The following is a 288,358-nucleotide window of genomic DNA, read 5'->3' on the forward strand; positions in this document are numbered from 1 at the left end:
GGTACCTATGTAGCCTTGAAGAGGGGGTAGCCAGTGACTTGTATTACTTGATTAGATGGCGGAATGGTTGAAGGAAGACAATAATGTTATTTCCAACCCGTATTTTCAAGTATTTCCATCTCAAAAATGCCCCGCTCCCAAATGTGCCGTCCATATTTCAAGCTATTTCTATAGTGACGCTTTGCATAGAGAACCCCCATGATGTAGTGTACCTATGTAGCCTTGAAGAGGGGGTAGCCAGTGACTTGTATTACTTGATTAGATGGCCGAAATGGTTGAAGAAGACAATAATGTTATTTCCAACCCGTATTTTCAAGTATTTCCATCCAAAATGCCCCGCTCCCCAATGTGCCGTCCATATTTCAAGCTATTTCTATAGTGACGCTTTGCATAGAGAACCCCCCATGGTGTTGGGTACCTATGTAGCCTTGAAGAGGGGGTAGTTAGTGACTTGTATTACTTGCGTAGATGGCGGAATGGTTAAGGAAGACGAAAATGTTATTTCTAACCCGTATTTTCAAGTATTTTCATCCCAAAAATGCCCCGCTCCCAAATGTGCCGTCCATATTTCAAGCTATTTCTATAGTGACGCTTTGCACAGAGAACCCCTGATGTAGATAGGGAGTAGGGATTGATTCTTTTTACTTTTTCAGAATAGAAAAATGATGAAAAGTAGCTACTCTTAATCTGTAAATTAGAAGAACAAGGGTGATCAAGAAGGTTTTGGGAAGTATATTTGAACTGAGAACTACTGCCAGTACCAGCTCCACTTACTTGCGAACACACACACACATGTACACACATCGTGTATTATTGTACTAATTTGTTCTTTCAGCAATCATTAGTTAAGTATGTATTTGTTACCTTTCTAAACTGCTTAGCTAACACGTTTATAGCTCGCCTAATTTCTGTGTGTCGCACTGAATATAGTGCCGTGCAGCAGCATCTGGAGTTCATTTGGAGATGAGGTTTCAGATTACAGATGTGGTGTCATCAGTAGGCTTTAAGGTGTTGACGGGACAGGGCGTATGGTTACTATCAGAAGCACTGCGCACGTAGGCGTCGCGGTAAGGGATAGCCGGGAAGGGGGAGTTAGGGGGGTGAATGTTAGAATTATTAATCTCATAAAACAATAGTGTTGTGTTGTATCAGTCCAGTATAACTGCCGCTTGTTTTTAAATTGTGGAAACCATTGGTCATCCAAACATAATATTTCCACTGTCACTATAGAACACTGATTTTTAACAGAAGAAATTATAACTCACGTGTAAATTGCTTATTGAGAATATAGTAGAGCAATAAAGTAAATCCGAGAACTCAAAAGCAAACACACATATGATACTGACAAACTGTAAAGTGAAGGAATTGTACTTACATATAATTGGAGAGATGGTATTATTTACATTAGAACCAAAATATAAGAATAAGCAGGTGAGATGTACCAGGATATATTGGCAAAAAGATGTAACATGAGAACAGATATTTATAAACAAACAAAAAATATTATGAACAAACAAAAAATAATATAACCTTAGGAATGCTAACAATATTATTCTAGGTTAAGACTTTCATATGATTCCTTTTTTCCATAAACTGTAAGAATGTGGAATAATATTTCCACCGAAAGAAATCGACCTTCATTACAAAGTTTCAAGTCGTACTTAAAGTGCGAGCAACCTGTAGATCCATCATATTACTCGTTTGGTGTTAGAAAATTAAATATTATACACACAAAGTTGAGATATATGACTAGTCAGCTAAATTATGATCTGTATCGTTTCAACATGGCAGATTCTGCTTCTTGTTACTGTGGCAATACTTGTGAAAATGTACATCACTTCCTATTAGAAGAATGAATGAATACGTTTTTAAAGGTGTGCAAACCTTTATTTATCAATCAAAACGTTTTGTGTGATCACATGAGTTGTATCCCTTCCTTTACTTAACTTTCCTATCTCTTCTCTCTATTTTTCCTAATATGTATAGAATTGAAAATGTATGTATGTAAATATTAGAGAGCGGGTATTTTAAGTTGGATTACTTGTCCCCAATCCCTTTCACATTTGTGAATAAAATATGTTTAAATCAAATCAACAGATATAATATATGTGAATAAGTATAATAATAAGATTAACATGGAGTTCTATACTTTGGGAAGAACCTGTGCAAGTCTAGGTCTCTCGACCCTAGTCTATATAAGATAACGGACAGTCTCGCCGCAACACAGCTGTTTCTGAAGTGGTGTCTAAACAATAACACTGCGATGTGTGTCAGGTCACTGGCTCTTCTGAGTGGCACATGTGCCGTTCATTGCATGAGCCTTCCCTATATGAATTTGACGTGAAATGTCAACATCGTTGATTCTCTACAGTCAGGAAAGGAGGCTGTTGTCTGAAACCCAACATACTTCTCTTTGTAAGTATACGTTTGATCCTGTATGTTGAATAATATTGATAGTAATGGAATTACGCTGTGAACTATTAGCTCATGTGCAGATTCTGCTCTCAAATATGATAGTACTGCCTAATGAATATTAAGCATTTGGTATGGGATGACTTTCAGTCATATGACATATACTTATTTGAAAGTGTGATATACATCGATTGAAGATTGCTTACTCATAACACATGTCAGTATACTAAGTAGTTTGCTTCTTTGAAGATAACTATCGTCTGTACGTCAGCAGTTGAATCGGGCTCAAAATAGTCCACACAGCTGGGAAGATAATAAGATATGAATATATAATTCGGCATGTTCAGTTATTTTCTGTTTGCAATTTAAGAACTTATAACGGAAGCGGTATGTGGTGTCTCTCGTTCACACCAGTATTGTGTGATGCTCACTGTGGTAGCTTGGATGGGATGGCCTAAAAGCCAGGCCGGGCCGAGCCAAGGCGGGCCAAATATATTATTGGCTAATAAACCCATTAACGAACACCATGCCTACAATTAATTAATGCAACATACACGCATGGTAAAAATGATCAATCAGAAGCCATAAACGAGTACCATAATAACTTTATTACGAGTAAATCGGCTAAAACTCAGGAAGATGAGAAGCCTGTGAACTGGCTGACCGAGGTTACGTCTAAAAGTGGAATTGTTAAACGAAACAGGATATAAAACGTATAAATACTTCCAGTCAATTCCGATACACATTTCCATCGGCCGGAAAATGTTTTTACATCTATATCCAATCACATACCACCCCACAAATTCATTATTCATCGTATGTAAAGCATGCCCACCTTTATATGATACGATCTCTTCCCCACACTCTCAACATTATCTCGGCCACAATTGTCCGAGCCTTCAAAAGCAACTTAAACGTAACACACGTATCTTGAATTGTGTTTAAATCCATAGAATGGTATTATATCTACTAAATATCGCTTTGAAGCCCTATTTTTCTATACATTCTCAACAACCACATAGTATCACATGCTTTCGGTGCGGCTTGGCCCGGGCTCTCAAAAACAACTTTCACCCCACACATGTATCCTGATTTGTGTTTAAATCCATAGATCAGTATTATATCTACCTAACTATCAATGTGTGATGTTACAAAATGCCACATGTAAAGATAACTGGTTGGCTAAAGTGAAGCCCTTTTTTCTCTCCATTCTCATCATAGCCTCAATCAAAAGTGTTTAGTCTCTGTTCAGCCCGACTTGGCCCGTGCTCTGTCAAAATCACCTTAAACCTCACACATGTATCTTGAAATGTGCTTATATCCATAGATTTGTATTATATCTACCTACATATCACTTCACAGAGTCTGAAAGCTCAGTATTTGAAGCAACAATGTTGGTCAAAGTGAAGCTATTTTTCCTATATATTCTCAACAAAGACACAGTATCACAAGCGTTCGGTCCGCCTTGGCCCGGGCTCTCAAAAACAACTTTCACCCCACACATGTATCCTGATTTGTGTTTAAATCCATAGATTAGTATTATATCTACCTAACTATCAATGTGTGATGTTACAAAATGTCACATGTAAAGATAACTGGTTGGTTAAAGTGATGCCCTTTTCTCTCTCCATTCTCATCATAGCCTCAATCAAAAGTGTTTAGTCTCTGTTCAGCCCGACTTGGCCCGTGCTGTCAAAATCACCTTAAACCTCACACATGTATCTTGAAATGTATTTATATCCATAGATTTGATATATCTACCTACATATCACTTCACAGAGTGCCAAAGCGTGGTATTTGAAGCAAAAACGTTGCTCAAAGTGAAGCTATCTTTTCTACTTATCCTCAACAAAGACACAATATCACAAGCTTTCGGTCTGCCTTGGCCCGGGCTCTCAAAAAGAACTTAAACCCCACACAAGTATCATGATTTGTGTTTAAATCCATAGATCAGTATTATATCTACCTAACTATCAATGTGTGATGTTACAAAATGTCACATGTAAAGATAACTGGTTGGCTAAAGTGAAGCCCTTTTCTCTCTCCATTCTCAACATAGCCTCAATCAAAAGTGTTTAGTCTCTGTTCAGCCCGACTTGGCCCGTGCTGTCAAAAACAACTTAAACCTCACACATGTATCTTGAAATGTATTTATATCCATAGATTAGTATTATATCTACCTACATATCACTTCACAGATTCCTAAAGCGTGGTATTTGAAGCAAAAACGTTGCTGAAAGTGAAGATATCTTTTCTATATATTCTCAACAAAGACACTGTATCACAAGCATTCGGTCCGCTGTGGCCCGGGCTCTCAAAAGCAACTTAAACCCCACACATGTATCTTGGAATGGTTCAAATCCATAAATCAGTATTATATCTACCTAACTATCAATGTGTGATGTTACAAAATGCCACATGTAAAGATAACTGGTTGGCTAAAGTGAAGCCCTTTTCTCTCGCCATTCTCATCATAGCCTCAATCAAAAGTGTTTAGTCTCTGTTCAGCCCGACTTGGCCCGTGCTGTCAAAAACACATTAAACCTCACACATGTATCTTGAAATGTATTTATATCGATAGAATAGTATTATATCTACCTACATATCACTTCACAGAGTCTGAAAGCTCTGTATTTGAAGCAACAACGATGGTCAAAGTGAAGCTTTTTTTCCTATATATTCTCAACAAAGACACAGTATCACAAGTGTTCGGTCCGCCTTGGCCCGAGCTCAAAAGCAACTTAAACCTCACACATGTATCTTGAAATGGTTTAAATCCATAAATCAGTATTATATCTACCTAACTATCAATGTGTGTGATGTTACAAAATGCCACATGTAAAGTGATAACTGGTTGGTTAAAGTGAAGCCCTTTCTCTCTCTCCATTCTCATCATCATAGCCTCAATCAAAGTGTTTGGGTCTCTGTTCAGCCCTACTTGGCCCGTGGCTGTCAAAACCACCTAAACCTCACACATGTATCTTGAAATGTATTTATATCGATAGAATAGTATTATATCTACCTACATATCACTTCACAGAGTCTGAAAGCTCTGTATTTGAAGCAACAACGATGGTCAAAGTGAAGCTTTTTTTCCTATATATTCTCAACAAAGACACAGTATCACAAGTGTTCGGTCCGCCTTGGCCCGGGCTCTCAAAAACAACTTTCACCCCATACATGTATCCTGATTTGTGTTTAAATCCATAGATCAGTATTATATCTACCTAACTATCAATGTGTGATGTTACAAAATGTCACATGTAAAGATAACTGGTTGGTTAAAGTGAAGCCCTTTTCTCTCTCCATTCTCAACATAGCCTCAATCAAAAGTATTTAGTCTCTGTTCAGCCCGACTTGGCCCGTGCTGTCAAAAACACATTAAACCTCACACATGTATCTTGAAATGTATTTATATCCATAGATTAGTATTATATCTACCTACATATCACTTCACAGATTCCCAAAGTGTAGTATTTGAAGCAAAAACGTTGCTGAAAGTGAAGATATCTTTTCTATATATTCTCAACAAAGACACTGTATCACAAGCATTCGGTCCGCCGTGGCCCGGGCTCTCAAAAGCAACTTAAACCCCACACATGTATCTTGGAATGGTTTAAATCCATAAATCAGTATTATATCTACCTAACTATCAATGTGTGATGTTACAAAATGCCACATGTAAAGATAACTGGTTGGTTAAAGTGAAGCCCTTTTCTCTCTCCATTCTCATCATAGCCTCAATCAAAAGTGTTTAGTCTCTGTTCAGCCCGACTTGGCCCGTGCTGTCAAAAACACATTAAATCTCACACGTGTATCTTTAAATGTGTTTATATCCATAGATTTGTATTATATCTACCTACATATCATTTTACAGAGTCTCAAAGTGTGGTATTTGAAGGAAAAACGTTGCTCAAACTGAAACTATCTTTTCTACTTATCCTCAACAAAGACACAGTATCACAAGCTTTCGGTCTGCCTTGGCCCGGGCTCTCAAAAGCAACTTAAACTGCACACATGTATCTTGAAATGTTTTTAAATCTATAGATTAGAATTATAGCTACCTTCATATCACTTCACAGATTCCAAAAGCGTAGTATTTGAAGCAAAAACGTTGGTTAAAGTGAAACTATCTTTTCTACTTATCCTCAACAAAGACACTGTATCACAAGCTTTCGGTCTGCCTTGGCCCGGGCTCTCAAAAACAACTTAAACCCCACACATGTATCTTGAAATGTGTTTATATCCATAGATTTGTATTATATCTACGTACATATCACTTCACAGAGTCTCAAAGCGCAGTATTTGAAGCAAAACATTGGTCAAAGTGAAGCTATCTTTTCTATTTATCCTCAACAAAGACACAGTATCACAAGCGTTCTGTCTGCCTTGGCCCGAGCTCTCAAAAGCAACTTAAACCCCACACATGTATCTTGAAACGTGTTTATATCCATAGATTTGTATTATATCTACCTACATATCATTTTACAGAGTCTCAAAGCGTGGTATTTGAAGCCAAAACGTTGCTGAAAGTGAAGCTCTCTTTTCTACATATTCTCAACAAACAGTATCACAAGCGTTCGGTCCGCCTTGGCCCGGGCTCTCAAAAACAACTTTCACCCCACACATGTATCCTGATTTGTGTTTAAATCCATAGGTTAGTATTATATCTACCAAAGTATCAATGTGTGATGTTACAAAATGCCACATGTAAAGATAACTGGTTGGTTAAAGTGAAGCCCTTTTCTCTCCCCAAACACAACATAGCCTCAATCAAAAGTTTCAGTCTTGGCCCGTGCTGTCAAAAACAACTTAAACCTCACGCATGTATACTGATTTGTGTTTAAATCCATAGATTAGTATTATATCTACCTAAATATCATTAGCATTTGGAGTAAGCTAGGCGAGACACTGTGGATTTAATGAAAACATACTTCTCCCACTGCTCTCTCTAATACTTCTATTGTCTGTATGCATGTTCAGGAAAACAGGATTATCTGAAACGCTTGAAGTTTACAACATCCGGAAACGGCATCTCCGATTAACCTTTGGCAAAGCTCTCACAGTGAAAACAATGTTCTCCAGAGCCTGAGCTGGGCAACACAGTGTCATTGCCGTGGATGCGCTTTCATACTTTCGTATGTTCAAATTATTTAACCATAACATCTCAGACGGCAAGTCATTTTAGCTGATACCTTCTGATATTTATTAAATTACTGATATGTTCAAATCATGTCATGAATAGCTTCAGCCGGCTATCTATATCTGTGTTAGTATGAAGTGATGTTTATACTGTGGAAACTGTACGAAAAACATCCTGTATTCTGAACCACTAAAAAACACCCCACCTCTTTCAAGCATTCCATGCCATGTAATTGGGTATAATATCTTCTGATATTTATTAAGTTAATTTTATGTGTAAATCATATCACGAATAGCTTCAGCCTGCCATCTGTATCGGTACTAGTATTCATTAATGTTTATACTCTGGAACATGTACGGAGAACATCCCATACGCAGCATAACACAAGTGGAAGCATAAATAATTATATATATATATATAATAGAACAAATGTCTCATTTTTAGCATTTCTAATTTTCTAATTGAGTCAGTGATTACATGCCAATCTGTGATAAACGTTATGAAGAAACGGTGGAGTAATCAATAACACTGAAGGCCCCTGAACGGTAATTAAGGGCAACAATGGAGTATGTTAATTGAATCACAACACCTAGCTGATTGCAATTAGACAAGGGGCAATTAAGCAAGCTGGATACAGGTGTAATTAACAGGTGTATTAATTTCATTAGCCCGCACAGAGCCAGCTGAACACTGGGCTTCACTTTAAGCAACGTGTTAGATTCAAATACATGTACAAAGCTTTGAGCCTCAATAAAGAGGTATTTAGGTAGATATAATACCAATATATGGATTTAAACACATTTCAAGATACATCTGTGAGGTTTAAGGTGCGTTGAGAGCCCGGGCCAAGCCGGACCCAAAGCTTGTGATACTGTGTCTTTGTTGAGAATGTATAGAAAATAAGCTTCACTTTAAGAAACGTGTTTGCTTCAAATACAACACTTTGAGACTCTATAAAGACGTTTTTAGGTAGATATAATACAAATCTATGGATATAAACACATTTCAAGATACATGTGTGAGGCTTAGGTTGTTTTTGACAGCACAGGCCAAGTCGGGCTGAACAGAGACTAAACACTTTTGATTGAGGCTATGTTGTGAATGGAGAGAGAAAATGGCTTCACTTTAACGGAGCAGTTTTCTTTACATGTGGCATTTTGTAACATCACACATTGATACTTTGGTAGATATAATACTAATCTATGGATTTAAACACAAATCAGGATACATATGTGAGGTTTGAGTTGTTTTTGAGAGCCCGGGCCAAGCCGCACCGAAAGCATGTGATACTATGTGGTTGTTGAGAATATATAGAAATTAGGGCTTCACTTTAAGCAACATGTTTGCTTCAAATACCACGCTTTGAAACTTTATAAAGACGTATTTAGGTAGATATAACTCTATTCTAGAGATATAGACACAAATCAGTATACATGTGTGAGGTTTAAGCTGTTTCTGACAGCCTGGATCAAGTCGGGCCGAACAGCGACTAACACTTTTGATTGAGGCTACGTTGTGTTTGGGGAGAGAAAAGGGCTTCACTTTACCGAACCAGTTATCTTTACATGTGGCATTTTGTAACATCACACATTAATACTTAGGTAGATATAATTCTAAGCTATGGAATTAAACAAAAACCAGGATACATGTGTGGGGTTTGAGTTGTTTTTGAGAGCCCGAGCCAAGTCTGGCTGAACAGAGACTAAACACTTTTGATTGAGGCTATGTTGAGAATGGAGAGAGAAAAGGGCTTCACTTTAACCAACCAGTTATCTTTACATGTGGCATTTTGCAGCAGCACAGAGTGATATTTAGGTAGATATAATACTAATCTATGGATTTAAACATAAATCAGGACATATTTGTGGGGTTTGAAGTTGTTTTGAGAGCCCGGCCAAGCCACAGACTGAAAAGCATGACTGTGATATTGTGTGGTTGTTGAGAATGTATAGAAAATAGGGTTTCACTTTTAAGCAACATGTTTGCTTCAAATACAACGCTTTGAGACTCTTATAAAGACGTATTTAGGTAGATATAACTCTATTCTAGAGATATAGACACAAATCAGTATACATGTGTGAGGTTTAAGCTGTTTCTGACAGCCTGGATCAAGTCGTAATGCGAACAGCGACTAACACTTTTGATTGAGGCTACGTTGTGTTTGGGGAGAGAAAAGGGCTTCACTTTACCGAACCAGTTATCTTTACATGTGGCATTTTGTAACATCACACATTAATACTTAGGTAGATATAATTCTAAGCTATGGAATTAAACAAAAACCAGGATACATGTGTGGGGTTTGAGTTGTTTTTGAGAGCCCGAGCCAAGTCTGGCTGAACAGAGACTAAACACTTTTGATTGAGGCTATGTTGAGAATGGAGAGAGAAAAGGGCTTCACTTTAACCAACCAGTTATCTTTACATGTGGCATTTTGCAGCAGCACAGAGTGATATTTAGCTAGATATAATACTAATCTATGGATTTAAACATAAATCAGGACATATTTGTGGGGTTTAAGTTGTTTTTGAGAGCCCGGGCCAAGCCGCATCGAAAGCATGACTGTGATATTGTGTGGTTGTTGAGAATGTATAGAAAATAGGGTTTCACTTTAAGCAACATGTTTGCTTCAAATACAACGCTTTGAGACTCTATAAAGACGTATTTAGGTAGATATAACTCTATTCTAGAGATATAGACACAAATCAGTATACATGTGTGAGGTTTAAGCTGTTTCTGACAGCCCGGACCAAGTCGGGCCGAACAGCGACTAACACTTTTGATTGAGGCTATGTTGTGTTTGGGGAGAGAAAAGGGCTTCACTTTACCGAACCAGTTATCTTTATATGTGGCATTTTGTAACATCACACATTGATACTTTGGTAGATATAATACTAATCTATGGATTTAAACACAAATCAGGATACATGTGTGGGTTTTGAGTTGTTTTTGAGAGCCCGAGCCAAGGCGGACCGAACGCTTGTGATACAGTGTCTTTGTTGAGAATATGTAGAAAAGAGAGCTTCGCTTTCAGCAAAGTTTTTGCTTCAAATACTACGCTTTGAGACTCTGTAAAGTGGTATGTAGGTAGATACAATACAAATCTATGGATATAAACACATTTCAAGATACACGTGTGAGGTTTAGGTTTCATTTTGACAGCACGGGCCAAGGCGGGCCGAACAGAGACTAAACACTTTTGATTGCGGATTTTGTTTTCCGAGGACTTTTTTCCCCTAAATCGTTGGGAATGGAGAGAGAAAGGGGCTTCACTTTTACTTTACTTGATGAAGTGGTATTTAGGTAGATATAATATCATTTTGTGTTTCATGTGTTTTAGTAAATATAAGCATATACATACGCGCTGGCTATCTGATTTTGGCTGGTATTGTTTATAATGAAAACACAAGAATTTTTGTGTTTGTGAATGCATACTTTGTTTGATCCTTTATAACATATAACAAAATGTTGTGATTTCAAATGTTTCTTTTAATATACATAATCATGTCATATTTGCCCATTGACACTCGCCGATATCGACGTCTCTTTAACATCCTGTGCTCATTCAGCATTAAACAATAAAGGTTAATTAGGGAACCCCAATATCTTAATTAAGGAAATAAAAGCAGTCAAAACACTGTCACTTCCTGCCCAGGATCCCAGGATGTCACACGCTAAGAGAAGTAAGCAACATTCCCTCATATACATATCAAGGAAAACACATAACAACAAGACGGTGTCTTTTCTACGGGAATCTTGGTATGTAGTCATTGTTGTTGTGTGGGGTTTTTCATCATTAACTATACATTTTCAATCAAACTATGCATTTGTGAAGGCATGAAGAGTATCGACCCAAATGTGCAGGTTTCGTTTTAATATTCTGCAATCCATTTTTAGTATTACCCGGTGGCCCGGCCCGGCCCGACTTTTCTTGGCCCGACTTTTAGGCCATGCCAGCTTGGATCAGGATCCCATACATTCACAAAGAATATGCGTTCCAATGTAATGTTACTGTGCACTTCAATACATGCGGTACCATCACAAACATACATATAGCCCCAACCTCATGTGCATTTCCCATCACATTGCATAGGGACTGTTAATTTGTAGCATACGTTGGAACATACATTATATTTGGGATTACAGAGACTTTCTTAATAACATTTCATAGGGACCGTTAATTTGTAGCAGCATTACCGTAGACATAACATTTCATAGGGACGCGTTGGAACATACATTATATTTGGGATTACTGTACTTTCTTAACCGTTAATTTAGCATCACGTTGGAACATACATTATATTTGGGATTACAGAGACTTTCAACATACATTAGGGACCGTTAATTTGTAGCATAACGTTGGAACATACATTATATTTGGGATTACAGAGACTTTCTTAATAACATTTCATAGGGACCGTTAATTTGTAGCATAGTTCACTTAAAGGTCACAAACCAAAAATCAAACATAATAAAGCACAATTATCACTTATTCGCCAATATCAAACATTTGCTGGTTTATGAAAAAACATATATTATAAAGTATACAAAAGTGCAATTTGTGTACCCGGTTTACTTCCCAAGAAGCGAAGCAGCCGGGATACCGAACCCAGTCAGAAGCGGGTGGGTGTGCACTCAAGTGTAACGGCTGGTTCATTTGCAGATGCCCTCACGGCTGTTGTGTGTGTATATATAGAGATGTTGGGTTTGTAAATACATGCTCATTTTTTGGTAGTATAACATTTTGCAATCAACAGACATCATAACATGTCATGTGTTCAAGTATCACCTGCCTGTCTGTGTAATTACATAATGTGACAGAGACCGAACTTCGGGCCATAAATCAATGCATTTTGTTTATGGTGTATAGCCTGATTAGTGTTAAGTTCAAATTGCATGTGGTCAGTGATAGCAGCTGTGTATTGAATATTGTCATTAGCAGACAGGCAGGCAGACACACAGGTGTCAATAAAACAAGACATTGAGTTTTGTCTGTGACAGCGACATATCTATATCACAGTTAGAAATTCTGTCAGCGCTAAATAATGACATTGCTTTTAAGTATCGAACTGAGAAGTGACTCGGTAAAGAAGAACGTGTGGTGAAATAGACAAATGAAATTATATAAACAGTTAATTTACTGTCATAACATATAAAAAGCTTCAGCGCCTGTGAGATATCAACAAAACATTAGAAAAATAGCTCACACCAAAGCCTTCACCGGTATTCACGGACAACCCGCTTCCAAGCTGCGAACCTATTTCACTGCGCACGTGCTATGAGCGCATTCCAGGCTGTTGAAACCCGTTTTTCCCAGAAAGTCTGGTGGAAATTTGGTGTGAAACGTTGAACTCGATTTAAGCGTTTTTTTTTTTCATCATCAGCGTTATTTTTCAACTTTATAAGTTGAATTTGCATTTTTGACGATTTGTTTCGGTAAGTCCATACGGAAAGGTATCAGAATCTGCAAAGTTGTGTTTTACGTTGCATGTGACCTTTAAAGACCAAGGTGGCCATATGAACCAAGGGGCATGTTCCACAAGGCGGTCGTAGTGCTGGGGTTATCAATACTTTCTTATTTTAACATAGACATACGACAACTGGAGCACTATGAACATTTGTGGAACAACGCCCAGACTACTTTTTAGTACAAAAAACTTGTGACATTGCAATATTTTTATTGGCTTATTTTAGTTTAGCTACAGTTACAATTACTTTCAAGTTTGTGACATCAGGACATATTTACTGCACAGTTTAGTTCTACAAGTGTAATTGATTTATATTTTGCAATGGCCTTCAAAGAAATGTTTCGTATTGTGCACTTTCTTTAACCAACAGCAGACTTCACACAGTACAGTGTAACATGTCCTGTGCAATACAATGAAAATTTTAAAAAGTTATTTCTGCCTTCACTTGAAAATGAAACAATCCACAGTTCACATTGTAAATGTCAAAATCTAATTCATTACGTGATAAACACCTAGCCTAATGTGAGATTACTGTGATGTTTTATAAAACAATGAACAGGATCAATTTCTTATTGGTCCACAATGTCTGAAAATAACACAATACGCATTCCCAGCTGCCGATTCTTGTGAGAAGTGGTTAGGTACAATGGTGTGTATGTGTGTGCATGTATGCATGTGTGTGAGAAGTTTGGGTTGTACCAAAGTATCAGGTGGTTAAGAAGTGTGCACTTACTGATTGCGTGTAATAACACTACAACTGAACTCCAAAAACCTTTGCTGTCTACCACTCACGTCAAGATGAGACATATTGGTTAAGCCATGTATCACAAAAATAGTTTCCGAGGACCCGTATTGCTATTTACTTATATACAGCTGCTGACACTTTGCTAAGGATCACAAAAATTCACAACTTTACTTAAACCTATATTTATAATTTGAAATTGTATCCATTTAAAACTGGATAAATAATAATATGGTAACCCCTCATTATGCAAATGGTTACTTTAAGCTAACCTTATGCACTTGATACACAGTAACCATAAAATGGTTTTCATGGCACCAATCAACCATTTTACAAATCATGGAACATGTCATTGACAAATAAACAACACATGTCAATAGCAGGTATTGGATCCAGAAGATGCAATGACATACCGAAACCTAGGATCCATGCTTACAATAAGCTTAGGTATTCAAACCAAATTTGACACCACATAATAGTTATCTGTTGAATCCATGATTTGATCCTCAGAGAAGTGAATAGTAAAGTACCTATTATGATGATTATACTATAACAATGAAGCATGATCTAGCGTGGTGTGTTGCCAGAGTGGCCTCTCTGTCTATTACGTAATAACCAAATAGGGTCTACTCCGTGACAACTCGTCAAGAAGGTGACTGGATAATTTGACTGAATTTGAAATGGATAATGAGTGATAACCACTTCCGATGTTAGGGCCACTTCACATTGTGTTGGGGTAAGTTGTACACAGTGAAAGTGAAATGTCCTCTGTTCAACTAGATAAACTGTCTCAAGATTTGAGAAGTATTTGTACGAGTCACTGTATGAGCAACAACTGTTACACTGTTGTTACATGCTAGCTTGAGACTAGGGCTGCAATCATCTCGCTCTGGAGGATTAAATTCTTTGACCATGCTGACAGTGTTAATTTATCACAGCATTGACCAGTGACCACATTTCTATCAAATTAAATATGTGAGAGTGTTTACTAGGATCTTTCCTGGCTCGGATATGTTCCATGTTCCACATTTCACTTATATTAATAATTCCCAAATTCAAGAAAATACACTCCTCTTTAAAAACTTCATGAATGTTCATAAAGGGATATTGCTCCATTCACCAATTACATGAGTGAATCGTAACAGCTGTAGTAAATACAGACCACAAACACCAGCAACATTTGTCATCATAAAGCACAGATTCATTTGCCACTGAAAAACAGGATAAATGTTACTTTCAAGACCTCATGACATCATTCATCCTCGATAATCTCCAGGGTATACGTTACAATCACTCTCCACTATACCCTGGATGCATCCACGGCTTGGCCCGATGATTTTATTACCTCCCTTTGCTGGCTCCGCATTCTCACAGTAGCCAATCAGCTAAGCCGCCCGTTACATCCGAGCTTGCCAATGTCAACAAAGATAGTGGTTGGGTTGCGAAGGTTTGTTCGCACTACCACTGAGATTTTTGGGGAAATAATACAGACAAATTGACAGATCTGAAACTTTCAAAAAAGATATACGAGAGCACTTTCTACATCTTTCAGAGTACCTCTGCATCAATTGTGTTGCCAAGTTTAAACGGTTAGATAATTTAAGAAGCGAAAGTGAGTTGTGATTGGTTCGCTCAACTTCCCAGTGTAGATCCCTGATTGGATAAAAAGCCAGCCAAGGGAGGTAATAAAATCATCGGGCCAAACAGTGGATGCACCCAGGGTATCGTGGAGAGTGATAAATAGCGTATACCCTGGAGGTTATCGAGGATGGACATCAGTAAGCTTTGTGTTTAATCAACAACTAGCCAGCTCAACATTCATAACAGAATAGGTTTGTCACCTAAATAACTGATCAACAAAAAGGATTCTTTGCAATTTTTGCATGATACCTGGCATCTAATTTTTGGCATCCAATTAGTAACTTTACCATGTAGATCGATTAATTAATATGAAATAAGTGAAGTCAGTAAGTTTGTCCTGGTCATTGACCAATTAGAGTATCACCAATGATCTTCCAGTATTGATCTTTTTAGTGATAACACACAAACAAACATTGATTCAAAACAATATATATTCTATTCATTGAGCACATATTTTCATAATCATAGACAAACCATAATTCACCATCTGCAGTAATCAACAAATCTGATCCGAAATCAGCATAAATCTGGTATAGAAAATGTCCTTATCACAACAATTGATAAAATAATCAATAATGTGTGTACTTATATTTGATAACTTCATACACAAGGTGTATGCTAACGTTATCACCCCTTTGTACAGGATCACACGTCACCAGTTGATGTATTTAATTTATTCAAGTAGAGACTGGATTCAGTCTATGCTTATACCTGGGAGCTGATAAATCCCTCACTTGGCCTTGAATGTCTTACACAATGAAGTATCATTTCTACTATCAGCTTGAATCATAGATGTGTAGCAGTGTATGTGGAAGGTTAATCTATCATCTAACTAGGCTGAGGATTGTGAGTATCTAAGATAATAGAATATTTCCGTTATATAGGTAGCACGTTTAACTTTGTCGTAACTTCAAAACTGTTTCTGTATTCAATATTTCCTGATAAGCGGTATGTATTGTTTACAATATTTAAGGTACATGAGATGGTACAAAGATGATATTTGTACAAGGGAGTTACAGGATCAGGTGGTTGGAGTCCCTGACTTGCTTGATGCATGTCATCATGTCCCAGTTATGTTGATGAATGCCGGGATCGGGTAGTCAGGCTCTCTGACTTGGTTGACACATGTCATCGGTTCCCAATTGCGCAGATCAATGCTCGGCTGTTCATCACTGGATTGTCTTGTCCAGACTCGATTATTTACAGACCGCTGCCATATAGCTGGAATATTGCTGAGTGCGGAGTAAAACTAAACTCATTCACTGACTCAATGATGAATGCCAATGTCAATCACTGTTTTGTCTAGACACGATCATTATTTAAAATTGACCTTTCTTACAATTGGAATTTGTATGCTTACAGCATTAATCAGTCAATCTGTCAATCATTCACTTGACAGGACAAACCAATGATAAACATTATGAGCACACTGTCAGAGTATGAAGACACAGTCAACATACCAAGTAATGACTATCCTGTATATACATATACCATAATTGCCATAATAAATCCCCTTGACGCTCTGAAAACTCACAAAGAGGTGCACTAAATGGAGCCATAATCAATGAATTCAATCTTTTTGCACTTACTCAGTATTGGTTAACATACTTTGTTCTTAGTCAGAGAAACTTTTACGTAATAGGAAATAGTTACAAGGCAATTACCGTATATACCCCTTATGTGCTTCTGTTATTAATAGAAAATGCATTGTAATAACAGAAGACAATGCAGACTATCACAAAATGGATGATTTTAGTAAGCGGTACTTAATACACTTGGCTTACAGACTGGTCTTGAGGTTGCTTCTGAAGACACTTTTTTGAACATTTGGTTTATTGTGGCAAATACGGTACTGGCCTTATGCTACTACATTTCCCTCTTATATGGCACACCGCCTCCGTGGTGTAGTGGTTAGAGCGTCGGCCCGGAGAGCAGAAGGTCGCGGGTTCGATCTCCGACCGCGTCATACCAAAAGACGTTAAAATATGGTACTTGTTGATCCCTGCCTGGCGCTCGGCATTAATGGGTACATCAAGGACTGGTCGGCTCGGGAGTCAGTATAATGTGTCTGAGTGGGGTATTCATGCTTCAATGCGGCATGGTATCTCAGTGGGCTAGCACTATAAAACCAGCTTCAGTCTGGGCTAGTACAAGCAGCCGCACATACACATACACACGCATGCACGTCGTCATATGAGTGAAATATTCTCAAGCATGACGTTAAACCCAATTTCACCTCACCTTATATGGCACAATAACATATGTATAGCATAGTATGTCAGTAAATCTACAGTGCCGAAGTGTATTCCTCATTTTGTAGAATTGTCTTCTTGAGGGGCGGTGGGGTAGCCTAATGGTTAAAGTGTTGGCTCGTCACGCCGAAGACCCAGGTTCGAATCCCCACATGGGCACAATGTGTGAAGCCCTTTCTGGTGTCCCCCGTCGTGATGTTGCTGGAATATTGCTAAAAGCAGCGTAAAACTAAACTCAGTCAGTCAGTCAGTCAGTCTTCTTGATGAAGTTGAAGAAATGCACCTATGTTACAGAAAATCACTTTGGGAACAGAACTCATCTAGGATTTTGAATTTTTGTGATAAGATACTAACAGCCTATTCAGCATCAGTACAGGTCTGTCTATTGTTTGCTTATTTGAATATTCACGTTATTGACGGATTAATAGAAATATCATGCCCACATCAACCCAAGACACTGATATCAGCTTGAGGGCCAGAGAACAGATATGGACATTGAAGACTGATAACTGATATGTAGCATATGTAAACAGACATATGATAACCTTATCACTTATCATAATATCAAATTGTAAATTGCATGAATTTGATCTAATACATTTTCACCTTCTTTCATAGACATTGTAACTAGGGGTGGGTATTGCAGAGAATTTTCATATTGCAATATATTGCGATGCGAAAGCATGTATTGAGATATGTATTGCAATATATTGCGTGAAGTATTTTTACACAAAAAACTACTTATAATCGAGGTAATGCTTGATTTATAGAGCAGATACACAGCAAAATCACTATGCTGATTAAGCTTTAATAACAACTTTTATTCATGATTAAAAATAAAAATGTGAATAATATTTGGCACAAATGAAAAAAGGAAATATCAGAAGATTTCCAAGTGTTACAAAGTTTTCCTAATGCAAGTCAAAATACCGGTTTTCGATCAGCGTATCGCAATACGTATCGTTTTCATGTCTGAACCGTAAATAAATACCGGTAACCGGTTATATTGCGCAGCCCTAATTGTAACAGGAAAGCTGGCATGGTAGACACTGCACTAAGGGACATAACTCCAGTTTATTACTACCCAGGCTGATATTGATTGCCCATTTCACACAATGTTGTTCCATATAGCCTGGCAGGGGGTGGAATATGGATCTGGTTAGGACCATCTCTGTGTGGGCCCTATTACATATGCAAAATGACTCATATCACTCTGAGACATATTTGATAAGTATCTCAACACATTGGTCTTGATATAAACCATATTATAATACTCCATATTTTCAACACATGGCCAGGAATTCTTCCCTTTTATTTTTCTAATCCAACAAACAGTGAAACCAGAATGAACCAGAACAGTTGATTTGTTGAACACAGGCGGCTGTTCAAGCTCACATTTATGAGATAAGACTCACTTTATTCGTTTGTTATATAGGTAAAAGTGAACAACGTATTTATCTTACCGAACACCTTAATGGTAATTTTGAATTGTTTGAAGCACGGGTACAAATCTTTCTGTAGCCATCGCTAGATTTTGCTGACAAGAAAAACAGATTTAGAGTTATCTCCCTTCCATCGCTTTGCATTCGCAAAACATCGGTAATTTCCGTACATCATACGTGATTCAATGTTATTTGAGGTAAAGAATTACTACCACGAAGTGCCATTGACAGCGGGGTACATTGAAATGTTACTCGCTTGTAAGCTAACAGAAGAAAATAACAGAAGAGCGCTCAGCCAATCAGAAAGCGACATTTATGTGTGAGGTAAGATAAGTATTTTTGTATCACCAACTATCATGATACAGGTCTGTGTATTGTGGTACTTACAAGCCTAGCTGTATCATTTCACTCTCACATATATGTGATTTTCATTGTTTGATTTGCTGCTATTGTAATGGAACAATTTCAGTGATACTTGATAACCAATATAGGGCCTTACCCACCACAGTGGTGGAAGTCGTGGCTGAGCAGGTTAGGTGGCTTACTCTGAGGGTGTGGGTTCGAATCCTGGATGGGACTCAACCCAACAAAAGTACTAGAATCTGTAGTTTACTAAGAAAGTGTAACCCCAAACATAACATATGTTACATTTGACCACTTTCTAAATGGCATTGTGTCATCACAGTATAGGGCTTGTTTGTTTGCCGTTTAAGGGCTCGATGTGAGTGAGTGAGTTTAGTTTTATGCCGCACTCAGCAATATTACAGCTATAATGGCGGCAGTCTGTAAATAATGAAGTCACAACCAGACATTCCATAGAGCATCACCATGAGCATCGATTTAAATCCTCACTCAACATATTATGAAAAAAAAGGATAAAAAGCATCCCTGTGAAAAGTGGACTTCTTATGTATTACATACATACTATGCGTTTGGCAAGGGTGTTTAGATATTGAGACATGTCAAATCAATTCTGACATGCTCTTTGTCTACAATACGTTTTGAAACCAAGGAACATTTGAAAGCTAATGTCAGCATGAACTCTTTATACGTTATCAGCAGTTGTATCTAGTACATCATGAGTGTGTCTGTGTTACGATGAAGTGTAAGATAATTGGATGCATGTACCTGGTACAGTATTGCTGCTATTATCAGTAATTTTCACTGCTGCTCAAATGTGGAAAAAAAACTTGTTTTACACTTGGTTGGTTTAACGTCCCACTCAGCATTATTCCAGCTACATGGTGGCGGTCAAGTCTGGACCAGACAATCCAGTGATTAACATCATCTCAGCATCATTCTACACAATTGGGATACGATGACATTTGTCATCCAAGTCAGCGAGCCTGACCACCCAATCCCATTAGTCGCCTCTTACAGTAAGTTACACAAGCATGGGGTGCTGAAGACCAATTCTAACCTGGATCTTCACGGGCCCTATTTTATACACCTGAGATACGATACAGACATCCTGATAATATGGATGTGATATGATACATATCCAAATAATATGGATGTAATATTAATATTATGATACATATCCAAATAATATGGATGTAATATTAATATTATGATACATATCCAAATAATATGAATGTGATATAATACATATCCCAATAATATGGATGTGATGTGATCCGATCCCAATAATATTGGTGTTATATGATACATATCCCAAAAATATGAATGTAATATGATTCATATCCCAATAATATTATGGGTGTGATATATATCCAAATAGAGTACTTTTTCATTCATAAGTTCATATTCTCACGCTTTTTGCAGGTGAATCACAACCCTAAATAATTTGTTTTTAGATTTCGGACAGCGAGAATGGTATATTAGAAACATATAGAGTCATATACCAGTAAGACTGGCTGCAGGCTGCAAATTCTGCTATTTATAGCCAAAATGAAAAATATGAGAGAATCTACATTAAGTTGTTCTTGAATAATTTCTGTTATTACACACGTTTCTACATCAATGTAATTTGTAATGTAATTAATTGTATGTTTTGCAATACAGGAGTATCGATGTATTAAGTCGTGAGAGTCATCTCCCAATGCAATGCTGTATTTCCGCATCGTTACACTTTTAGTTATATTTGTTTCTCGATGTGATAGTCAGGTTATAGTTGCCCATATTGAAATAACCACATGATGTCATACCAACATCAGAGAGTATCAGGGCCTCCTTTCACAAAGCTCTAAGGTGATCGTAAGTCACTAAGGTAACCTTAGTGCAATGTTAAAGAATGGGAGTTAAGGTTAACCTTAGTAAAGGTTGGTTTGTGAAAGGTGCCCATTTGTCTGAGGCACTGCATTTCTCTCTGCAAAGTTTTGTCCAGAAACTTTTTGACCCCGTGAAGATATGGGTTAGAATTGGTCTTCAGTAACTCACGCTTACCATAAGAAGCGACTATCAGGTGGTCAGATTTGTTGACTTGGTTGACACATGTCATCGTATGCCCATGCTGTTGATCACTGGATTGTCTGGTCCAAACTTGTCTGGACCACCGCTATAGAGCTCGAATATTGCTGAATGCCGCGTTAAACAACAACCAACCAGCCAACCAGAAACCTTTGATCACACGTTTGAATTCTGGTTCAATCTGATCATGTTAATAGGTTTGTCAGCACCAAACCTGTGCTCATTGGTTTCACTATAGAGGTAACGTCGCAGACCTGCATCACGTCTGGCCCGACTCACACTTTAGGCTGAAATGCGATACTATTACTCAAGTACTATTCAAGTATATCATATGTTAAATTTACACTTTCTCGGTTTCAAATTTTTATCAAGCTGATGATGATTTTGATGGAATCCACAAAACTGCGCATAACTGTTGTTTGAAATGCTTGGAGTTGACATTTTGTGCAGGATGCATGATTCGAAAACACATTCCGACCTTCACTTTATCCCAAACTCTTGGAAACAATGTTCTGATCTGTCAAATGAACAGTAACATTCTGCCATGATAAATAGTGTGCAACAAGGTTGAATCTTGTTGAGATCTCACAATTCCTAACACTGCAAAGGCACCTTCAGTTGAATCTCAGATGTTCACACAAGGGAGGGAACTCTAGGATTATTATGCACAAAATCAGCTGTGGTTGATGAATACTGAATGGCAAACCAAACATCATGTTAGTGTTGTTGATGATTTTTACACTGAGTATTCAGTTATTAATGACAAATCGTCTTTTGTATGTGACACTTCAGCAGAAAACAAGTAAGTGTGAATTCTAGATAAAATATTTTTAGTTCTTGATGTAAAAGAAGTTTGCAGCTGGTTGATCTAACAAATAATGACTAATTGTCTTTTGTATGTGACACTTCAGCAAAAAACAAGTAAGTGTGAAATCTAGATACATTATTTTTAGTTCTTGATGAAAAAGATGTTTGCAGCTTAAGTTGATCTAACAAATAATGACTTAACGTCCGAACTATCCTCACTTTTCAGTTTAGTTGTTTGCAACGATAAAATTATGCTCAGCAGAAGAGGTCATCCTTTACGGACTTCCCACTAGTTGACTCAGCAGGATCATTGGTTTTATTAGATGCTGGATCTATTCTGTCTCAGCACAGCTTGCCTTCAACACAATCACCTGGGACTGCTACTGCTTAACATCAGTGTTTACTTTTCCAATAAATCAAACCCATTGGCCTTCTCGAGTTTGTCACTGATGAAATTCTGTATAAAAGGTGCTCAATGATTAGAAATTGGTTTGGCATTGAAAGTCATAATAATGTAATCTTGTTGCTCTAATAGCATGTACACAGCCACAAGTTGAATAAAATATTCATGCCTTGGCATTTATAAGCATCCTGCAAGTGAATGAAGCTTTGGATCAATATTGTAGAATGGACAGTATTGTTCCACATTCTACCCTAGCCAGTGCTGACTTGTGGACAGAATTGCAGGCCACAATTTGCTGCCATCGCTACGTAATGGCCGGTAATTAGCAATCCAGTTGGAAGTTCCGTGTATCCATGGGATGGTTGCCTAAACACTGCTCACATATTGACGAAAGCGTGTGATCAACCAGGGAATGCTTGGTTGTCTGGAGCTAACTTCCTGTAGATAAGTCATGGGAAGGTGCTAGCATTAGATGGTGGCTGAATGCATGACTGTTGGAGCAGACGTCAACTTGTACCTGGTGCCGTCTGCTTGTTGTAATTTGGATACTGGGTGTTGATTGGAGGAGGTGGACTTGTGTTGGGCACAAGAGGTAGGTGGATGTTTACCTAGTTTGTGTTTTTGTATGGTGGATGTTTGAATGACTAAAGGTGGTGTGATGTTTGGACTCCCACACCATATTGTTGGCTCTGCTACCTAGGATTTCACATGTAGACAAACATATGCTTGGTTGAGGGGCACATAATGAGGTATAATGTGTTACCTTGTGTTGTTTATATATAACTGTTATGTGCACAATAACTAGAAAATATTTCTATGTATTCACAATAATAATGAGCTAAATCGTCGCATAAACGCTTCCTTAATATAATTTGCATACATATATAAATAATTGCTATTTTCATTTTGAAGAAGGCGAATGAGAGAGTTTCTATCTTTACAGTCAATATTTAACATGTATCCCGTTCTTAAATCATCATATTGTGGGCAAATAAACATAAAAATGAACCTCATCTTCTAAAATGTTCTTACAAAATGGACAAAATCTTAATTCTCTTGGGATATTATTTCTTCTGCCTGTATTTTCATAATATTTAATTCACCAAATCTTAAAAGTGATAAAATCTTCTTAAATCTTTGTTATATAATGTTGACAAGTATGATTCCATATTAAGCATTACTTTTGACACATGAATAGAACTCTAAATTAGAATGTTCATTTAACATAGAAAATATACACTGGGCGTTACAATCTTTAACTTCGTTGAGAGAACTGTTTAAAAAATAAATCCGTGTTAACAATATTTTGAAACTCCCACGATAGCTGAAACCATAAATATAAATTAATTTCCTCACTTCAGTTACCCATGACTTGCGGTTAATATCGTCCATTCTTTTAACATAATATAGGTTTGTTTTGGATATCTAGTCTCTTCCATAATTAATAATTTACACCAGTACTTAACACATCTTATTATAGAATCACAACATATATGATGATCGACCACATTCAGATAAAACAGCTGCATTTGTTGTAGTAATACCAACACCAAGAACATATTTACAGTATTTTACATGAAATCTTTCTTGAATTAGCCACTCTTGAAAACCCCATATTTCTGAGCAGTATAATAAGATAGGCTTAATTTGTGTATCAAACATTTGAAATAAGACAGTAGGAGAAAGATTTTTCATTTTATGATGAAGCTGTTTAATTGGAAAAAGGGCTTTATTAGCTTTCAGAACGAGAGTCTGGACTGCTTTTGACCAAGATAGTCTGCTGGAAAATAAAATACCCAGATAGCTGTAATAGCATGTAGTTTTCAACTTCACATGGTTAAACATCCACACATCTGAATGTTATAATTAACAGAAAGTGACTTTTAACTGTAGGCATTCAAGGTAGTTCTTACAAATGTTGGTTTGCTTTGGCTGGTAAATACATAAAACATTTTACACACTTTGTTTAGTATGAAAATATGTACTGGGGCATTGTTTAGTATGGAAATATATACTGGGGCATTGTTTAGTATGGAAATATATACTGGGGCATTGTTTATTATGAAAATATCTACTGGGACATAGGTCAGGGCAAAAATATGTACTGGGGCATTTGTTAGTATGAAAATATATACTGGGGCATTGTTTAGTATGAAAATATGTACTGGGGCATTGTTTAGTATGAAAATATATACTGGGGCATTGTTTAGTATGAAAATATCTACTGGGGCATTGTTTAGTATGAAAATATATGTTGGAGCACTAGTTAGTATGAAAATATATGTTAGGGCATTGGTTAGTATGAAAATATGTACTGGGGCATTGGTTAGTATGAAAATATATACTGGGGCATTGGTTAGTATGAAAATATGTACTGGGGCATTGGTTAGTGTGAAAATATATACTGGGGCATTGGTTAGTATGAAAATATATACTGGGGCATTGGTTAGTATGAATATATATACTGGGGTATTGGTTAAATGAAGTATATGAATATATATACTGGGGCATTGGTTAGTATGAAAATATGTACTGGGGCATTGGTTAGTATGAATATATATACTGGGGCATTGGTTAGTATGAAAATATATACTGGGGCATTGGTCAGTATGAAAATATATACTGGGGCATTGGTTAGTATGAAAATATATACTGGGGCATTGGTCAGTATGAAAATATAAACTAGGGCATTGGTTATTATGAAAATATATATTGGGGCATTGGTTAGTATGAATATATATACTGGGGCATTGGTTAGTATGAAAATATATGTTGGGGCATTGGTTAGTATGAAAATATATACTGGGGCATTGGTTATTATGAAAATATATGTTGGGGCATTGGTTAGTATGAAAATATAAACTAGGGCATTGGTTAGTATGAAAATATATATTGGGGCATTGGTTAGTATGAAAATATATACTGGGGCATTGGTTAGTATGAAAATATATGTTGGGGCATTGGTTAGTATGAAAATATGTACTGGGGCATTTGTTAGTATGAAAATATACTGGGGCATTGGTTAGTATGAAAATATATACTGGGGCATTGGTTAGTATGAAAATATATGTTGGGGCATTGGTTAGTATGAAAATATATACTGGGGCATTGGTTAGTATGAAAATATATGTTAGGGCATTGGTTAGTATGAAAATATGTACTGGGGCATTTGTTAGTATGAAAATATATATTGGGGCGTTGGTTAGTATGTAACTATATGTTGAAGCTTTGTTTAGTATGAAAATATGTACTGGGGCATTTGTTAGTATGAAACTATATACTGGGGCATTTGTTAGTATGAAAATATATATTGGGGCGTTGGTTAGTATGTAACTATATGTTGAAGCTTTGTTTAGTATGAAAATATGTACTGGGGCATTGTTTAGTATGAAAATATCTACTGGGGCATTGGTTAGTATGAATATATATACTGGGGCATTGGTTAGTATGAAAATATGTACTGGGGCATTGGTTAGTGTGAAAATATATACTGGGGCATTGGTTAGTATTTAACTATATGTTGAAGCATTGGTTAGTATGAAAATATATACTGGGGCATTGGTTAGTATGAATATATACTGGGGCATTGGTTAGTATGAAAATATATGTTGGGGCATTGGTTAGTATGAAAATATATACTGAGGCATTGGTTAGTATGAAAATATATGTTGGGGCATTTGTTAGTATGAAAATATATACTGGGGCATTGGTTAGTATGAAAATATATGTTTGGGCATTGGTTAGTATGAAAATATATACTGGGGCATTGGTTAGTATGAAAATATATGTTAGGGCATTGGTTAGTATGAAAATATATACTGGGGCATTGGTTAGTATGAAAATATATGTTTGGGCATTGGTTAGTATAAAATATGTTGGGGCATTGGTTAGTATGAAAATATATACTGGGGCATTGGTTAGTATGAAAATATATGTTGGGGCATTGGTTAGTATGAAAATATATACTGGGGCATTGGTTAGTATGAAAATATATATATGCATTGGTTAGTATGAAAATATACATAGCATCAAAATATATACTGGGCATTGGTTAGTATGAAAATATATACTGGGGCATTGTTTAGTATGAAAATATATACTGGGGCATTTGTTAGTATGAAAATATATACTGGGGCATGGTTAGTATGAAAATATTGGGGCATTAGTTAGTGTGAAAATATGTACTGGGGCATTGGTTAGTATGAAAATATATACTGGGGCATTGGTTAGTATGAAAATATATGTTGGGGCATTGGTTAGTATGAAAATATATACTGGGGCATTGGTTAGTATGAAAATATATGTTGGGGCATTGGTTAGTATGAAAATATATACTGGGGCATTGGTTAGTATGAAAATATATGTTGGGGCATTGGTTAGTATGAAAATATATACTGGGGCATTGGTTAGTATGAAAATATATGTTGGGGCATTGGTTAGTATGAAAATATATGTTAGGGCATTGGTTAGTATGAAAATATATACTGGGGCATTGGTTAGTATGAAAATATATACTGGGGCATTTGTTAGTATGAAAATATATGTTGGGGCATTGGTTAGTATGAAAATATATACTGGGGCATTGGTTAGTATGAAAATATATGTTGGGGCATTGGTTAGTATGAAAATATGTACTGGGGCATTGGTTAGTATGAAAATATATGTTGGGGCATTGGTTAGTATTTAACTATATGTTGGGGCATTGGTTAGTATGAAAATATATACTGGGGCATTTGTTAGTATGAAAATATATACTGGCGTATTTGTTAGTATGAAAATATGTACTGGGGCATTGGTTAGTATGAAAATATATACTGGGGCATTGGTTAGTATGAAAATATATGTTGGGGCATTGTTTAGTATGAAAATATATACTGGGGCATTGGTTAGTATGAAAATAAATGTATATAGTGTTGGTATGAAAATAGATTGTGTTCAATACAAATATATATAAGTATGAAAGTATAAAAAGCATCATCATCACCATCATCATGTATCTGTATCACTTCAGTATCTGTCTGAATGAGTCTATATATCTTCCCACGACAGTATTGTCCCCACAATGAAAGTCAATGTGAGCAGGCTGAGTGTCATATTTCTCCGCTGGAATGTATCAACTGTAATGTGTAATCAGCTTGACATTTACATGCATACTGTAGCTAGCAGATGGAAGAACCTTATACCATGAATGACAGAAGGCTGAGATCGACTTGTGATATGTTCAGTGTCACTGAATCAATTATTCCATTCAGGAAGAGAAGTGTTGAATTAGCCATAGAATTAAGGGCTTCAGGCCACATAGGTTTTAATTATGGCCACATCGTCCTAATCAGATACAGTTACATAACGCTGAGAATGACAGACTGATCTCTTGCTTCACAGTGAAACAGGATGTGTTACCATTTATAGATGTACACATACAGATTATACCATATATAGATGTGGGAGTTTGTATAATGAATCCAATTTGGTTTCTGTCAGGTGCTTCTATTGGCTGTATCTAATCTTATCATATCACAAATACTGATCCGTAAAAACATAGCTGTTGATTACTCATCAGAACTGTATATGTTCGATATTGGCACTTTATTGAACATTTTTGACGATGATTTCTGTACCCAAAAAAATCAACCTGACTTGTATGCCGATCAGGTTACAATGCTCAACAGAGCCATTTTGTTTCCACACCAGTCTCAACATTTATAAAATACTTAGGGATGTTTTCGGTATTTTTGTCACAAAAACAAATTATAATAAGATTTACAATCATACCACAAGAGCTTTATCGTAGCAGGTTGTATTAATGCCTTAAAGGTTATTTGAATCATCAGTTGATATCTTTAGAAGCTGTGGTATCAATGAAAATAGATTTTTTTTCTATTTTTAAATAGAAAATAATAATTTAATTCCTACTGCTAACAGGATAAAGGTACACATCTATGATCACTGTGGATATGGGGCTGTGGGGTAGCCTAGTGGTTTGTCCTTCTGAAGGCCCCGGGTTCAATTCCCCACATGGGTACAGTGTGTGAAGCCCATTTCTGGTGTCCCCCGCTGTGATATTGCTGGAATGTTGCTAAAAGCGGCGTAAATCCCAATTCACTCACTCACTCATTGTGGATATTATTTTATTACCAAGAAACTGATGGCTTCTATGGTCTAAAGGGATAGTGTCAGTATACTGTGTCAGAGTGGGGTATCCATATTAAACTCCAGCACACTATCTCACTATTCTCAGTGGACGTAGCAGTACGAAAACCAGTACTAGTCCAGACGAGTATGAACAGCCACTTCCGTGTATGAAATACACCGACCAACCGACCGAGACGGGTTAGATGTCAGACGGATGGTCAGCTAGCCAGCCTGATGGTCTGGTAAAAATTTAGATGTTATATACATCTGAGTCATATCTTGGTGTCTGGTCTGGTTAATTTTGGACTGGTAACATTTTGAAGTTACCAGCCCTGATGTCTGGCTGAGGTTTTGGCTTATTTCATACACTGATAGTGACACTATGTAAGTGAAATAGTCCTGAACACGGAGTAATAAAATCCCATTTTCTCTCATCACCAAGAACCTTTTAGGGCAAGCTCCACTGTGACCAAATGAGGAGCTAGTATACATGATGTTATAAATTGTGATATGTCCCAACAAGTTACGTGGACAGCAGTACATTTCCTCCTTGTTGGGTTGTAACTACAATTTTCAGTGAACTTTCCCTTAGTGAACTTTTCATTTATCTCATTTTGTATGGTAACAAAATCTCCATCTGTATTTCTGTTGTTTTTGTGGCCTGGGGGTCGCAATTATCATACAGACTGAATGCCAAAGGGGAATTTATCCCCTGAGACACAAGCTATTGATTATCCAGACCAGATTCAGGGACATTCCTGTCAAAAATTACAAAAATCAGTGGAATGAAAGCAACACTTGTTATGGAAATAGTGATTGGAGTTGATCACCAGAACACCCATCAGTCGTCTCATCTGTGTGGAATTATAGCAATATCTCATGATGTTTCATGGTGGAACATTATTTAGTGTTCAAGTTATGTTTGTTGTAGTATGCTCTCACTTTCACATGCTCAACACTTTCACCAAACTCAGAGATGCCAACCTCTACGATTTTATCGTAGTCACTACAAATTTTAGCCTCAAATTTCGTCAATAAGATTGCACTAGACATGCTACGAAATTTGAAGAAACTTCATTCAAATTCAGATATATAGACATAAACATATATTTTCGTCGCTTAAATACATTTTCGCCAAAAAGGGACGACAAGGAGAAATGTAATGCTGGTAATTTGGAAATCTACTGTTGGAGATATGTGAAATTAAAGCTTCACTCTTGATTAGTGTCATATTATCTTTCTCAGAATCCATCCTGATTTTAAGTATTTAGTTGACTACTAATTTTATGGTCAAACTACTAATTCTGATCCTTGAAACTACTATTTGCAACATTTTGAGGTTGTAATCTCTGCATACTGTTATCGCCAGACGTTCATTTTGGGACCCGTGAAGATACGGGGTTAGAATTGGTCTTCAGTTACCCATGCTTGTAGTAAGAGGCGACTAACGGGATCGGGTTGTCAGGCTCGCTGACTTGGTTGACACATGTCATTGCATCCCATTTGTGTAGATTGATGCTCATGATGTTGATCCCTGGATTGTCTTTTCCAGACTCGTTAACAGAAATATTAGTGTAAAGATCCTGTAGTATGCAAATTGATTAAACAAAATGATTTTAGTGTGAAACAGACTTCATTCAACATTTTTCTTTATAATTACCTCTTTATTCAGCATGTTTTTTTATTAAGAGCTCTTTATCCAATAAGTTTTGAATATGGCCCTCTTCATCCAGCTTTTCTTAAATATGCAGAACCTTTTAATCCAACATAGGTTTTTAATGTGGAACTTTTTGTCCAGCATGGCTTTGAATATGAACCTTTTTACCACTGGGTTTTAAAATTTTAAGGATCACACTTTTTTTCAACATAGTTTTGAATATAAATCTTCTTGTCGATCATGTAAATTGAGTTGAGGAAAATTTTAATCTTTAATTAAATGCCAGTTCAGCATGTTTCGTCTCCATGGCCACCAAAGTTCAGTGATCAATGTGTGATAGACTGACAATACGGCAATCACCAGATTGTTCATCTGACGGATCCTCACTTGTAGGAAAAGATGCAAGCCAGGTCTTAAAGGACCAGGTTTGTCACTTCCTGTTGGGTACTTCTATCATCAGAGATCATTTGGTCTCTGGTATACAGTGTACGAAATAGCTTCCAAAGTTTGCTAGCCAGTCTGGCTAGCTATGCCTGAAAGTTACTAGCCCACAAAAATCGATTCACTATCCCGAAATGTGAATGTAGACAGGGGTTTCATCATTGATATATTTACAATATGACCCCATGAAATTTACTAGCTAGTCGGGCCAGTGACTGAGATTAACTTAGGCCCGACTGGATTTTACTATCCACGGGCGAAAGGGGCCAGTGGATATTTCGCACACTGCTGGTATCATGTGTATAGATAGTAGCTAGACGTGTTGTATTCCAGAAGCTATATTGAATTATAGATGAAGATATATTCGGGTCAGCGGCAAAACACATTGAAGCACACAGTTTCATGTTCTTTACAATATACATGCGATAAAGTTGTAATTCAACAATTTATTACAACATATTTACTATTAATTGTGAAAATATGTCCGAGTTAACAATGGGTATAACCAGTACAGAATTTGTTTCTGTGGCATCTTAGCAATAAGGTTAAGAATGGCTTCACAAATCATCCTGGAATCAATTTGTATATGCTCCGACAGTCAATATATCAATATATCATTGAGCCACGCAGTTTACCTGTCATGATTTATTCAGGTATTGACTTCCTCTAAACGCTGTACTTGTCAATATCAGCAAGCCATATGTACTTGATATATGGTGTAACGATACGGCAATACTGTATTGTATCCTGATTTCCAGCTCCTGTGTCGCAATACATAGGATACATGTATATCAATTTATATTGATGTAAAAATGTGTGGATATTTACAGAAAATGTTGAAGAACCAGTTCTTGCAGATTCTCGAGTAATGGCTCCAAATAGCAGTCTCTACTCCCCGAGCTATTATGTTTTTGCCTTGCATGATGCTACCTCAGCTCCCAGAAATGTAAAACCAAAAGATTGGGGGATGTAATGCACCTGCTAAAAGGGGGATAATATGACCATCTGAAATAAATGTACTGTATCAAGATATGAATCATATCCATGATATTGGGATACACATTGTATCATTACACCTCTATAATGATGTTTATTCTGTTTGTTGTTTAACGCCACACTCAGCAATATTCCAGCTGTATGGCAGCGGTCTGTAGATAATCGATTCTGGACCAGACAATCCAGTGATCAACAGCATGAGCATTGATCAACTCAACTAGGATGGGGTGACATGTCCACCAAGTCAGCGAGTCTGATCATGTGATCCCATGACAAACATTTGTTTGTGAAGACCAATTCTAACTCAGGTGTTCAAGGGTCCTATAAATGATGTATAACATGTCAATTGTAGTCATGCTCTGAGTGATACATGCCGATGCCTTTCAGAATGTCATGATAGCTGGAACCTGAATGATCTGAAATTGTGGTCATGGCTGATGAACTGTGACACACTGACTCACAATTAGATACAGTAGGCTTGCTGACTAATTGATCCACTGCCTCGCTACATTTCTCTGCCTCATCCTATTCTTATGTATTAGTATATATATTGTAGTTTGTTTTCTGAAGAGGCAGCATTCTTTATGAGGTACTCCCTTGCTTTCATCAGTGGGGTTGCTGGAGGTCGGAAACACCTGTTGGAATTCTGGATCAGAATGATTCCCACCAGGCCAGTAGTATGAAGTGACCAAATTGTTTGGGTGGCCAGGCCAGGTAATTAAGGTGATTGTTTATCATTGGCCCCTTTAATGCCATTGTGATATCAAACACTGATTTGTCTTGTCCAGACTCACTTACAGGTATAACTGGAATATTACTAACGCTAAGGTAAGTGCTGTGCTAGTAATAAAAAAATGAAAAAGGATATTACATCACTCACTCACTCATTCACTCACTCACTCACTCACTCACTCACTCACTCACTCACTCACTCACTCACTCACTCACTCACTCACTCACTCAGTAGCATGTTTGACCCACACTGTCAGACTTGAATGTCATACTTGTCATTTAGAGAGCACATCTTGTACCAATAATTGATGCCAGGAATCGATGTAAAGTCTGCATATCACCTCTGAAAGAGTTTCCTTACAGTGTCTGCCTGTAGATGGAGATCTGGCCACTATTTGTCATCATTCACCTTCAGGGGAAACAATCATTGAGGCTTCAAGAAGGCGTAGGGGTCTGTAACGAGGACTTCAGATGATCCTACCACATTGATTGAACGTTGTGTCAATGACAATTCTTGGATCGTCTGTCATCATCTTGTGTCAAGTATCAGGCATTGTGTTGAAAGTATCTGGCTATGGAAATGTATACGTTATGTGCAGCTGGCAGCCTTGTCATATTGGACCACTCTGGGAATGGCTGGTTAATGTTGTAGCTATGACAAATGATGTTGAAATTGCTATTAATTGTGTCTGTTCTTTTCTGCATCAGTGAACTTTAGTTTGCTTGTTATTGTCACTACACGTCGGGATTGCCAGTCAGAATTGATGGCCAGTTATCCTGTCATGCTTAGCATACACAGTGATTGAATTGATTTGCTAGGCTCAGAATATTGATCACTGGTTTTGTCTGGCCCAGAGTTGAGTATCACAGGGCACTGTCATCGTAGGTGACAGACAATACATGCACAGACAGCAACGTTGTTCTAAGGATTATGTCCAGTTTATTTCATACAGTGCAATGTATCTTGAGGATCGCCTCCGTGGTGTAGTGGTTATAGCATCCGCCTGGAGAGCGGAAGGTCGCGACGTTCGATCCTTGGCCACGTCATACCAAAAGACATTAAAGTATGGTACTTGTTGGTCCCTGCCTGGTGCTCGGCATTAATGGGTACAACAAGGACTGGTCGGCTTGGAGTCAGCATAATGTGTCTGAGTGGGGTATTCATGCTTCAATGCGGCATGGTATCTCAGTGGGCTAGCACTATAAAACCAGCTTAAGTCTGGGCTAGTACAAGCAGCCGCACATACACATACACACGCATGCACGTCGTCATATGAGTGAAATATTCTCAAGCATGACGTTAAACCCAATTTCACCTCACCTCACCTCAATGTATCTTGAGAAGAGGCTAAAAATACCAAGAAATTGTTGTAGCATGATGCTGGTGATGGTTTATCAAATGACAAACATGAACCAGTTTTACAAACACAAGTATGTTTGTGGCGGGCAAGATAAGCCTAGTGTTCACCACCCTCATGACTCAATCAACAATCAATCAATATCCTATAATTTGAATCAAATAAGGCTGTTGATATGAGTATTATTAAATTGTGTGAGGTTGCTGAAAACTGACCAGTGACAGGGGAGGGTGCTAACTACTTGTATTAGCCAATAGGTGATGGACATAGTGGAGGAAATGGTATCACACAGGTTTGGAATTCCATGAATAATTTCCTTATGTTAATGTCAGCGTGACTTGTGTGAGATTGTCACTGACAGCCTACTGTAGTGGGCTGAGTGTACCTGTACACACATCAAACACACATGTGTAGATGGATAGTGTGTTTGGCTTTCATGCGTTAACTGGATAATCATATCAGATCTTTGCACAGTTTTGCCACACTCAGCAGTATCCTTGCACAGAGTTGAGCTCAACAAGAGGACCATTAGGGACCGTTCATAATTTATGGCTGGGGAGTGGGGGGTGATGATGATTGTTATGGAGAAGCATGCACAATGTGCATGCCCCCCCTAAAATATATGTACAAAGTCCCCCCCCTGCATGTCATGTACAAAAGTCAATGACCCCCTCCTCCCCTTCCCATAATTTCTAAGCATAATTTTAAACATAATTGTATGTACCCCTAGTAAATTGCTGGAACCCCCACCCCCAGCTGCCCAGAACAAAATGGGTGGACCCCTTAAAATCATCATCAGCCCCCTAGCCATAAATTATGAACGGTCCCTTACATCACTGAGAAGATGTACATGAATTGGATGATTCTGACAAGTTCCAGTAAGCCATTTTATCTCCATCAATTGCAGATGTAGAAACATGTTCAGTCAATGTAGCTAGCTCCTATGTTTGTATAGAGAATATCCTACCAGCTATAACCCTATGATAAAGGTCTAGCTTCAACATCTGTCTTTATCAATTTGTGCTTGTCCTAAGAAGTGACTATCAAGGCTTATCCCACTGAGTTGATCAAAGCTCATGATGTGAATGACTTTATTAAACTGTTTCACATACAATCATCATTTCTCTGGAATACGGCAATGTGCTGCATTAAACAACAAACAAATAATCCATCTACATCAGTAACATGACTAGCAGTATTCCACGACTGGTGATAGAAAAATTGGCTTCACACAGTGTACCCATGTAGGGAATAAAACTCGGATCTTCAAGCATGACAGGCGAACACTTTAACCACTAGGCTACCCACAGCCCCTCCTCATTCACATTGTGTTTGTTCCAGAATGTCATTCCACAAATAGTAGAAACAAAAGTCCAGAACAGACAAGTCTGTGATCGCCATCATGAGCATCATCTCCCGGTCAACCATGTCAGCAAGTCTGACTATCCAATCCCATTAGTTGCTTCTTGCAAACTGCATGGAATGTTGAAGTCTAATTCTAACCTGTATCTTTCTGGTTGATGGTAATATTTGTACACTCATACCTAGAGATATTTGTTTGGAGGTTTTCATATTCGTCTTTTTGGGTGATCTGGTAAATGCAGTTTCCTTGTAGATAGAAAGTGGTTAAAATATTAGGTCGTCACGCCAAAGACCCAGGTTCGATTCCCCACATGGGTACAATGTGTGAAGCCCATTTCTGGTGTCCCCCGCCGTGATATTGCTGGAATATTGCTAAAAGCCGCGTAAAACTAAACTCACTCTCTCACTTCACCTGGCAGGATTGTCAAACAGAATATATAAATTGTCGCCTACTCTTCCTGCTACAAATATGACCTTGCTTGACAAAGTCACCTTGAATTTTGAGGTGTTAAATAGCTATCAGTTTCAGGTACTACCCACACAAAGACCCAAGCAGCGATGCAAAAAAATGAGTCTTCATATCAAGAACTACTCAATTTCATAGTATGAAAAGGGTAATTGATTTCATGTGACGCCACTATCTAGTTACAATGGCAGCTGTGGCACATGCTGATGGCTGATGACACACAGTGACACTGATTGAAAAGAAATGTGCAAGGAAACTCTGAATCTGATTTCAGTCAATGGAGGAATGGCCGATTCTCCTCCGAGTCAGCCTGTTTTGCAAGCATCCATCTAAGTGATGATATCTTTCATGGCTACCAATCTTGGTAATGTTTCTCTGCTGTGGAACACCAAAGGCCAAAGCTTGTGATGGTAGAAACCGTTTCTACAAGTTCACTCATGTGTGTATGTAGCAACAGGGATGAGAGTGGCTTCCTAGACCAATTAAGCATCAAAAGGCCAGGTTACTGTCGATATTTCTGGAATTATCCTTGTTACAGACAGCCATAGAACTTGCTCTATTCATCACCTTGCTCTACTCATTGGGCCGAGTAAATACAAAGACAACTATTTTTAATGCACATAGCTTTCAGATGTATCCATGTCAGAAAAATGATTTACACTTGTCATTGCTCTTGAAATTGATATGGAAGCATTGTTATGTTTGTAACGCCTATCATAGTTGACAAATGTGTCAAAATTGGATAATGTTTTTTAAAAAACTAATATAATTTAATGATCAAACAATAATTTGTGTAAATTTACGTCAGAATCAGAAACACTAAATCTGTTACATTGTTTTAATACATTTTCCGTCATATAATTGGCAGCTTTGAGTTTGGATGGTATTTATTTCATATCATAGTTGGGGAATGATGTTCTGAACATGGTAACAAGCAGTATAATACCCAAAAAGTGACAGTTTCAGGGCGCCAAGCTTTCTGCTGGATGACTCAACAATTATTATTTCCGTTTTATGTACCGTAACTTAGTGTCCTCATGCAAACCTTACGAACAAAATGAAACAGTAATTGTCAATAAATGATATCAGTAACATGAATTAACTATATTTTTTCTACTTAATCCAGAATTATAGATAACAACTACAGAACTAATCTTCTTATTGAATTACTTGGGCAACGATAATTATCTAATGACTACTATGTTGCAATGATATTATTAGGAACTTTGTTTTTATATTTTTTTAATGTATTTTTATTTCCCAAAGTACATTATCATGTTACATAGTACAATCATCATGTATTGCCTTGTTACATAATATTATTAGTAACTGCTGACATCAGCATGATATGTGAGTGGTATGTGAGCTTTCAGATGTATCCTATGAATAAGATCATAAGGTACACGTCTGTATTCATGTTCATCCAACTTCTAAATGCCTTTAAAAAATTACATGTCTGCTAATGAAGAATACTGACACTGTAGATGATCACTAATTATGTATGTCATGAAACCACAAGTACTGGCAACACTGTCTCATCTGTCTCAAAGAACACAAAATGAATGTCCCAGTTTCATCTGGGAGTGAAACAGACCCATTGCAGTGCCAATTACTCTCCTCCACAGACAAATTGCTGTACTGACCTCTTTGAGTGAGTGAGTGAGTGAGTTTAGTTTCATGCCGCTTATAGCAATATTCCAGCAAAATCGTGACAGAGAACACCAGAAATGGGCTTCACACATTGCATCCATCTTGGGAATCAAACCTGGGTCTTCCATGTGATGAGCAAACACTTTAACCACTAGGCTACCCCACTGCCCCTCAGGTTACAGCACATCAGGCTCTTGTAAAGTTGCCAAGGTCAAGTTTTATGTAATTTTGTATTAAGATAATTGGTTCAGCCAAGACTTGGGTAAGAAATGTATTGCCTGGACCATCTTTTGAACCTGCCAGAGTAACATTAACATGTGGGGAATCTGCTACTCATGGTGATGTGGATAAGATCCAGCCTTAGGCTCATGAAGATAACATATGACCAGGTGGTGACAAGTCTGTATTGCCTTGAGTTTTGAACCTAGGTACATCAAGATGAAGGGGTAGATCCTGCACTGTATGACCAGGTGCTGACTGTAATTGAGTCCTCATCAGTGAAGGAGATTCCACTGTCCACCAGCCTCCCATCAGCTGGATCAAGACATCAGAAGATACTTCCTTATGTCAATTGTTATTTCTCTTATTGTCCTCTGGTGAGCCATCCCAAAATATCTTGCCAGTCTGTCCAGATGTGCACGACATGTTAATACTATAGTAAACTATGGTCATAACAAACGCCAAGGGACTACTAATTGTAGTTCGTAATAATTGTTTGATATAACCATTGTTTTCATTTCTACTGAAATCTGCAGCAAGTGGTCGGGACCATGACACATTATTTGTACATTATTCATTGATGGGGTAGATCACTATGTTGATGAGCCCAACATGTAGATGGAAGATTTGATTGACTTTATACATTGCATCCACCTTTGTTTGTTTGTCAGTAAAGTTTCAAAGTCTTTCAAGTGTTTTGGGGTTAAATGCAGTCTGCCTCAATAGTGCTCAGCAATTTAGACCTGAAACTAATTTGCACACGTCGTGACCAGACTTTTCTCTCATTTGTAAACAGACATTCTAGCTATTTCTGAATTAAGCCTGTATCACCTATTTTTTCACATTCTGGGATATTTTCAATACAATTACAATACATATGCTTTTCTTCCTGTTAAGATAAAGACATTTTAGAAGAACTTACGTCAGCCACAAGGATGTGAGTACAGAGTGTATGGTTTTCAGGATGGTCTCTAAGAACATAATTTGTGAATAGAACGTTTGTTTTTTTCTTGTCAAGACATATTTACCCCATTTACAGCTGACAAAATATGGTATTTGAGTTAGAAAGTGATAATATGAGGGATTGTTTGAACCATCAAGTCATGCCTGTTTATACACAGCACACCAGATGTATTGGAGTGAGTTTAGTTTAGTTTTATGCCACTTTTAGCAATATTCTAGCAATATCATAGGGGGGAGGCACCAGAAATTGGTTTCACATTGTACCCATGTGGGGAATGGAACCCGGGTCTTTGGCATGAAAGTGAAGGCTTTAAACACTAGGCTACCCCTGCGACCCGCTGGTTGTAGGAGGATAAAAATGAAACCAGCCATCCTCTAGGAGATGGACTCTTTGAATGATCTGAGCAGAGTAACTCTGTACTGAGTAACTCCAAGAACATTTGTGGGCCTGGTTCTTTCAGTCCAGCTTCTTTTTTATTCACAAATGATTTTTGTCATTCACCAGAAAACATGAACTGCAATATTGTGACCGGCTGTCTGTTTTCTGACATGCACTTAGCGGACCAAATAATTAATCTGTGGACTTCAAGCAAAACCATTTCCAAAATTGATGGACCATTCGTTTATAATCTGCATAGAGCATGTAGAACTGTTTCTGAAATGTTCAAGTCCCTTGCAATGATCGATCAGGTGCTTGGTGATTTAACTGTCTTTCCTGCGTTTAGTGGTGTGCTTGAGTGACACACTTCACATCAAACCCTCGGGGCCGAGAACATCACAGTCGCATTTCATCAACATGAACAACTTCCTTGACACTTCTGGAAATTGATTTCAAACTAATTTAATGCTGTGCACCAGTTGAAAGTTGAACAGGAATCCTTTAGTTTTCTTTACTATTTGTTAATTTTATGGTTTGTAATTCTTTTCAACTTTATTGACTGAACAGTGCTGTTGATATTAATAGGATGTTGTTTCTATTGATTACTGATGTTAATGTTCCATATGCACCTTCATGCTATCTATTTAAATGCATATACCGAAACATGTCATTTTGATACCTAAGGTGGAGTAACACTGGTGTAGTAGGTAGAGTGTTTGTCTGAAGATCAGTGGTGTGGTGTGTGGGTGGTCTAATCAGTGTAGGAAAGATAGCCCGTCCCAACGTCCGAGACGGGTGAATTTTGTGGAGGACGGGTTAAAAAAATATCTAGTCCGTCCTCATGTCGGGTCAATTTTAGCAAACCATTGACATATATATAATGATTATAACCTTTTTGAATATTTACTGCCGAAGGTGTTTTATTTATATTTGGAGGACAGGCTAGATTTTGGCAGGACTGGTAAAAAATTTGACCTGCCAGCCAGTCCTGTGGACAGGCTAGATTTTCTACATCTTTCCTACACTGGTCTAATGCATAGAGCACAGGTCACGGAGAGTCCTTGGATGGGGTGACCGTGTTTGGCAACTTGACATCTGAGAGCCTCCAGGACTTCTGTCCTGCCCCACAACGAAGCACCTTAGGCAAGTGAGTTTGTTCATAATTGCCTCTGTTCATCCAGCAGAAAAGAGGCGACTAATGGGATCGGGTGGTCAGGCTCGCTGACTCGGTTGACACGTGTCATCGCTTCCCAATTGCGCAGATCGATGCTCATGCTGTTGATCACTGGATTGTCTGGTCCAGACTCGATTATTTACAGACCGCCACCATATAGCTGGAATATTGCTGAGTGCAGCGTAAAACTATAATTACTCACTCACTCCGGCAGACAATGGGTACCTAGTGGAACAAGTCATGTGACTATTCACCTTCCAGCTCCTCACAGGCAGCTTGGGTTATCCGGGGTAGTAATGTCCATTACATGTATGTTGTATGTGCTTAGATCATGTCCCTGTGGTGTGGAGTTCAGCGCTATAGAAGTAGCCAATTATTATTATTATCAGTTGGTGTTTTTGATGATCACGTTCAGTAAATATTGTTATGTTCGAAAGTGTGTTCAGTCGCCGTATTGGATAAATTCTAATCATCATTCACAGAAAAATTTCAACATAATCAAGACATTATCTTTTCATGCCTTTGTTATAAAAATATCCTGACCTTTAGCACTGATGAACAATAGTTGGATTTAAAGAGGTCTGGAGAACAGTTCGTCTGTGGAGGAGAGAAATCGTCACTGCAATGGGCCTGTTTAATTCCCAGATGGAACTAGGACATTGATTTTGTGTCCCTTGAGACAGCTGACTACAGCTCTAAACGATATCATAAACACTGATCAAGGCTCACTGCTGGGCAGACAAGACTTAGGATGGCTGGTGGAATAGTGATGGAAACTCTGGAAAACAGATGTGCACTTTCATCAGTTTGAGGCTGGCCAGACGTGCCGCAGTCCGAGAGATGTGCATCAGTTCTGTGCAGGGAGGCTTTATATAGAACGTAACATTGTTATGCTCCTTGATCACAGTTGTATTTCGGGAAAGTTGGCAAAAAGATGACGAAAGGATTGCAATGTCCAAAATGCGAGGGATGATGGATTTATTTTTACGGGATTGATGAAATTACACGTGACATATTTCCCAAGTGGTAAAACGGTATTCACAATACCTGGACATTTGGATTGAATATGACCCTGTTTTTATCAGAATTTTTCAAGGACGTTTTAGATGTTTAGTAAATGACTACCGGTACATTCAGTCAGTTGTTTGACTACAGCAAAAAGGTTGGCACAGTGCCAACTGTTCTAGATGTTGGCGGTATGGCAAGCTTGGTTCAGTATGTTAGCCCATTAAAGCTAGAATATCTTCATGAATGTTTGTATGATTGAATAGGACATATTGACCTCATAATTTAAATGTGTAAACATCTGCTCTGACATCATCAAGTTTACCACACATCTCTATAAAGGGAAGTAACTCCTTTCACAATATGTTTCTTTATTCTCATTTGGCTATGAGAGCTATAGATATTTATAGATAATTTCACCAGGTAGAAATTCTGTTTTAACAAAAGTAATGGTAGAAATGGTTCTGCGACAGTAGAATATAGTGCACAGGTTTTACCAGCTGGCTGTTTTTGAGGCTCATTAATTTGCTGTATTGTCCTGTGACCCTGCGGCTGACATGTTGCAAGATCTCACAAAATGATTGGACATCAACTGTTGGCAATAACAGCATGACTAACTATAGAGATATAAGAGTCGTGTATTTTGCATTAAATATTGCGTCTTACGATTAGGATATGTATTTTTTAATGTGTTCAATGCAGCATGGGATACATGTTCTTGATTGCAACTGATTAGGTCTATATAGTAGGTCATATCTTTGTTCATGAATCTGTTATCAGGTGAAAAAGGGATATTTCTGTCATCATGCGTGAGTCTACTTGATGCATTGAATCGTTTAAGTTACTTATGGCCTACAGGTTTCTGAGCAAGCATCCTACTGTGTTAGGCAAGTGATGATGTAAAGCTGTCAAGGCAGAAACAAGATGGTTGCTAAGGGACCATTCATAATTTATGGCTAGGGGGGTTAAGATTTTAAGTGGGGGTCACCCATTTTGTTCTGGGGAGGTAGGGGGTCAGCAATTTTGTATACATGTTTCTAGGGGGATCAGCAACTTTGTACATAAAAATATTTAAAAATTTGCTTAAAAATATTGGAAGGGGGAGGGGGGTCATTGATTTTGTACATGACATGCAGGGGCGTCACTTTGTACATAAATTTTAGGGGGGGTATTCTCGTTGTATATGCTTCTCCATAAAAATCATCATCAAACACACACACCCCCCACCACCACCCCTGGCCATAAATTATGAACGGTCCCTAACTTGATTTTTAACACAACAAATATCAGTTGTTATTACTTATTTATATCCTCTTTACTTCACTGCTAGTTGGGGTGTTGGGGTAACCTAGTGGTTCAGGTGTTAGCATGGGTACAATGTCTGAAACCCATTTCTGGTGTCCCCACCGTGATGTTGCTGGAATATTGCTAAAGCGGCGTAAAACTAAACTCACTCAATGCTAGTTTGTAGGCAATAGAAGTAGACAGTTTTTCACTGGTTCCAAGTGACCAACATTTCTGACATGTATTCACTTTTCTATGTCAATTATTGCAACATTGAACATTGGTCAAAGTATTGTGAGACAGAGGGAGAATCTATTCCATGAGTGACTTCACAAACTAGTTTGCACACAGCTTTCTTATCATTCACACAAACACACTTATGTTTGTAAACATGAACAAGCATGTGAAGTAATCTGTAGTGTCATTCTCAGTAGGATTGTTTTATGAATTATCCACAGAATTATTTAATTAGTTAAGAATTAGTTTTCCATGGGGCAGATTGCTGGTTATAATCGGAAATGTGCAGTTGACGTTTATGCACGTGAGTTCACTGAGTGGAGACAGTTAAATATAGTATTCCACAAACAGGCTAATAAATGTCAATTGCATCAAATTTATGCCATGTTTATTGAAATAATAATTCTTACATATCATATGATACTTGGGATTACTTCCTGTTCATTCACACTAATGATGGCTAATGTTTGCTATGTAAGCATATGTGACTCCAGGAAAGTGTGCACTGCTAGCAGTTTATCAGTTGTGCTGCCAGTTATCAAATGCAGTCTGAACTAGATGTGGAGGGGGAAACAAATTGCTCTCCAAACATTTTGAAATAGCTGATACTTTTGAAATTTCCATGGTTCTGGAATATTTTGCCATGACTGTTTAAATAACGCAAAATCTAAAATATTGGTATGTTACAAGCTATAATGGATCAGTCAGTACAAGGAGATGCTCCATCTGGTTTCAGCCACTGTATATTTAACATGTGTGATGCAAGCACTTTGTTAGGATCTGGATGTATGACATTCAGTGAAGACCTACAGTCTAAAGCAGAAGCACATTTACTAAATATCGCCATAGATATTGGAAGAATATTGTGAGTTTACAAAGTATAAATCTATACAATAGTTACAGTATAGATGGTGTGATGTGGGCAGGAATGACATAGAAAAAAGAGAGTGAGTGAGTGAGTGTTAGTGTTACACTGCTTTTAGCAATATTCCAGCAATATCACGGAAGGGGGCATCTGCAATGGGCTTCACAGACTGTGCCCATGTGCCCAGTGGAACCCGGGTCTTCGGCATGATGAGCAAACGCTTGAACCACAAGGCTACCCCACCGCCCACGAATGCAGAGAGAATCTTGTATCATTATGATGGAGATCCCAGGAGACGAAACCTAATACCGATGCCATTATGTTGTTGACAAGTGCTGCTGGGAAACACGCAGTGATAACACACTGTATGGCACTACAAATCCTGCAAGTGTCCTCCCATGCATATTTCTGTAGGACCATGTTGACCAGAGCTCCTTCTGACCACTGGTGACCTATGCCCAGGCACGTCCAGAAGGTGAGCAGTGTGTACTGGACAATCACTACATGGTGCTCCCTTGTCTTAAATCGCCATGTAATGGATCTGGAGAAAAGAACAGTTGCTGTGGTGACAAATCAATACCGGTTCTGATATTTCTGAAGACATTTTCTCATTTTGTTGATGAAGTTGGTGTTTTTGCCCATAGACTTGGGTCTCCATCAGTTCATTATATGGATACTGTGTCGTGTAAGTGTCCTTATATGCCGAGCAAATCATGGCAAGAGATTCATTCTCATGAAAAGTGATTGCATGAATTTCTCTCACGCGACATGAGATTATGTTTTATGGTACTACATGAGCCATTGGCATTCACCGTTAGTGGCTGGAATGAAGAAGAGCCTCTCCACCAGCCCATGCAGAATTTGGAACAAGAAGAAGTAATGATGACGATGTCTTTGATACCTCTCTTGGGATGTGCTGGGAAACAGTTATTGCCCCTGACTGATTGTTGCATCGTTTGGTAAACAAGCCATGTGAGGTTGTCAGCTGATGAGGTCAGACATAAAAGCCTTTGTTTGGGTGAAGCAGTTGATGATGTCAGACGCTAAAGCCTTTGTGTTTGGGTAAGGCAGTTGATGATGTCAGACATTAAAGCCTTTGTTTGGTGAGGCAGTTGATGATGTCAGACATTAAAGCCTTTGTTTGGGTGAGGCAGTTGATGATGTCAGACATTAAAGCCTTTGTTTGGGTGAGGCAGTTGATGATGTCAGACATTAAAGCTTTTGTTTGGGTGAGGCAGTTGATGATGTCAGGCATTAAAGCCTTTGTTTGGGTGAGGCAGTTGGTGAGGTCAGACATTAAAGCCTTTGTTTGGGTGAGGCAGTTGATGATGTCAGACATTAAAGCCTTTGTTTGGGTGAGGCAGTTGATGATGTCAGACATTAAAGTCTTTGTGTTTGGGTGAGGCAGTGGATGATGTCAGACGTTAAAGCCTTTGTTTGGTTGAGGCAGTTCATAAGGTCAGACATTAAAGCCTTTGTGTTTGGGTGAGGCAGTTGGTGAGGTCAGACATTAAAGCCTTTGTGTTTGGGTGAGGCAGTTGATGAGGTCAGGCATTAAAGCCTTTGTTTGGGTGAGGCAGTTGATGATGTCAGACATTAAAGCCTTTGTTTGGGTGAGGCAGTTGATGATGTCAGACATTAAAGCCTTTTCTTGGCTGAGACAGTTGGTGAGGTCAGACATTAAAGCCTTTGTGTTTGGGTGAGGCAGTTGGTGAGGTCAGACATTAAAGCCTTTCTTTGGATGAGGCAGTTGGTGAGGTCAGACATTAAAGCCTTTGTTTGGGTGAGGCAGTTGATGATGTCAGACGTTAAAGCCTTTGTTTGGGTGAGGCAGTTGATGAGGTCAGACGCTAAAGCCTTTGTGTTTGGGTGAGGCAGTGGATGATGTCAGACGTTAAAGCCTTTGTTTGGTTGAGGCAGTTCATAAGGTCAGACATTAAAGCCTTTGTGTTTGGGTGAGGCAGTTGATGAGGTCAGACATTAAAGCCTTTGTGTTTGGGTGAGGCAGTTGATGATGTCAGACGCTAAAGCCTTTGTTTGGCTGAGGCAGTTGGTGAGGTCAGACATTAAAGCTTTTGTTTGGGTGAGGCAGTTGGTGAGGTCAGACATTAAAGCCTTTGTTTGGGTGAGGCAGTTGATATGGGCAGATGTCAAGGTAATCTCATTCTGCGGCAGTGATATGTGTTTGCTTGGCTGCTGTGAAGCTACACAATATAAGTTGTTCACTGGTCTCGAGGGGGACATGGGCTGATGTACCCTCAATGTTTGTTTATGTTCATGAAGAAACATCGAGGGTACATCAACCCATGGGCCCCGAGGGACCAGTGAACAATGTATTTATCCTACCGAACATCTCAATGGTAATTTTGAACTGTTTGAAGCACGGGTATCGGATTATAGTATGGAGGACAAGACAATAATAAACAAATTGAGAGTTATCTCCCTTCCATCGATTTGCATTCGTAAAACATCAGTATTTCCTGTATATCATACGTGATTCAATGGTATTTGAGATAAAGAATTACTACTATGAAGTACCAAATGAGTTCGGCATTCCCAGCGGGGGACATAGAAAATGTTACTCGCTTGTAAGCGGGGGACATAGAAAATGTTACTCGCTTGTAAGCAGGGTACATTGAAAATAATAGAAGAGTGCTCAGCCAATCAGAAAACGACATTTATGTGTGACATTGCTGATGTTTAGGTTTTTGCAAGATAAATGCTGATGTTTTCAGTGGCATTTAGAAGTTGCAGTTTTTATGGATAAACATATCAGCTTTAGTTCATCAGTTGATGAACAGTTCACCTGATGAAGGGACCTGGTCATGCTTTATAGTAAGTATTAAGGTGATAAGTGTTCCTTATGAAACTGAAACCTCACTTAGCTGTGTCCTTGACAGCAATATGTTTATCTCTGCACAGCTGAGAAGATTGCCATAAGCTCTATTGTTAACTGATGATGATATTTTGACATGAAATTTAAAAAATATATCGACAAGACGCATGACCCAATTGAGATTTTTCAGTTATATTGGATTTGTTTTGTTGTTGTTTGAATTGTCTGACACAACACAATTCCAGCTGTATGACAGTGGCCTGTAAATAAAGAAATCTGGGTCAGACACTCCAGTGATTGATGTTATGAACAACATTCCATGCTGGAGTACAGTTGCACTCAGTCAACCAAATCAAAAGGTATGATATCTTATATGACAAGCACAGGATACCAGGGACCTTCGTGTAACCCGTAATTCCTATAGTGTGCATATTGGAGAAAGTGGGTTGTCCTTTTTGTATTGAAAATTGTTTGTTTTTTTCTGGATACTTTATATACTACTCAAGTCATGTGTAAAAATCAGATGTTATTTACCTTGTTTTGCGGAGCATACACATGTGTGTTTTGGTACTTATGTGAATAAAGTATTTGCATACCAATGATTCACTGTCATTATCCTGATTATAGGTACAATGTTTAATGCCCATTACAACCCCCGAAGATTCGGGTTAGAATTGATCTTCATTAACCCGAGGCGTGTCGTACGAGGCGACTAATGGGATCGGGTGGTCAGGCTTGCTTACTTGGTTGACACATGTCATCGTATCTCATTATTGCGTAGATCAATGCTCATGCTGTTGATCAGTGGATTATCTGGTCATGACTCAATTATTTACAGGCTGCTGCCATATAGCTGGAATATTGCTGGTAATATTCACTGAGAACTCACTCACTCACCAGAACTTACTCACTCTTGGCATTACAGTGCTTCAGCCAGGCATCCTCACACCATTCACACTAAAAATATGCAATGGCACTTTTTTCACTCTACTCATCATTTACTATAATCCACTCTTCTCCATGAATGAACTCAACTCACTTAGTTTAAGGTGCCATTACTGGGTGAAGCACTGCATTTGGTAGAATATACCCCAAAACAGTGTAAAACTATATTCACATATTTATTCAGTATTAATGTACATATGCATTAATCGTATAACTTATATGCATGTTGAGTAAACAGTGACATGGGCATTGATATATCATCAGGTGTCATGTAGGATTGGAGCTTGGCAGATCATTGTCCACTACAAGGATGTCTAATTATGACCTATTGATTACCATCCTGCAACAGTCCATCAACTCCCCACTGTACAATAACCAGAGGAGCCTGCAATTGATTGCAAACTGTGGTCTCTAAGTGCGGTACATACTCCGCTCCTGGAGTAATAGTCCCTGGAAGTGTTTTCTAATGGCCAATCAATTGGAATTACTTCACTGGCTCGGACCTGCAACTGAAGCAGTGTGATGAGAAAGATACTGTTTGGTGGGGCCTTGCTGGAGAGAGGATAGAAGTCTTGTTTAATTTCATCAGATTAGGAGGTGAGGTTGAATGAGGTTTAACTACACTGGCATAGCAATGTTATGTACATGTTAGAGTGTGTTCCTGCTCGTACTAGTCAAGACTAAGGCAAGTTGTATATGTTTGCCAACTGAGACACAGTAGTGCATTTACCGAATTCATTTTTATTCTACCAGATAATTTTCTCCATTGTAAGTGTAACATGTCCAAGAAAGGTTGAATATGACTACCTATGTTGGTTTCACGATTATGAAATGATATTATATAGAGGATATTATATGAGTGCCCATGTCATACTCTAATTTTTACGACACGAGTACCTAAATGTTGGTATTTCCTGAGTGAGAGCGAGGGATATACCGATATTAAATTAAGCACAAGTGTCATAAACATAGTATGATATGTCATATGTGTAATTTTTAAATTAGGCACAAGTGTCGAAACATAGTATGATATGACATGAGTGCCTAAATGTTGGTATTTCCGAAAGTGAGAGCCGAGGGATATACCGATATTAAATTAGGCACATTGGTGTCGTAAACATAGTATGATATGTCACACTGTAATTTTTACGACACGAGTGCCTAAATGTTGGTATTTCCCGAGTGAGAGCAAGGGATATACCGATATTAAATTAGGCACAAGTGTCATAAACATAGTATGATATGTCATATTGTAATGTTTACGACACGAGTTCCTAAATGTTGGCTTTTCCCGAGTGAGAGCGAGGGATATACTGATATTAAATTAGGCACAAGTGTCGTAAACATATTATGATATGGGCACGAATATAATATTCTGTTTATAACCGAAGTCGTCAAATTGAGAAAAATAACCCAAATCTACTTTCAAACATAGGCTGTCTTCCCGCCGTCGCCACATGTAGAACGCAACGTCACAGAAGAAACGTGACGTCATAGCATTGTTCATGACATCACGTCACCATGACAAAGTGATATTTTGCCCTAGGGCATCGTATGAAAAATCTGAAACCCGATATGGTCGCCCTCGTGGGTAATAACTTATTGTATTTCTGAATGTTATTTTCCTGCATACATGGAACTGTTGTGGAAAGTTATTTATCTCAAGAAAATATATTTTTTCAAAATAAAATGGACTGAATTTTTATCTTGTGGAATCTGATATGTCTATCTATTATAAAAAATACCTTTCTGGGCTAAATTGGAATAAATCTGAAACAGTTGAGACTACTTAATGATCCTAAAACGTCACTCTAACCCTCGATTTTGCTGAAATATTGTGTGGATTATTTATTTGAGCAGATACTACTAGACTAACAAGATGTTACTAGACCAATTATTAAGATTAGGACGTCATAATAGATAATGATACCTTAATAAGTGTTTGATACAACCGTTTTTAATGATGCCATTAACTAATGATGCATTAAGGATTTAATGTATCATTAGGGTTTAATGTTGACATTAGTTAATGATGCAATGATACAACCGGATCCAGGGTATTACCATGACTCACAAACAGGGGGGTTAGAGAGACCCACAATTATCCGTTTTAAGGGTCCATGCTGGCAATATGAGGGTCCTATGAAGGAACAGTATAGAGAACTCTAAGTTTTGAATGAATCATTGATCATGTGGATTGGACGCTGCAAACTTGTTCTCTACATTTGTCTGTACAGCACACACGTTTGCGCATCTCGTAAAACCCTGCTAGACTCAGGCTTCAGACAAGAGGTTGCAGTCACAGAATGTTCAATGTTGACCAGGGCTCCAAATAAGGGTTGTATCGGCGTATGTACGGATAAAAATATGCACGATACGGTAGGAAATAATTTACAAACCGTAGCAAATACGCACCACGGCAATGGTGTACGGTCTTAAGGATCATTTACAGATGTATTGTTTTATTGTTTACCTGTTTACACAAGAGTAGCACTGTTGTGGTGCAAATATATGAAACGAAACACAAGATTACTGATACTCCATTAAATTCCATTCAGTACTCTAAATGTACCCTTAAGTTTTTCCAGTACTCCTATATTAAGAAAATACGGACTCTTGATGTTGATCCCTGTTGATTTTTTGTTGTAATCCGGAATGACTTTACATCAACCAGTTTAATAGACATGATTTTCCACACCGTTGTTTCCCGCAGAGATATAATTACCCATGAACACCATTCCACAAAGTGATCTTGTACAACTACTTTAATCCTTATAATAAAGTATTGATGTAATGATAGTTACACATAACACTATGATCACTGGAGGCTGACCCAGCAGGGTTATTTTCATTCCTGGTCTGAATGTTACAGTGCTGCTAAGTTCGCTGGACCACGTCTATTTCAGGCTGAGACTTAATATAGATGGCCAAACTAAGTTTTATTTTTAGACACAAATGCAGCGGTTGACAGTGGAGTCTAGAAAGTTGTTCCATTCCTAGTTTTGTATGTTCAATTTGCCTTGTGGTCCCCTAATAACTATCAGTTCCAATGTCTGCCTGTATCTGGTGCTGAGAACATCGTAATGATGAAAAAATAAGGGACTCGTGCAATCTCAGCATCGTGGTGCCCAAGGCACTGGAAAATAAATGGTGATGGACAAATAAGTTTTAGATTGGTTGCTGTAGGGTACTGGAGCAAGCAGAGCCGTTCTTCATGCCAGTTTCCTATCGGTAATGTGTCTGAGAAAGTTGCACTTTTAGAAACATGGAGTGTGATTTCCTTTGTGGATATTTGTCTTCCAGTAACTGAAGGATCAGTAGTGGTGTGTGCTGTTGTAACGTTCATTATGTTGGAGAACGTTGATGTCACCTAAAAACTTAAGAGCAGATGAGGTGATGGTTCCAGAGTCAATCGATATTTGCTTGCCTGCACTGTCTAGGCTAATCAAGAATGATCTAAACTATGTTTCTTCAGCTGTTTCCTTTTGTTGCGATTTTTGTCGGATTATCACAGATTTCCACAGGAGATATCACTTGTCTTATACACGGTCACAGCCTCTGCAACACGTCTGTGATATTCAGAGGTACATGGGTTAGATCATGTAAATATGATAAGGATATATATGTGGTCATATCTGCAACACGTCTGTGATATTCAGAGGTACATGGGTTAGATCATGTAAATATGATATATATACATGGTCACAACAACATGTCTGTGATATTCAGAGGTACATGGGTTAGATCATGTAAATATGATATATATACATGGTCACAACAACACGTCTGTGATATTCAGAGGTACATGGGTTAGATCATGTAAATATGATATATATACATGGTCACAACAACATGTCTGTGATATTCAGAGGTACATGGGTTAGATCATGTAAATATGATATATATACATGGTCACAACAACATGTCTGTGACATTCAGAGGTACATCGTCGCCAGGGTTAGATCATGTAAATATGATATACATACATGGTCACAACAACATGTCTGTGACATTCAGAGGTACATCGTCGCCAGGGATAGATCATGTAAATATGATATATATACATGGTCACAACAACATGTCTGTGACATTCAGAGGTACATCGTCGCCAGGGTTAGATCATGTAAATATGATATATATACATGGTCACAACAACATGTCTGTGACATTCAGAGGTACATCGTCGCCAGGGTTAGATCATGTAAATATGATATATATACATGGTCACAACAACACGTCTGTGACATTCAGAGGTACATGGGTTAGATCATGTAAATATGATATATATACATGGTCACAACAACACGTCTGTGACATTCAGAGGTACATCGTCGCCAGGGTTAGATCATGTAAATATGATATATATACATGGTCACAACAACACGTCTGTGACATTCAGAGGTACATCGTCGCCAGGATTAGATCATGTAAATATGATATATATACATGGTCACAACAACACGTCTGTGACATTCAGAGGTACATGGGTTAGATCATGTAAATATGATATATATACATGGTCACAACAACATGTCTGTGACATTCAGAGGTACATGGGTTAGATCATGTAAATATGATATATATACATGGTCACAACAACATGTCTGTGACATTCAGAGGTACATGGGTTAGATCATGTAAATATGATATATATACATGGTCACAACAACACGTCTGTGACATTCAGAGGTACATAGGGTTAGATCATGTAAATATGATGTAAATGACATGATATATATATACATGGTCACAACAACACGTCTGTGATATTCAGAGGTACATCGTCGCCAGGGTTAGATCATGTAAATATGATATATATACATGGTCACAACAACACGTCTGTGATATTCAGAGGTACATCGTCACCAGGGTTAGATCATGTAAATATGATATATATACATGGTCACAACAACATGTCTGTGATATTCAGAGGTACATCGTCACCAGGGTTAGATCATGTAAATATGATATATGTACATGGTCACAACAACACGTCTGTGATATTCAGAGGTACATCGTCGCCAGGGTTAGATCATGTAAATATGATATATATACATGGTCACAACAACACGTCTGTGACATTCAGAGTTACATCGTCGCCAGGGTTAGATCATGTAAATATGATATATATACATGGTCACAACAACACGTTTGTGATATTCAGAGTTACATGGGTTCCATCATGTAAATATGATATATATACATGGTCACAACAACACGTCTGTGATATTCAGAGTTACATGGGTTCCATCATGTAAATGTAATAAGGATGTAGACATGACCACATCTGCAACATGTCTGTGACATTCAGAGGCACACAGCTTCAACTCGGCCGGATAATAGATTATATATAAGCCACAGGGTTCTGCGGCAATTCCCTTTAGATGATGGTCAGTTAGGCACCATTTGATATGACTGAATGTAAATTGTAATGAACATTTAATGTCATCCAGCACACATCTAACTTTGGCTTGCCCTCTGGAGACTACTAGCTCCTCATTACTCTGGCCATTGGTCACTTCATGTGCCTATTGATCCACCATCTGCTTCCTGAGAGAGGTCCACAATGGTCATAGTTCCATGTGGTACAGGTGCCACACACTGTTAAGATTCTGTAATTAGACGACAGAACTTGTATACTGTAATATTGGATGTCCTCATGTAGATCCAAGATGCTTGTCCACAATGAAGATCTGGTTAGAATTGATCTTCAACAGCCAATGCTTGTACTCTGTGAAGATCACGATTGGAAACAGTCTTGCACAACCCATGCTTGTAATCTTTGAAGATCTGTAAGAATTGATCTTATTGTGAACAACCCATTGGTTGTACATAGTGAAAATCATGATTAGAAATGGTCTTCAGAAGCCCATATCTGTCATAAAAGGCAACTTATAGGATAGGATTGTGTGGGAAGGCTTGCTGACTGGGTTCACTGTCATCCCGTCCCAAGTGCTTGTGATGTCAATCACTAATTGTCTGGCCTTAACTTACATACATACAATCTACCATCAAGACTATTTGTTCCTGGATTACTGCTGTGTCAGATGTTAAGCAACAAACACCATACTGGATGGATTTGTGGATTTAGGTTTTGTTTTTCACATTTTTATACACCCATGAAGATCCAGGTTAGAATTGGTCCTCAGCAACCCATGCTTGTCATAAGAGGTGACTGAAAGATTGGGCGGTCAGGCTCGCTGACTTGGTTGAAATATGTCATCGGTTCCCAATTATGTAGATCGATGCTCATGCTGTTAATCACAGGATTGTTTGATCCAGACTTGATTAGCTGGAATATTTCTGAGTGTGCTGTTAAACAACCAACCAACCACATTTTTTATATAATAGCACTGTGTTAATAATGGAGTCTGAACCAAACAATCCAGGGTTTGATAGCAAGGTAATTGATGTTTATGAGTGAGAAGTGTTGGTCACAGATGATGAATGATGTTTTTAGGTTTTCTGATGTTGCATTCTACTTATATTATTGTTTGTTTTAATGTGAGAATTACCATCCATACCATTTGTATGCAGAAGATTGTCTTTGTTTACTGTTGTCATCACTTTGTCAAACCAGTTAGGGTTAAACTCTTGGATGTCACTGCCAAAGATATCCATAAGAAATATAATATTGTATGATGGGTAATCGTGAACCATTCTTAATGGATTAATATGTAGCTAGCTATCAATGTATCTTCTCATGCTTTTTGGGAGAAAGGCTTTATTTAATAGAGTAAAATTGGGACATCATTTTATCTAATCAGAATCAAGCATTGTTGAATGTCAGGGTAGAATTCTGAATAATTTTGAAGATCTTATGATCATTCCCTTTCTTAGTAATGACCTCACTGGCTTGAAGTATTATCAAAAAGGAACATATGATTTCAGAGTGGAAAGTACTATTAATTAACAATGACCCTGTTTCCAGGTGGGACATTTAAAGAGCAATAGATGTCCCATACAGCATTAATGTTCTTGAGGGAAATACCCATCACTGTTGATGAGTGCAGAACAAAGCCTAGTCTAGACTTTTATCCGAAGGAATGAATACCGGTATGTAGCTTGGCTGCTGCTGCTGATCTGGTGGGATGAAGAACAGGAGACTGAATCTGTCTGAGACATGTTACAAGATACTGTGCTGGAGTTTGTTGGAGGGCGTAATTACTGGGAATGTAAGCCTTGCAATCAATACTTCTTTATCAGATGTGACAAAGCCAGTGATTTGTGCAGGTAGTCGAGATTACACTGAACCGAGATGAAAGACAATTGATACGTGATCGGAATCACTGTCAGGAGCATGATGAGGGAAGTGTTGGATTTGTTGTCTCGGTTCATCATCAGGGTTCATTTTGGATGAAGATGCATGTATTATCTCTCGGGATGGCAGTCTTGACACCTTTGTAGTACTGTCACATTATCATGCCTTCAGACAGAAATGAGGGGCTGTTCCTTCAAGACGATGTTTTCAACAGGAGTAGGATCATCAAGAGTTTTAACTTCAGATGTTGAATATTTATCATACTCATTGGACCCTTGTAGCCAGGGCAGCACTGATACTTGTTGAATCATGCCTAGATTAACTCTTGTGGATGAACGAGTCATGGGTATGTAGAAACAACCCATATATTTTGTGTAGTCTTAACCAGCAGTCTGTAAGGTTTCCTGAATAACAGGTCTAAGCTAAAGTATTTTTGTATGGTTAAGAATCATTTTATACTGAACAGCAAAAGAAACGCAAGTTTCGAAAAAATGAAATCTCATGAAGGTATGCATTCATGTTTATGGAACATTCATGGTAATGTGTCGTAATGATCCAAGATGAGATGATGTCATGCAATTTGACGTACATATGAACCATTCGCACAAACACACCAACAGTGCAGCGAAACCATAATTTTAGCATGTGCATTCTGGATGAAAAGCATCTTTCATGCATCCTTTAAGATGTGGTTATTGATCCGGAGATCACACAAAGCGATCATCTAAGGAACCATTGGAAAGTTACAAGCACCAACACAATAACAGCAGTCCTTAGTTCATGGGTCGTCATCAAAACCGGTAGCACCGTGTCCTCATGCGATCGGTTCATCCGGGACATCATCTAAGGAACCGAACAGCAGCCTTAGTTCATGGGCTGCAGTGTCCAAATACGATTATATGGCTGCTGAAATCCACTTTTGATATGTGGGGCCAATTTTGACGCCAACAACGCCAGCAATGTTTGCAGCCCTCCCACAGCAGGGTGTCGATGGATTATCTGGCTGAAAACAACATTAACGCTTTTCCATGGCCATCTTTTTCCCCATATATGGCTCCCATTGAACATTCTGGGACAAAACGCCACTGGAAAGAGGGTATTGGTGCTCAGGGTAGACAGCCACTCATCACTTTGAACTTATTGGAATTCAATGTCAACAGCAACTTTCAGCTGAAATTGAATGTGCCTATAGGCATCAATGATGGGACATGACTCTAATGAACTCATTCAGGCCACGTTGACAAAAGCCAGTTGGCAAGCTCAAGGTGGCCATATATGCAACTTGTTGAGACTGTCAATGATATATTATGATCCTGACAGAAATCATGTTGGCACTGAACTCAAATGTTTGCAAGTCTTTCATACAGTATAAACTGATTATAACTTCACTGAGAATCACATTCTGTACATTATAGGAAAATCCTCAAGCTACTTCTTCGTTTGATAGTCCTGAAGATTCACATCTCTTTTGGACATGTGTTTAATATTTTTAGATTTGCAGAGTTTTTCTGAACATGATTTTGAGACTGGTCATATATTTTATCGGAAAACATAAACCATATATTTTAATACTTTGATTGAGTCATATCATAATACATGAGTTTGGTTTGATGAATTATGAATGAAAAGTTAAAAAAATTGTAGACCAGAGGATTGCCTGTATAGATTCCTTAACCTACATTGACCCAGCTTCAGAAAGCAAGTAACAGCAGCATCTTGGTGATCAGGTTTGACTGGAATGTCTCAGATTTATGCGGTATATCCGCCAAAGTGCTGTATCTGTTGCCGTTACTGCATCATTGTTTGCCATCAGAGCCATGGCCCCAGACAGGCTGTGGTAAGTTACGACTAGCTGAAATAACACACTGATCTACATCTGTGGCAACAGCCAGTCTGACTACAAAAATACCTGTAAGTCTAATGAGAATGACAGTTTCTTGTGTGATATATGTGATCATGGTGATTATGAACTCCAGTTTGATATGTGGGAAATATTAATAGAATATGGTCAACTCATAGTCATGGGAATATATCAGGGAAAATGTGTCTGCTGCGTGGTTTCAATTGGGGTCGATCTTAGATGTAACAATCTTGGAATATTGTTTTGTTTTGTTTTGTTTTTATGTCCTAAAATTAGATAGGAAGTTATGGTATTTTGAGGGCATTGAATTTGCAGGAAGAAGTGCTTGATGATCTTGTATGGCAACAAGATTGTGCTTGATGATCTTTTATTGCAGCCAGGGTGTGCTTGATGATCTTGTATGGCAACACGAGTGTGCTTGATGATCTTTTATTGCAGCCATAGTGTGCTTGATGATCTTGTATGGCAACGTTTTTTGAAATTGTGCTTGATGATCGTTTACTGCAGCCAGGGTGTGCTTGATGATCTTGTATGGCAACCAGGGATAGAAATACTTTTTTTTCCGAAGTGTGCCTTAGGGCATCAGGCAAATATTTTAGGTGTGCCTTTCAGAAATCAAGTGTGCCCACATGTTTTTTGAATAAATGACTGTAGCAAGGATGATGATCTTTTGAAATTTATTGTCAGAAAACAACAAATGTAACCAGTTTTCTGTTATCACTGATATGTCTTTTGTTTAAGATGGCTTTCTTAAGCTTCATTTGTTCAGCTTTCCCAACACCTTTAATAGCTAAAAATTGTGAGAGGTTCACTTTTTTCAATATATCTTACATACACAATTTCCTCATCAATAATTGAACTATCAGTACTCCCAATGAAAAAACAACAAGATTTCTTTACATCAACCATCATAATTCCAGTGATTTCCTGGACAAGAAAGTCAATAAATGTTTTTGCTTGTTTGTCATTTGCATAAGTGTTTTGTTTGGGGATTAAATGACTAAAGGTGTGGTATGTCTCTAAACAATTAAGGGCACCGAGAACATTTTTTTATCTGTGCCATTTCGATATTTACCATGCCATGGCACGCTAACATATGAGGTATTTCGAACCCTGGCAACGTTTTTCGAAATTGTGCTTGATGATCTTTTACTGCAGCCAGGGTGTGCTAGATGATCTTGTATGGCAACGTTTTTCGAAATTTGTGCTTGATGATCTTTTATTGCAGCCAGGATGTGCTTGATGATCTTGTATGGCCACCAGGGCATGCTTGTTTATCTTTTATTGCAACCAGGATGTTGAAAACCTTCTTTTGTTGCTGCCGAGGTATGTTTGATGTCTATGTATTGCAGCCATGGTGTACAACTGGACACTGCTTTTTGTGAGCACCTGGTGTCTTTACTTTCTTTCAGAGATCCATTTGTATAATTTCACCACTATTTTTCCTTTTACAACTTGTGGAATATCTTTTTGCAGATAATTACTGTTTTGTATTTATGTCATGTGCTGCTGCCAGGCTGTGCTTAACGTTCCTTCTTGTGTTGCAGCATCGGTAGAGTGTGCTTGATGTTCTTGAGGTGACGAGAAGATGGGGTCATCTGCCGACGATACGTGCAGTTCTCGCTCCGCTGACAACCACACTGTCACCTACATCCTGTATGCGGAGTATGCTGGGATACCCGACAACTTGATCATCAATGTTATAGCGTGGGTGGTAAGTAGGGAGGAGGCCTGGGGTACCTGTACTGTATTCACTGTGTTACATGCAATGTTTCAATAAATACACCAGGCCAAATTACTGGACTACTTTAATTAGTCTTCATAAGTCCTTCCTCCAAAAATATGTTATGTGGCATTCTGTATTTTTTGTAAAGTATACAGATTTGTTTTACAGGAAACAAAAGCAGTGGAGCGGGTTATGGCCTCAGTAACTATTATACAAAGCTATTTTAAATAGTTCATGGACGTTTTATGTAAACTGACTACCTTTCATTCTCACAATTTATATTTAGCTTGCTAATGTTTGAAATAGTGTCCGCAAATGCAAGTTTCAATCCTCCCAGGGCACATATTTCATTAAATACAGAATCAGAATTTCACTAGGAAAGAGGATCCGTGAAATTCGTGATTGTGTTTTAATAATTAGATTCATTTGAATCTTGCAATGCTATCTAATACATTCAGGAACTGATGTAATGACATTGCTAAAAATGATTTTTATAGACAAATGTTTGGGTATGTTAATTCCAGAAATGGTTCATAACTTACCATTGTGCTGGAATAAATTTGCAAAATATTGCTTCAGTTGTCCCTTATATAATTAAGCAGTGGTTGTTTGATATCACCTAGCCTCTTTCCAGAGCATTATGCTAAAACAATCCAGCAGACAAGGTAAGAAGTGCGAAAACAATTAAGCAGGCCAAAGGTTCATTTGATATTACAGAAATCTATTGAGGTCATGCTCTGTATCACATATCATCTTATATATCAGATATATTTATTATTTATGTATTGGCTCACAACTGACTGGATACAATCATATGCCCTGTGTGCCTGTCTGGGTTACCAGGACTGTGGATATTTAGAAGACCAAATTTGTCTTGTCTTGTCTTAAAGTTTTCCTGATTGTAGGATTTATTAAAAAAACATCCTCCCTGCATAATGGTGGTTACAGCTGTTATGATTCACAGATGCATTGATGTGTCGTGAATGTACTCCTGATATCAGCTTGTCATTTATTGATTCAGATTCTGATTCTCTGCATCAGTTTCCATGCAATGTTTACTTTAACCCCTAGCATATAATGATAAATCTGCTAGCGTCACTAGGAGCATAAACAATGATGCAAACTAAACACTAACTGGTTGATAGAAACAACCTCTTGTCTTAATGAAGGGCTGAGAAGTAGGTCTGAAATGTTGTTACAAAAAATATTAGAAATGGTTATTCTTAAAAAGTGTTATGTGTTCATGTTCTTCCAGGGGCGTTGGGGTAGCCTAGTGGTTAAAGCGTTCGCTTGTCCCGCTGAAGGCCCGGGTTCGATTCCCCACATGGGTACAATGTGTGAAGCCCATTTCTGGTGTCCCCCACCGTAATATTGCTGGAAGTTTCTAGAAGCAGCGTAAAACTAAACTCACTCACTTACTCATGGTCTTCGAAGCTTCTTAAAGATTATCAAAGATGACTGTTTGTCAGTTGGACTTCCTGGAACTTCAAGAATTTTCTTTTGAAGGGTTACAATATTGACCTGGACTGTGTAGAACAATGCTCGTGCTATCAACCATTTGTTATGTGAGGCAGTAATGATGTAGTTTTAATATGGGTGACTTGCACTCACTCACTCTATGGAGTTATTGATGCATATTTGAAAATTATAGAAGTCTTGACACATGATAAAGTGAATATATTAAATAGCAATGTTGATCATGACACAGTACGGCACAGGCAACATCATTTGTTTTGCAACAAGCTTTATTAACAATTCTCTGTAGTCAGATGAGAATATTCCTCCCTTGATGCTCTGGAGAATGTCACAGAACACTACTCTCCCATGTGGATGTTATCATACAGCAGCACTAGACCCAAGATACCTGAGGATTAGGAATACGTCCCTAGGAAGCTTGGCTTGTGCTATGAGTCTACTTAATGGATCAGATGGTCAGGCTGGGAGATTTCATTGCCTGGGTCTGCCTCAATTATACACAGGCCAGCATTACGTAGGTGGATTATTGCTGACGCTGATGTATCCCTGTGGAATTCTGGGTTAGAGTTGGCCTTCACCAACCTCTGCTGCTTATAAGAAGTAACTTAATGGATCAGGTTGTTAGACTTGTTGCATATTACTGCATCCTGGTGGCATGGAAGGTTGCCTGGACTTGCTCATAATATCAGTCTCTAGATTGTTGGGTCCAGACCAGTCTAAGTGAACTTAGGCTCAGTATTATTCATTACACTGCTATACTGAGTCTAACAAACCCTAGTAAAGGTAGCATCATCTAACCTTTGAGCGACCTATGACCGTCCAGTCAAACGCGAGACAGCCGAACGGATTTAACCAATCCGATTTCTGATTGGTCAATTCAAAAGGTTAGATGAGGCGACCTTCTACTAGGGTTTGTTAGACTCAGTATAGCAGTGTAACGAATAATACTAAGCCAAGTTTACTTAGACTGGGTCCAGACTTGAATATTTACTGTCTGATATCACACAGCTGCATTCTTGTTAGATGAAGTGTTGTGAGACACACAGACAGACATAGATACACATAGAAAGACAGACACACAGATGCCCACACACGGCTACACACATAGGTACATATACACACAGACACAGCTATACACACATATACCCACACATGGTTACACACATAGGTACATATACACACAGACACAGCTATACACACAGATACCCACACACGGTTACACACATAGGTACATATACACACAGACACAGCTATACACACAGATACCCACACATGGTTACACACATAGGTACATATACACACAGACACAGCTATACACACAGATACCCACACATGGTTACACACATAGGTACATATACACACAGACACAGCTATACACACAGATACCCACAGTTACACACATAGGTACATATACACACAGACACAGCTATACACACAGATACCACACGGTTACACACATAGGTACATATACACACAGATACACAGCTATACCACAGATACCCACACATGGTTATACACATAGGTACATATACACACAGACACAGACACGCATAGGTACATATACACACAGACAGCTATACACACACATACGGTTACACACATAGGTACATATACACACAGACACAGCTATACACACAGATACCCACACATGGTTACACACATAGGTACATATACACACAGACACAGCTATACACACAGATACCCACACGGTTACACACATAGGTACATATACACACAGACACAGCTATACACACAGATACCCACACATGGTTACACACATAGGTACATATACACACAGACACAATTATACACACAGATACCCACAGACACACATAGGTACATATACACAGATACAGACAGACATACACACAGATACAGCACACGGGTTACATACGGTTACACAGATACACAGATACACACACGGTTACACACATAGGTACATATACACACAGACACAATTATACACACAGATGCCCACAGACACACATATAATACACATACACAGCTATACACACAGATACCTATACACACGGTTACACACAGGTACATACATACATATACACAGACACAGCTATACACACAGATACCCACACACGGTTACACACATAAATACATATACACACAGACTATACACACAGATACCCACACATGGTTACACACATAGGTACATATACACACAGACACAGCTATACACACAGATACTGACACACGGTTACACACATAGGTACATATACACACAGATAGGTACATATACACACAGACACAGCTGTAGACACAGATACCCACACATGGTTAGGGTGCTGGGGTAGCCTAGTGGTTAAAGCGTTCGCTCATCATGCCGAAGACCCGGGTTCATTCCCCACATGGGTACAATGTGTGAAGCCCATTTCTGGTGTCCCCCTCCATGATATTGCTGGAATATTTCTAAAAGCAGCGTAAAACTAAACTCACTCACACACACTTACATGCACTGACACAGCTACAGACTTGTCAGACACATACAAACACAGACAGACACATATACACACAGACAGCTATAGACACAGAAACACGAACTATGACATAAAACAACACTCACTCTCTGACTGTCACAGGTGCTGTTGTTGCTGTTCACCATACTGAGGAAGATAGCGTGGGACTACGGCCGCATCGCTCTCATCAGCCGCACCGAGGAGAAGTAGGTCCCACCTGTCCATTATGGCCTCGTTAGATACATGTGTACTCTGAGGTTATTTTTGTAAAATTATCATTTTATATTTAATTGGTTATTACTGTAAGTTGTATTTTGTTTTCATTTGAACATTGTGAAGCATCTACATTCTGCCAGGCTGTGAAATATGTTTTTTGTAAAAATAATTACATATTTAGTCACTGTTCAGGAAAACATACCAGGTATATCGAAAAATGATTAATGTTTAAATATGCTGTAAATGTTTATAGAAAGAAGCTTTTAATATTTTGCATTGTCAATGCTAAACATATCTTGGTAGGAATTTTAGTCATAGTTACCAATAAGCATGGTAAGATCAGGAAGATTTGGAGGATGTTAACAATTAGCAATGTTGATCATTGCCTTCATTTAAGATGTTATACTGTTTATCTTACTGCATATATCCTTACATAGTAAACTGGTACATGAAAACATCAGTCACATGTAGACTCAGTTTAGCTGTCATGGCCAACTGCATCATCATGATATTGAAGAAATGATTCAGTTAAGAAATATACTTTATATTTACAATGAAGTCAGTATAAAAAGTCCAAACTAATACTTTGCCTACAACATACTGATATCTCAATCTACAAACTTAATTATTGGTAACTACTTTCTTATTGATTATGTTTATTACTGAAAACCCAGGGTTATCTATGTTCCCTTTGTAAAATAACATCAAATTACATCTCACTTTTATTTTGGTGGTCATCAGGCAGCCCTTGCAATTATATTCTGTACAATAAGGAGGACAAAGCAGTGTTTTTCAATAAGATGCTTGTTGTTGGTATATACTCTAGCAGGTGTTAAGTTTTGAAAGAGATTTGAATGTCTAAGCCTTTGTAACTATCACCATCTGCATTTGTGAAAAAGTCAATAGCATGACTGAATGTAGGTTGGTATTTGAGGAAATGGGGGATTAACTGTACTATTAGCCAAGTTCCTATCAAAATGGCCTCTTTGTTTATTTCTCATAGGATGTGATATTCAAAATTCTACTGAACTGTAGTCCTATTTTTATAATCATGAAATGTAATATGCCATAAATCCAAGTTGACAAATCCTTTAGTATGTTAATGTGGATTATGTCAGATAGAGAAGACTGGCTGATTATATATTGTAATGTAGGCCTGTAATGATGTCATGATACAGTACACCCCTAAGGTAACAGTATGATCAATAGATTCCTGCCTGGCTCAAACTGAAGTGCTGACCCCATTGAAAACATGGGTCATAAACTCAAAACAGTTTTGTATCTGTTCTGTTATTATTTCTTGTTTCCTCGACATGTTCACGTTTCATGTTTTTATTGTTCATGATGTTTTTACTTCACAGAAGACAGTTTTATAATTTGATTTCTGTGATATTTATTGTTTAATGATCACGATTTGTGTAACCTTTTCTTTACTTTTTTGTGTTTTTTCCTCTTTTGTGACAGTACCCCTGTGAAAACTGGTGACACTGGATACAACGTGTATGCTTTTAGTTGGTTTTACTCGTCTGCGTGTAGTGTTGGTAGCCTGTAGTGATCCTGTGACCCCTGTTACACCTTCTGACACTGTTCCCTTAGCGATCTTAGTAATACGACTGCCCCAGTACTTTAACATGGAGTTGTGATTGCAGCTGTACAATCACCTTGGGAAAGAGTGTCCAGGGCCCGCCTGGTCTTAGCGCTAGTACTACTAAAGTTAGTCTCATAAATATGGGATTTGCAGTTGTAGCGCTAAGATTGTTTGGTCAAAGTTGGCCCTGGCTATTCCACAATGTGATCTTACCGCTAAGTTGATGATAACTCCATAGATTAATGATAATCTAAGCTCTTAGATGGTTATATTGCCACACGTTAACATTGATCAATGACAGTCATAGTGCTAACATCTCTTTGTGGAACTGAGCTCAGGCAGTGAGATTGTTTTTGTTCATCGCTATGAATGGTACCGCAGTGCATGAGACTTGTAATGTTCCTGACTTGCCTGAGTGATCTCAAATGTATAACCAGTGTGGGGAGTGCTCAAAAAGACTGGGAATATTACAGTTCCTGTGGTTCTGTGAAACATATTGATGGGTATACCTATATCCATTAAGTATCTGATAATCTGAATTTTGAAGAAAGTACCCATGTCAGAAAAATTCAGTGGCAATTTCCAGTTTCATTTAATACCCAAAACTGAAATAATTTGATCTCACTTTATACAAAAACTGAAAATTCCTCTCTTTTGAAAGCAATTTTCTGAACGAAAAAGAAAATAACAGCTTGCTGTTCTAATTCTCAAAAGAAATTGCCTGGAAACTAATTCCGTTTTTCAGAAGAGTGAATCTGTCAATCAGGAATGTATATACAGTGGCAATGAACAAAACTAACTTTCCTGGAGCCATGCTTAGTTGCTGGGATGTGATGATGGTGACATGCTCATGATAGTACTTGCATATTTATCTACAGCAAGACAAATGAGTTTTCTTACTTCAAAGTGATGTGGGTGGAGGGATTCAGATAGCAAACAATAACCATGGTAACAGGAGTCAAATCTGCATCCTGAGTTTTCTCTTCAGATGCATGCACAGTTTAACAAACACTGCTTCAGAGCACTTCATACAGGATATTGACACTCAGTATATGTGGAGACAAGTATTTTAATAGATTGCAAAATAAACATAGTTTTAAAATTAGTGCCAACAGAAGTTGGGAAAGCTTCCGTATTTCCTTTTCAAAAAAGATCAACGTGACCTTGTATTCACTTAATGAATTAAGTTGCACTGATTTGACGTTTAGGTTGCACTTATTGGAGATGTTGGTTGCACGAGGGTGTATGATGTGCACAGTGAGTGTGTAAGCTAGGTATGGGTGTGTGACTGTTGACTGTTTTCCCTTCCTACTCCCTGTATATATTCCGTTCACATGTACCGATGGGTTGATGCATAACCAGTGTTCATCTTTCAGTTTGATACCTCAGTTGTCTTTTGCAATCTTGGTGATCAAACTGGTAAAATTTCCTTTCACTTCTGAGACTCACAGTTCTATCCAAATTAAGCAATCAGATACAAGTAATGCTAGATATCATGTTTTAAAATGGTTTAGCATATTGGCTTGTGTTTGAAAATTCACTTTGTATCAATTTCAGTTTAAAACAAATCGCTTCTCTTTATTTATATATTTTCCACAACCCAACAAGAGAAAACATTATGTAAAAAACACAAAACGAACAAAATCTTTGAAACTGTTATATCATTGTGGTTTTATGTCAAGTGATAGTTGAACTATGTGTTTGATAATTTGATAGTTTGGTTAGTATGTTAAGTTACATATGATATACTAGAATTTCATTGTATTTGAAGTAATTAGTCCTTGTTAAAGTGCTTCTTAAAGGTAGCGTTTGAATAAAAGAATGCTTGATAAAGGTTCTAGCATCTTGAGTTGTAAATGCTTGATAAACATACTAGTATACATAGTGATACATGCTTGATAAACATACTAGTATACATAGTGATACATGCTTGATAAACATACTAGTATACATAGTGATACATGCTTGATAAACATACTAGTATACATAGTGATACATGCTTGATAAACATACTAGTATACATAGTGATACATGCTTGATAAACATACTAGTATACATAGCGTACATACTAGTATACATAGTGATACATGCTTGATAAACATACTAGTATACATAGTGATACATGCTTGATAAACATACTAGTATACATAGTGATACATGCTTGATAAACATACTAGTATACATAGTGATACATGCTTGATAAACATACTAGTATACATAGTGATACATGCTTGATAAACATACTAGTATACATAGTGATACATGCTTGATAAACATACTAGTATACATGATACATGCTTGATAAACATACTAGTATACATAGTGATACATGCTTGATAAACATACTAGTATACATAGTGATACATGCTTGATAAACATACTAGTATACATAGTGATACATGCTTGATAAACATACTAGTATACATGAGTGATACATGCTTGATAAACATACTAGTATACATAGTGATACATGCTTGATAAACATACTAGTATACATAGTGATACATGCTTGATAAACATACTAGATATGCATGTGATACATGATAAACATTGATAAATACATACATACTAGTATACATGGTGATACATGCTTGATAAACATACTAGTATACATGGTGATACATGCTTGATAAACATATGCTTGATAAACATACTAGTATACATATACATAGTGATACATGCTTGATAAACATACTAGTATACATAGTGATACATGCTTGATAAACATACTAGTATACATAGTGATACATGCTTGATAAACATACTAGTATACATAGTGATACATGCTTGATAAACATACTAGTGATACATGCATGCTTGATAAACATACTAGTATACATGGTGATACATGCTTGATAAACATAGTATACATAGTGATACATGCTTGATAAACATATAGTATACATAGTGATACATGCTTGATAAACATACTAGTATACATAGTGATACATGCTTGATAAACATACTAGTATACATAGTGATACATGCTTGATAAACATACTAGTATACATAGTGATACATGCTTGATAAACATACTAGTATACATAGTGATACATGCTTGATAAACATGCTACATGGTGATACATGATAAACATACTAGTATACATAGTGATACATGCTTGATAAACATACTAGTATACATAGTGATACATGCTTGATAAACATACTAGTATACATAGTGATACATGCTTGATAAACATACTAGTATACATAGTGATACATGCTTGATAAACATACTAGTATCAAGTTATACACAATTGATAATGGTACTAGCATCTGTACTGAAACATTTAATTGGTAGGTGGAAAAAGTTGAAATCCTTAAGTCAAATCTGTCTTCATCACTAGCATACTTGTCAATTTAATTTTTGTTATTTTAAGTTTGTTGTCCAGCCTGCACAATTTTAATTCTCCCCAGAAAATACAATATAAATGGTAAATCATCTTGTCTAGTGATAATGTATCTCAGATTTTACATTTGACCAAGTTATCACCTGTTCGTTTATCTGAAACCCTCTGATGGGATACTATGCATTTTGTTACTGTGCAAATACTGACATTCACCGATAGCTTCACACTTTAATTTTTGTCAGCATTAATCAACAACACAAACATGTGTCAGTTCGGCTGTACCTGTTTATTGTACATCTTTTGTCATGACATACAGGTCCTCATTCCTCGATCCTCCAGTAGATGTCACTTTGAGAATAGCACAGCGAGAATAGCAATGAACATAAGTAAAACCTATCAAACTGATTATCCAAACTAAGCAGATTTGTATTCCTCAAAGAAACATTTGATCGATATTATGATGCTTTCAAAGCTGGAGTTTAATATCCCTATAAGACTGACTTCACTCATTAGAGCTCCAAGTGCAGGTGATGGTTTATCAAGAGGAGGGATCACATTTTGATCCAAAGGCATTTTAATCGAAGTTTATTAATCATGTATATTTTGTTGGTGAAAATCATGTTATAGTGTGTAGCTTGTTGTCTCTGATACCTGACCACTGATGAGATGTACAAATGTTTACTCTTTTACAAACAAGGTCTGTGAGCCCCCACATATCTCCCTTTAGTGTTTATTCTGGCATGTATCTGAAGGTTTGAATGATCTAACTAAATTATTGTTTCCTTTATACATCAGTTCTGCATGCAGGGTGCTATTGATTCTTCCACTAAATCATGTATATAAACTATATATGAATACCATATTTCCTCTAATAAGCGCCTGGGGACTTTTTTCAATGGACTTCCAGACCTGGCGCTTTTGCTCTTCCTGGGTGTAATTACCATAATTGTTAGTGAGCTGCTTTAGAGGCCTGGCGCGCGATGCCTGGCACTTATTAGAGGAAATACGATATGTAACTCATCAAATATACAAACTCATACAGAATTTCTGCAAAGTGATAAGTTGTTGAAGAAAATTGATGTTGTTCCTCCATGTTTTACATTTGATTTCTTTCTTTTTAAATGTATGTTTTTGTTACTTAGAGCTTTAATAATTAATGTAACTGATGATGCACTTATGAGTGTATGAAAAGGGCATAACTGCTGACATGGTAAATATTAGCTTGACGCACATGGATAAGGAGGTAGAATTTCAAAGTTAGACTCGATATCGTTCTTTGTCTATTGTGAGCCACACTTTCAATCACTGACAGAGGGACTTTGGTATTTGTAGATGGACGTCTTTGTTTTATGGAGAGCATGACCAGCGGTCACTGATCGGATCACAGGATTCACTGGACACAACGATCCACTCTCAGGACAAGGGGCTGTTTTCCTGGATTCCTGCATTCTTCAGGGTCAAGTGAGTATTCTGTTTCACCCACCTACATTTAGAATTGTAATGGCAAGGGTATAGTTCCTGATATCTTATTTGATGTACACATACACTTGGCATGCCCTCAGTCCCAGCTGTTATCTCACTAGCAATGTGAGAAATCCATGGAAGTGAATTTACTAGTTTCACTAGTTCAGGTGACTATCACATTACATAGCATCTGGAAGCAGTTTTGGGCTGATCTATAAAATAAAATTGTATACCTAATTCTTATCAACCACAAAGAAAGCTTTTTTGTGTGTGAAAATAACACAGATTAGTCAGAAGATGCTTACCGTAGACACAATGTTTAAATTGAGGGATGATGGAAAGCTAGTAAATAGAACCCACACCTGTCACTCCAAAACCTGGGTTTGATTCCCCACATGGGTAGAATGTGTGAAGCCCATTTCTGGTTTCCCCTGTCGTGATATGGCTGGAATATTGCTAAAAGCAGCGTAAAACTAAACTCACTCACTCATTATGTTCTTCCAGCGTCTTAAAGATTATCAAAGACGACTGTTCGTCAGTTGGGCTTCTTGGAACTTCAAGAATTTTCTTTTGAAGGGTTACAATATTGACCTGGACTGTGTAGAACAATGCTCGTACTATCAACCATTTGTTATGTGAGGCTGTAATGATGTAGTTCTAATATGGGCGCCTTTCACTAGAGCTGTGACGATATATCGCAGTATCGATAATCGTGATACATTTTCTGACGATAAATATATCAATACTTTTTTCGTATTGTGATATGTATCGTTGACGTTAGAATTACTACTTTTCACTAGAAATTGACGAGTTTGTCAAAATTTACACTGTTACTTGCTATCAAAATATACTTCTTTTTTTTCTAAGGAAATAACTCACTCACTAACGTTAGGGAACATTTGGGTTCAGCAAATGTTGGTGGAATCCCGCCCAGTAATATGTTCCTATTTGTATTCTGTATCAGTGTGTTGTTGATGTGTTTTACAGAGATATCGACATCCTTCACAAGTGCGGGAGGGATGCCGTGCAGTATCTGTCCTTCCAGAGGTACCTACTGGTGTACCTGGTTGTCATCTGCGTGTTGTCCATCGCTGTTGTCTTGCCAGTCAACTTCCAGGGACACATCAGTGAGTATCACTGCCATCAGTCACTTTAGTACAAGGACATTGCAATAGCAGATCAACAGAGCTATGTCTTACGCATATACCCCCCTCATTGCCTTTTTCCTGAAAATTGTTTCATATCACCACAGTATCAGATCTAGAAAGTCATTGTATAAGAATGCATTTGGTTTGAAGTAAACTGATGTGATTGAAAGCATAAGTGCCGATGTCTGATAAGAACCTGTTCATGCTGATCACACTGAGGTTGATCTGTATCTATCAGTCTGGAGTTGAGGATACTTTAATACATTTTTAGTTTGTGCATCCAGTTCATGAATATGGGGATCCCATTCAGGCATACTTCAGTTCATTTCCAACATTCTAACATTTCATTTCTGACATTGTTTTGGTGTCCTATCATTGCACATACACAGGTACCTTAAGCCAGTGACAGATGGGGTTCTAATATTTAACTGAAGAAAATCACCCACTGACAACTTAAAATTGAGTGTATTTCTTTCCAAAATAGAAATATCAGTTACATGTAACATGCAGTCTACAAGTTTGATAAGCTTACTGATTCAAACACAGTCAACAAGACTTAAAGTTTTTGCTGCCATTCACATTTTGCATCTCAGTAGAATCCTGTTCTGGATCAGATAAAGTTCAAAGTATGCCTGTCACAAGAGGTGTCTTAGAGATGGTGTCATAGTTCTGGTACCAGATTCACTTTTGCAGTAAGGGAAGCTGAGCATGTATGATATTATGTGTGACATTATCAGTGTTGTAAACTCCCCAAAATTTCAATGAACAACTGGTCTGGTAACTCTCAAAAGTTACCAGACCGCCTGGAAAGATTACCAGTCCAGAATTTTCAGGATTAACAGTGATTTTGAAAACCTATAAAATCAGTAGGACAAATGTCCTGAGTGGGTGTCTGGCAATAGGCCATTGACCTAAAGCTCTTTTGACATTTTTAAATCCCAATGGCATCATATAACTAAATTGTTAATGACATTTAATGTTGCAACTTGGATTCTAGATATACAGCAAAATTAAAAGATCTAATCCCACTGTTGATAAATATGAAATTTATTTTCAAATAATACAACTACAACCTAAATAAATTGAGTTTTTAATGAAAATTCAAGCATTTATAATTTCCAGAAATATCACAAAAGAAGCAAAAACTATGGCAATTTTTTCCATTTGTGACATGTCATAACATCCCCGCTGCCATTTTCTTTATATTTTCATTTTACGTAATCCAGAAAATTATTAAAAGCCACTGATATCGGAAATAGGCTGACCATACATATTATTTAAGAAATCTTTATAGGCGACCATACATATTATTTCAGAAATGTTTATATTATGAAGATTTCTTAAATAATATGTACGGTCCATTTCCCCGATATCAGTGGCTTTCCGCGGTAACATGACACAACAATGGAAAATACCTCCGTTCTCAGATGAATAACATGCGTATATGAATAACATCTTGGCTGAATGGTTTGATATCGCTCGAAAAGCTCTGAACATCAACAATATCTCTATACCCTTGCTGAGAGTAATTTTCACAGTTGTAAGAAGCTTAGATTTTATTGGATAAAGATTCCATAGCTATAGTGTTGCCGATACTGTGTAAATGTGCATTACTTCACTAATGTTTGTTGTTTCAGTTGGGAATGCGTCTGACTTTGGCCATACCACCATTGGCAACATCGAGTCCGAGTAAGTGATGTGATGTTGGGTTGTATTGGAGGTCTAGAAGGGAATTCTGATGTAATATATTGGAAGTCTGGATATACAATCCATTCTGTGGTATTAATTGTCAAGAGATTTATTCAAATCTGTTTTAAGTTCTTGTGGAAGGTGCAGGCTATCCCATTGTCTATATAATAATTTCAGCCAATAGTTTCGAATGCTATGTCATGCCGTCTGTTTCCACCAGTACTGGCCATTCTGGAGATCATGGACTGTTCAGGGTGTTTCTACGAGCCAAGTGCACAGGATAGCATCAGTAATAATTAACAGACTCATCAATTACCTAACAGGGCCAATTTGGGATGGAAGTTTGCTTCTCGATATTGATTTCTGCCATCGTGTGTGCTGTCTGAGAGTCTCGGTGAGCACTCTTCATGGCTCATCGGACCAGACAGATTATTGTCCACATGGCAATACAAGTTGTTTTTGCCTGTCGTCCTCCCGGGATGGTCTACTGGGCCATAATGGGGGCTAGAAGCAAAACACTGATGATGTTGATTGTCATTGGCCAAGGTTGAAGGGCGCCAAGACTCTCTTAGACACTGTGAATCATAAGTTGTGGAATACATGTATTTTCAGAATGGTTCTCTTGACAATAATAAACCTGTCAGAAATAAACCTATTTGGCAGAAGATTGCTTTTGGACCTACCAGTTTATTATGTTTCCATCTATTCTTGCACATACCGTAGTTCCATTGGCTATAATGACACAATCTCCATCTATATATTCTGTAATTTCTCACAGAATTTCTCTGCTCATGTGTGTGATTTCATCGGGTAGCTAATTTTAGTGTCTGAAATATATATTAAAATAGAAAACAACACTATTATGGTAAATTTGGTCAAGGCTATATGTCATAATGAAATGGACATATGATACCTTCAGTAATCTAGGATGGGTCTATCTGGTAATTTATAGTGAGGACCACAGCAAGAGCAAATACAAAATCTGACACAAGCCGACTCAGCTGTCCTTCCAGCAATTGTAGGACGGTGTACCATATTAGTAATATGATTGTTACATGTGTTGACCTTGTACTTCAGCTCGCCCCTGCTGTGGGTGAATCTGTGTATCAATATTAGTACATGTATTACTGTATTGACCTTGTACTTCAGCTCGCCCCTGCTGTGGGTGAATCTGTGTATCAATATTGGTACATGTATTACTGTATTGACCTTGTACTTCAGCTCGCCCCTGCTGTGGGTGAATCTGCGTATCAATATTAGTACATGTATTACTGTATTGACCTTGTACTTCAGCTCGCCCCTGCTGTGGGTGAATCAGCGTATCAATATTAGTACATGTATTACTGTATTGACCTTGTACTTCAGCTCGCCCCTGCTGTGGGTGAATCTGTGTATCAATATTGGTACATGTATTACTGTATTGACCTTGTACTTCAGCTGTGGGGGTGAATCTGTGTATCAATATTAGTACATGTATTACTGTATTGACCTTGTACTTCAGCTCGCCCCCTGCTGTGGGTGAATCTGTGTATCAATATTAGTACATGTATTACTGTATTGACCTTGTACTTCAGCTCGCCCCTGCTGTGGGTGAATCTGTGTATCAATATTAGTACATGTATTACTGTATTGACCTTGTACTTCAGCTCGCCCCTGCTGTGGGTGAATCTGCTGTATCAATATTAGTACATGTATTACTGTATTGACCTTGCCCTTCAGCTCGCCCCTGCTGTGGGTGAATCTGTGTATCAATATTAGTACATGTATTACTGTATTGACCTTGTACTTCAGCTCGCCCCTGCTGTGGGTGAATCTGTGTATCAATATTGGTACATGTATTACTGTATTGACCTTGTACTTCAGCTCGCCCCTGCTGTGGGTGAATCTGCGTATCAATATTAGTACATGTATTACTGTATTGACCTTGTACTTCAGCTCGCCCCTGCTGTGGGTGAATCTGTGTATCAATATTAGTACATGTATTACTGTATCAACCTTGTACTTCAGCTCGCCTGCTGTGGGTGAATCTGTGTATCAATATTAGTACATGTATTACTGTATTTGGCCCTTCAACCTTGTACTTCAGCTCAGCCCTGCTGTGGGTGATCAACCTTGTGTGCTTCAGCTCCTTCGCTCTGTGTATCAATATTGGTACATGTATTACTGTATTTATGTACTTCAGCTCGCCTTGTGGGTGAATCTGTATTGACCTTGTACTTCAGCTCGCCCCTGCTGTGGGTGAATCTGTGTATCAATATTGGTACATGTATTACTGTATTGACCTTGCCCTTCAGCTCGCCCCTGCTGTGGGTACATGCCCTACTGGCTGTCATCTACCTGTTGCTGGTCGTCTTCATGCTCAGACACTTCTCTGTCAACCTAGAGTTTGATGAGGATGAACAAGTGAGTAACCTGAACACCATCTGTGTGAATGTCACCTGATTTGGACAATGACATTAGGACTACTGCAGGCTGGTAACTGATTATATACTTAAGTGTGAAAGACTGAGTTTCTTTAAGTTTTGAAAATGTTACAGGAAACTGATATGATCACAACAGAGAAAATATCACTTTGCTGAAACTACTTATCAGAGACTTCTCTTATCCCTGAACTGTATTTTTATATCTCCCTGAAATTGATTATCTGGTATGACAGAAGTATATTGTGTGTCTGATATATTCACATGGATAATTGGCAGAGATAATTCTCAGATTATAGACCTTCTGACGTACATGGTGTTTTGAGATGGTGAACCCTTTTATGAATAATGGCAGTATGAGGGCTCTAGTTTCAACATGTTTTCACATATGGAGTAACCAATAAATATTATAATGCTGTTTTCAAAATAACAAAGTATGTCATGTTTTCCTTCAGGTATCTCGTACCTTGATGATATCCAACATCCCCACCAACAAATGCTTCGCAAATATCATGAAGCAACATTTCAGGTAGGATACCACATCAGAGGAAGAGATTACCTAGTGTTCTTCTTCCATGTATCATGAATGTCCATGTGTATACTGCACAGAGTTATCTCCCTTGGTCAAGTTTGGCCAAAAAGAGACCTTGTCCAAACACTGGTAAAGGTAAACTAAAGAAGTTATTCAGAACACCCACCAAGTTTCTAAGTTTACATTGATTAAATTCATGGATGTATTCCTTGGAATGTAGCCATTGGTGACACATCATGGGACTGTTATTCTGTTTATAATAGCTTTGGTTTAGAAACCACCAATGAACGTTGAATAATTATTATACAATATTACGAGTTAAATATTTGTGTTGTAAAGTGCAAAAATTATATTGACAGTCAGCTTTGTCAAGCCGAATATACAATATATTTCACCAGCATTTGTCAGTTACTGTGTCTATCACTTGAAAGGCTGACTAAACGCTCAATAACTGAAAATAAGATGAAAGATATGTCACTGACTGAGTATTATTAATAGTTACATATTGGTTAGTTTTCATTTTGGCATTGCCAAGACCAGCATGTCAGCTAGTCAGTGTAGTGATCTCTCCCTTTGTTGCCTTCCAGAGAGGCGTATCCCCAAGTGGCTGTGATCGATGTGTCATTTGCCTATAATATCTCTTCACTCATCACCATGGACAAGGCAAGGTGAGACTCTCTTCATTCCCTGGCTTTTAACCGGAATTCCACATATTTGGTTAAGGCAGTGATGCTTACACAAGTTCACCTTGTTACATGTGTCCTTCTCGACATATCTACGCGTTGACAACAACCCGGATTCTCCACCAGTTCTTCCTTGGCCAGTTGATGTGATGGCAGACACGGCCAAGGGGAGTGACCAATTAAGGCAATAAATGTCATATACAATAATCAATGACAGTGACAGAGTGGTACAGGGTGGCCTGACAAGACAATGTACACTGCAGTAGAGATAAGGATTAAGATTGCACATAGAGTAATTACAATTAAGTCACACGTGGCTTGGCTACATAGTTTTTTGTCTAAATATTTGGATGATGGTTGTCCTGAATTAGACGCTATAACAGTATAACTGATCACAAATTAACCTCACCAGTTTAATGACGTATCATCAAATCCTCCTGTTGATAATTTGGTCACTAACACTGTAGTTTTCATCCTTCAAAGACAACTGGCAGCGGAGGCGAGGATCTTCTCGGAAGCAGAGCTGAAAAAGACAAATACACGCCCATTAATGAGGCCTCACATGTGTGGCATGCTGTGTTGTTGTTGTAAACAGGTAGGGTTTAGAACCACAGAGCATTACATGATGTGATTGGTAAGACATAGAGTAGAGTAGTGTGTGCTGTACTTCCTGAACCCCTAATAGATCCAACAGTGAATATATGCATTTATATCCAGTGTTTTTTATCACATATGCTCCTGAAAAATGTATTTGACATGATAAGATATACTGAAGTCAAGTGTGATGAATTATTATGTCAGACAGACTATTTACAGACATGCCAACTCATACGATTTTATCGTATTCCTTATGAAAAAACAACTCAAAATACGCGACTACGATAGCAGTAAAAATATACGAATTTTTTTTAAAATACATTAAATTGAATTTAGTATCAAGCAATATGTGTATACTTACTACTGATTTAGGTGAGTACAATGTTAACAACAAGTTTTTAGAATATCTATATATTTTGTATTAAATATGAAAATTCTTTGGTAAGGTTAATATTGATTTTTTCCCCCCAAAATACCAATTTTTGCATCAGTTTTTTGGCCAAAATACTAATTGGGCTAAATTAGGGTTGGCATCTCTGTATTTATTTTATCATAAAAGTCAAAATAACTGTTGTCAACAACACAGAATCTGTTACAATAATGCAGCTCAAACCCTGCCTATTCTATTACGAGCCAATCAGAACACAGAAGTCCACAGATTAGCGTAGCCTATCTTCTGTTGGCTTATGGAGACATAAATACACAATAGTACCATTGTTAGTCAATCAGATGATATGGAAACAATGCAACATTTCTATTTGATTTTGGTCTCCTTTTAACAAGTATATGATAAAGATTGAATGTGCCTTCCCCTCCATTTTCCTGTAACATCAGTACGTTGTTGGACTGAGTTCATGGGTTCTTCTGTTCTGCCTCTTCTAGGTTGATGCTATAGACTACTATACTGATGAGGAGCGGAGCCTCACGGAGATGTGTGACAAAGAGAAGGCTGTAGCCTACCAGGTAGCCCTGGGGATTGCCTTTGTCACCTTCCAGCAGGATCACATGGCGGAGAAGTGAGTCACGTGACACATTGGTAGCCCAACTTAACGTCATTAGGATTGATATGACTTTGAAAGTTCATGTTTTATCAATCTGTAAGAAAATTGCTGACTGAACATTATTCTTACATAAAGATATGAAAGCCAGTGGATTTCCACTGAGGTTGTTTCCACTTATCAGAAAAAATTATGAAATGAAGGGGACATATTTTGTTGTGAATGTTATGTTCATGTACAATTGGTTTTATTGGTGGATGGTGTGTGGGCTGTTTCTGAAAGCTCAAGGTTTGTGTATTGCAGGATCCGAGCTGATTTCCGTGCTAACTGTAAAGGCTCCCACAACCCCCAGACGTCCAGTGTGTACTGGGAACTCAACGTCCACGACTGGCAGGTCAAATTTGCTCCTGCGCCAGAAAATATTTATTGGTGAGATTTCAGGATTTTAGAAACCATCTTACGAGTAAATCGTATGAAGAGCCTCCTTCCAAACCCATTTGAGCATGATAAAGATGACCATCAATATCAGTATTTTGCATTTAAAGAAAATAAGAGCTACTGGTCAAGACATTGGTGGCCTTCTATCCTTTGTCCCTCTAACATTTTGAAAATTCTACAAGATGTTGGCAAGTCACCTTGGAAGGTGCGTTTGTTTGTCACATCCTTCAGATGCCATGGAAATACTGCAACATTTGTATTTCATTTTGTTTTACAATTTTGAACAGGATTGAATATGCTTGAATATATCTGAATTTGGCGAATAACCTTTTTGAAAGTTCTTAGACATCCCTTTAAGCCATAGTGATTTGACAATGTGTTAAACTAAACTCCAGCTACACGATTTTTTCTTCTATGGAATTTGAAAACAACAGTCTTTGCCAGGAGCAATATACATATGTCTTAACATACATTAATGCATGTTAATATGAGTTATGTTATCCATATTCCTTGCTGATCATTACTCTCTGTATATACCAGGGAGAACCTGTCTATTGCCCCGTGGCAGTGGTGGCTGCGAGCTATCCTCATCAACACCATCCTGGTCTTCTTGCTCTTCTTCCTCACCACACCAGCCATTCTCGTCAATGTCATGGATCAGTTCAACTACAAGAAAGCATTTGAAGATCTACATGTATGTATCAGCTGATTGTGAAATGTAATGTTAGTGTTGTATTTTAAATATGGAAATTATATGTCTTAATTGTATTAGCACAATTTAACAATCTTTAACATAATTAAGTGCCTTATTTAAATATATTTTATATAAAGAAATTCTTAAAGCACTGTCTTCATTATCACTACTAGTTCCATCAAATTCCTTGTGTGTAGATCTATTTTAAATCTTTTAGGATTTGGTTTAGGATTTCTTTTAGGAAACATATAACACATATTGCACCACGGCTGTAAACATATAACACATATGTTATAAAATAGATTCCTTTATCCATCTAAGTGGCCTTCCACTATCTGCTGTCTTTGTTCCAGAGTCCCCTGTTGGTGCAGTTCCTTCCCACCATGCTGCTGCTGCTGTTCTCGTCACTGCTGCCCAATCTTGTCTACTATTCCGACCAGTACCTTGGACACTGGACGAAGTGAGTTCATTTTTACACGTTCACTCTTTTGTCAGTTATGAGTTGTCCATACTTTTTTTTCATGTTACCGTCCTTACAATCAGTCTTGCTGCCGTTTTTCAGTTGCTAGAGCTTAATGAAAATGTGTTCCAATAATATAATAGTTCCAAGTTAAGATAACAGTAAGTGCCCATGAAGCAAATTGACAAAATTACTGATCTCTGATACGCTAATATATTGATTGTCACACATTTCTGATATGTTAGCCCTGTGAGTTCTATTAATTAATAACTTAACTCCACTTCTCTCTAAAGTTAAGTGTCATGTTGACACTAGATAAGAAGTAGTATTTCTTGTGTTCAAAACAATAAAATTAGTGAGCAACATGTGCTTGTAACTTCAGGACAGCGGAGCACCATGCAGTGATGAGGAAAACCTTTATCTTCTTGCTGTTGATGGTTCTTATTCTCCCATCTCTTGGACTCACCAGGTACTGCAGAACTATACTCATCTGTTATAGCCACATTGTCATGAGCTGGACATGAAGGTATCATGGTCACCTGAGGAATATCGCTTAGAAGATGTATATGTTGTATTTTCAATGTAGAGCTATGTTTCTGTAAATTTAACAGCACTAAAGGTGAGAATTGGGTTTAACGTCTTGCTTGAGAATATTTCACTCATATGACGACGTGCATGCGTGTGTATGTGTATGTGCGGCTGCTTGTACTAGCCCAGATTGAAGCTGGGTTTATAGTGCTAGCCCACTGAGATACCATGCCGCAGTGATGCATGAATACCCCACTCAGACACATTACACTGACTCCAAGCCGACCAGTCCTTGTTGTACCCATTAATGCCGAGCGCCAGGCAGGGACCAACAAGTACCATATTTTAACGTCTTTTGGTATGACGTGGTCGGGGATTGAACTCGCGACCTTCCGCTCTCCAGCAGAGGCTTTAACCACTACACCACGGAAGTGGTTTAACAGCACTAAATTAAATTTAGAATAAAAACACAGGAAACATGGTTAATAGTAACTTGCTTCATACCTACACATGATTACAAATGTAGCATACAGATTTTAAAACTAAATACTCAATCAAGCACATCTTTCCAATAATGTTAAGTTTCTTGATAATGAAATGTATTGAAGAGGAAAAATCTTTTTCAGTGCAAAGGCATTTTTTTGAGTGGGCCCTGACAGAAAAGAACCAGACGATGAGATGGGAGTAAGTATGACTCATTTAGAAATAAATACTCTGATTTGCTGACATGTACCTGTAATTACAACTAACAGAAGTCTGTGTAATGAGCTCCTCAATCTGAACTATCTACTATGATGTACTGTTAGGAAGTGATCAATCGATACTTCACTGTTTAATTACTGAGAACACATGTCCCTTAACTTTTAATGGTAACATAAATATTGCTTGTTTCAGATGCATTTTTCTGTCCGGCAATGGTGCTTTCTTTGTCAACTACGTGACAACAGCTGGATTTATTGGCACTGCCCTACATCTCATCCGATTTTCTGAGCTGTTTTTTGTATGTCATCAAATTATGCATGGCTCGATCAGCTGCTGAGAAGTCTGCTGTTAGGAAGGTAGGGTTTGTATACAACTTTTCCATTCATTTTGAAATGTGTTTGTATTGTTATCAAGTTAATCACTCTTTGTCACTTGTGAAGACAAAAGGGTTTATTAACAAGATATTTTCAAATGAATATTTTTGTGGTTTTCCAGAATGTGTTATGGGACTTCCAGTTTGGGTGCCAGTATGCGTGGATGCTGTGTATATTCGCCATCACTGTTGCATACAGTATACCATGTCCTCTAGTGACTCCTTTTGGTAAGATATGTTTCCCAGTCATTTTAACCCTCCCCTTTGTGCATTCTTGAACTAGTTCTAATCCCTAAGCTCAGCTTATATATATACGTAGAGAAACAAATAAAGGAACACTGGAAAATTCAAGTGTTCCTTTTATATTTTCTAGTTTTCATCACCAGCTTTGAATAGCACTATGGTGATGAAAACTGGAAAATAATAAAGGAACGCTTGGAATTTCCTGTGTTCCTTTATTTGTTTCTCTATGTATATGTAACTGTATAATAGATCTCTTGTAATGTTTGTTTCTTTAACTGTTAAGCACCTCATATATTGATGTTAAATATTTTTACGTATAATATATTACAAGAAAATATATCCAACATCCTTTAGGGTATGATTTGTCAGGAGGCAGTATTGCCATGGTATTTGATGGTGTTGGAGCGATTGATCGAATAATTGGTCAATCAACCAATCTCGCTTGTGTCAGCGATTATTGATTGGCTCGGGAGACTAATCGATATTCATAACAAATGAAGCATCAAATTAAACTTTACGATTGTGTCCCCTTATTGCCCACATAAAAATTTTTGGTAACAACATACTGGTGGAATTCTACTGATTACTTGATCGGGTTAATGATCTCTTTAAGATTATCGATCTGCATATTGTGAGAGGGGTGGATAACCAGCTTGAGTATTTGATCATGTATCTGTCACGCTTGAGTATGGTCAGCATTCTGAAGTTCTGTCTTTGTCATTTTGCAGGTTTAGTTTACCTTGGCTTCAAGCACCTGGTAGATAGATACAACATATATTTTGCCTACAAACCTTCTAAAATCAACAAGCACATACATGCCTCAGCTATAAACTTTGTGGTCATATCGGTCATCTTGCTGCAAGTCAACATCGTCTTCTTCACTGGGCTTCGAGCAGGTATAACAGATCTCAGTGGTAACATGATACACCAAAGAAAAATAAAGTTATATATTGATATATATGATAAATATATAGTTACAAAGAGTTTACATCCAGTTAATCATTAATGCTCATAAGTGCTTTTGATCTATGAATTGTCTTGCATAGGACTATAGACAAATATTTTGGAATTGCAATATAATTTAAGATGCAATAAAGATGTGTGTCTTCAGTTTGGTGAGAACTTGGACTACTTTGTTTGCACATCACTAGTAACAGACTTTGAATGGCTGATAATAACATTAATGTCATTTGTTAGATATTTTTATTATTGCCTCTCTCCAGGCAGAAGTAACAATATCGTGGACTCGATAACTGATATTTAGACTTGTCATACCTTCATTACACTTAAAACCAGTAATTCGATTAAAAAACAAAATATGTGGAATTCTACTTTTTCCAACTGTCTCTTTCAAGGATTTGATAAAGATGTTAGAACATATATTGGTTAAGGTACCATACTAAATGTATATCAGAGATACTGCAGTCACTTTAATCTTTCCTTTTTCAGGCTACACCAGTCCGGTGTTCATCTTCTCTTGTGTGGCCTTATTCATCACGCTCCTTGTGTTCAGTGGCAGGATTGGCTTTGGCTGGTTCAAACACCTCAGTCCTATCAAATACAGGGTGAGTAATACACTCATACGAGTCCTAATCTGATAATTTCCTACAGATTGTCCTCAGAAATACTGCCAGTGTAATGTATTGTCTATGCTGGAAGAGTGAAGTAATTTGTCCTTACTGAGCAAATTATCTGTCAGCAAAGTCATATTCCATTGGTATATAACCAGATGACTGTGTAAGTAGAGCCCTGATGGAGATGATAATAGTGGTGTTTTGAGTATAACTCTATAACCATATAGCCTAGAATTGGTGGCTGTGTCCATGGGGAAATGGTTTTAACACAAAATTGTCATCAGTATTAATTTAAGCTGTGATAATTATAAGCGTTGAGATTGATACTTGTGGGAAATATCTATAATGTTGATTGTATCTGAACATATTTTTCACACACATTTCTCTAATATTGTTTCTCTGCATGTATTCACTTCAGATTTCTTTGATTTTGATAACCATTGTCTGTAATCAAAATTTGATAGTAGACTTATTATTTTCAATAGCATTGTGTTTATGTCCAGCCATTTGGTCTGCTTTGTAGAAATATAACGCTATGGTATATGGTGGAGAGTCTGTTGTAAGAGTTGTTCTCTGTGTCACCTAATTTACCCCATACCCTTCACCTGCTCCTACCCAGTCACCTTGCTTCAGTCTCCTGTAAAGACTTGTACAAGACTCCTTCTCTTGGAGTCTTTTTAATCTGTGAATTATTTTTCAAACTGCAACAATTTCACTACACATGGTATATTAATGCCACTCAAAGATGTAGTGTGACATTCCTGCAGGATATTATCAAAAGTATCAAAAGTTATGTATGAACCATCACCATATTTTTAAAGTATCATTTTCTTAAGCTAAATTTAAAAATCTAATTCTGGATGCTCTGAGTTAATTCACAGAATACGTTAATGCAAATATAACAATTATAATACGAAACAGGAGGAGCAGTAATTGTAAGTCAATCATGCAGTTTGGATAATGGTGCAATCATACAAGTATCTAAGACAGTCTGGTCTGAGAAGCCAGTTTTACACCTACAGTGAATGAAGGAAATTAGTGCATGAAAATTTGTGCATGGCTTGAAATCAGTGTATTTCCACAGCACTAGAAATCACAAGAAATGGAGAGAATTAACACTTGATCCTGGTTTGGATTTTAAAAAGAACCAAATCTTTTTTTCATAAAGTAGTACAAGTGTACACATAAATTATCTGATAAAAGTATATATCAGATCTTTTCATCCTTCTTCTTTGTACAAGGAATAAGAACATTGCAACACAGAGTATAGGAATAGGCACATACAAATTACAGATAACATTACTGCAAACATTATGAAAAGAAAACATATTGTCTGAATTCAGTACACGAGGTAAGAAATCTGGAGGTTGTGTATATTACCCAGCTAGAGTAAGCTCCCTTGTGATGCTTGGTGTAACCCGGTGGTTGGTGTATGTGTTTGTTGGTCAGATGTTAACAGTCATACCACTCACTCACATCTATGACTATTCATTTTTGCCACTCGTTGGACAGACTGGCTTAGATGGGCCTGATTTCTCTGAGTACCAGGTTGGTGATGTTTTCATTGTTTTGGTTGGGGAGGTGAATCACCAAAATGTAGTACAGAAGTTGCAGTATGTACCTGCAAATGTAGGAACGGTCCAGGTTGAATATTCTTTGTACAGGACTGTCTATTTTTTTTCACAGCTGTGGTACTATTATTATCCTCACCCTACCCTAGTTATACCTGTGTTCTTGTTCATGTCAAGGAGGTGTTTTAATCTCAATGTTATGCATTCATTTTTGTATATAAATGCAAGAATAATACATGATTATATTCATCATTAGGTTTTAATGACATTAAAATTACTAACTGTTCTCCAGTTTCATCCTATGTCTGCAGAACTGCCGCCATATAGCTGGAATATTGCTGAGCACGGCGTAAAACTAAACTCACTCACTTACTATGTCTGCAGAACGTCAATAAATTTTCTAAAATTGGAATATAAGACATGCTGTTGTATTTATTACTAATGTTGTGGTTTTGTAATACGACATTATTTCACTGATAACATGACCAATATAGAGGAAGAGGCTTTAATGGATAGTTTAACACTGTTGCATTGAATGCAATGTTAAACAACCACTCAATTTAAGGGAAAATAGGAACTTTTTCAAAAGTCCCAATTTTGAATTTGCTTGCCAAGGTTACTTTGTTTCGAATCCTAAACCCCACTATCTTCTCCAATAACATTGACTCCAATCTGTAATTTTTGCACTTACATTTATCTCTAGATAGTACCTTGTTATGCCTCTGTTGATAATATTTTCACAACTTGATAATATTATCATGGTAACCTGCCAATAACAGGTTTCCAAACCCACTTTCCTATAGTAATATCAGCCCCTGTATGTACCTGTTGCACAAACATTTATTCATAAGACCTCAATGTGCCACTATTCATATTGATATTACTAGTACTTCATAGTACATTAAATGCTGTCACAAACATGCTTGTACTGTACAACATATAATATCATTCCTGATTTAATGATCAGCACTTTTATTTTCTCTTGTTTGTTAAATGCAATTACAAGTTCTCTAAAATAAATATTAGTTCAATGTTACTGAATGTTTTGCAACTGTCAGTTACTTTTTGAAATTTGACACAACACTTGCATGACAAGAGAAATGCACAGCTTTGAAATGACCCTTAGACAAAATGTGAACATTTCTTTTAAATAACAACATTCAGAAGGTTCAGTAAATATGTATATGTAAATCAATTTCTACCTCTACATCTCTTAAAACTGATTTACTAAGAGGGAAAACATTGACTATTTCAGCACTTTGCAACTGATGACTCTGCAGCAGGAGAAGGAGCCCCCAAGGTATGTATATTGTAAAGTCTTCATCAGAAGTTGGGGAAGGTGATTCTCAATGAGGCCATTCATGCCATTGGGTGAGGACATTTACTTGGGATAGATTATCCATAGAGTGTTGTAAGTTGTTACTTTCTGGATCTAAAATGGAGTTGAAAAAGTTCTTTATAAGTATGTTGTTTAAAGTAATTGACTATCAAAACAATCATGAATTGTAATGCATTTCAAGATTATCTTGTATATGCATGTATTTCAAGATGAGAATCTTCTCTATACTCATTTGGGAGTATTGGTTGGTATAAAAACATTGAAAGAGATCACAAAAACAAATGCAGGAGCACCTGTTTGTTGCATCAACAGTGATTTTCTGTGTTTGGTTTCATTGATGATGTGGCAAGTTTTGATCACTATGTTTCACTCTTTATGGGTATTATGGCTCATTTGTGATTTGTGTCTCCATTTCTGTTTAAAGTGTGTGCCACCATAGTTTGATTGCTTTGTTGGTATACATTGGTATGCCTGTTCTAATTCCAGCAAATTTGCTTTTAATTGTGAATTATGATTGGTAAGGTCACAAAAATCTTATAAGTAGTTGATAACTACGTTAAATCTGAAACAACTTCTTGCAGCCATTTGTTGCTGGTGTGCTGCTGGAGAGAGAGGAGAGCAACGGGAATAGTTCCTGGACAGCAGCATCCTATGGAGCAATGGATAGACCTGTGGACTCTGACATGTCCGTTAATCGAGATGATCAACAGGACGACTGACATCACTCAACAGCTGTCATGGCATAATGAAATGTGTGTGCAAGCTGTACGGAATGGATTCCAGCTTGAGCTGAAATGTTTATGGTCTTGTTCAAGAATTTGTGCTATTTGAAAAAGGAAACTGATTAGGAACACTGCAATCTATTTACCTGTTCTTGTGAAAGTCTTACATAATATTGTAAATATATATAAGCTATAGGTGAAAAACTTAAATCCCTGTCTGGGATTAACTTATGTGAATTTCTTGATCAAGTTTATTCCCACTGTAGTTCCCTACTGACACATCAAAAGAAACTGGCTCTTTAATTTGCGTATACTGAAACTTGTTTTGGCAGCGAGAGGAAGTGAGTTTTATTTCTTACACAGCTGAAGGAAGACAGTTATTTCATCAATGTTTAGAGATATGTGTTATCAATACAATTGAAAAAACTTATTCTTGGAATATATGTGAATATGTTTTCCATTGTGACAGATCATACTGTATACTACAAAGAGTCAAGAGAAGGGTAATCATAGGAGTTTCATATGAATAAGTCAACTTGAAGTTATGTAAATGAAAAGTGAGGAAAAGATTCATGACACTGAACCAAGGGGTACTGAGAGTTATTTAATGCTATGATAGCTTTGACAAGCTATGCAACTTTGGAAATATATACAAAACAGTAGCTAGACATTAGTTTAGGATTTCCTGTATCAAAGGCTGCAAAACATATCCACGTGTTATTGCTAATCAAAGGAGGAAATCCCAAATGAAAGGTCCCAGTATATATACAAATAGATACTGAATAGATAGGTATATCAATGTTTTAGGTTCTTTCATTTATTTCTGAAATGAAGACCAATATCTATGTATCTTGCTTGAGGATTTTTACCTCATTCAACTTAGCCATTATGTTCATTCTGTGAAAAAATATGCTCAAACTGAGAGCATAGATAGTTTAGTTTAAGCTGGAGAAAAACATTTGACATTGTTAGCATATATTAGGGTCTAGTTACATTACAAACAAATCAAATGAAAACAGAGGTAAATGAAAAATAGAAGCTAGCAACATTGGGATAAGATTGAAGCTTCATTAGCATAATATGAGGGTAATAATTTTCAGAAGTATGCAATTAGTTTGCTAAATACATGATTAGAAGAAATGCACAGTGTATATATCAAAATGTGGAGCCGTGAAACATTCATATGGTCCGGGTACTTAAATGCCCTTGAGAGAAAACTACTGTGATGTGTGAAATGGTTTATTATGACCATCACAAAAAGGGATAAGGATTACTTTCATGTTAAATCATCTTGAAAATAATGTATTCTTGTACTTGTTGCATGACCCTTTGTACAAAGTGTGCTATCTCCTGACATGAAACTATTCCAATGTCAACTTAAATAAGGACCAACAATGTTACGTCTCCATTCATCCTTCGCTGTAAATCCTATCACAAAATTCAATTTCTAAAATTTTCCCTATGAAAATTATTTATGATTGTTGCAGATGACTGTTCTGAAATTTCTTATTCAATTATATACTAGTATACAAATGTATATTCACATGACATTATGTCACAATGGTACAACAGGTTGTGACTGATCATTTTGTCCCCACCGAACAATCATCACATGCATCATGTGATGCTCTTTAAGGTCACAGGAATAAGTCGGTGTAAATTTTAGTTTAGATTGTCTATATTCCATACCATCATGTTGTGTTTAAGCATGTCATAATTGTCTTGTCAGTCTGATGTAACATGATACAACATATGTTTGGTTACAAAACATGCAATGGCACATGCTTCCATTTAATAGTGTTTTGGAGTAACACTTGTGGTTTGTAATCCTGCTTAGGTAAACGGTATTTTTCAGAATTATGTGTATGGATGATGTGAATGTGCTCTTGTTGAGAACTTGAACAAATCTGCATTTGTACTTTCATACCATATGTACATTATTCTAAAAAACGCTATTAATTTAGATTTCTTAACACTTCTATTCCAATATGCCCATCATTGAAAGACTGAAATATTAACACATCAAAATGGGAACACCTATAAAAAGATTATTATTAACCTTTACCGTCTTTCTTAACTGTAATTCTCTTTTATGAAAGTATTTGGTAAAAATGATGTACGAACAGTAGATGACAAACAGATATGATAAATGTTAATGGAAGTGTTCAAAATTAAGCATGAAACGCTTGGATCCTTGTCCCTAATGTTAAAAGTTAAATATAAACAGGGTTCTTGGATTCAAATACTATAGAAGCGAACCCCATTGACACCCAGACACCCTTAATTTCGAACAATTGATTATACATATTACAGTGAAGTGATTAAGATCTTTAACAAATTGTCCTCAAGCTGAAGTTGTATTGTGTACTTGTAAAACAGTCTCTGAAGTATAACTAATATGATGTATCACATCATTTTTCTGTTGCTTTATCACCAGTGACATTTTCAGTCAATGACAGCTTATCTGTATTCAAGTCTTGTATACACTCTCATCATAAAATTGTCCTTACCAGTGGTCCGTTCACTCATTGAATGTACTGCTTCTGCTGCTGATGTTTGCTAGGTTTGATGTTCTTAACATAAAACACATTAGTTTTATGTTATTTATGTATATTATAGTTTGTGTGCAATAGATTAATTATTGTCATCTAAACTATATTTAACGGTGGTGTAAATAATCAAAGTCTATGATTTATCAATAACTGGGATTCAACATGATGATAACTGTGCGGTTTCAACTGTGATAGCATGTTGTAGATATTGAGGATATAGTGTTAATGTATTTATTATTTATTATGAGTTGGGGGCGGTGGGGTAGCCTAGTGGTTAAAGCGTTTGCTCGTCACGCCGAAGGCCCGGGTTCGATTCCCCACATGGGTACAATTTGTGAAGCCCATTTCTGGTGTCCCCCGCCGTGATATTGCTGGAATATTGCTAAAAATGGAGTAAAACCATACTCAGTCAGTATTATGAGTTGTTTTTCTGTTGTTTCTAATGGTCCATATGTCAGTACACATATATTTGTTTAAAGGAATTCAAGAAAGTATTGACAAAGATACTTTCAAGCCTCTAATTATAATACTGTAACCCATTGCAATGAAGTTATTAATGTTTTTACAACATACAATTTTGTTGTATCAGGATAGTAGGTTCAATACATTTAAGTCAGGAGTTGCGTGGCTGCAACTCTAAGCTGTGGGATACTATTCAAGCAACAAAAGTTAACTCACCAGGGCCATCCAGCCCAGGGGAGATAGTGTATTGACTTTGTGTCTGTTGTGACTTCACATAATGTGATACAGTTTGACTAGAGACTGTTCATATGAAATGGAGATACTGCATTTAGTGTCAAATTGACCTTTAAATATCATATACAATAAGTCTTATTTTGCCTTTCATAGTATCTAGCTAAACATGAAACAAAATGATGCAGATGAACTACAGAGACCTTGGCTGTATTTCTCCTTTCTTGCCACCCTAAGTGCAATTCTTTACCACAGATACAATATAGTATATGGTTGTTACAAAAGTGACTGTACAGAATTATGAAACATGACATTTTCAGCTTTTCAAAATTGAGTTGATTAAGAACCAAATTATTCTATTGATAGCCTCTGTGAAATAAAGTAGCTAAATCATATGATTAAATCCAGTTCTGTTTTGAATTTCTTGATGAACCAAATTATGGTAATTCTAGATGGAATGTAACCCAATTTTCCTATGAATGTGAATTTACCTGATAATTATCCTTTTCATATGACAAAATTGCTGTCTTCATTGTTGCTGTAAGAGCAACTTTATTTTTAATTTAGTACCACTTGACATTTGCTAAAATCAAATTAGATTAGTGTTTCAAAGCATTGTTTGCATGTTTTGTATCTATTAGTTATCTATTACTGATACAATTTCCATGATCAACTGCATGCATAAATTTTTAAATAATTTCCTGATACATTTTTTATCACATTTGTTGTAGTATTTGAAATTCAGTGAGATTTGAAAAAATTAAATTCAGTGTATACTTGTCCATTGTTAGACATCTTATGTGTTATTGACATGTACATTTTGAAGTTTGTTTATATTTATTTGTTTTGGTGTTGTAACATTAATAAATCTATCTTCCATGTATATGCTTTGTTGTTGTTATCCTTGGTCGGACTTTCGCTCGTCACGCCGAAAACCTGGGTTCGATTCTCCACATGGGTACAATGTGTGAAGCCCATTTCTGATGTCCCCTGCCGTGATATTATGGAATATTGCTAAAAGCGGCGTAAAACCAAACTCACTCAGTACTGTAACCCATTGCAATGAAGTTATTAATGTTTTTACAACATAGTTTTGTTGTATCAGGATAGTAGGTTCAATACATTTAAGTCAGGAGTTGCGTGGCTGCAACTCTTAGCTGTGGGATACTATTCAAGCAACAAAAGTTAACTCACCAGGGCCATCCAGCCCAGGGGAGATAGTGTATTGACTTTGTGTCTGTTGTGACTTCACATAATGTGATACAGTTTGACTAGAGACTGTTCATATGAAATGGAGATACTGCATTTAGTGTCAAATTGACCTTTAAATATCATATACAATAAGTCTTATTTTGCCTTTCATAGTATCTAGCTAAACATGAAACAAAATGATGCAGATGAACTACAGAGACCTTGGCTGTATTTCTCCTTTCTTGCCACCCTAAGTGCAATTCTTTACCACAGATACAATATAGTATATGGTTGTTACAAAAGTGACTGTACAGAATTATGAAACATGACATTTTCAGCTTTTCAAAATTGAGTTGATTAAGAACCAAATTATTCTATTGATAGCCTCTGTGAAATAAAGTAGCTAAATCATATGATTAAATCCAGTTCTGTTTTGAATTTCTTGATGAACCAAATTATGGTAATTCTAGATGGAATGTAACCCAATTTTCCTATGAATGTGAATTTACCTGATAATTATCCTTTTCATATGACAAAATTGCTGTCTTCATTGTTGCTGTAAGAGCAACTTTATTTTTAATTTAGTACCACTTGACATTTGCTAAAATCAAATTAGATTAGTGTTTCAAAGCATTGTTTGCATGTTTTGTATCTATTAGTTATCTATTACTGATACAATTTCCATGATCAACTGCATGCATAAATTTTTAAAATAATTTCCTGATACATTTTTATCACATTTGTTGTAGTATTTGAAATTCAGTGAGATTTGAAAAAAATAAATTCAGTGTATACTTGTCCATTGTTAGACATCTTATGTGTTATTGACATGTACATTTTGAAGTTTGTTTATATTTATTTGTTTTGGTGTTGTAACATTAATAAATCTATCTTCCATGTATATGCTTTGTTGTTGTTATCCTTGGTCGGACTTTTGCTCGTCACGCCGAAAACCTGGGTTCGATTCTCCACATGGGTACAATGTGTGAAGCCCATTTCTGATGTCCCCTGCCGTGATATTGCGGGAATATTGCTAAAAGCGGCGTAAAACCAAACTCACTCACTCACTTGGTCGGACTGCTCACAGAAAACCACACCCATTACTGTCACTAGATGTAGCATTATGAGTGACCATGAGTTAAAATACTTGTGTCATTTTACTCATTTCAACTCAACCGAGTAAATGTCAAATCTCCTCTGAAACCACATTGCCCAGGAGCTGAAACTTTCCAAACACGGATGGCACTAAAACATAATTCCAATCCAGTTACTTAGCCATATTGAAAATATCATTATTGTCCATCACTCAGCAATTTCTGCATGGAGGACATGTGATAAGCATCAAGTATGTGGTATGCAGAATAACATATAATGCGTTTTGGTGCAGTTTTGCAACACTGAAAATACAAAGCCCAGGAACTGAAACTTTGTATGAATGATCCCAGTTATGTTGTCTCTTAAAGGTAATCCGAGAATTCAAATGTAATTTTATACATAGCCAGCATTATAGCTTCATGATTAAAGTGAGCTACAGGGCATTGTGTTTCTAACTACTGTTAAAAAGTCTGTAAAAAAAATTGGAAAGAAAATTTGCTTAAAATTTGAAATGGTTATACCTTAGAAACACTGAACATGGGGTTTAATTTTCATTTGAATGATAATGATTAGAATGAGATCCATCCATGTTCGGCATCACAATTGAATTTTGCACTCAACATCGTTTACAACTGCAGACCTATTGAGGGTTTTTTCTGACCTCGAAGATGTGAGCTACTGAACCATGTGGCACTATTTTCGAAGTACATTATGTGAAGTACACATCATACATGACTGTTTGGAAAATATGTTAAAAACATTACTGTTGATCACCAATCACTGCAAGGTAAATGGTGGCAGCACCTCTATTGATTCATCATAGTTTTAAGTGTGTAGCATCTCAATTGATTCATCATAGTTTTAAGTGTGTAGCACCTCTATTGATTCATCATAGTTTTAAGTGTGTAGCACCTCAATTGATTCATCATAGTTTTAAGTGTGTAGCACCTCAATTGATTCATCATAGTTTTAAGTGTGTAGCACCTCTATTGATTCATCATAGTTTTAAGTGTGTTAAGCACCTCGATTCATTCATCATAGTTTTAAGTGTGTTAAGCACCTCTATTGATTCATCATAGTTTTAAGTATAGAATCTCTAAGAATCATATAACATATATAGTAAAAAACACACAAAAACAGCAATCTGTTAATCTATTGATCTCGTTAAGTAACCAACACACAAAAAACAGCAATCAATTAAGTACCAATTACAGTCACTATGGCTATATATCCACTTATATGGAGATGTTGAAAACAATAAAATGTTCTTCATAAGACCATATTAATATACCGGTATGTTTGTAACATGACTCATCATGAGCATGAATTCTTTCATATTATAATTACTTCATTATGTAAAAAGGACAGAATAGCTCAGTTCATGAGCATCATGACGTAAGTCACGTCTTTGTTTTCAGCATGTTGAACCTTTTGTTTTTGCAGATTCTTAGATGCAACACACACAAAACACAGTCTGCAATAACAATATGTAATCCAGATATGATACACTAAAACTATGATACATAGCTGTGTATGAATACACTTGTAAGTAGATCAATTCATAGTCTTGGTGTTCTTAAATTTGCAAATTGAAATACATAACATGTCATGACCAGTGTACCAAGACACACATCACATTGTGACCTTCCAAATGGTTGCAACCCAAGGAATATACATACACTTGTGAATAAAGAACAGATCATCTTATGACCAGCTAAAGCTTCCTGTTTGGTCCTCCTCTAATGCGCAGAGCCAGTTTCACATCTTGTGGCATGATGGTCACTCTCTTAGCATGAATGGCACAAAGATTGACATCCATGAATAAACCCACCATAAATGCTTCAGTGGCTTCCTGTTTCAAAGGAATGTCAGCTTGAAATATCAAAACCATTGCTATAAATAATGTATATCTGAGAAGAAAAAATATTTTTAAAAACACAGTCAGTGCATTTTTTTTTTTTTTTATGCAATATTGCTGAATATAAGGAATATTTTCATTCTCACCTGACTGAGAATTCTTTTTAAAACTGCCTTTGACCAGGGAGACTCTATAAGAGTTGTTGTAGAGTATCCCCTGCTTTGACATAAGAGATGAGAAACAAGTGACAAAATGCACATGACAGAGTTTTTCAAAAATTTGATCAATAATGTAACTTTAATTTTAAACAGTGTATATCACACCTAAATATCTATGTTAGAAGAATCTAGAACTGTGAATCTGTTATCTAGTTATCTGATAATTCTGTTCATCTGATTGTTATCTGGTAACTTTCTTTCAGAATGACACACTATGACATTGACAATCATAAACTATAATCAACCTCTGACAAAAACTAAAACCTTTTCAGAATCTGTTTAGACATGTTGATGATACTGTACCTGAAGTGCTAGCAGAGCTGGCGTCTGCATCCTCAGCCCCAACTGGATTTTGGCAGCAATACCCTTTACCAGTCTTTGGAAGGGGAGTTTCTTAATTACCAAAGCTGTGCTTCTCTGGTACATTCTGATTTCCTTGAGAGCCTTTGTACCAGCTCTCCATCGTCTGGGCGTCTTAATTCCACCAGTTTTTACTTGTGTTGATTGATTATGTACTGCATTACGGTTTCTCTTTGTAACTAGTAACTTCCGAAGGGATGACTGGCTGTTTTCAAACTTCAGTTTGGGGGCTTGTTTAGTACGAGCCATGACAGTCTAATATAGGATATCGTTGGTTAAACAATACAGTTTCTGTTACCAAACAACGATAAAATGTTGTCTATTTTCAACAACATTGATCTTGATGGACTCTTCGAGTTTACTTGTCCGGCGTTCGGTGATTTGCGTCGTCTGCTATGGAGATGGCACGTGGGTCTGTGTTGATGACGTCAAAACGTAAACAAATGGAACTCTTCTATCGAAAGAGATATGAATGTCTCTCAGTCACGTGACCAAGCACCGGCACGTTTTACCATGGAACAGGTGGAAATACGTCGCTTAAAACTGGAGCTGGAGGCCAAAGACAAGGAAATTGAGAGACTGAGAGCAGCAATGGAAGACAAGGTACCTTGTTATCTCGTTGTTACCTTTAAGATATGTGCATAATCAGACGGAAAGACAAATGTCTCTGCCAGGGAGCCGAGAAAGGTAGATAACTCTACAGTGTAAATGTTTCGTCAATAGGGAACTTTTCGTAGAACGTAGAACGTTTGTCAATATTCTGTATCAGCGAGACATCTGTACTAATGCATGAATTTGATATCATATATGCCATTCTTATATAATAGAATGTAATAAAATATAGACTATTTCGAAGGCTCAGTCATATATTGCCAATTATCGGAACCTTCTCTGTGATGGGAGCAAAATATCGTAATAAATTCACGATTTCTTCACAACTATATACACAGAAAGTTGTAAGCACACGTATCTGATGCAAGTTTTAAAAAGCAGGTCCCATTAAGGCTTTGTTGGGCTACGATTATGCAAGTTTTTATAGTGCGATATATATCAGTTGTGACAGTACGGAAAACTGTATGGGACGGACCGGACCGTATGTCGATCTGCATCAAAATCGATTATCAAGATGACATCGTGAATTTATTACGATATTTATTTTTTCTATTTAAAGTGGCAAAGACTGCTTTAAATCTTAAATCATGTACATTACTCCAGTGTTTGTAGCTAGTCTTGCGTGAACATATTAAATATTCAATAAGAAAAACGGCTGTTGGTGAACTCGTACAATCGTAGATCAGACTGGTTCGTAGACGTGGAAATCCGGTGGATTCGTAGGCAGATTAAGCGGTGGAATCGTAGACGTTAGTAAAATGGGAAACTTCAACATCATTGATGATGAAAATCGATATTATGTAAACAATATATTAGGTAAGTATGATCGGTGATGAAAAACATGCTTCGCGAGCGGCCAGGTCTGACGAATTCTTCCTCCTTCATTACCAGCTTATATTAAATTGAGTTTTGTGAAATAAATATATATTAGGTAAGTATGATCAGTGATGAAAAAAAACATCAATTATCAACATTCAACTACACAGACCAGAAGAGAAGTAGCAGTAGAGAAGAAGGATAAGGTCACCGACAAAAATAATTAACAAACACTTCAATATACACAGTATTTCACAATCAAAACAACTCACCACTTCCTAATTAACATTCACAACAACTCAGTGCAACCTGTTTTCGATGAGTAGACTAATTTATTTTAATCCACCGATAACCTAAATGACAGTGAAAACTGTTTAACAATTTCATTATTTTTCTTGTTGAAAATTATAATGAGTAGACTAATTTTGTTTGATCCACAGACAAAGATTACCTGTACAAACACTTATAGTATATACAAATATATTCATACAAATAAACAAATCTAGACAAGATAATGGAAAATATTCTGCTCACTCTTCAATCACACTTTTCTTGTCCTTAGCTGTCCTTAGTTTCAGATCACTGAAAACAAAGCATAACAACTTCAAGTATACACACAATCCAAGTAATTATCAAAATTAATATGTTTACAAAATACTATTATTCAATTATTTATACACATCTACTTAAATCACCGCTCTACATACCAGTATGGGCTACTTAATTTACAGCGCCTATGAACTGGTTCAGCCCACGTAAACACTGTCTCCCTAAACAAATTATACCCCAAAACACTTGAATGTTTGAAACAATATGAACAATACTCGCTTTAATTCATTCCTTTTTACCCCAGCACCCTGTTTTTGACGACTATGCAATTATCTCCTTTGCATTTGAACGCTATCTCCCTGTACAGTGAATGAGTGAAACAGCCAATTCCAGTCACATGATGACATGCTAAGTTTGGCATGAGCTTGCATTTGTTTAAATATACTTTGTTAAACAGATCAACAAACATCTTATCAGAATTTTAATATGAAGTATATCAAATTTGACAAGTTGTAAAAAACTATATTAAAAACCCCCAGAAATGTATATATACCTTTGTTTTCTATTACCAGAGACCATATAATAGATTATGACAAATGTTCTAACATGTTTAGACAGTGGAAAACAAGCCTGGTAGACTAGCCTGATCTCACCTTTAAGTACAAATTTTCCAACACACTTTATGAATTTAGCCAACTCAGCTGTACAGTAAATCAGTGTAACTATTTCACATTACAAAGAAGTAAGTTTCATACACAGATTACAGTAAAATAGATGAAACAATACAACATGGTGTAAGCACAATATTTTTTGTTTCCTTGAATTCAGGCTGATTTTGAAACAGTGACTGAAGTAAGTGGTCCATCAACGGAAACAAGCAAAAGAGTCGCTGAGCTGACAAAAGAAGGTATTGGTCGTTACAGCAGGCAGCTCATTCTTCCTGAGATAGGTGTTCCAGGTGAGATAAAGTTTACAACTTTCTATGCTTTTAGTCCTCCATTGTTACCATGGTTACATCACACTGCAATAAAAATTGTATCAGTTTTCCTGCAAATTCTTGTTTCTTTCACAACAGCTTAATTTATATCCAAATATTAGCATAATGAAATATGGTTGTTTTCACTTGATATATAGTTTTTATTCAAAATACAAACACTAATAGTTACCTTCATGAAAGTCAGTTGTGAATCTATTTCCTAGCATTTGCCTTTGAGAGATTTGTGAGTATTAAGTCTTTTTTTCAGGTCAGTTAAAATTACAGAAGTCCTCTGTACTGATTGTTGGCGCTGGTGGTTTGGGATGTCCAGCTGCAATCTACCTGGCAGCAGCAGGGATAGGTATGTTTCTCACCTGGGGTGGGTTCTGATTGACAGGGCTGTCTATCCCTGACAAGTGAATTATTAATGTATATTTCAGATAAGGTAGTGTGATGTATGAATGTATATTTCAGGTGAATGTATATGTGGTAAAGTGAGTGTATGAATGTATATGAATGTCAGGTAAAGTAGTGTGATGTATGAATGTATATTTCAGGTAAAGTAGTGTGATGTATGAATGTATATTTCAGGTAAGAAGGTAGGTTGATGTATGAATGTATATTTCAGGTAAGGTAGTGTGATGTATGAATGTATATTTCAGGTAAGGTAGTGTGATGTATGAATGTATATTTCAGGTAAGGTAAGTAGTGTGATGTATGAATGTATATTTCAGGTAAAGTAGTGTGATGTATGAATGTATATTTCAGGTAAGTAGTGTGATGTATATGAATGTGTATATTTCATGTATATTTCAGGTATATGTGTAAGGTAGTGATGTATGAATGTGATGTATGAATGTATATCATGTGGTGTGTCGTTGGTGTGATGTATGAATGTGTATCATGTGATGTGTCGTTGGTGTGATGTATGAATGTGTATCATGTGATGTGTCGTTGGTGTGATGTATGAATGTGTATCATGTGATGTGTCGTTAGTGTGATGTATGAATGTGTATCATGTGATGTGTCGTTGGTGTGATGTATGAATGTATGTATCATGTGATGTGTCGTTGGTGTGATGTATGAATGTGTATCATGTGATGTGTCGTTGGTGTGATGTATGAATGTGTATCATGTGATGTGTCGTTGGTGTGATGTATGAATGTGTATCATGTGATGTGTCGTTGGTGTGATGTATGAATGTGTATCATGTGATGTGTCGTTGGTGTGATGTATGAATGTGTATCATGTGATGTGTCGTTTGTGTGATGTATGAATGTATGTGATGTGATGTGTCGTTGTTGGTGTGATGTATGAATGTGTATCATGTGATGTGTCGTTGGTGTGATGTATGTGTATCATGTGATGTGTGATGTGTCGTTGGTGTGATGTATGAATGTGTATCATCATGTGATGTGTCGTTGGTGTGATGTATGAATGTGTATCATGTGATGTGTCGTTGGTGTGATGTATGAATGTGTATCATGTGATGTGTCGTTGGTGTGATGTATGAATGTATATCATGTGATGTGTCGTTGGTGTGATGTATGAATGTGTATCATGTGATGTGTCGTTGGTGTGATATATGAATGTGTATCATGTGATGTGTCGTTGGTGTGATGTATGAATGTATCATGTGATGTGTCGTTGGTGTGATGTATGAATGTGTATCATGTGATGTGTCGTTGGTGTGATGTATGAATGTGTATCATGTGATGTGTCGTTGGTGTGATGTATGAATGTATATCATGTGATGTGTCGTTGGTGTGATATATGAATGTGTATCATGTGATGTGTCGTTGGTGTGATATATGAATGTGTATCATGTGATGTGTCGTTGGTGTGATGTATGAATGTATCATGTGATGTGTCGTTGGTGATGATGATGTATGTATCATGTGATATGTCGTTGGTGTGATGTATGAATGTATCGTGTGATGTGTGTTGTGATGATGAATGTGTATCATGTGTATCGTGTGATGTGTCGGTGATGTGTATATGATATATATGTGTATCATGTGATGTGTCGTTGTGTGATATGAATGTATATCATGTGATGTGTCGTTGTGTGATATATGAATGTATCATGTGATGTGTCGTTGTGTGATGTATGAATGTATCATGTGATGTGTCGTTGTGTGATGATGTATGTATATTTGTGATGTGTCGTTGGTGTGATGTATGAATGTATATTATGATGTATGAATGTTAAGTAGTGTGATGTATGAATGTATATTTGTGATGTATATGAATGTAGTGTGATGTATGAATGTATATGAATGTATTATCATGTGATGTGTCGGTTGGTGTGTGATGTATGAATGTATGGTAATGTATAATATGATGTGTCGTTGTGTGTGATGTATGAATGTGTATATATAGTTTTTATTTAATATTTTTCTATATTCCTTTGATTCCAGCCGAGTGTGTATTTTCATTGCAATTAGTGGACCTTGTTTAGGCACCTTTCCTCTTGCGATGCTGTTTTCAGACTTTTTATTGAGACATGTCCATGCATTGCACTCAAAACAGGGATATCAATCATAGTTATACTCAAGGAACTGAAAGTTAATTGGGCTATGTTTACTTGTCAACATATGCCATGCATATATGCAGCTTATTTAGAGCTTGGTAAGCTAGTTTGACATGTAATTGTATTGTGTGTTGAAGCTAGTGTGATGTACCTGTATATTTGCGATGCATGGCTATGTATTATTTTATGTATTTCAGGTAAGCTGGGTGTTATAGACTACGATGAGGTGGAGCTGAGTAACTTGCATCGTCAGGTGCTACACACAGAGGACAGAGTCGGTGTTGCCAAGTCGGCATCAGCCACACATGCATGCAAGAGGGGAGTATTATCCTTGTGTTCTACACACAGCAACACAGAGATGCTTGTCCAGTAATGTAGATACACTCTTCTGTGATCCAAGATGTCATTTGAAAGTAAAATCTATTAGTGTGGAATATTTATTTGATCAACTTTCGATAGTACATTCCTATATTCATACCAAATTTGAACACAATCTTCAGGGCATTTTGGATAACCATCAGTCAGTGTCATAGAAAATGAATCTGAAACTCTGTGAACTAAGAGAAATTGTAATGTGAGAAATGTAAACATGATACTGAATACTGCCTCATGATGATCAGCCCTGAGTGAGTGTGAGTGAGTTTAGTTTTACGCCGCACTCAGCAATATTCCAGCTATATGGCGGCGGTCTGTGAACAATCGAGTCTGGACCAGACAATCCAGTGATCAACATCATGAGGATCGATCTGCGCAATTTGGAACCGATGACATGTGTCAACCAAGCCAACGAGCCTGACCACCCGATCCCGTTAAGTCGCCTCTTACGACAAGCCTGGGTTACTGAAGGTTCATTCTAACCCGGACCTTCAGGGGTATCAGCCCTGAGAGGTTGTTGATGTTACTGGTAGCACTTCCAGTATACATAACTGTAGTCTACATTTACAGCCTGCTGAACTAAAGATGACAGTAGTGTTGGTACTCAGGGTATGTAGCATGTAAACTTGCAACTTGTGCTGTTTCTTTAACAGTCTGTACTGCACAGATGCCACTTAGAACATCCAGCTTATTGCTGTCTCACAGTGCGATATTTGTGTGTTGCTGTCGTAAGTCTGTGTTCAGTGAGCAGCTGTTGGGTGAAACAGGCCTAATCCTCCTAAACTGGATTCCATCGGAGAGATAGGGTGGCTGAGATCAACCCAGATAGCATTCAGACGTTGGCCCAATGTTGGCAATGGTTTTGCCAACGTTGGGCCAATGTTGGTACCTGCTATCTGGGAAGCAATATCACTTTGGAGATACTGTTTCTATGCTATTGTATCACAATGCTTTGCATCGGTTGCCAATTGAGCAGATTGATGCTCATGCTGTAGATCACTGGATTGTCTGGTCCAGACTCGATTATTTACAGACTGCCGCCATATAGCTGGAATATTGCTGAGTGCGGCGTAAAACTAAACTCACTCACTCACAATGCTTTGCAGACCTTTCTGACATCTTTAGTTAACAAAGCCTCGGTGTTTTGAACTTTAATGGAGTGAGTGAGTTGGGTTTTACACTGCTTTTAGTAATATAACAGCGGAAGACACCAGAAATGGGCTTCACACATTATACCCATGTGGGGAATCGAACCCGGGTCTTTGCCGTGACGAGTGACTACACTTTAACCACTAGGCTATCCTACCACCCCTTTTGAACAAAAGAGAAGTTGGTGTGATTCTCGATCATTTGTGTCTCTCAACTCATTACTGATGATGATGGTCCTTGGCCATTCAGTACTTCACATGTTCTTGTGAATTACACGTCCACTGTAAAAAGTAAGCTGACAGACTGCAAATACATGTATTTCTGAAAACCTTATCTCCATTACTGTTGAATGCAAATATTTCTGAAAACCTTATCTCCATTACTGTTAAATGCAGCCATCTCACTCTGACAATATGTCTTCTAAGAATTCAGCCTCCTTGTGTCAATGTCACAGCATTACCGGTACCAATTAATCAGAATATGTCTGGTTGCTATGTTACAGGCTGAACTCTTCAGTACAGTATGTTCCGTATCGACTTCAGCTGGACAGCTCAAATGCCCTGGACATCATCTCACAGTATCCTTCTTGACCTCTGTGTCTGTGACCACGATGGGTGGTTCATGTTTGTGACTGAAAGACTACAGCTTCACAGCACAGTTACCTATATTCCAGCTGTATTACTGCAGATTTGCTCTAATAATGCAGTTCTGGGCAATCTAAACAAGATCCTAATCTGCACAGTTTCTTCAGCTGCAGACATTTTTAACTGTTAGTTTTGCTTAGACTTATGACTGGCATAGCTCTAGAATCTTTGTGATCCAAAAACTGTTAGCAACAAATAGTATCTGTCTCTATTGTAACCAATAATTTGTCCAGCTTTTGTGTTTTCAAACTGTGTTTTGACATTTGAGTGGCTCTGAAACCGCTTCGTCGATTACATCCAGTGAGATAATGTCTAGTTTAAATGGCAAGATTTATTTACGTCAGGGGATCTGCTACAAAATTATGTCACCATTTGAATGATGTGCAGAGGATCTAAGTAACAACAACATATGTGTTGCATGTAAGCACAAATGGCAAACATGTTTAATTTGCCAGTCTGTGTTGGCTAACTCTTGTTATCCATATGTAACCTTTACATGTCATCAACTAATTCTAGACCTCACTCACTCACCCCAATGTGATAGATGTTTACATACAAGTGTTTCGTTGTGCCCCTAAACTTGTAAGGTATGATGTTGTGTTGGATGCCAGTGACAATGTGGCGACCCGCTACCTGCTGAGCGATGCCTGCGTGATGGCAGGGAAGTCCCTGGTGTCGGGTAGCGCCCTGAGGTTCGAGGGGCAGGTGAGTACGGGACAGTCGGCCATGTCACAGTTGTCAATGGGCGTATGGCTACAGATTATGAAGACCTATATAAACTGTTGTCATTTCATAGGTTGTTTATTATTGAACACCTGTCTTGTCATTTTATGGGTTGTCTGTGCTTTTGAAGACCTGTCTGTTGTTTATGGATTATCCATGCTTTTGGAGTCCTGTCTGTTGTCGTTTATGAGTTTTCCACGCTTTTGAAGACCTGTTTTCATTTTATAGGTTGCCCATGCTTTTGAAGGTTATTGATTCTTTTGATGACTTCTCATTTTCTAACAATTTTCTGACTTTAGCCTGCATCAATATCAGGGTCAAACTTTTATTGTATTGCATTGTGACGTATTTCATTTATTTGTTCGTATATTTCATGAGATAATGATATGAATATCTCTGATATTGGATGTCAGTTTGACATATGCATGAAGTTGATTCACACAGAGATATAAAATGTACATAATATTGGCCAGTTCTCTGATATTGTTAATTGTCATTGATATTTATTGTCGTATATTATTAATCATCCATCATAAGTGACACTTCATAGGGACATGTGTGCCATATTGAACAATACTGGTTGTGTTATGATGTAAGGATTTCTGGCACATGGGACAACACTCATGATTCACTTGACCAGGTAGGATAAAGGCCCTGCTTGACTAATGTTTGACTCACTGGATACACTATATTTATGTTTTCTGCAACCTTACTGGTATGACAGTGATTCAGATGTTCAAATGCCTGACACCAAGTCTTTTCTGTTTTTAATTTCAAAAACATGCACTGTTAATATGAACAGTCTAATTCTGAAAAAATTTGATCAGCTGCATAATAACTAATTAAAAATATTTTACATATTTCTGTACAAATCTGATAGTATTGTTTTGTATGGAGGTGTGGGATGTTTGTATGGTATGAAAGAAAGCTCTATCTCACATGTCAGCCAGTAACTGGAAGTTTGAAGCTCATGTTGTGTTCTTCCAGCTGACGGTGTACAACCACCAAAAGGGACCGTGCTACAGATGCCTCTTTCCTAAACCTCCCCCTCCCGAAACAGTCACCAACTGCTCCGAGGGTGGTGTGCTGGGAGTAGGTCAGTATAGCACCATAGCACCATAAGACTATTACAAACAACAACCAACAAGAGTAGGTCAGTATAGCACCATATACAACAACCTGCCCCTCCTCCTGAAACAGTCACCAACTGCTCCGAGGGTGGTGTGCTGGGAGTAGGTCAGTATAGCACCATATACAACAACCACAAGACTATTACAAACCTCCCCCTCCCGAAACAGTCACTAACTGCTCCGAGGGTGGTGTGCTGGGAGTAGGTCAGTATAGCACCATATACAACAACCACAAGACTATTACAAACCTCCCCCTCCCGAAACCGCCACCAACAACTGCTCCACGTCTGCTTATTGTGTATTTATGTTCACTTTGTGACTGACATCCACCATGGCCTAGTGGATAAAGCATCTACCCAGAGAGAGTGAAATGACAGTGGTTTGATCCCTGGCCGAGTCAAACCAAGACCAGTAAGACATGATACCTGTTTTCCTAAGGCTCAGCATTTGGGGATGAAATAGGGACTTTTAAAGTCAAATTCAATACGGGGATCAAAGTTCTTAGTGGAATAGTACTTAAAAACAACATTTGTCAAGACCACTACAGTTTGATGCATGTTCACATGTGCCCGCATGTCTATTGGTTCTATCCGTCACCTCCTTACTAGAAACACCACTGCCACTGATGAGATCCCTAGTATTGTTTAGCGGTTAGACTACTGCAATAGTCTCTTGATTGGTATTACCAGTGACCAACTTCACAGACTGCAGAAACTGCAGAACACGCCATGCCAGGATTATCACACGCACAAAACTATCAGGTCATATCCAGCCTGCATTGAAGTCTCTCCACTGGTCGAGAATTAGGAAAGAATAGAGTTTAAGATTTTAACTCTAACTTACCAAGTACTAAATGGAACTGCTCCACTCTATCTCCAAGCCCTTGTCTCACCCGTGAATCTCAGATCTGCCGATCAATTACTTCTTGTTGTGCCTCCATATAAACTCAAAACTTTTCGGACATAGATCCTTCAAACATTCAGCTGCTTGCCTGTGGAACTCTCTCCTACAGACATCAAATCTGCTCCAACTCGCTCAAGTTTCAAATCTCATCTAAAGACATTTCTTTTTCTTAAGCTACTGACTGTCTTGTGTTTTGCGCTTAGAGCATGGCCAAGTGTTGTGGAGTCAAAGCATTACAAATGATCTATATTATTATTATTATTATTATTAAAAAACCCAAACATTTCCCCTCACCTCACTGTATGACTTTGTTATCGTGTGGTCCAGTTTTACAAAATGGTGGATCTAACTCTGTGTTAGTGTAACAACATGTTCTTGTTACAGTCCCGGGGATCATTGGGTGTCTGCAAGCCCTGGAAGCAGTGAAGATCATGGCGCAGATAGGCAGTATCCTTGTGATGGTTAGCAGTGATGTATTGGTGTGTCATTATGGTTACCAGTGATGTATTGGTGTGTCATAGGTCAACTTCGGGATGAGCTATTCAAGGAAACTGGGCAGAAGCTGAAACTATAGTCTGTTTGCAGTGAAAACGTACCGATGAATGTCACTTTAAACCAAAAAGTAAAACAAATAAAGTGAAATTAAGACTACGAATCCTCATTATTTTACCTTGCCAATTGAACATTTAAATCTCAGAATTTTATTCGACTTAGGATAAAAGTTGTTTAACAAACGATCATAGTTTCGCATGGCTATTATTGGTTTGTATTACAAGGGGGTTTGCACATCAAATGAAACACCGAAAACGACAAGGGCTGTTATAAGTTAACGCTCTTCACGTACCGCACGTGCATTTGTTTCACTGTTCCAACTACTGCGCTTACCCCATTGTAATACAAACCATTAATAGCAATTTGAATCTATGATTGTTTGTTAAACAACTTTTATCCTAATTTGCATAAAATTCTGAGATTTAAATGTTCAATTGGCAAGGTAAAATTATGAGAATTCGCAATCTTAATTTCACTTTATTTGATTTACTTATTTGTTTAAAGTGAAATTCATCGGTACGTTTTCACTGCAAACAGACTATAGATGTAGGTTTGATTGACCCCGAAGTAACCTGAACACACCAACTATCAATGATGTACCGTTTGGGGAATCCAGTTGACCCCAATAAAAGAATGTATGCTGGTCAAAAGAGGTGACCAAATGGATCGAGTGGTCAGACGGAGTGCTTTGATGGCATGTTGTGACAATGTCTTACAATGAACTGTCTCATCTGTCTGTATTTTGTTGTATCACCTATAAAGACAGAATCTTTTGTGATTTTTAAATGACAGCCATCTTAGCATCACAAATTTGGGACAGATCAGAGCAAACAAGTCATGTCATGGAACTCAAAAACATATATAAATGTATTGCATCTCCTTCAGAGAAATAATTACAGCAGTAACATCATGTGAGTGAGTGAGTTTAGTTCTATGCCGCACTCAGCAATATTCCATTTATATGGCGGCGGTCTGTAAGTAATCGAGTCTGGACCAGGAAATCCTGTGATCAACAGCATGAGCATCGATCTACGCAATTGGGATACGATGACATGTGTCAACCAAGTCAGTGAGCCTGACCACCCGATCCCGTTAGTTGACTCCTACAACAAACATGGGTTACTGAAGATCATTTCTAACCCGGATCAGTATCATAATGTAATGACAGAAGTGATGCACCGTTCCTTAGCCCCCTACAGCCAGTTTCAGCCAGCGCCTGCTGCTGTTTGATGCCCTGGACGGGATGTTCCGCACCATCAAACTACGTCCCCGACAGCCGCAGTGTCCAGTGTGTGGAGACAACCCCTCCATCACCCAGCTCATCGACTATGAACAGTTCTGTGGGGCCAGAGCTTCTGACAAGGTGATGAGGGCAGTGTTTATGATGATGGACCAGAAGGTCTTAAGTAGTGCAGCCTCACGACTCACAAACTCATAAGTCTCACCGTGACATTTTTCCTGCTGGTGTTGTGTGGGAAGCATTATCTTTAATTCCAGCACTTCAAACAAAGTACTTTGACCCTAATGAGGAAATGTTAGGTTAACACACCATTATGTAAATGTGAAAAAATCAAACTACATTAAATCAACTCAGCCACTCATTACATCTGGTACAACTTTCATCTGTAGCATAAACTTCTTCAGGCTGTCCGTCCAAACTTGGCTCTGACATCATTATATGTCAGTTTTAGTGTTATTCTAATATATGGGAAAATATTTCCGACTACACCAGTCTGCAGAATTTTACTTGAATCTGGTTTTGGACTAGTGGCTAAAGGCACAGACGCATGAGAGTAGATAGTTCAAAGATCTCCAATATCGGTTGTAAACTTTCTATCTAGAAGAACTTAAGATATGTTACCATCTAAACAGTTTTCAGTTATGAATTGTGAAATTGTTTCAGGAACATGCCCTAACAGTATTACATGACACAGAGAGAATCTCCCCAAAAGTAAGTATAATCTGTTGGAATGTTAAAGATTCATTTTAAAAAGTTTCAATTAATATTGCATACAAGTTTATCAAATTCAGTGTGAACTGATTGGTATTTTAAAATTAGAATCATAACTAAATAAGCAGTCCATTCCACAAGTTTGCAAACATAAATACTAACAATAAAAGGAAGGGTTGTATACTCCCCAGGGAGTTGAGATTGATAATACGATGTGCCCTTAAGATTGACATCCAATGATCGAGGGAAAAATACCAGCACCTTGAGCATGCACTAGTTGCCTGGATATGTGCGCTATATAAATATCCTATAATAAGAATAATAATAAGGTATAAATTATTTATTTGTGAATGAATATTAGAAGTTTGTATAAAACGTATAAACGTATTGATGTATGTTAACCAAACATACAGAGAAAGGCTGTACACTGTGTCCAAGGCACCAGTTGGCCAGGATCCTATATTCAGCAATAAATGTTTCACCTTGATTAGAAATATAATTTCAGTAGACTATTAGGGTCATGTTTTATTATTATAAGTTTTATTGAAATTCCTATCATTGTTCTTGATTCATTGTGTTGAAACAAAAGGCAATTTCATCACATAAATGTACATATATTTATACACAATAATAAAGGAGACAATAGTTATCAATATCATCATAGATAATTAAACAGAAATGGGAGATTAAAAATTCACTGATATTGAATATACAATATGTTGTTATCCATTTAATTGGATATGTTTCAGGATGGTTGTTTATCACTTCTTGTGGTTGATGTGCCAGTGCTTGGGTTCAGATATTACAATGCTTTGTTACACATATTACAAATACAATAATGGCATATAGGTTGCTATGGTAACATGTATTGTGATATTGTACTAAGGCTGCACACTGTTCCAGAGTTTTGGTTTTGGATTGAATTTGCAGTGAAAACAATCTGATATTGATTATAGGAACTAGTAATTACATTTCATGTGTAATTAGAAAAAATGTTATTATTTTGTGCTTGTCTGAATTTCTGACAGTGATATTTTAGTGGGGGCTAAAACACCTGTTATTGACAATGAGGATAACATATCCTGGGACCCGTGAAGGTCCGGGTTAGAATATCGATCTTCAGTAACCCATGCTTGTCATAAGAGGCGATTAACGGGATCGGGTGGTCAGGCTCGCTGACTTGGTTGACATATGTCATCGGTTCCCAGTTGCGCAGATTGATTCTCATGCTGTTGATCACTGGATTGTCTGGTCCAGACTCGATTTTTTACAGACCGCCGCCATATAACCGGAATATTGCTGAGTGCGGCGTAAAACCCAACTCACTCACTCACTCACATATCCTGGGGAATTTTTGTGACACATGGCATGAGGTTCAAGGTCAATGTCTTGTGAGAAAAATAGCTAATATAGTTACTGCTGGCTTTTGTATGAATGCTTGTATTTAAGTATTAATGCTATTGTTAATTACTCCTGTACTCAAAGTCTCACTGTTTAGGTTTCTGCTAAACATGGTTCATCCATTGTCAGTTTCAGAGGCACACTTCTTTATAAACATGAAACTTCTATTTACTAGTCCTGTAACACAGCAGTCCTTCAAATGACATTCAATGTCAAGGTGATCAGTCAGGTAAAACATGCACTCCACAAACAACCGCCACATGGCATACCTTGTGTTGGCATGTCATGATGTAGGGCTGGCTAAAACAATTTGATAATCAGAAATATCATCAACGGGAAGTATTATTGATGATTATTGATATAAAAATTGTGCTGAAAATTCTTTTCCGATATTTATCAATAATCAATCGATATTTAGTTGACAATTATTGATCTTTTCAATATATATCAATAGTCAGTCCTGTTATGGTCCAGTTTGAATAGCGGAAGGTCGCGGGTTTGATCCAACGACCGCGTCATACCAAAGGACGTTAAAATATGGTACTTGTTGGTTCCTGTCTGGCTCTCGGTATTAATGGGTACAACAAGGACTGGTCGGCTCGGAGTCAGTATAATGTGTCTGAGTGGGGTATTCATGCTTCACTGCGGCATGGTATCTCAGTGGGCTAGCACTATAATACCAGCTTAAGTCTGGGCTAGTAGAAGCAACCGCAAATACACATACACATACACACGCATGCACGTCGTCATATGGGCGAAATATTCTCCAGCACGACGTTACACCCAATTTCTCCTCACCTCACCAGTTTGAATAGGCTAGAATGTTTCACTGTAATGTAAAGCCCTTTCCAGCTAATGCTTGTCCTGTGCACCCTTCATTTGGGTTGTTGTTGTCGTTCTGCATGACAGGTTTACCAAGAGATGCTAGTGAAGCGGTCACCTCACGTATTGGTGGACGTACGGACAGAAGTGGAGATGGGCATCTGTCAACTACCACACCCATCAGTCAGTATCCTTATGATCTACAAGCACCAACCTCTATTATTCAACAATCACTGTCATATAATCTGTGGAGGACCTGATTAACAGTAATTATCTGCTACTCTTGGCTTCACATACAGATTGTAACTTTCTGAATTTCGTGATCTTATGAATAGATACAATGCCATATTTGACCTTACTTTTTTGCACCCTTGACATTGTTTTGTTATATACGCTAATCATGTTTTCTAAAAACAGCAAATTGGTGGACAGTCTAGTGAACTTTAGCAATTAATATGTGCCACATAAGATTATACATGTACGGAGGGAAAAAACAGGATAAGGAATACTTTGGTAGGTTGTCAGTTGATGTAAAGACTGAGCACACAATTTCCTAAAAATATCTCAGAAAAATAGTTGTCAACACTTACTGTTTGTTCAGTATATTTAAAAACATGGAGAAATAAGAGATTTTTGTACCCATGTTGCAGTACAAGATTATAAATTTGTAGAGAAACCTATCTCAGATATTCCAGTATCTTCAGTAAGCCAAAGTCTAGACATTCCTTAGCCAATCTAAGATATTCCAATATCTTCAGTAAACAAAGGTGATTGTATAGAGAGGTTGAAAGCCTCCATCAAGAAACAGTCGACAAGTGATAACAGCCCAGTGTCAGTTGTGCTAGTTTGTCGTCGAGGTAATGACTCTCAGAATGCAGTCAGGTCCCTTCAAGATTCCTTGTCAGACTGTAATGTAACACTGAAGGACATCCGTGGCGGCCTGCATGCCTGGGCCAGACAGGTGGACAAGGATTTCCCCGTTTACTGAAGGACAGCTGTGGAGGTCTGGGCCAGACAGGTGGACAAGGACCGTGTTATGTGACACCGAGAGGAACACTTGTGATGGGATACTTGTAGAAAAATTACACTTAAGGTGTTAACATGCATCTTTTCCATGGTTTGGTTGCGGGAACATTCCTTGGCACATAAAAATAATCCCCCCACGATTTTGATGCACATAATTTAACCAGGATATGATTATCACGTACATAGACAAGAGCCATCACAGATCAAGAGGAGGAAATAGTCTGAGACCATGAAGATCTCCCCATATAGGTTTGGTGCCAATTGTTGACTTGCACAAATATGTATTGGGTAGATATTGATAATAACAATTGAATTCTTGTATGTATATGTCATTTTATTTACACATCCATGTACATATAAGGAAGAGTTATTTCTCTGACTTTGGCGTTTTGTTGTCATTTTTATCTGCAATGGAAAAAAATTGTGAAAATTGTGGTCAGTCATTCATTGCGAAGAAGAATGCATTGATGTAAGATAGTGATGACACCCCTGCATATTACATCTTAATGAACTTCATCCTTTCAAATATAGAATACTCACGTAATTTCTCGGTGTGACTTCCTCTCAAAGAATTTGGGTCGCCTGTTCTTTGGTTTCCTGCAAAACAGAAAGAATTCACAGATAACCCAGCATCAAGACAAACAAGTGAACTTCACAGTTGCATGGCGTCAATTATCTAGGAAAGGCATTGTTGAATAATGCCATACTAGTGAGTGAGATCAGTTTTACGCCTCCAGAAATGGCCTTTACGCATTGCAGCGTGACAAGCGAACACTGTAACCACTAGGCTACCCCACCGTCCATAATGCCTTACTAAGTTACGCATAAATATAATGATCTTGGACCAGACAATCCCTGATTTGTATTGTGATGAAACTATCAACCGAGTAGGTGACCTGGGCAATCTGCTAGACAGTGTCATACGTACTTTAATCATATAGCTATGACATCCTTCGCAACAATTATGACAGTAGTATTACTAAAGCTACATTACATTGCATGGATAGGAAGACTCCCTGAACAAGCTAGTCCTCGTTTCACAAAGCTGTCTTTGACAGGACAGAGGTACAGATAAGCTGCGTATCTGCATAAATTAGGCAAATATTTATGTGATAACTAAGTTCTTATTGAGTCTATTGCGTACAAGTACGCCTGACTTTTTGTAAATACTCAATAAATTTGATCTTACATGCGTGCACACAAAAATGTCGAATCACAGCTTGCGTACCAGTGCATAGATAAAATAACTGAGGTATATTCAGAGGTTCTATTTCAACACATGACCTTGGCAACTTGTAGTCCAATATGAATAACATTTAAACTTTATTTATTTTGACAATTAATGGAAAGTGGCAAAATACCCAATTGAGTTTGAGTGAGGTGGGTACAATTTATTTGGTTACTCAAAGGAAAATTAGGATACCCAATTGAGATGAACACAAGCGAGTACATAACTCAATGACCCCAAAAGTTATCTGTAGCTCTGACAAGAGGATAGGAACTTGTAAACTTAAACAATGACAGAAGACTCTAGGTCGCAAATAACAACAGCCGTGCACTGCGTACAAGTGATCCAAGATTCCTGTAAGGAACCAGTAGGAAGTAAGGTCATGAGTGAGTGAGTGAGTGAGTGAGTTCAGTTATACGCCACATTTAGCAATATTCAAGCTATATGGCGGCGGTCTGTAAATATTCGAGTCTGGACCAGACAATCCAGTGATGAACAGCATGAGCATCAATCTGCTCAATTGGGAACCGATGACGTGTCAACCAAGCCAGCAAGCCTGACCACCCAATCCCGTTAGTCGCCTCTTACGACAAGCATGGGTTACTGAAGGTTCATTCTAACGGATCTTTACGGGTAGTAAGGTCATGAACAACATTACTCACTTAGCCTTCTCCCTTGTCTCAATGATGTTCCGCTTCTGTAGACTGTGAAACATGTCCTTGATGAGGAAGCCTTCAGGCTGGAAGGAAAGTATTGAGTACAACAAGATGAAAACATGCTCAGAAACAAGTGTGAGAACTTCTATATGACTTCTTACAACATTTAGATCTACAACCAGATTCAGATGGTACTGAAGAATGAATGCATATGCAATATTAACTATACATTAGGGATGGGTATTGCAGAGAATTTTCATATTGTGATATATTGCGATGTGAAAGCATATATTGCGAAATGTATTGCAATATATTGCAAGAAGTATTTTTAAACATAAAACTACTTATGATCGGGTTAATGCTTGATTTATAAAGCAAAACCACAACAAAATAACTATGCTTAATTTAGATTTAACAACAAACTTTAATCATGACAAAATAAAAATGTAAATAATATTTGACACAAATGAAACAAGGAAATATTCGAAAATTTCCGAGTGTTGCGAAGTTTTCCTAATGCAAGTCGAAATACCAGTTTTTGATAGGCGTATCACAATACGTATCGTTTTCATGTCTGAACCGGTAAATACCAGTAAACCAGTTATATTGCACAGCCCTACTATACATACAATTATAGACACTAGACAATAACCTATTTACCAGATCACAGTAATGTGCTTTTCAAATTTGCACAAAACTTCCACTGCTGCTGTGCCTCTACATTCTACCATGAACTTAAAAAATACTTTATTATCATTGGTCATTTATCATTTTATGATAACCACCAATTCAAACAGTTGATTTTTAATCCACTTCAAACTGAAATTGGTATTTATTGGAAAGAATGTGCACAGCTTGCTGTAAATTCAAATTAGTCTTATGACAGAAAATACATGGTATGTTTACCTCTTACATCTGCATTTTCAAAACAAAACATACCTTCAGTAACCTCAGTGATCCAGGCAGTTCTTCACTAAGCTGAATGTCAACGTCAGGATCTTCATATCTGGGTTAGGTCAAGGATTGTGACTAGATGTATGAATTAAACTGTGTACTGTGTGGCACATATATAAACACCGCCGTGAGTAGGTCATCTGTCCAGTACTTCAGTATCTTGCCATGTTAAAATGTTTTAGTTTCTTATTCATCAGTAACACTCATCGAAAATTATTTGTTGAATTTTATTTTTTTTCACCTACATTAAATTTTTTGCTTTTTATATTGTAAAGCAAAAAATATTTAATATAAAGACTGAAACAAAACACATTTCAGTGCAGTGATGTTAAGGATACTTGTATTTGCCAAGCTTCTTGGGTTTGTCCTTATTCTTCTCAAGCATTTCCTCTTTACGTTTGGCACGTTCTTCCATAGCCAATTCTTCCTTACGTATTTCTTTCTTTATGGACTTCAGCCTGAAATATACTCAACACAATGCATCCTAGTCCTCAATCTGCAACATACTTTACAGAATCTCTCAACCTGCAGGATTCTTGAGACAATGCATCCTGGCTGTCAACCTGCAACACAATGCATCACAGCCCTACACATGCAACACAGCAGAATGCATCAAACATCCTTCAAAGCATTATAGACAGCAGCCAGTAGGAACCAGGTAGGTGAAGCAATAACCAGTAACCCACATTCATTTGCTAGAATTTCACTTATCAATACATGTTTTAAGACAATCTTACCTACATGTTAGCAAAGAGTGAATGGTAGCATGCTCAGCAACAAGTCAAAACTACACTGCTGTATACTTGATAGCAGTCTAATCACAACAATGCCTTATACACCAGATAGCTATTTACAAGTGTTGATCCTACATCCACACCTAGCACCATGAACGTCAGGATTAGGCTGTCCAGTCAATATAGGAATTTCATCGAAGACAATACCTGTTGAATTCATTTTTCTTCTGCTTCACCACTTTAGCTCTGGCTAACCTCTTCGCCTGAAATCAAGAGAAGTACAGATATTCATTCCCAAGATGGATGAATGTGCAATACCACACCCTACCTAACTCCTTCCCCCAAATTCAAATTGTACCAGATTCAGTAACCGTTGCACCTTAAATGTGTAGAATTTAGATTTCTCAATTTAGTTCAAGATGTTTTTCGGTCTGGCAGAGCATACTGGTATGTTATGACACCACGACTTTGGGAAATGCCTGAGAGTAACTCGATAAGTAGTGTTCTTACAAGAAGCATAGGTTTCTGGAGACCCATGTGCTTACCCAGAATCCCCACAGGTATGCCGCATCAGCAATGTTGCAGCTATTTGTGAGGTGAGGTGAAATTGGGTTTTCATCGTGCTTGAGAATATTTCGCTCATATGACGACGTGTATGCGTGTGTATGTGCGGCTGCTTGTACTAGCCCAGACTAAAGCTGGTTTAATAGTGCTAGCCCACTGAGATACCATGCTGCAGTGAAGCATGAATACCCCACTCAGACACATCATACTGACTCCGAGCCGACCAGTCCTTATTGTACCCATTAATGCCGAGCGCCAGACAGGGACCAATAAGTACCATATTTTAACGTCTTTTGGTATGACGCAGTCGGGGATCGAACCCGCGACCTTCCACTCTCCGGGCGGAGGCTCTAACCACTACACCACGGAGGCGGTCTGCAGCTATTTGTGGTGAAGGTATGTATGTGAACTTTATTTAGCATTTGCAAACCTCAATTCTTCTCTCCCTCTCTTTCCGCCGCTGTTTTCTTGTCTTGAGGTCCTCCCTCCTGACAGGGGGGTTGATTGAGATCTTGTCAAGGTCCTCTGCAGGCAAAGCGACCTCATCCTCCCGGGTGGGGTCTGTGTGGAGCCCTGCAGACATCTCTTCCAGCCATGTTTGCTGAAACAGAAGGACCATCACCATACAGGTCATACAATACACCTTCATTAGCACCTTTCCTCAACAGATAAACATACTGCAGAGATGCCAACCCTATTTTGGGCCTATGTGTAATACTTGAGGTCAAAAAGTGTAATTTGGACTTAAAAAGTGTAGTCCTTGTCTGCCAATCGCTTCAAAATGGTACACGTTTTCACGAAAGGAAGATTCCAGACAGAAACTCATGTGACCAATCATTATGAAGCTCCATAAATTGAAAATTGTTGGTAACGTTACTCAAAATACTTTAATTCCTTGCGAGTTAATTGGAATGAGTGCGATGCTAAGAGTAAGCGATTCCTATCGGTGCAAGGCCATTTCTGCATCCCTACACCTGTGCGTTATAAAACACTTCCCTGTTAAATTTTATCCACTTTATTGATTTTTCGTAAAACAAGTTGAAAAGCGTTATTTTCGCAGATTAAGTGTAATGGCGTAATTTAATGGTCAAAATCGTAATAATTACGCCATAAGCGTAATGATTGGCATCTCTGCATACTGTACCCTTGCTACTACCAAAGTCCCCCCCTTGAATTGTGATTTGGGTTCGACAGAGTGTTTGTTCTTGCCATCAACAAAAGTTGATGCCGTGATTATCTTCTTTGTCAGTTTTGTTTCATGTTTAACTCAGCAATATTGTTATATTGTATGATGGCAGCCTACAAATAATGCAATCTGGACAGGAAAATCTAGTGGTTGACATCATGAGCACAAATTCATTGCCACTGATTTAGTCCCTCTTATCCTGATGTAGATGTAAATTCACCTGTTTTGAGAAAAGGTGGTTATAGTGATTTGAAACCTGACTAATCATTCAGAATCAAATATTTATCATGGTAGAGCTGTTGTATAACAAGTTTACTGCAGCACTCAGCAATATTCCAGCTACATGACTACAGTCTCTTAATAACCTCATCTGGGATAGAGTGAGTGAGTTTGGTTTTATGCCACTTTTAGCAATATTTCAGCAATATCACGACAGGTGACACCAGGAATGGGCTTCACACATTGTACCCATGTGGGGAATCGAACCCAGGACTTCACTAGGCTACACTCCACCCCCCTTGGCATTTTGAGCAACTATAACAGCCTATCAACCATGTCATCAAATCTGTCGACTAAATCCAGCAGCTGACACAAATTTAATTTCCCAATGGAGAATATAGGAAATTAGGATGCCAGCAGCATCACAACGTCAATCCATAACAGATAATAATCAACAAGCAAGGTCAAGGGATGGATATAATTTTTTGTGTTGTTTTGAATTAAACAATTACAAGGACTGCATGATATGTTCAGCAAGTACCTGTGTTGGTGCATCATCTTTGGATGGAAACTTGGCATCCAGGGCATTGAATAGCTTCTGTATGGCTTTCTCCTTCTTCACCTCCACCTCGTGGGCCTTCCACAGCAGATCCTGCACATAGCAAACATCATTGGCAGGGTCACAGAGACAGTAACCATGGTAACTCCACAAACAAAGTGGACAGATAGTAAATACACTCTTGCTGAGAAAACATGATTCAGCCAACCTTAAACACCCTTTTCAGTGCAGTGAGGCATTATGCTGGAATGCTATGACCCGGTTATCATGGGCTAATTAAAGCCTTGGGGTTAAACAACACTGTAAGGATATGATGTGTCTAGTGCTGAAGAATTTGAGGGTGACAAATTCTCATCATAGCCACATTGTTTATTTGCAGCAGCTCCAGAGGCCATATCAGCTCATTCCTCAGCATTTAAGCCATGCCTATCTAACCTAAATATGTGAGGGTGCTTGTGTTAATCTGACTTCAGCTTAATACTCGGACTCTACCAACTTGATTTGAATATTTCCAGTTTGTTTCGCTCACCTGTAACAATCACTGGAGAAGCCTTAGCCAGAGCTACAGATAACTGTTTGGGTCATTGAGTTATTTACTTGCTTGTGTTCATCTCAATTGGGTATCCTAATTTTCCGTTGAGTAACCAAATAAATTGTACTCACCTCACTGAAACTCAATAGGATATTTTGCCATTTTTCATTTATTGTAAAAATATATTAAAGTTTAAATCTTAGAGTTTGTTATTTATATTTGATCTGTAATATGAGAAACGATAAGAAAGACTGCAAGTTGGCAAGTTTATGTGCTGAAATAGAACCTCTCAGTATACCTCAGTTATTTTATCTATGTACCGATACGCAAGCTAAGATTTGACATTTTTGTGTTTAAGATCATATTTATTGAGTATTTACAAAAATTCAAGCATACTTGTACGCAATATACTTAATAGGAATTGAGGTTTCACATAAATATTTGCGTAATTTACGCAGATACGCAGCTTAATTGTACCTCTGCTTAGCTGATTAGAAAGTGTACCTGATGCTACCTTTTGCAGACCATGATAATCAGGTATCATTTCAGAGTAAAAACTTGGAATTTCAATAAAACATGATGGTCACTGATGGCTGTTAGAGGCCTGGTGATGCTCTTAAAGCCTAAACTGTGTGGGGTCCATGAGGATTATGCCATCATAACTTACTCATGCTGTACCACTAGTTAAAGACACCCTTAAACTGTAACATTACCACCTGCCAATAATGAGGTTTATGGTGCCTATGCCAAGAGCCACATCACCTTTCTACTTAAACTTTCACACTCCTTACCTGATGGTCGTCATAAGCTGGGTTGTAGGAGGCGCGCCAGGGTGGGGCATCTCTACTGCTGGCAGACTGGATGTCTTCTTGTGGTAGTAAGACGGCACCTGTAACACAAGCAGTAAGACATTATTGATACCATGGTATGACACAAGAGTCAGATGTGTGTGTTGTTTAATGCAACTCTCAGCAATATTACGAGTACTGAACCATTGCTTATCTGGGTCAGACAAACCAGTGATTGGAGTTATGAGCTCCCGTTTTGTCCAAGCATGACAATTTGCAATCAACAGAGTATATGGCCTTGTCCAATCTATTTAGCACTCTCACGTTCTGTCACATGCATGGTGTGTGTAACATACAAAACAACATGCCTTTCACAGACACTCCACCATTCACAAAACATAATTCACCATTATCATACGACAAACATGGGTTACTGAAGATCAATTCTAACCAGGATCTTCACTGCGAAAAACAATTATGTAAAAGCAACATTATATGTGTTCAATGTTCATGAAATATGAATACATTTCTTCCACACTATACTAACATTAACTCTCCTCTTCTTGGTGACCAGTAGGTAGTGGTCATCTCCATCCTCATCCTGGTCAGCTGGCTGGTCTGCAACACAAATTAAGAGTGAGTGAGTGATGTGGGTTTACTGCTGCTTCGCACAGTATTTCAGTCACATCAGGTATGTAAGCTTCATTGGAGAAAAAAACACTGACATGATGCTGACATACAAGAAAGATTATCAAGGTGAATCTGGAATGTGAAACCATGCCAAAACTACCCAAGGGAGGCAACTCTGCAATGACTCGAGTCAATTCACCATTAGTGTCCCCAGAAAGGAAGGACTAAGTGAAGCTATTTCAGTTGTGACACTGCGTTGTCAGCTGAAGAATGGCAGTGATGGCATGTCAAGGCAAATTTAGAATGAGATATAATCGAAAATCTGAAATTCAACATATTCAAACAAAGACTGATCAAGACAAGACTCCAGCCCTCACCATCCCACAAGTTTGCATTCACTTTCAAGTTCCACCTGCCAACTCTGGTTTTTTTAATCCTCTCTTCTCTGGCCTCCTTGCTCTGTTTCTGGGCCTGCAGTTCCTTGGCTGTCGGCTTCTTCTTGGCCAACCTCTCCCTCTCCTGCTTAGACAGCCTCGGAGTGGTCCGGATGTTGTGAGGTCTTCAACAAACATGGTGTACCAGGGTTAGAATTAAACCTAAAAGTAACCTTCAATTATCACTAGCCCACAAACAAAACAAGTAGGCCATTGGTAATGAAACTATCTTTCATTACTTTATTGTTGTATGTAACAACTGATTTAATATACTGTTAACTCCTTCAACACCAGTCAACCAGAGGCTTTTTACTGCCATGACACGGAACTCCCAGAGACTCTGAGGTCATAGATGAAGCCTGTGTTTATCAAGGAAAATATCAGCTTGTAAAACATTATTTCTACTACATGTCATACACCATTTGAAAGGTATAATCCTACTGTTTATAAATACGTTAGTTGTTTTTTATCATATTATTCAAATAATATAACGACAATTCAAATAAGTTAATTTTTCATGAAAATGCAAGCTTACACATTTATAATGTCCAGATAAACCCTGAACGATGAAACAAATGCGGTGATTTTTTCCATTTGTAACATGACGTTTCCTTTTATATTTTCCATTTATAATGAATCGGAAAATTATTATAAAACACAACAGTGGGAAATACCTCCATTTTTTAATAACATGTGAGGCATTTCTTTTGATGGCGGGTATCATTCGAAAGTTCTGAACATCAACAACATCACTGTACCTTTGCCAAGGGTATTTTCACGGTTGTAAGAAGCGATTTTATTGGATAAAGATTGGTTTCTAATGGCGCTTTTTTGCTACAGTCTGCTTTAAGGATTGTGATTGTCTACAGTCTTCTATTCTCCCTGATTAAACATCGTGTCCGAGCGTGAAGTTCGAGGCGAGGAAAGCCAAGATGTCACTTAACTTACACACAAAAAATATTGAAAATAGTAACATATAACGTACGTTTCGTAACTTTTATGAATACTGTTGTTGATTTTATTCTTTAGTTTATTCAATTGGTTTCATTGTTTCCTCGAAACATCATTACTTTGCTCTTTACCAACTTTGATGTGGACCCGCTGCCAAAGCATGTTATGAGAAGCATTGTGATATTGCTGGATCTCACTTAAAATGCTAAAAGGCCATATCCTGTTAAAACAAATTATTTGTGATGAATCATCTAGTCTGCTAGGCAACTCAGTGACTGAAAGAAGAGGCATACAATTTGACCAAGTTGACCAACAGATTCAGTTGCCTCTCTACTAATTAACAAATGCAAAAATGTCCAAGTGAATAATGTATGTGTTTCCCCCCAGTCTCGGTGTTACGCACTAATATGTAATACAGCTATATGACAGCAGCCTGTAAATAATTAACAGACAAAACTGGACTATGATGACACAGTATCAACTAAAACAAGTCACAAGCCTTGACAATAGGTTACCTGGGTCCAGCTATTACTCGGAATCACCTGGGGGCCTCAATATGAAAAGCTTCAACAAGTGACAATGAAGGCAACTCTAACAGAGCAAAATAGGGACATAATGTTTTTCTTAGCCTGTGATCAGCTCGGGTACATCAAACCATGCATCTTCCTCTCACAGTCCTCCTAACCCTAAAGATAGAAGGCTATGCACGGGCCAGGATGAGAGATAAGAGTTAACCTACACTAATACTAACACATCTTATGGCAGGGATTGGGAAAGGCAGGGGCCATTTTGCACATTAGAATAAAAAATGGCCCATTGAAATTTTGAAGTTTACAATTGATACAAGGGCAGTGGCCCATTCTAAATTCAGAAAATGGCTAATAATCCTGAAAATGGCCCATTGTCAAAGTTCTCTATCCCAATCCCTGTTATGGATTGAAGAGGCAACTGATATATGATAAGCAACAGCCTCAACTGATTAGCCCTGCAGTTAGCTTGTGCTACCTTAACTGCATTATTACCCCTTAAACATAAGTAACCAATTACTGCTCTGAAAGATTCTTTTCTCTAATGGATGATGGAACCGAGTTGGATACTCACATATGAGCTGGTTTAGTGTGTGGGTCAGGTTCAAGGTTAGAAAAACATCTAAGTGACCTATTTTTCCGTTGGCTTTTCCTCAGAGGAACTTGAACAGCACCTGCCATTTCGAATACAATACAAGCATGAACAAGCAACAGAAAAAATAACAGAATTGAGATAACATTTTAGCAAGCTCCTGCCTAATACTTCAGTTTCTTCATGTCATATATAGTTTTCAAGTGACAACATGTGCTAAACAAAAATGGTTATCATAATTTTAACATGATCAAATATGAAAAGTAAGAAAGTAAGATTGTTTATGGATAACAACTTCTTTTATATGCGACGTTTCGGTATGGATTCTTATACTGTTGTCAAGCAAGAGTGAAGTACTACAGCACAGAACAGACTTATATACATGAACAGGGATTAAGTAATAAAAACATGTAGGTATGAATCAAGGGGTCAAATATGATCATTTATATCAATAACATGTTCAATGATGTTTACTATTTTCAGAACAAATTCCGATAATTCTGTTTAACCAGCTGATAAAGTAATAATTTACAATTCGGCTTTAAAACAATTTTGCTACTTGACATACCTTTTTGATCTTCGTCATCAGCTTCCTTTTCAGGCTTTTCTTTCACAGTTTTGTCCACGAAGAACAGACTGTCATCTGTTTTGTCAGCTACAAGGCCACTAAAAAAGTGAAAAATATTATTGACATCGAATAGTCATGATCTATAACAAGGGGCCTATAACAGTCTTGAGTAAAATACTTCGAGAGTCATCCAAGCGTATCTGTTTCAGTGTATTCACGTGTTATTTGCTGAGTGTGGTTACTTTGAGCATGGAGTATTTACTAAATCGTAGAACACGTGTTGTGAAATCGTTACGACATGGCGAAGTTACAAACTGAATGTCAGATAAATCGTCAATGAAAACACATACCCAGTCCTTTCTTGTAACCTCTCATCTTCTAGAAAATCTTCCAACTCGGATATATCGACTTTCTTCCATCCCTTTTTCTTGCTTTTCGCTACAGCTTTCCTCTTGCGATTTGTCTTGATGGAGGCAGCCATCTTGTATTGCTTTCTAGGGGAGGCAATTCAGGAAGGACTCATGGAGCCAATGTGAAAAACCTGTCAACTGTTTTCAAGTGTTCGGCTCTCCGAATAAATTTGCAAATAATTTGTTCTAAAGAACGTTATTTTCAAATGAATGCGTCTTTGTTTTGATTTAAAAAATAATATTTGAATATCATTTCATCTAATTTAAACCAGTTGTTACTGAAGTAATCTCGATTACTGACCAGACAAACTCCAACGCACGGACTATCAATTTAAGATCCGAGTAGAATTATGACACCTGTGTCCCATTCCTGTTTCTTTTATCATTGTCATTAATTCGTAATAACCTCATACTCATTAACAACACTAAAACGTGTAACAATTCGACAAATCTACACCTTAAGAGCGTGTTCAAAGGTGTCAATGGATACGTGAGCGCTCGATTTTTTATTTTTTATTCTCAGCTCCCTGGGGAATATACAACCGTACTTGTGCTTGATGGTTTACAGTCACATTATCATCTCATCCTACCGGGTACCCATTCACTGCGGGGTGGACATATTTCGAACTAAGTCTCCTGTCTAAGGACACACGACGTGCTTCAGGGTGGGTTAGGAACTAAACTCTCGAGCCAAGCGATCAACTGATCTGTACACTGTTCCTAGGACCACGTGCTTCCACTAATGAAGATTATGAGATACATTTAGCTCAACAAATGTAAGAAGACAGCTGATTTTAGTGTTTAGTAGTACCCATCGCGGTGCAACAGAATTTGTCGTGTATACTTTTCAGAGATGTGTCAAGAACCTAAGCAGTTTGCTTGTCGTTCATCTGTCTTTAATAAAGTTGGTAAAAATACATGCAACAATATGGTTCTTGGTGAATCTGGCAGATTCCCTCTTCAACTTACTTATATGTCAAGGGCAGTTAAATATTGGTGTAGACTTTTAACTCTTCCAAGTTGTAGATTACCTCATCAGTTTTATTTAATGCTTAAGTCTTTGGATGAATCTGGACGGACGACATGGGCATCTCATATCAAGAATATTTATTTAGATTTGGGTTTGGCTTTGTTTGGATTTCACAGGATATTGGAGATATTGATGGTTTCATTTCTGTTTTTAAGCAAAGATTGTCTGATAATCTTTCACAAGATTGGTACTCATCCCTACATAGTACAACCAAGTGTTCTAATTATATTCTTTTCAAGTCCCTCCTGAATGTTGAAACTTATCTCAGTTTAGGTATTGCCCCATATTTAAGAAATTGTTTAACAAAATTTAGATGCGGTAAATTTAAACTTAGCTCTGTGACCGGTAGATATAACAATGTCCCTTATTATTCAAGATTCTGTCCTTTTTGCTACAAAAATAATCTTAATTTAATTGAAGATGAAATACATGTTTTACTTTATTGTAAAGCCTACTTAGATATAACGAATAAGTTTCTGGGTAAATATTTGAAACATCCTATTTCACAACACAGTTTTATAAACATAATGACTTCAAAAAACATAAATGTTATAAATAATTTGTGCCTATTTTTATATAATGTTGGGAAAATAAGAGATTCTGATGTTTTTATGTAAAACCAGGGATAATCTACAACATTATATAGTCTCCCTGGTAAAACGCATGTAACTTCTTATTATATTTATGAATGTATTTTGGGCCAGTGGCCTATTACTGAATAAAATGTCTGTCTGTCTGTAAAACAGACAGGATAGGCAAGCAGCAGGATCCAACAGACAGCGGGATGAGTGCCGGACAGACCAGCAAAAAGGCAAGCCAGGAACACGAAGGGACGAACACTGGTTAGCCCATGTGTCAGCCTGACTTCGCTGCCTTCCCCTGGCTTATAATTCTTGTGCCGTTGTCATTCCTGCTTGACAACGATACAAGAAAATGTATCGAAACGTCGCACTCACGACTAAAAAGTTGTTATCCATAAAGTTCGTTCTATATTGTACTTCCCAACTTCTAAAATGCCACTCAAAGATGGTAGTAACCTGTCGGACTGTGTAAACTGTCCTTCCAGCTCACATAGTTGTACTGCGATAATTTAAACACCCGACCCGTGTTGTTTGAAGAGTGTCAGAGGCGTTACAACCTCAGCAAGGATCCGCACAAGTGTGTCATAGGGCCTGCTCAATGTAACTTTAACACTGTAGTTTCGATGCATCGGGGAAAAAACGTGTACGGATGATTGAATCGATCACTGGTGTGATTCTAGACATTCCCTCTTTCTGTAAACGTTACATTATTTACGAATCTGTACATGTTCACACTACTGGCTTTCTTCCCACAATGTGCTGATATGACTTGCTGTCAGATACGTTTGGGAGTTGATCGACCAAACTGCACCTTAGCCCATGTAACCAGCATCTACAGATCCATGGAGAGACCGCAGATTTGCCAAAGTTGACCCTCTGGAATGGCAAGTTAATGAACATGGTGAGTGTTGAAAGTTTGACTCTTCAGTCAAAAGACTGTTGAAAGCATACCTTTCCTGAACGAATAGGTTTTTGGCAATCAGACACATGCCAAAAGCGCCTTAAAGCGGCCTGTGGTGGGTGTGACACTGTCGTTACTGCTGACTCATTCGTGTTTATATTAGGGTACGTCTCACGGTCTTTTGACCATCTATTACTCTTACGCTTGTGTCCTCCAGCATCATGTCGCCAACTTATTGCCACAGTTTCACATACAGATTTTTACCCTTACATGTGCGTGAATGGCCCCTTCCTACCCGACCCATGTCGTACAAACCGCTCACAGTGAACACCATGAACCAAACACGTCGTTTGTCTTATGTCGCGGTGTCGAAACGTGCAGTACATTGAGGCCAGTGCTGATGTTTCGCGCCGTGATACTTCTGACATGTTTCATTTGCGGCATAAAACTATATTCACACTCTCACAGCTCATAAACAGGCCATTCACTCATGTGTTACTGTTTCATTCAGCAGATGATGACCTCTCAAGAATTAAAACAGAAAGTGTTCTGTATACTAACCGCCCTCAAACCAAGCAACTGGTAAATAAACCATTGAAGTGTGCATTGTATCCGAAACAAAAGAGAACAAAACGTACTGATAAATACTGGTCTTCAATTATGGTACCTACATGTGCATTTGAAAAATGGGGTGTCGTTTAACATCTTTTGACGGGATTGTATATGCATCGTGTTTTTGTCATATACTCTCCCAAAAAAGAAACGCATATAGGAATTTCAACTGTATGTTTACTTTTACTTTGAAACATCTTGTAGGCTTTATGAGTCAATGAAATATAGCGAAATTGCACACTGGGAATGCAGACTTATCCGTCTTTGGCACCAACTCGAGGAAAGTCAGTTTGAGTGTCACATGGAGACGTGTGGTGGCGCTGAAGTCAATACCTCGTGTGACCACCGTGGGCATCCAGAACTGCACGGCATCGCCTTGGCATCGAACGAATAAGTCTCAGAATCTCGTGTTGCCCAATCGCAGCCCACTCTGCCTGTAGTGCCTGTGCGAGTTGCTGAAGTGTCTGGGGCTGAGGGTTACGGCGTCGCACCCGTCTGTCCAGGGCATCCCACAGATGTTCGATCGGGTTTAAGTCCTTTGATCTTGGGGGCCAGGGGAGCACATTGATGTTGTGGCTCTGGAGGAAGTCTCTAGTGTGACTTACTGTGTGGGGTCTGGCATTGTCCTGTTGAAACAACTCCCTCTGGCGATCAATGATTGGATGGAGGTGTGGGCGTAGGATTTCGTGACAGTACCGTTGAGCTGTCAGGTTGCCCTGGATCATCACAAAATCACTTCTCCTACGGCAGGTGATCGCTCCCCACATCATAACACTTCCCGGCCGAATCTATCCACCTGGAGAACGCAAGCGTCGGCGAAACGTTCACGTCGACGTCTGTACACCCGCATTCTTTCATTGCGTTGTTCCACTAGAAATCGTGATTCATCACTGAACCAGATTCTACGCCATTTCGGTAGGTTCCAGGCCTGAACGTTGGTGCACCATTGAACTCGATGTCGACGATGTTGCTGTCGAAGCACAGGGCCAAAATAAGGTCTTCTGGCACGTAAACCAGCCTCTCAACCTGTTCCTGACGGTCTGTGCAGAAAGCCTCCTCAATCCGGGTATTTGTCGAGCGGTACTGGTCGGGCAACTGCACGTTGAGACTGGCCAGCTTCAAGCAAACCAATGGCGATATGACGGTTGGCTTCACTTAGACGTGGCATTTTGCGTTCGTCAACAATATTCCAAATACAGTACATAATCGACAGACAGCGATCAACCTTTTATACCCATCATTGAGACTATCTGATCCCCAACTTTCACGTGCATTGCATGTGAATTGTGTATTCTGTGACACTACACGCCGAAATTGAAAATCATGCTGTTAAATACGGGTATTTTACGGATGGTGCGTTTTGTTGTGATGTTTCAAAACATAAACACCATAGGACTCATAAACAGAGCAAAACCTTTTGTAACATGATGCGTTTCTTTTTTTGGAGAGTATATATACTGTTCAAAGGGATGTTTAACTCGCTTCACATTCTGTTGTTTGAACGTTCTTGAATAAGTACAACACTGAAAACAATTTGTCACGCGATTTTCTTTTTAGTCACTTTCCTAACTGTTTATGCTTTCGATTTTTTCTTTGTTTTGAATAAAAAGGTGACGATTGTTATCTATGAAGTGTGAACTGCTGGAATTTTTTTCTGAGAAGCCAGCCTATGAAAGTGTTTTTAATGATGTGACTAGTCCCCCGACCAAAGCATGCGTCATGTTGTAACCCAGTTATCTTCAAGCAATGTTAATATGTTGTAAGGGGCTCCGTCCTCCAAACACATTTATTTCTGTGACATGTGTCAGAACGCAAGCAGTGTGACAACATTACTGAACAGCTTACAGCTTATTGAAGCGTAGATGTGTCTGTCTTGTCTCTTTTGTACCCAGTGGACCTAATCGTGACTATCCAAATATGCCATTTATCACTGTGTGAGTGCCGAGGTATTAAGTGCTGAAAATAATATTGTTCATTGAATATATAACCTTAAACAATCAACATGAATGTCAGTACGTTTCAGTAACGGGAGTTTTGTTTCATCTCAGAAGGATCTTCAGTTGTCACTTTAGTATAGAACGAACGTACAGATTCAGAGTTTTACCGTATTGTATCGCAATGTAATTTTGTATATCAACAAGAGAATGTAATTTTCTTATATTAACAACTTACAGATATTAGTTTCTTCTTTTCACCTACAAGAAGAAATTAGCCAGTGTTATCCTTCAAATAGAAGGTATTAGGGATTTTTTAAAATCTCCCCTACCAGAAGACGTTATTTTTGACCCGCCAATTTGAAGATATACTATTTGTATTCCGCCACTTGAATATATTTTTCCAATCTGCCAGATGTTTAAAAAAAATAAAACCAGCACATCTCGACTTGAAATGTAGGCAGGGCAGAAGAGTGGAAGACCAATTTGCACTGTGAATGCTAGAAATCAACAAAAGACATCAACAAGGTGTTTCTTATTGCACAATTTGTTTTATTGCCATTTGCTGTCAATATAAACCAAAGCTTAAAGTATCCAATCCAAACCCAAAAATGTCATTTGGTCAAACATATAAATAATCATATTCAACAATTAAAATTAACCTTTATACAAGTGAGGTGGGCAGCATTGTAGATGGAGCGTCAATCTAGTTAAAGTAACATCTCTTAATCCGATACCAGACTTCTGTGTGAAGATCTGAGGAAACCTCGCAATGCATTACAGGTGCCCCCCACCGCGATAGTGTTGTAGAATTGCTAAAAGCGACATAAACCATACTCACTCACGCACTCACTCATTCTCACATACTTTATACCTGAAAATGTTACAAGGGTCCAACTGGCGTTCAAGTCATGTTTCAGGGGTGCATACATCCCTGGTGAGAATATGTACATCTTAATTCACCCTTGAAGGCCACGTTCCACAAAGCAAATGGAGAGCTACGACTAGAGCAATCCTATGTTAAGGTATAGGAGTTATTATCGCTTTAGCGCTGAAATCGCTCGATGGAACTGTGTCCATTTGTTTATGCAACGTTAGCCGTTTGTCATCTGTTATTATAAAGTGTGATTAATAAATCAATGCATTTTATTTTGTGGACATCCTGGACGTAGCTCAGATAGTCAAATCATACATCTCGAAATGAAGCAAGCTGGTAATAGCAATATATAGTCAAGAAACCACACGGGTGTGTATGTCCGCACATATCAGTTACCTGCACTGACATATGTGGGTTCAATAGTAGATAGTCAATAAATGTTACCCAGTGGAACTGGTATTAAAAGAGCAACTCAAAACTGGCACACCATTGCACTGCGTTATACACCACGAATGTGTTCCTCTGACATGTCTTCTCTTCTGTAAGACTCTGCTCTATGGTTAACGTAATGCTGTTTCATTATTGTCCTGGAACAAGCGTCGTCACGAATCTTTGGATTTTTTTATGGTGCTGACCACACTTTGTTTCAGATTCTTGAGGCACAAGTTGATCTGGTTTTCAGTTTTCACTAGGTTCTCGCTCTGTTGTTGTAAGGCTGCCTTCAGGTTACCGTTCTGGACATTACTGGACTGGACTGTGGTGACTGCCAACCAGACAAGAAACACATGATGTAATGAAGAGAAACATACCCAGTACACACAAAAATAATAATACAAATCCCCAAAATCCAAACTGTTCCTAATATCCGTCAGCTCTCGCTACACCCGTGGTTTCCTGTAGTTTTACATCCTGATCGCCGTTTGAGACAAGTGCGCAACATGTGACTTAGACTCATACATGTTTTATGAATGTGGGAGGTCTGTGAATGTGGGAGGTCATATCTTGATGGCTATACATGTTTTATGAATGTGGGAGGTCTGTGAATGTGGGAGGTCATATCTTGATGGCTATACATGTTTTATGAATGTGGGAGGTCTGTGAATGTGGGAGGTCATATCTTGATGGCTATACATGTTTTATGAATGTGGGAGGTCTGTGAATGTGGGAGGTCATATCTTGATGGCTATACATGATCTGTGAATGTGGGAGGTCATATCTTGATGAATGTACTGTGAGGGAGGTCATATCTTGATGGCTATACATGATGGCTCATATCTTGATGGCTATACGTGTACTGTGAATGTGGGAGGTCATATCTTGATGGCTATACGTGTACTGTGAATGTGGGAGGTCATATCTTGATGGCTATACATGTACTGTGAATGTGGGAGGTCATATCTTGATGGCTATACATGTTGTATACATGTACTGTGAATGTGGGAGGTCATATCTTGATGGCTATACATGTACTGTGAATGTGGGAGGTCATATCTTGATGGCTATACGTGTACTGTGAATGTAGGAGGTCATATCTTGATGGCTATACATGTACTGTGAATGTAGGAGGTCATATCTTGATGGCTATACATGTACTGTGAATGTGGGAGGTCATATCTTGATGGCTATACGTGTACTGTGAATGTGGGAGGTCATATCTTGATGGCTATACATGTACTGTGAATGTGGGAGGTCATATCTTGATGGCTAATGTGAATGGAGGTCATATCTTGATGGCTATACGAATGTAATGTGGGAGGTCATATCTTGGCTATGTATACATGAATGTGGGAGGTCATATCTTGATGGCTATACATGTACTGTGAATGTGGGAGGTCATATCTTGATGGCTATACGTGTACTGTGAATGTAGGAGGTCATATCTTGAATGTAGGAGGTCTATATGGCTATACATGTACTGTGAATGTGGGAGGTCATATCTTGATGGCTATGTGTACTGTGAATGTGGGAGGTCATATCATATCTTGATGGCTATACATGTACTGTGAATGTAGGAGGTCATATCTTGATGGCTATACATGTACTGTGAATGTGGGAGGTCATATCTTGATGGCTATACATGTACTGTGAATGTGGGAGGTCATATCTTGATGGCTATACATGTACTGTGAATGTGGGAGGTCATATCTTGATGGCTATACGTGTACTGTGTGAATGTGTACTGGAGGTCATATCTTGATGGCTATACATGTACTGTGAATGTGGGAGGTCATATCTTGATGGCTATACATGTACTGTGAATGTGGGAGGTCATATCTTGATGGCTATACGTGTACTGTGAATGTAGGAGGTCATATCTTGATGGCTATATACATATACGTGTACTGTGAATGTGGGAGGTCATATCTTGATGGCTATACGTGTACTGTGAATGTGGGAGGTCATATCTTGATGGCTATACATGTACTGTGAATGTGGGAGGTCATATCTTGATGGCTATACGTGTACTGTGAATGTGGGAGGTCATATCTTGATGGCTATACATGTACTGTGAATGTGGGAGGTCATATCTTGATGGCTATCTTGACTATACGTGTGAATGTAGGAGGTCATATCTTGATGAATGTGTACTGGAATGTGGGAGGTCATATCTTGATGATGGCTATGTGGGAGGTCATGTACTGTGAATGTGGGAGGTCATATCATATCTTGATCATATCTTGATGCTGTACATGTACTGTGATGTGGGAGGTCATATTTTGATGGCTATACGTGTACTGTGAATGTAGGAGGTCATATCTTGATGGCTATACGTGTTTACTGTGAATGTGGGAGGTCTGTGAATGTGTGAGATCATATCTTGATGGCTATACATGTACTGTGAATGTGGGAGGTCATATCTTGATGGCTATACGTGTACTGTGAATGTGGGAGGTCATATCTTGATGGCTATACATGTACTGTGAATGTGGGAGGTCATATCTTGATGGCTATACGTGTACTGTGGGAGGTCATATCATGATGAGGTCATATCATGATGGCTATACATGAATGTAGGAGGTCATATCTTGATGGCTATACATGTACTGTGAATGTGGGAGGTCATATCGTGATGGCTATACGTGTACTGTGAATCTGGGAGGTCATATCATGATGGCTATACGTGTACTGTGAATGTGGGAGGTCATATCTTGATGGCTATACATGTTTTATGAATGTGGGAGGTCTGTGAATGTGGGAGGTCATATCTTGATGGCTATACATGATCTGTGAATGTGGGAGGTCATATCGTGATGGCTATACGTGTACTGTGAATATGGGAGGTCATAGATTGATGGCTGTACATGTACTAGGACTGTGTTAGGACAGAAGAGGTCCCATGTATCAGATACTTGAGGTAAGCACCCACTCAAACGAGAAATGTGTAACTTGGCTATTGTGTTACCTACCAAGACAACATGTATTGATACGTATGCTGTACGCCTCTGTTTTGACTGGCCCTGTGCAGATAGTGCACTCCTCTGTCATTATTGCTGGCAGTTACTCACTAAACATATGGAATATAAATAACTACCTGCAGTTTTCATGTCCTTGATCTGCTGTTGAACACTCCTCATATCCTGGAAGAAAGACTTGATGCTCTTGGCGAGCTCCACGTCCAGGCCAACCGTGTGTGTCTTCGGTACTGTCGTCGAACTGGATGAATTGATGGAAGAAAGTACCGATGCTGGGATCTCATTGAAGCTTCCTGTTGTGGGGGAAATACAAATTGGCAATGCGGATTAAAAGCGAAATGTCTCACTTTAGACGGGATGTTTTATTGTTTTAGGGTAATATCCCATCTATATGACGAGTATCTGTAATAATCGAGTCTGAACCAAGAAAATCTGTGACTGGCATCATGGACCTTGCTCCACGGAATTCGCATACGACCATACGACCATACGACCATACGGCCACACGTAAGCCCAAGTCACCGAACCTTATCTAAATAAGCGACTCTTGTGACAAGAATAGGCTTCTGGAGACACACTCTTATGTAGTTCTAGAATTTGTCACTATCACACCACGCGTGTATCTGGCTTTCATGTAATCTGCTATGAATTATATTCATAGCCAACACAGAAGGTCAGTGTCATCGAAGTCTTTTTGAGTAGGTGTTCACTGGATTGTCTGTTCCTGATCATTTCAAGATTGCCGTCATATAGCATGGATATGTTTTTGAGTACGATATTAAACCAGAAACAAATATGACAGAAGACAACATCTGAAACCAGGATGGACTTACCTCTCCCAACACGAGCTAATTTCACTGCCTCTTTCTGTCGCTCTAACTCCGTTTTCAGCTTAAAATTCTCTTTCTTTAAATTGGCCCTCTCATCATCAAGCTTTTCAAGCTGTGTGTTCTGAAAAGCCATAAATATTGATATTCCAAAATATTGACCTTTTCTATACTCAGTTTCATTCAAATACGTGGATAGCTATCTGATAGTTTATAATAAATACCCATTATTGCCCACATCTTAGATGTTCACCATTTTAAATAGATATATTTAAATATACATGTTTTCACTGTGTTGAACCATACATTTGTTCTGCGACTGCTTGACGTGACCTCCGTAAGGACTCTCATTCTGTTGGTATTGGTATTTTCAAGTGATGGGTAATTGAGACTACAGACTACAATTACCCAATTGTTTTAATATACATTTGGAAGACATCGTTTGGATAAGGAGGAGTGATCTAAAATATCTATGTTACAAATGTGTTCACAAATGTGGTTTAGTTCACCGTTTTACCGCGCTGCAGTATATCAAGTTTTGAGAGTTATGTACTGGAGCCTAAAATCGGATAAATATAATGTATGATTGGCTAGAACACGTTTCGCCACAAAGGGACATCATCTTCTTCTAGCTAGCATGTATAAAACGAGAAGAGAACACATTCGTTTATTAGAGTTCCTTATTGTGAAAAACAAACTTTACATATACCCACAGCCACAGAATGTATATGAGAACGACATACTCCTAGGCATCCCGTAACCAAGAAATACTGTTAGCAATCTAATGTTTACGTTACAATGAAGTGATAGACCACATACCAGTTGATCCAGTTTGTTAGTTAGAGCTGTTAAATGCTGATTCCGCTGTATTAGAAAGGGAGAGACTAGAGAGTTAGATGAAAACGTTCCAACCACCGTTTATAACTTGTCATTAGTAAAACTATTAAGGCGGCAAAAGAAAGTATACACTTAACAACTGGATTTGATCAAACGATTGCAAACTTTATCAAAACCTAATAGACTGAAAACACATACACGTCAAAAACATAAATATAATAACCCTATCAATTCAATACTACAAATACCGTTTTGTTGGTTTCATTTTTAAGACAACATCAAGTATGAGTGTATACTGTTTCTTGCGCGCCTATATAGTACAGTAGTATCAAAATTTTGTAAGAAACGTGACAAGACCACAGTCCTGTGTGGATGAATGCATGAATACATTCAGGCCAATATTTATACAATAAAATCACAATCTTGACAAAATATAGCTGTGTTTCAGTGTGTGAAGAACTGACATCCTTGGGTGATGGTAGCTTACGTTTCCATTTTCCTGAATACCATTTGTATGTCGAACTTCCTTTGAACCTGCAAGGAGTAATCAGGTGAAAAATTAGGAACCTCCGGTCAATACAAGCCAACGTTTAGCAAGAAAAAACACATTCGCCTGGGTTTATTAATACATACTGAAATGCTACCAGTTTACAGTTAGTGTTCTTTCTGAAAAGAAGGAGAATATGTCATGAACGTCAGCAATATGATTAACAGTCCCTGCCATGAGGGCACAACGAGAGGAAATCTGAAGTCACAGATCCATACTGCCACCTGACCTCTAGCTGGGTTGCTGGGACTTATTCTGACCAGGCTTCCCCAGGTGAGTCTGAACCAGACAAACCAGTGATTGTTTTGTGTTGGTTCGTTGTTTAACGCTGAACTTATATGGAGATATACGACGGCGGTCTGTAAATTTTCGAGACTGGTCAAAACAATTCCGTGATTGATACCGTGGGCACCGAACTAAGTCGATATTTAGTCGCCGCTTATGACAAACATTGGTTACTGGCTCTCCTGGAAACCACAGGTTATGCAAAGAATCACGACAGTTTACATACCCTGTGTACCCCACAGCTCCACCACCAGGGACTCTCTCTGTAAATACTGAAGAAGCGACATGGGCATGTTCTTGTAGGAGAAGAGTTTCTGGTAGTCTACATTGGCCACCGAGGAACTCCACACCACTTGAGAACACAGCGGCTCATTCTCCTCGAAGAACCTCAGTCTGGTGGAATAACATGTAAGATATTGTATTACATTCATGTATGGCTTTATATCATGTTATTGCATCGCAAAGGCATTCTGCAGACATCTTAGAAAGCGAACTTCCTTTCTAATTTGCGAGACCGTCTCCACTGCCCGGAAACATCAAACGAAACGACGTTAAAGGACCTTGTCTGATGCTCTAAAAGGACTCGTCCGCTCAAAGCGAGTACAATGTATACCATTTAACCTCATGTCACATGATCTGACAAAAAATCCTACCTCGATATTTAAGGCGATACTATAACCATTTGACATAGAAGATGCTCAGTTCACCATGCTGAATTCTATAAATTTCTGCTTTTCATATTTTTCAGTCAAAACCCGAATTTCACAAGATGTACGTCTCATGGTATTTTGCAAAAAAAATCGAAATGTCGAAAACAACTTTTAACTGTACGGTTATATGCATTATCAAATTACTTCACATATTCATATTTGGCAAACAATCTTCTATGGAACGCATGACATTTGACATTGTTCAGAAGTGTGTGTGATTCTGGGAAACTCACTTGCACATAACGCCTCTCGTCGGGTCCTCCCTCGTCCATCGAACACTCATGCAGCTTGGCACCTTCAGCAAAAAATTGAATGCTTTGTCTTTGAGGTCTTCCGGTTCGAACACCATGGATTCTCCCTGTAGCTGGACCCCATCCTTGTCGCAGGGCAGGAGCTGTACATGCACAACGGCCTCTTCCTTGCCGTGGTAGTTGTGTACGGTGAAGTGTTCATCTATCTCATCGCTGTAGGCCAACATCTTCAGCCACACGTGGCAGCTGCAATATGATAAGCAATCATAGCTGTCACAATACCAGTCTCCCCAACACGACATCAGAATAACCCTTAAGTCCACAGGATAGACAGAATTTATTCAATTTTTTAGGCTTCATGCCCATATAACATGCATAGAAATTTGTGTATTATAGCGGTAGAAAGGCAGAGTTGGTGGGTGGGGTTTGGCTTTCGTCAGTCAGGTTCAGTCATATCACCGTGGGGGGCACGAAATATGACCTGTACGGGTCGTGAATGAGTGATCGAACCCGGGTCTCCTTAGTCATGAACGAATGCTTTAATCCCTAAGCAACTCCACCGCCGTACACACTGTGACAGTGTCGAGAAATGATCATTATCTTTAGCCTGACACGCCACCCGGTTGTCCCTTAACTGGAATCGGATCTGTAACAGGTAACCTTTTGGGTATAACCAGAAAAGCTATGGTTTTCTTTATTTATTGTAAACCCGTGAAGATCCAGGTTAGGATTGGTCTTCAGCAACCCATCTTTGCAGTAAGAGGCGACTAACGCGTTCAGGTTGACACACATAGGCTGATCCAGGAATCTTCAAGGGAGGGGATGGGGTGTCTTCGAACCCCTCTTCGCTCCGCCAATGCAAACCATTAACTTTTATTTGGTCTATAGTCATTTTCAAATGGGGATGGGGTGGGGTGGGGTTTCGAACCCCCTGAACCCCGCCTCTGGATCCGCCAATGTGTCACATGTCATCGTATCCCAATCTGCGTAGATCGATGCTCATGCTGTTGATCACCGGATTGTCTGGTCGAGATTTGATGATTTACAGACCGCCTCCATATAGATGGAATATTGTTGAGTACAGCGTTAAATAACAAACAAACAATCTTTATTGCAAAAACAGAGCGAATCGACGCTTTGCGTCCGTTGAAACGGTTCGCTACATCCATTCACGTACGTAAATCGGTGTATGTTCCTTTTGCTTACCTTCCCAAAAAGATGGGTTCGACGGGGTCCCAGAAAGGATCCTGATCCTTAGAGACTGTCACTTCACCGTGGTCCATAAACTGCGTGTACAGACCATTCATGATGAGCTTCCGGTGAAGAAACTTGCTTTTTGACCAGATCCAAACCTAGTTTAACATGGAGAAATTACTTCATAAATATAAGGAGGATGTGGGTTAGTCGCATACTCTTTTTCCATACCAGCATTATCACGACGGGAAACAAAATGAGAAAGATGGTACATTGTATTGTAAGATGACATTTGGCCATCACCTGCGTTACAAACGGCAGCTTGAACAACAAGACAACCCTTTTCCCAGATTGGTACATAGAATCATGTTGAAATAGGGATGGAGGATGGTGAGGGAATACAGTTTAACGCTGCAATCAGCAATGTACTAGCTTTGTAATAGCTTTTGGCTATCAAACAGGTCACGGGTGGCCCAGAGTTGGGTCCCTTGAGCATGCTGTGGTTGTGGGTTCAAATCGCGGTTCGCCAGGTTAATGTTACTTGGTGTTTCAGCATCACTACCGTACTTGAGGATTTCACCAATGTCGTATTTTTCCCAAGAAAAAAAGACCTGACATACTGTGATATAACTGGAATACTGTGTAAAGTGGTGTTAAACCAAACACACTTGCTTAAAATAACTGAGAAACAAGACATTGACAGTGCGAGGACCCAGGGCTTTGGAGTAAGAGGGAAATATGTATGAAATTTAATGGTTTGTAATTCACAACTTAACTACTAAGTTTTGAAACCATGTTCAGCGTTTACTACCAACCTTCTTCGTGAGGACATTAGTAACTCGGACGATGATCTCCTTCTCCTTGGCCTTGGCCTTAGTGTCATGACTAGATTGACTTTTTACTTCAGGCTCAAACTTTAATTTCTGAAAAATGAATAGCTTCCGTGATCATTCAGTAAATATAAGCGAACAAAATCCTTTCCACAATCATCGGGATATAGCTGATAAAACAAAGTCGATTTACAATTTCGACTACCCGGTATATATATCATGGGCATATATCATGAATCACTATTTAATGATGGTGATATCAAGTACAGAATAATTGTGCTATGGATGTAATAGCTCAAACACATATACTAATCTTATCGAACAGAACAACGGTGAATGAATCAGCACAACATGATATAACACACAGATACAACATGATGTAAAATTATGTATACCAACCTTATTCAACTCTTCGCTGATAGCGTTTGCTTCGGCAATAACCGGCATCAGATCGACATACTCTTGATACACAACAGCGGTCACCTGATCCTCCTCTGTGTCGAAGTCACGTGGCGTGTGTAGTTCGACCGCAATACCTTCATGTTCAGCTAATTCCGTTATGAAGTAGTCGAAGTTGTACTTGTCCACTTGGTCCGAGTCGGATCTGTCCTCTTGGTAGCCGATATACAGAAACAGGCTACTTGACCCAAGCTTAACCCGGTCCTGAAGACAAAAAAACATACTAGTATATCTTAGTTTCATCGTGCGACTTGACAACAGGCTTCCTCTGCCGAACAGGTAAGTGACGATGTGCGGAGAATGCTAATGCGTTACCATGATGGTGCCGGGGTAGAAATGACATCTCTTAATCGTCGGATGAAAAGGATATGATCGGGTAGACAGGCCGCGTGTCATTCCACCCCGATAGCTAGTCTGTCTCACAGTCCCTGAACCACATTATTTTCCCTACAGCCTAGCCTTCCCTGTAGTGCTAAAGCTCTAAACGAAGCAAGTCTAGATTTCCCCAGGCTCTGACTCTCTGGTCTCCCTAGGGCTCCTTTTCAATTTAAATGGGCTTGTTTGTTACTATCAAAATTATATATATTCAGAGACTAAGCCTTAGTCTACCCGATAGCGTGTATGGTTGGTCATCCTTTCAGTCATGGGTTTTCCTGGTTCAGACTCGGTTATCTAAAGGCCTTGTGAAGTAGCTAAACAGTTAAACAGTATTCTCTGACTCACACTACCAATATAATTTCAATCAAAAGTATTTAATTGATTGAAAAGGTAAGTAATAAGTACGGTGTGCGACAAAGAGACAAAGTTCAAAACTGTGGAAACTACTTTCCACGACGTTAGTGATCTTTACGTTGTATGTTCATTGTATAGGGGGGCGGTGGGGTAGCCTAGTAGTTAAAGCGTTGGTTCGCCAGGTCGAAGACCCGGGTTCGAATCCCCACATGGGTACAATGTGTGAAGCCCATTTCTGGTGTCCCCCGCCGTGATGTTGCTGGAATATTGCTAAAAGCGGCGTAAAACCAAACTCAGTCAGTCAGTCATTGTATAGGTCGTTGTGGTTGGTTGTTTTAATATGTGGTGGATCAACGGATGCCTGTATAAGACACGTTGACATGTTCGCCGGTGAAACCCATGCTGCTAAATATGAGGGTATAGAACTATCGAAGATAGGAAATGTAACGTTGTTTTCTCATACTCACCATATGACGTAGTTCATGTTTTTGTTTGATCTTTGACCCGTTGACGAGAACTTGTGCATGGGCAGCGCAGGGTTTGATCCATACGGATCTGCCGTCATTTTCAACGATTGCGTGGAGTTTCTGAATTCTATGTTTGAAGAAAACAAGTCCCGTTAAACGTAATTGATGACATGTGAATTTGGGTTCATGTCAGTTTCCATCAAAGAATAACTAGCTACGAATGTAAAGAGGACTAAGCATGGACCAATCGGCAGCCCCGGCGCATTGTTTTCAAGTGTATTAGTAATTATAAAACGACTATTAAAAGGTTCACACCATTCATTTATTACATAATAACTGGACATTGTCCATCTTTAATGCAACCGAACCCAAATCAAACGTGAAAGCGTTCCCTCCATTATCCATTTCAACAGTTCTTTGAAACTAAATGTCCAGTTCAATTTGCATGAAAGGGACCGACCATTTGATTTTTCTAAGGATAATATTAATTATTTTGAATTAACACTATGAGCCTAAATATGTATCATTTTAAATATCTTCCATCAATGTCTTTTGTATAATAATTCTAAGCATCTTCTGGAACAATTATTCTTAATCGAAATTTCCCCAGAATCGTTAATGCATCATAACAAAACATCAATTACCCGAGTCCTTTCAGGGCTATATTTATCTCGGGATCCCCGGATTTTCCTATTGTTGTCGAGCCTGGAAACAAATACATTGAATATAGTTTACCAAATGAAAATGAAGAAAACCAAACTATTGTATAATACAATTGTGACAGTCAATTCACATGAGTATTAGGTCAACAAAGATGTTAATTCTTTGATCAAATCCAAATTTCATTTGCACACTTTCTTTTCGCCCAACAGTTTATTTGCCACTATGTTTGCAAAGGTCGTTACCTAATCAAATCTGCTCCGGTTAAACTTACGTCCCATCGTTGCTATAGTCTGTTTGCAGTGAAAACGCACCGATGAATTTCACTTTAAACAAAAAAGTAAATCAAATAAAGTGAAATTAAGATTGGGAATCCTCATAACTTTACCTTGCCAATTGAAAATTAAAATCTCAGAATTTTATTCCACATAGGATTAAAGTTGTTTAACAAATGACCATAGTTTCAAATCGCTATTATTGGTTTGTATTACAAGGGGGTATGCACATTAAATGAAACCCCGAGGACAAGAAGGGTTGGTTTCTACGGTAGTCTAAGTTAACGCTCATAACGCACCGCACGTGCATTTGTTTCACTGTTCCAACTGCTGCGCTTACCCCCTTGTAATACAAACAACTTTCATCCTAAGTTAAATAAAATTCTGATACTTAAATGTTCAGTTGGCAAGGTAAAATTATGAGGATTCGCAATCTTAATTTCACTTTATGTGATTAACTTTTTTGCTTAAAGTGAAATTCATCGGTACGTTTTCACTGCAAACAGACAAGAGATCTGGATGTAATCTAACTGATAGAGCCAAGGGGTAGAAAAGGGGACTTATTCCAGTAAGCGTGGATATCTCAGGAATACGAAGGAAAGGTTAGAAATAGATACTGACCTTCCACAAGTGCGTGTTTGACCACGCCTGTCAGCTGCGGGTCTTCATTCACGTTCATCAGATGGGGATGGTTTTCCCACTCGTTACGGCCGGTACTGCGGAACTCCTTCTCCCAATCTCGTCTGAAAACAACCAATTGAATAATAAATAAAAATTCGTCAAAGGCATTTAAACGTTGGTGTAGTAATACAAGACAAATGTTATGGATAACAACTTCTTGATTTATTTTCCACAACGTTTCAGGGCTAGTTCTTGCTGATGAGGAGGCAAGAACTATAGCCCAGAAATGTTGTGGAAAATAATCAAGAAGTTGTTATCCATAAGATTTGTCTTGTATAAATAATAAATGCTTTACCGGCATAACATGCCATAAGATTTGAAGTACATGAAACAGGCATCTATCACGTTCTATATCAGAAAAGGTACTGAACATCCGATCTTTTCATATGACTGAAGATAAACCACGAAACAACTGATGATCCTCGACGTCTTTTGAGTAGTGTATCTAAGTGTGATACAGAGGATGTTCTGTACTAACCTGGCCTCCTCCAGTCTTTGTTCCCACGACTGCTGCATTTCCGACATCTTCCGCTGGTTCTCCTGCAGCTGCTGCTCCAGGAGGTTGGTGTCCGCTGTCACAGATCACACCAACCACACTTATTACACGTATAGTCTCAGTCACTGATCACTTGTTTACGATACCTGCCATACCTCCAAGTGTTGACAATACATTTTATTCTGTCAATTCCTTTGAACGTACATGTGCAGAATGTGTCTCCTGTGATTTCGAAAGTCAGAACCCTCAGACATATTTATCTACTTTCCTTTGGTGGAAAATGATTTCAAGAAAGACACAAAATCGATGATTTCTTGTTTACTACAACTTCGTGGATGCAGAGAGAACGCGCGTGCGTGAGTGCTTATGTGTGTGTGTGAATGTACAGGGGCGTAGGAACGGGGTAGGGGAGCTTTTTTAAAGACGAAACCATATCTACCTTACTATAACTACAATTTCATTTTGATTTTCAATACTTTTCATAAATTAGCCCTCCCGCTCTGAAAACCGTTCCTACGCCCCTGGTGTGTGTATATATATATATGTATGTATGTATGTATGTATGTATGTGTGTGTGTGTGTGTGCGTGTGTGTGTGTGCGTGTGTGTGTGTATGTATGTATGTATGTATGTATGTATGTGTGTATGTATGTATGTATGTATGCATGTATGCATGTATGTATGTATGTATGTAATCAAAGATAATAAATACCTCCAGGTTTGGCCCCCTTGCCGCCCAGCATGGCCATTAGCTTTGCGTTCTCTTCCTTCAGTTCTCGTATGAGACGGTCCGTGGGACTCTCGTTGACTACAGCTTTGTTCTGGATCTTCTTGGCTCTGTTTATATTGGTAATGATAAAAATCAACAAGTCTGCTAAAATCAGAACAAGAATACAGGACACTTTCATGAATGACAACTACATTTTTGTAACGACGTTTAAGTGTTTCTTCTCGTATCATTACTAAGTGTTTAACTGATGATGAGGCAAAAAAAGCCATGATTGTCTTCATAAACAACAAAGAAGTCTTTGAATGGCATTTACAAGTGATACACATACAAGTTGAGAATTTATGGATATTTATTCAGTAGTATATTCTCATTCCTTCAAAAGGTGAATAATGATGGTGTAAGAATAGACAGTCGTGTTCCCCTTAATAAGGAAGTCGACATCCATGCATTTTTACCTTTTACAAATAAAGAAGCTGTTATGTGCATGGAAGAAAAAACGTAGATATATGCATGGTAAAAAAATACTTTGCACAATCAGTGTATTGGCATTTCCTGAAAAACAAGTAGGCTCTACAAACATTTTTCTTTTCAATTCGGATTAACGTATAGTTATGTGGCAGTGTTATTGTGTAACAGTGTTCTAAGTATGTAACATTGTATATGTGGATAGTCAGCGAGATGCAGTGGTGTGCCATATTTAGACATGTGCTATATTTAGACGGAGTTCTGGAAGGTACTACAGGGTAGGGCAATCCTGTGGGTCTTGCCACTACATTCTGAACCAATGAGTTGTAGAATCTTCTTTTTGTCTTGGGTATATACGGGAAGCTAACGCTTGCTTTTCATTTCAATTACATCTCAATTAATTAGTAAACTTAGTTTATTTTTAATTGTTAAAATGTTTGTCTCTCACAATAAATTCCTTTACAGACTCACTCCTTGAAGATTCGGGTGAATAGAATTGATCTTCAGTTTTGTATTATACTGTCTTTGAACTTGCACTGCAGCTGTAATACCTTTGTAGTGCTTTGTATTAATTAGTAAACTTAGTTTAAGTGAATTCCATTTATTTATTTGGCGATTGTCTCTCACAATAATTCCTTTACAGACGACCCGTGAAGGTTCGGGTTGGAATTGATCTTCAGTAACCTATGCTTGTCGTAAGAGGCGACTTACGGGATCGGGTGGTCAGGCTCGCTGACTGGGTTGACACATGTCATCGTATCCCAATTGCGTAGATCGATGTTCATGCTGTTGATCACTGGATCGTCGGGTCCAGACTCGATTATTTACAGACCGTCGCCATATAGCTGGAATATTGCTGGGTGCGGTGTAAAACTAAACTCACTCACTGATTCCCGGTCAACTACTGCATTAGTTCCAACTTGGGAATCATAAGGTAACAGAATCCGCACTACCATTTGGCGGTTCTCGCTGTTTAATTGTAAGATCTGGAAGCCTTGTGGATATTGTATGCCTGTAAACAAGTTAACAAAAATTTAATCACATCCTCTAGTAGTGAAAGTGACTTCCGATTCTATAAGATTCAGAGTCACGTATCATGGTGTAGGGTCTCACCTATCTGCATATCTGAGTGTGGACAGGGTTTCGTCATAGTTGATATCTGCTGGACTGAGTGCAGCGATCTGAAAGTGAAACCAGAATTACATAGGGAGACCCGTCTTTATGTCAACCACTCACACCTTTAGACAAGTATATGCATGCTGAATCGGAGACACGAGAACATACACACGCACGTATGCATCCACCCACGCACGCGTACAGACACACATGTAAGCACATCGTAAGCAATATTTTTTAAGTCGCAGATGAGTCCTCATCTCATCTTAACGTGACCACGTAGGCCTGTCCGTGTGTACTGACCATGATAGTCCTACTGTTGCCCCCGAGCGCCGACTGCAGCAGCTTGGTGAGGACAGAGTCTCTGTAGGGAACCATGACTTTCTTCTTACCCATGGCCTGGTCAGCGAGGGCACTGCAAGGAGGAACCGTGAAGGAACGCTAGGAACACTCACATTTCTATAATACCTTCAATATTATGCGGTTAGACTGACTGACTGAGTTTGGTTTTACGCCGCTTTTAGCAATATTCCAGCAACATCACGGCAGGGGGCACCAGAAATGGGCTTCGCACATTGCACCCATGTGGGGATTCGAACCCGGGTCTTCGGCGTGACGAGCCAACGCTTTAACCACTAGGCTACCCCACCGCCCCTATGCGGTTAGAACAAAATTATACGCCTTGTTATATGAGACAATCTATACTATACATTTACGAACTACTGAACCTTAAAAGGCTCGTACAAAGGGTGTTGAATTCAAATGGTACTGTGTTCATCAGCCTGCTGTCCTTACCACTCTAGATATTGTGTTATATGCAATAAATACCTTCTCAGACTGAGAAATCTATCATCAAACTGATAGCTTTATGTAATGAGGCATCAGTTGTGTGGGACACTTCAGTTATTAAACTTGCTAAATGTGTCCATTGATTTAATCCTTGTGTGACATTCCACCGAGACATTAAAAAATGCTTGATTGTGTCTGGTTAAAATTAAGTATAAACATTCTTAAAGCTCGTCGGTTATAATAAAAAAGACAGTAGGTGTCGATTATACAGTGAGACTGGCTAACATTTCAAAATGCAAACACTAAATTTAGCATTCAAAATATCACTTTGCCTTGGTCGCAGTGTGTGTTGACGCTGGTTATAGAAGTTATTACGTACACTTTGTGATGATGAATAATGTCAAGATCTGAAGAAATGTTGCAATGCATTGTGTAAAATAATTAGGAATAAGGGATTAAACCTTATGATTCTAAGGTAAGATACAGTGTTAAGATATGCGTGGGTGTAAAGTTGGTAAATACGCTATATATGGTTGAGAATTGAAATTGCAGGTCAATGTTATATTAATACTATTTATATTTGTACAAATCAGGAGTGAGTGTGTGAGTGAGTTTAGTTTTACGCTGCCTTTAGCAATATTCCATCAATGATCTTCACACATTGTACCCACATGGGGAATCGAACCCGGGTCTTCGGCGTGACGAGCGAAAGCTTTAACCACTAGGCTACCCCACCACTCCCGGGCAAATCAGGAAGTAATGTTATAGTAATATATACTTCTCAAAAGAGGTTAAGGAACATCCGACGTTTCATTCGAGTTTATTTCTCCAGTCACATAGAAATCGGGTGTTCCCTAACTTTGTTTGAGTAGTATATGAAGTAACGTATGTGTACATGTCATTTTCAGAAATAATGACCATACCATTAAAAAAATTGATTGATAGCAGAAAACTAGAAATAATTAGAAAGTATGAGAGTAGGTTTCGTTGTCGTGCTTCAAGACGTCCAAGTGTTCAACTTATATTGCATTAAATGAGACAGAGGCTTGACAAATGACTACCTAGGTGCACATTGTTGGTGAATGTACCTGATAACATTGCCAAGAGACGATAAGCTCTGGTTTATGGCCGAGCCTTCCTTCAGCCGATCACCCGTTGCCCCCGTGGAGTTAGCTCGCTCGCTGCCCGCCAGGTCCACAAGATTGATTTCACTGCTTTTGGTCGTGCTTTGGCCCATAGCGTTAGGAAATACCTGCAGATAGAAAGTTAAATGCACTTTAATCAACAATTAAGTAGCGACCTTGAAACATTCCTGGTAATAGTTATCTGATAAACAGTAACGCGACTCAAACTTTTTCTTCCTGATTTTATGAATAGGCTAATTGTTTTCTGAAACAGTTTAAATAACCCACACGTGCAAGTACATGTGATACTCAAAATAGGTTGAGGATTATTTCATATTCCTACACTTAATCTGTAATGACACGATATACTCGATTTACTAGTGATAAGTCAGAAGATTTGACAGCCTAACTACAGTAACATGAAATAATCCTCAACCTATTTTGAGTATCACATGTAAGAGGTGAACAATGCTATAAGGACACCCAAGCCCAGCTTCCCCATCCACCCTCCCCTCAAACGCAGCACCGGACGCTGGGTGATGTGAGGTGAAATGTGATATAACGTCGTACTTCAGAATATTTCGCTCATATGACCAAGTGCATGCGTGTGTATGTGTGGCAGCTTGTACTAGCCCAGACTTAAGCTGTTGGTTTTTTTTTATAGTACTAGCTCACTGAGAGACCATGCCGCAGTTAAGCATGAATACCCCACTCAGACTCCGAGCCGACCAGTCCTTGTTGTACCCATTAATGCCGAGAGCCAGGCAGGGACCAACAAGTACCATATTTTATCAACGTCTATTTGGTATGACGGGGTCGAACCCGCAGCCTTCCGCTCTCCGGGAGGACGCTCTAACCACTATATCAACTGGACGCTGGGCACCTAATGAGTTGTTATAGTTATGGAATTCACTGCTAACATCTTAAATTGAATTACACTTAAAGACTGAATAAAAACATGAATGTAATCTTGTGTCGTCAGAACAAATCTGAACAAACAGAACTGCGACTAGCACATGCGCGCCTTTATGGATATTCTAATGTAATCGAGACTCCTGCACAGTTCACCGTTTCAAGTTAATTACTTGCCGTAATTTAATTTCTTTTGAGTAAAAACGATCTCTGACAGTTATTAAAATCCTAAATGATATATTGGAATGTATTCGGGTTTTACAATGGTTTGTTTAAAGCTGATATTCGGGTCTGCCAGTTCATTCACGATAAGGACGCTCTTGTCTTGTTGGAACGTAATTGAGTCAGCGTGGCGACATGCTAAAACAGACGATTTATGTTCCCAGCAATATATTAATACCTAAGAAGTTTGCATTTTGTATTAAATATTGCCCGACATGTCAATATTGATTCAAAGCGTGGGATTAATCGTATTAACGCAGAGGCTTGTCAAATAGTTTGACGACTGATGTCTATATTTACATACGTGAGCTGTGGACTTGGAGTGATTATCAATCTCCGACTCTGCTGGTGTATTAGTGCACATGACTCAACGATCGGTTATGAGTGAAAGTAAGTAGTCAAATAACATCTTCGTTAACAAAAGGCACCTCTGATGTAAGCATAATATCACGATTACGCATGATCCAACATTTTCAGATCGAAACAAATTAAACGCATGTTAAATAGCACTGGAATATGCATAATTCAATGAAATTATGTTTGCAAACGCTAACTTTAATGAGTGAATGAGGGAATGCTGTTGTTCACAAGACGACTACACAGATGGCTAGTTAAAACCTATTAAGCAAAAGAAGCATGGGCATTGGCTTGATCAGGACATTTTAGATGACAAAATATCGTACATGAATTTCATGCACCTGGTGGTATTTCTATATGATCTTGTATATTCCCGAAGGCCAGATTATCAGTAGACATTGTATGTACATATATTTTTAACGGTAAACCAACTTCAAGAATAATTGCATTCTCAGAAATTTAAGATAAAAACAAAAAAATATATATACTAGGACGTCAAAGAATTTTGTGTTCCATGTTAACCTTATCTAAGTTAATCTTCTCCGGTTCACTGTTTGGCCACAATAGCTAATAGTGAATAGCAATTAGTGTCATGTCAGCCAAATTAGAGCGAGCCACCAGGAAACATGTTATTCACTTTCAGGGAAACATTGTATCATTGTACAAGTATCATCCCATTGATGCATCAGTAACATTTTGTCTAAATGCAAATTTTGTTTTCATCTGTACACGTTCGGTTTTACCAGAGACCATAAATCTATTATATGGTCTCTGGTTTTACGTGTACCGCCGTGGAACATGTTTAGCAGTTCCATGGACCAACAGTTCGAATGATGGGCAATATAACATTTACTGTCATAAAATACTCTGTACACGTATGCACCACCTCGGGTGTTCACAGGCCCGGATCTTACCAATCCAGAGTTACAGGAACTACAAGTACCTGTTCAAACTTGATGGTGATGACCATATGCGACCTGCTGCTGGTGGCGTTCATGTTGGTTGAGGCGGTGGTTCTGTTATACGTGCCCTGTTCCATGAGGTTCTCTATTTGCTTGTAGTTCTTCACTGGGACTTTCTGGAACACACGACGAAGACTTACATACGATACTGCAAGCTCGGCGGACGACCTATCCAAGCTTGCATGCATGAATGATATATATAATACAACATATATAAAGAACAGTATGTAAGAATGGCATATACCTTAAGTCCTTCAACATAGAAGCCAATTTTAGGATTCAGTCTGACTTTGAGTCCGCCAGTCTGCTGTTTCCCCTTGGCCAGAAGATCTCGCACCTGTTCGTTGTAAATTTCCAACATACTAAATGACACCTGTATAACAAAAACACCACTGTTATAAACCCATGTGTGCCGTAAACTACCTATCGTATTTAGTCGTTTATATGACGTATTAATTACTATTTTCCAATAACATTTTTCCAATAAAAGCACTTACAAAGAAACAAATTATCAGATATGTTTCCCTATTCTTGTTAATCAATTGCGACCATCTAAAGGGGCGAACAGATATGAACTTCACTGTTGATAGTATAACGACATACCCTAAGTTGTTTGTCGGTGTCTTTATTGTCATCTATGGCCTTGAACAGTTCCCCACATGTGATGGGGACGATGCCCTTGTTGGCGTTGTAGCCAATCATGGAGTAGCTCTTCCCGGAGCCTGTCTGGCCGTAGGCAAACAGGGCAGCATTGTAGCCCTGCCATGCGTTGTCCAGCACCCCCTGGCCCAGGTCTTCAAACACTCGTCTCTGGTCACAAACATGACAGATTAATTCTAGTAAAAAGTAGTAGTAAAGCTTGTAAAGACTGCAAAGGATTGGTGGAGTGTTCGTGGCCATCTTGGCGTGCTCAAGCTTCCAGAAAACAAGTATACGTCGGTTACACAATGGGAAGAAACCTCAGCAGTGCCACTCAACAAAAGATAAGCAAAGGTTTATGTTAGGACTATGACCAGTAAATGTTACTCTCGGTACAGATCGTAACCGTTTTTACAAGTAGCGATATTTTCTAAACTATAAACAAATTCTTAACATAGGCCAAATGTATCTGTTACAGCTATGTCAGCACCTATCATTGCATTCATGGTTTTGCGTTAAGAAAATAGTTTGCTTTTGACATCCGTAACACAGTGAATAGATAGTATCATACGATGAGTGAGTTTGGTTTTACGCCGCTTTTAGCAATATTCCAACAATATCACGGCGGGGGACACCAGAAATGGGCTTAACACATTGTACCCATGTGGGGAATCGAACCCGGGTCTTCAGCGTGACGAGCGAACGCCTAAACCACTAGGCTACCCCACCGCCCCTATCATACGATGAATCGTGGTAATCATGGCATATGTGGATACAGACTATAGAGGCGTGTCATGAACACACCTGGTCGGCATAGCTTGATTCAGTTGACTCTCTCTCATATACCCCCTCCTCGTCTTCCTTGAAGCTGTCGTGGGACCAGTAGGACTGGTCAAATGAGAACGATTTGACCTCGCCATTGACAGGGTTTTTCAGGCGGGTTGTCTTGCCGTCCATGGAAATGATGCATTTTGACCCTGCATTTTTTTCTCTCTGAAAAAGAGAAAAGAAAGTAAAACCTTATTTGCAATAGGATGATTATGTGAACCTAAACTGGATACCTAGGAATCATTTATGATCTGCATCTTAGAGGTTCCTGTGTCTTTAAGAAAAGACAATACATGTAGTGAAAAACATTAATGCAAATTATTGACTGTTGGAGCAGGGCTGATTCCCTAAAATGGGGTAGCCTAGTAATTAAAGCGTTCTCTCATCAGTCTGGTGGACCAGCATTCGATTCTCTACGTGGGTACATCGTATAAAGTCCATTTCTGGGTCAGGTCAAGATGACGGTAACTCCTCAAATTAACGGAGGCTTTTGATGGTCGTAACGCTAAATTGCTTTGTAGAATCGAAACCTGGTGTCCGTAGGCGACATACAGCTGGAATATTGCTAAAGTTCAATATTGTGTAAAACCTAACTCAATAATTTATTAAGTCCTCCAAGCCACAAGGTACTACAACAAAAACGTCGAAACATGAAACCAATGTTCATTGTAAGAGGCGACTTGGGGTAAATGGTTTCAGTGATCTGATTCGGTGACATGGTTGATTGTGTGTCATAAAATCACTGGACTGTTTGGTGAAGACTTATTATTTATAGGCCTCCGTCGCCTAGCTGGAATATTGCTGAGGTAAGCTTAAATAACAAACAAAATCTATTGATCGTGAATCCCTAACAGTCATATGTTAGCACATCGTGCATGCAATCAGTTTCTATGTCACAGTAATTGTCCCCTTAGATTTATGATATTCTTAAAAGTGATGTAATAATTAGGCACGAGCCGAACTGTCCTCCCGACCTCCATGCAAATGCATTGGATGGATGCTTCTGATGGCGTCTAATGGCTGTTTGTCGAGTGCACAAGGTGTGAGAGTATTTGAGTACATAAACATTAAGCATTAAAAGCAACAGTTACTGTAAGATATGTGTTATTGAGACTTCGTACCCGTGCATTTTTCGTCAGCACAGTTCAAATGCAGTTAGGGAGAACCGTCGAGACTGGTACATCGTCACATCGTGCATCTCTATGAGAAAACACTGAAGAGCTGTTGTTGTTAAACTAACTAAAATTCGTGGCAATGCGCCTGGACCGCAGTTCCAATATATATTGATTTTACAAATTAATAAATAGTGGCCTGTACAGCATGAGTTAGTGGGTTTGCAATATGCTTTTTACAGCATATTAAGTATAGTATGGGGTGGGATAAGCCGGAAGAGATGTACATGTAGGTGACTGCAGTCTAGTGGATAAGGCGTTCGCTGAATGAGTTGTGTGAGGCCCATTCGTCTAAGTCGTGATATTGTCTTTCTGTTCCAGTAAGACCAACAAGAAACATAACTGCCTAAGTAAATAATAATGTCTGAGTGTTCTTAACACTACCCACACACCTTTTAAATTCGAACACTACCCTCTGAGTTCGTTTATTGGTGGATGTGTCAGTCACAAGGCCCATATTCACATTTTAATTGGGCAAGAGTATAGTTTATTTTTAACAAGCCAGGTGAACAGGGCAATATCATACTGTAGTATCACGTTTGCTTCAATGGCAATAATAGAGCCAGTTAAGAAGTACATGGTACACACCACGCGATACAATAGTAATACAATACATCGCATACATCCTTTGTTAGGTGAGTGAGTGAGTTTAGTTTTACGCCGCACTCAGCAATAAGGCGGCGGTCTGTAAATAATCGAGTCTGGACCAAACAATCCAGTGATCAATAGTATGAGCATCGATCTGCTCAACTGGGAACCGATGACAAGTGTCAACCAAGCCAGCGAGCCTGATCACCGATCCCGTTAGTTGCCTCTTGCGACAAGCATGGGTTACTGAAGATCAATTCTGACCCGGATCTTCACGGATCCCTTGTGACATCTAGCAGCTCTAATAATCTAGCATATCACTTTGTTTACACTGAGTCGGCTGTTCTTTCACGGAAGACTGAGCCCCGACTGATTGAGTTCAATCCATTCTTACAATTCAATACGAGATTATGAGGCGATGCGTGGCAAACTAAACGGTTGTCTGTTTAATGAGTTCCATGAGATTGGAACACAACAATAGACCAGATATGTCTACATAGTTTGACCCACGGGTCTTTTTGTAACGTTTTTAAATGCTTAAATTTAAATTACCAAGGTTCAGCGTTCCTAAGAAAAATTGATGAACGTCAATTCTGTAGCAATACGGTGTTAACAGTTAGCTAGTGATAAAACTCGGTCCGTCATACTCACAGGTAAAAGGGGTTGATACACCCGTAAGCATAACAATTACTGAATAGTTCAACACTTGGGATTCGTATTGGTAATTCTAACGAATTTCAATATAGTTTTATGCTGTGTTGCAACTGAAAAGGTTTTTGTCACAAGACAAATTGCTCATATATATTTTACCAATTCTTTACCATCATTAGATCTTCTTGACCCGACAGCTGAGGTAATATCACGCAAACCATACACGTAGACGTTGATTTATGCATTGTGGAGCAGCAGAATAGTCAATGCGCTACACTATCAGCTCACATGGTGATACTATACACTTGTGTACATTCATGCCTCGGTGCAGATTTCATCAATAGTTCATCAAGAATCTTAACAAACGTATTTTAAACAGATCTGAATACACAAAGGCAGACAACCAGGAAGTGTTTTATCAGCCATCAAGCACCGTGTGTTGCGCCGAGCACCTGTGCATGTTGTATCAATACTCTTTTCAGAACAATCTCACGCCCTGTGACATTCCTCTCCTTAGTGGTATGATTACTGGTAGATACAGGCATTGCATATATGTGTGGTATTACTCTTATGTCATACAGAGATAAACATATGCTCACCTCAAACAGTAAAACAAGATGTTACAAATGATAAGAAATAATCAAAGAGCCACCTGTTTACTGCTACGACAGACTATAAAACAATAGAAATATGTAAACATGTGAATATAAAACGTCAAGTGTCCCGATTATCCGCCCAAACTGATTCATGGGTCCATGATACTTGGTGTTCGCGAAACATCTGAAGTACGAAGACAGATAATGCTTTGAACAAGTAATATATTGTACAAATGTAAATTTTAAACCTAACAATTTTAGCTTGTATAAAGCATGGTGTTGTACATTATTAAAGTTCTTGCATTTGGTAGATAAAAACGAAATTCATAAGGTCAACAATGTATAACATGATATTCGTCTTCAACTTTAACCTGGGCAATAATAACCGGTTAGCAACACGCAGTGGGGTTACTCAACAGAGGGCATGCACGCCAACAATGCAGGTCTTCACACATGGGGTATTTTCCTGTGTCATCTTGACACTGAAGTACTAATACAATGAACTCTGAGATTGGAATTGATTATTGAACGCACAGGGTGAAGGAAGGAGAAATAGGCTTCAACTTCGCGGGTATGACGATTCCCCGATTGTCTTGTTTCCAAATGTGACCGGAGCAAAGTCTGTCTTCAAAACACATGGAAGCTTACAATTCTATGAAAGTCTTTTTTCACAATCAGGAGTTACTGTGCAAGATTGTTATTGCAATAATGAACTTATTCATTGTGTTCTTTATGTATTGATTCAATCAATTTGAATACGGTGTAAGTCAGTTGATAAATTTACAATGTCAGTAATTAGAGGTATTGCTACCTGCTTCACCGACGCTCCAACGACCAGATTCAGTTTCGGGTTAGAATTGGTCTTCAGTAACCCATGTTTGTTGTAAGAGGCGACTAACGGGATCGGATGGTCAGGCTCGCTGACTTGGTTGACATATGTCATTGTATCCAAATTGCGTAGATCGATGCTCATGCTGTTGATCACTGGATTGTCTGATCCAGACTGATCATTTACAGACCGCCGCCATATAGCTGGAATATTGCTGAGTGCGGCGTAAAACTAAACTCACTCACTCAAAGCTATATTCGTACATGCAAGAGCGTAAACCTCTGGCAAAGGCTAATGTGTTTAACGAAGCGTATCAACTTGAACATTTATATGCAGATTATTGTCCAGCCTTTATAAACCTGAGAACATGCGGTGCCGAACACTATCTTCCAGACAACACATTCCAGGGCGCCGGTTGGCCGACCCAAAACTATTGTGTATAGCCTACATATAAGCCAACAACGGATGAGATGTGAATGAAACAGTTGTTGACACAATCAACAGTCAAGTCCCAATTTTCTTTACGAATGACCCCGACCGCGTCATACCAAAAGACGTTAAAATATGGTAGTTGTTGGTCCCTGCCTGGCGCTCGGCATTAATGGTTACAAGGACTGGTCGGCTCGGAGTCAGTATAATGTGTCTGAGTGGGGTATTCATGCTTCACTGCGGCATGGTATCTCAGGGGTTTCCATTACTAAAAATTTACTTTCTTATAAAACCAGCTTCAGTCTAGGCTAGTACAAGCAGCCGCACATTGCACATACATGCATACATCGCAGGTCATATGCAAAGGCGAAATATTCTCAAGCACGACGTTAAACCCAATTTCACCTCACCTCACCTTTACGAACGAAATCAAGTCATTTTCACAATTGCCCCGTGTTACAATTGCTACTATTCATGTACACATGGGTAGAATGTTTCTGGGCTAGTACAAGCAGCCACACATACACATACACATGCATGCGTCATGAGAGAAATATTCGCAGCTCCCAATTTCACCTCACCTCACCTTTACGAACGAATATCATTTTCACAAAGGGGTAGAATGTCATTCATAGGAGACGCAGCTCTATATTTAGTATGGGTAAATCATTTCGAAAACCTTGTCGACAAGCAAACACCGATGTCTAAAGTTAAACGTGTAATTAACAGGCCATGCTTAATGGTGTTTAAAGATTCAAAGAGCCCTATCGGTTTTACCTCAAATCCTCTTCTGCTATTCATTGCGGAACGGTAGTGCCTGATACCTAGCTCCTTTGGTACTGTGTTCGGAACCTGATATAAATAATCGAGTCTAGGTCAGACAATCCCGTGACTGATAATATGAGCAAAGATCCACGCCGCTTTTCCATCGACCAACTCGCCGAGCCTAACCACCGATCGATTTTGTTGCCTCTTACGTCCGGCACAAGTTGCTAGGGAACCGGGATTCCACAAGCTTGATATATAAAATAAATATCCGAATAGATCGACGATAGGCACATTAATTCGATACTATCCGCAAGCCCTCTTTGATGACATGCCAGAGACGAGAGTTTGAACGCCTCGGCCAGGCTTTGTTGGAGAACGTACGACTTTTACAGTTCTGCTTTCTTCGCCTAAGGTCCGAATAGCTTCCAGGGCATAGTTACCATTATAAAAAAAGCCCGGGCTTACACATAATCGTTGCTGAAAAGGTTGGGCAAGCCCTCAATACTATCTAAATATAAAACTTTCCAACCAATTGGGTTTACACGCTCCTGGCTCCGGAAGGAGCTACACCTTGATCAGTTACAACGCATCCTCCCCATTAGGCCTACGTGTCGCGGGCTGTTTTATCGCACAGCGGACATTATTACCATAAACAAAACATGTCTTTGTGTCTCACCAAGGGTGAAATGGGCTGTGACGCTAGTGTTTAATTACACTATGGTATATGGTCACTGATTACGGTATGTCAACATAATGTGGAGTAAAGTCCGAGTCTTTGCAGGTCATAAACGTTTGCCTCCTCGTACAACACGCACGTTTCTTGCTGACAGACATTGATCATTATCAGGACATCTGGGGTTATAGGATCCTGGTACAATTAGGAGGCATGATTCTGCAATACGAACCAGTTAGACGACCGGACTCTTTCTCCCAGACTCCCAACTAGAATACATTGCCCGAAGTATACAATCTTTGCCTATGACAGTTTCATGTAGGGCATTCCTACTCATGTTCACAAAATAAAATAAAAAAGCTATAAAATGAAACATTGATATAAAAGAGAGACGTTTTCGCAGAGAAGAATTGTATTTGTTGTTACATGTGCAAATTTCCGACGTGGGAGATGGGGGAAGTGAACATTACATTTGCATATATAGTGCTACCTCGAATACACACATGAATATGTATAGTTACCTAGAATACTGATGGTAACTTTGGGGTATATTTCGGTCAATGGCACTTGAATAATCTACAAGCTCCGATTTCACGGTCGTGATGCTTCGGCTGTAGAGTGAATATTTTGAAAAGATTACGACGGAGGAAAACTGTTTTCAACAAAAGGCGGCATGTCAATATACCCCATGGTTGAGTGAGTTTGGTTTAATGTCGTTTTGGTGTGAAATGAATTGGAGCTGCTCTTAGACGTAGTGATACCCACGAGCACGTGTAAAGTTCTGACCATCCTAGAGTTAGTTAAGGCATCTCAGGCAAATAAAGCTTTAATGGCATTCTATGGTTACCAATATAAATATGGATTAGTCTCTTGTGCTGATGTATTTAAAGTTATTGACACAATGATTTTACCTATAGTTACTTATGGAGCAGAGGTATGGGGTGTTCACTATTCACAAATTACTGAAAGAGTACAAACACTGTTATGCAAGAGGGTATTGAGGCTGAATAAATATACATGTAATGTTATGGCATTGGGTGAATGTGGCAGAGTTCCCCTTCAGTATAATTACATGTTAAAATCGGTTAAATATTGGTGTCAGTTGATTATGATGGATAACAATAGAATACCTTATCAAGCTTATTGTATGCTTAAGACACTTGATGATGTAGGGAGAATTACATGGGCATCGCATATCAGAAATATTTTATTTCAATTTGGTTTTGGTATTTTATGGATAAGTCAAAACATAGAAATGCAGAAATGTTTATCTCACTTTTTAAGCAGAGATTGTCTGATTGTTTGAACCAAGATTGGCATCATACTGTTTCACTTATGAGCAAATGTCAGACATACTGTCAATTTAAGACAATTTTGCAAGTTGAAAGATATCTGTCCTTAGACATTCCATGGTGTTACAAACATGTTTTAAGCCAGTTCAAACGCTTTAACCACTGAGCCCCATCGCCCCGACGCACCAAGAAAGATAGTCAGTGCGAACCGGAGCTTCGAATCAATCATCATCGGCTTCTCGTACACCTAAGGTAGTGACATTGATAGTGAATTATGCCGTCTAAGTGAGTGAGTTTAATTTTACGCCGCACCCAGCTATATTCCAGCTATATGGCGGGGGTCTGTAAATAATCGAGCCTGGATCAGGCAATCCAGTGATCAACAGCATGCACATCCATCTGCGCAATGGGGCACCGATGACATATGTCAACCAAGTAAGGGAGCCTGACCACCCGATCCCGTTAGTCGCCTCTTACGATAAGCATGTATTACTGAAGATCAATACTCTAACCCGGACCTTCACGGGTAACTCTAAGAGTGACAACGTTTGGTCTTATGTCGCTTTTGGCAATATTCCAGCAATATCTGATGGGGACACTAAAAATACCCGTATGTGAAGACCACCATTGTTGGCATGTTGAGTAACCCCACTGCGTGTTGCTAACCGGTTTATTATTGCCAAGAGTAAAGTTGAAGACTAATGTCATAGTAGTATTTTATTAGTGTTAAGACTTCGCAAATGAATTAAATGTTGTGACTTAAGTGAACCAGGTACCGGCATGCGTATCACTATATACAAGTAAACTTGGTGCAAAACAAAATGAAATGAAAATGCACCAATTTTAAATAAAGGCAGGAATTGAACTATGACAATAGTTAATCTGATATGGTCCTGACAATTTAACTACAGTCATATAATACCGGTGAAGATCAGGGTTAGAATTTGTCTTCAGCAACCCATGAATATATAACTGCTATACTGCCCAGATGGCACCGTAGCGTTCTAGGTAAACTTCGCTGTGGTACACTTCCATTAGAAATAGAACGTGGTAGATTTTCTCGTCCTGCGACGCCACTTGCAGACAGGCTTTGTCGTCACTGTAGTAGTCAGGCTGTCGAAGACGAAGTCCATTTCTTAGTTAGCTGTCCTTATTATTCGGATCTTCGGTATGATCTGTTTAGAAAAACTAGTATCTTGTACCCAAATTTTGCTCAGTTATCAAACACTGAACAAGCTACACTCCTCTTACAAACAGAAATTATTGTTAATCCACTGGCCGCTTTAGTTAGCCGTATGTATCGGCGTAAGCTATCATCCCTATAAATTTCTAAATTTCTTTCTCTTTCCTTAGGTCTTTCATATGTGTGATACTCCTTAATGTTTTAATCTTATATTTTATACATTTTATGCACATATTGTCTAGTGTGTCTCAATGGCCATCTGGCCTGGTGTCTGTATTTTTCTATGTCTTTTTACCGTTGCCATTTTTGGACATGTTCATTCACGTGACACAAAAAATAAACTATTTTGTCTGTCTGTCTGTCTGTCTGGTTATAGGATCCTGGTACGACTAGGAGGCATGACTCTGCAATACGAACCAGTTAGACGACCGGACTCTTTCTCCCTGACTTATAGAATAACATTGCCCGAAGTATACAACCTTTGCTTAGCTCAGTGTAACCAGAGTTATTCAGACTGGGTCAGCCATCCAGTTAATGATCCCAGTCTGACCCTCAAAATCTTTCAGATCCTATTTGCTTTTGATGATAAATCCTATGACAGTTTCATTTAAGACATTCCTACTCATGTTCACAAAATAAAATAAAAAAGCTATAAAATGAAACATTGATATAAAAGAGAGACGTTTTCGCAGAGAAGAATTGTATTTGTTGTTACATGTGCAAATTTCCGACGTGGGAGATGGGGGAAGTGAACATTACATTTGCATATATATTGCTACCTCGACTGACTGACTGACTGAGTTTTGGTTTTACGCCGCTTTTAGCAATATTCCAGCAACATCACGGCGGGGGGACACCAGAAATGGGCTTCACACATTGTGCCCATGTGGGGATTCGAACCCGGGTCTTCGGCGTGACGAGCCAACGCTTTAACCATTAGGCTACCCCACCGCCCCTGCTACCTCGAATATACACATGAACATGTATAGTTACCTAGAATACTGATGGTAACTTTGGGGTATTTTTCGGTCAATGGCACTTGAATAATGTACAAGCTCCGATTTCACGGTCGTGATGCTTCGGCTGTAGAGTGAATATTTTGAAAAGATTACGACGGAGGAAAACTGTTTTCAACAAAAGGCGGCATGTCAATATACCCAATGGTTGAGTGAGTTTGGCTTAATGTCGTTTTGGTGTGAAATGAATTGGAGCTGCTCTTAGACGTAGTGATACCCACGAGCACGTGTAAAGTTCTGACCATCCTAGAGTTAGTTAATGAGTACGGTTTTACGCCGGTCTTTAGTAATATTCAAGCATTATATGTTCCCCACACACTGTGTCAATGATTTTCATTGAACAAGTATTTTTGTGTGATGAGCGAACGCTTTAACCACTGAGCCCCATCGCCCCGACGCACCAAGAAAGATAGTCAGTGCGAACCGGAGCTTCGAATCAATCATCATCGGTTTCTCGTACACCTAAGGTAGTGACATTGATAGTGAATTATGCCGTCTAAGTGAGTGAGTTTAATTTTACGCCGCACCCAGCTATATTCCAGCTATATGGCGGGGGTCTGTAAATAATCGAGCCTGGACCAGACAATCCAGTGATCAACAGCATGCACATCCATCTGCGCAATGGGGAACCGATGACATATGTCAACCAAGTCAGGGAGCCTGACCACCCGATCCCGTTAGTCGCCTCTTACGATAAGCATGGGTTACTGAAGATCAGTTCTAACCCGGATCTTCACGGGTAACTCTAAGAGTGACAACGTATGGTCTTATGTCGCTTTTGGCAATATTCCAGCAATATCTGATGGGGACACCCAAAAATACCCCATGTGTGAAGACCTGCATTGTTGGCATGTTGAGTAACCCCACTGCGTGTTGCTAACCAGTTATCATTGCCAAGTAAAGTTGAAGACTAATGTCATAGTAGTATTTTTTATTAGTGTTAAGACTTCGCAATGAATTAAATGTTGTGACTTAAGTGAACCAGGTACCGGCATGCGTATCACTATATACAAGTAAACTTGTGCAAAACAAAATGAAATGAAAATACCAATTTTAAAAAAAGCAGGAATTGAACTATGACAATAGTTAATCTGATATGGTCCTGACAATTTAACTACAGTCATATAATACCGGTGAAGATCGGGATTAGAATTTGTCTTCAGCAACCCATGATTGTCGTAACAGGCCAACGGGATCGGGTGGTGAGGCTCGCTGACTTGGTTGACGTTCATGATGTCAATCACTGCATTGTTTGGTCCAGGGTAGATTATTTACAGACTGCCCTCAATGGACCCCTCATAAACCTGGAATATTGCTCAGTGCGGCGTTGAATAACAACGAAAGAAAAAGTCATATAAATATAATGGACGGTGTTTTAGCCATGACAGACAAACCGGGTATTCCTTAACGTCTGTTGAGTAGTATACATATCTTCAGTGCCATGACGTAAAGAATGGACAATTGGTTGTAGATATACTACTCACACTTTGCTAAGGATCACAAACATTCGCAACTTTAGAAGATTTATAATTTGAAATTGTATCCATATAGAACTGGATAAATAATGATATGGTAACACGCTTTAAGCTAACCGTATGCACTTGATACATGAGTAACCATAAAAATGGTTTTCATGGCACCAACCAACCATTTTGCAAATCATGGCACGGGTCATTGATAAACACACAACCTCTGTTAATTGCAGGTATATATGGGATCCACAAGATGCAGTGACATACTGAAAACTTGGATCCATGCTTACAATAGGCTTAGATATTTAAACCAAATTTGACCCCACATCATAGTTTTCTGTTGAATCAATGATTTGATCCTTAGCAAAGTGTGAATAGTATATATCAATGACCAGCTCTGATCTTACGGAGTTGTACAGGAGATAATAGGGAGCAATATATAAACATAGCAGTATTATCATGCTAATGTGTCCCTTGTGTTTCTTAGAATCACCTGTTGGGATTCCAGGTACAAACATAGGTCCACAGCTATATATTGTGTCATTACAGGCGCCTATTTGGTCGGATAGTCAAGGTTGGCGAGTAAAGTGATTGTACGAGGTCGTCTTAAGTTACAGATACACGTGGCGCTTCATATGATTATTGCATTGTCCCATATGCAATGGGCCGATGAAGGGTCAACAGTCGGGAGCTTGCGATATAAACAAGTATTTACTGTACACAGGTAGACATATAAAGAAGAACCGTTGCCTGGTCAGTACATAAATAATACCAGTGGCGGTGTTGGTGCCCCGGAGCACTTAAGGCTTATACCAGGGTCACCTGACACGAATTAAGTCATAAGCAACAACAGTAATTAATACTCAGCTAATTCTGGATTGTTGGCAGTATATGTACAACATAAATATGATGGAGATTAACAATGGGGATCAACGCTTTATCAATGATAGAAATTACGTGTTTGTTTGTTTTATTGTTGTTTAACGCAACAGTCAATTTTCCAACTTATGACCGTGGTGTGTAAATAATCGAGTCAAACCAGTGATTGACATCATGAGCATCAATCTACGCAATTTGGATACAATAGCATGCAATTAAGTGATAGTAGACATGTGATGTCTACATGGTCACTAGCCTTTGAACTTCGTTCGTTCCAATAAAGATTATATTGAATCGGTCGCTGTTACGGCATTTGCGCGGGTCCATGCTCATGATGTCGATCACTCACTTGTTTGGTCCAGAGTGGATTATTTACAACTCCCAGCGAGCTTGAATTTTGCAGAGTTTGGTGGTTGGCAAAACACCAGCAAAGTCGCTCCTGGGAACATCACTGAGAGAGTTTAGTTTTACGCTGCTTTTAGCAATATTTCAGCAATATCACGGTGGGGGACACGAGAAATGGGCTTCACACATTGTGCCCATGTGGAGAATTGAACAGGTGGGACAAGCGAAAGCTTTGACCTCTAGCCTACCCCACCAACCCCAATGCGGGCTGGACAGTTGAATCACTGAATATACCCAGGATATATTCGAGCACACCCCACACACACACCAAATGAATAAATAAATAAAATTATGCTGTAGATTTGCCTCCCAGTTGCGGGTCATGGTCAATAAGGGGCGGAGGGGTAGCCTAGTGGTTAAAGCGTCCGCTCGTCACGCCGAGGACCCAGGTTCGATTCCCTGCATGGATACATTGTGTGAAGCCCAATTCTATTGTCCCCTGCCACGATATTGCTGGAATGTTGCTAAAAGCGGCGTATACCCATAGTCAATCACTACAATCAATCATGGGCAATAAACGTGTTACAACACCATCGTCGGTTTACACTGTATGTGATGAGAACCGTCAAATACTGTGTTAATATAGAATTCACACCTTCCGGGTTCAACGACATCCTGAAACTACCACGTGAGATCTACCGACGTAGTAACCAATATTGTATACTGAGCTGCGCTGACTGATCTCTTGTTCTCGAAAGTAGAACACGTGTGGTTGTTACAGTGACGAGAACAAGTCTTATTTGTCCAACACAGCTGTGTTCGAGAAGAAATTTATTAAAATGAGAAACACTTGGAACTCGACAGACATAACGGACAGCAACCACTCAATGGGTTAAAAGAGGGCTTATATTTTCACCCGATAGGGAAGAATGACTGACGTACGGTGATATACATTTCAGGATATAAGGGTCATATTTACCCGGGGCGCTGACCAAATGACACAGAGAAGGAGGTTTTGGTGCGAGGGAAAGTTAAGCAGTTAGACAACAACCCCGAGACTCGCGTACCAGCTTTTGGATTCCGGCGGACAAACCTTCGGAGTGGCCAGTCTGGGAGATGGTAGGGTTGGGGGTGGTATGGTGGGTTGGGGGTGGTGTGGTGTGGTGTGGTGTGGTGACGTCTCGATTAAGGGTTTGGGAGAGAACTGTCCCGACGAATAACCATTAATGCGATACGTGAATGACGTGGAATGGTGTAGGTTTGGAGGCAGGAGATTAGCATGGCATCATCTGGCTGTGAAGAGCTTTTGTTGAGATTGGCAATCCCAACACGATGGGATTATATATGGCCTAGCGACAAATATCTATAGTTAATTAGGGCTGACTTGTTGTGACTGCTGCGGTTGTCTTGGAAACCAAACAGACAGGTGTTATGTTTCCGCGTTCTTGGCGCTCAGTGGGGGACATTCGGGAAACTGATTAAATAAGTACGTTGAGAGATGATCTGATCAAATTATCGTTAGGTTCTTATTCAAATTGTCCTCTAAGCATTGGCATTACACCGAATCCGCATCAAGAGATACACATATACAATCATTATGTTGTTTAATCAGCACATAAGATAAGCAGAATTTGAGTAGGCCAATATGTTGTTATTATCATTCATGACATGTTACTGGGAATATACCTCTATGTGGAATGAATTATTTGAAGTTTAAGTATGTATTGAAGTTTAACAAGCTTAACCTAACATTACGATTTAAGTAACATATTTGAAAAATCATTTTTTAAACGATATTTTGCTTTTCAATATATGACAATATATACACATGAAAAACATGGTTTACGCTTTGTTTTACATTGATAACTTCAATCCTGACTTTCCATCAAACCTTCTAATCAACAAGGGGCGGCGGGGTAGCCTAGTGGTTAAAGCGCTGGCTCGTCACGCCGAAGACCCGGGTTCGATTTTCCACATAGGTGCAAAGCCCATTTCTGGTGTACCCTGCCGTGATATTGCTGGAATATTGCTAAAGGCGACTTAAAACCACACTCTCACTGTAATCAACGATATCACTGTCACTTTGATTAACCAGAGGGAGAGAATGTTGCTTTACTACTGTTTTACTGTTAGTATCACAACCGTTACAATCCGGTTTGCACATGACCGTAACCAAAATACCTGACAACCGTTCCACGAAGTGATCCTAGCGAAGTGATCGCACGCCTGTGTTAAAGTAGGTCACCCTAGTGCTAAGATCGGTTTGTGGAACGGAGCCCAGGGACATCTTTATTCGTTCACTATGCCCTCATTGTTGTGTAACGCCATACTCAGTAATATGAGAACTGTGAGAGACATCCTGGACATGTTGAGAATCGAGTCTGGAAAGGACAATCCAGTGATTGACATCATGAATGGCTGACTGCAACATTCAGCCACAAGGAAATACCAGTCCCGATTTCTTGAAACAAACTTAATTTTTTGCTCAAATCTCAACTGAGTTTAATAATTTGAAACAGCTGAATTTTTAACTCAACTGCATTTGTAAAGTATAAAAGCCCAAACAACTTAAGTAATCTATCCACCAAACTCAAAATTGTCTACTATGGTTTGAGTTTAATACCGATTTCAGTTCATTCTGTGAAATGCATTTTCCTGCGTTTTCTCAAATTTGAGTGAAAACTCGAACGTAAGTCAAACTCAGACTTAAGTTTGTTTCGACTGCAACCACCTCGCCCTGCTAAATACCGTGTACCTGGACTAATTCAGCCTAAAATTTGGTGCCTCACTCTAGTTTGCCTCACCCCAAACAGTACTAGAGTCTGATCTATATACTGAGAAAGTGTAATCCCAAATACAATCTATCTTACATATGATCTCACATGATCACTTTCCAAATGGCATTGTGTATTTATAAAATTCCATCGTTGGGAATTACCATTGTCTGCAGGAACGTGATCTCAATGTACATCTGACCTTATTGGTGTTTAACGCCGCACTCAGCAGTATGACTGCAATTTGTGCAAGGACCAGACAATCCAGTGACTAACACCATGATCGGAGAAGACATGCATCAACCAAGTCAGCGAACCCCCTCAGTCCCCTCTTGCCGCAGTTACATTAATAACCCTAATCTTCACTGGGAACTTTGAAACAAACAAGATATCTGCCAGTATTATAATTGTAGACATATAAAGAAGAACCGTTGCCTGGTCAGTACATAATAATACCAGTGGCGGTGTTGGTGTCCCGGAGCACTTAAGGCTTATACCAGGGTCACCTGACACGCATAAGTCATAATCAACAACAGTAATTAATGCTCAGCTAATTCTGGATTGTTGGCAGTATATGTACAGCATGAAGATGATAGAGATTAACAATGGGTATCAACGCTTTATCAATGATAGAAATTACGTCACATGTAAAGAAGCAAACACGGGTTTTGCTTTCAAAAATTGGATTTGTTTTAGTTTAACATTGGCGAAATCTCACAGTGACATATCTCGTAAATGTTTATAACTTTCTGAAACCCACGGGACGAATGTTGGCTCCGAGTGGAAGTTCAGCGAAAAAACTATGCGTAATGCCTACTGGGCCACCTGTTGCCCGGTTAAGAAGAACAGATGAATCACGACTCAGTGACATATCTTTGTTAAAAGACACGCCACTAACTTCGTGCTAAACAGAAGCATTGCGAACAGCATTCATTAATGCTGTGGCAGGTCTAAAGTACCAACTGATATACATACCTAAATATTACCCTCCCGGGAACGGAATGTCATCGATCGGGCTTAAGCTAATCCTTTGTTCTTATCAAGACATTTCATTGTGAACACAGGTCGGATCTGAATTCAGGGTTATTGACAGTTGTCTTCTCATCCTAACGTAATATCTAATAAGTTAAACCTGTCTGCAAATAACGTTACTGTTGTAACATATCCGATACAGCGTTACACACACAGACATATGTATATCATGTAAGTCTCACATGGATCGTGGATTTTAAAACAGATATCTATAATACGACGAATTATTATAGATTTGAGATTCCCTGTCTGATCAAAAATTATTTTAAGGTTATTACATAGGCGTTATTAATCCGAAAATTTGAGAGAGGTATAATTACTTACAAATAAGCTCCTCCCAACCCATCAACTTGCTCAGTCACTTAATCTAATATGTTTAAAGTTACACCTTTGTTTTCCATGTAATTTATTTAAAAGAAGTATCTGCTAAAGTTGAAGGAAGTAATATCCTATCAAACATACATGTCAATACAATTACACTTCAGAAACATTAGTTCCGTCACCATAACAACGCCACGACGCAACCCATTGCGTTAATCAGAACGACAAATCAATACTGTAGACATTTTCAAACGTGACGAATTGTCGTCTGCCTACCTGATTAAATGGTCTCACGCGCACTGCCACCTTGACACTGTCGCCACCACCACCCGGCATTTCTTCTAGAATCCTGTATATCCAAATTCAACTATCTGCTTTTCCAATATACACAATTGCGGAGCAGACGACACGTTCTCTCTGCTTTGATTTACGCTAACTGAACATTTTGCCTGATATCTCGGGGTCGTGACCTCCGACAACGAGTTGATAAGCCAATCAGTGCTCGCTCTTTTATGACGTAACCAGTCAGGATGGTTTGTGCTATAAATAGACTGCCATGTGCGTTCCGTTAACGTGTTTATTTGTTTACAGTCATTTCTAACAACTTAAGGAATGGTTTATTTCGCAAGACCGGGTGTTTGTTAAACGTATTGACGTTAGTATAAAAATATAAATCATTCAATGCGAGTAAGAGGATTGTTTAGCTTGATCGCACAATTGCTTAAGTAATACATCTTATTAGAAATAATCCTGATTATAACGGAACAATAGACGATCATCGAGAATTATACTCTCACAAATGTACAAATCCGAGCATGATCTCTGATCCAGTAGTTACACGTTCGTAAAAAGCCGTCAATCGTGCTCAACCCTTAACCTGTAGTTGACGCACATACAATTTCATTCTGTAAACGGATACCGTGAATCGGCGCCTTATTACAATTTGAGAGAAAATGTTCATATCGTCGCGCTATGTAAACACAACCGCCGCATAATTTAGAACATATCAATATAACGTGCTTTGAAGTTTATATTCTCCAATGCCACAATACCGACTACAAACTGCGTATATCACCACAGCGTAGATGTCAAACACTCATTAATAGTTTTACAGCTCCGGCGTAACGGGTCACGTGACATGTTCGAGTAGGGGCACGTCAGGATGTTCTCTGTGTCGAGGTATTGTATACGTCAAAAGTTAACGTGCCTCCAAGATCAGTCAATTTCATGCTTAGTGCAAATATTTAATGTTCACTTAAAAGTACCCCTGCCCCTTAACCAGCGTATGTAGCGATTTATGATAAGTGTAAATATCTTCATTTGCGTGCCTTGGTAGATTTGTAGTGCCGATAACGGACTAATAGGTAACACCTTTGAATACAGGCCATAACACGTGGCGTGTGTAAATGTTTCAAAGTCGCCGCTTTCTACTGGTCCCGTAATGTACCTGTAATGTGTTTTACTGTACATACAACGCTGATATTACGCGCGGTTATGTGTGAAGTTCAAACCAAACTACCTGTCTGTCTCTACTTTCTTCAGTTTTGTTTCTTGTTTAACGCCGCACTCAGCAATATTCCAGCTATATGACGGCGATAGGTTATGAATCGACTCTGGAACAGACAATCCGGTGATTGGCATCACAAGCATCATCATCATCATCAAGGGTGACCTCATTGACCCGGCATGCATGGACTGCTGAAGGCCAGTCCTTCTCAGACCCTCCTTTCGTAAACATGTTGTTATATTGATGTTAATAGTTACGCAAAATCGGAGAAATATCGCACATCGCTGACAAAAAATGAAGAGAACTAATTTATCGAGGGATTTATATTTGCTACTCAAAATAGTTTCAAGAACAATTTTTAACACGACTATAGTTAATCTGGCATGGATAGAACTATAATAGTGGAAAGTGTTCATGTACAGAGTAACATTCAGTGAATACGAATATATCGTGTTTTCGATGATATAGACAAATCCGATCATCTCCAGTGTCACGATTCGATAAATATGCCTTTAAGTTCACTAAGCATGATTGCATCGACACAATGTTTACTTGATCAGTAAATTATCGACTAATACTCTTAATAGGTTAAGGTAGGGGTTTCCCCGTGCGTGGGTGTTTATGTTGACAACCATGTCTGTAAATATTTTGGCGCTCCATGACAAATGAAAAGAAATATTTGTTCACTTCCAAGTCATTAAGAGAAAGTTGTTACACTACATTAGTGGTGCACCAAGTAGTACAACCATTTATGTATGAAAGACGAACTAGAGCTTCAGTCAGTAGTTACTGAAATCCTATTAAGAGTACACATGCAATTTCTCATTATTTTAATCGGAAATTAAAATACCCATGAGACAATAATAGCCAATTTTATACGAGTTAGTTACTATTAACCAGTACTTTAACATAGTATTAACACTCCTCCTATATCATGCAAATCCCAAGAGCTAGAATATAGCCAAAAAACTAAGAACTGATTCTCTCACTTTACAGATACGGTTTTCATGAGGGTAAAAAAGCTAACAGAAAGTGCCGTTCAGTCTGGCTGTTTTCTTATTTGGTGGTTAGTTTATTTGAGAACCCTAGAGTTGCAGGGAACCCACAAGTCTCTTAATTTTTAAGAGTTGAGGATGGGATGAGTATAGTGTCCTAGAGTGGAAATGGGATGAAAATGAAATGAGTTACAGGTGTTTAAAAAGAGAATTCGGGTTATCTTACGAACCAAGTTATCTTTATATTTCACAAAATCCAAATATAGCCCAGAACAATGCTCAAATTCAAGAGCTGAGGAAATTTTGAGCTGGATCCCTTTCTGGGGCTAGAGAGACAGTCTAGGTTTAGCTTATAATGAACGCCAGAGTCCCCATTTATTGGTTGCCATCTGCATTTTCCAACTTGCCGACAAAACCTATACGTGTCACATAGATTCGTAATTAGGTACGCTTGTAACCCCCTACCTTCAATGGGCAATAATGATGCAGATTGTTCAAACACAGGCTAATTCTTTCACGGTAAACCTCCTTAGGAAATCATGAACCATGACATGTGTTGGCCCATATTCAGAAAGAGTGATGGTCCATAGGGTAATAAATAAACCAGACAAGATAACGGTTAGAAGACGAGTAAGCCAAGCTGCGGTATGAAGTAGGTGAGCAATGCGCCCATTGAACACTCAAAGGTCCTCCGTTTCATTTTGCAGCACGATAAGGCAAATTAATTCGAGTTGGAAAATATAGGGCCTTAACACGAAATCATATAAACCCAGTGTTGTTAGAAGATTGTATGGCTCAAGAAAAGGCATCACCAATCACAGTCAACACGGATGTTCCTTGTATGGGATCCTCTCCTTGGAAGTCTTGGTATGAGCGCCCGGGTGGCACACTCGACCTGGAGGTTGTCAGGTGTTGTCATGCCATACCTTTGTCCTGATAGACAGTGATAGATGATGCTTCAAAACATCCGTGGAACATTGTTTTACGATCTGGTCGCAACTGAGCTCCACCAAAAAGGTGTAGCACATCAAGTACTGGGGGCAGTGGGACAGCCTAGTGGTTAAAGCGTTCGTTCGTCACGCCGAAGACCCAGGTTCGATTCCCCACATGGGTACAATGTCTGCACCCCGCTGTGATATTGCCGGAATATTTCTAAAAGCGGCGTAAAACCATACTCGTTTACTTCATCTTTATAACTAAAGTGGCATTAATGTAAACTAAACCCCCTCACTCATTAAATATGTTATGTATTATATAGATAATCAACTGATTACATAAAACTGTTCACATTTGGCACAAGCACTAACCAGCGTTCGAAATTAACGTCGGCCCTCGGGCCCGAATGCAACTGAAAACCACTCGGACCCACAGCTTTTTTTTCAGGTCCTTATGGCCGACAGCTTTTTCATCTCCAATTAAAATATAGGGCCTACACATTCTGATCAGGACCCACAACTTTTTATGGTTCAGGGTCCTTTTTGCCTGCGACTTTTCAGGGTTAAGGGCAAACACTTTCACTAACCGAGGTTTGTCATGGCACACGTGACACGATTGAATGTTTAAGTGAAGGTTGTTTGTATGGTGAAGGTTCATGTATGGCCACCATTAGAGTCCATATCTGTCGGATATTACCTATTGTGGCCTAGGGAATGTCCACTCATTCTTCCAGCTGTGCTTGTGCCAACTGTTGGAGGTTCTGTGACAGTTGCTCACGTCATCATATATGATGACCAATAGCATCCAGTAAATGTTAGATGGGGTTTTAGCTCCCGAGGCTTTGAGAGCCATGGCCGTACTTGTATGTTGTGGTTCCTCAAAAAGACGGTTGTCAGACTTGCCGTTTGAGGTAGGGTTATCGTCGTGTAAAAAATATGCTGTTTGCTTGTTGGATAATGGGAAGAATATGTGGCCGAAAACCTTCGCCTGTGTAATGTTGTGCCGTTAGATTGCCCTGGAGGTATAGCAAGTCTGTACTACCGCTGTGGGTGATTTCAGCCCTTATCTTTACACTACCGTCACTAAACATGTCCACTTTCTGCATGCAGTTTCGAGCATAACGTCTGTAAACATGACGTCTTCCGTCTCGAGTGTTCACAAAATATTTGCGGGTGAGTTCAGTTTTACGCCGCACTCAGCAATATTCCAGCTATATGGCGGCGGTCTGTAAATAATCGAGTCAGGATCGGACAATTCAATGATCAACAGAATGGGCATCGATCTACGCAATTGGGATACACACACAAAAACATTCACCTATACACTGAACGTCGTGTGAATCCGTTCAGAACAGTCGTCTCTTATTCCATGGGACTGGCAGATTGACGTGATTGCGCTGTGGATTGCTGTCTGAGAAAACAAAGGGCCTATTTATTGCTTCACTGTACCTAGTCACTGGCTGGTGCTATGTTTTTGTATAAACGTTTCATGTCTTGTGACTTGTCATACTAACCAACATTGAAGTCAGTATTTTCGTTCCATGTATATACCAAATGTAAACCAAATTAAAAGTCGAGCAATAAAATGACCTTACCACCATTGGGTCAACTAGCATGATATATTCCCATCTGTCGCCTGAACAGCTTGATGCATGTCTGATGACAATAAATAGAACATAGCTGCGTAGAAGAATGTATATTCTCTTCATGTTAAAGGAAATGGAGAATTCATCCAATAAATCCAAACTACATGAATCCTAAGGGCTTACTACAATAATGAAGTCTTTTTTTTACCAGAAAAACCATCAGCATTTATGAAAGATAAATGTACAAGAATGGAATCTCAACATTACACTGTATGTTCGCATTTTCAGTTGACTGATGGTCTAACGCTTGTATTTACGGATGGATGTTGGTTAATTGTAAACATTGTAAAGCCCTTATTTGTGTACACCCCAAACAGTATTTTTTTGAGAATCCTTGTTTAAATTCACACCTGAAAATAATTCTTAAATTGTGTTACATTAATTCCCAACACACACATGCTTTATCCACCTCTACGTATATTTGTCGTGCGCTTCTTTCATTTTCCAATCAGTCATACCAGATACAATCATATTATGGTTGTATTGGGGTTCGGTCAGTTTCGTCTGATGACTGATTTGGTGTGTGTGTGTGTGTGTGTGCAGCGAACGATTTTGTGATTCACATTGCACATGCTTCTCTATAAAATCCATCACCACCACCACGATCCCAAGTAAACGGTACTAGTATGTTCTTATCTCAACAGTGACAAATATTATGTAAAATATCACTACATTCACAAAACCAGAAGACATTTTTGTTCTGAAAAATGTCATCAGTCTAATGCACCTACCGCTCAGCCTTTTGGTTTATGACACATTGCCGCATTAACATTTTTCTATATTACCCACATGCCATAATCACATTATGTCATACCATGACCCATCACATACTGACAAAGTTGCAGTTTTGGGGACTTCAGTCAACAATTCAGAAGCATCAAACCCTTAATTTATGCTGAAAGAATAACTCCTCAAACTGAAAAAGGTTGTGGAAAGTGCAAGATGAAAAGTGAGTCACTTCAAACCATCAGCATTTCAGTCATGTCACAACACATCGATGTTCATGCTGTTGATCACTGGATTGTCTGGTCCAGACTCGATTATTTACAGACCGCAGCCATATACATGTTGCTGGAATATTGCAGAGTGCGGCGTAAACCTTAACTCACTCATATCACAACATGCAAACTAGATATGGTAATGAAAGCCTAAAATGATGCAGTTCTTCAACAGTTAACATTTGAAAGAAACCCACTGACTTGAAGGGTACGATGCACATACGTTTACCCCCGACAATCCTGGTATGTCCCTACCAGATGAAGACACTGAGGACTATTGAGTGTGTTGTGCCCCAGACCACAAAGCTGCTTGTGACTTGTTTCAAAGAGTGAATGACATTGAATACAAAACCTTATTAATATGCTGCTAGATGCTGGAACCTTTAACCATCTCACAAAGATGGTGTGACGAGATGAGCTCTGGATATGAATTATACACTGCATATTTTTCATTTGTTTTGGTGGAATTGGACAAAAATATAAGACAACAATTTCCAGAAACAGAAGATAGTTGGCCACTCAAATGGATACAAATGGTTCATTAATTGGAATGTTGTCCTCAAAAAACACCTACTTCCAAAATCCATAAAAAGCAAAATACCAATTGACCAGACTGACTGACATCCTGCAAACAATCTTTGACTTACGTTTTTTGAATAACTTGGCTGACAGATTGCACCCAGCCTTGTATACACCTACCACTTGTGAATGAATTCAGTTTTGCGCAGTACTCACCAATATTCCAGCTACATGACGGAGGTCTATAAATAATCGAGCCAGGACCAGACAATCCTCTGATCAACAGCATGAGCATCGATCTATGCAACTGGTATCAGATGCCATGTGTCAACCAAGTCAGCGAGCCTGACCACCCAATCCGTTAGTCGCCTCTCATGACAAGCATGTGTTTCTGAAGACCAATTCTAACCTGGATCTCCACGGGTCTCACTTAAGAGGAGCATTCAAATCCATGGCTACTTTCTCAATCAGGCAAAGAAAAACACAGAATATGTTTAAAGATGATGTTTATGGCGAGTGGCATCCCCCCATTACAATACACTGACATACACATGAATACACTGACATATCACAGGTAAAGGCCCTCAGGGGTCCCCTCATTCTTCCTGTATAAAACATTCTCCTTGGCTTTCTTAAAGTCTTCTGCAGTCACCTTCATTCTCCTCTCTCTCAGAGCCAGCAGGCCACCCTCAGTGCAGATAGCCTGGAAAAGGACATAGCAAGTTAACCAGCAACTGCAGGAAATTATATAGTATTTAATATTCACCACTCTCTTTATGGGATACAAAGGTACTTTCTAATATGAACACAAAGTATGCTTTGTCAGCTTAGTGTTCAAATTTATTCAGATGTGTAAGTAGTCAGAAAGTGGCTGGATGAATGTCTTTAAGGTTGCAGGAACCAACATTCCAACAACATCACTGTATCCAGTAAATACTGGGAGGATGGGCCCAAGGACACTTACGTACTAAAGGCAACTATTACACTATTGTTGGATAATAACACATCATCAGCCTGAACAGCTAGGTTGTAATATCAGTTCCATGCTGCTGATGCACCTGGAGCAATTTCATTCCCAGATGGGGTAAAAGTAAGAATAAAATGTTGTTGGAAGTATTGCTCTGTGAGTGTGAACACAGGCTTGGCACTTGTTAGGGTCTTATGTACTTGGGTAAGTTATACTGGCATGGGTTATGCTTATGTTAAATGAGCAGTTATAATAACCTTGATATCAGCCCCAGACAGGTCATCTTTAGCCATGACATAGTCATCTATGTTGACATCACCAGCCAGGGTCATGCGGCTAGTGTGGATGGTGAAAATCCTCCTCTTTGTCTTCTCATCGGGGAGTGGGAACTCAATCTTACGATCAATACGACCAGGACGAATCAGAGCTGGATCCAGAGTCTCAATACGATTTGTAGCCATGACCACCTGTTAACACAGTGAGTGAAACATGGAGATTCAGCTAAAAATATGTTATTATATTTGACTATACATTCAGTACTAGTTTAATGGGTGATTTGATGTTTTCATATATATGCATCAGCAATTTCATCATGTTAATAGGTGTTGAAAAGAGTTTTATCATCATATTTCGAACCAATGTTTTGTGAGAGAATCTATACCAAGTTTCTTGTTTTACTGTAACTATAAACTATGTAAACACCTTGGAATCCAAATCAGCAAATATGCATGGAAAATAAGCAGCACTCAAAGATTTGTGTAATCTAGAGTAAACTTGTTAATCATGTCAATGACCAAATGTCAACTGATTTAACAATTAGTGTTCATGTACCTTGACATCTCCCCTTGAGTCAAAACCATCAAGTTGATTTAGCAGCTCCAACATTGTTCTCTGGATTTCTCTCTCGCCACCAGAGTTGGAGTCGTACCTGGAACAGTTCCACCATATGAAACAACTCGAAGTAATTCACATTCAGCTTATTCAGCTTGACCTGAGCTACTCTACATATGCATGACCCAGGAGGTCAAATGGTACAAACGGCAGGTCGAGTTAACCTCATTAAATAGGGGAGAAGAGAATGTCAAATGGCGACCTTGTCTTGGCTGTTCGGACATGTTGACAATCAACTGACAGAGGTGCACCCCTTCACAATAATAGACCCAACCAGTTTTGACACGGTCACGCAAAGCATTAGTATTCACTTGATCAGGTCAAGCTGAACAAGCTGTACTTGCATTACCACCTACACCTGGATTACCAAGTCAGCAAGTTGTATTGAAATTCCAATGTATTATACACACAGTCTAAAATACTTGGTTTTCAAAAGTAATTACAAAAGCTAAAAGCTAAAATAGACATAAAAACAATCCTGTCAAACATACCTTTTCGTTCCAATTGCATCAATCTCATCAATAAATACTATAGATGGGGCATGTTCTTCTGCAACCCTAAAGAGTTCTCGAACAAGCTTTGGTCCATCTCCCTGGAATAATGACAGTGAACAAACTTAATTGTTGTACTAGATGCTTCTTGTTGCTGCTGAAGAAGAGTGATTAGCTAAGCCTCAAGTTTTCTTATAAGAAATGTCACTACGAGGCTAATATCTCACAGCATTAGTTGAAAGACATCTTTACTTACCAAGTATTTTTGTATGAGTTCAGATCCAACAACTCGCAGGAAAGTAGCAGACGTCTGATTGGCTACAGCTTTGGCTAGCAAAGTTTTACCTGAAAACATGTAGAAACATACCATATTGTAACCTTCAATACTTGTTTCGAAGATGTTACTTGTCCAACACCAGTGTACACGTCTTACATGGAGACTATGCTTCACAGCTTTTGCTCATATCTGAATGAGCCCAAGACTGATATATATCATAAGCTGTAAGTGGCACTACATTTGTACATGTTTTGAATGACTTAAATTTGTTTTGCTGGGATTGCTAAATGATCAAGCCTAGATACTCTTGAAAAGGGAAGTGAAAAACGATGATACATTTTGATTTACAATTACTTCCTCCTTTAGACAAACGTAATTGAGTCAACTTAATGTTACAAGTGTTTCATAAATGATGTATCAGTTGTTTATAACATGTCCCTTTCACATCTGGACAACTGTCCTGCTGACAGTTTTGTAAACTGGGACTAAGTCAGGTGTTAGATTTATGACAGACAGACCTGTCCCAGGTGGGCCATACAAAATGACCCCTTTTGGAGGTTTGATTCCCATCTCTTCATAATATTCAGGGTGGGTTAAGGGCAGTTCAACTGACTCCTGAAATACAAGAGAAACATTTGATCAAGATCATTTGATAATGAAAATTCTGACCATTGTTATGAAATAATCACTGATATTCATATTCGGAAAGTAACGAATGTGGGGTTAAAAATACCTTGATTTCCTGTATCTGGTTATCAAGCCCACCAATGTCGGCATATGTTTCTTGAGGAGCCTTCTCCAGCTTCATGACTGTCACCATTGGGTCAGTGTCGTCTGACAACACACCGACCACAGCATGCACCTGGCAGACACAGGAATGGCAACAATTTTAACCCGAATGCTTTCCAAATTCAACAAAGCTACTTAGGTTAATGATACTGTAACAAGCATTCCACAAGGATCTTCTAACATCATCTCTAGGACAAGAACTTGCCTATTGTGTAACTTTACACCTGCATACAAAGAAGGATATGTCTCACATTTTCTCAAAAGAACTTCAACATCTTCAAAGTGAAACACAATACACATGATATCAGGCGTAATGTTCAAGACCATATGTTCTCAGGCAACAGCACACAGCCATATACACTGACACAGTAGTCTCATCATTTAGAAGATCCAATGAAAATGGACCTAGCCATTTCTTATCATCTGATCTTATTATGCTATGTTATCAAGTATTTACAGCTCGGGATAAACAATTAGTAAAGGGCTTAACATCCTTAAGTTAAGTGTTATCATTTCTATATCTCAAATGCAGAAAATGAATTCCTGTTAATACTGGTGTTTATGATTATGATGATTTACCTTATGATTGAGTAAGACTGAACACCCTGGTTCCAGCTGATCTTTATCAACAAAGGAGAGGATGCTGACGTAGTGCTCACTGCCAACTGATGTGGATACAATGGCATGGTTGTCATCAATGATCTCCTCCAGGTTGCCCACTGACATAGGAGAACCACGCAACTCATCTACCTTAGTTCTCTCCTCCTGGATTCATGAGTAGTAGAAACAAGAATTAACACTGCACTTTTCATAATTACGTTTCCTTCTAATTCTGACAACACAAAAGAAATTACACTGCCTGTGACTTACATCCCTAGTTCAAGACAGTACCTAGTAAAATTTCAAGACTATTAAACTGTAGTAAAGAAAACACTCCCCCCAAAAAATATAATGTAAGTAGTACTGAAAAAGATTGATAAGCATGATAACGGTAAGATTGGTTTTATCATGCTTTTAGACTCAACAGTTTTAGGCACAGATGGTTAATGCAAAATTATTGTATAAACTAAAGTAGAACTATTGGTGAAATATAGGACTGCTATTGTTGCACAGGTCACCTCATGTTTCTCCTCTTGTGGCTTCAGTCTCTCCTGGTTCTTGATGAATTCTTCTTCCATCAGTAAGTAGTCTTTGATTCGTTCTAGTTTTAGTAACTTTAGTCGACATCTTGTGTGTGGGGTTACTAAAATATATAAAGATGAACCGTGAGTTAGCAATAGCAAATATCATGAACAATGTGCTGAAATTTTGAAAAATGGAAGTTTTGAAGTTTATTTATGAAAACAGTGCCAACTTACTGTTGCTATGGTAAATCACTTGATATCATAAACATGATATAAAGGGATTCAATGTTTTCAAAATGCATAAACAGTCGTCATACACAACAGTCACTTGCAGCCCAAGTTTATCAGTCACCCGAGTCTGGACCAAACAAACCACTGCTTTAAGCTATGAGCAATGCCTTATACTGACAAGCTACAATGCAATCAACTATGCCCTTTCCACATAGAGTAATATTTAATAAAGAAATCAATAACAATCCCTGCTGAAAATGTGAGACTGGATTGGATACACACCTTGTGGAAGTTTGGTTGCGGCATCAGGTCCCTTTGCTTTCCTCTTCTTCTTACCTACACGAGTTGGGACAGGAGGTTCATACTTCCTTTTCTTATCCTGAAAAGTACAGATACAAATATTCCACTAATTCAACCAACCAAACATTTGCCATGTCTTTAATACAGTATATAGTTCCAAAAAAGTTCAATGACATATGATACCCAAGAGATGGAAACCTAACACCAAGAACATTAGCAACATCTAGAAGTCTTATGTCATAGTTGAATATATTGTCTTAATGTACTTCTTCCTGTTACATTACAAATGCTTAAAGGTAAACCAGATACTTACTATTTGCATTTTTTCTTAATCATGTTAATGAAATTTTCTTTGGCTAGTCATGGATCTTTCCATGTTTCTTTTATCATGTTAGTTGTGTGTACAAACATCAATGGTCAAAGCAGCATACCTTATCGTCAGACTTATCACCACCTTGTCCACCACTTCCACCAGATTGCTTCTGACCCTGCAATACAATACATCACACATACAGGAGGCATTGCTGATAAACATGATAAAGACAGGAGTCCATAGTAAGTATATTTGCGTAAATATAAATAACCACTGCCCAATACATATTTTTAGTAGTATGCATAGGCATACATGAACTATTTCCAACAGTTCAATAACACTCCACATAATTAACTAGTCTAACATGTATTGCATTGCCACCATTAGATCTTCTATTACGGATTTCATGCAAGCATCATCCATACATCATGCGAGTGAAACCTAAAAAAAATAAAATGTTGTGGTTCTGATTACCCGACCGACCCTTGAAGTTGGGTGCCTACCCTATTCTTTTTAAGCGGACTGAATAAAATAAGATTTCAGATACCATTGTTTTCTCCCGGCACCGACAGACATAGGTAATTCCGATAGAGAAAGTCGACATGATGGTCGCAAGCTTGATTTAATAAGCAATTACACATTGATACATGTGTTATTAGTTTGTACATTCCTTCTAAAAAAAATATGCAAAAAAAAATAATTCCTACCTACCCTAAATTTTAAAGGGGTGTAATCAGAACCACAACATTTTATTTATTTGGCCTGAGTGAGTGAGTTTTACCGCTTTTAGCAAAATTCAGGCAATATCACAGCGGGGGAGACCAGAAATGGGCTTCACACATTGTACCCATGTGGGGAATCAAACGCGGGTCTTCAGTGTGACTGGCGAACGCTGTATCCTTTAGGCTACCCCACCACCCCCATGCATCATGTACCGGTACATATTTTCACTGGAGTAAATAATGCTAAAAACAACAGCTACAGCCTCATTAATGTTAATTAAACATGTATATGGGTGTTATAAGTTTATTTATCATGTTACACACACACACACACACACACACACACTGAAATACACGTTAGAAGTCACCTGTTTGAAAATAAATTGAACATGCCCCAAAATCTGTCAATACCTAATGAGAATAACATCTTCTCACGTCCCAAAATGTACTACAATATAGAACTCGTTTAATAGACATGCACCACGCAAACAGATCCTGTAAGTGACCTACAATGTCAATGTTGCTAAGTTGTGGAATTTGTTTAGCAAATTATGAACACGCTGAAGAACTAATAGGTCATAATTAGCAGTACGAGTCTAAGGGTACAAGGACCGGGAAGATGTTCCGAGCTCTAATGTATAAACTATATTGAAAACCCTTTCGGTTGTTAAAACTTCCCACGAAAATAGGAGACGAATTTCATTGTGATTCAGCAAATAATGCATACAAGGATTTGGCAATCAGATGTAAAAGAACATATGAAATTAACCCAGGTGTGTATTCAGTCAGCTGGCAGTAAACTTAGGTACTCTGTCCTATACGTCAGTCGCGCGAATAAATCTACACATTCAAAAGCCATGGAAAATGAAAACGAAAATTGTCAAAACATCTCTCCATGTCTCACCATTTTCACAGGATACGGATCACTGCGCAGACGCAAGCATACGCCACCTACCGAGAAAAACCAAGTGGGGACAACTCCCACATCGACAGTCACACGGCTCAACCAGATCATGCAACTTTTTGTTTGCAATAAGTTGTATTAGCAGAAGCTGTAAATCATTCAGTATTTATATGGTTCAATCTTAGGCAAGCCGTGATATCGCTAGGATATATTGCTAAAAGCGGCGTGAAACCTCACTCACTCTAACTTTTGCGAGCTGCCGGTCAGACCCTGGTCTGCTAATACTGCCTGAAGTAATGGAAAAACCTTGTTCATTTTCAGGGGCTTGTGATTCAATAAGGAAATCACATTAGCAAGTATTTCAAAATATACCATTCGTTATTCTATGTGAAAATAATTTATTACATTTTGTCAAAGTGTATATGTTTCACAATTTATTATTATTCATTGTCCATCTTCTTCAAAATACGGGACGGTGGGTAGCCTAGCTAGCCTACCTCCTTAGGAAATCTTGAACCATGACATGTGGTGTCCCATATTCAGGCAGAGTGATGACCCACAGGGTAGTAAATAAATCAGACAAAGATCAGGGTTAGAAGACAAGTAAACCAGACTGTGGTATGAAGCATATGAGCAATGCGCCCATTGGACACTCAAAGGTCCTCCGTTTCATTTTGCAGCACGATAAGGCAAATTAATTCGAGTTGGAAAATCTCGCGCCTTAACACGAGATCATATAAACCCAGTTTTGTTAGAAGATTGTATGGCTCAAGATAAGACGTCACCAGTCAACGTGGATGTTCCTTGTGTGGGATCCTCGCCTTGGGAGTCTTGGTATGAGCGCCCGGGTGGCACACTCGACCTGGAGGTTGTCAGGTGTTGCCATGTCAGACCTTGGTCCTGATAGACAGTGATAGATGATGCTTCAATATATCCGTGGAACATTGTTTTACGATCTGGTCGTAACTGAGCTCCAGCAAAATGGTGAAGCACATCAAGTGCTGGGTGGGTTGGGGTAGCCTAGCGGTTAAAACGTTCGCTCGTCACGCTGAAGACCCGGGTTCGATTCCCCACATGGGTACAATGTGTGAAGACATTTCTGGTGTCCGTGATATATTGCTGAAATATTGCTAAAAGCGGCGTGAAACCTCACTCACTCTAACTTTTGCGAGCTGCCGGTCAGACCCTGGTCTGCTAATACTGCCTGAAGTAATGGAAAAACCTTGTTCATTTTCAGGGGCTTGTGATTCAATAAAGGAAATCACATTAGCAAGTATTTCAAAATATACCATTCGTTATACTATGTGAAAATAATTTATTACATTTTGTCAAAGTGTATATGTTTCACAATTTATTATTATTCATTGTCCATCTTCTTCAAAATACGGGACGGTGGGTAGCCTCGCTAGCCTACCTCCTTAGGAAATCTTGAACCATGACATGTGGTGTCCCATATTCAGGCAGAGTGATGACCCACAGGGTAGTAAATAAATCAAACAAAGATCAGGGTTAGAAGACAAGTAAACCAGACTGTGGTATGAAGTAGGTGAGCAATGCGCCCATTGGACACTCAAAGGTCCTCCGTTTCATTTTGCAGCACGATAAGGCAAATTAATTCGAGTTGGAAAATCTCGCGCCTTACCACGAGATCATATAAACCCAGTTTTGTTAGAAGATTGTATGGCTCAAGATAAGACGTCACCAATTGCAGTCAACGTGGATGTTCCTTGTGTGGGATCCTCGCCTTGGGAGTCTTGGTATGAGCGCCCGGGTGGCACACTCGACCTGGAGGTTGTCAGGTGTTGTCATGTCAGACCTTAGTCCTGATAGACAGTGATAGATGATGCTTCAATATATCCGTGGAACATTGATTTACGATCTGGTCGTAACTGAGCTCCAGCAAAATGGTGAAGCACATCAAGTGCTGGGTGGGGTGGGGTAGCCTAGCGGTTAAAACGTTCGCTCGTCACGCTGAAGACCCGGGTTCGATTCCCCACATGGGTACAATGTGTGAAGACCATTTCTGGTGTCCGTGATATATTGCTGAAATATTGCTAAAAGCGGCGTAAAGCCATACTCACTCACTCTTCAAAATACAACGGTTGTGTTTTGCATTAACCTCCTGTGCAATATGCTGTGTCGAAGTGACTTCCACCGAAGGGTTTGTCGTTTTTTTCAGATGATGAAGAAACGTACGTTTTGCTATGTGAATAAAATGTTGAATAATATAATAACTTATTTAACAGCATTTACATGTTGGTATGACGAACATGTTAGATACTTGCATTGATATACATCTTTAAAAATCGAGTAGGCTACGTTTCCGTGCAGATACCATCGTGGTCGCTCCCTTTCATCCCGTACATTCTCAAGTACGACGTAAAACCCAGTTTCACCTCACCTCATCCCGTACATGCTCTGTCGGGGTATGCATAGGAATTTGCAGGCCAAGGCAGTGCTTGAACATTATGCTGTTGAAGAAAAGCAACACCAGTCGTGTGAGGAAGGGGATTACTAGTATATTGTTGGAAAGTCAATCCTGGGTCATGACATTGAAGAAACGAATTGCCACTGGTCCGAGAATCTGAGCTCTGTAGCCAACGTCTGTCAAATTGTCAGAGGCGTTCTCTGACATGCACTCATCCCACCACAAATAATAATTGAACCACCAACATTTCCACTTAAAGACAGGTTTAGCGAAACGCCCCCTATGACGTCTGTGGATACGCTGACGTCTGCCACTACGGGAAGTGTTAAATATTGCCACTGGTCCGAGAATCTGAGCTCTGTAGCCAACGTCTGTCAAATTGTCAGAGGCGTTCTCTGACCACTCATCCCACCAAATAATAATTGAACCACCAACATTTCCGCCCAAGGGTTTACAAACGCCCCCTAAGACGTCTGTGGATACGCTGACGTCTGCCACTACGGGAAATGTTAAATATGGACAAATCTGGTTAAATCTATAAAAACTACAGTGCTGTCCACAACCGAAGGTGACGGACATTCGGCACCACCATTGACGATTTTCTTGATGGCGTTGTGTAAATATAGGCCGTATGGAGGGACGACGCGGCATATCCCGTAATGACGTTAGCAGTTCCTGACAATGTTCGAGAGGACACGTCTGTCGGTTCAACCAAAGCAGTAAATGTCTAAAACATCTCTCTCACATCAAGCTAAACCCCCTGGATATATTGTCCACAGTGTGCAGTGTTAAACCAACTCACTCATTCATTCCACACGCATCCATATTGTGAAAATAATTTGTATTTAATTTAAAGTTGTTGCAACAAAGTGCAGTTAACAAGTCAAACTACTGCATCATTCACTTTATTTCGTTCTGGCAGCTGCTGAATTGAGGCCCATCAGCAACATACACAAACAACATCTGAGTTTACAATGTTTATCATGCGGGCTTAACAACATGAAACCTGCACAAAATCACAGTGATACGACAGCATACAACACGTCATCGAAATACATGCCCCCAATGGGTCAGATGAGAATTACTCAAAACGAAATGCTGTAAAAAAACATAACAAAGGAATGTTGTAATTGAAAACAATGGTCAACAAATGACAACGTGCCAAATTTACACTTCTTCCCGTGGTCCCTGGCTAGTAAAAATTCACCAGGACCACCAAATGATAAGTTTGCAGTGGTCCTGGTGGCCAGTGAAGTTTGTTTTGATAGTTAGGTAAATCTACAAATGATATTCTGTACCAGTGAACTACAGACAGGACCACTAGTTATTGTCCTCTAACTGGTCCTGTGGTCTAGCGGGATATTGTGAAAGATTTCCTTTCCCGATTCATACAAGCCAAGAATTAATCTGGAAGATTATAGAGGGAATCCTTTTCATATTTCACATGAAATCAAATAGGGAATGATCAAATTCCACTGGGCTGATTTAGTTGTCAAGATATTTTTATGAAGTGTTGTAACCATTGGACAAACACATATCAATCAATATCCTCTTCCCTGCAATCAGTATGTCATTATGCAAGTTGTTTTTTAATAGTGACAATATTTTCAGTGTGACGCAAAATCCATGTTATGTCAAATTATGACATCATTAGCAAACTCTGACATTTCGATTTGGAATCATGATGATTGACATATTGATTGATGATTTTTTAAACTAAAATTACAAGTTATATTTTAAAGTTATGTTTTCATATTCCAATCATAACTGAAGACTTTTTGTAAATTCACATTTTGTTGCTTTTGCTGGTGGAGTGGGAAAATACATGGTGTCATGATACTACATGTATGATCATGAGAAAGAAAGATTCATCGTACAAAAAATATTATTGGTCTTGGGTTAATGTTCTTTGGTGGTAATTTAACAAACATGATGATAACAAACACTGCTTTGATGTACTGACATTTAAGTGCGCTGACAACTGATTAACACACTAATGGCCGCATCATATGGTTCCGAGTGAGTGAGTTTAGCTTTATGCCACACTCAGCAATATTCCAGTTATATGGCAGCAGTCTGTAAATAATTGAGTCTGGACCAGACAATCCAGTGAGCATCGATCTGCGCAATTGGGAACCGATGACGTGTCAACCAAGCCAGCAAGCCTGACCACCCGATCCTGTTAGTTGCCTCTTACGACAAGCATGGGTTACTGTAAGCTCATTCTAACCCGGACCTTTACGGGTCGGTTCCAAATCTGTACATCAACTGAAGCTGCGACAGTGGTGAAACTCGATGTCTGTTCCTGCAAAGGTGAATGAGGGGAGCATCCAACCAAAATACAACATCTAAGGGACATTTGTAGCTTATACTGAACCTGTTATTAACATATACTACTGAAATCAAGTGAAAGAACACCAGATTCTTTCATGTAACTAGGACAGACATGACAGATTAACCACAGTAGTATGAAATAACTGTGTATACGAACATTGTTTGAGTAGTATAATACTTGAAACTGTCAAGAATGGCACTGTTTGACTGAATGTTTCGGACATGATGATCTATGCGATGATCCATGATATGATGATGGATTAATGATCCACAAAACAAGAAGCATGGCACACTCGATTGAATGGCTCCGTTGGTAGACTGCTAACTGTCGTCAGCACCAGCCTCATAGTCTTTACTTGATGATGTTTTGAGTCATTTGAATATTTACTAAACATGCCTCTGTAAGCAGCTTTCAGTTCCTTGTCTTGTTTTTGAAGTTCTTTTTTACACAGTGTTGTGTACTTCTTTACTGATGGTTCTGAAAACACATAAACAGGGCTGTAGGTTTGGTTATTGACAAGAATTGGGTTTGTTATATTTAAATTTAAAAGATCTTACATTATTACATCTCAAGTTTATATTTTCAGCATTAATAACAGGAACACATGGATACATGCATTGTTTAAACCTGAAGGTGGATTACAAAGGTTGTGGATCTTGTAACATCATGGATTTATCTCACAGAATCAGTGAAATGTATTTATTTAACAACTAAAAAAAGGGGCAGTGGGGTAGCCTAGTGGTTAAAGCGTTCGCTCGTCGTGTTGAAGACCCGTGTTCGATTCCCCACATGGGTACACACATCCTCGATAATCTCCAGGGAATACGTTCCGATAAATCTCCGCTATACCCTGGATGCATCTTACTTCCTCCCTAGGCTGGCTTTTTATCCAATCAGGTGTCTACTCTGGGAAGTTAAGCATACCAATCACAACTCACTTTCGCTTCTTTTATCGAACTGATTAAACTTGGAAACACAATTGACGCAGAGGTTCTCTGAAAGAGGTAGAAAGAGCTCTTGCATATATTTTTTAAGGTTTCAGACCTGTCAATTTGTCTGTATGATTTGCCCGAAAATCTAAGTCGCACCGTGAACAAAACCTTCGCGGCTGCAACCGCTATCTTTGTTGACGCTGGCAAACTCGGTTGTAACGGCGGCCTAGCTGATGGGCTACTGTGAGAATGCGGAGCCAGCAAAGGGATGTAATAAAATTATCGGGCCGAGCCATAGATGCATCCAGAGATACCCTGGAGATAATTGAGGATGGGGTACAAAGTGGGAAGGCCATTTCTGGTTCCCCTGCCGTAATATTGCTGGAATATTGCTAAAAACAGCATTAAACCAAAGTCACTCACTACAAAACTAAGATAAATGTAGATATGTTTTATTGTTTATGATACTAATGTCACTATCTGCTGTTCATTAACACAGACACCCATTTCTGGTGTCCCCGCCGTGATGTTGCTGGAATATTGCTAAAAGCGACATTAAGCCAAACTCAGTCAGTCAGTCAGTCATTAACACATACCACAGAATAAAGCAAGAGAGGATACTAATACACTGAAGTCAATCAATCATATATAACATTATCAACCATTAACTTAAACCATCATACATACCTTCACTGGCTTGGCTAAAGACATCTAATGCTTTCTCATATCTTTTCAAGTGGTACAAAGCTTGTCCTTTTCTGTACACTGCCTTGACATTGCCTGTCTGGATAGCAAGTACACTGTCACAGTACTCAATCACTTTCTGATAGTTGGGTTCACCCTGCTGCAGGAGACAGGCTGCAAATAGATCCACTTTTACATGCACACAAAATAATATCTGTGTACCAAATAGCAAAATGACTCCTGTCAATGTTCTTTATTCAAGGGTTAGAAATTATTGAACAATTTATGTGAAAACATCCATGATTGGTCTGAGACACATGCAAACCAATAAAGGCTTCACTTACTGACTGACTGAGTATGGTTTTACGCCGTTTTTAGCAATATTCCAGCAATATCACGGCGAGGGGACACCAGAAATGGGCTTCACAAATTGTACCCATGTGGGGAATCGAACCCGGGTCTTCTGCGTGACGAGCGAACGCTTTAACCACCAGGCTACCCCACAGCCCCGCTTCACTTACTGAATACATGATACATTTTATGGATGGATAATAACATCTTTTATTTTTTACATGATGTTTCATAGCTAATTCTTGCTTCTTCATTAGGTGAGAGCTGAGTCAGTGCACAGAGTTAATATATATAAACATGTTTTATCTATATATATTAACTCTGTGCACAGACTCAGCATTCAGTAATACCTTCAATATGGCCAACAAGATGGTCTTTGTTTCAGTCTGACATTTGACTGGTCCATGTGGTTCTAATCTGATCAACTGTAAACCTGCCCGCTGGCATCATTTAAGAAAGTCGTAATTGGACAAGCATAAAGTTTGATTAATCTGAAGGGACAGAATTGGTTTTCACCTGCCTCTACTGTTCCTTCTTGTACCCATTAATACCAGGTCCTGTTTTTAGCGTCTTCATTTTTAGTCACTCTACTGTAGTTTGCATGCATTTCCAGTGATCAACAGCAGGCATCGATCTGCGAGGATGACATGTGTCATGTGTTCTACTTCTAAAAACCTTCAACGTGAATATACCTGCTAAGTTGTTATAACAATCTGACTGAAGATTTCCAACTTCGAAAATCATCTCTTGTGGTATTGGGTGTGTTTCATCTTCATCCTGACCGGTGAACATCGCTGCTAATGATTCTCTGCCCTGACCAATTCCCTTCAGATGCAACAAAGCTCTGTGGTATTTTCCAATGGCCAGTCTGTAGTTTTTATTTTTATAGGCGTCATTTCCCTCGGATTTATAATGTCTTGCTTTAGAAAGTTTAACTGTGTCTGGAATTTTTCACCGTCGTCCTCCATTATGACTCAGTATCTCTTATATATATATTAAATACACAAAATGGTTCGAGTCTGTTTACATCGAATCCTACAGCTTCTTGAAGCATGGGTACAGAAGACTATTTTCCATAGTACTAGTCATACTAGTCATTACTTACTAGGGACGTGTTATAAATGGATATACTTGGTCGCCTTATAGGTCCTTATAGCTCTATTTAGGATATTTTAAAGTAAATATAAAAACAAGCAGATATTTCTTTTTATTGTATTAAGATTGCTTTAGTAGATGCTTTATGATTTTCGATGGGGCACAAACAGTATATGTTATTAGTTTTGCTAAATGCGTTTAGGATCGATTCGTTTTTGGTTGCCGTTATAACTCAAAACTAATCATGCTGGTTTTAATAACCTATCATGGATGGATTTTACTATCCAGCTCTGATTTGGGGAGGTTTTGGTTATTTTACACGGCAATTATGAATCTTATTTAAAAATCCTTTTTTCACGACATCTGCCGACAATTGGTCTTTTACTTCACATGGTCCAAGATGGCAGAAGCAATGAGAGCGACTGTTGGTTCCTTATTGAAAGGAATTGACAGGTATATATTGCCTTTTACGTTTATGTAAAGTTATTTTCACATACCGTGAACACAAAATATGTTTACTGGCTCTTGTTATTGGTCACTAAAGCTGATGCTGTATAATTTATATTTGCCGGTACCAGATGTTGATAGGGTCCACTGGGCTGAACATACGGTCGTGATAATCTCGGTATCCAAATTACGGCATTCATTAGTCCCGAGTACAAATGATACTTTTGACATTTGCAAATCAAAAATCGTGCGCAACTGGTTACAGCGATATCATTTCTTGTCCTAACGTAATCCTGAATTCCTTTATTTTGTGACCTGTCCCAACTCACCAGGTGCTCCCACCGTTTCTTGTTTCTATTTCTTGGGTACGGTATCTATAATTGTTTTTGGCCAGCCTCAGCATTATATCGAATTTTATTGTAGGTATTGTTATTATGTGTTATTTACCTCAGTATTCATCCCTATCAACAATGAACTTGACGAACTTGATGAAACTGATCAGTGTGTCTTCACCTTCTTATGTTCTAATTACAGTAGTACATTTTAAACACAAACTCATTCATTAAGTTTCATCATATTGATAGTCCTATGTATGATATCAATAACCAATATTTTCCTTTGCAGGTATAACCCTGAAAATCTGGCAACACTAGAGCGGTATGTGGATATGCAGGCAAGAGAAAACACATATGATGTGGAGGCCAATCTGGCTGTACTGAAACTGTAAGTTTGAATGCTGTCTGTGACTTCTGCATCTATAGCTACTGGTCTGAAACCTTAGTCTAGTAAACATTTTCTGTTCTTATAAAGGGTGTTGGGGTGTTGGGGTAGCCTTGTCGTTAAAACGCTTGAATTTAAATCACGCCACATTACAAGACCTGGGTTCAATTCCCCACATGAGGTACATTGTGTGAAGCTCCGAACTATAGTTTCTTGCATGAAACTCAGGTGACATTCAACTGGCATCTATTCATATTAGCTGGATACAGAACAGATCTCAAAGTGTATGTGTTGCAAAACAACAGTTTCAATACATGAGATCAATCACTTTGGCATGTTTGTCATTGCAACATGTTCATATAGTGTGATGCCTGCATTTTCATATTGCTGTCTCAAGATAGAATTGGCATGAGATCAAGCACTATAGACATGTTTACATTGCAGTGAAAACTGAAAATACAGAAAAGACTGCTATGGCGACGTGTTTATTTTAAAAAAAGTATGTATGTTTATGTGCAAACAAGTCATAATGAATTGGGAAATTGTGATTTTGTCAGTATAGATTACCCCAAAATGCATCTTTATCTTGGGTTCTGGATTGTTGACCTTGTGTTGCAGGTACCAGTTTAACCCAGGATACTACCAGACTGAGATGACAGCTTTGATCCTCCTGAAGGCTCTCACCAACCTCCCTCACACAGACTTCATGTTGTGCAAGTGTCTCATAGATACAGCCAGAGTATCCTTCACTTCCAACAAACTATCCCGTGAAGATCCGGGTTACAATTGATCTTCAGTAACCCATGCTTGACGTTAGAGGCGACTAACAGGATCGGGTGGTTAGGCTCGCTGACTTGGTTGACACCGCCATGATTTGAATTTTGTGAGATAGTAAAATATATTAGATGTCAAAATGTCAAAAACACTAAACTAGTTGCAGTTTTTATGCTCATTGGGAAAGTGTGAAAATGACAATATGTCAAACTGGTCACTTTCGGTCTGTCCTATCAACCTGTGTGATATTTTATGAATTTTTCACCAATGATTAAGTCCTATTATCTCCACCTGATCCTATGAGTGGATCAGATGAGAAGGGACCAGAGCTATAAGCAGCGGACAAACATGATCATGCACTCATTTTTCAGCAATGTTGGCAGTGGTGCACCGTTATGGTTAATAGTTCCTTAGTTCTGTCAGCTCGAAGAAGAACCAATCAGCAGAATTGTTCAGCTTGCATTCTTGTTGGAAACCTGTCAGTTCAAAGATTTCTGGGTAAGAGTAAAGGGTCAATATTGTGTTGTGTTCCTGCCACAAAATAAGGTTTTTGAAATTAAGAAATCAAGGAGAGAAATTTGTCTTAATGAACATGTGATTAGATTGTGCACCATTAATTCTGAGAGATAACTTTTAGTAAAAAGATTACACATTGAATCAAATTTTCTTCATGCTGTAAGCAATTCAGGATAGATTTTCCTTCTCATATGAACCATCAGAGAAGTTTTCAGAATTGTGGTGCCTGAAACAGTGTCATAAACTATGTCTGTCTTTCTCATGGAAATAATGATGGTACTGATATCAGGGATTGTCCGGAGGTCTTAATTCTTGTCACTGTCTAGATCAACCATATTTTCTTGTTTTATTTCTGATTGTAGGAGAATCTGAGAACAGATCCAGATATCATTGCTGGTATCGTGGGTTTTGGAGATTGTGTCAGAAAATGTAAGTGAATCATTTACATTCTTAAGTTTTTGTCACACAAAATCAAGGTCTCACCATCTAGTGTTTTGGTATGCTGCATCAATCATAACTAGGGATGGGTATTGCAGAGAATTTTCATATTGGGATATATCGGGATGCGAAAGCATATATTGCGATATGTACTAATAAAAAACTTTTCACAAAAACCACTAATCGATTAATGCTTGATTATAAAGCAAGAACACAACAAATTCACAATGCTTGATTAAGCTTTAACAACTTTTAATCATGACAAAATAACATGAACTTTTTCAACCCATAATGCTGCCATGCTTAAACCTTTGCCCTAGTATTTGGCACCACAATAAATTGTTCGTTGTTGGGTGTCACCATTTTACAACAAGCGCATGACTTCCAGGGTGAAAACCAAAAATATCCAAAGATTTCCGAGCGTTTTCCTAATGCATGTCAAAGTATCTGTTTTTCGATCAGCGTATCATGATATGTATCGTTTTCATGTGTGAACAGGTAGATATCGGTAAACTGGTTATATTGCACAGCCCTAATCATAACACAGGCAATTTTGCCCTTGTAATAATATCTTCTTTCTGCCAAAGTGTTGCCAATATGAGGGATAATAAGTTGTATATATATTGCAAGCAGTAGTATTTAGAATTTTTTCAGAAGGCATTTCTGGTATCCCCTGCTGTGATATTGCTACAATATTGGTAAATGCAGCGTAAAAAAACCATACACCTGTATTGTTCACGCTCAATCAGTTTTTCAGGTGGTAAGATCCTGTATTGTTCCTTTGTGTGATGATTGTCCTCATCCCCTGTTGATGAATCAGTGTGTGTTACAGATGTGTGCCATGTGGTGAGTGCGACGTACCAGACCATCCCCCACTCGCTGCTACAGGAGCTCCTAGGAGGAATCTCAGGTCAGCATCATACGCTCATAACACGTGTAACCATGTCTACAGGAAGTTAATGTGGTCCATAAATCGCCCACAGTGGGTCTCATTCTTGTAATGTATCTATCTTAAATTTACATCTCCCGGTGGCAGGGGATGTTGGGGTAGCCTAATGGTTAAAGCGCCCGCTTGTCGCACAGAGGCCCATGTTCGATTCCCCACATGGGTTCAATGTGTGAAGCCCATTTCTGGTGTCCCTGCTGTGATATTGCTAGAAGCGGGGTAAAACCTTACTCACTCACTTCAGGTGGCAGCTGGTGACCATGGTTTCATTGGTGCCACAATTTGCAGTCAAAGATGTGACTCTTTACTCAGACAGGTTTGATGATCAGGTATCCATTAGTGTCTACTCTTGCCCTTGGTTTGTCAGCACCAAGACATTTGTATGTCCTTGTGGGTTTCACCTCATTAGTAACTATCAAATGTCATCCTTTGTGTCTATCATGCTCACATGCTGTGTCTTAACTGGAATAATTAACCCAAAGTTCCTCACTTGTTTCTTAAAGCTCCTTTACTCTGAATGTTATTTTCCTTGAAGTCAAAATAATCCTAAATGTTAACAAGCGATTAATTGTAGCTGATGTAACATGTTATATTTGGGATTACACTTTCTTAGTGAAGTACAGATTCTCGAATTTTTGTTGGGCGGAGTCCCATCTGGGATTCGAACCCACACCTTTAGAGTCAGGTACCTTAATCACCAGCACTCAAAGTCAGCCACCTAACCCGCTGACTTTGTGTGCAGCCTCTTTCTTTCATATTATTATACCGGTAATGAATGACATGACACACCAACAAAATTAATGTCAAAGAATCAGGTGGTCTTTACTTTTTCGAGTAGCAAACATGGTGATCCAAGTAATGGGCACTCGATGCAGTCTGCAACAAATCATCCTGAGGCCTGCATTGTGATGAATTAGTTCTTACAAATCCTAGATTTTAATATTCATATGTTTGAGACAAATTCACAGTAAAATGTTCTTCGCATTCCAGAATTTGAGGTGAATCAGTGGATCACCAAGTATGGATGGGTGCCACAGGATGGGAATGTCATATTTATCATGAATCAAGATGACAGCATCAAAACCAAGAACATCACAGAGAAAATCACCTTTGACAGTAAGTGTGTATAGGCGATACTTTTGAGACACTTTATAAATACCATGCTTTTGAAGACCAGGAAGTGGTCCATAGTATCCCAAGCTTGTCAAGATTTGACAAGATCTATGAATGCTGACTGTGCTATCATGCCCATATCTTGTTGTAGGTTGCTCCTGATTTCTATCACTTGTTGACCCGTGAAGATCCGTGTTAGAATTGATCTTCAGTGACCCATGCTTGTCTTAAAAAGCGACTAAGGGGATCGGGTGGTCAGGCTCGCTGACTTGGTTGACACATGTCATCGTATCCCAATTGTGTAGATCGATGCTCATGCTGTTGATCATTGGATTGACTGGTCCAAACTGGATTATTTACAGACTGCCCCCATATAGTTGGAATATTGCTGAGTACATAAAACTAAACTCCCTCTCTCTATCACTTGTTTGTCTGGTCCAGCCTACATTTACAGTATTCTGTGATATAGAGATATAATACAACTTGGATGTAAAACAACATACTGCCATTGTGCCCAGTTGATTGTTGCTCATGCAGACAAGTATTGGTTGTGTTGGCCAAAATGTGATTAACAGACTGTGACATTGTGAAAATCATTAACTCCTTTTACTTGCTGTTGCAGGTGTTGCTGCCATCATGGCCAGTGCTTTATGATGCATCTTCAGCTGATTCTGCCATCTCATTTATACCTGTACACATTCTGTATTTACCAAACATAATAAAATACTTGAAGGTAGTTTGAAATGTCATTTATCAGTTGCACAATTTGAAGCTGCAATTTCATCACCGCATTTGATGGTTTCAGATGTTAAACTATTGAGCTTAGTTGCGGCCTATTTGTCTGGTGTATTTAATGTTTCTCTGAAATGAAAAATACTTCACATATATGTTCCCATCAATTATATGATGCCCCCATTTGTTCAAGACGTTTGCATCTTATTTCATTTGATATTCACTTCTGTATTGTCCTCCATCACTCTTAGAGCACAGACATATCCATGAGTTCTAAGCAGAGCATATATATATTGAAACGACCCTGTGCAAACAGCACTTTTCACTTTCTACTTGAGGCCAGCAAACTTCTGGCTGAGGCGTCCGCAACTAAAGCCACATTGATGTGTTAGGTAGGAATGACAACAAATGACAAACATCCATTTCAACAAAGTCTTCATTGGTGCTTTGAGCAAACAGATAACATTTAAGTAAATAGCTTTTAACATCACAATGAACATTACACATAAAAAGTAGATTTGATTCTCTGGTCAACTGTCACAATACATACTATATACTGGGACCTGTCACGGCTTTATCCCAATAGGAAGTGTTCTAATAAACTTTAATCAATGGAAACAACACATGATGACAAAACAAAACAATTTAAAAACGATCATGGTTTTATCACCAAACATTTCTTTGTAAGACTGAACTATAGCTGCCTGTTGTATTTGTTAATCCTACACATGTACTTCCTACATATGTTTTGTATTTGCGGCAAGTAATAAAATATATTAAACATTTGTCAGTCAAATCTGGCTGTTAATTGTTTCTGAGTAACACGTCCATCAACTGAAGTTAAATCATGGCATTACTGTATACTGCATGGTTCCTCCAGTAACAGGTTGCTACCCTTGCAAGTAAAGTCACAATTTACCCATTTTGTAGCATAATGTCTTTGAATAACTTCAGCATTCTATCCCTTCTGGAATGACTGCTGCCCTTTATGGTGAACATCCTTCGACTGATTCTTCATAGCATCAGGAATCATCCAGTGTTTTCAACATGTCAAAAAGTTTCTTCTGATTTTCTTCATCTAGACCTTTCATTACCTCCATGGTAAAGCTATTATCTGAAATGTTATTAAAATAATCAATCCACAAGACTATTAACCGTAAAGTCATGCAAAATATAATCCTCTTCAGCAAGAGAAACATGTCTATCAATAGATAAAGGAAAAAAAACAACTCGTTGATCAAGAAGGCCAGCTTGTGTTGTACAGAACAAAAATCTCCACAACTCACAAGCCCAAAGACCTACACCAACAAATCAATTATTTATTTGTGCAGCATGCTGAAATTGCCCCCCAAAAAATTCAGATTACAAAAGCATGATTAACAAGGACCCAAAGGCTGCTCTGGAACAGTGTTTTGTGATATTATGTACTGTCACGCAGGAAACCCTGAAATGTTGGATGTTTACTACTTTATGAGGACCTCATTCTCTTCCCACAGAGGTTACTCCTGTCATATCTTCCTACGTAACCTCTGTTCTAATACGGCCATATTTCCCGGTTCTCTTAAAATCCCCTAGCGGCAAAAGATCGCAAAACGAATTATCTCCCTTCTTTCTATCCAATACATCGACTTAGATTCAACTTGACTAACACAAGCAAATGTGAAGCCACAAATATCCCCCATCTGCCGGGGACTTGTGTTGATGTTACACACAAGACGTTTAATGGCTAGCTTGTCCGTTGTCAACGAGGGCGATGGAGACGCCACTGATCCGCCATAACATGACTGAGTTCTGTCTAGAGAAAACGTTTGCGCATCGCGCAGGGGAAGAGGTTTAGTTTTCTCAAAGTATACGGAAATTACCGAGGCCTTGCGAATGATCACTTTTGAAACAACGTCGCTGATTGCACAACTAAATCTGATTGTCTCCAATCACGAGTCTTGAACGCTCACACCATGAAAGGGCCGTATTAGAACAGAGGTTACGTAGGAAGATATGACAGGAGTAACCTCTGTGGGAAGAGAATGTGAGGACCTATGAGAACAAGTATAATGCTGACAAACCAACAATCATAAGCAGAGATTAAGACCCACCACCACAGAATGGCACAAGTAAGGTGAGGTGAGGTGAGGTGAAATTGGGTTTAACGTCGTGCTTGAGAATATTTCGCTCATATGACGACGTGCATGCATGTGTATGTGTATGTGCGGCTGCTTGTACTAGCCCAGACTAAAGCTGGTTTTATAGTGCTAGCCCACTGAGATACCATGCCGCAGTGAAGCATGAATACCCCACTCAGACACATTATACTGACTCCGAGCCGACCAGTCCTTGTACCCATTAATGCCGAGCGCCAGGCAGGGACCAACAAGTACCATATTTTAACGTCTTTTGGTATGATGTGGTCGGGGATCGAACCCGCGACCTTCCGCTCTCCAGGCGGAAGCTCTAACCACTACACCACGGAGGCGGTCCGCACAAGTAAGGGATTAAACTGCTCAGCAGTGCTTCAGACCAGGTAACACATTCCTGTGTGTGATTAAGTTATCTGCATGTTAGGTCAGTATATCTACTTGTACATACATGTACATGGACTATTGACTTGCACACTGGTCACCAATGAAAGCAAAACATGCTCACCTTTCCCCACTAAGAATTCCGCACAGACTGCTTTCTCACAGAACACTGCTGTTTGTGCCTGGTCAGAGCTCCAACCATTCTTCAGTATAAAATGGTAGGCAGGCCACCATGACTTGCGCTCCTGCCAGCAGTCTTGCACCACAGAGATGTTTAAAGTCAGCTTGCTGGAAGACATATGAACCTTAGTGAGTGAGTTTAGTTTCACGCTGCTTTTAGCAATATTCCAGCAATATTGTGGCAGGAAACACCAGAAATGGGCTTCACACATTGTACCCATGTAAGGAATCGAACCTTGGTCTTCGTCGGGACGAGCGAATGCTTTAACCACTAGGCTACCCCACCTCCCCAATGAAACTCAGGTTTCCACAGATTCACAAGTTGCTTCCCAGATGAGGACTGAATACCCTTTCATTGTTCAACACAGATTAACCTGAACTAACCACACATCTGCTCAGTGGTAAGCATCAGAACCACTAAGAAATGACTTTGGTGATTGTATTCTAGAATGCTAAAGGGATGCAATGTTTATTGTGGCCTGTTTTCTTTTAACAAGGGAAATGCTTCTAGCATTCATTTATACAATGCGAACACCTTTCCAGTTAGGTAAATGGGAGATAAATGTTAAATGTATCCAGGTACTTCTATATGTACACACAAACCTGAAAAAGTACTACACTTTCTGTATCTCTTTTTACATACAGGAATACATACATAATACAGAAATTAATAATGTACCACATGAACTCAAATGCATGAGTAAGTAGCACATATTCCATCCAAAACGTTTTGAAAGTTGTTACCTTGAATATATGTGATGCAAGTATTGCCTAAATTCCTTCCATGGAGTCAAATTGTGTTGCCAGTTACAGTAGTCCAGTAGGTTGAACAGAAGAGACCCGACCGAGTGACAATCTGAGGGATAGCATGTACGTTTATTAATCTTTGTCCTTTGTTTCATTTGAAACTATGAATGACAGTTGCACTGGAAACCCTTTGTCATAACCCTAATGCAAACAAAAATTCTGTCACTAGCATTCAGCTCAACATTTGATACAAGTACTGAGATACTCATGTAGATGTAGTATATTGTAGTATGTAGTTACAAAAATATGAGGAGCATTGTCTGATAACAAAAGACAGATTAACATTCTTACTGGACATTGGTATCAGCAGGAACCATTTCCCAGGTGTGTTTTCATTGTGCTACTGCAACTTTATTAATTTTCTTTCATTTACCTATAGTCTGTTTGCAGTGAAAACGTACAGATGAATTTCACTTCAAACAAAAAAACTAAACGAAATAAAGTGAAATTAAGATTGCAAGTCCTCATCATTTTACCTTGCCAATTGGAAATTTAAGTCTCAGAATCTTATTTAACTTAGGATAAAAGTTGTTTGACAAACGATCATAGATTGAAATTGTTATTATTGGTTTGTATTACAAGAGGGTAAGTGCAGTAGTTGGAACAGTGAAACAAATGCACGTGCGGTACGTGATGAGCGTCAACTTAGACCAACCCTACTTGCTATCGGTGTTTCATTTAATGTGCATACCCCTTGTAATACAAACAAATAAAGTAAACTATGATCGTTTGTTAAACAACTTTTATCCTAAGTTGAATAAAATTCTGAGATTTAAATGTTCAATTGGCAATGTAAAATTATGATGATTCGCAATCTTAATTTCACTTTATTCGCAATCTTAATTTCACTTTATTCGATTTACATTTTTGTTTAAAGTGAAATTCATTGGTACGTTTTCTCAACAGACTATACATATAACTAGCTATATATATGCTACACACAAATATGTAAGACATACCATTTAAAAGGTGACACAACTTTAAAATGAGAGCATTTGATGGGTCCCTCTTAGCAAGTCCCTGAAACAAGAAAGATAGAACTATGAAATATCAATAGATCAATTAAAAGTGCAATCTTCAGCAAAAGGTAAGCCATTCCAACATGACTCTCTATTTATAACAGAGATGCCAACCCTGAATCTAAGGAAAACGGAGTCATGACTGGCTGAAACGCAGGCCTGAGCACCAAAGGTGCGAGTTGGGGGTGAGCGCGTGGTCGGCTCTGCCCTTTTGTTTCACTTTCATACGGACTATGACATACATTCGGAAAAACTTTGTGAAACTTCATCGCCGATAACACGCAATATACACAATCAACACCCAAAGGATCACAAGCTAAGCTTCTGAAAGCTTGTACCAGTGTTTACTCAAATAAATCTCCGGTGACCATTGTATATGGTAAAAATAAATTCAGAGTTTTTAAAGAGAAATCGGAGAGCAGATTTCGTATTTCAAAATCGGAGTAACTCCGCCAAAATCGGAGTGGTTGGCATCTCTGTTATAAGGATACTAGACCATCTCTAAGGGCAAATACAAACATTTTGAGAGACTCTGTATAGTGAATCAACTTCATGTTTAGATTATTATGAATAACAGTAAACTAAGATGAAAATAATTGTATATGGAACAAAGGGTGCCAGAGCTTCTGCCTTATACTCAGTCGCCTTACTTAATGTACATGAAATGGGATTATTGCACTTATATTGTGATGAGTGTGTGTACATGCTTGCATGCATTCAAGTACAGCCAACTCAGTTATACCACACTGACTCTGAGCTGACCAGTCCTTTATCCCCTGAATGCTGAGTGCCAGGCAGGGTACCATCTTTTAATGTCTTTTTCATACGACATGAGCTGAGGATCAAATCATTCCTCTCACCTGGCAGATGTTCTATACCCAACACTGGTTCTCCCCTTACCTTAAGGCACTTTATCTTGTCTTCATCTGAAGCGCCATGTTTGACATAGAAGTCGTAGATGTATCGGTGAGAGTTGGGGTTGTCTGGGTTCTGGTCCCTGTATCTGGTTAGTACACTCAGGGCAGCATCCTTCCCCTCAATCTCCTCCTTCATCTGTAGGAAATAGCAACATGGACACTAGTCATATACTGATATGTGTATGTACTTGGACCAGCTTGAGTGTGTGAATGAGTTCGTAGGGGTGATTATTGTGGAGGAAACAACTGTTGTGATAGCTGTTGCAACAACTGAACATACTATTGCGATAATGATAGTCTATTGCAATAGTTTTTTCTCTCCTTGAATTGTCTCATTTGAAGTCACTTCTCAAATGAATGTATAGTTTATATGAAATAAAAACAAGTTGAAGTAGTTTCAGTCTCTTTTAATAACTGACAAGAAACTTGAAACCCAGATCAAGTAAACAGTTTAAACATAAACTCAATGAAGCAGGGACGGATAACTCTAAATCAAAGTGAACAAATCTTGTACTTTTGCACTGAGCATTTATGAACAGAAGTGTTCGTGAGAGAACATGATGAATTGTTGAGACAGTAATCAATTACTAAACAATTGATAGTTTTTCGTTTCTACCATCTATTAATTGCTATCAGAGACTCAACAATTGCAATCCATCGATAGTTTGATGCATCATTACAGCCCTGTGAGTTTGGTTTTTATGCCACTCTTAACAATGTTCCAGCAGTGTGGCAGGGGACATCGGAAATGGGCTTCACACCTTGTAACCATGTGGGGAATCAAACTCGGGTCTTCTGTGCGACAAGAGAACGTTTTAACCACTGGGCTACCCCCAACCCCAGGGTTTTACATGACATGTGATTCCTGTGTATTTGACGCAACAATTTTGTTAACGACTCTGAAAATACTATCATTCAAGTCAATAATTCATTTCATAACGACTGCTTACATTTCATAAAAGAGGTGTTCTGTTGATACCTGTACGAGTTTGACAATGAAAGTGTCCCACACCCCCGGCTGGTCACACAAATCGTCCATCAGCTTTATGGCCTTCTTGGCGTGGTGAACTATCCTCATCTCATCATAGTTAGCTTGGGATGACGACTGCCACATCATAGCTGCACATAAAGTCAGAGTTACTTGAGGTTGCTTGAAATAGCTGTTTGCATGTTAGTAGAATGCTTATGTTGTATGATTTGATATGCTGGTACTAGTCTGAACTATCAATGTAGGTTTTGTAGTGCCTGCCCACTTAGATACTATGCTACAATTTAACATTTACAACCCATTTGGATACATCTGTTGGTAAGACATTTTGAGACTGACTGACTGAGTTTGGTTTTACGCCACTTTTAGCAATATTCCAGCAACATCACGGCGGGGGACACCAGAAATGGGCTTCACGCATTGTGCCCATGTGGGGATTCGAACCCGGGTCTTCGGCGTGACGAGCCAACGCTTTAACCATTAGGCTACCCCACTGCCCCAGACATTTTCGGAGATTAAAATAAAGACTTTCAAAGATGTTATCAAGGCACATCTTTACGAAAGTGGATTACAAATTCCTGGTGTCTAATTTTTGCTGCCATGAAAATAGGTCCTTTAATCTACTGATAGTTTGTATCCATTTGGTCATATCTTGATGAATGTTTGTTCTGAAGTTTTGTTCCTGCTAAGTTCATGACACATGGAAGAGAAAGGTACAACCATACACATGTCAATATTAGGAGCAGTTGCTGGAAACTAGGATCTAAAGACAAAGGGAAGATGGTTCTGATGAAAGTTGCTTTAAAAGTATCTCGCATAGTGATGTGTCTGTCATAGACTCGAAAGCTGACTTACAACCGGAAAATCCAAGGGAGACAACTCTGTATAGTTTGAGATGCATGAGATCTCTTGTGAAACATGGGTCATGATTTTATTTTCCTTTAAAAAAAAACTATCATAAATATAATATCTAGACGATTTTATAAAACCTTCATGGAAAATGTGTGTACAATTTAAAATATGCTAAGAGATATATCATTTATCTTTGATATCCAGACATATCTCTTGACATAATGACAATGACATCTTGACAAATTTCCTATTTGGTGAAAGGAAGATTAATATTGTACACACTAAGTTAAGACATTCGTGTAGTTCTTTAAATGCTGATCTTTTCCGTGTCAATTTATCTGAAAGTAAAGCTTGCCTTTGTGGTGCTCCAGTGGAAGATGCCAATCATTTCTTATTAAAAGGTCCAAAGTCAGTCAGCTGCAGGTCTGATTTGATACAAGGCTTTGTAATCCTAAAAGTTAGTTTAGATCTTAAAACCATTCTGTATGGCAGCCTTAGTCTGCCACAAACTATAAATGAAAATAATTTCAGTCAAGTCCATAAATTCATTGTACTTAGTAAGCGTTTCAATTAATGTCTTGCCTCTGTTCATTGTCCATTACATGTATTTTTTTCTTTCCATGTACTAGTAATTATCGGGAGAGGGCTTTAATAGGTTGAATAACTTGTGCCCAATCCCTTTCAATTCTGAATAAAATATGTTCAAACAAACAAACATAATGATGCATGTAATCACCTTCTGTATCTTTCCCTTGCATGTCATGTTTCAGCTGCAACCACTCAATGTAATATACCAGCCCCTTTGTAGGCTTTGTAGACAAAGGGAGGGTGAGATGGCAGGTTCATTGTTCTTTCAAAGCCATGTCTTCTATCCTAAACACAGATCAGTCTAAGTAAACTTAGGCTCAGTATTATTCATTACACTGCTATACTAGACCGCCCGACCGCCCCAGACGGGCTAGATTTCTCACAGATGGTCTAAATTTACAGCAAGCCAGCCCGATGGTCTGGCAAATTTTTTAAGATGTCCCATACATCTGAGTAAATTCACCATATCTTGGTGTCTGGTCTGGTTAAATACATTTTGGGCTGGTAACATTTTGAAGTTTTGATGTCTGGCTGGATTTTTGGCTTATTTCATACACTGGCTATACTGAGTCTAACAAAACCTAGTAGAAGGTCACGTCAGCTAACCTTTTGGACTGACCAATCAGAACACAGCTTACCAAATCGCGAAAGTTAACATTTGCACATACCGTTTGAACCTTTACCTAAAAAACTCAAACGATTCCGAATGCTATTTTCCGCACGATCGCTTCCGAGTGATACATGCAATGAGTAAACAGTGGCTGAAAATCCCATTTTTGTCAATATTCAAGGATGTCATCTTGCAGAAATATAAGCTAATAGTAACCATGTCATTAGAAACCCCTAAGCGTATATACTGCAGGTCAAATATCTGTGTTTAATGCGCAATTTCGTTTGTTGCTAGATCAGTGTCAGCGACCAGGGAAGAGAAAATCCAAAAATCGTTTTGTAAGTCCCACTGTACCCTAACAAGTAGTTGTTGTCTGATTGGTTAAATCCGTCCGACCGTCTCGCGTTTGATTGGATGGTCAAAGGTCGCTAAAAGGTTAGCTGACTGCGAGCTTCTACTAGGTTTTGTTAGACTCAGTATAGCAGTGTTACGAATAATACTGAGCCTAAGTTTACTTAGACTGAAACACAGATATATAGGTAGGATCACAATCAATGGTAGGAGTTGATAAGTAGCAGATTGTCATTTCTGAAGCACCTTTGGTAGAACTTGTGTGTCTTGACTAGAGAATCCAGTGATTGATATCATGAGTAAAGATCTACCCCAAACAAATCCTGTCACCTCTTCACTCAGTCTTTTAACCACAGGTTTCCACCACTGATGGCAAGCAATGGGGTTATGGCGACAAGTTAACACTTGTCCTCTTTGGTTATTTCAGAATCCAGTAAGGATAACAAAGAGTTCCCGGGGAACACAAGATTAATGACACGATGACTTCATCATATCAAGTCACAGGCCATCGTGATAATGATGTAGACTAGAAACCTTGAGTCTGGAGGTAGTTGCAGCATCTGCTACTCTCCCCTGCTGCAACAGGTACATCACATACTCAAGTATCATATCCTCGGCATGCAAGTCCTTGAAATGTTTCAGCTGCCTGAAACATATACATCTACAATGAGGGATGTCATGATTGAAAATGTTAGTAGGGATATACATATAAACTTTTACTGAATACAGCACTATAAGTGAGGACGAATTTTCACACTATTCACATACTGTTACAATGTGCATTGCCTATGCAATGTTATGCTTAAAATACACAATTTACAGGATATTAAGTTACGTATCCAGTGCCTGATTTGAAGTGACAATAATTAATCTGCCTTAGTGACATTTCAAAGTAAGATGTTTCTTATTGGTACCTGTCAATATCCACCATAAGAAGTAATTTGCAATATGGTCAACTATAAACGAACCTGAAAAACTGTGCTATGAAAATGTCATTTTCTTTAGAGTTGCTGTACATCACTGCCTGGAACAACGAAAATCCACTTTCTTTAGAGTTGCTGTAAAATACATCACTTGAAATATTTATTGTTAGCCATTCCTGCCTGGAACAACAGAAAATCTCTGACTGAATGTGTTGAGCATTGTTTGTATAGGATATGTGATTTTTATGAAATCATTTCCATTATATTTAAGTTGGTTTTGATTAGGTATGGCATAAGGCAGAATATACCTGCTTAGTAAACTTAGTCACATAATACTTAGGTGAGTAAATTCACTGAAATAGTAATGGAAAATGAAATACCCACTCAACATTCATAATACCTACATGCTGCACTCAGCAGCATTAAATGTAACTGCAGCTGTATGATTTGAGCCTGTAAATGATTAAGTCTGGACCAGATAATCCACTGACCTGTATAAGCAAAGATCCACATTATCTGGTGAGTGAGCGAGTATGGTTTTACACTGTTTTAGCAATATTCCAGCAATATCATGGGGGATACACATGGGGAGAAACGGGCTTCACACATTGTATCCACATGGGGAATCATCAACCAAGTCAACCTGGTTTCAGCATGACGAGAGGACACTTTAACCATTCGGTACTACCCTACATTAACTTCAGTACAAATGAACTTGTTGATATGACATCAACCAAGTCAACAAGCCTGGTCACCAGCATGACATCCATTCTGCCCGCCAACACTGACTCTGACGTCCGGCTCTGTGGAACAGGTTCTAACCCAGAGGAATCCCCATGGGTCTCCAACACAGCTACCTCTTGTTGAACATTATGATGCTTGTGACACCCATGCGGGTCATCACGAGGGGAAATGAAAGTGAGGGATATTTGTATGTAAAGTGCAAACCATACTGAAACATATGGTACATCACCAAGTCAGGAACCACTGCCATGGATCCTACAAACAAGGGTATAATTTAGTCATGTTTGTACTCAGCGCTCCTGTCAAAGGTCGTTTTCATGCTCTGTACCTGTATAATGGGCCCGTGGACCTTGTACGTGAATAAAGACATTACACATCACCTACAGCAAGGGTAAGTGCATCCTCGATAATCTCCAGGGTATACGTTACGATCACTCTCCACTATACCCTGGATGCATCCACGGCTTGGGGCGATGATTTTATTACCTCCCTTGGCTGGCTCCACATTCTCACAGTAGCCAATCAGCTAAGCCGCCGTTACAACCGAGCTTGCCAGTGTCAACAAAGATTGCGGTCGCAGTTGCAAAGGTTTGTTCGCAGTGCCACTCAGATTTTTGGGAAATAATAAAGACAAATTCACACATCTGAAACTTTAAAAAGAATATATGAAAGAACTCCTTCTACTTCTTTCAGAGTACCTCTGCACCAATTGTGTTGCGTAGTTTAAACGGTTAGATACTTTAAGACGCGAAAGTGAGTAGTGATTGGTACGCTCAACTTCCCAGCGTAGGCACCTGACTGGATAAAAAGCCAGCAAAGGGAGGTAATAAAATCATCGCCCCAAGCCGTGGATGCATCCAGGGTATAGTGGAGAGTGATCGTAACGTATACCCTGGAGATTATCGAGGATGGGGTAAGTGTGGAACTGTGTAAAACACACAGCTACAGCTCATACCACTTGGAATCCAACACCTCTTCCTCCCCGCTCCTTGATATGAAGAAAGTGTGAATACAAGAAGAACACTTAAACCCATCTGGATGAAAGTTATGTACATGTTTGTCCTATAACATATTAATTTTTTTAAAAGTTTGTAGAGGACACTTGGGAAAAATATGTACCTTCCAAATGGTCTGCGATGTTCCTTTGGGTTCGTAAGCCAGAGCTTGCAGTATTTTCACAGCTCCAAGCCAGTGGTGGGTCAGGAAACACTCCTGCAGCAGTTTGAAGAATTGGGGGACAATATACGTGTGTCCTTTGGCTTTAGCTTGGTAGTCTAATCCAGATGCTGCAACATAGAAGGTATTCAAGTGCTCCAGAAAATAACCCATCCACTTGCGAGTTGCAGAAAATGTTGATTGCATGAAGAACAAGAATGAGAATTGAGAAAATTGCCAAAAAAGTAATTATAACAAAGAAAGAATCAATTCAGCTGATTACTTGTTCAATGACAGTAAAGATACAGATCACCATATATATCATGTCATACCAGTGTTGTAATAGTCTTAGGTTAGATGTCAGTCTCTGAAATGGTATCACAAGTATTGATTACTGAAGTTCTCTAATCTTTAGCTTTGTGAGGCCGAAATCTGTTCGTAAAAATACTTCATGATTATTCTCACTTGTCATCTTGAAATCTTCATTCAGCTGAAAAAAACCATTGTTTGACAGACTCTTCATTTACTTCTTCATCCAGTGCTATGTAGCGATTGTGAGTGCTCTTTGTAATCAACACCAACAGTTCCTCCTGCATAAACCATACACAAGATATACACAGCAATAAGAAGTTAGACATACTAACATTCTACTTTAGAGGACACTTTTCATAGTGAAGACGGAGTTCACCATTTCATAAAAATATTCAGAAACATATTACCCATCAAAAGTTTAGACTCACTAGTGTAAATGTAGCCACTTAATTCAGTCAACTGACTGACTGAGTTTAGATTTACGCCGCTTAGCTTTAGCAATATTCCAGCAATATCATGGCGGGGTCACCAGAAATGGGCTTCACACATTGTGCCCATATCGAACTCGGGTCTTCGGCGTGACGAGCCAATGCTTTAACCACTAGGCTACCCCATCGCCCCTCAGTCAACTATTCTAAACTAGATTTTGCAAAATATTCCATACTGTTTAAATGTACTGTTTACACATGAACTGATGTATTGTAAAACAAATTAGTAACAATGAAAAGATTATTGTAATGAGTTTAATAAATGATGAAACTCTGTGAATATTGGCGAATTCTTAACAAACATTTACCCCAAAATGCAGCTGTTCACATGCATGATATTTGCACATTCTTTTCAGCAATTTGATGCATGCTCCTCATGCAGTTCATCTGCATAAGGTTTGCAGTTAGTTCTCCCAAGTTAGTGGAGAAACTCATCTTCGATGTAACCGTATATATATGTACATAACATATAGCCAGTGCTTTAAGTGAGTCTAAACTTTTGATGGGTAGTATATATTCATGATTCCTTTAATTTTGATTGTTCAGTAAATATATTGTGAAACTACACACTACAGTTTTTATCATGGAATAATGATCAGAGAGATGCATGTTATCGACATATAAATTAATTTGGTGAAGTCCAGTTTTGATGGTTTGTACGTGTGATCCCTTTACTAACAGCTAGAATATGTGACACCCATGATGCTTAACAACACAAATGGAGTCTTCCCCCATCTATTTTCTTACTGAGACTTGATTGGTTATGATTTTAACACAAACCACTATGTGACTGCAGCTGAAGGGTCAAAACATTGAGGTATCATATAGCATTAAAGGGGAGACAATTTCTCATCTTATTTTATGAGCGCTTTCGTATGTATTACCAGAAAACACATATTATAAATAAATATTACATGGTCTTTGTCATCGCTAACCTGAAAGTAATATGTAATGTAATGTTTCTGATTCTTTGAGGTTCTCTTCTTGTATCTATTTAGGCAGTAAATTCTTCAATATTGGAAACCAACGAGATGAATTTTATACTTCTGATTAATTCACATATTCAAACATTGGTACCGTGAATGACAATAGTATTTAGTACATTCGTGACTTGTACACACGTACCAAACGTAACAATGAATCTGACATGTCGTCATCATCATCCATGACGCCACCTAAACGCTGGGTAAACAGTTAAATACAAGCAGACAGCACTTCCTCCACGTGGAAGAAATGTACTACTATACCAACAACGCATGTTATTGTGTACAATAGTTAAAGATTTAATTTAAAACCCCACAAACAATAGTCTTATATGGAATACAAAATACATTTCCTGACTCTTTATACATTTGATATTTTCATATATAGGATAAATTGATTACTTTGTGCAAATAGGCATTAGATTATAGGCATGCATAATGTTATTAGTTGTGTTTCTACTAGTACTATAGATATCGTGTCTCCAGTCACACAAGATCGTTTTGTTCGTACGAGTGACACCTCATCGTTTAGAATCACTCGGGGGTATATTTTCATCCTTATTTTCTGTAAGTATATGATTTATTGCTTAATTAACTTTGACAAAGTGGTGATTTATTACTCCTACAGAAGTGATCAGATACGACCGAGGAAGTAGTCATGAATAACACCGAAGGTGCAGAGAAGTCAACAAGTCACTTACTTCCATATGGATCACCGGCATCGAATCTGCCTTACGGTGTTTTAGAATTTTGAAAGAGGATACGTAGAAATCCAAATACAAGACAATTCCGAAATAAATCAACTGCTATGTACTATTTAACTGTTCAATATTTTCGGACATAAATCATGCAATCAAAATGGCCTTTTTGTTAACCATTTCAAATCCTTTGAATTGGACATTTGAAAGAGATATGGAGAATATTTGGAAGATCTCTGCATCCACTACACAGTTGCAACATACAATATCTACAACACATAGTTTCTTATGTTTTACTCAATTTTATGCAAACACCAATTAGCATCAGCAGCCCAAAACTATACATTCACCTTACACACCATAATCACTGAAAAATTATATGTTCAGCAAAAGTTTGAATTTGAAAACATCCAGTAAATATGAATAATTTTGTTATCAATATATTTACAATTAAAAGGAGTATTTCACATGTATCCTACATGCACAACCCATTGATTCCAGGTCGACATGCCAATGAATCTTGTCAGAAGAACATTTATCAGTAATGGCTTGAACATAACAACTATGGCTTTAAATGCATGATGTTATAAGTTACATAACATTGATTACTTGTTGTGTCTTGGATGAATAACGGACTGGGAATTGGAATCACATGTTAATGCATGACAGGCGATGCCATAGTCAGGCCAATCCCAGATGCCCTTACATAACATTGATTGACTGCTTTGTCAAAGTTTTGAATTTACTGCTTAAAGTTTTAATTTCCTTTTTGCCAAATGGCACATACCATATTATCTTGAGTGTAGAGCACCATGAAAACCCTTTCTTTCCCCCTAAACAGACCTGTGCTGATAGGTTGTGCTTGACATGGTGAGTTTTGATGTTTTCTTCCCAATGCAAAGACATTACTATGAGCATGTTCCACTGGAAATACCATGTAGACAATTGCGTACTGAAGTACTCAATTTATAGTCTGTTTGCTGCCAATCTGCCAATGAAATGGCTAATAAATATACATTCGAAAACAACAAATCGTCATAAATAACATGAAAGTTTAATTTGTCCAAACCAACTTGTCACTATAATTTCTGACACTGGCATGAAGAAGGGGAAATGTTGTTTAACAAATGGTTTTGTAAATGCATAATTTGAACTGTAGTCATGGATTCCATGGTTGATGCTTTCATGATGGCAAAGTAATGATTAATATCCTATGGTAGATTTATTCCATATTATTTTGTTTTCAGGAGGTTTTCAACATGAAGATTCTTTTCCTTTTGGCTTTCCTTGCTGCAACAGCAAATGCTCACATGAATGAGCAAAGGTTTGCTCCAGGCGTGCCCCCACCACAGCAGCAGCAACAACACCATCAACAGCAACCTCCCCAGCAACAACAACAGTATCAGCAGCAACCTCCACAACAACAGCAACAACAGTATCAGCAGCCACCACAACAGGAGCAACAACAGTATCAACAGCAGCAGCCACCACCACAGCAACAACAATATCAGCAGCAGCCACCACCACAGCAGCAACAGCAGTTTCAACAGCAGCAAGTTAATCAGATGAATCAGCAACAGGTGCCCCCTCCACAGGGAGGTGCACAGCCTGTCCATGGTGGACACGGCCATGGCCATGGGGACACAATGAAGTTCAGCTCTGACATCCATAATGCAGAGTAAGCTCTTACTTGGTTTATAGTAATTACATGAAATGAAATTACACAAGAACATGTAAATAGTATAGTCTGTAGGATAGGTCAACATAAGCAACAGTAATAATATACAAAATGATTAATTTTACGACCAGTCCTATTAGCCTTGATTTGTGGTATGTATGTACTGGGAAGCAATGGTTACAATTAAAACACATAATTTCTCTTATACCATTTATGTTAAAGGCACTACATCACACCACACTTTTTTATAAATAATAAATTTCTGTCAATAATACTAACTATCAGCCCTCTGAGAAGATACCATATAATTTATTCCCCAAAACATTTACGTATTTAGATTACAATGTTAAATTATGATAAAAATTCGAATGAATTAATGCAATGTTGCATTAAATCAACTCTCACACCCTCTACTGGCCGAACATTATTTCAAGCAAACCAAATAGAATCCCTTGGAACACTCTTCATTAATATCCCACGCACAACTTGATTGAAACCAGTTTGGCAAACACCAACAACACCGCGTGCAACAGTTTTTGATGTACGGAGCAATTGTTTACATTCCATGTATGGCAAGTGTTCTTTGTTTGGAAGCTGTTCCCCTCGAAGTTTCAATTATCGATTTCAGTCAAGTCGTAAGGGATAATAAGTCTTTTATTGCATCAATAGGAAGCTAAAGTGAGTGCATCTGCCCCAATATATATAATTTAGACAAAATATTGTCGAAAATGTATGATGTTGTACCTTTAAGGATTACAGAGATGGAACATTTCCTTTGATACTGCTAATTGTCTTTTCATCAGAAATATAAAAAAGACTGTCCTCATTATTTAACTATTTTTCACATTTAACCAAAGAAAAAAGCAAACACGATTATTTGAAACTTCAGAATGTCATACTAACCGCACTGGATGACAATTCATTTGACACGCTACAGATATTTTACCCTGTATCATGTATGCTTGTTATAAGTAATATCAGCTCATCCAACTCCAATATGAAGAAGAAATAGGTTGAATGTAGTTTATGGCTGTTCTATTGTCCAAAGCTATGTGACCATGACAACATCAGGATATTTACCGATGCGAGACAAACATGTTGCAATCTTGTCATCTTGTAACATCTGCTCTTTTGGATTTGCTGATGTTGTTAGGCATTGGCAATACTCATAAATCTCTATGTACATGCATTTTATTTGCTTTGTTGCTTATAATTTTCAGCTAATTGCCAGATAGATTGTGTTACTGAAGTGACTTGTGTTTATGTGCTGGTTATCTGTCTTGTTCTGTTGTTTCTACTGCTCAGAACCAGCAGATGACTAGTGACCTATCAGATAATACACTCTCCTGATATATATTCGGGCCATCCAGTATTTACTCATGTTATTATTCAGATGTGGTTATTTATTATTTTTGTCTCGGTAATCAATATATTTGTACTTCCTTTTGTACAGTCTGTTGGGTAGCCCCAGTGATTTTCAAAGCCGAATGTCTACATGGCAATGTGTGAAGCCCATTTCTGGTGTCCCCAGCCGTGATGTTGCTGGAATATTGCTAAGAATGAAAACTTGTTCTTCTTATAACTTTTATAATGCTATTTTATGGGACATCTGATTTACATTAAGGGAGACCTAGCACTTTGACCTATTGTTAACTGCTGTAGAGCCTGCATTTGATATTGGAATGAAGGTCTGTATGACAGTATGGGCTGACAAACTTAACTAGTCTGTCTCACAGTCTCTGAATCACAATGTTTTTCCTTCTGCCTAGCCTTTTCTGCAATGCTAAATGCCTAAATGAAGCAAGTCTAGATCTCCTCAGGTTTGATCTCCCTTCTCACTGGGGCTCTTTTTGGATTTAAAATACATTGTTTGTTTCTATCAAAGTCATATATATCCAGACACTACCGTAAGCTTTAGTCTAAAACAGACTACTCTTGGTAATTGTGTGCAGTGTTGTTATACTATTGGGTTTTCATCAGACAAGTATTTGTGTGACAAGAAATTCAAAATAATACATAGGTCTGAGGTATTGTAACACAAGTTAGAATGAGCTCTTAAATGTAAAAGGCTGTGTTTCTCTATTCATCACATCTGCTGTCACTACAACGAATATGTTCTACTTGAAGAGCAGTGATTAGTCTGCTGTTTTAAACGGGGCAGTAGGGTAGCCTAGTGGTTAAAGGGTTTGTTTGTCACACTGAAGATCCAGGTTTGATTCTCACAAAGGAACAATGTGTGAAGCCTATTTCTGGTGTCATGATTTTGCTGGACATGTTTAAAGCAGGGTAAAGACTCACTCACTCACTCACACATATATTTTCAGTATGTCATAAGGTGTTCTGATCCTGTTTCATTCCGTTGATAGAACAAACTTGCCCTTGCTGCTTTTGTTCTTATTAGGTATTAGATTTCTATGTGGCTAGAATTCAGAGACAGCAACAAAACCTGCTGTTATGTATAGAATTTGAAATCAAGCAGTAAAATCTAGAGTTTTGTGAAATATATTATCAACCACTTTTGTGACATTTCTTTTCCCATGTGAGAATTAAAGGGAAACTATGACCCCAGTAACCGATCAATAGTGTGAAAGCAGCTGGACACTAGTTGGTTAACAAATGGTTAAAACATCTGACCTTTCTGTGAACATTGTTGTGTGGTTTTGATTACTTTCTCATGTTATTGATTACTTTCTGGTGTCTCCTGTGATGTTGCTGGAATGCTAAAAGCGTAAAACCAAACTCAGTCAGTCAGTCAGTTGGTGATAATAAGCCATGTATCTGATCTATATTATTGCTAAATGTTATTTCATGTATGGGTTGACATTTTGTCAGTTTTTGGAAATGTGTTGTTTGGTGTTGTGAAGTGAATGTATGGTTTCATTTTTCCTTGGCATCACAGATGGCCATATTCCAACATAATGATAATTGATTCTGGGCCAGGCATCGTCCTAGTTGTCAGCTGTATTGTCAATGAGCCACACCGTAAGGGCACGATGACACGTTGTCAGCCAGGTTACACAAACCCTAACAAGATCACAATTGTCATGTTGATGTTAATGATATAATAGTTGGACTGAAAGTGAGGATTTTCTTGAGACAGGTGACTGAAACAGTATTTCACTTATAGCTGATATAGAGAAAGACATTTTATTGTTTCATTTTCCCTTTTTGTACTGAATTATAAAGGAGTCAAAATACTTCTTAATTTAAGAAATTAAAAACTTTTAAAAAATTGAAATTTTGAAAAAAATAACACTTTTCCATATCAAACAGCTAGTAGTCCAGTCATCCTAGCTCATATATAACTATTATTTCAATTCAAGTACATGTTGAACAACAGACAGTATGAAAGTATTTACCGTATTTACCCTATTACACAAACTTTAACTACTATAATATGATTCTCAGAAAATGTAGTAGGTACACTCACATAACACATACGGTAATTTGTTAAGAATCTAATTACTGACTGGAATCAAATGTGTTTAAAAAAACCTCAAATGATGCTGTGAAACGTTTTGCATTACTGGCTCTAAACAGTGTTGTTAAAGGGGGCAATTCGAGGGGAGTCAGGGGAGGTAACTCGTGTATTGTGTGAAATATATGTTTTCACCAATTCTTCAAATTATTTAATATTCAAAACCTACATATTGTTAGAATAGCCTCATAGTTCATTACACTTTTCTGTCTTATCACGCCGTAGCAAGCAAGTAATAACAAGCTGATAGGGTCTATAATTTGATTAATAGACCCATGGTATGTAGCATCCTTGGTCTCTGTTGATCAAAGGTTTGTGGCGGCGGATTTCGATGGCTTCCAAAAGTTTTTTTTTGTGAAGTCCTGATTCTTGGTTGATAGGATTTCGAATATGTCAAACTTGATTTGATGGGTAGGACATTTCTGTTGGTGATCTTAGAGGGCTGATTTGCTGTCTGCTTTGCCTGTTGAGGTTTTATGTTCTTTTATGCGTGTATCAACGAGGCGGGAGGTTTTCCCTATATAGTACTAACCACATTCACAATTAATCTTGTAGATGACTCCTTTTGGGGTTTGATTTTTCGTGGGTGGTTTACGGCCATTGGCTTGGAGGATGGTCCTGAGGGTTGGCGAACCAGTGAAAATACAGTTGTATGCTTAATATTTGACTCACCAACTTCTAGAATGCTGATCATTCAATTAGATGATTGTTTTTTTAACAAAGTGGATCAAGTCAGAGTTAAACGAAACTGAACATGTTTGTCTAATTAATTAGGTGAATTTAATTCCAATTACCGCAAACTAATTAATCTCCATACGTACATTTTTACTATTTGAAGTATATTTATCATTTTTTAAACGATACCAAGTTGAAATCACTGATATTACAAAACGACAAACCACTATTAAAAAAAAGGACTGTGAATTTTAATAACAGGTGTATTGGCAACACACACTTAGTCATTTCCTTCAAGTAGCAACAACAAGTACATTGAGTATGAATGAAGGAATAAAGTGTCCAGTATTCGATCACAGGTGTAAAAAAATAACACATGCGTTCAGTATCTGGAATGTCCACCATGGGCATCAATGCAAACCCTAACTCTACGATGTGCTGAGAACGTCGGACCTTGGGCAGGGATCCTTCGCCAATCCTCTTGAAGGGCTTTGACAAGCTGACGTCGGTTTCCAGGAACAATGGCTCTAGCACGAATCTGATGATCCAAATGGTCCCACAATAGGTGACATATCAGATGACCTGGAGGGCCAAGGAAGCACACTGACGTTGTTTCTATGTAGAAAATCCATGACAATACGTGCTGTATGAGGACGGGCGTTGTCCTGCTGGAACTTGATCCGGTTACAACATTGACGTAGGAATGGTAGCACAATAGGACGCAGAATTTGATCAATGTATCGTTGCGCAGTGATATTACCATCCACCTAAACAAGATCTGTCTTCATACCGTCACATACTGTATGTCGCCCCAAACCATGACCCTGCCGCCACTAAACGGTTCCACTTCCTGTACACAGCAACGTTGCACACCTTCTCCACGGCGTCTGTAGCCACTAGCCCTGCCATCATTTCTGAACAGCGGGAACCTGCTTTCGTCATCATTCTCTGCCTCTGTCTGTTTTGCCACTGGGGAACCGTGCGTGCCCATCAAAGACATTGATGTTGAAATGTCAGCCGGACACCACGGTAAAGGGTCTGTAGGCGCTGATTTTGTATTGTCTGAGTCGTCGTGCTGCTGTTTGTCGACTGATAAGATTTCCAAGCCCAGTCGCTGCTGATGACTTCACATGTAGGAAACGGTTTTAAGGTGCAGGATACGTAAGTAGCGGTATTCGTTGGGGGTGGTGACGCAAGGTCTTCCACTCCTGTCTACTGTCCGCCCTTTTCGCCTGTAGCGGGTCATCAGCCTCGTGATGGTTAGACATGTACAGCCCAAGGTTGCTGCAACATTTGCATGAGTGGCACCCATCTGTACCATTCCAATGTTTCTCTCTCTCTCTCTGGATTCCTGCAATTATTGGGGCATGGTCGCCGAAGTCGACCTGAAGGTCTGATGTCGAGGAAGGTTTGTGTGCACTTTTATACCGAAAAGATGCACATGCTACATGCAATCTGTTCACGAAATCTCCGTGCTTTACGACCTGTTGCAGCGATATTGTTCGCCCAAACACAACATTTTTCATGACAAATGTTAAGGAAGTGTTGTGGCGTGTGTTTTAAGCTCATAACTATCTACAAAATTTTAGTTCGAGCCGAAAATTATTAAGTTAAATTTTGGTATCGTTTCTTTTGCCCGTTAGTTTATTATTACGTAAAGGACTTTTTCCCGCCATGACTCATCAGTGCAGCTTGGCTTTCCGTTCTACGGGAAACTGCAAACGTGAACATTGCTAAATCATCAATTTCAATGATTAAATAACATTATTTATGTTTCTCTGATGTAAAATTCATAATTAATTATCACTACAGTTTAATGTTTTACATAATAATAAAAAATGGGTACGAGTTCACTCATCGTTTTAGGTACAAATTCACCACATTCAGCACCAATGAATGGCTTCACTGGTCGTTGTTTTTCTTTTCAAATGAATGTGCATAATTCACATCACATAAAGTCATCAAATTAACATCTTATTCATGTTTTATTCATGTAATAATACCGGAGATGTGCAAACAGGAAGATCACCTCGAATTTTCTTTCCATAAAAAATACCCCACACGAACTCTCCGTGTATCAGAAGTTAAGTATTTTTTGTGGAAATATTTAAATGTTCCCTCAGTGCTTTATAGTATATCTGCTCATGCACTGTACCGAAAAAATATCGCATAAAACTAGTCTAAAACAGTTTAATTTGAGAAAGGTAATGGTCTTAATAGGCTTCCATAGTTTGAAAATTCAAACAAAGTAAGTATATGCTAACATTTGAGATTATACGGGATGTCTTGATAAAGAATAAAGCTTTTTTAAACTTTACTAACAATTAGAAAGTAACAACATGTCAAATTATGTCTGACTGTTTGTTTTTGCGTGGGTTTTCAGCAACATTTCTACTGTGTATCATGAATGTTGAATGGAGTCAGCAGCTCGAAGTGAACTATCGCTCAGTGCCCACTATGTCAATGATTATCGGCCTTGAGTGATACATGTAAATGTATAAAAACATTAATGATGTCAATTAACCCTGTGTGAAAACAATTACCCTAATTGAGCCAGCGACGATACACTGATTGGTCATCTTGTTTATGTGATGCAATCTACGGAAACACAGCGAGTGACAGCGGCCATCTGTATTTCCATATCAGATGTACGCGATTTGACATTACAAAAACATTTGACTTTTTTTTTGAACAAAATCGTTCATGATACTTTTCTATGCTTTTGATATGTTAAAAGTACACAAGTTACTTACTTGTTTCAGCAAAAATTGTTTTTATTGCAATTTGTTCTACCCCTTTGCCAGTATTACTGGACTATAGGAAAACCAACTAAAGTCTCTGACATGCTCAGAGGCAAATATTAGTAGCCAAAGTATTTCTGAAAATATTCTTGACTTGGGTTGTTATCAGGTTAACACTTGTTAGGGCTGGATATTGCCCTGATTGTCATATTGCGATATATTGCAATAATTCAAGAGATATTGCAATACATATTGTGATATACTGACTGGAAGGTTTCTGCCCAAGTGTGTACATCATAAATTCATAATAGCTCTCTGTGTGTGACATTGTCTCCTTAGTTGCTGTTACGCCATACTTTCAGGCTCCCCGTCCCCATTGTGTATGGCTGTATGCCAATGGTTTACAGATAAATGAAATGATATAGAGCCTTAATGTAGAATGTTTAACTGAAGTACTGTATAGCAAGTTTTGCGAACATAATGATAAATTTAATAGTATAACATGATTTTCATTATCAGCGTTGTTTTCTTCAACAGAATGCACTTCAAAGCAGTATGTAATTATTGTTACTGTATGTCAGTGATTCATTCAGATTCAACTCCAATATAACGTTGTGTTAACATGAGCTATTGCAAAATGATAACGAAAACATGATTTAGGTGAACTACTTAAGCTTAAAATATAATGTGACATCCCATATATTAGTAAGATTCTTGACTAGAATGTCATTATACAGTCCTACAAAATTTATAAGACTTTGGCCTTTATGATAAATTGATAACATATGGCCTATTATATAACAAACAAAATGGTCACTCAGAGCCAGAGGTTCTACTAATAAGTCCAAATAAAAGATTGGTCAAATCTTTTAAAGGCATTTAGAAGTGTAATTCATAAGAAAAGCAAGATTTATGGATGTCACCTTCTTTATTGTGAATAACACGAAGTTTGAAGTGTATGTCGTTCATGACTCGATGAAGGAGCAAGCATACACTCCAAAACGTCGTGTTATTCACAACAAGAAATTGACATCCATAAATCTTTCATGCTTTCTTAAAAGATTGGTCCATTTGAGGCCACTTAATTCCTCCAAAACGTCACATATGAAACCATTCAAATCCACAAAACTTAAAGCAATAATTTTGGTAAATTATTTGGCACTTCTGGAGCCACTTATAAAGACACTTCCACTTGTAAAATGTTACATGAAACCAAAAGAAATAAATATATATTTGGTACTTTTAGAGCACATTTTGTTGCTATGGCAATCAAGGGCAGATAATTCTGCATGACCCAATATATTGCAGAATCTGAACCATATCGCGATAATCGTATCGTGAGATAATGTACTGGATATATACCGGTTTACCGGTAATATTGCACAGCCCTAACACTTGTCATTCGTATGTTATTGCTTTCCATAAATGACTAACTTGTATTTCACTGATGACAAGACCAATATTTTGCATTCTGGTTGTGTCAATATGTATTCTGTTATGTAATAAATGGACCACATGCACTACTGGCATTTTTCATTAGTTTCATTGGCTGTAACTGGAATGTCAAGTCCATACTTGAATATTTACAGATTGCTTTCTAATAGCTGCAGTGGATGTTGGGCAGCCTAGTAAGTGGTTAAAGCATTTGCTTGTCACGCCAAAGATCCGGTTCGATTCCCTCATGGGTACAATGTGTGAAGATTATTTCTGGTGTCCCCACTGTGATATTGCTGGAATATTGCTAAAAGCGGTGCAAAACTTAACTCACTCACTTTAGTGATACTGTATCTTGATGATTGTGAATGTTTTTATTTATTAAGCTCAAAAGTAAATTTTAGTGCTTTAAAATTTAGAGCAAAGATTAATTAAAATTGAATATTGAATTTTGATATCATCACAGTCATGAGTGAGGGTTTGCTGCTAATTTAAATCCTGATCCGGGTTCGATTCCCCTCATGGGTACAATGTGTGAAACCCATTTCTGGTGTCCCCTGCCATGATATGGCTGGAATATTGCTAAAAGTTGGCGTAAAACTAAACTCACTCACTCAAATAGATGCATTTTTTCTGAGTTACGTTAAGCCATTATTTTTGTGAATGAATCATATTTTTTTGCAGGCATGTGATGGAACATCTTGAGAATGTTATTGAAACCAAACCCAAAGACCAGATGACTGAAGAAGAACTCGAGTTCCATTACTTTAAGATGCACGACTACGATAACAATAACAAGTTGGATGGAGTAGAGATCGGCAAGGCCCTTACACACTACCATGCAGGTATGTTTTACATATAGATTTAGATGTTACGTGTTGACTTGTGTTTATGAAGCTCCATCAGCTTGACCGGTTTTGTAGTGCTGTAACAGAGAAATTAAACTCAATGCAGATTACAACATGTGTTCATATGAGAAGGATGTGAATTTGATCCATTGTGTTCGTACAAAACCTGGGAAATACAAGCCAAATCTTATGGATAACCACTTTTTGATGAAGAAGCCCAGAAACGTTGTGAAAATTAAATCAAGAAGTTGTTATCCATAAGATTTGTCTTGTATTACTACACCAAGTTCTAAATGCCTTTGAGGAAAACCTGGGAAACGTGACAAAAGGCACTGTTGACTTATAGATTTCAACTTCAGTGTTGTCAGTGCAACATTCATACATACATACTAACATTTGTATAGCAACATTATTACACAGACACTTGTGTTTGTGTGTTTTTGCTTGCATGGAAGATACTGTGAAACTGAAATATAAAAGTTAACCCTGTCTTTATTAGTCTAAGCTTCAAATTGCAACCTTCATATCTTGGAATAGATACACATAGTTGACAATAGTCCTTGCAAAATATCATAGTAAGAAACAAAATGAATGTTTAGCTGTTGGAGCTTCTGGGGCACATCAAAATTATATGCTATTTACTAAATAAGCATTCTCTGTGCATTTTAAGTTTAGTACATAACCATACATTATTTAAAGTCTGATGGTGAGGACTAATAGAATATTAGAGTTATCTCCCTTGTACTGTTGAGGAATAAACTTCAATGTAAACAACCTCTGTGAAGTTTGTATTATTGCTTCAGTTTATATATGTGTGCATGGAGTGTATTTCATTGATTTTTGTTTCTACCTGGTGACTATAACACATGTTGTTACTCTGTGTTCATCAGTCTGCATGTTTGTTAGAAGTGTGTATGTATATTTGTGGCAAACTTGGTAGAGGCAAATAACTCTAAATCCCAATGTGGTAAATGGTTCGTGTGTATCCTGCCTGTTGTACATGGTGATGGGTATGTTCTAACTGGATCTGTTGTGTTGTAATGGTGTATTGTACCAGTGTATACAGAAAGTTACAAATATTTGTATTCCACAAATTTATTGTCCTTCCAAAAACAATAAAAAATGACATGCATTGTTTAACTCATGGCAGTATGTGAAACAGAAAAATGAAAATACAACAACTTTTCATCTTAGCTTTAGGAGACGTTGGTTGCCAAGTGGGTACCGGTAGTTTATTTGCCTGTACATCGGAACAGCTGGGTTTGAATTCAGTTGTTGGTCAAATGTGTGAAACCTGTTCTAAGTATTCATAAGTGAGATATGGCTACAAACCTCTGACTGACATGTTTAAATTAATCTTAACATTTAAGTACATTGACTTAAAGTGACTTGTCTAAACTGATTATGCTGGTGTTCAATACTGAAGAAGAAAACTTTCTCATTAGTGATTGAAGCTGGTGTAAAATCTCCATCTGCGTCTAAGGGGAGGAGCGGTAAATAAGTCAAGGGTATATTAACATACCGACTGACTGTAACCATAGTAACAGTAATCTGTCATATCATCCATGTCCAGCTTTAAAAAACTTCCATTAAATATTTCAGATTAATTAAACAATAGTTAATGTCAGCAAAATTATCAACACCTTTCTGTGTTATATTCATAAATCAATTAAGAAATTATTTTTCTAAACCCTATGTTTATATTTTCCATTTGTTTGTAATGTTTGGTAATTTTGTTATTTTTTGTTAAGGCATGTTGTTGAAACCCAATCAGTGCTAATGGTGAGAGTGTCTTCTCATCCCATCTAGGGCCAGGTGGGGACTCCCGGTCAGAACATGTCCTTAGCAGGCTATGCTGTTGAAGGGGCTACTCACTGGACTGAGTGGTCAGCTTGGTGACTTGATTGACTGTGTGCAGTCGTACCCAGAGAGCATGGGACTTTGTTCATGATATCAATCTCTGAATTATCTGATCCAGGCCAGATTTTTGTATGGAATATTGCTGCATGCATTGTTAGACAACAAGACACGAGCATGATGAAATAATCAAATGATTATGTCTGAGAGGGGGATTGTCTCCTCAATGTGATGTTGGAAACAATTGTTCTAGGGGATTCTGGTTTAGGTTGTCAGCGACTTATGCTAGATGCATCGATCACATGGTCAGGATTGGCGACTTGATAGTGTGTCATGATATCCTGACAGAGTGGATTGATGCTCATGATATCTATCACTGGATTGTCAGGTCCAGACTTTGTTGCGACTAATAGGATCGAGTGGTCAGGCTCGTTGACAAATGTCATCAGTTCCCAATTGCGCAGATCGATGCTCATGCTGTTGATCACTGGATCATCTGGTACAGACTCGATTATTTACAGATCAGTGTCATAAAGCTGGAATATTTCTGAGTGTGGCATAAAACTAAACTCTCTCACTCCCCGACTTTGTTACAGGATAATGACATATAGCTGTAGTGCACCATGACACAAGGAACAAACAAGAGGTATCAATCTTCTTACTCATATTTACTCAGGGTTTGTCAGAAGTTCTCTGCTCCATTTCAGATCAGAAACAAAAGAGAGATTCATCTTATTTTGGGAAACAATCACACAATGAAGGTAGTTGGCAAAGTATGCAAATATTTGGTCTGATTCTGATGAAGACTTTCTTCTAAAATTTGGATCGCCATCAGCATGTTCAAGATTTCTGTATTGTCTGAACCATTGTTTCACATGTATACCCTTTTTATCTGAATGAACCTGCATGTTTGCTCTCACTATCAACAGGCTTGTCTCAACTACAATATTATCTTTGTAATACAAATTGTGTATTTGAGGTATGTGAAAGATACATGAGCATTAGACTGTACTAAACATGCTAAAAGACAGGGAAAACTTGGTAAAAGTTAAAATAAGGTTTGTTATTGAAATTACCATTTCAAGAAGAATAATTTTTATTGAAAATTGTTTGTAACTTCAATTTTGTATTTTTTTATCTTTCATCAAATTGCACATCAGAAGAGACTGGTATTATTGAAGTCAATTTATTGGACTAAACAAGGTCCCGTACACTGCATTGGCAAAATTCTACCAGACAAATTTTGTGTAATTTCAACCTTATGTTAAGAAATTAAATAGATAAACAATGGTACACTGCAAATGCAGGTAATAAAAGGATCATATTTCAGACAAATTTAAAACATTTTTTGTTTAGCCTGAGTTTGCCTTTATTTTTGACAATTTTCAAAATATCTTTGGAAAATACTATTAAAAAAAAATATGTGCAATGGGCAAGTATAGTTAAACAGCATTCCAGTACATTGTTTCAAAGCCATTTTGAAATGAACCAGTATATTTGTAATACTGCACACCAACTAACATTATCCCAAAATAGATGAAAAAATTATCAATAGAAAATGTGGTTATTAATGTTTGCTATGATACATTCCCCAACCTCTGAATCATTGATTGATTCATTATGAGCTATGTCTCCATGTTGATAGGTTTGTATCAGTAGCCTCCCTTGATGCATCATTACTCATCAGTGTGAGTGAGGCATATGTTACAGAAGATCTGTGTATGTGATTCCTTTTGCGATACAGGGCGATGGGGTAGCCTAGTGTTTAAGGAGTTCTCTTGTCATGCCGTAGACCCAGGTTCGATTCCCAGCGTGGGTACAATGTGTGAACTCAATTTCTAGTGTCCCCCACTGTGATATTGCTGGAATATTGCTAAAAGCGGTGCAAAACATAACTCACTCACTTTAGTGATACTGTATCTTGATGATTGTGAATGTTTTTGGTTATTAATCTCAAAAGTAATTTTTAGTGCTTTAAAATTTAGAGCAAAATTTTATTAAAATTGAATATTGAATTTTGATATCATCACAGTCATGAGTTGAGTCTTTGCTGCTAATTTAAATCCTGATGCCCTCCTTTGCTGGTGGGGAGCCTAATAGCCTAAATCCTGATGACCCTCCTTTGGGGTACAATGTGTGAAGCCCATTTCTGGTTCCCCCATGGTTAATATTGCTAAAAGCAGTGTAAAACTAAACTTAGTCAGTCAGTCCTTCGCTGGGGGACATCAACTGTGAGGATTCTCAGAAGAAAAGGTACCTGGTACTTGTCATGAGAATCAACAGATGATATGAGGGTGGCTACCATATCTTGAACTACTTCTGTGGTGCTGTGACTACACTGTCTACCCAGAGAGTGTAGGTTTATGGTTCAGTCAGTTGGCTGAGTTTGAAAGACATTAAAAGATGGTATTACCCTGCTGGCATTCTGCATTGATTGGTTAAAACAAGGACAGTTGCCAGTATACTGTGTCTGAGGCAGGAGGCATGGTATATAGGTGAGCTAGCAGTATAAAGCTAGCATAAATCTGGACTACCACAAGAAGCCTCACACATACAGAAAGTGGTCAGAAGTGAAGATTTGATATATTTGGGATTACACTTCTTTTGTAAGGTGGGGCAGTGGGGTAGCCTAGTGGTTAAAGCGTTGGCTCATCACACCGAAGATCCGGGTTCGAATCCCCACATGGGTACAATGTGTGAAGCCCATTTCTGGTGTCCCCAGCCGTGATGTTGCTGGAATATTGCTAAAAGCGGCGTAAAACCAAATTCAATCAGTCAGTCTTTTGTAAGGTACAGATTTTTGTACTTTTGTGACACTTCCTTGTTTGTAGAAGATGCTGTGGCAGAATGGGTTAGATCGTTCACTTTGCATGCTGGTGATTAGCGTTTTTCTGAGAGCGTGTCACGACACAACCTGCAAAAGTACTAGAATCGTTTCTTTACTGAGAAAGTATAAACCCAAATATTACCTCTTATTACCAGAAGTATTACAGATTGTGCCCTAGAACAGCGTTACCTCACTCACTGGGATATCGTTGAATTATTACGTTCAGGGTCATACAGAACCCCTAAAAGATATATGACTTTAAGAACAATTAGTATTGACCAAATGACAACATATCAATGACATGTTTAGGTATCAATTATTTTTATCCAACATAGAGAGATCATATTGGGCAGTAATCAGCATTACATCAGTGAGACATCTTTCAGTTCAAGCATCATGAAAAATTAGGTTCTGAACATTTCCTCAGGAACATCTGAAACAACTGAGTCATCAAAATTAGAAGTTTGAAAAAAATTCACACAGATTTAAAAAAAAAGAACTTTTGGGAAGTATGAGCTTCAGAGATGAGACTGTTATGCATGAGACAATGCTTACAATATGCAATGGTACTACATGTAATTAATACAGAACTGCAGCTTGAAAACATTTTCACACCTTGTTTTCATCTGTCCGTTCATCCTCAGTAGGTTTGTAGAAGATAGGGGAATGTTATCTATCACTGTCTGAAGTTTTTTGGCTTCATGTACAATGATATACAAATGAGATACAGTGATTTAACGTTGTTTCTTTGACTTACTCTAATGATAGCTGTCTTTTATGTATAAATGAATCATTTTGTGTTAATCAGTATGCTATGGAATTATCTTGCAAAGATAATTTTGTGTATATTTAAACATTTAAAGTTTTTATGTCCATAACTATATATTTTTAAATTTTATTGATAAAGTGTTTTATCATGGAATTTTTTTTCTTGAATTTTCGGTGCATCAATCAAAGTATCAGATCAAATTACTGCAGTTCTAAATTCACTTTGAGTAAGAAATCATAAGAAAACATGACATGTATAATTAATTATAACAACTTTTGTCTTAACCTCATAACCAACCTGCTGTCAGCTTATTATTTGTCAGCCTTCTTTGTGTAAGGTGTTTTTATTTATTTTTCAAAGGAAACCTACAGTTTAAACAGAAGGACTGACTCAGTGTCTTGTCCGACAGTACCATCACCGTGAGGCTGTTGAAAATGAAAGCAACAGAGGTTGTCAATAGGTCGTCAATATCTAGTCAGTAGCCTAGGGCCATAGGGATCTTAAGCATACTAGCTGTAACTAATGACAGTGTCACTTTCAATTTAGGGGACTGTTTGAAGGCACCAGACACTGTGACATTGAGGTTTTAATACCTGTAGGTATTTTCAGATATTCAAGGCTTAACTATATAAATGTATGTCTGCAGTTTGTCTCAACGTCAAATAATATTAATTGTTACTGATTTTCAATAAGAATGTCATGTTGTACTTTGAAATGAGGTGATAACACCTCCTTGATTGTGAAGTTTATGAAAATATGTTATATCAAACCTTTGTAATCATCTTGTTATTTTATTGCTTATACCATGTGAACCTAGAACCTGGAAATATTCTTTTGTTTGTGGTTCATATGTAGAAAATATAATATTGGTACATTTTCTCTAAAACTTAAAATGTACTAGTATTCATTGTTAGATGTATTAAAAATAGTAAGTTTGAAAGCAAAGGTTTTGTGAAATCTGTTGCTATCAAGTATAATCATGATAGTTTGGGCTAATTTGCATTAAAAATTTTATAGAGTTAGCAGTATGTAAAGCCAAAGTCCTACTACTTAAGGAAGAATTGCAAGCACGTGTCATAGCATTGTTCATTCAATAATTGGGAGTCGGTAGCTCTGATGAAATCCTTCACATAGTGTGTTTACGGAGATTTAGCACACATCATTATTGTCAACAAATGAAAGCTTCTGGTTTAGATTGTCTGCAATGTGTTCAGCATCAAAAGAAACAATATGACTTGGTTGGGATGTATGCCATGATGGAGTAGGCTCTGAACCTCATGCTTGTTGTAAGATGTGTGTCTTAATGTTCACCCCAAAGGGCAAAGCATATCTCATACACTGAACCATTGTTTAGGTGCAGTCAATTGTCTACAGCCTATGCCTGATAGTGTGTAAATCTATTGGACTATATCCTGGAATTTTTTACAGTAAATTATGCTCTGAGAATATGGGAGTAAATTAGCCAAACTTACTTCACCGAGAGTAAAGTTACTAATCTACTGGACCAGATCCTGCAATTATTTCCAGTATATTATACTCTTAGCATATGGACGAAAATACTTGACCGAGAGTAAAGTTAGTAGACTCTGGCTTTGCTCAAGCAACTAAAGTCACAGAATGTATTTACATATCACTATGGTTTGGAGTAGATTATATTATTGCTGAGTAAATTTAGAACACCAATTATTATGATTATGATGATAATGAACATAAATTCTTCCCCTTTTTTCCCCTTTCACCCCATTTGACAACATAATCAAGTACCAGCAATCAAAACAAAAGAAACATCAAGTGTGTAAGATGTAATAAGAATATTACATGATGTTTTTGTTCAGCACTTATCCTCAACCAAATCCCATGTCAGGGATGTTTGTTTAGCCCTAATTGAAATGATCCGTTAATTCCCTTCCTCTTGATCCCGTCTCTGACAGCGATAATAGCCCCTCCCGGAGCCGTGCTCCTTAGGGACCATTGGCCACGCCCCACTAGTTAGACAACCGGGTTACTAAATTTTAATTACTGTCGCTGTGAAATCTGGTTTTGTTGGCAGCGGAGCATAATGTCCCATGAGTTGAGAGCCGTGCACTTGTTCCGCTCCACGAAGTCATATGTGGAAGGGAAGAGGATTAGTTGATGCAAATGTTAACTTTCAATTTATCAAAATAATTTAAAATGTGTGAAGTACTTGCATGATTGATTTGATTGATTTGTGTTTAGTGTTTGACGCGATAATAGACTGTAGACAGACATTATTGGTTAGTAAATGTTAAATTGACAAAAACGTTATGAAAAACAAGATATTATATTTTCATGTGACAAGTCAATATCAGTGTATTTGTTGAACAGTGGTATTGTTATCATGGTTAGACTTATATACCAAAGGTTATTAAGGATTCAAAACAGAGGGCCCATCACAGGGAATCTCGTAATACACATTATCATGTTGGTGAAAGTTAGGATATGAAAAAAAAAGGTCTTTCAACTTTACATTCCATCCAATAATGTAAGAGTTGTGCATAAAGGTTGTTTCCTCTTTGTTGGTCCTTGTATCAGTAAACCCACATGGGTACAATGTGTGAAGCCCATTTCTGGTGTCCCCCGCCGTGATGTTGCTGGAATATTGCTAAAAGCGGGGTAAAACCAAATTCAGTCAGTCAGTCAGTCAGTCAGTGTATCAGTAAAACATCACCTTCACAAAGCCATAACAACATTAGCTGCTCAAAATGAACAGGGGCGGTGGGGTAGCCTAATGGTTAAAGCGTTGGCTCGTCGAAGACCCGGGTTCGAATCCCCACATGGGCACAATGTGTGAAGCCCATTTCTATTGTCCCCCGCCGTGTTGTTGCTGGAATATTGCTAAAAGCAGCGTAAAACCAAACTCAGTCAGTTAGTCAAACTGAACATGGATGTTTTTCCATTTTGGGATTGTTTCCTAACCTGCAGGATTGTGTTGTCAGTTGTTGAAAGTATCTAAAGCACAAAAGATGGATAATATATTTGTTGTATTAAACTTCTTTGTATGTCCCAGTTGCCTAAGGTGCTGGGACTGACTCTGCAGGTTGTGTCCCTTGATCCTTGGTTCAAATCTTAGCTTTACCCTGATTATTAGTTTTCTCGTTCACATACATCTGAGGGCTTCATCAGAGCGGTTTAAGTCTGACTTTCCATCCACTTTAAACATACATCTTTATAACTGAGATCATACTTAAAGTGGTGCAAAACCCAGTTAACTCACTCACACATTCACAATACCTCAGGGTGGTTGGTTAGCTTTGTGGTTAAAGTGTTCGATTGTTATGCTGAAGACCCAGATCGATTCCCCACATGGGTACAATGTGTGAAGCCCATTTCTGGTGTCCCCCGCCGTGATATTGCTGGAATATTGCTAAAAGCGGTGTAAAACTAAAACTCACTCACAATACCTCAAAGAGTAAAGACAGTGTTGCCTAAGTGAAAGGTTTCACCAATTTAATGCAATATACATGGCCATTTTGTATTGCTTGGCATGTACTATCCCTCCATTCACAGCATATAGTCCATATATTTTGGGTGATACTCATATAAAGAAATGTGTCCATGCATTTTGAGGCAAAGAGTTTGAAACAGTGATAAGATCGGAACAGATTTGAAACTTGTTGGCTGGAATGCCATACTGCATGTAGAGCTGGTATACCTTATGTAATAAAATCCTGTCCTGATGCATAGGCGGATCCAGAGGGGGAGTGCAGGGGTGCGCACCCCCTCTTTTGTGCTGAAAGTTTGTTAAATGACCATTGAAACTTCGGGTGAAAGCGTCACCCCCCCTTTCTCAAAAGGCTGTATCCGCCCCTGTGATGCATGGGCATCTCTAAGTACTCAGTCTGTTTTCTTGACTGCATTCTTTTCATTTACTCTAAATGTGCTGCTTAAAAGTCTGAACTTTTGAAGTGAAGTGTATATGATTAGGTCGAAGTTTTCAAAGTTTGGCAACCGTGAATGAAAACAAACAATTCTGAGAGATTTGGGTCAGGTAGGTTCCCTGTGAACAAGAGGAACTCATCTTGAACTTTTCATACTTCATATCCATTTTTGTACTGTTAGAATTTAGAATCTATTCTACTGTGATGTTTGGTGACTCACCTACTATCAGCATAATTAGTTTTGACCTTTTAAACTAACTTTTTGAAATATCGACCACTACAGTATCAGACATACATGGCAACACAATCAGTAAAACGCAGATGTCTCCATACATAAATGCTTTTTATCTCAAGAACCTTTATTGAACTTTGAAAGACATGAGTTTTACAGATTTTGAAGCCTTGTTAAGCAGGCAGTGTCTAAGTTTTAACAACAGCTCGGAAATGGGCTCGGAAATAGCCTGAGCGTCTTTTTGTGAGGCGATTAAAGCATGTCGGAGTGTTGAAGGTGTATGGACACAAGAGCATCCTTTTGAGGCTCTCTGAGCGCCTGAGTACGGCTGGGTGTAAAGGCCCCTGGCTTTCCAGTCCCTTAGCCCAGCCGAGTGACAGAAAAGGTAATTGAATTACTGCGCCAAATGGAAGAGAGCTCGGAGGAGGAGGGATGCATGGCCACAAACTCTTCGCCCAGGGCGCATGTTATATCAGGCTCTGGGAGCTGGTGTAGGGGCTGAGGGTCTCAACCACAAATGGGAGACAAATCCCCCAGAATGACGGATGTCATGTAGATATGATGTTAGGGGGCTTTATAATGTGTTGGTAGAACTGGAGTTCTCAATCAGATGTATATGAAGGATATGTAGTGGGCAGTTGTTGAAATGATTTGATGCAGACGTGAGAGTAGACTGGAGGGTTTACTACTATTACTACAGAAGTACTTTCTACTATTTGTTAGCTGCTTTACTGCTTGGATAAACCATATTCAGATAAGGAACCTTGTGATACACATGTTAATTTGTAAGTAGCTGTTAGGGACATGATGGAAGGGTATGAGAGGAATGTTGATGTATAATTTCATCACCAAGGTACGGAAGGAAACAATAGTAGAAGATGACAGTACCAAGGGTTCAGAAAGGGTCAGGAGATTGAATTATAGGAAAATATGTGGTTATGCAACACGTAGCACTACTTCTGGCTACGATTCCTGGTGAATATGGAAAGAGTTTTTCTGCTTGAATACATTGGAAAAGAAAGCGTGACGAGGCTGGTTTGTAAGGGGTAAATAAAACTAGGTGAAAAGATACTTTGCCATGAAAATAAATTGTTGCAAGGTGATTTTTGTAGAAGAAATATTTCTACGTATCTGAAAAAATATCATGTCTCCTTTCAAAATTGTATGCCCCCTCAAGAATATCAACTACTTTGTGTTTTACACTGAGCTAGGTGGGTATCTAACTCATGGCAACAGCCAGTAAATATATATCTTATGACCAAATCAACATTTCTAACTCACTAAATATTAAGTTATATTCTTCTGAAATTCTTAATCTGTTGATACATAAAATCAAGATGAAATCAACCAAATATCTGGTCATGGAGGCATGTGTTGTGGCATGGTTGTGATGGGAGTGTTGTATTGTCGGTCCATACTTTTGTACTAGTGTATTTCTGTGTTTTGTGTATAGCATTGTGTCTTTGTGTGACATTGCATGTGCCAGTATTTGTCCTGTGTTTTGTCTTACGTCTCAAACTTTGGTGACAGTCATGAAGACTTCACTGTATGTCATATCATTCTATTTTTTGGTTTCTTTCTATTTGAATCCCTTTGAACAGTGTTTCCTACTTCTCATGTCTGATAAGAAGCCTTCTTTCTCAACTTTCAGAACATAATGATAAGTCGGCTCCAATCAAGGTTTTGTCTGATGAAGAGTTAGCTGAGGCTATTGACCATGGTTTAATACCAGATGTTAATGATGATGGTTATGTAGAATTCTTTGAAATCAAACATGCTATCAAAATGGGGAAAGCATTTTAGTGGTACATTTTTAGGTTGTAATGGTGTATTTAATCGTGTGATTTATGATAGCTGTGAGAATTTACTTTTAAGGCCTTGAGTGGTATAATATGTGGAGTATGTGGTTGTTATGGATGGGTGTTTTTTATGTGTAAGAAGCTATTTTATGAGTTCCTGTCAATAAACATGTATATTATCTGCTGATAATAGTATTGTTTTCATATCATTTGGTTTGTAACTGTGTTAATTGTTACAGAAATAACACAAGCTTGTAGTTGGTATTCTTACAGAATGTGACAGACATTTTACAACTTCCATAACAGAGTTCATGTCAATGATGTGTCTTAGTTTTGCTCCATAGAATATATTAATTATTTTGATGTTTATTTTGTTGTCAAACTGGTTGTTACTTGTAAAATTTCGATTCAATTCAGATTCAAATAATGTAACTTTGTAAGGTGTACAACACTATGGATATCACTACTACTATACACACTACTATACTCCAGGTCAACATACACACCAATCTCTTTGGTTTTCTTTATGAGTGGGCATGGGGTAGCCTAATTATTAAAGCGTTCGCTTGTCACGTCTAAGACCCGGGTTCGATTCCCCACATGGGTTCAGTGTGTGAAGCCCATTTCTGGTGTCCCCTGCCGTGATACTGCTGTAATATTGCTAAAAATGGCGTAAAAACATACTCACTCACTCATTCTTTATGAGAGGGTGGTGGGGGTATCCTAATGGTTAAAGCGTTCACTTGTCACGCTGATGACCGAGGTTTGATTTTGCTCATGGTGTCCCCCATCAGTGATATTGCTGGAACATTGCTAAAAGCGGCGTAAAACTGAATTCACTCACTCACTCTTTTTGAGTTGTTATTGTCAATACAAACTGACAGTATATGTTTAATATATGGTGCATGTGGAATACCCGTCCTGTTGTTAACACATCCTGCAAGTTGTGAGGTTAGTGCAAGTGGGCAATATCAACTGGTTTCTGGTGGTGGTGAAATAAACATTAGATAGATACTCTATTTGGACCAGATTAAACTCTATAGTATAAGCTGGATACTTACACTTTCATTCCTAATCCTGCCCTAAATTGATCTTTGTGGTTTCAGTATTGTCATCATGTATTTTGTTCTAAGACACTATTGTGCTAATCATACTTTTAAATTATATTATGTGTTTATTTTAGTCATAATTATATTCATAATGTCTGCATTTGTATGAGCAAAGGAGGTGGATCCAGGATTTGAAAAGAGAGGATTTCCTATTTTTCCATTTGTAACTTACATGGGAAGAGGTTGGAAGTTTACCCCAGAAAAACCCAATCTGTAAAACTTTTTAATTTTACTTTAACAATAAAATCAACATGTGAGCATAACAGACAATGACTAAATGTCCTCAGATGTATAAAGAAAAGGAATGTCTTTCTCTTTTCCCTACCCGGGATCCTTCACATTTGCAACTAGACTGACAACATCTTTGTTTCAGCCTTTTCACTGATTCTATTCATGAAGAATCTAGATACAATAAGCATGTGCATGCTGGCAGCTGCCAAGTGGTTTTACTTTCTTTGCCCTTTCTGTTTGGAAGCTTCGTCCCGTGCCATCTGTGATGCATGGAGTGCTTGTGGGGGTCAACCCTAGCTATGGTTACTGTATCCACCTATTCTTTTATTTGTCAGTTGTCGTATGTGTCACTGTAAAGGGCTCCTGGATCATTCAGTTACCTATATGTTGTTCTGTAGACCATGTGGGGCGGCGGGGTAGCCTAGTGGTTAAAGCGTTGGCTCGTCACGCCGAAGACCCGGGTTCGATTCCCCACATGGGCACAATGTGTGAAGCCCATTTCTGGTTTCCCCCGCCGTGATATTGCTGGAATATTGCTAAAAGCGGCATAAAACTAAACTCAGTCAGTCAGTCTGTAGACCATGTAGGGTCACATACAATATCTGGAAACATGGGTCCAACCATGTGACATTCTGTAAAAATGCCATTTTTGCTAGCAATGAATATCTATTCGGTTACTTCTTCAATTTCTTTCTCTGATGGCAGATAAACAGCTTTCTTCTCTTTTTCAACATATTTCTTCAGGACATCATGCTAAAAATTTTATCTGGGGGTAAAACCTAAGGCAAAAATTATCCTTTTGAGTAATTTAGTGAACAAAATTATTTTTGCCCCAAATCCCAGGCCCTCAGATGGTTGGACCTTGGTAATCAAAATGAATGAGAGGATACAGTACCACCATATAGGATGAAACTCCGTTGTTGTCTTGATCTGACTAAACATGCTTCATCATGATTGAACTTTTCTGAAAGACAGAGAAAAAATGTGGTAAAATCGTGGTCAATCAAAATGACAGCTTGAGGTCAGATCATGATAACGATAGATCGGACATTCATGATGGAAAAATGTTTAAAGATTTTTTTGTAATGTCCATGGAGAGTTTAGTTAAACTTACATCATTTGTGACCAGTCATGACATTAGTCATGATTACTAAAATTATACTAAAATTACACATATTTGAAGGACTTTTGCCTATTTGACAAAGGCATCAGGGATTAACAGGACGACGAATCCCTGCATCCTATACCCATACAAATTTACAATGGATGCAACGAAATTCATTAGCTCGACAAGTCCATCTGTATACTTTTTGTAAACATTTCGATCAAGTAACAATAACTTATCACTTATGGTATCATTTGCAATTTAATTACTGTAACAATGTGATGATCATGATACACAATACAATAACAGTAATTGAATTACAACAATATTACAACATAGTATTAATAATCATATTTAAGTGTCTGGGACCCCCATTTTGTAGTCCAGGACCTCTGAAAATTAAGAGTATGAGACCCTCAAATACAGGACTCAAGGTAAATCCCTGGGCATCCTTGAAAACAGTAACGGAATTGTAGAGAGCTCCGATTCTGATATCAGTTTTCTGTTAACGGAGTGACATTAAAGATGAAGATTAGATAACTCTTGTTTAAAGTTTGAGCGAAGAGTTGTGACCAGTGAAGCTCCACCTGACAGCGTTTTATTGGTTTCTTTCAGAACAGAGCAGCAAGGACAGTTCAGCACCTCCACCAGAAGTGAAAGTCTTCACTGATGATGAAATTTCCAATATCGTTGATGTTGTTCTGAAAGAAAATGATATGAATGGGGATGGGTACATTGAGTATGCAGAGTTTAAACGTGCCCAAGATAAGGAAAAGCAGAAGCCCCCACCACCCACACAACCTCCACAGCAGTAATCAGCAGTTGGACGGCCATCTTTGTTACAAATACTGTTTGAGTTCCACACAGTTTCTTGGAAAGACTTTGTGTTTTCTGGATGAACCAGCTTCAAATGTAATTTATACAATGTTGATTTCATTATTTCAGTTCAAAAGCAGTAACAGCATCTGAAGTGTTCAAAATATTTTTGACTTAGGTGGAAGGATTTCAACTGACCAGACTTGTTTGAATATTTGGTGTATTGTTTGTATGTTGTACTTGATTGTAGGAAGATTTGGTAGATATGCCAATGATTGTGAAGGTTATATTTGGTAGAGGTATGTACCACACCTAATGCCAAACTAATGAATATTGAATTTGAAAGATTGTTTGATTGTTAAAGAAAGTCAATCCTGGAATAATGCTGATGTAGAGAAGTTCCCCGGAACTGATGAAGTGTAATGATCAGTAAAATATTTTTGATAAATGATTCAAGCTTGGACGCATTGGTTGAACAGAATATCATAAGTTTCATCAAGCATGCATTACTTCAAATACATTGGTCACTCTTGAGATATATTTATTTTTAAGAAGTTGTGGAACTTTTTCATTAGGGAAATATTTGACATATTTTCTTCTGTGGTTTTGGGAAATCATCTATATGTGGGAACTATTAAGTTTAATATGTTATATGTTGCGCCCTATCACACTTTATGTAATAATGGTCATGAATAGTTTAATATTTGTATAAGTAGTACTTTCAGAACTGTCTTTTCATCAATAAATTGTGACTGAAGGTGATTATTTGAAATGAACACTTGGCATTATCAGTGATTGTACGTGATCCTTTCATAAACTTTTCACCACTATTTAGTGTTTTAAGCCCAGTGGAATCAGTTTTGGCATGGAATTGAGATGGATTGTTCTCTGGTATTGAGGTTTTGTATTTACTCTCAGCTTTTCATGGAATTATTGCCATATTTGTTATTTACCATTTCAATGTTTGATCAAGAAAATCCAATTAGTTCCAGTGCTGTCGTCTGCATTGCATCTTTGCTGAAATTAACTTTTCAACTTTTAGTTCTGCAGTATGTATCATGCTATCTGGGTGATATCTAAAGTGCAACTCTGCAAATGGTCTGGGTGCCTGAGAGGCCCAGTCATCTAAAGCCTTTTCAACTCTGCACTTGCCTGAGAGGCCCAGTCATCTAAAGCACTGCAACTCTGTGCATGCACAGGATGGTCTGGGTGCCTGAGAGGCCCAGTCATCTAAAGCACTGCAACTCTGTGCATGCACAGGATGGTCTGGGTGCCTGAGAGGCCCAGTCATCTAAAGCACTGCAACTCTGTGCATGCACAGGATGGTCTGAGAGGCCCAGTCATCTAAAGCACTGCAACTCTGTGCATGCACAGGATGGTCTGGGTGCCTGAGAGGCCCAGTCATCTAAAGCACTGCAACTCTGTGCAGAGTTGCATCTTTGGGGCATGCCAGAAACACATAACTGGGGATTTGAATCCTTGTTAGCCCAATTATGTTTCTAGGTTTGGTCAGTACCATGCCAGAAGTGGTTAATGTTTGTGGCCTTCTTCACTCCAGGATTTTCTCCTGCATGAAACTGGCATGACGAGATTTAACTGGAATAAGGTTCAAAGTGGTGTTAAACCCAACTGTGTGACTTGCACGTTTTTTTAAAAGTAATTGATATGAGACAAGATTTCTTTTCTAATAAGGCCAGACCAATTTTCTTCTTGTTTTACGGATCCGCAGGGCATTTTTTCCCAAGAATAATAAGAAAAAACAAACATTTTCCCCACTCAAAAAATGTAATCCTAATGTTGATGTGATATATAAACCAAAATAGAAATACTCTGTGAAATCACTGTATGAAACCTATGTCTCTCCTCCCTTAAGGTTTTTTGAGACAAAAATCCATAAACAAGAAATATAATTGGTCTGGCCTAAAATAGAGATGACAATCTTGAAGTTGTCCAAGGTCAGTGTTTTCTAACAAGGTTAGGAAGTGTGCTTATGGAAAGGAATGGTTTATAGAGACAAGTGTACATTATTTTGTTTGATGATGAAAGATTTGTACATATTGTCTACCTGGGCACTTAGATTTAACTGAAATACTTTCCATTGTTGTTGTTTTTTAATGTTTGGGCATACCAATTTATGCATGTGGTAATCTGGGTTAGTGTGTTGTTTATCAGAAGGTTTAGAAGTTTTGCATGCATATTAATTTTTGAAGTTTGTGTCCTTGAGTAAATGAGCTTTTGAGATTTGTTATGAATTTGAATAACTGAGATTGATCCTTTGTAAATGATAGAGAATTACCAACAAAGGAAGGATGATTAAATCAGGGAGACTCATAGGGTTGTACAGCATTCTTCAGAAACATACACTTTTCCAGATAGTTTTAGGGGTGAGTGAATCAATAATATTCTTCAGTATTGAGTTCAAATTTGTCATGTTCAAACTTCAAGGTCATGGCATAGTTTGCCAATATTCTGATAGTGATTGTAAATTGTGTCATTGGTCATTATATATTTCACCTTTCTTTATGTTTTAAGCTTTGTCTTTTCACTCGGAGCCATTTGTTTCCTTATGTTCATTGTGTTAAGTCCACTTTTCTTCAACTGCTTTCTCAAAATAACAGAAATATTTGTGTGTACACATTCTGTCACCCAGGGACACATATGGCCCAGTGATGCTAGGCACAGCTAGATGCTATGCTTGGTTGTTGCTGTTCAAGGATCTGTTGGTCATGTGTTCAAGGTTTTCTTGAAGGCCTCTATAGTTCAAGGGACAATGTGTGAAGCCCATTTCTGGTGAGGCCTCTATAGTGAAGGCCACTATAGTGTAAGGGACTGGTTCTCTTATGCTTATCAGCTTGATATTCATAAAGAAGTCACTGTCTGGAATTACAAGGTTCTCGTGTACCAATACTGTTTAAAATAGCATTAAACCCAAGACACTATCTCATAAAGAAGTCATGTGCTGGATTAACAGGGTGCCAGTGTACTTATACTGTCTATGATAGCATTAAACCCAAGACACCATCTCATAAAGAAGTCATGTGCTGGATTAACAGGGTGCTAGTGTACTGATATTGTTTATACCCAAGACATTATTTCATAAAGACATACTGTCTGCTCTAACAAGGTTCCAATGTACTGATACTGTTTAAGATAGCATTAAACCCAAGACACTTACTCTTTAAGTGTGGGACACCCTGTATATCTGATTGTCACTCTTCCTTTGTTTGTGTTCTCTATATACTTCTGGTGGATTCCACCAGGATGCGCACTGTCAAGAAGGTGCTACAGATCTCCATGGTTTTGTGGGTAGTGGGCTTGTTGTCATGTAGTTGCACCTCATAAGAAAATGGGTCTTCCTAGGGTATAAATTGTAAGTTCTGGTTAAGAATAGGTCATAAGAGGCTACTAAATGGATCTGATGATCAAGCTCGGTGACTCAGCTGATGCTGTGTTTCGTACCTGACGATGTAGGTCATCACCAACATTATGTCAGTGGATTGTCAGTCTGCTGTCATGGGTGATTGCAGAAAGCAGCAACACCAAACAAACAAAATAAATGGAGAGATGACATGGACTTTTCTGGTCAAATACCCTCACATTATTAATCTGATTCTGATTATCATGCCCATTTGCTATCATATGAAATCTAATATATGCATGTTTAAAATGAAACAGATTTATGAAAATGAAAACATTTTATAGCTGAAATATCATTTAATTCAAGATATTAGAAAGCAGTTAAATGTGTCTGGTATATTTATGCCATATCATATTTATTCTATATAGGGAGATAAGTTCCTATAGGTGAACAGGCAAAGAGTATGGCATAAGAAGAACATTAAGATCACTGCACATTAGTTCTATGTTTGAATTGCACTTGACAGTTTACCTGTAATGAATGGATAATTCATGAATGCATTGTGACAGTTTACCTGTAATGAATGGATAATTCATGAATGCATTGTGACAGTTTACCTGTAATGGATGGATAATTCATGAATGCATTGCGACAGTTTACCTGTAATGAATGGATAATTCATGAATGCATTCTGAGCTTAGTTTGCTGGATGAATGGATAATTCATGAATGCATTCTGAGCACATGCTGAGCTTGGTTTGCTGGATGAACACTGTTGGGAATGGTTTATTGTGTGTGGGTCAGGTGTTGACGTTATGTGATGTACTATTGTGTAAATGTGGACACACAGAGTGTGAGTGAGTACCCGGCTCTGAAATGTTGATTGTATGTGCCTTTCACTGTCAAATTCATCACAGTTGTTGTTAGATTCTGATATTACTCTCTTGTTACGTTTATGTGTGTCTTTACACAGCTGTTTTAGATGCTTTTACTTCGTGGTAGTATTTGTGGAAGATCTCAACTCTTGTCCATCAAAGTAGACATTTCATCTGTGTTTCATTGTGCAAAGTTAACTCAGCTGTTACTGTTACTGAAATATTTATATCATCGATGGGAATTAACATAATCAAGGCCAATGTCATTGTTGAATAAAAATGAAACGTTATTCTGGGTCAGATAAAGGTCAGAAGTGTAGTCACATTTGTTAAAACATGAAACATGGTCAGTGTGTGGGTTCAAGATCGTTGAGAAAAAGACACTTTAGTAAAAACAATATTTTGATTTGATTCATAAGCCCCTCCATACAGTACTAAGTTTCAAATCCTTCCATTGGCCCCAAATTGCGCAATGACACAAATATTGTTTCTGTAATAAGCTCATATGCATTATTTACAACACAAATACAAATGGTACAGTTGTAGGAAGAATGTAGTTATTATTAGCTTTTAGCAGAGATTTCATATGAATAGGGACAGGGTTTTGTTGCTTTTAATTATTTATGATACCTTAATGATCTTTCCATGACATGGATATCCCTACTGTGACATGGTAATGGTTACTGTATGAATGTGTTACATGTAGTACAGTTTATGTTAGACACCTCTGTAGTGTATTCTATATGCATTGAACTTACATACACAGGATGGCAACAATCAAAAATATAATCAAAAGTGTACAGATGTAGTAGTTGTAGTTTTAGCATCCAGAAGTAAAAACATCCAGGTTAGGTCATATATATCTGTTGCTTGGTCATTCTTTGATATGCCATAAATGAAGTAATTGCTGGCAGGCACCAAATTTCATGGACCCATTTTGAAATTATAGTATTCCTGGAAAAGGCAGGTAGCGAATATATTGTTATTTGTTCATTGCCAATGAATATGAATCAGACAAACCGGAACCAAGGCCCCTATGAAGTGGGGAGAGGGTTGGGTTGACTGTGAGGTAGCCCAGTGTTTACAGTGTTTGCCCAACAGGCTGGAGATTCAGGTTTGATTCCTGGTGTTGGTACTAAGTGGGAATCCAATTCTGGTGTTCCCATGTTTTGATATATCTGGAATGTTCAGGTATTATCAGCTTAAAAGCCCATGCCCTCATTAAGTCATCGATGGGTTGATGTATGACAGAGGTATGACATTTGAACTCAGTTTGGATAGCCTGATTTTGACAATGTTCTTCTTTGCCCTAATTGACAATCCTACCATAAAGACCAAGAGACCTCATCACCCCGAACTCTACAAACATGCAAACACAAATAGGCCTAGTATATATATCATTGCTATGTTTAGAATGCATGTTTTGAAGCTTTACAAAATCATTGCCACAAATTTACAAGCTTAGAAGGAAGTATTTGTGCCCAAAGTTGGAAGCCAGACTCTTTTGTACATGATTGTCACCGCTGGTTTGTGTTTCTGTCCAATGGAATCTGCCTCGTCAGATGAAATGAGGCTGGTTGTTTGCTGGCAATGGATGTCTTCCTTTATTGAGCCTATATTCAGTTTTAGGCTATTACTGCCAGTTCAGGTAGTGTGTACAGTGGTGTTCTGTGTTCTCTACATGTCACACAGAGACTTCCAGATACTTACGTAATCTTCATTATGAATAATTGTTTTAATCCTGTGCACAGGAGCTCATACTCTTTGTCATACTATAACCTTTGTTCATGTCCATACTGATAGCATCGTGATATTCCAAGGCATTATCTTTTTGTAATCATTTAGTATGGAATGCATTATCTGATTTTATGGGATTATGGTGGTATTTTTCTGAAAAGAATAATTTGTAGATTTTCTGCTGGACATTTTTGGTTTCCTGAAAAAACCCACCAAATTTATTGTTTCACTACTTGTACAGACACAACTTACACGTTTCTTGGAATATGCTTGGAATTGTTCTTGGATGTAATACTGAACCAAAAAGGTTAGGAATCATGAATATTTTGAGGCATATTTTTATGAAATTGCATGCTCAGTCTTTACAACAGTGTGAATGAGTTGAGATTTATTGTCACATAGCAACATTTCAGCCTTACTGTGAATAAAAGAAGTCCTACATATAGGATAAAGAATGGAAGATTATACAACATGTGGAAAAAGGATAGTAAATCAACTAGGATATGACAGATAAATTTATAACTTGCATGTAATTTTAAATTATATCACTCGTGAAGACAATACAATATTAACAAAGGCTGTAGATCGCAATCCTGAAGGTAGATCACCATAGTAGGGTCCTTTGAAACAGAAAATATCACCAAAGCTATCCATGATTCCTAACTTCTTTCGTACAGGTATTATGAATGCTTATGTCTCATTTAGAGTCAAGTCAACAGTCACTTTGGTGCCAAAGTCAGTCTACCGATAATAGTCAAAATATATATATGTCAGTGGACCTAATAACATTCCATTTCTTATTACTTAATTTTGTCAATGATTGTAAATAATCATATATATCTATATTTAATTCTTGCTACCAGTGAAGTTCTAAAGGGAAGGATTTAGTCATCTGATTTGTTTTATGTTGTTTTATTTGTTTTTGTATGAATAAGTACTATTATTATGTACTTGGAGGTACATTTGTATTTTACTCCAGCTGATGTCTTTTGTAAATCCAGCTGAAGATACTATACATTAACGGTTAAAGCTGTTTTAACATGATTAAATTCTTTATGCATTTTCATCATCAGTTAATACGAGGATTGTTTTTGAGAATGGGTTTCACTATAACATGCTTTGCATCTCAGACTTTTAGAAATCTATTTTTGAAAGTTACGATTGTCATATTTGGTGATTAAAATGTTGACTCAACGTCTCTGGTCATGTTATCATTATCAGAATATTATTTTTATCAGCTGTGGAATGAAATGGAAGCTGGTTTGTGAGCTCCTGGACATGATCAAGAGAGTTTCATGGTACACTGCTACAGGGTACGGGTACTGGGTATTTTGAATTATCATGAACCTATTGCAACAGTGTACATTGAGGAAGAATTGTATTTATGAGATTCCACAGTGCAGTTTTCAGCGTTGTTATCTAGCTTCACCATCGGGGCCATGGAGTAGCTTAATGGCTAAAGCATCCACACGACATGATGAAATCCGGGGTTCGATTCATCACATGGGTACAATGTATGAAGCCCATTTCTGGTGTTCCCTGCCATGATATTGCTGGAATTTTGCAAAAGAGGAGTAAAACCATACTCTTTCTCTCACTCACTCAGTCACTCAGTCAGTCAGTCACTCACTCACTCATCATCCGACAAAGTGTGAGGTATGACGATATTGTAGTTTAGCCTAAAACTCTTCAGAGTTGCAATGAAATGGTCATTTATATGTAATTGTACCCATTGTTGGTGAATGTTGTGTGACATTTTAAAACAAGTTTCCATGATTATGATGACACATTCTTACCGAAGGTTTTGTTGTCTTTATTGGGGCGGTGGGGTAGCCTAGTGGTTAAAGTGTTGGCTCGTCACGCCGAAGACCCGGGTTCGATTCCCCACATGGGCACAATGTGTTAAGCCCATTTCTGGTGTCCCCAGCCGTAATATTGCTGGAATATTGCTAAAAGCGGCGTAAAACTAAACTCAGTCAGTCAGTCAGTTGTCTTTATTAGGGCTGTGCATTGCTAGATTTTGCATATTGAAATGCACCTTGATAGTTAGGTGTGCATACTGATACAATAAACTACGGTTATCAGGGACGGATACAGCTTTTTGAGAAAGGGGATGCACACTCTTGAGAAAGTGGGGGTGCACAGTTCATTATCACGAGAGTTTCAATGGTAATTTAATAAACTTTCAGGACAAAAGGGTGCGTGCGTGTGTGCGTGCGTGCGTGCGCCTGCACCCCAACTCTGGATCTGCCTATGGTTATAACAAACTGAAGGTTGCCAACTATTTTTGTTTGGTATAACCATATTTTGTTGTGTGCATTTTGACTAAAATATAAGGCAAGTGAAAAATCAATGCTTCATTATGTCATCTGTTAATTATAAGCATGTTCATTATTTATATAGTTTACTGTATTTATTGCATTATATTGCAATATACATTCTAACTGATCTTAATTTTTAAAGTTAAAAATAGTGCCACACACTATTTTATTTGACATTTGATGGGAACAGTCTTGTAGTTCAGAGGCTTTGCCGCCAATAGTTATACTTACTCAAGGGATATAACACTGAAAAACAGCAGTGTTTTATTTGCTGTAGTATTCCTCTGAGATCAGCTGCAAAAAGGAGAATTCACTTGGTGTAAATATTGGCAAAAACCAACGATATACAACTATTAGAGATCATGTTGGAATACAGCGAATGGTTTATGTTGAGGGAGAAAAGTGTCTTCATTTTCAAAAGCTGAATAGTCTAGCCTGGTTGTTTAAAAATTATTTCTGTGTCAATTCCTGCAAATCCTTTCTGATATTGAGAATATCCTTCTAAACAATCTTGCAAGGGTAGAGCCATGTAATAGAGTGAAGCTTTTGTTCCTTAAAGATGTTACATATATCCTTTCATGTCCCTTGACATTTCTCTACAGAATTCATACGAATATCTTAGCTGTAGTTTAACACATACCGAAGGCAAGGTTCTGTGAAAGACATCCAGCCTCTTGTTTTCAATGGTCTGTTCTAAATGTTGGGTTACATTTGATTTTTAGTTTTCTCTTGCGTACTATGTCAGCAGATGGATCAGTCTCTACTTATGGAAACCATGATCAACCAATTTCTTATCAGTTCTAAAGAAATGTCATTGAAAGTAAATTTACCACATTTCTTATGTATTTTTCAGAGGGTGAATCAGAGACTACCGGTAAACGGGCAAATTAGTGATGATGAAATTGCAAGGATTGTGGATTCTGTCTTGGATGATGATGACTTGGACAAGGATGGTTATGTAGAGTATGTGGAGTTTGTTACTGCCCAGAGGAGAGCCAAGCATGAAGCTGAACTTAATGCTCCATCTGACAATGTACAGCAACAAGACCAGCAAGGTCATGTGCCACAGGAAGTTGTTGACCAACAGCAGCAGCAGAATGAGCAGCAGTTTCAAGCACAGCAACAACTGACTCAGGATCAGCATCTGTCTCAGCCACAACAGGCACAGCAACAAGACGGGTCAGTGGAGCTTCAGCAACAGCAACAGCAACAACAAGCTTCACTGGAACAGCAACAGCAGCAACTGCAGCAGCAGCAGCATCAACAAGCTTCACTGGAACAACAGCAGCAGCAACTGGGTTCAGTGGAGCAGCAACAACAGCAGCAACAAGCTTCACTGGAACAACAGCAGCAAGCTGGTTCAGTGGAGCAGCAACAACAGCAGCAGCAGCAAGGTTCAGTGGAACAACAACAGCAGCAACAACATGGTTCAATGGATCAACAGCAGCAGCAGCAACAAGGTTCAATGGATCAACAGCAGCAGCAAGAACAAGGTTCAGTGGATCAGCAGCAACAACAACAACAAGGTTCACTGGAACAACAGCAACATCAACAGCAGCAGCAAATTCCTTTAGAACAAGTCCCCGTGCAACAAGTGCAAACTCAAGAGGGTGAACATATACCACTTCAAAATCAAGTTCCTTAGACTGTAACAAATATTACCTTTGACTTGTTGGATATGATGTCAACCCATCACACAATGAACCTTGTTGTTGAGGGAATATATCATATGTGGTTAGATTTTCCCCAATTATTTCTGATGCACACATCTCTGTAAGCCTTATGTCATTCCTTTTATGAAGTACATTATATGTTTGCTGTCGTTAATGTCTGCAAGTGAATTTGAAAATATTCTTGGTGGTGTAAATACTATCATTTTATATGATAGAAAATGACTTGTTAATGTTATGGGATCTTTATAACATGATTCGTATACAGAAAGCATGCATAATATTTACTATTTATATGCTGTTTTCCATTATACCTTTTTTGAGAGTTCAATATTTTTTATGCTTTTTCAGGAAGTTTAGACTATGTTTTTTCACAACCGTCCAAACATTTAATAGTCCATTATACATATACGTTTTTGTCAGAAAGCTGTGGTTGACCTTGACATTTAATCAGTGATGGTCATAATTTGATCAACGATGTTTCAGTCACTATGTAGAAAGATCCATAAAGCAGGTAATCTTAATGTCATGCTGTAATAAACAGATATACCAAATAATGATCTCCAGTACCAGTGTACACTGTTATCCATTGGAGGAATGAGTGTTATAGTCTGTTTGCAGTCAAAACGCACCAGTGAATTTCACTTTAAACAAAAAAGAAAATCGAATAAAGTGAAATTAAGATTTTGAATCCTCATAATTTTACCTTGCCAATTGAACATTTAAATCTCAGAATTTTATGCAACTTAAGATAAAAGTTGTTTAACAAACGATCATAATCAAATCGTGATTATTGGTTTGTATTACAAGGGTGTATGCACATTAAATCAAACACCTATTACAAGTAGGGTTGTTTCTATGTTAACACTCATCACGTACCCCACGTGCATTTGTTTCACTGTTCCATCTACTGCGCTTACCCCCTCGTTACGTTTTCACTGCAAACAGACTATAGTCTGGCAAATGTATCCACTAAACAACTGGTAACTGAGTGACAGAGACAGTGCACTTGGAATTGGTGAACAATGCTATGGAATAATCAAACGTACCCTACACATGTACATCAATACATCAGATTAATGGAACTATTTAGCAATGATGTAGCTCAGTCTTTATATTTTAGCACCTCTGACTGAACGTCAAAATAGGTGGATCCAGAGGGGGGCAGCAGGGGTGCACACCCCATTTTGTCCTGAAAGTTTATTGAATGACCATTGAAATTCTCGTTCAGTGGTGAAAATGAACTGTGGACCCCTCCTTTCTCAAAAAGCTGTATTTGCCCCTGGTCAGGATCAGCTTATCAGGTTCTGTTTCTACCTTATCCATTGGCGTGTTAACCATTGTAACCTGACTCTCTGAAACATTTGGACCAGTGAAGCTGAAACTTCACAAACAAATTCCAAGTAATGATGACACCCAACTTCGTGATCAAAACTAAAAATGATCAAATCCATTGAAATGACAACTACTGTAAATTATAGAAATAACAGGCATCTACCGGGAACAATTCCATGTCTTTATGTTGATATTTGGTGTATCCTGTGACCCTAACAAGGCTTTTGCTTACCATGATACCAAGATACATTCATTTTCTGGATTTAAGAAATTCCATCAAATGTGGCCAGATAAAGAGCAACGATTGTTAGGGTTGATTGTATGTGAATTTCTATGTAACAGATCTTGAACAAAAATGCAATAAGATTTAAAAAAACCCTAATATTTTCAATTGAAGCATTCTGATATTGGAATGTTCTTTTAATTCCATAAAACAGGACTGTGGAATATTCAGGCTTTATTGTTATTACAATGATGTACAGCTGATGTGACACCATTTTTAGCAGGAAAGTGTAATAGGAATTGCAAGGTTGTCTTATTTTGTAAATACAACATTTACACTGTATGTAGTGGCATTCATCATTGATGGCAAAGTAACATTTGTTAAAGGCAATACATATAATGTATTTACTGACATTGTATGTTTGGTATTGTGAATACTGTACTATGTGTTTTAAAATATATCTGTCTAGTTATCCACTGACAATAACATCACATGACTTGCAATAGACACCTTTGTCTGATGTCATTGACGTTTATGGCATGTCAATGATGTCAATAGATCAACTCATGTCATTTCTTTCTTAAAATAGAAAATACATAAATTTCAAATGTTTGTGTCTGCCAAATGTCATAATGCTCATGATTATATAAGCTAGTCAAATAAAACAAGCAATGTCATGAAAGATTCTTTTTTTAGAATTGTACATTTTATAAGAGAAGACAGACGTTTGATGATATTCTGATGTGCTGTATTTCAGATTGGTCATGTGTTAATAGTCATTGCTTTTGGGCTAGTGTTTTACATAAAATAATAATAACTGTTAGTATTTTACTTTAATAAATGAAACTCCATTTATACCATGTTAAAGGTTAATGTAAGCAATTTAAAGTGCAATAGACCAGTAGTGGTAAATATGTTTTCTTTGTATACAAATGAACAAAATTCAGCATTGATAATGTTACAGATGTGTATATGTAAATTTGAGAGTAAGTTAAGTACCACCACTTTCTGTGTTGCAAAACGTCATATATTTTGATAATATTGCCATTGACATTGATCTAATTTTGATTGATGTCTGATGAATTTTTGGAATAAGAATATTGTATGCTTGTCATAAGAGGCGACTAATGGGATTGGGATCAGACTGGGTGGTCAGACTCATTGACTTGGTTGACACATGTCATCGTATCCCAGTTGCATAGATCGATGTTCATGCTGTTGCTCACTGGAATGTCTGGTCCAGACTCGATTATTTACAGTGGCTGGAATATTGCTGAGTGCCGTGTAAAACTAAACTCACTACTACTACTCACCCCCACGGGACGGTGGGGTAGCCTAGTGGTTAAAGCGTTCGATCGTCATGCCCCGGTTCGATTCCACACATGGGTACAATGTGTGAAGCCCATTTCTGGTGTCCCCAGCCGTGATATTGCTGGAATATTGCTAAAAGCGGCGTTAAACTATACTCACTCACTCCATTGAGTATTGCCCTAGAGTGGTTCCAAAATATATCATTACATACTTAATTTCGTGTTTTGTATGTCAATATGAGCAGCTCAATTTGTAAACAAAAACAGATTGTTTCATCAGTTTATAGATGATATGATCTGAGCAATGTCTAGTGTGGAAATATGTTAGTGGTGCTTTATTCTATGTCCAGATGTATGTAAGATATTGTGTAGTTGTCAGTTCGGTTGTAAATATCTCAAAGATGTTCATAATGTATGCCTTTCTTCATTGATTTCCAACAGTGTCAGTGATTGGGGGGAATTCAAATGCAAATAGTGGATTTTGATGGACATGACGACAAGGGAGAAATGAAGGTGGTGCCTATCAAGAAGAACTTTTTCATTAATGACTTACCCTACACACTATTGATATGTACAGTATATACATGTATGTGTTTATGACAATTGATCTGTGTGTAGGAAAATAGTGCTAACCTACAACTTATTATTCATAAATACTCTCATGCAAGCGACACAGAACGACTATAGTCAAATTGGTACTGCATATTATTTGAAGTGGTTGAAATTGTATGTTTGGTACATCTTTTGTTTTTGTGAAAAATGTTTGTTTTGGGTTGATTCTTATTTGATCATCATCACCTTCTATGTTTCAATTGTACTTTTCCCCACATGGGTACAATGTGTGAAGCCCATTTCTGGTGTCCCCCCGACGTGATGTTGCTGGAATATTGCTAAATGCAGCGTAAAACCAGGGATACCCTACAACAGGTTATATAGTCTCCCTGGTAAAACCAAATTCAGTCAGTCAGTCATTTGCACTTGTTCTTCGAGTGAAGTATTTTTGTTTTATATATCGAATGTGCCATATAGACTTGTGAATATTAACACTTTATGGATAACAAAGTCTTTTTTACGTGAGTGTCACGTATATTTTTTCGATATATATTCTTGAACTGTTGTCAAGCAGGATATGCCACTGAAAGAAGTTGGAACTAGAAAACGATATGAGAGTATGTAACTGAAGTAAGAATTATTGAAGCCTGTATTTCTTTAAACTGAGGACAGGTTATTGATACAGGAGCTTCTGGCGCACAATGTGCAGCTTTAACACAAGTCAAGGTAGAGCTCATGAAAACGTTGCCCAAGTTGTGAAGTGTTTCCCTTTCTCTTCCGTTTGCTGTTCGTGTCAATGGAGACTCAATCGAATTATTCTGCTGACTGGTCTGTTTCCTTCCCGGAATGTATGCGAGATATTTTTAAAACGGTTTTCTTCTAAACTTTGATGAAGTGTTCAGGCATGTCATAAACCGCGCTACTGTATGACTTCTTTATAGATGATGCTGGATACTTCTTGTATAGGTGGAAATCTGCATAATTCGTAGTCTAATAGTTGAATCGTACATTATCCACTGTTGTGATCTAGTGTATTCTGTACCGTTGTCGTGTTTAGATGATATATATAAATGGTACGTGAGGCGAGGTTAAAATGGATTTACCGATGAGTTCAAGATTATTGCACTAATATAGCGACGTCTGTTTGTGTCTCAGATTGCATTTGTTTCCAAACTCACGTGTTCTTTCTTTGATCCCTTTAATGTCGATTGCTGGCAGAAAAATAACAGTAATATCGTAAAACAAGTGACACCGCTGAGGATTGAACCCCCACCCTTCCGCTCACCGGCCATACACTGTGTCTGCTGGACCAAAATGCCAAACGTCTACAGTGTTATATTTGACCATAGTTTTCAGAGCACATGCCACGATATAGCAGTAATAGGCTTCCTTGTCCCCACTTCATATCACGGAATCATACGCGCCTGTATTCTCATTCAATTGACCATTGTCTTGTCGGCTGCAGGTGGTTTATTCGTTAAAGTTACAACGATATAAACATTGCAGATATACAAATCAAATATACAATGCAGATACAAATTTAACGACAACGCCAGTCTCGACTGTTCGCCGAAAGATATTTCAGTGTGCAGAAAAAGTAAAGTAGGGGCAATGTTATTACGGAATTACTGGAAATAATGGATGACACCAGGTGTTCGTCAGCTTGTCATCCCCGTATCTCCGCCGACCAGAGCCCAATCTCGTTACTATTTCAGTTAAGTACCATATGGTTGGTATTTAACACTAACAGGATTTAGGTTCCGGATACAAGTGTCATATATTGTCATGAATGGGTATCGTACTGGGGATCATAAATATAGTTTTATGTGTAGTACAATGTTTATATGATTCAATGTATGAAACGACTAAGTGATCAATATTTGAGCATCATGGTGTTAACATACATATATGTACTATAAATGGCACTAAAGTTATTTTGTTACATATGCATATGTGTTCTTGGCCTATGGGTTTTCATTGTAACGAATGAACATTCCATGGTTACAATATATTGCTCATGCCTTATCAAAGAAATAAAAATATTTTATGATTGTATTTTGTGAACATTTGTGATATTTACAAACAGTGATAGATAACATTAAAGATTAAAGAGCGAACCACAATACACGCTCTGCCATTGAGAAATTATCAGTGCTTTCTTCAGTTAGGGTTTACAGTGTACAGTGTCATGCCGATTGGGCTACGCCTGTCTGGTAACCTTAGAAACGTGGACACGTTGGCGCCAAAGTAAAGAAAAAATGCATTGAACCATATGTCTCGAAACTGTAAAATTATCTAATATGACGAAGGTTAAATGTTGCTGGTAACAAAATTGTTGCTTTGTAATCACTGCGACATAGAGACAGTGTCTTTTCCAAAGCGCGTCGGTATGCAGGGTAAGAATGAATCAATCGGTTTTCAATATTGACTTTCACCCTGTCTACAATACAGCTGCATTTAATCAAATTGTGTCATTTGCATGTCATTTACATTCTATCTTCATTGTGTTACCGATATATGGATCTGAAGAATGAGTGAGTAAATGGATGGTCTGCATAACCGTCAACAATTTATTCAAGTCATATCCCAGCGGCTTTTACTCTGCCATTTCCAGGTCTGGCAAGTAACTGGTTCACTGCACCCCTTCCATGCAAATAGGATAGAATGGACAAAACCCTTTCTACATCCATAAGACATATCTGCTAAAAGCAGAGTCGATTGTACTATTGTGACTATATATCACAAGTATATACTAAACCACAAAAGAAACGTCGCTTTACAAAAACAAATGCAAAATTTTGTTCTTGCAAGGTGGTGTTTTAATTATGTTTGTACCGTTTTCTTAACATGTGTTTCAATGCAAATTGACAGTAATCACCAACATCAGTGTGTTTTCTGATGAAAACGCATATCGACCAAACGCACCGAAAAAGGCAGACATGGTAAAAGGTTCCGTATTCGTGAAAATGAAAATTCACGTGCATGTCCTGACAACCCTACCGATGAAAGCGGGTCCCAAGCTCGCCTGAAATCATTTTTGTTTTGACACAACCACCATGCCACGTCCTACGAGAGATCAGAGGAACAAAGTCGTGGGACGATTGCAAGTTGTACAGACTGCACGGAGGGTAGCCAATCATTTTAATGTTCATGTTAGGACAGCAGGAGTGGTATCAGGTCACTCAGAGCATTCAAGACCGTCAACGCAGTGGGCGACCTTCAGTAACATCACACCGTCAAGAATGACAGGCTGTGCGCAACCATCTGCAGGATCGCTTCCCCAGAGCGACGGAAACAGCACTCCAGAACATTTCTGACTCAAAACAGACCCATCAGTGCCGATACAGTGCGTCGACGTTTGCGCGGAAGAAACCTCTGCTGTGACAGATGATATAGTAGTTACCACCCAAACCAACCAAAATGGGCAACTCAGCATCAAAATTGAGGTTATCGACAATGGAGAACTGTGATGTTATCTCATGAAAGCCGATATTGTGTTTCGACAGTCGAATGCAGAGTGAGAGTATGGCGAGGGCGTGGTGAAATGTTTTCCAATGAGTGTATTGTTGAAAGAGACTCGTGGGGTGGTCCAAGCATCATAGTGTGGGGTGCAATCGGTCTGAACAGTTAGTTGACATCGTGGTGTTCCAGAATCTTGGTCCAGGATGAGGAAATGACATGACAGCTGCTCGCCATTGGTTAAATCATAAGACCCCACGTTGTACCACATTTTGGACGTTACAGAAATCACATCTTCCAGCAAGACAACGGTCGTGCCCACACTGCCAGAGCAACATTGGACTTCTTAAGACAACATGGCATCCAAACCCTACAATACCCTGCACTCAGTCCGAATTGAAGTCCATTAGAACACCTTTGGGACGAGATTCAAAGAAGACTGAATGGCCTCCAACCAAGGCCGACAACTGGGGCTGGACTCGATCATGCATTTCGCAGACTATGGACCCAAGACGAGGTGCCTATGGCCTTCATTGACTGGCTAATTCATTCCATGTACAGACGATGCAACGATTTCATCGATGCCCATGGGGGCCACACACGATGCTGACTTTGGGGTATCTTAATGGTACCATTTTGATTTTGTTTGTGTGAACTGTAAATGTGATTCCCGAAAATGTGTTAACCATAATCGTCAAATTTGAACTCAGTCCTCCGTTTTCATTGTTAATTAGAGTGAATTAAAGTGTGTGCTTTAAGAAACCCCTATCAGTGCGACATTTCTTTTGTGGTTCAGTATATTTGTTTCAGCAGTATTACAGCTGTACGGTGTTGTTTGTAAACATATCGAGCCTGGACCAGAAAATCCATTGACTGTCACCATGCGATCCGAAGACAGAGCATGTATTTATGAATCACTATGAAATAGTGATGATGAGCGTATCCTGTCCCATCGGTGGCACTCGTCATAAACATATGCAAAGTCCAGTCAATTGTTCTCCTGAAATAATTCGGGAATGTATGGTATAAGTCAAACTAGGGAATTGCATCGGACATTTTTATCGCTGATGCATCAAATTTGGAAATTCCCTCCACATATATACCAGAAAGCTTTACTGAGCCCTCGAATTATTTTGTAACCTTGATAAAACATCTTTTGAGCAAGAGTGGTATGACGCTCTTTGAAATCCTGATGAAGGTCACAAACTGTAACTACTTAATGCTCAATAGTTCAATGCTAATGCTTCCGTGATCGCAGTGGAAAGAGTGTCTGCCCGGAGAGCACACACACACACGCACGCACGCACGCACGCACGCACGCACGCACGCACGCACGCACACACACACACACACACACACACACGCACGCACGCACGCACGCACACACACACACGCACAAACGCATAAGCGCGGCGCTATACAAGTTCAATAATATTGAACATGACATTAAACCCCACCTTACGACAAGAGAGGGGTACTGGATCACATTGTGCACCGTATCGGACTGTAGAATAAACCTAGCTCTAAAAAAGGTTTATGAAGGACATCGTTTCATCATTGTAGATTAAACATAATAGTAACCTCGAGTTTTGGTTGTATAATGTCTCTGTTTCATCCTTCATACCACAAGTCTCAGTTGTGGACTCGCAGTGCGGGCTATCGTACTGATATATTACCTTCACTTGAGTATCACAACGAAAAGACAAAGACTGACTGACTGAGTTTGGTTTTAGGCCGCTTTTAGCAATATTCCAGCAACATCACGGCGGGGGACACCAGAAATGGGCTTCACACATTGTGCCCATGTGGGGAATCGAACCCGGGTCTTCGGCGTGTCGAGCCAACGCTTTAACCATTAGGCTACCCCACCGCCCCGAAAAGACAAAGAAAAGCAATGGTAGGTTTCCTCATTTTATTGAGAAAGTGGTCATTTGAAAACTAGAACCGTACTGGTCGTCTACAATGTAGAAACTATGTGAACATTGAAAGACTTGAACATATAACATAATGAGACGGGATGCACGACATGTATTTACGGAGACAGGAACACCGACTAGCATGGAGAACATCTTGTAGGTATATACAAGGAAACATCAGCCCTATCTGTCATAAACGCATTAGTGTGAAGAACGTGCGCCACGCTGGCGGTTTGTTTAAGCAGAATAGATGTCGTGTAATATATTAAGTTGAATGTACATAATAATGGTTTTCTCGTAGAATTGTTTTATTTTTGTGAATTTTTCAAATGGAGCTTGTGTAGATAATAGGAGAAAAGGAATGGAGGTCAATATGTATCTTGTTCATGAGATGATGTATTTGAAGCGTAATATATGTGCTGTGACAGGGTTATTATAAAGAGATAGTTATTTAAAGAGATGAGTATGGCTCTGTACGTTATCCTTACAAGGGTGTTCAGAACATTTCTATGTACAATTATCAATATGTCGTTTTTATATTACGAAATAAACTATTTAATCACAATGCAAACAGATAAATATAAATAACAAATAAATAGTATACTTATAATTTAGCAATATCCATGTGTACATATGACTGGTGAATAGCACTCCGGTTTGAAGCGGAGAAATGTAGCATTTGAACATGTACAGCTTATATGTGAATACTGAGTGGTACATTTGACATAAAATGTCAGTGACTGAATTATAGATACATGTTTAATATACAAAACTGATGGCTCATCACACAGTAACGTGTAAATAATACTGTAATCTGTTATCGAGTTTATTGCACAACCCCGTTTAAGCATACTATAATGCCCTCTGTGATGGAAAGGGTAATTTCAAAGTGAGTAGTCAAAGCCACTTTCATTAACATTTCAGCTAAATATTGAGGGAGAGGGGACCAAGAGGACCCAAATCGGTAACGTTTCGTGACCATGGTGTAACCAACGAACACATGTGTGTTGAAGACATACCAAGAACCACATCCGTGAATCTAGGGTTCGAACACAGACAAGTTGTATTGCGACGTTTGGCGCCATCGAGCACTAGAAGTTCAGTCCCCTGAATAATTTGAGTGACTGACAGTATGTTAGTACACTGCTTTTGGTCATATTCCAGCGATAACATGGCCAGGGACTACGCCAATGATTTTACTTTTTGGGAAATAAATATATGTACATTCTGAAATTTGACAGTTTGATTAAAGGGAGGCGAAGTGTGCCAGTTATGAATGTTCAGACGAAAAACATTTTACTTATTTTCTTTGAACCTGAGGTCTCTGGACAGAGAGAGAGAACATTTCGACTAGGTATAGTATTAACGTACGCTGTTTCACAACGCTGCACATAGTAACAACTGGCGGATGCAGTAGAAGGGTCTTGCAGTAGTGTCTAAACACGGTCAATATAAAGGTCACGGTTGGACTTGTACACATATAACAACATAGTATAATACCTGTTCGATAATCCAACGTATTTTGTCTCTATTCTTTTGTGAAAATATTACCTGAACCAATTCGCTGCAATCACTTATTTCACCCTAGTAAAATTACATGACGTTTAAAACAGCCGTCCAATTTTGTTACATTGAGCGACAGAAATTCTGCGCTACATCAGTGGTAAGATAGATTGGAATGGTGACGCTGACGAATGGCTCCAAGGTATTTATCAGAACAGAACAAGGTGTGATGGTGCCCTGTTTTATCGAGGATGAGTATAATGATACTTTTTATGAAACTTCTTCAAACCGAGAGCATCATGTTGGTCATTACATTCTTGGGTGAACTGGATGATAAAGGTTGTTGACTGGAAGATTGTATCTGTGGTTGTGAGACGAGGGTATACCCAAACAGCACTATCCAATACCGAACTGTATTTGGCACGTGTTACACAAACACCAACGTCAGTTATGATTGTCTGTGGGAATTCAAGATGGCCGCTAACTAAACTTGAGCTTGGTACTGTAGCACTGAGTTAGACAGGGCACCCGGATGTGTGTTGTTCATGCGCAGAGCTGTCAGACTTTTGTTGTACCAATCCTCTTCGGGATTTTCCTGAAACAAGAGTTGGACGCCATGAACATACATCTTCACATTCGATGTTATTGTAACCGTATAAAGTAAAGGCTTCTTTTGATGACCAGTATTGATTTTCTATTCACATACCATTATATACGACTGAAAACTAGACAATCTAGAATAACTACAGCCACATGAAAAAGTCAAGCTTTCTTCAACCTGGTTTGAGTAGTATTTATCCTAAACATAATTAACAATAAATCAGAATAGATTACAACTGCATACATCGACATGAAAGCTCTTTTCAACATGTAACAGTAATCAATATAGCTTTGGCAAAATTACACTCACAGACACACGCACGCACACACACGAGCACCCCTTTATATTTAGGATGAACCACGAGGGGGGATTTCTCGGAGAAACGGTTGGTTCATGAAATAATTGAAAACCATCACTCCCTTTGAATATCAAGTTGGAGGATCTGTACATGGGCATAGTTGAATGATGTCTCTGGACGGTGGTGCTTACCATCTGGCTGACGAGGTTGTAGTCGGTGGCCATGGGGAACTGCTGCACCTGTCGTGGCATGGCCATGGATGCCATGTTGGAACTCGGCATAGATCCCATCGAGGAGAACTGCGCCATGGCTGGTGAGTAGCCGGAGTTCATCTGAGGGTAGCGAGTCATGGTGTTCATGTTTACGTTGGCTGGGCTGGGGTAGGCGTAGGGGCGGCTGTTGGTGGGGTAGATGTTGCGCATCATGCCGTTGCAGGTGGGTATGACGGGCGACAGGGACTTCGCCAGCTGTTTTTCCTGTTTGCGGTATTTAGCACGCCGGTTCTGGAACCACACCTGAAAACCAAGGAGCGTGTTTAGGGCGACCATTGGCAGGACCAGCAAGTGTGATGTAAGTCATTCAAACAATACCCGTTGATAGTTCATTCGTAAACGCAAAGTGTATGATTTATAGCAATGTGACATTGAATGGTCAAATCAATAAAGCCACAAGACATGTTTCACATCACTTCCACATTATATATATGGCCAGTTGACAGGAAAGTTTTCTTTCTCTATTTTAAATACCTAAAGGTGACATGCTCTTGTTTGGAAGCAGCAAATGAAAGAAAACAACCGGTGACATTAAAATATGAGTGGGTAGTTTATATCAACAAGGAAACCTTACCCTAAATTGAAAACTAAAGTTTAAATATGCGGATTCAAAAATATATGTATTATGTATTTATTGGGTATTGGCTTGTTTTCTGTTAGCAAGTTTTTATTTTGTTATTGCCTCTATCGTCGTAAAGAGACACGATAGTGGATAAATTACAGCTCACAAACCCTTAACGTTTTACTTCAGACATTATTTCGCAAACCATGCCTGTTTAAGAGGCGACTAACGAGATCGGGTGGTCTTTAATGCATGTCGTCGTATCCCATGTGTGTACCCCAATCGGTACACACGATTGCAGTCAGCCCAGATTATATTAATTACAGACACATTGCTGTAATTTTGCGGGGTGCAGCGTTAAACAACTGACTGAACAAAACAAACTTCAGAAAGCAAATTAGAAGTAGACATTTGTTTTCGAAATGACCATCTGCAACACGATGACATCGTAGTTGATATAATTTCAAGTGACATTTTCTGAATATTTCACATGTCATAATAATTATGTCTATATCTCGCAGGAAAACATCTTTGAGCCTTCAAAGCCCAGTGAAACTGGCTGTTGCAAAAAGTGTGACTGTCGTGTTTTGATGTCTGCTGGCTGTAAAGACAAAATCAATATGAGCAGCCGTAAGATGAATCGCCTTTTATATTAAACATCAACAACATCAAATCTATCATCTGTTAATGGACACAAATGCCAGGAAAAAGGACTTTGTTTTTGGTCATTTAGAATGCTCCTCACAACCCATCGTGGCGATGCTGATGAACAGACCACACGTTTTGACCAGCGGCACGAATCTTGGGGAGGCCACACTCTGACGGCAAACAATTCACGCTTCTGGTCAGAAGTCCAAAGGGCTAACGCCGTGCTCCCCACACCACAAACAGAAGCAGAAGTGTTGCTAATAGGACATGGAGCGGCTATGATTCAGGCTCGGGATGTCAGAGGGGGGTCCATTGATTCCACAAGCTAGCAGTTTCAGACAACTTGGTTAAAGTCCTCGGTATTGATTTGCATTATTGTGGAGTTGCCGCTACTCCACGCGAGACTGCCCCGGTCAGGAGGGTGGGTTAGTTCACTCCTTGGGTCAGAGGACGTAGCGTGATCTGTGAACAGACACAGCCCTCCTCGGGAAGCTCGCCGTCTACGAATAATGGACCATTGCATGAGAGATTCCTCTCACCTCATCCACGCCATTTCGTGGAAGTCGCCTCTTTTCAGCTCTTTGGAAATCTTGAAATGTCTTAGTAATCAAATTATGTTCGAAATTGATGTTTCCTAGTCATTTGGGTGTCTATTCAGCTTTTCAATTAACGTCCTTTGTAAATAGCTCTATTATGAGCGATAACTATGACCAATCTACACCTGCCCACAAGCCGGTCGATAGACCTCGGGACACGCTCCACGTGTGAGCACGTGCCAAAAATTAACTGCCGTACAGACGTGCGGTTCATACCGGTTGTAATTTATTTGATATTAATTAATCTAAGCAGATGTTTATGGTCCTACTTTCACATTCCTATACACTGATCGATATGTGGCCATTAAGTAAACAGGGAGGCCATTTGAGCCATTCCCCGCCAAAACAGCAATCCATCTCGACTTTAAGAGGCAAGCAGACGATAGTTGTGGATCTCGAGCAGACGGCTTGGGACTTGGCCCGCGTGCAGAGGAGATGTTGAAGGCAGGGGCGCGACCAGGTCTCGCGTGTTGTGTCATCAGAGAATTGGACACACAGTTGCCCGAAGACAGAAATTTGCAAGCTTTATGAAGCACAACACTCGCATTGAATTAGAAGTACCATGGCGAGGGGTGGTGGCTCATCGCGGTGGAAGCTGAAGTCATAATGTATTCCTCTCATCGCCTTCGCCGTCTCCTGAGAACCTCGGGCGTAATGAAAATTGACAAAGTCGCTAATGGAAAAGTCTTTGAAGATCGTGGCACTGCTTCGACGCTCTGTGTGCAAAATTCCCCCTCCATCGACCAGAGTCGTACGAGAAGAGCAAGTGTTCGTCATTTGCGAAATCCAATTTCTACTTCCCCCAAAGCATCAGGATTGCCAAATACTATCACATAGAGGCGATGCCAACTTCGTTAGAATCTAAATGCTCACAAACTCATTTAAACATTTTGCAATTGACTGCACCTACCGCGCTTGTTATGGAATTAATTTTGGCGAATTGTTAGGGTCGGATCGGTGTAAATTGTTTTAGTCTCGTGTGGTAGACGACATAAAAGATAAATAAGATTTATCATGGATACGGGGACTATTGATCCTTCGACCTCGCAGCCGAAAAATGATGCTGATTTATATTATATTCGTCTCGTTTGATGATGGCAAATCTGCCCCCCGACACTATAGGTTAGCAGTCACATATAGGAAGCCGGCCAAGCGCTTATATACCTTGTTCACAGCCAGATGGCAATCTACGCCGTATTTGTGGCGACTGATTTGGGAAAATCATTACGGGTTTATATTGGGAAAATCATTGAGGGTTCTCACAGATGTACTGGATCAACCTCCAACAAGAAAGGGAATAAAAATGAGATAATTTCATAAAATGGACATAACTAATAACATTTACCGTTAAGGTTCATAAGTCATCATCTATTGCACACTGCGTTAACCTTTCTAACCACGCCCATACAAACCAACACCAGGCGATGATACCACTTTGTGTCGGTCATGTATTATTTATAATTGGCTATTAGGGAGTAGTCTGCTATCGGAACTGCAGTCCTAGTCATGTGAAAGGAATCGTATAATATTCTGTTTACACTTCTGTAAATCTTCATTATGACACAAGTATACAAATTCGAAATGATGATACACAAGGAAAGGGTATCAAAAACAAAATTAGATTAAATGTTCTTGTAATGTTTTATTCCTAAAACATGTGTATAGATATTTTAACTCTTAAAAAGTTTATTTTCTAAAAACTTAAACCACATCAATTTTGTATTCCACAAACGAGTTCAACAAAGTCACCGTTGTCCTTCTAAATAAAACAAACAATCACACTTATTTCCAATGTAAAAAAAAGTAGAATATTTTTTTCCTAGAAAGTTAGTTTTCGACATTTCTTGTTAAATGTAGGAGATAAAATAAGACGTAATTGTGGACTTTCCATTAAACCCAAAATTGTTTGACGTTTCGTGATCGTTTTTCCATGAAGCATCGCGCACAAGAATCCCGTTTTTACAACAAAGAAACATTAAAGTATTAACTCTCGGTGTGCTTAAAGATATCGAAGAATATGTCAGGAAGAAATCAAATTTGATTCTTTCAGAAACTAAATCCTCAAACGATTCTGAATTTAAGTTCAATTTGTAGCGTGTTTTATAACGCTATTCTTTCACTTCATATGACGTGTTCGTAATGATTTCGTCGATGCTTTTTGGTCCAGCTTGAATTAAAAAAAACATCGAAAAATACGTTTCGATCGATAAACTCCAAAAAACAACTTGCTCATTTCTTTCGCATTTCGACCAAGGACTTGCTTAGGGCGCTCAGGAACTCACAATTTTCCAGGGGCCAAAAAAATGTTACGCGTCAATTTTGAATAAGTTTAAAGTAATAGGGTCGTCGGGAGAAATTCCGGTATGCAGGAAGCGATACTGCGCTAGTTTTAAACCCTGAATTTAAATTCAAAATTGAATTTTAAAGTACTAACAGTTTGCTTTAAATTACAGAGTCGTGAGTTAAGTAGTTGGGTTTATTTATTTCGAGTTATTGTGTACTGTACTAACGTAGTTTTCACTAGTTTGGGGCATGGTGAAAATATAAATGTAAGATTTCGTTTCTAAATTTGGTTTGTTGCCGTTTTCATTATGTTTCAGAGGAGCTACTTGTTAAGTTTTTGAAACTGTTTATCATCTAACTGAATGTGCCATGAATATAGACTAATTGCTACAAGATCACAGGCTTGAAAAAATAGTTCACGAAGCTCAAAAGTATTAATGTGTGTTTTTAAACGCATGTTTGAACGACTAAAAAATCTAACGTGACTAATAATATGCAGATAACATAATGGCAACACTCTTACACGAACAGATTTGCATTTATCATTGCTCAGGAAAACTCGAAACTGTTTTGTAAAATATTTTACTTTTTACCTCAGATCTTTCGAGTTTTAAACGTTGATGTTTTATGTACTATATTCTTCATCTGTACCCCGAAATCCTGGCGTATCATACGATCTACTGTCATATGCTTGTACAATATATTCGATGTGTAGAAGTTTCTGGCAGTGCATAATTACTCAAATAGGTTATGCCATACAGGTATTTTCTAACAAACCAACCCAAAACCCAATATTTTCTAAAACAGAACAGAACACATTTATACGTTAGAGCATAACTTTGAGTAGCAGTAATTTCAGAAGCATGTCTGTCAAAGTAAAGACAACATTCTTCGACTCATGAAGGCATAATATTACAATCCTCTCATTTTTAGACACATTTTGCAAATGAATTGGAGTGAGTTATAATGGATTCACGTCGCGTTTAGAAAATATTTTATGGCGCGGGACACAAGAAATGAGATTCACGATTCGTAACTTAATAGGAATCGAACCGAGGCTACGGCGCGACTAGCTAACGCTTTGTCCACTAGCCTATACTTTACGTATTTTGAGCATCTTCAAGTAAATCGACAACGTACGGTTGTTTTAAACACATAAAAATCTTTCATACTGAAAAATGATAACATCAACGTCTAAATAGAAAAACAAAAACGCAACGCAGACTGAACATATCCATCAATTTTTGTTTACAAGGATAGTGTTTGCCTAGTGTCATGAAATAATCGAATTACATTAAATTTGCTTAACAAGAAAAACAAATTGGAAAATACGCTTATCAGATTAGCCTAATTTATAAAATAAGAAAACATCAGTTCCAAATCATGAGAAACCAAATATCGGTAATAGCGACCTCTCCATCACACAAACAGTTCAATTCTGAAAATTCTCTTATTAGATTGCCTTCGTTTAACATGAAGCGCACCAGGGACCACAGTATTTGTGAAGTTTGAGGATAACAAATCAAATTTTTCGACAGTTGTTCTACGGGGTTCATTTTCGAGTGTCGGACATGCTAAAACCACGACACCCACCCATAAGCTAGAGAACTATTAAAGGCCATCTGTAACCCGAAACCAGTAGTCCTCTCAGGACTAAAAGTGTCAAAAACCCGTCATGCAAAACAATCGAAATTGTTCGAGCGCTTTTTTTCATGAACAAATATGGCCAGAGGCCATCTCCTTGCATCTCCAACTTCACACACTTTTTACCAATCATCTCAGCAGTAATTACACCTTGTTGTTATCGTTAATCTTTCTCTCTAAGTTTACCAGGACAACAGACGGATGCTCAGCAAGAAGGAGAGCCCGTGAATTCCCACCAGGTTCACCCTTTCATCCAAGGACACCCAAGGACCTCAATGGCTTGCACTCGGATCCGGCAAGTCACAGCCAACCCACGATGACTTTTAATTGACGATAACGAGTCTCCCCAAACTCCTCTCACTATTAACTAGACTGTTCCCAGTGCTACTTTAATTCCTCATCCACCCTACCGTGGAAAGTGATTAAAAGGGGTTCCACAAGAAATCAGTCTCTGGTGTTAATCGCTGGGCTGGTAGATAATAGGCGCAAATAGTGTAGTCCCAAATATGGCGCCCGAACACCATGGCATATGCCATGTGTCCGAAGCTTAATTAATTTGTAGCAATGGGGCGATATTTGTTTACTGTTGTGTGCCTTGTTAACGGTTCATTTTCATCGTTAAAGTGACTGGACATTTCTTTGATCTTGTCGGCGTTTAAATTGTCATTAAGGACATCAAGACCTTTGTACTTGACCATGTATATAGCGTCTTGACCATTTTTGATACGTCATTAAATTTTCATGCCACTTTCATAAACCGCTATATTCTTCTGTGTGATGTTCGAGTGTCGTTTACATTACATGCCGATTAATGTACTGTTTCTCCCAAAAATAAGAATTGATAATTTACGAAAGGGTATTATAGCAATAGTTACAATCATAAAACCCATGACAAACGGACTAAAAGACATAAAAGAGTTCAACTGAGTTAAAAAAAAGCACCGAATTACCGAAGTATGTAACTGAAATGATTTCTATAGTTGACGCTTCCCAATATCGAATATAGCAATCTACCTTTTAAACAGTAAAACAATTAATAATGTTTACTTTTACATATCAACGCAATGTACATTGCTATGTAACGGACCGGAAGTTCTGCGATAGTTCACATACAATTTTGATTCAGTGTTTTTTAACACTTTCATCTCCGTCCGAGGTTTTACGTTTTCTGTCAAATAGTCTTTCTGTTTTAAACAAAAACTTTAGTTCAACATTAAATTTGTGTCATACATATTGATACTTAATCTATATACTTTAAACATAAATATAACAGCATCATGCCAATTATTAGGTGGCAGTGATATATAGTAGAATAATCCGGTGTATTGTACTTGTACATGTCTGGTCTTCTCCTTTAACGGTAAATATTAAACAAAAGCTTTCAGTTAAAACATCTATCCAACCATTTCATCAGTTTTCCTAGATGGAATGTTTAGGAATATCAAAAGTTAATAACAATGTGAAAATGTGAAACAAATAATAACCGATCCACGTATACCACAGGACGCTAAAACATTAAATTACTTCGGATGAATGGCATATTTCTTGGAACTGAGTAACTGCGGATTTGTTTTTGTTTTTGTCAGACTCAGACATATACATAGTGTCATTTGCCGAGAATTTCAATATATAATACGTGCAGGCGGGAAATGTGAAGAATTCTAACATTTTCATTCAATGAACCAAACATTGAACAACAGGAAAACCAGGATTGATTCCACAACCAGACAACGGTCAAGTCCGGTCAGCCAGACCAAAGACAGCGGTCTGTCACCTTGGCACCATTAATGGAGCCGACAGACTGTCCACCTTGGCGGTTCAGTCGGATGTTAGGCCTCCTTTGTAATTAGTAGCTCGATGTGTAGGGACCGTACTTAAGGCGGCGCACCTTACAGCTATTTGGCACCAGCCTGGAAGACGTGTTTAAGACAATGGCCCTCACACATGACTTCTCCCCTCCTTACCATCTCCCCATCTGCCGTACAGTTAGGCTTGCAACGCCCGGCAGGGGGTACCGCGAGGGGATACGCTATGAAACGGGACTCTCTTCATCGGCTCTAATTGAGGGGGATGTCTCTTGGAGAAATATGATAGACGGCAGGGATGATGCCTTCCCTTCTGTCATGACTTTTATCCCAGATATAATTTGTCTATTTTTGCAGTTGGAAGCGTCACCTTTGAAAACGGGATACTGGAAGCATTCGAATCATTTATAGCAATTCTTTATTAGAAAATTTTCAAAATAATTTTTGTAAACACTGTACATTATGTCATGATGATATCCGCATCTTCTTTATTGTATTCTACCCATCAAAAGTTTAGACTCACTCAAAGCATTTACTATATGTTATGTATATGTATGTGGTTACATCGAAGATGAATTTTCCACAAATTTTGAGGAACCAAATGCAAACCTTATGCAGATGAATTGCATGAGGATCATGCATTAAATTTCTGAAAAGCATGTGCAAATATCGTGCATGCGAACAGCTGTGTTGTGGTGTAAAGTTTTGTTAAGAATTCGCCAATTTTCACTGAGTTGCATCATTTACTGAACTCATGACAATAATCTTTTCAACGTTACGAATTTGCTTTACAATACATCACTTCATGTGTAAACAGTACCTTTAAACAGTATGGAATATTTCGCAAAATCTAGTTTAGAACAGCTGACTGAAGTAAGTGGCTACAGTCTAAACTTTTAATGGGTAGTATATGACGAAACAATATTTCAAATTTATGACAAATATTATAGATACCAACTTCCTTTATTTTACACAAAATGATAGAAGTCGTTATCCAATTTGTCATTATTTTAAAATGCTAAAATGCTACTCAAAGAAGTTTCAAAATTATTTGACAAATATTTATATGCTCCTTTAATGGGAATATTAAACATTTATATAATAACGCGAAACATGTTATCGTTCATATGGTTCAAGCGAAATAGTGCCTTCAGTTTTATGTACATGTTGATTCTCATATATATATTTGTACGTTGTCTCTTTTAAAAACGGCTGTGTACATAAAGAAGTTAACATAAGATGTTTTACCAACTGCCTCGATGCAGACTGATCACAACGACAATCACTCATTGCCTTACAAATCAAATGATGATCTACTGACGTTTTTTAATCTAACAACATGTTCAAATTTATTGACAATCTCGTAACCAATCGCTTCTAAAGTAAAACAGCGCGAGCAGTCAAAGCCTTGAACAGTAATCGAATTTATAACCCAAAGTCGGGAGAATATCTTAAATTAAGTGGGGTCAGTACAACTACAGCTACCCGTAGCGTTTGGACAAGAGAAAGAGAGGAGGGATTCTATAGTCTAATTTTATTACTAGAAGTCAAACTCCGCTTCTGTCTCCTTCCAGGATCAAGGACTGAAACTGCGGAATAAAAAATACAGATTTGTAAATAAGATTTTCTAAAAGTCGCGGCATCTGTCACCATCAATATTCCTCAGAAGGCCCCATTAGTGCGATTATAGCATCACCATGCCAAAACGGCGCAAAAACTTTTGACATTTCAAATCCTCAGACTTAGCTAACACGACGAAGTTTCAAATTCTCCGACCACTTTTAATGGCACCTGTCGCTACCTATATACCTCTTTTTCAAATCTCATGAAACTGTACACCACGGATGCACCAGGTGTATCTCGTTTCTGCAATGTGGGATGGGTTTTGTAATAGACTTAAGTAAAAGACGGAGGATTACGGTCTTGATCTGCCGTGTCTGAGTGAAAATAGTCCATCTCCCTGCGTCCTTGTTCCACCGAGACAAAAACAAATTCATTACACATTTGGACTTCTTTCTTTGGCCAAACTTTACTTTAATAGTGACGTTAAAAGTTGAAAAAAATGGCTATTTTTTTCACGAAAATAAAAGCTTCCGTTGGTATTTTTTGTAACAGTATTATTTAACAGTATTGAATGCTTATGCTGTTCAAAAACATGTATACTTACATATTCTGTTGTTTAATGCACATTTTATTATGCATATTTTATGCATTTAAAATTATCGTTTCGACTTATAGAATAGGAATAGATTCATACACAAGAACATTTTAAAAAATGGGTATTCCTAAATGTAACAATGCCCTCTAAAATTAATTTTATCTGATTAATTAAGTGACATTAGTATACGAACAGTTCCGGTATAGAAATAATTCATACCATTGTCGCTTACGTCTTGTTACATCCATAGTAAGGGGCGTAGCTACCATTATGAAAAAAAGCCCGGGCTTACACATGATTTTGAAAATGAAAGTTGGTCAAGCTCTCAATACTATCAAAATGTATAGCTTTGCAACCTATCGGGCTTACACGAAAATATTGGTTTGCTACGCGCCTGATAGTATCATGAGAAACGACGCTCAGAGTTGCATATGAAACGACGCTCTAGTAGAATACTGGGAAATACCCATAGTAGCTTATAGAACGACACTCTTGGAAGCACGTAGAACGACACTCGTTGTATCACATAGAACTACATTCGTGGAAGCACGTAGAACGACACTCATTGTATCACATAGAACTACATTCGTGGAAGCACGTACAACGACAATCGTAGCAGCATGTAGAACGGCCCTTATAACCAATAGCTGGTGAGATACACAGTCAGGTTAGTGTGCCCCTGTGTATGTCGATATAGTCCTGTGAATCTAGGTGCTGTGTTCACGACGAACACACTGAATCACGAGTCAGTTATTCACGTCCTTAAAACCTAAACTATATGTTGTTTCCCGTTTCAGAGCAGCTAATGCTTTCATAAATTCGCTACTGAAACAGCGTGAATGGACTTTAAATCTGCCATGCTCCACGCGGCATTGACTTATGTGAAAGCGAAAATCATTTTCTTTTGGTAAATAACATCTGAAGCTAACTATTACTTATTCCTGAGACAACTGGAACAATTATTTTTGCAATTCAATAAATTAAAACTATATTTGACTAAACATGCATTTGGTCATAACGTGGTTATGAGTAATTACGGGTCTAAATCTGTGGAAAATTGGAAAATCAGAGGTATGTGACGAAATTTGATTTCAAACCGAACTCGTAGGGTAGACTATTATAATTTCGTTACTCATGTCTGATTTTTCAACACAGTATGTTTATATCCATTCTATCATAACCGCGTTATTAAGATTTAAAAAACAATACATACTGTGTTGAAAAATCAGAGGTGTATAACGTGATAATATACCTCCGATTGACTTCAATTAACCAACCACAATCCAGTATTTACTGTAATCGTGGTAGAATTGAAAATATATGTTTTTTGAATTCGCCTTGGTTTATATGAATATATTACATTCAAAGTCAAATAAGATATGGAACATGGACGTTCCCAGGTTTTACATAAATTTCCCGAAATTAGCACATTCTCGTAGTCATATAGCAACAACTCGAAATGAAACCTTCATATGTCGTTTTGGACATCTCAACCAGAAAAACCTCAAATGCATTACATGAAAGAGCAAGATTGGCATGGAATCTCAAGTTTAATTCCTGTAATCCGTATTAACCTTTCAAGAAAATGGCGTCGGATTTAGGTTTAGGAAATGGGGATTACGCCACGGTATCAGGTACCCAACACGACGAGGGACAGATATGGGCCTTGCGAGTGTCGGAATCCGCTACAATAGAATAAACCCTCGTTAAGAGAAACCCCCCAAGGTAGAACAAGGTGGGTAGCTGGTAATAAAAACACTGCAATGGACCAGAAGAGGTCGTTGATGATTACATTATTGTTAATATACGAGGCTTAAGTGCCATTAATGACTGCCATCGAAAACTCAGGATACATTACTGGTGTTTAATATAGAGGAATATTAAGATGCCGCTTCGGGCAATTCACTGAAATAAATCCGGGTTTCTTGAGAAAGCAGGATGGTGATGATAAACCGAAAGACTTTTGGTACGGCACTGCCGAGTTGGAGTTACTTTGTACGGCACTTGCGGTTAACATGGATGATCCTGCAAATGTGTCCTAGTCTTTGGTCTGAGTTCTTTGGGATTAAGTACTAACTATTTATTTATACACACATCCCATGAAAATAGGTTCGCCTTATTTTTCGGACATGAATCCAGTTACTGGTGAATTGAATAACGCGTTCTAAATGACTTGATTTAAATGTGACATTTGATACCGTGTCACAGAGGTGTAAAGTGTGAAAGTGTAAGAAGATTGCGGGACACAAAAAACCCAGAAACTATTAAGGGGGTATTTAGTGCATGAAACTGTCGTACGTTCACATAAACAGTGTTTGACGAATTGCTCTGTGACAGAACATAATGTTTGAGAAATTATTCATAAACACATATATTCATATTCATATTCAAAATTGCTTGACGAATTTACATAAACATTAGGTTTGACGAAATAACATAAACATTATATTTGACAAATTTTACATAAACTTTGTGCTTGACGAATGTTACATATACATTATGTTTGACAAATTTACGTATACAATATGTTCGACGAATGTTACAAATACCTTCTCCTTTGCGAATTTTCCATTATCATTCTGTTAAAGAATTTAAAATAAATATTCTGTTTGACAAAAGATTTAGATATCATCATTATTTTATGCATTTGTTGTTTTCTCATGTGCTCATAAACGAAATTTCAAGTAAGATATCGCTATGACAGTAGCACATGACAAATTAGGCAACATACGTACATGTGCTCTAATATCTTAACGTTTGGAAACCCTACATGAAGCCCTTGTCTGGCTAATGCATAAGAACTTTCAAATATTTATTGATAAGTGTTTGACGCCTCTATATCCATGCAGTATTTACAGTAATATATGAGATTTTGAGAACAATGCATATCTATTAACATACTAAAACAATTTGTATATATTTTTAAATGTAATGATGTCACCATTTTCTCATTATGTTTTGATACACGAGCCTACATTTACTCATCAGATACAAAAATGATGGATGTCCTAATTTGACTTGTACTTTATGTTCCAGAGTTGTTGTGACGCGCCTACCTGGTATGATGATCTCTATTTCTATGTGATTCATATACACAGACTCACGATGCAGTAGGAATCGTATGGAATCTGCTCTAACTCACATTTCTTATGAAAATGAAAAGGGTTTCTCGCTTTTGTGTACTAGCATCACGGTTCAGTGTAACGGTTAACACCCGTGAAGGTCCGGGTTAGAATGTGCCTTCAGTAACCCATGCTTGTCGTAAGAGGCGACTAACGGGATCGGGTGGTCAGGCTCGCTGACTTGGTTGACATATGTCATCGGTTCCCAATTGCGCAGATCGATGCTCATGCTGTTGATCACTGGATTGTTTGGTCCAGACTCGATTATTTACAGACCGCCGCCGTATAGCTGGAATATTGCTGAGTGCGGCGTAAAACTAAACTCACTCACTCACTGTAACAGTTAACGCGAGTACACAACATGTTGTGGTTCTGTGTAAATATGCTAGCTACAGGACTGCCGATTGATCAAGCTCATGATGTCAATCACTGGATGTTCTTGTCCTCATTATTTACAGAACGCCTACGTACAGCTGGAATATTGCCGAGGGCGGACTCACACAACAAACAAACAACAAACAAAGTCTATATGGATCCATATTCTGGGCAACACAGCTCCTGTATCGTCGATCATGTTTAGGGTAATTGTGCTTTTGGTTCCAGCTTCTCTTCAATAATATTAAAACGCATTGTTATCATATAATGTTGACATTTCAATGCAGATGGTGTAGTGTAACTGAGTGACTTCGGTTTAACGTGGGTTAACCGCATTACTGTTATATACACCATGCGCCATCGAGGAACGTCATCGTAGATGTTGACCACTTTGGTGAAATCCATGAGCAAGAATCGGTGATAAGCGATAATCTTGCATTCCAAGCCCCGGTCACACGATTGTGACGAGAAGAACGCGTGAGACATTGCACAGCCAATTCTGGCACTTATATGACTGGGCCACCCATTTTACCATTTTGGAGCGCAGTTGGTTTCATCAACTGTCAGATCAATGGCACCAAACTGTTTTCTATTGCTTGATTGTATCAAACAATAGTTGCTCGTGTTGTCGTAGCATGTTTAAACAATACTGTATTCACACAATAATACGCACAATAGCTAGAAGCTTACCTGAATTCTTGCCTCATTAAGTTTGGTGATTCTTGCCAGTTCTTCTCGACAATATATATCAGGGTAGTGGCTTTTGGAAAACGCCGTTTCCAGTTCCCTTAGCTGCTCCTGGGTGAAGGTCGTTCGGTGACGTCGTCTTGCTGGAGTTGGGCATGTGGCTGCAGATGGGTTATGTCCCCCTGAAGGCCCTGACCCCGTGGATGACGAGGAGAGAGGCGAGATGCCGGGCGAGCTGCTTTCTGGTTTGAGCTTCTTGAAGGCACCCTCCTGCCCTGAAAGCGAATAATGGCCTGCGTTCATTGGCAATGGTTTGCTGATAGGTATACGGTTATTGGCTAAACCATACTAATTCACTCTCTTACATGAGACTAGTATTAACGTCATTGTTGTGGACATGTCTTACATGCGACCATAACATTCACGCAGAGCGAAAGCATGTTAGTGAGATGTGAAGTTTAGTTTCATTTTTTTCACACAAGTTGAAAAAATAATGTGGGATGCATTCCTCTGTTTTGATTTGTACTCTGTTTTTAGAATTTTGTTTAGTTGAACAATTGACATGTATTTGCACGAGTTTGCGAAAGGTGTCACCCGTGGGACGGGCACATGGTATCGCGGGTATTATTCGAAAGTAATTCAGAAATACCTACTTATAATATAGTCGGAATTGTACGATGAACACTACTTTCAGTAAATATTTCTTAATATTTCTTAAAATGGTTTAGTCGATTATAGTAAATCACATTCAAACAAAACCTGCCACATGAACAAAGGAATTTGCCATGAAATAATCAACAATAATCAATAGATTACTGTCTTGAAATCCAAGCCCTTGACCACTATATGACAATAGAACGGTCGGTCCTGTACTAAACATCGACGATTAACGGAGTATATCTCAGTATGTTAATGATGAACAGCGGGGAGATGAGACTCCAGTGAGAATCACTTGCCGTTAGACACAATGAACTAAACTCTGAAGCAGAACGTTGCTTCATACAGATCTCATATAATGATTTTTCTACTTACTTTTGTCTTCGTCTCCGAATACTTGTAATGATACTATATTTCTAACGATGGGATTTTTACGTTGCCATAACGTGTGGAGATGTTGTACATATACTCATGGAAACGAATACGGGAACACATGAAAGTACAAGTGTTCCTTTATTCTTTTCAAGGTTTCTTCACACGGTATGTATTGCACTGTAGGTGAAATTCTGGTAATAGATAAAGGAACACTTGTACTTTCATGTGTTCCCTTATTCGTTTCCGTGAATATATAGCGGAATAGAAACGAAATTCATTTCACTATTGGTAATGTAACAGGAAGTACCACAGGGCGAAGGTGTAGCAGTTACTAGAGCTATTCCTTGAACATTGCCGTACACAATGGAATCTGTCTAAATCTGTCTGCGTTTAGTATTGATATAGGTCGGACATAGACAGCAGTCCGGTGTACACAAACCTAATTTTAAACAGCGCATTACACTACATCACAAGTTTAACTTAAACAGGTTTTGTTCTCGTAAGTAATGTAAAAAAAATGAATGAAAACATACAATCATAGTAACAGGTATGTCATGTCTTACGTGGTAGACAAATAGGGCTGTGTATTGGCAAATAAATTGTATTGCAATATACTGCGATTCAGGTACCCATATTGCGATACGTATTGCGATATATTGTGAACTTTATAAGTCCCTAAACATATATGTTATGGTTCTGATAAGAGCAATCTCAAAATTAGGTGGCACAGTCATGGATTCTATTTTCCTTTATATATAGAATTGCAGTATGCCGTTTTGTGATTGAGTAACGAAAGAGAACATTTGTTGTGAATGAAAGTATGTGTAGATTTTAATTTAAACCATAAAGATAATCAAAAACTTCATATATGGTTTTTTACCCAATATACCGGTTCTCAGAAACAATATTGCAATACGTGTCGTTTGAAAAGCGTATTGCAATATAACGGTATACCGGTAATACCGTGCAGTCCTGTAGACAAATATATTCAGTTACTAGTATAACTACAGAACTGTAAAGGGCTCCAGATAATGTTTCAACATCAGGAGTACGTACTCCTTATTTTTTCAATATATGAGTACTGGAAAACAATAAGAGTACATTTAGAGTACTGAATCGAAGTTAATGGTGTATCATTAAACTTGTGCTTCGTTTCATATATGCATGACAGCATTGCTACTCTGGTGTAAACGGTCAATAAACAATTAAACAATACTTTTTCAGATAAATATGTCTGTAAATGATTCTAAGACTGTGCACAATTGCTGGAATATTGCTAAAAGCGGCGTCTAAACTCAGTCAGTCTAAATTATTTCCTACCGTATCGTGTATATTTTTTATCCGTAGCCCTGATTGTACTTTTGTGTTTTCATGAAAATATCAAGGGTTTTTGCATTTCTTAAACATCTACTTTGTGTTGAAGAGCTGCTCAACACCCTGACGAAATTCCTCATGATTCGGCGATCGTTCCTCCCAAGTCACGTACGCATTGACATCTTACAATATTAGTTCTCAACACCAAGGAAATCATAGAAAGTCCATACTTTGAAATGCTGTTGGAACATTGCTGCAATCCTCACACAATCATAAAAAACAAGTAGTACATGGCATGAACGACTTTTTTTGTCTCGAACATATTTACTGTAACATGACCAATTAGACGTGTTCTATTCCATGTACTTCCACAATTATTTAGAAATCTATGCCACAAACAAATGTGTATAATGTATGCACCAGTCAATTGAAAAAGGATATTTTTACGAATTTGTTCGTAATGTTCATTTTAATTTAACAGAAATATCGAAAATGTAAGATAATGAAATATACACTACCATGGAAATAATAGAATAAATATAAGGTTTTGATTCACGTATAATATTTGCAGAGACGATACCGGGTATTTGGATATAAAGTCCTGTATACTTCACACATAGCTACCACATCACAGCTACCAGAACCCAGCACAATGTCACGATCATATACCAGCGGTCGTGTCATGATCAAGTCAGGTCACTGTCACTTCACGACAAACATTGATTTCATCATTAACAGATTTCAACAAAAAATTCAATAATATATTCGTTGATGTATTTATGATATTTGCTGATAGATTGAACAATATATACCGACTAACCGCTTTTTGTGAATTATATATCCTTTCTTAATTTAAACTCTAAAATATTATCATTTCGCCAGAATATTTTTTTTGTAGTTGCCAAGTTTATGAAATATGTTGTGGCACTGAATATTATTCACATTGAATTATTCACATAATTAGTCTCATTTCGATATTTTACAACATCATTTTGCGCATACTGTTTTCCGTATAAAATGTATCAACATACTTGAGTCAGTTAAATATGTAACTGACTCTTCTCAGACATAGTCATTATCACACATTTCATTCACTCCGTCCTGTTGTTATTCTTCCTAGAGCGACACTGATTATTTACTAATTAAATATGTTCACAGTTCTTAGCAATTACTGACAACGAAATATAAATAAAATAAATGTAAATGTGTCAATAAAATAGAAGTATCACAAGTAAGGATGAGAATACATGCAATGGTGCTTAAAATATTTAGAATTGAATTACCCACATGTTACAACAGATCATAAGATATGTACACATGAACTTCTTAAACAATTCGAAACGCGATACATCTCGCTTTAATACAAGCATTTCTATCCATGTGCCCTCAGTTGTCTGAGCACAGATCCCCCGACCCCCGAGCTCTGACCTCGACCCCCAAGCTTCCTACCCGACGCTACAGTATCGAGTTGTCCCCAGTGACAGATGGGGACAGGACCTTGTTACTGGTCGAACATCACGGACACATAGCGCTAAATGACCACAACAAAGGCCAAATACTGAATACCCGTAATCAAATCTGTCTCATTTGTCGCTTGCGATATTTGTGACAGTTTTCATGTGCTTACGACTAATTACTGTTCACGGTCCAGCCAAGAGAGATTTATATGTAGCCTCTCATGGAGTATTTGGAAACATGTCAGGATTAGTACGTATATAGTTACTTATGTGTTCTGATGTTTTTCTACTTAATAACATTCATATCAATAAAGGCAGGGTTGACTCTATTTCGACTTTCCTCTCTTCACGACGTTTCCGTACAGAAACTTGTGACGCGGCTGTCGTACTGACACATGTATGTTTCAATGAAGACCAATGAAGGGTGTTGAAATCCATATGACAATCTTACCTATAACATGTTTGGGTTTTCATCTGATACAGATATTTGGCCACTATTCGATATTATCGGACTCGTACAATGGACTCATTTATCAGCAGAGATATTTATGACTATTGAGAAGTCTTTTTCGCTTTATTATTATTACTAGATATAGGGTAATATAGTGCATTATTATCTTATTCTTCGAAAATGAATCGTTATTGACACGAAATGTTGCAAAATAACATGCAGATAAAGGTTAAAACATCTAAACATGGGTTTCATTATACTCGTGTTTTATGTGAACTTACAGCATGAATAGTGCAATGGTATTCTCTGTATTTGTAGAGAGGCTACTATTTAACTCCTAACCATTATTTAAATTTATATCTTAAATAATGAAGCTTTGGAGCCACAAACGTTTGCAAAATCTGTTCTCAGGAGGGTGTGATATTTCATGGAGTAGTTTTTCTTTACCAAATTTCTTTGATCATTATATCAATATGCTTTGGATCAGGGCAATATTTAAAATATGGATATGTTAAGATAAAAGATAAACATTATTTTGGTTAACACTGTACACGAATTAAACTTTCCGAAGTCTGTGTTTACAATTCACATGTTCCGTAACTGATATCTTGAACACTATTTGAAATACAAATGTTTTTATTGTGCCGTTTTCTGTCCATTTTCTGATGTTAAGAAATAATTTCATACGAAATATAAAACAAATATGTGTGACCAAACTTTTTTGATTAAATTTCATTAGTCTTAACTGTAGATTTAAGCTCATTAAATTTTAATGTATAATACACAATATGTCTGACTTGAAGGAAAGAAGTAATAATTAAGAAAACAAATAATATTCGAATTAGTAATGTCAGATATCTCAGAATCGAAGGAATGTTTGTCTCTTTACTCCAAAGTATTTTCAGCTAAATACGTAATGCTCACGTTGGTATTAAATGTGCTAGAAATTTGCGCAATGAATATCCAAATTTAACTCCTATATAAAGTATACACAAGAATTTTCCTTTCCGTTTTCCAGCTTCAATTTAAAGGCATATTCCTGAGTTTTGGTATCATTACTAATTTGTTCGTTGCATGTAATTATTTTCAGGTGGAGGTGCAATATAGAAATCGGTACATACAAAATTACAATATGACATAAAGAAATAGATTACACAATATATCATTTTTCTTAACAATGGTGCAAACACGTGCCGTGACTGTATTGCTAGTAATAATATCTTTAAGAGGGAATATTCCAGATAATAAGGGGTAACACACCCAGGAAACGTTTAACACTTACATTTAATAATATATAAGGCGACACATTATATCATTGCCGTAATATTGTCACGCAGTCTCACACTGACGTGTAAACAGATGCATCTTACATAATTTCTTAGATAATATCCCGCACTCGAAAATCTCAGCGAAGAGCACTTGAAACTAACTAGTTTTACTTGTCAACACTTAAGAAACATACAACAATACAAAAGTGATAGAGTCATTTCCGCTAACATCACTCTCTCGACGTGTGTCACACCCCGAGGGGTCCCCCCTCCCCTCCCGACCCCACCAACACACTCCTTATCCCCTCTCAGGTTACACGAACGCGTGCGAACCTTTAGCAGCACGCGCGATCGTTTTGTTGTTAGCTTGTGGTAAAGAGGACTTTACTTGACTGTCGCACTCCCAACATCATTGTTAATTAGAAACGGCGTGATAATACCTGGATGGCTGGTAGTGGAATTTTCAAGGAGGGTTTTGTGTATTTTCGTATCGTTGTGTCACTGACATGTATACAAGCCGTGATAAACAATGATATCTGAATGTATGTTAGGTTATTTAGTGTACCAGATGAAAACAGTTGGCGAAAGGTTTCCAATGTGTCCGAATGCGTTTGGAATTTTCTTTTATTGTTCACGGCCCTTAATACTTCTGAATATCTGAGAATTTATAAACCACATAGATAATATTTTATTAAGGTTCTGACTGTATTTGGAATTGTCTGTCTATTGTTCGCGGTTCTTCGTATTACTGTATATCAGAGAATTTATGTTCCACATTAATAATATTTCTTGTAAATGTTCCTGTTATTTTTGCCAGTATATAACATACTATACGTAGACATGGCATGATCGTACGACAAAACATTTAACATAAACAAATGTAAAGTTTAAGGTATTGATGAAGCGGAAGCAGTGGAAGACATGTCTTCGTATGGTACACTCGTGATGTAGTTTAGATTATTTACATACATGAATGATGACAGCACGTGTGGATTTTATCTTGTTTGTTCTTTCAACTGTTCAAAATGTTTCTAGCATATGTACCGAAACATCGTTTGAAAGAATAAAACACCGAAATTCATAAGTCAACACTGTTCATAATAACTAAAGAGGCAACATCTCCACCCTTCTGTTATTATGATCTTTATGATAATAATAAAAACGAAAACAATTCAAGTTTCTGATATCTTCATAGTATTTATGAAATACTTTAGGAAACTAAATATGTAAACATGTACAAACAGATTTACTGCAACTTATGTCAAGAAATACAACTCACTGTGAATTTCAAAAAGAATCAGAACTATATGCACGCACCAAGCAAATAAACGGAAATTCGCAACAAAGCGAAAATATTTGTTCTTTTGGAGACGGAACATGCGTCTCATGGTGTGTGTTTTTCAATTATTTCTATGTGGTACACATTTAAAATATATAAATGCTTCTATATAAGGTATATATTTGAATACATATAAATGCTTTTTTAAATAACACAGGTTAGCTGAAAATAAAAGTTAACAATCATCGTGTTCATCACACAGTTTTCTCACAAGAATGAAAGATGCGGGCTAAACTCAACGTTGAAACTGCGAATCAACGAATTTACAGAGACCCGTGGAATCAATTTGCTGCTTTTGTAACATGAATACATACCTATAACACACAATCAGTAGAGATTATAAAATAGTATTTCAACTGTGTTATATGAGAACCATCGAGTAGTATCTGTTTCTACGGAACGATATGATTGATAGAAGAAGCAAGGTTTGCACATGATTTTTTCCCCTGGTTTATGGAACAAAATAAACACCTGACATACAATCAACAGTACAACGGTTCCAAATTGTATTGTATATTCACGTGTAAATGAATAAACTTGAAAATGAAAGTGACACAATACCAAATGCAACATTTAAACATCTTTAAGCATTACAGTATAACGGTATACATCAGAAGGTGTACCATGTCAAATATCAGCATACCTTGTTTCCGTACAGCGATATATCGGATAAACAGAGAGATTTCAGGCCATCAGAGCGAAATATAACGGTTTATATCCACGCAGTTTTCACGATCTCTGCACGGCAACTGTTTTGCATCCAAATGGTAAAACTAATTCCAGAATGTGTCGCGAAACATTTCACAAAAAAATACTGAACGATTTACCGCACTCTGAGATAAAACTTGAAATTGAAACTGATACAATGACATTTCAAAGCTGTCGACAACTCGAATCGAATAATGGTATAAATTTAACGAATTTTGTAAGAGAAAAAATAAATTTGAATATTACCTCGTATAGAAATATGTCCGTATTCGGAAGACAGAAATTATTGGTTCTCTATCTTCCACAAGTTGCACGTAAAAATACCGGAGGAGATAGAAATTGTGTGTGATTTTCATCAATAATTAAATATCACTTTGAAATTGTATCGTCACTAGTGTAAAATGAAATTACTTAAACAAGTATATTATGTTACATTCATTAAGCGTTTCTCCGAAGCCAGGTATTTGATAACATTCAATCTATTCGATTAGGTCGGACGCTCACAATAGCTAAGCCAATTATTAAAATCCGATTTTCATCGCGCCCAGCTGTAATTTTTTGTTTGAGAAATTAACACGGATAGAGCAACAAAAGTGATTTGTTTATTGTGGGACCTACCTGTGGGGTCGGGGAGCGACCGGGGGGTGGTAACTGCAGCGGCGGCGTCCATAGAGTACAGACTAGTGAAATCGTCACACTTTCTCTTGTCGCGGTCGTCAGAGGTAGGGACTCTTTGCTCTTCTGTTAAGGCCGACATTTTCCTCCGATATTTCAGACCTGTTCAGCTGAAGGGGGGATCTGTGAAAAAATTAAACTGACTAATGTAATTTACTTTCACGTACATTTATACCGCCTCTTGTCGTGCGCCGAAATGCCGCACGCTCACAATCAATCAGAATTCAACAATAGTGCCAATGATTCGTCGCACGCGACTATGAGCCGTTCTCGCTTTTGATTGGTTGGTTTTAGGCTCCTATGGTTTGCTAACAATGTGGGCGGTACCGCGGTGTTCGGTAGTGAATCTGGAATTCCCAAAGCTCCTTTTCTGTGCGAGATGTAACCGTAGAATCAATAAAGGAATGTTAGGGCCGTAAATGGACCTTAATTACAGCCTGAAAATTGGGTCCCGTGATATTACCAACTGTCACAACACGAGAAAAAAGATTCGCATAGCCTTGGGCCTGCTCTGTATTAAAAGCTAAAAAGTTAAGAGCTCAAATTCAGACCCTGTCCTCGGATGTAACTTACTAAAGAAAAGTTTATCTTTTCATAAAAAGAGGGAGATGATATGCATGCAAAGTATTTCATAAAATGGAAATGTACGACTTGAGTCTCGATGCTTAGAAACCAATAATCCTTTGTAAAAGTAAACACATGAACGACAGCGTTATATTTAATTCACCACAAACACGGTAATGTTTTGCATTACTTTCAATATATGTAAATAACATTGCTCGATGAGAAATAAATACATTTCTGATTAAACTCTAAATATTAATCCTTAAAGTAGATATATCTCAAAACAAATAGAGAAACGAATGGGTAAAGGACAATAATATAATCTCATTTGCTTCGTCGGCAAGTGAAAAAATGACGACATTTTAAATATTTCATCACACAGAATTGTACTTTTAGTTGCTGCATTAAATCTTTGAGTAGAACATGACATGTAAATCCATATTTAAGTCATGCAATAGTCTTAATGAAAATACAACATTTTGACAGATGCTGCTTGTAATAATTATGCCTTGACAGTTATCAAATCCATGTCCTGTGGACCGCTTAAAGGAAACGCCAGGAAGAAGGATGTTATGACACTAACATTACTCTAAAACAAACAGACCCGTGAAGATCCGGGGTAGAATCGGTGTTCAGCAACCCATGCTTGCCACAAAAGGTGACTATGCTTGTCGTAAGAGGCTACTAGCGGGGTCGGGTGGTCAGGCTCACTGACTTGGTTGACACGTCATCGGTTCCCAATTGCGCAGGTCGATGCTCATTCTGTTGATCACTGGCTTGTCTGGTCCAGACTCGATTATTTACAGACCGCCGCCATATAGCTGGAATATTGCTGAGTGCGGTGTAAAACTAAACTCATTCACTCACTCTAAAACAAACACTTTATCAACTTTATTTTCAGAACGGGGATCGTCTAGCGTCTGTTAAGAATAATTAATCAAAACCCGCACTACAAATCATGTCGACTTTCACTTTTGCGGTATTCCTGTTCCCATTGTAAACCAAATATTGAGAGTTAATTGCAGATGTCAATAGTGTGTAGCTAATATGAATATCAATATGAAAAGTTATATTTAACAATTGATGCATCCATTCACATTGATATCCATCATGATTCTCTATCATTCAGGTCTCTCGTATCTTCACTGAAGTCGTTTCCACGATGACTGACAGAACCTGGAAGTAGCGCGGGCAATATCAACTGTGTAGCTGGGAAAGATCACAGTTATTAACACGGTGATAGTATCGGGGCTATTGTCTACATTGATCCGTCTCAAGGCATGTGTGTGTAAGCACTCCAGCTACTCGAGAAGGAACGTCACCACCCGGTGTGTTGAGTGGCCACTTACAGTAACACTAGGCATGAGGTTAATGATACATTACTGCTTATGAAACTAATCTATTCTGAGAACAATTCTTACGCAAATTCGTTGTTATTCTTATAGAATAGGTCTTTGCAGATCGTTATGTCCATATTGCGAGAGTTCCTTAAATTTTAATGTTACTGTTCTGCAGAATTTCTGCAAGATAATTCGAAACATTTCTTTGTCTAATTTTAAAATGACATCACACAAAGTGCTTCCTTTACTTTGCCATATCCATAAACATTGTTTTCAAATATATTTCATCATGTTGAATGTGTACATCAAATAATATCCATGCTTATCACAAGTTAACAGCATTGTGGTCCTGTTCACGAGTGTAAGTATATTCAATTACCATGTTCCTGGCATTAGAGGTAGATAATGCCTTAAAAACTTCATGCACTTATTTATAACGACTTTGTGTTTACATATTTGGTGCCCGTCATTGTCCCATAGATAGTCACGAGCAGTTTGTCCAATAACAACTTCTACTCTACTACCGGTACACCAGCGACCCACGGCATAAAGGGTATACGAATGATTAAACTAAATAAATATATTATATTAATTATTGGGACTATCAGTGTTACTCCTCCTCCTCCTCCTCCTCCTCCTACTACTACTACTACTACTACTACTACTGCTACTACTACTGCTGCTACTACTACTACTACTACTACTACTGCTACTGCTGCTGCTACTGATGTCAACAACAGTGAGTACAAATGGTGGTCCTGGTTATAAAATTGGATATAATCAAATACAACTGTTTATATAGTATAGACTTTTATGGTATGTATATTAGTTTAAAGTAATACAGTTATGTTAATAGTTTACTACTGACATAACTATTTTGCCTTCCACACCCTATGGAATCTGTTTCGGCATACATGTAGGACTGCTTATTCCCTAAAATTTACTTTTTGAAACTATTCTGATTAAGTTTTTTCAACATCCCTCCCTGTCTTTTTATACCTTGATAACAATTTTCGAAAGTAGCGCGTACGACGTCATGTCGAAATGAAAAAATAGAAGCGACAAAATCCTTTTCATAGTCAGAAGACATCTCTGTTAAAGGGAGAAATTCGCAAATGATTACATAGAATAGTGGAGAAACATTTAACTTATGTTCTCACACTACATTCGAAATCAAATATTCTTATACTTTCCACTTTATACAATTGAATATGAAAATCTATTTAATGGAATCACAGAATAGCCAATAATTTAGAATAATTATTTTAAAAATCCTTTAAATATCAGGAAAACAATATAGAACGGCAAGATGAAAGTAACGGTTCAATTTCAACTCGATAAGACAACAGTAATGTTATTTCACAGTAACAATCAAACTCACTCCAAATTACCGTCTCCAATAGAATGTAACAGAAATAATATCGCCACGAAAAGTCAAAGTACTTTTTTCCAATTTTTCTATCCAGGCATTCAACGTGCCCGTTGGTTGTTTGGGGGAACTTAAACCACACAGATACACAACACCGAAAGCGGTTTAAAGGATAACTGTCAACAAATCTCACTATCAGGACCAAATTACCCTCTCAATATCGCCCCGCTAAACTGTGACACGCGACTAGTATTTGCAGCACGCGGCGAGCTGATGGAATCTGCACTGAACCGAATAGGATTGATTACCTAGATGTACTGGCTGTGTTGGGAGCAGATATTACCGACACGTGATAGTTTGTCGACAGCACTGTTTGATTTAGTGTTCAGGATTTTATAAAGATTTCTATTCTTAAACCACTGATATGATATTGTAAAATTATTTGAACGGCTATGACACGCGTACGACTGCGAAATTTGTTCAGTCGCTCAGAAGACTTATTGGCTGGGATTGGAAGTGTTTGGAATATGCTGACATAATATGGATAATACCGAAATGTTTGTTTCAGGATGGGTGAGTGAGAGTGGTCGAATTTCACGTTTACGTAACTTACAGTGACCCATTACAAATTGGTGTAAAATATATGTTGTTTTTTAAATATAGGACGCGAGTGGCGACACCAATCGCCACTTTCAGAGTTGATTTAAACGAAAACAATTATTCTAAATTCAATATTTAATTCTAATAAATCGTTTAGGCTGTATTTGGGAAACATTAATATATTCAAATGGTGGTGTTCTTCCTCAATGTCCCCGGATCAGGAAAACAATTGGGATATAAAAATGTCCGAAATAAGGTGGCCTTCAAGTCTAGCCATGATTATAGTCCACCATCAAATACACAAATATTGTTTTTATTCTGAACTACTGTTTTACGAGATACATTCATTACACAGCGGATTTATTCCAAAAATACAAAACATTGTACCTTTACTTTGCACTTCATAATTAAAATAGCCGGTATTTTGACATACACCCTCAGGCAAATGAGGTAACATGATAGCATTTGATATGAAGGAATATGTTTCTTTCTAAGTATACCCTTACGTGGCTGATTGTTTCTGTAGTATCATGACTTGATTGACCAGATTACAATCTGAGAGCCCTCCCCTATAAACCCTCTGATGTCACAGAGTGATATTTTATCCTTTTGAATAGCCATAGAAGTGACGCCGTTGCCGCGTCACTGGAGATGCACACCACTAACAAAATCGAACAGCACCTGCATGAACAGATATACAGGTATATCGATATATTTGTGTTGCGACGACGCATTTTTCTGCATCTTTAGTTTTAAAACGTACAAAATACTGGATACCCGGTCTCGTTTGATTCTGACTATGGGTGTCACAAGTACTTCTTACTCTGATTGTCTGTTTATGCCCAAGGTACGCTTCTACAGTATTATTGCAGCAATCTATATCCAAGAGAGTCACTTATGGTATCAGGGCAGCGGTCTACCTATGCCCAAGGGATTCATCTATGGTATTGGTGCAGAAGTCAACCTGTGTCCAAGGGATTCACGTATGGTATTAGGACAGCAGTCAACTTACGTCCAAGGGATTCACCTATTGTATTAGGACAGCAGTCAACTTACGTCCAAGGGATTCACGTATGGTATTAGAGCAGCAGTCTACCTATGGCCAATGGATTCATCTATGGTATTGGTGCAGACGTCTACCTGGTCGCAAGGGAGTCACTTATGGTATCAGGGTAGTACTGTAGCCTGCCTATGCCCAAGGGATTCGCCTGTAGTATCAGTTCAGCAATCAACTTACGTCAATGGAATTTACCTATGGTATTGGTATTGTCTGCTTGCGTCCAAGGGATTCGCGTATGGTATGGGTCCAGTCAACCTGCATTCAGTGGATTCACCGGGAACAGTTTGATTCATTATCTTAATATTCCTGCTGATTGGCGAATGGTAAGAATATTACATGAATCCACCCCTTTGAGCAAGAGTTAAACTTCAGAGTAAACAGTTGAAGCATTTGGCCTCACTCCCACCAAGGAAGTAAATGTCTGTGGCGTCAGTTAACAAAGTCATTCTTTTACAGTCGTCTGCGAAAGCAAGGGAGATAACCATGTTTGTCCGTCCAGGTGTGCTTCTACTTCAGCACACGTCACAAGGGGCAGGAGTCACAGGATGTAGATCGTGGATTTTACTTGCCTTACTCTAATCAGCCAGTGCAGTCTAGCTTTTTTCGAGAAACTCAAAGAATTCTCGAGGGCCATTGCCAGAGGACCAAGATGACTTTCGAATTGCAGGAATGGCACAGCTGGAACCTCGCGGGACCTATTTCTCTTAAGTCAGAGGTGAATATGTTGAAAACTAATCTGTGAACGATTCAGTTTTCAATGAGTTTATATTTCAGGACAAGAAACTTTTAGGTTTCCTTAGGTTTGACATTCTGTGTCTAAAGTTGGATATGCAAAATTTCTTTCGGTTCGATCCATCCATATACCAAGCATAATGGTTTCAACTAAAGGATGGCTTGTCCAACTCTTAACTTCTTCCTCCGAATATCAAAATATAGAACGTCGGTGCTAAAGAATACCCAGTATTGACCATCCTCAAACACACATTCGGTTTGCTGTAAAGGAAGAATAGCTGTGACAATTGCATGAATAGATCTCTGAAAGTCAGTGCTGTCCCCAAGTGTTCGTGAAAAGGGTAAGCACGTTCTGTCTACCGGTAGCACCCACCATTCCCAAAATATTCTGTGTACAATGACACACAATCCACCAGGTCACACAAGGTTCCAGTCTTACACCTTACATCCCTATTAGGACTCGCATGTGTTGTCAACCGCGGAAACATCAGGCAATATTCTCATGCAATGCTACTCAATAGGCGAGTGAATGTTTTGTGTTGCGTCTGTATCTGCATCAACAAACTAGATGCTGAGAAGATGAGCAAGGGCCAACATCATCGGGTACAATGACATCCCCTCAGCCAGGTCATACATTGCATCCATTACGTGTTTGGTCACTTGTTCGACAAACAAGATTTAAACAGGGGAGTCAACTGTTTACCTGAAAAAAATCGGGAACGTATGGTATATGTCAAAATAGGGATTTGCATCGGACATCATTTTTGTAACTGGTACCTTAATCTTTGAAATATCCTCCACATGTCTATCATTAGACTTTTTGAAATCTTTACTGAGTTCTTGAATGCTGTAACCTTGATTGAACAACTTCCGAGCAAGAGTCGCATGACGCTCTTTGAAAATCTTGGTAAAGATTGCTCGATTGTACCTCAAACGTTATGAAATGTAAACACCAAAGGCTGGAGCTGTTGGAATATTGCTCGACATGAACGGGTAGCTGACTATTGGAAATATGAAATCATTTTTGTGGTCATACAGCCTCGTCTAGAGTTTCTTTTGTAACTCTGAATATTTATCTATAGATCTAAATATGAACTGTTTGAGCAGTCTCACTTGCCTCCTTAATGTCAAGTTCAGGTGGGTCAATCAGTGGAAGGCAATTGGCTATTTGATCGTTATTGAACAATATTATATCATCGATATATCTGAAGCGAAATGTTAAACATCTTGGCGAAATTACCTTGTTTTGATTTTGCCAAACCTAAAAGAAATTCTGATTCATATGCATAACGAAACAGATTCACAAATAGGTACGCAGTGTGGAGATGCTTTCTTGTTGTCTAAATGTTTTACCCCAAAATTTTACAAAGATGTTATGAGTTAGCAAGTCCAGTCCGTTTTCTCAGTAAACTTCAAATCTGCTTTCATTTGTTACAAATTGTCCTGAACCTCTGAAGATAGATGCATAGGTATATCATTGTCCACCACGTTTATGTACAAAGGCGCCATAGACAAAGGAATGACGTTTTTTCTTACGTTTGTCATGTGGGATAGTGGTGTACAACGCTGTAAAATCAAATGTTTTGGCAGAACCGACCTCGGTCCGTTTCTGAGCTTTTGAGAATCAACATGGTATTAATTCCGTCTGTCTCTAATGCGCTCTGTGATCATAGAGAAAGTTCTTCCTTGACAGCATTAAGATTACGGTTAATTCTTGAGACATGGATTTGGTGGTACATTTGCTGGACCCAGGAATATCTCTCTTTCTATGGATTTTTATGTTGTTACACTCACTGTGGTCAGTTACCGTTAAAGGGAGACCATGCTCCTAGCTTCGGATTCCATTTCAAGACAGGGTTTTAAACTATGCATTCATATTTGCAATGCAATGACATTTCTCAATAAGACAGACAAGTGGGATAAAGTTACCTTTCCAGCAGTCAACTTTCCCTTCATGCCATGCAAAATATTCCTGCAGCTTTACATCTCTTTGTTCACATTAGTTTGTGAAGTACATTTGAGCATGATTGAGAAGAGTGTCATTCGAATCTTGTTTAAATACTCTTTGATGAGGCTGACAACATTCGAGGTCTCAGCAAACCTTCCAAAATTGAAGCATATTTCAAGATTTGTCGCATCCGTGAATGCATATAAATGCCAGGTTCAATTCTGACTGGTACCACATATTCCCGATTTGCTTCAGGTGAACAATTGACATGCCTTTGCGTGTGTTTGTTACAGGTGTCGCCGGTTCCACAGGATAAGCTCAATGTTTTCCCAACACATTGTCTCACTGTTTATTGTTATTCACACACACACTGTCATGATATTGCCGAACTCGTACAACAAACTTTATTTCTGATGATTTCTGATGAGTATGTAACTGGGTCTTGTCGGTTTAATATTCTGTCGTGGGTGGCAAATGTCCTCAAGAAAATGTAGATATCAAATCTGTGTATTAGTTATATTAGTTAGTGTAATAGTATAAATGTGCATGATAAAATAAACACACTATGAAGTTTGAACAACCTTAATCTTTAGAGCTGGGACTGCCGATTCACTCGAGTCTATTCTCCCTTTAAAATTCTATTTGCGGTCGATTTCTACAATGAAATCTTCACGTGAAAATTTTGCCGTAATAGTCGTAATATCAAGTTTAATTGCATCAGAATATAATATCATATGGGCGAAGTTACCATCTGCATTTCACACGGGCTTTTTAACAATTTATCTCGTTATTCTTACCACACAGACGTAACAATGTTCCCCTACAGACTATTAACACTATTCAATACGTTTTTCTCAAAAACTAATGTTCTCTTTAAACTCCCACTATGTCCCTATGTAATCGTATCAGATATCAATAAAAACAAACAAAGGTCTAATATTTGTCTAAGTTGTCGCAATCGTGGTCCTATTAGCGCGGATGACAGATGGGGTTCTCTAAGGCGACGACAGATGGGTGTAGCCCCTTCTGAAATAACCTTACATTACCGTCAAAACTCCACAGAATAGGCGGGGCATTGTTTTGTAAGGAGACTCGGCTATTAGGCAACGGATCTCAAATGACAGAGTTGTCGGCCTTGCTTCACAATGTATCGAGTGTTTGAACAGCAATTGACGACAATTTGTGGACAGGTTTTACCCGGAATAGATGGACTCCCGCTGACGCCATCTTGATCACGTGACCAGTCGAGTTCTCGCCTCCGCACAGGGTTGTTGGTGTGGAAATATCAAGTCCTAATAAGAACGTAACCGTCTTTTGTCAGATGTTAAGAAAAGTCAGTTTGGAGCTAAACGGTTAATTGTTGTCACCCTCTGTCAAAGACTCTCGAGTCACGCAACACCACTATGGGTGTTATGTACAGTACAAATGAACAGCTGCGAAAGTATCACTTCTTGAAAGACTTGAAATAAAAGTTTTCTTAAATTAGCTTCAAGATGTACCTCCAAGGTTTAAGGTAAAAAGCGCAAAAGGAAGCCTTTGACCGAAGATATCAGGACAATCATTTCTGTTTCAAAGGAACCGGTTTTGTAATTATGTGCAAACTGTTTGCTTGTTTAAGAAGCAATTAGTGAAGCACAGCCCGGAAATAGGCCCAGAGGAATAAGTCTTAATTGTAAACAGTTATAAAATTACGTTCGTTATGAAGCCAAATGACGTTAGATCCATGTTTTGTATTTTAGGTGAAATATTTGATGTTTATATATATTCTATGCTGCTATCTAATACACCTGAGGTCGTAGGTTGCCGTTGTAATATATACGGCGTTTTGGTTGTGTATATAAACCGTACGGTGAGTAATTTCTATTGAAAAACATATAAAAATATGAGCAGATAACAACGTCAGTGGGATTCGAGTACACAGAGTTCTACCATTCCATCCCCTTCACGACTAGCTTATAAACCTTCAGTGACGTATTCCAGTTATAATGTACGATCTTTTCTCCTGTGAGTAGCCTTCAATCAGGTTAAAGGTCGAGGGGGACTATGGAAATACATTGGGAGGTTCAAATAAGACCTGTACATGTCTTTGCGGGGTTTCTTTTTCTTAGAAGAACGTTTTTACTTTCATATATATATATATTTATATATATATGTGTTCACACACACAGACACACACACACACACACACAGACACACACACACACACACATATATATATATATATATGACCATTCAATCACATAACGTGAAACCTTCAACCAGACAAGTAAAGTATTGTACCCCGTTTTTTTCACGATGAGACACATTGGCAGGCACTGAATTAATGGATCACTGAGCATATGGTTGTTTCGGGAACCTTCGTCGCCCGCCGTGCAATACCATTGCTGTAGGTGCTAGCAGCATATTATCTACTTAGTATATGAGAATATACCCCTAAAGGCTGCTGTATTCTTCCTGAACGGTAGAATCTGAAGACTATTTTTTTCAAGGCTATTTATTCTAACTTAACGGTAGACCATGAACACTATTTCATTCAAGGCTTTGTATTCTAACTAAACGGTAGAATCTGATGACTATTTCATTCAAGGCTATGTATACTAAGGTAAACGCATAAGCTGAAAAGATGTCTCAACACTGTGTAATCGAACGTGATGGTAGAGGCTGAAGACTATTTCCCCCAAACCAACGTGTGTTAACTTGATAGTGAAAATCAAGGAATATGTCTCTTTAGGACTACACATTTAAACTTGCAGGTTAAAGCTGAAAATATTTTCCTAAAGGGTATGAATTCTAAATTAATGGTAGAAGCTGAAAAATGTTTTCTCTCACTGCTATGTAACCTAAATTTTAATGGTAGAACCTGAAGAATATTTCTCTCATTGGTATGTATTTATGTATTTAACGGTAGAACAAGTAGGATATTTTCTCCAGATTATGTAATCAAACTTAATGGAAGATACTGATATTTTGTTAACGTTAGGTATTATTATAAGTTGTTGGCAGATGTGAAAGAAAATGTCCATCACGATTACGTATTCTAACTGGTAGAAACTGAAGAATAATCCCCCAGGACTCTGTATTCTGAAATGAAACAGAAGAATATTTCTCTCAAGACTGCATATTCTAACTTGAAGCTGAAGGCTATCTGAGATATTTCTGTCACTGAACTAAGGGATCCACATTTCACGTTCTAGGGAAGGGGCTGGTATTTTATGTAGTATATCTCTGTGAAACGAGGCGAACAATTTGTTGTTCATAACATATTATATTTTCAGCGATTAAGTTTTTGTAGAACATGAGGTAAACGTATTGTTTTAGTTTGTCTGCAACAAGTTTGCTTTTTAAACGTTCAAGTCTCTATATGGAATAGTTGTTTTTAATTTAAAGTGACATTTTGGTCTAGCACTTGGACGACAATTCGCGTTGTGTATGCAACATAATCATCAATGCGGGCCCCAAAGTGTCGCACTCTACTTTGAAATATCGCAAGTATGGAAATTAAGAGCGTCTACATGCATCCTGTATATCAGCGTTTCTACACCTATCGTACACACAAGAACGTTACATACATCGTAACATCGTTCACACACATCGTAGACATAAGATCGTTCACATACATCATAGATATGAGAAAGTCTACGCGCATTGTATATACGGGACCTTGAATGTGTTAGAACGTCTACATCGTATATGTATAACCATCAACATCCACCGTATATACAAAAACACTTACTTCCGCCGTATATGCAAGAACATGTACATATGATATATGCAATAACGGCTACATCAGACGTACATATAAGAACGTCTACATGCTGTGCCATAATGTATTGCAAACCAGTACAGGGAAACCCTACACGTGAGGAAAAATATAGAAAGTCTCAATAACATTATATGCAAGAATGTCTACATACATCGCATATGCAAGAACGTCTACATACATCGTATATGCAAGAACGTCTACATACACCGTATATGCAAGAACGTTTACATACATCGTATATGCAAGAACGTTTACATACATCATATATGCAAGAACGTTTACATACATCGTATATGCAAGAACGTCTACATACATCGTATATGCAAGAACGTCTACATACATCGTATATACAAGAACGTTTACATACATCGTATATGCAAGAACGTCTACATATATCGTATATGCAAGAACGTCTACATACATATGCAAGAACGTACATACACCGTAAGAAGACGTCTACATACATCGTATATGTAAGAACGTTTACATACATCGTATATTGCAAGAACGTCTACATAACGTCTACAAGAACGTACATATGTAAGAAGAACGTCTACATACATCATATATATATGCAAGAACGTCTACATACATCGTATATGCAAGAACGTTTACATACATCATATATGCAAGAACGTTTACATACATCGTATATGCAAGAACGTCTACATACATCGTATATGTAAGAACGTTTACATACATCATATATGCAAGAACGTCTACATACATCGTATATGCAAGAACGTCTACATACACCGTATATGCAAGAACGTCTACATACATCGTATATGCAAGAACGTCTACATACATCGTATATGCAAGAACGTCTACATACACCGTATATGCAAGAACGTCTACATACATCGTATATAAGAACGTCTACATACATCGTATATGCAAGAATGTCTACATACACCGTATATGCAAGAACGTCTACATACATCGTATATGTATATACAAGACCGTCTACATATACCGTATATGCAAGAACGTCTACATACATCGTATATGCAAGAACGTTTACATACATCGTATATGCAAGAACGTCTACATACATATGCAAGAACGTCTACATACACCGTATAAGCAAGAACGTCTACATACATCGTATATGCAAGAACGTCTACATACATCGTATATAGTAAGAACGTCTACATACATCGTATATGCAAGAATGCGTCTACATACATCGTATATATACAAGAACGTCTACATACATCGTATATCGTATATGCAAGAACGTCTACATACATCGTATATGCAAGAACGTCTACATACATCGTATATGCAAGAACGTCTACATACATCGTATATGCAAGAACGTCTACATACATCGTATATGCAAGAACGTCTACATACACCGTATAAGCAAGAACGTCTACATACATCGTATATGCAAGAACGTCTACATACATCGTATATGCAAGAACGTCTACATACATCGTATATGCAAGAACGTCTACATACATATGCAAGAACGTATATGCAAGAACGTCTACATACATCGTATATGCAAGAACGTCTACATACATCGTATATGCAAGAACGTCTACATACACCGTATATGCAAGAACGTCTACATACACCGTATAAGCAAGAACGTCTACATACACCGTATATGCAAGAACGTCTACATACATCGTATATGCAAGAACGTCTACATACATCGTATATGCAAGAACGTCTACATACATCGTATATGCAAGAACGTCTACATACACCGTATATGCAAGAACGTCTACATACATCGTATATGCAAGAACGTCTACATACATCGTATATGCAAGAACGTCTACATACATCGTATATGCAAGAACGTCTACATACATCGTATATGCAAGAACGTCTACATACATCGTATAAGCAAGAACGTCTACATACACCGTATATGCAAGAACGTCTACATACATCGTATATGCAAGAATGTCTACATACATCGTATAGGCATGAACGTCTACATACACCGTATATTCAAGAACGTCTACATACATCGTATATGCAAGAACGTCTACATACATCGTATATGCAAGAACGTCTACATACATCGTATATGCAAGAACGTCTACATACATCGTATATGCAAGAACGTCTACATACATCGTATATGCAAGAACGTCTACATACATCGTATATGCAAGAACGTCTACATACATCGTATATGCAAGAACGTCTACATACACCGTATAAGCATGAACGTCTACATACACCGTATAAGCATGAACGTCTACATACATCGTATTTGCAAGAACGTCTACATACACCGTATAAGCAACGAACGTCTACATACACCGTATACATACATATGCAAGAACGTCTACATACATCGTATATGCAAGAACGTCTACATACATCGTATATGCAAGAACGTCTACATACACCGTATAAGCATGAACGTCTACATACACCGTATAACCATGAACGTCTACATACACCGTATATGCAAGAACGTCTACATACATCGTATATGCAAGAACGTCTACATACATCGTATATGCAAGAACGTCTACATACATCGTATATTCAAGAACGTCTACATACATCGTATATGCAAGAACGTCTACATACATCAAGAACGTCTACATACATCGTATATGCAAGAACGTCTACATACATCGTATATGCAAGAACGTCTACATACACCGTATAAGCAAGAACGTCTACATACACCGTATATGCAAGAACGTCTACATACATC

At 38.2% G+C, this 288,358-nt stretch overlaps 11 protein-coding genes and 1 long non-coding RNA gene across 16 annotated transcripts; 5 read left to right on the forward strand and 7 right to left on the reverse strand.

Annotated features, from left to right (window-relative positions):
- Nucleotides 1–22,996: 22,996 nt before the first annotated feature.
- On the forward strand, nucleotides 22,997–89,690 carry LOC124275546 (CSC1-like protein 2). Its single transcript, XM_046711119.1, is given in 26 exon segments — nucleotides 22,997–23,329; nucleotides 58,108–58,274; nucleotides 62,357–62,439; nucleotides 63,914–63,949; nucleotides 68,720–68,848; nucleotides 69,839–69,978; nucleotides 71,637–71,688; nucleotides 73,983–74,091; nucleotides 74,564–74,637; nucleotides 75,228–75,308; nucleotides 75,807–75,918; nucleotides 76,803–76,936; nucleotides 77,222–77,347; nucleotides 77,897–78,050; nucleotides 78,404–78,510; nucleotides 78,893–78,979; nucleotides 79,354–79,359; nucleotides 79,672–79,722; nucleotides 79,933–80,032; nucleotides 80,034–80,096; nucleotides 80,236–80,341; nucleotides 81,085–81,252; nucleotides 81,806–81,921; nucleotides 83,443–83,478; nucleotides 84,757–84,801; nucleotides 85,422–89,690. Coding segments are annotated over 25 exon segments (2,379 nt in total). The 5' UTR covers nucleotides 22,997–23,329; nucleotides 58,108–58,148; the 3' UTR covers nucleotides 85,560–89,690.
- On the forward strand, nucleotides 67,148–67,797 carry LOC124275547. The gene is made up of 2 exons (XR_006898313.1): nucleotides 67,148–67,423; nucleotides 67,455–67,797. It is a non-coding gene; the product is annotated as an uncharacterized LOC124275547 (long non-coding RNA).
- Nucleotides 89,691–92,139: 2,449 nt separating the features above from the next.
- On the reverse strand, nucleotides 92,140–93,950 carry LOC124275550 (histone H3.3-like). The gene is made up of 2 exons (XM_046711122.1): nucleotides 93,473–93,950; nucleotides 92,140–92,945 (listed from the first exon to the last, which is right to left on the reverse strand). The coding sequence occupies exons 1-2, from the start codon at nucleotides 93,776–93,778 to the stop codon at nucleotides 92,808–92,810; spliced, it is 444 nt and encodes a 147-aa protein (XP_046567078.1). The 5' UTR covers nucleotides 93,779–93,950; the 3' UTR covers nucleotides 92,140–92,807.
- A 56-nt stretch (nucleotides 93,951–94,006) lies between these two features.
- Nucleotides 94,007–110,070, forward strand: LOC124275548 (sulfur carrier protein adenylyltransferase-like). The gene is made up of 12 exons (XM_046711120.1): nucleotides 94,007–94,132; nucleotides 96,335–96,464; nucleotides 96,751–96,843; nucleotides 99,213–99,333; nucleotides 101,042–101,116; nucleotides 101,771–101,888; nucleotides 102,894–103,002; nucleotides 104,324–104,386; nucleotides 105,691–105,854; nucleotides 106,395–106,442; nucleotides 108,753–108,852; nucleotides 109,406–110,070. Exons 1-12 carry the CDS (start codon nucleotides 94,043–94,045, stop codon nucleotides 109,651–109,653), a joined length of 1,359 nt encoding a protein of 452 aa, XP_046567076.1. The 5' UTR covers nucleotides 94,007–94,042; the 3' UTR covers nucleotides 109,654–110,070.
- On the reverse strand, nucleotides 110,005–121,302 carry LOC124275549 (ribosome biogenesis protein NOP53-like). The gene is given in 15 exon segments (XM_046711121.1): nucleotides 110,005–110,096; nucleotides 110,232–110,288; nucleotides 111,582–111,658; nucleotides 112,515–112,581; nucleotides 112,868–112,987; nucleotides 113,471–113,526; nucleotides 114,258–114,428; nucleotides 115,774–115,884; nucleotides 117,115–117,147; nucleotides 117,150–117,212; nucleotides 117,659–117,729; nucleotides 118,119–118,300; nucleotides 120,228–120,327; nucleotides 120,814–120,911; nucleotides 121,164–121,302. Coding segments are annotated over 15 exon segments (1,341 nt in total). The 5' UTR covers nucleotides 121,295–121,302; the 3' UTR covers nucleotides 110,005–110,092.
- A 5,510-nt stretch (nucleotides 121,303–126,812) lies between these two features.
- LOC124275551 (kinesin-like protein KIF28P) lies at nucleotides 126,813–164,438 on the reverse strand. Of its 2 annotated transcripts, XM_046711123.1 has the most exons (23): nucleotides 164,262–164,438; nucleotides 147,942–148,130; nucleotides 147,102–147,308; nucleotides 146,743–146,871; nucleotides 146,480–146,614; nucleotides 144,010–144,173; nucleotides 142,436–142,547; nucleotides 142,130–142,197; nucleotides 140,534–140,658; nucleotides 139,805–139,898; nucleotides 139,267–139,388; nucleotides 138,355–138,415; nucleotides 137,711–137,837; nucleotides 136,452–136,715; nucleotides 136,038–136,145; nucleotides 135,235–135,380; nucleotides 134,011–134,274; nucleotides 133,294–133,460; nucleotides 132,723–132,769; nucleotides 132,218–132,262; nucleotides 131,405–131,522; nucleotides 130,691–130,864; nucleotides 126,813–127,921 (listed from the first exon to the last, which is right to left on the reverse strand). In XM_046711123.1, exons 1-23 carry the CDS (start codon nucleotides 164,319–164,321, stop codon nucleotides 127,761–127,763), a joined length of 3,087 nt encoding a protein of 1,028 aa, XP_046567079.1. In that variant the 5' UTR covers nucleotides 164,322–164,438; the 3' UTR covers nucleotides 126,813–127,760. The 2 variants fall into 2 exon arrangements, with proteins under 2 accessions (XP_046567079.1, XP_046567080.1); XM_046711124.1 differs by lacking the exon at nucleotides 132,218–132,262.
- A 6,636-nt stretch (nucleotides 164,439–171,074) lies between these two features.
- LOC124275552 (26S proteasome regulatory subunit 4) lies at nucleotides 171,075–177,640 on the reverse strand. The gene is made up of 12 exons (XM_046711126.1): nucleotides 177,595–177,640; nucleotides 176,087–176,143; nucleotides 175,638–175,734; nucleotides 175,119–175,243; nucleotides 174,580–174,765; nucleotides 173,945–174,073; nucleotides 173,730–173,826; nucleotides 173,191–173,279; nucleotides 172,935–173,035; nucleotides 172,384–172,480; nucleotides 171,810–172,019; nucleotides 171,075–171,288 (listed from the first exon to the last, which is right to left on the reverse strand). Exons 1-12 carry the CDS (start codon nucleotides 177,595–177,597, stop codon nucleotides 171,154–171,156), a joined length of 1,326 nt encoding a protein of 441 aa, XP_046567082.1. The 5' UTR covers nucleotides 177,598–177,640; the 3' UTR covers nucleotides 171,075–171,153.
- Nucleotides 177,641–182,160: 4,520 nt separating this feature from the next.
- On the reverse strand, nucleotides 182,161–185,275 carry LOC124275553 (tetratricopeptide repeat protein 9C-like; the record flags this gene model as incomplete). Its single annotated transcript, XM_046711127.1, has 3 exons — nucleotides 182,161–182,834; nucleotides 183,977–184,147; nucleotides 185,017–185,275. Coding segments are annotated over 3 exons (648 nt in total), but the record flags the coding sequence as incomplete, so codon positions are not given.
- Nucleotides 185,276–185,774: 499 nt separating this feature from the next.
- LOC124275554 (eukaryotic translation initiation factor 3 subunit K-like) lies at nucleotides 185,775–191,109 on the forward strand. Its single transcript, XM_046711128.1, has 8 exons — nucleotides 185,775–185,872; nucleotides 186,491–186,589; nucleotides 187,205–187,325; nucleotides 187,784–187,858; nucleotides 188,239–188,305; nucleotides 189,147–189,224; nucleotides 190,251–190,376; nucleotides 190,996–191,109. The coding sequence occupies exons 1-8, from the start codon at nucleotides 185,820–185,822 to the stop codon at nucleotides 191,025–191,027; spliced, it is 651 nt and encodes a 216-aa protein (XP_046567084.1). The 5' UTR covers nucleotides 185,775–185,819; the 3' UTR covers nucleotides 191,028–191,109.
- Nucleotides 191,110–191,523: 414 nt separating this feature from the next.
- Nucleotides 191,524–204,771, reverse strand: LOC124275622 (TATA box-binding protein-associated factor RNA polymerase I subunit A-like). Its single transcript, XM_046711231.1, has 13 exons — nucleotides 204,681–204,771; nucleotides 203,221–203,345; nucleotides 202,720–202,886; nucleotides 201,028–201,036; nucleotides 200,902–200,957; nucleotides 200,468–200,579; nucleotides 199,179–199,257; nucleotides 197,524–197,663; nucleotides 196,528–196,680; nucleotides 195,568–195,628; nucleotides 194,546–194,657; nucleotides 193,746–193,909; nucleotides 191,524–192,219 (listed from the first exon to the last, which is right to left on the reverse strand). Exons 2-13 carry the CDS (start codon nucleotides 203,276–203,278, stop codon nucleotides 192,128–192,130), a joined length of 1,203 nt encoding a protein of 400 aa, XP_046567187.1. The 5' UTR covers nucleotides 203,279–203,345; nucleotides 204,681–204,771; the 3' UTR covers nucleotides 191,524–192,127.
- Nucleotides 204,772–205,001: 230 nt separating this feature from the next.
- Nucleotides 205,002–241,367, forward strand: LOC124275555 (multiple coagulation factor deficiency protein 2 homolog). 4 transcript variants are annotated; one of them, XM_046711130.1, is made up of 6 exons: nucleotides 205,002–205,105; nucleotides 206,484–206,694; nucleotides 206,782–206,914; nucleotides 215,927–216,087; nucleotides 218,655–218,708; nucleotides 230,534–231,769. In XM_046711130.1, the coding sequence occupies exons 2-6, from the start codon at nucleotides 206,496–206,498 to the stop codon at nucleotides 230,731–230,733; spliced, it is 747 nt and encodes a 248-aa protein (XP_046567086.1). In that variant the 5' UTR covers nucleotides 205,002–205,105; nucleotides 206,484–206,495; the 3' UTR covers nucleotides 230,734–231,769. The 4 variants fall into 4 exon arrangements, with proteins under 4 accessions (XP_046567086.1, XP_046567087.1, XP_046567088.1 ...); XM_046711131.1 differs by lacking the exon at nucleotides 218,655–218,708; XM_046711132.1 differs by lacking the exons at nucleotides 218,655–218,708; nucleotides 230,534–231,769 and adding an exon at nucleotides 227,326–227,658.
- Nucleotides 241,368–251,391: 10,024 nt separating this feature from the next.
- Nucleotides 251,392–274,369, reverse strand: LOC124275515 (homeobox protein unc-42-like). Its single transcript, XM_046711094.1, has 4 exons — nucleotides 274,231–274,369; nucleotides 266,047–266,318; nucleotides 252,095–252,406; nucleotides 251,392–251,587 (listed from the first exon to the last, which is right to left on the reverse strand). Exons 1-4 carry the CDS (start codon nucleotides 274,367–274,369, stop codon nucleotides 251,477–251,479), a joined length of 834 nt encoding a protein of 277 aa, XP_046567050.1. The 3' UTR covers nucleotides 251,392–251,476.
- Nucleotides 274,370–288,358: the final 13,989 nt, after the last annotated feature.

This window comes from Haliotis rubra, unplaced genomic scaffold, assembly GCF_003918875.1.
Source record: "Haliotis rubra isolate DU_JTF1 unplaced genomic scaffold, ASM391887v1 Scf20, whole genome shotgun sequence".
In the NCBI taxonomy this organism is placed as follows: domain Eukaryota; kingdom Metazoa; phylum Mollusca; class Gastropoda; order Lepetellida; family Haliotidae; genus Haliotis; species Haliotis rubra.

Bases quoted from the DNA above. Each gene is read 5' to 3' on its own strand.
- LOC124275622 (XM_046711231.1), bottom strand. From the start codon at position 203,278: ATGAAGAGTCTGTCAAACAATGGTTTTTTTCAGCTGAATGAAGATTTC. The intron at 197,664-199,178 runs GTATATTACATT...CTTTATGTGCAG, and splicing joins CAAAGCCTACAAAGGGGCTG to CTATGATGTGGCAGTCGTCA. The intron at 194,658-195,567 runs GTATGTCTTACA...GCTATCCCTCAG, and splicing joins GTTGTGTCACCTTTTAAATG to ATTGTCACTCGGTCGGGTCT.
- LOC124275551 (XM_046711123.1), bottom strand. From the start codon at position 164,321: ATGCCGGGTGGTGGTGGCGACAGTGTCAAGGTGGCAGTGCGCGTGAGA. The intron at 146,615-146,742 runs GTATATGCCATT...CGTGTGTTCCAG, and splicing joins TCTATGTTGAAGGACTTAAG to AAAGTCCCAGTGAAGAACTA. The intron at 134,275-135,234 runs GTAAGCAAAAGG...ATCATATTGCAG, and splicing joins GAACCCATCTTTTTGGGAAG to CTGCCACGTGTGGCTGAAGA.
- LOC124275554 (XM_046711128.1), top strand. From the start codon at position 185,820: ATGGCAGAAGCAATGAGAGCGACTGTTGGTTCCTTATTGAAAGGAATT. The intron at 188,306-189,146 runs GTAAGTGAATCA...TGTGTGTTACAG, and splicing joins TGGAGATTGTGTCAGAAAAT to ATGTGTGCCATGTGGTGAGT. The intron at 190,377-190,995 runs GTAAGTGTGTAT...TTGCTGTTGCAG, and splicing joins AGAGAAAATCACCTTTGACA to GTGTTGCTGCCATCATGGCC.
- LOC124275552 (XM_046711126.1), bottom strand. The intron at 173,280-173,729 runs GTCTGTCTGTCA...ACATGTTTTCAG, and splicing joins GTATGGCCCACCTGGGACAG to GTAAAACTTTGCTAGCCAAA. The intron at 172,481-172,934 runs GTATGTTTGACA...GAACTGTTCCAG, and splicing joins GATGCAATTGGAACGAAAAG to GTACGACTCCAACTCTGGTG.
- LOC124275515 (XM_046711094.1), bottom strand. From the start codon at position 274,369: ATGTCGGCCTTAACAGAAGAGCAAAGAGTCCCTACCTCTGACGACCGC. The intron at 252,407-266,046 runs GTAAGCTTCTAG...CTTGGTTTTCAG, and splicing joins TTAATGAGGCAAGAATTCAG to GTGTGGTTCCAGAACCGGCG. The intron at 251,588-252,094 runs GTCAGCCAGATG...CTCTTGTTTCAG, and splicing joins TGGCCACCGACTACAACCTC to GAAAATCCCGAAGAGGATTG.
- LOC124275550 (XM_046711122.1), bottom strand. From the start codon at position 93,778: ATGGCTCGTACTAAACAAGCCCCCAAACTGAAGTTTGAAAACAGCCAG. The intron at 92,946-93,472 runs GTACAGTATCAT...CCTTTGAAACAG, and splicing joins CAGCTCTGCTAGCACTTCAG to GAAGCCACTGAAGCATTTAT.
- LOC124275548 (XM_046711120.1), top strand. From the start codon at position 94,043: ATGGAACAGGTGGAAATACGTCGCTTAAAACTGGAGCTGGAGGCCAAA. The intron at 101,117-101,770 runs GTATCCTTCTTG...TAAACTTGTAAG, and splicing joins GCCCTGGACATCATCTCACA to GTATGATGTTGTGTTGGATG. The intron at 106,443-108,752 runs GTAAGTATAATC...TCTGCATGACAG, and splicing joins CAGAGAGAATCTCCCCAAAA to GTTTACCAAGAGATGCTAGT.